Source organism: Canis lupus, chromosome 16, assembly GCF_003254725.2.
Source record: "Canis lupus dingo isolate Sandy chromosome 16, ASM325472v2, whole genome shotgun sequence".
In the NCBI taxonomy this organism is placed as follows: domain Eukaryota; kingdom Metazoa; phylum Chordata; class Mammalia; order Carnivora; family Canidae; genus Canis; species Canis lupus.
The window spans coordinates 1549153-1789631 of NC_064258.1; the positions used below are offsets into that span (position 1 = coordinate 1549153).

General features: G+C 45.8%; 3 protein-coding genes, 1 long non-coding RNA gene, 1 other non-coding gene and 1 pseudogene across 5 annotated transcripts; 5 read left to right on the forward strand and 1 right to left on the reverse strand.

The window, feature by feature from the left end:
• Positions 1 to 524: 524 nt before the first annotated feature.
• LOC112650948 (transcription intermediary factor 1-alpha-like) lies at positions 525 to 117828 on the forward strand. Its single transcript, XM_035699506.2, has 6 exons — positions 525 to 742; positions 34462 to 34580; positions 39278 to 39394; positions 42490 to 42566; positions 53718 to 53775; positions 116085 to 117828. The coding sequence occupies exons 1-4, from the start codon at positions 646 to 648 to the stop codon at positions 42493 to 42495; spliced, it is 339 nt and encodes a 112-aa protein (XP_035555399.1). The 5' UTR covers positions 525 to 645; the 3' UTR covers positions 42496 to 42566; positions 53718 to 53775; positions 116085 to 117828.
• On the forward strand, positions 44650 to 48406 carry LOC112651003 (integrator complex subunit 4-like; annotated as a pseudogene).
• A 16197-nt stretch (positions 117829 to 134025) lies between the features above and the next one.
• Positions 134026 to 155419, forward strand: PDIA4 (protein disulfide isomerase family A member 4). Its single transcript, XM_025433923.3, has 10 exons — positions 134026 to 134250; positions 140181 to 140358; positions 141396 to 141601; positions 143625 to 143763; positions 147206 to 147411; positions 147522 to 147680; positions 150074 to 150225; positions 153187 to 153343; positions 153656 to 153889; positions 154203 to 155419. Exons 1-10 carry the CDS (start codon positions 134169 to 134171, stop codon positions 154616 to 154618), a joined length of 1929 nt encoding a protein of 642 aa, XP_025289708.1. The 5' UTR covers positions 134026 to 134168; the 3' UTR covers positions 154619 to 155419.
• On the forward strand, positions 145068 to 145455 carry LOC112650945 (cytochrome c oxidase subunit 7B, mitochondrial-like; the record flags this gene model as incomplete). Its single annotated transcript, XM_035700206.2, has 1 exon — positions 145068 to 145455. A coding segment is annotated over one exon (237 nt), but the record flags the coding sequence as incomplete, so codon positions are not given.
• Positions 147687 to 148305, forward strand: LOC125752655 (uncharacterized). The gene is made up of 2 exons (XR_007402675.1): positions 147687 to 148073; positions 148184 to 148305. It is a non-coding gene; the product is annotated as an uncharacterized LOC125752655 (long non-coding RNA).
• Positions 155420 to 222060: 66641 nt separating the features above from the next.
• On the reverse strand, positions 222061 to 222167 carry LOC112651081 (U6 spliceosomal RNA). The gene has a single exon (XR_003130594.1). It is a non-coding gene; the product is annotated as a U6 spliceosomal RNA (small nuclear RNA).
• Between the last annotated feature and the right edge of the window lie 18312 nt (positions 222168 to 240479).

The following is a 240479-nucleotide window of genomic DNA, read 5'->3' on the forward strand; positions in this document are numbered from 1 at the left end:
GAAGCAGGCTCCATGCACCGGAGACCCGACGTGAGACTCGATCCTCGGTCTCCAGGATCGCGCCCTGGGCCAAAGGCAGGCGCCAAACCGCTGCGCCACCCAGGGATCCCCTCCTCTGGGATTTCGATGCAAGTTACTTAATTAACCGCGCTGCGCGCCCGGCGGCGGAGCTCCGCCCCCCGTGGGCGGGGCTAACGCAGGCGGCCCCAATTAGTCCGTCTGTCATTAACAAACGATCCCTTGACCTTCCTAGAGGAGCGCCACGCGCAGCAAGGCCCAATCAGAGGCCGCGGCTGGGGAGGGGGCGGGGCTGGGCAAGCGCCTTCCCACCTCCCAGCCTCCCGCCGCGGCCGGCGGAGCCTCGCGGGCTTGGGCAGGCCCCGCCCCCTGGCCAGGCGCGGCGGCGATTGGGCGGCGCGCTCCTCGCCGTGGCCTCAGCTGCCGGGAGCGGGAGGGCGGGGGCGGGGCGGGGGCGGGGCCTGAGGCTGAGGTGGGCCGGCGCTGGCGGGGCGGGCGGGGCCGGAGAGAGCGGCGGGGAGGCGAGGGCGGGCTGGGCGCCTGCGACGAGCGCCGAGGCGGTGCGAGGAACATCCCGAGCCGGGCGCCCAGCTGCTGCCCTGCCTGCCCGCGCCCCGGCGCTACCTCATGCTGCCCGCGCCCGTGCTGGGCTCGGCCGAGACCCCGCCGCCCGTCCCCGCCCCCGGCTCGCCGGTCAGCGGCTCCTCGCCGTTCGCCACCCAAGGTGAGAGGCGGCCGAGGTGGGCGCGCGGGGGGGAGGGGAGCCCGGGGCGCCCGGGGAGCCCGAGGAGCCTGAGGAGCGGCCCCCCTCCGGGGCAGGAGGCGGGCGCCCGGGTGCGGCGCGACCCGCTGTCACGTCGCCGCCGCCGGGGGTGCGCGGCGGGGGAGGGGCGAGGAGGAGGGTCCGCGTCGGCGGCGGCGGCCGCGCGCCCCGCGAGCCACTTCCCCGGGCGCCGAGGGCTTGGCGGCGGCGGCTCCGCGTTCTCCTCCGGGGCTGGAGGAGCGCGCCCCGCACTCTGGAAACCTGGGCTGGAGCGGGCTGCGCCGCGTCGCTCGGCTGCTTGGCCCGCTGCGTCCGGCTCACTGCTCTGCCCTCTGCCTCCCCCGGAGCTTTGTCCCGGTCGGTGCGGCCCTCATCACCCGGTTCGGACCCACGTCATTTGAGCCGGGGGTGGTGGGCGGTGGGTGAAGACGAAGCGACGGGTCTTTTCTTCGGGGAGACGCGTGGCAGATCCGGATGCTGTTTTCTGTCCTGCACGTATGTTTCGGCTTCTTTGACGCGTCTCCCCGATTTCTCTCCCTTCTGCCGGGACGGAGGGACCCAGAGAGACGGTATGTGGTTGTGTGTGTGTGTGTGTTTGCATTGGAAGGTTTTCTTTCGCAACGGTAAAGGGTAAAGAGAAATAGAAGGGAGTGATTTTTTTTTTTGGGGGGGGGGCGGGCGGCCCGCAGGGTTTTCTTGTATTTTGTAGACGACAGCTGGGTAATGAGGACGTTGCTGTTCTCTTTGGTGGTGCATTTGTTACTGGGTAATGAGACTTTCGACAGGTCGTTCCCATTGCGAGCGTTAACAGGTTTGAGACCTTTAAAAAGTGAGTCAGAGTAAGCGCAGTAAGCATCCTAGGAGAATGAGGATTGTAAATTGCGACTTTGCGGATTCGGGAGCACCTACCTCCTTTTCAAAAATAGAGAGTAATTAGAAAGGGAATGATGCGTTTTTTTTTTTTTTTTTTGAATGATTCGTTTTTGATGTATACTTTCAGAGGGTCTGGTTGATTAAGTTTGAGATAAAATGCTAAGTAATTGAGCCTATGTTAAGGGGTATATGAAATCGGTGCTATAGACAGACAGTAGTGTTAGACTCTGCATTTGATTCTGTGTTTGGAACAGTATCTGGCCTAGGGAGCCAGTGTTCCAGCGGTCTCTCAGTTTCTGCAGGTCGTGCCAGGGAGGTACTGTGACTGCCCTTTGTTTCTGTTTTTGAAAGATGTTTGTATAAGGATCAGCCTTGGAAGATAGAGATGGTGTCTTCCACCAGAGCAAAGAGCAGGCGTGCGTGTGGTCCAGTGTGATGTCCACTGGAGTTAAAGACAGGCATGCTTAGTACCCACGATACAAGATTGGGGTCCTCTAAGCTTAGGTTTCCTCTGGTGTAACACAATCCATTGCCTGTGCAGGTGTCAGCTGGCCCTTTGACCTTGCCTGGTGGGAACTGGGGTTCCGGGAAGGAGAGCAAAAATGTTGATGCTTCAGTTTATGTTAGCTTTGGCCTACGTTATTATTGTGAGTAGCTAATAAACGTCCCTGGTCTCTCACCCATGAGTCTGCCTTCTACCATGGTAAGCTAGCTTGCAAATAGGCTGAAGTCTCCGATCTTTCACTCTTGTTTTCTCTCATGTGGCCCACCTGTTGGAAATTCAGTACAGGTGAAACAAATCTTAGTTCTTAATGTTTAGACACAGTCTAAGGTCTCTTCTATTTGCATTTTAATTGGTTAAATAGGCTAGTAGCCAATCGGGATCTGAATTTTGCATAATTCTAGAATTAAGGTTTATCGTGTGCCTGGCCATGACATTCAGACCTGAATGAATGAGAACAGGGGGAATAAATGCTCTGAAACTAAACTCTGAGACAGGTTTTAAGTTCCAGATTTCTCAAAATGTTCTATGCGATTCTAGTCTAAATATATTTTATCTTGGTGTTTGTATTACCAGCAAGAATTCAAGAAAGCATATAAATTGGAAGCTAATGGTTTTGTTTTTATACTGAGAAAGACAGAGAGTCTCTAACAAATGATTCTTTAAATACACTGTTAAAAAAGAGGGTCATTTTCTATAAATTAGAAATACTACCTATCCTGAATCTTATTAACTTGAATATGTTCTTCCTTCCTCTCTCTCCTTGTGAACTTACTTTAATACTAGGTGAGATAAAACTTTAGCCAGCACGTTTCATAAATAAATAGGGTTCATTTCATCATCTCTGTTCTTCATTCTCCTAATGAACTTGTGGGTACAGTCATCATGGATCAAACTATATAATATCTACAGGAGCTAAGCTAGTTATCTGAGTTGGAGAACTATGAGCTTGGGGGTAAAATAATAAGGAAAGGTGAGGAGTGAAAGGGAGGCGGACAGCAAACTCAGCTCTTGCAGATTGTCATGTAAGAGAAGAGAGGGCCAGTATTTTTTTTTTTTAAGATTTTATTTATTCATGAGAGAAACAGAGAGGCAGAGACACAGGCAGAGGGAGAAGCAGGCTCCCTGCAGGGAGCCGGATGTGGGACTCTATCCCAGGACCTGGATCATGACCTGAACCAAAGGCAGATGCTCAATCGCTGAGCCACCCAGGTGCCCTCAGAGGGCCAGTATTGAAGGATATATATACACACATACACACATATATAAAATATATATCCTATATATTGAAGGATATATATATATATATATATATAGTATTTTTTTTTACTGAGAAGTCTGAAGCCCGGATTTTTGTGTGAGCTTTCTCTAGTATTAAATAATGGCAAGTAAATTAAAACACACACACACACACACACACACACACGCGCGCGCGCGCACACACACACACGCACACAGGCCCATTCTTTAGGCCAAACAAAACAAGTTTTGTTGGGATCCCTGTGTGGCGCAGCGGTTTGGCGCCTGCCTTTGGCCCAGGGCGTGATTCTGGAGACCCGGGATCGAATCCCACATCGGGCTCCCAGTGCATGGAGCCTGCTTCTCCCTCTGCCTGTGTCTCTGCCTCTCTCTCTCTCTCTCTGTGACTATCATAAATAAATAAAAAATTTAAAAAAAAAAAAAAAAAAAAAAAAAAAAAAAAAAAAAAAAAACAAGTTTTGTTGAGGCCACAATCATGTTGCAGTTATACTTGTCCCTTTTAGATAGTGGTTTTCAAATTTTAGCTCTACTAGAGGCACTGGTATACTTATTAGACTTTTAGGGGTATCTGGATGGCTCATTTGGTTAAGTGTTGTCTCCCTTCCCCTCAGGTCGTTATCTCACAATCCTGGGATCCCAGGATCGGAGCCCCAAAGGCAGGTTCCCTGCTGAGCAGGGAGCCTACTTTTCCCTCTCCCTCTGCCTCTCCTCCCTGCTTATTCTCTCTCTCAAAGAAATAAAATCTTAAAAAAAAAATTAGATTTCTAGGCCTAGCCCTCCAGAGAGCCCAACTTGGCATAGTTTTAGAATGCTAGAGTATAATATTAAATTCTAGTGTTTCACTAGCTCAAGCCATGTTATATTCCAAAACAAAATTGATCATAGGAGGATTCCTTAGGAAATTAAGACCAAAATTCAGGGTATAGAATAATAGTTTTCAGCATTATCAAACCTGATATTTCTATAAACCATTTTTTGTGTTCTCTGTTACCCTAATTGGAATTCATAGAAAATAAATCTTCTAAAATATGTTTTTATGCAAAAGAAATAAAGCTAATTTATAATGAAAAAGAATGTATTATAATTTATAAATGCTCAGATACAATTACAGTAACTACCAAGACCCCATTGAGAACATGGGTCAAAACTGTCCTTTGATAAGGCTGCCTGCCAGTTGGAAGGAATGAGGATGAGTGACCACATGCTAAAGTTGGATGAGCTACCTCAGGTATGACTGCCATTTTCTTAGTGTGCAGTTATATCCAGGAAAGAGGGAAGGACTTAGAAAACAGATTTTCTTTAGGTACATTATAGGTACCTGAAGTCAGAAAACAAACTGATCTTGGAGAAATGGTACAACATTGTACAATATTTTGTAGTGTATTCAGCAAAAGAGTAGCAAACTCTAAGCTGTTTTTAAAAGAGTATTGAGCATACCCTTGAAAAGGGTCACATTATTTATCCAGGGAAGAGTAAAAAATAAGAACCCATCAATTTTTTTTAGACTTCTTTACTAACTGGCAGTCTGTAAAATGTAACTGTCGATTTTGGGATTTGATTGCTTTGGGTTCTTGGTGAGAAGTGTAAATCACCTTGTGAGTACAAGATACAATGTCAAAGAATTAATAGTATTTAAGATTGATCCATATTGTCTACCAGTCTTATATAAAACAGTTCTATATACAGTATTCACCTTGTTAATGGAAATCATACTGTTGTTTTCAATTTGTGGCTATTAGGAATAAAACTGTTATAAATATTTGTAGACAAGTGTTTATGTAGTATGTTATCATTTCCTTGGGTAAATACTAAAAATTGGAATTTCTTCTTTGTGTAATAAATGTGTATTTATACTGGATGTACTGTTTTGCATTCCCTCCAGCGATGTATGAGAGTTCCAGTTGGTTTATATCTTTGCCAGTTTGGTTGTTGTTAGTCTTTAATTTTAGGCATTCTAGGATGTGCAAAGGCGAGTCTCATGGTTTTAATTTTCATTTCCCCGATGAATAATGATGAGAGTCTTTTCTTTTTTTTTTTTTTAGAATTTATTTATGATAGTCACAGAGAGAGAGAGAGAGAGAGAGGCAGAGACACAGGCAGAGGAAGAAGCAGGCTCCATGCAGGGAGCTGGATGTGGGACTCGATCCAGAACCCCCAGGATCACGCCCTGGGCCAAAGGCAGGCACTGAACCGCTGAGCTACCCAGGGATCTTCCTGTGTGTGTGTTTAAATATTTCATTTATTTATTCATAAGAGACACAGAGCGAGAGAGGCAGAGACATAGGCAGAGGGAGAAGCAGGCTCCATGCACCTGGAGCCCAACGTGGGACTCGATCCTGGGTCTCCAGGATTGCGCCCTGGGCCAAAGGCAGGCGCTAAACCGCTGAGCCATCCAGGGATCCCCTCCCTGGTGTTTTTAAAAATATCATTCCCAACTATTGCTAGTTGAAATACAATCAACTCTTGTATATTGATTGCATCCCATTATCTTGCTAAATTCAGTGATTAAATCTTAGTAGTTTTTTGTGTATTCCTTAAGATTTTCTATGTAGACTATCCTATTGCTAACAGGTAGGTAGTTTTAACTTTTCTTTCAATTCCTAATTAACTTGTCATTTTTTCCCCTTACTGTGCTAGGTAGGACCTCCAGTACAATATTGAGTAGAAGTTTAATTTCACTATTAAATGAGAGATGGCATCCTTGCCTTCTTGATCTTAGGAAGATGTTAGTTGCTCACCATTTATATGTTAGATCTATGAGCCTTTTACAGATTCCATTATCAAAATTAAGATCTTTTCTATTCCTAGTCTGCTGGGTATTTTAATCGTTTTGGATGATGAATTTTGTCAAATGCATTTTCTGTATCTATTAAAATGATCGTGTGGGTTTTCTCCTTTTTTCTCTTAATGTGGTAAATTATGTTGACTTTCAGATGTGAAACTTATCTTGCATTCTGAGGATATGCTGTACTTGGTCACCTTTATGTGTATTTCTGGACTTGATTTGCTAATATTTTGAGAACTTTTTTATGTTTATGAGGAATACTGGTGATGGTTTTCTCATATCTTTATCTGATTTTAGTATCAAGGTAAAACTGGCTTCAAATGTGTAAAGTGTTCCATCTAATTTTCTGAAAGAATTTTGTAAAATTAATATTAGTTCTTCTTTAAACATTTGACAGAATTCAGTGAATCCATCTGTGCTTAGAGTTTTCTGTATGAGAAGGTTTTTGATTAGGGATTCCGTGTCTTGATACAGGGCGATTCAAATTTTATATTTCTTCATGAATCCATTTTGGTAAATTGTTTGAAGAAAATTTTCTGTTTCATCTAATTGGTACATTTTTAGTATATGTTTGTTCACAGTATTCCCCAAACCCTTTTAATGTTTTCAGGGCCTGAGCAATGTCCCAGACCTCTTTTGTTCTATTTGTACTGTGTATTCTTTCTCTTGCTTGCTATTATTGAGGGCTTACCAAATAACTTTTGGCTTTTGTTAATTTTATTTATTGTTTGTCTCTCCTTTTTTTAAAGGTATAATTTTCTCACTAAGCATATGTTGCCACCTCAAATAAATTGTTTTTTTTTTAAGATTTTATTTTTTTTAAATTTTTATTTATTTATGATAGTCACAGAGAGAGAGAGAGAGAGGCAGAGACACAGGCAGAGGGAGAAGCAGGCTCCATGCACCGGGAGCCCTACATGGGATTCGATCCCGGGTCTCCAGGATCGCGCCCTGGGCCAAAGGCAGGCGCCAAACCGCTGCGCCACCCAGGGATCCCAAATAAATTGTTTTAATTAACATTCTATTAAAATATTTTAGGGATCCCTGGGTGGCGCAGTGGTTTAGTGCCTGCCTTTGGCCCAGGGCGCGATCCTGGAGACCCGGGATCGAATCCCACGTCGGGCTCCCGGTGCATGGAGCCTGCTTCTCCCTCTGCCTGTGTCTCTGCCTCTCTCTCTCACACACACATAGTGTGTGTGTGACTATCATAAATAAATTAAAAAAAATATTTTAAAATTTTTCTTGTGATTTCTTTTGGGTTGCTTAGAAATGTATTAAAGATACATGGGGATTTTCTGGATAGCTTATTCCATTGTAGTAAAAAAACAAAACAAAACTGTGAGACGTAAATCTTTTTTTTTTCCTTAGAGTATTTATTTATTTATTCATGAGAGACACAGAGAGAGATAGGCAGAGGGAGAAGCAGGCTCCATGCTGGGAGCCCAACGTGGGACCTGATCCCAGGATCCTGGGATCACTCCCTGAGCCAAGATGTAGATCTTTCAAAGTTATTGAGACATTTTATGTCCTAACATATTGTCTATCTTGGTGACCATTTATGTGTATTTAAAAAGAAATTAAACTCTATCTACAGTTGTTCTGTGTAGTATTCTGTAAATGTTAGGTGAAGTTGGTTGATAGTGTTGTAAAAATGTTTATTTTATTGGTTTGGTTTTCTTTTTCTTTTTTTTTTTTCTTTTTCGGTCTACTCGTTTTATCAGTTACAGAGAGAAGAATGTTAAAATCTTCTATCATGATTGTTGACTTACCTTTTTATTCCTTTACTCTTGGTTAGTTTTTGCTACAGATATTTTGAAGCTTTATCTTATTGATTAATTGCCTCCCCTTTTTAACACTATGAAATGTTGTTTATCTCTTATACTACTGTTTCATGAAGTCTACATTGTTTTTACATTAATACAGCTACACCAGTCTTCTTACCTCTACTTGAATGGTATGTTTTTTCCATTCTTTTACTTTTAACCGTTCTATTTAAAGTAGGTCTCTTTAAATTGAACACCAATAAAAAATAAATTAAAAAATAATAATAATAAAGTAGGTCTCTTGTAGATAGTGAATAGTGGTGTCTTGCTTTTTTATCCAACCTGTAAATTTTTGCTTTTAATGGTTTAATTCATTTACATGTTAAGTAATTATTAATATGGTCGAGTTTAAGACTACTTCTTAAAAATTTGTTTTCTGTTTCTTCCTGCTGGGCCTCTAGTATCTTTGCTTTTCTCCATCCCTTGGCAGCTGTTCTCTGGTAAGCGTCCCAAAGTCTTGCTGTGCACCTGCATGTTAGCCTTCAGCGAAGGCCTTGGAGAAGCCCTAGAGAGACTACTGGCACCCTCACTCTTTGCAGCTCTCTTCTCTCCAGTGCTTAATTTGCTTCAAGCCCCAAATTCTCTGGCTTTTTAAGCTGTTCTACTTAAGTTCTAGTTCCCTGAATTGTGGCTGAGAGATAGTCCCCAGGTAGAGAATCAAGACCTATTAGGGTTTACCTCCTGAATTTCCCTTTTTTCTTCAGGGAATCACAGTCCTCATTGCCTGTTGTTCAATGCCCAAAGATAGTTGCCTCATATATCTATGCCCGTTACATGTAGTTGTACATGGCAGGCAAACTTGTCTTGGTACTGGTTACTCTGTCCTGGTAGAAAGTTGATGTCAAATACTATTATTACATTGCATTGCACCTTTTTAATATGCTCACATGTAGGTAATTTGGTTCTTAGATCTCTCTATTTTTTTTTTTTAAGATTTCATTTATTCATTCACAAGAGACACAGAGAGAGGCAGAGACACAGGCAGAGGGAGAAGCAGGCTCCTGGTGGGGAGCCCAATGTGGGACTCGATCCTGGGACTCCAGGATCACACCCTGGGCCAAAGGCAGACGCTCAACTGCTGAGCCACCCAGGTGTCCCAGATCTCTAGATTTTTGTCTGATTTTTCTTAGAGATCTCACCAAGTTAAACTATCAACCTACTTGCATGAGCCCTACATTTCTTCCTAAAACCTTGACCCCTTTTTCAAATTTACTCCTGCATTTTCAAGTACATAGTAGACCAGTAGTCTCCAAAATGGGATATATGTGTCCCACATTACGAGGTAACATAATTTATTGAGTTGAGGGGAAAACATTAGAATTTAAGTTAAAGTACTTTGATAAGTAGATTGTCATTAATAAGCATGTCAAATGGCTGCATTTCACATATGGTATACAAAACATTCTAAGAGTGGGGGAATTGAGGCTGCTGTAAGTCTAAAAGTTACTTTGAGTTAGGAATATGTGTTCACTTGTCACCTGTAGTACCAAAGATTACATGCCTTAGGAAGTGGAATGCATATTAATCCCCATTTGCCCTCTTAAATTAAGTAGTCCCTTGTGCTGCACAACCTGTCAAACTGTACACAGCTGCCAGGGAAGTAATAGGATTTCTATACTGCAGACCCTATTGTGACACTCCCCCCTCCAATCTACCCCTAGCTTGCTCGTGCATACACATACATACGTATTGTAATACAATTTACATGTTCTTGGATAAGTTGGCTTATGGGTTGTAGACTCTGTTTTTAACTAAAATGACTGAAAAATTGAAGATCATGGTAGGCCATTATCAGGACCCGGACATAAAACCCTGGGATCTCAGTTCCTAGGGAATTCCCATATGGAAGCCACTCATGAAAGCACCTCAGTTTCAGCAGCCTGGAGAGTCCCTTAGTTATAGGTTGTAGGGTATGTGTAATAATTATAAAAAGTGATCTCTAACTCCAATTAATAGCATAGAGAGTTGTATTTAAAGTGATCCCTAACTCCAATTAATAGCATAGAGAGTTGTATTTAAGTCTGTCATCAAGGTTGGATGCTAATAGCTCAGCTCCTCCCAAGTTTAGGAAAATATGGAAAGCTCCTCAGGGCTCTTCATATCTGATGACTTCTTTAGTGTTATGTACAGATAACATATGTATAGATACTTGTCATTTCCTGGCACCTGAATATGCAGTCAGTGGTAGATTAGCTAGCAAGATCTTTATTCTATGGAAAGCTGTAATTGTTGCTGTTCCATTTTTTTTTTTTTATTTTATCAGGTATATGGAGTTGATGGAGTCACGATTTTCCAACCAGCCCTAAATTATTTGAATCTTTGAAGTCTCATTTTTTTAGCTATGATAAAGATAATACTAATTTGTAAGCTAACAGCATTAGAGTGGTAGAACTGATACTTCATAGGCTCTTTATCAGTCTTATTGTGAGGTTAACACAAGTGATTTTCTAACCAAATCTAATACGTGCCTAAAAGTTTCAAAATTACCAAAAACCCTCTTTGAAATTGACATCCTCTGAATTAATGATGAACCATGCCTTAAATGTATATTACATCTTGGACCATTAGAGGATAGTGGTATGAAGCTATCATGACTAGCAAAACATTTAAAAATATTTTACCCTGATTTTGTTCTTTCAGAATGTCTTGTACATGTGATTTGTTGTATATAGGGTACTCTAGTACTGTAGTATATGCACATAATATATACATAGGTGCATGTGTTTAAAACAACATGTGAACATAACTGTCAGCTGAATTGCCTCAGTGTTTTTCCCTGTTTACCTCGTCTTTCAAAAATGGTTTTCAAATCCTGTAAGTTGTAAAAATACAGAATTCTTCAAAGAACTTTGTTCTAATTTCTTCTAAAACACGTTGTCCATAGGTACTCTGGTCACAATACAATAAATTTATTTATTTTTATTTTTATTTTTAAAAGATTTTAAAAATAAAAGCCAGCACCCTGGCTGCCCTACAATAAATTTAAAAGTGGGACTCCTGGGTGGCTCAGCGGTTTAGCGCCACCTTCGGCCCAGGGAGCTATACTGGAGACCAGGGATCCAGTCCGACGTCAGGCCTCCCTGCATGGAGCCTGCTTCTCTGCATGGAGCCTGCTTCTCCATCTGCCTTTGTCTCTGCCTCTCTCTCTCTCTCTCTCTCTCTGTCGGTCTCTCACGAATAAATAAAATCTTAAAAAAAAAACCCAATAAATTTAAAAGAAAAATGTCATATATAGTAATTGGGAGTTATAACTACTGGAAGATCTTTATTTTATCTTCCTTATGAATGAATAGTCTTTCTGGGATCTCTTGACTGTATTCAACATTAAGGATAACCAGGAGAAGAGCCTATAGCACATGACATTAGTATCTGCCTTTTGTACTGGTGCATGTTGATTTATGTTTCTTCTGTTCCTCATCTTCTAGACTTGACTTGTGTGTCATGTGCCTTAACTTACTTTTACTAACCTCAGCTCATTTCCCCACCCATCTTTTGGTATTAAGGCTTCCATTCCATTTCTCTGACCTTTCCTTTTTGGTGTCCTGTTGTCCTCCCTCTGTTTCTTTCTTTTCTACTCTAGAGATTAGAGTGAGGAGATCACCTAGGACAAGGCCTTAGGAATCTGGATATGTTATGGGTGTGTAGGATGGAAACCTAGAAGGACACTGAGAAGAGGTAGAAGAAAACCAGGAAAATGTAGTGTCATGGAAGCCAAGCAAAGAAAGTATTAACAAAGTGGTGGTTCACAGTGTTGCATTCACGCAAGGTCAAATAAGAGAGGCCAAAAACATTTTTAGAGTTAGAAACATGACAGTTGTAAAAAGCATATTTTGATGGAGAAGTAGTAGGGGAAACTGTTGGGGTTATGCAATAGGTAGAAGTAAAGAGATGTGGATAGAAAGTTAGAACAACTCTAGAGAAATTTAAAGGAATTATGCAGTAGTTGGAGAGAGAAATGGAGTTATGTAAACGGGAAAGGCTTAAGCACGTTTGTTATATGAAAGAAGAGTTCAATCAAACGAGCTATCAAATATACCAAAGAAGGGATTTGTGAGGTGTTCTGAGAAAGCAGGATTGATTGATCCAAGGCATAGATGGAGAGATTGGTGACTTTGAATAGAAGGAGAGACATTTTGTTATGAACAGGAGAGAAGGTAAGAGTAGGTATACACACACACACACACACACACGCAGAGGGTTTGTCTATATGTGTGCAAAGTGGATTACATTTCCCAGTAAAATGTAGTATGACTGCAGATCTTGTTGAAGCCCACTTGCTACTGGAAATCGTACATTTATAGTGATACTTGTCTGCCTTCTTACAGTGACACTCAGCACTCTCTGAAAAAAAGCAAAGTATTTTAGGGAGTGCTATTCAAAATGTCGTCCACAAACTTCTAATAGGGTCTGAAATGAGATCGTTTGCCACAGGAAAGTATGAGGGAGCAGGGACAGCCTGGTTCCTGAGATTCTTAGAAATATTCAGGAAGCGAACAGAGCCCCACACTGAAAAGAAACTGCTGCAAATAAAAGCTGATGAGAGTAGGAACTTAAGGGTAAAGAGGAGAAAAGACACAGATACATGTGGGAGGGGGCACTGCAGGAGGCAGATCTCAGAAAGTATTAGGGAAGTGGTCACACTTAAGTACCTTAGGTTTGAATACTTTGTGGTAACAATATAAGAGGAAACCTTTGAACTCTGAATCTAAGAAAGCTATCTCAGTCTGTTTACAAATCTTACATAGGAAACTTAAAAGTATAGGAAAAGCCATCCAACTGTATAATAAGGTTTCTAGAAGGTATTGTAATTTTATGTCATTGGAAGATAGTATAAGAAAAAGGACAGTAGTCCTCTGAATAACAGATTTAAAGAAGTGAAGATAGCAGTATACTTTGTCTTAAAGCACAGATATGATTTCTACAAAATAAGCTGGAAAAATAAAACAGTATGTTATGAAAAAACAATATAAACTGAATTAGAAGTTTGTAAATGAGCTCCTATGTTATAGGAGATCATGAAAAACTGACAAGACTTGAGGAATGAATGAGAAATATTTAAGAAATGAAGATAAACCAGAAAGTTCTTGAATGAGTAGACACTCTAGAAAGTACCACAAAAGAAAAAAATGATGGAAAAAGACGAGTGAAAGCAAATCAAGTTAAGAGCTGAAAGAAATTCATAAAGTGACAAGAAGATCTTATATGCATGTGCACATAAGTATATGGACATTAATAAAAGTGCCTGGACTGACAAAAGAAACAGGAAAAAAACAAAATGCTGTTAAAAGATGAACATCTATATTATAAGGGCTCATCATGTGCTTAGGAAAATTGAAACAACAGCCACCACTGAAATGTGTTCTAGGGCTTTTAAAGAAAAAAAAAATACTTTGGGCACCTACACAAAAAGACTACATCACTTAGGTGGAAAGAATGCCAGATTATCATTAGACTCTCCAGCATTAGTACTTAAATCTGGAAGACTGGAGTAAAGATTTTTAAGATTTTTCATAGAAAAAAAATGTGAATTGAGGCACACATCCAGCCAACTGATGTTTAAGCATATAAGAACTTTATTTTTTTATTTTTATTTTTTTGCATATAAGATCTTTAAAAGTATTGTTCCTATGAGCCCTTCCTAAGGATACTAGATTTTTGTTACATTTTATTTCTCAAAAAAAAAATTTTTTTTATTTGCGAGGAGTGTAGACATGACCCTTAGCCCCAAACATAGATTCTCTTTTTTAAAAGGTTGTTTATTTTTTAGCTTTACTGAGATAAGATTAACATACAGTAAGCTGCATATATTTAAATGTACTGTTTGATGAGTTTTGATATATGCAAGGATAATCCCCTATAACTGCAGTATAATTAAATTAAAGGAATTTGACATTAGTACAGTGCTATTATCTAATTACATGATCTATATTCAAATTTTGTCAGTTGTCACAATAATGTCCTTCACAGCAGCTTTTTCACCCCCTTTGATGGTGGGGGAAATCCAGGACACAGATTGCCAGCACGTACTATGGAATAGATTTGTGGACAAGTTCCAGAGGGTGAATTTCCAGCAAATCCCACTGGTACAGCACCAAAGTGTGAGTGATGGCTGTTATCTTTTCTAACAAGGTCTGACTATTGAGCTCTGAAGGGAAAATTCTTCCTTGGGTACTCTGTCCTAGCCTTAGCAGTAGTGGCTATTTTGTGTCATATTTATCACATCTGCTGCTGTTATATTCTTGAGCACTGTCTCAGCTTCTTACTGGCCACTCCTAGTTATCCCAGTTCCTTGAGGTAGTTAATAATTATTTCTGTCAAATGTTTTTTCAAACTTAATGTTTGATTTCTCTCCTTATTCATCATTTTTGGCAAAAGTAATGCATCCCCTTCAGTGCTTTACATTAGGAAACCATGATGTCCTCTTGTCCCATTGCTGTTGTTTGGCTTTCATCACTAGTTTGAACTGCCAGATTTCTCCACTTTTCCCCCTTTGTAATTAATAACTTCCTGTGAGATACTTTGGGTCTCTGTCAGTGTTCTGTTCCCAAAAACTGTAGATAGCATCCACTGCTGATTCTTCCCTTCATCATTTATTACTGTGATGTTGCAAAATGGTGATTTTTCTGTCACTCTCAGCTTATTAGCTGATACTGTACTGTATGAATGAGACTTTCCTTTTCCATTTATTACTGTGGGCATGTGAAATTTTTTTATATTATAAACTATTCCTTTCATTATTTTGATAACCACATTGTTCCAATTTGGGCAGTAGAAACCCCTTCAAGTTGAAATCTTGTCCTTTGACACACATCTATTGATTGTAGAATACTTCTAACTTTCTGGAAAACCAGATAGTTTCTAGGCTTATCTTCTACTTTTACTGTACGAGCCTTGGTTATTTCTCTAAGGAGCCCCAATTCCTTTTTTAGTGAAGTCCAACTTATCTTTTATGAATTTTTCTTTTGTTTGGTATCTAAGAAATCTTTACCTAACATGTTTTCCTCTTGAAGTTTCCAAGCTTTAAGTTTTACATTTAGATCTATGATCCATTTTGAGTTAATTTTCATGTGTGATATGAGGTATGGATCCAAGTTCATTTTACTTGTGGATATTTAATTTTTCCACCACTGCTGTCGAAAAAGCCATCCTTTCTCCTACTGCACTGCCTTTGTCAAGTATCAGTTGTCCACGTATGTCTGGGTTTATTTTTGGGCTTTCTGTTCCATTGATCAGTTTTTTATTACCAATACCGTGCTGTTGAGTCTTGATATTAATGCCAAGAGATCTTTTAGCAGGAAAACAATAGGCAGGATGTTCTGCAGGGAATTTTTTTTTTCATTTTAAAATTTTAATTCCAGTATAGTTAACATACTGTGTTATATTAGTTTCAGGTGTACAATATAGTGATTCAGCATTTCTATACATTATTCAGTGCTCATCATGATAAGTATACTCTTTAATATTAGCTATTTCACCCACCCCCTACTCATCTCTTTCTGGTAGCCATCAGTTTGTTCTCTATTGTTGAGTCTGTTTTTTGGTTTGCCTCTTTTTTTCTTCATTTGTTTTCTTAAATTTCACGAGTGAAATCATACGATAATTTGTCTTCCTCTGACTTCTTTCACTTAGCATTATAATCTCCAGATCCCATCCATGTTTTTTTTTTTAAATTTTTATTTATTTATGATAGTCACACAGAGAGAGAGAGGCAGAGACACAGGCAGAGGGAGAAGCAGGCTCCATGCACCGGGAGCCCGACATGGGATTCGATCCTGGGTCTCCAGGATTGTGCCCTGGGCCAAAGGCAGGCGCCAAACTGCTGCGCCACCCAGGGATCCCCCCATCCATGTTATTGCAAATGGCAAGCTTCATTCTTTTTATGGCTGAGTAATTTTTCGTGTTTGTGTGTGTGTCTGTACATGTGTACACACCACCTCTTCTTTATCCATTTGTTGATTGATGGACACTTGGGCTGCTTCTATAATTTGGCTATTGTAAATAATGCTGCAGTAAATGTAGGGTTCCATGTATCCTTTCAAATTAATGTTTTTGACTTGTTTGGGTAAATATCCAGTAGTAGAATTACTGGATCATAGGGTAATTCTGTTTTAAAATTTTTAAACAACCTCCATACTGTGTTCCATAGTTAGCTGTTCCCACCAAGAGAGCACAAATGATCCTTTTTCCTCTACATCCTCATCAACACTTGTGGTTTTGATTTTAGCCATTTTGACAGGTGTGAAATAATATCTTATTGTGATATTGATGTCTGTTTCCCTGATGATGAGTGACATGGAGCATCTTTTCATGTGTCTATTGGCTATCTGTGTGTCTTCTTTGGAGAAATGTCTGTTCATCTCTTCTCCCCATTTTTTAATTGGATATATATTTTTTTTAGTATTGAGTTCATATATTTTGGATACTAACTCTGTATCAGGTATGTTGTTTACAAATATCTTCTCCCATTCCCTACATTGCCTTTCAGTTTTGTTGATTGTTTTCTCTGATGTACACAAGCTTTTTATTATGATGTAATCTCAATAATTTATTTTTGCTTTTGTTTTCTTTGCCTCAGGTGACATACCTTAGAAAAATATTGTTGGGGTTGATGTCAGAGAAATTACTGCCTGTACTCTCTTGTAGGATTTTTTATGGTTTCCAGTCTCACATTAGGTCTTTAATCCATTTTGAGTTTATTTTTGTTTATGGTATAAAAAGCAGGCCAGTTTTCATTCTTTTGCACATAGCTGTCTAGTTTTCCCAACACCATTTGTTGAAGAGATGGTCTTTTTTCTCACTGGATATTCTTTCCTGCTTTGTTGAAGATTAATTAACCATATAGTTGTGGGTTAATTTCTGGGTTTTCTATTCTGTTTCATTTATCTAGGTGTTGTTTTTTTGTTTTGTTTTGTTTTTTTGTTTTGTGCCAGTACCATAGTTTTATAGTTTTATGATTGCTACAGCTTCATAATATAACTTAAGGTCTAGAATTGTGATACCTCTGGTTTTGTTTCTTATTTTCAAGATTACTTTTGCTATTTGGGGTCTTTTATGGTTCCATACATAGGATTATGGATTTTAGGATTTTTTTGTTCTAGCTCTGTGAAAAATACTTTGGTATTTTGATAGGGATTGCATTAAATCTGTAGATTGCTTCCATGTGTAGCCAGCTGTTATATCTTCAGTTTCTTTTATTTTTTTTCAAGGATTTATCTATTCATGAGAGACACACACAGAGAGGCAGAGGCATGGGCACAGGGAGAAGCAGGCTCCATGTAGGTAGCCCAGTGTGGGACTCAATCCTGGGACTGGGATCATGCCCTGAGCCAAAGGGAAATGCTCAACTGATGAGCCACCCAAGTGTCCCTCTTTTATCAGTTTTCTATAGTTTTCAGAATACAGATGTTTCACCTCTTTGGTTAAGTTTATTCTTAGGTATTATTTTTGGTGCAATTGTAAATGGGATTGTTTTCTTAATTTCACTTTTTCTGCTGTTTCATTATTATATAGAAATGCAACAAATTTCTGTACATTGATTTTTGTATCCTGTGACTTTACTGAATTCAGTTCTAGTATGTTTTTGGTGGAATCCTTAGGGTTTTCTGTAAGTATTATGTCATCTGCAAGTAGTGAAAGCTGCTTCCTCCTCACCAGTTTGGATGCCTTTTATTTCTTTTTGTTGTCTGATTACTGTGCCTATGACTTCCAGTATGATGTTGAATAAAAGTGTTGAGAGTGGACATCATTGTCTTTTCCTGACCTTATAGGAAAGCTCTGTTTTTCCCTATTGAGTATGATGATCCCTATGGGTTTTTCATATAAGGCCTTAATTATGTTGAGGTATGTTCCCTCTAGACCTAGTTCATTGAAGGTTTTTATTGAGAACGGTTGTTATACTTAGTCAAATGCTTTTTCTGAATCTGTTGAAGTGATCCTTTCTCTTGGTGATGTGGTGTATCACATTGATTGATTTGTGAATATTGAGGCATGCTTGCATCCCAGGAATAAATCCCACTTGATTGAGGTGAATTTTTTTTTAGGTATTGTTGGATTCAGTTTGCTAGTATTTTTTTTTTAATATTTATTTATTTATTCATAGAGACACAGAGAGAGAGAGAGGCAGAGGCACAGGCAGAGGGGAGAAGCAGGCCCCATGCAGAGAGCCCGACGTGGGATTCGATCCAGGGTCTCCAGGATCACGCCCTGGGCTGCAGGCGGCGCTAAACCACTGCGCCACCGGGGCTGCCCAGTTTGCTAGTATTTTATTGAAGATTTTTGCATCTAATCTACAGCTATTGGCCTGTAGTTCTCTTTTTTGTGTGGTGTCTTTATCTGGTTTTACTATCCAGGGTAATGCTGGTCTCATAGAATAAATTTGAAAATTTTCCTTCCTCTTCTATTTTTTGGAACAGTTTGAGATGAATAGGTGTTAACTCTTTAAATGATTGGTAGAATTCACCCGTGAAGCCATCTGTTCCTGGACTTTTGTTTGTTGAGAGTTTTTTGATTACTGAGTCATTTTCATTGCTGGTTATCAGTCTGTTCATTTTCTGTTCTTCCTATGTCAGTTTTGGTAATTTCTGTTTCTAGGAATTGATCCATTTCTTCCAAATTGTCCAATTTGTTGGCATATAATTCCTCATAATATTCTCTTATAATTTTTTGTATTTCTGTGATGTTGGTTGTTATTTCTCCTCTCCTCATTTGTGATATTTATTTGGGTTCTTTCTCTTTTCTTTTTCATAAATCTAGATAGAGGTTGATCAATTTTATTAAGTGTTTCAAAGAATCAGCTCCTGGTTTCATTGATTGTTTTTCTGTTTAGATGACCTGTCCATTGATGTAAGTGGGATGATAAAGTCCCCTACTATTATTGTTATCGATGAGTTTATGTTTATTGTTTTATATATTTGGGTACTCCTGTGTTAGATGCATAAATATTTATGATTTCTATATCTTCTTGTTGATTTATCCCCTTTATTATTATATAGTGCTCTTCTTTGTCTTGTTACAGTCTTTGTTATAAAGTCTAGTTTGTCCCGTATAAGTATTGCTGCTCCAGCCTTCTTTTGACTTGTATTTGCATGATAATTGTTTCTCTATCTCCTCACTTTCAATCTGGAGGTGTCTTTAGGCCTAAAATGAGTCTCTTTTAGGCAGCATAAATGGGTCTTGTTTTTTTGTTTTTTTGATTTTTTTTTTTAATCCATCTGTCACCTTGTGTCTTTTCCAAAAGTATTTAATTTAGAAAGAGAAAGAGTAAGTGAATGGAGAGTGGAGGAGGAACAGAGGAAGAGGGAGAGAGAAACTCAAGGGAGACTCTGCAGGCTAAGCATGGAGTCCCACATGCGGTTGGATCTCCCCCACCAGAGCCAAAACCAAGGTTCAGTTACTTAACTGACTATGCCACTAGGGTGTCCCACCCTATATCTTTTGATTGGAGTGTTTATTCCACTTACATTCAAAGTAATTATTGATAGATATGCACTTAGTGCCATTTTATTACTTGTTTTGTGGTTGTTCCTGGAGATTTTCTCAGATCCTTTCTTCTCTTTCATGTTCTGCTGATTTTCTTTACTGATATATTTGGAATTCTTTCTCTTTTTTCTTTGCATGTTTGTTAGTGGTTTTTTAAAAATAGTTGCCATTAGGTTTGTGTGTATAACCTTTTCTCCATGCAGCAGTCTGTATTAAGTTCAAGTTTGAACCCATTTTTGTCTCCTCTCTTCCTCACATTTCAGGTATATGTTACTATATTTTATATCCTTTTTGTGTGTGACTTCCTGGACTGATTTTTGGTTTGTTTGTTTATTTATTTATTAATTATAGAGAGGGAGACATAGACATATAGGCAGAGGGAGAAGCAGGCTCCCTGTGAGAAGCCTAAAGGGGCACTCAGTCCCAGGACCCTGGGATCATGACCTGAGCCAAAAGCAGATGCTCAACCACTGAGTCACCCAGGGGTCCCTCCTGGACTGATTTTTACAGAAATATTCATTGTTACTGCTTTTTGTGTTTGCTGCTTTTATTCTGTCACTTTAGTGTCCCCTTCCCAAAGAATCCCCTTCAATATTTCATGTAGTGCTGTTTAGTGGTCAGGAATTGCTTTAGTTTTTGTTTGGAGATAAATTCTTTATTTCTCCTATTCTAAATGATACCTTGCTGAATAGAGTATTCTTGGCTGTGATTTTTCTCATTCAGCACTTTGAATATATCATGCTGCTCTCTTCTGGCTTGCCAGGTTTCTGTTAGAAATCTCCAGCTAGCCTTATGGGTCTTCCCTTGTAAGTTAAGGACCTCTTTTGTTTTGCTGCTTTTGAGTTTCTTTTGTCACTATATTTTGAAAATTCAATTGCAGTATGTCTTGGAATTGGCCTGCTATTGTTGATTTTGATGGGGGTTCTTTGTGCCTCCTGAATCTGGATGTCTATTTCCTTCTCCAAATTAGGGAATTTTTCAACTATTATTTCCTCAGATAAATTTTCTGCCCCCTTTTCTCTCTTCCTCTTCTGAGACTCCTGTAATATGAGTGTCACTATGTTTGATGGAGTCACTGAGTTCCCTAAATTTGTTCTCATGTTCCATAATTCTTTTTCACTTTTGTTCACCTTGAGTAATTTCCATTACTTTGTCTTCTAGGTCATTCATTTATTCTTCTACTTATACAGCCTGCTGTTCATTGCATTAAGCATGTTTCAAACCTTGTTTATTACACTCTTTGTCTCTGATTGATTCTTTTTTAACTCTTTTTATCTCTGTGGTAAGGTTCTCACTGATGCCTTCTGTTCTTTTCTTAAGCCCGTGAGTGTCCTTACGATCTTGTTTTAAATTGTCTATCAGGCATGCTGCTTATATTTATTTCATTTAGATCTCAGGCCCTGGCCTTATCTTGTTTGCTTATTTGGGATAAATTCCTTTGTTCTCATACTTTGTCTAGGTCTCTGCCTCTTTTTCTGTGTTAGGAAAGTTCAGTTATGTCTCCTGCTTCTAATGGCCTTATGAGGGAGAGATCATGCAGTTCCCAGGGCCTAGTGCTTCAGAAAGTATCTCTGGTGTGTACTGCATGTGGTCTGTTCTTATGTTCTGACTGCTCTGTCCTTCAGGCCTGTCTCCTTGCCTGCCATGGGCAGTATTTGGTCCTTGGCCTGAGTATGGTGAGTTTTAACTGGATGTGCTTTGGTCTGCTTGTGAAATGAGACCTGTTACCACCTCTACCAGAACAGAGGCCCTGCAAAACTCTCTGGTCAGGAGGGGTGGCATGAGCTTTGTGCTGTTCTTCTGAGGGGGAGGAGCCAGCCACCCTGGGACTGAGGGAGTTGTGACTGAGAAGGGCAGTTCTACCAGAGTGCAGGAGGTTGTGCTTGATGTAAGCAAGTTAGGCAGCCAGTGTTGGTACTGTGTGCTGCTTTTCTACATGTGGCTCTGTGTTTATGCTGAGGAGTGGGGGGAGGGAAATGGCACCAGACAGTTCTTTTGTTCTAGAGAAGTGTCTCTGGACTCTGCCTCTCAGGGACCCTCTGAGAGGAACAAATAAACCTCCCTCCCCAGTGTGTGCCTCAGGCACTCTTAAGAACACTCCACACTGTGCTTCTGGGTGGTTTGCCTGCCTTCTCTCCAGGAGCAGCACAGTACCCTCAGGGCTCTATCACAGACAAGCCCACTGTCCTTTAAAACTCCAGGCTTTAAGCCCCGCTGGTTGCAAGAACTCATGAAATTCAGCTCTTCTTGTTTTCTAAGCCAGTGGCTTGGTGGAAATGTTCTTGTGTATTCCCTTGTGTGTATGCCTCTCTCTCTCTCCCTGTCCTCCTCCTTCTCTTTTTAAAAGATTTTATTTATTCATGAGAGATGCAGAGAGAGAGAGAAAGAGGCAGAGACACAGGCAGAGGGAGAAGCAGGCTCCCTGCAGGGAGCCCGATGTGGGATTCCATCCTGGGTCTCCAGGATCATGCCCTGGGCCAAAGTCAGTGCTAAACCTCTGAACTACCCAGGCTGCTCATCTTCTCCCTTTCCCTCTTTAGTCCTCTCACCCTTCTCTGTGACCATGGCTCTCTCCCCTCCGCAGCGGCCATAATCTGTTTCTCCCCTAAGTCACATCTCCACACTTACTACCTTCTTCAGTGTGGCATCTTCTCTCCCTTTAGTTGTGGAGTTCTGTCAAGTCTTCAGGTCATATTCTGGGCTATTTAGGATGATTTCATATTATTAGCTGGGTTCATGGGACAAGGTGAACCTCGAGTCCTCATACTCCAGTGCCATCTTCCTGCTGCTTTGTGATTATCCTTTTTTAGACTACTTTTTTTTAAAGATTTTGTTTATTCATGAGAGACAGAGAGGCAGAGACATGAGCAGAGGGAGAAGCAGGCTCCCTGTGAGGAGCCCGATGTGGGACTTGATCCCAGGACTCTGGGATCACACCCTGAGCCAAAGGCAGATGCTCAACTGCTGAGCCACCCAGGCATCCCTTTTATACTACTCTTATAAGTTTTCCTCTAGAGTTATGTGAGCTTCATATAATGAATTAGAGAGTGCTACCTTTTACAGTTCTCTGAAAGAGTTTGTGTAAGATTGGAATCATTTTTTTTTCTTGAATATATAATAGCAATCAGAACTTGTGCTTTTCTTTGTGGGAAAATTTTGACTCCGGATTCAGTTTTCCTAAAGTTTTATCTATAAGACTCTTCATGTTTTCTGTTTCACTTGAGAAACTTTGGTAGTTAATTGACTTTCTTTAATTCATTGGGGTTGACTCTACTATGCTTTACAAACTCTGAATATTTTTCTTATTATGGTAAAAATGTACACAATGTAAATTTTACCATTTTAACCCCCCCTCCTTTTTTTTTAAGAAAAACAGAGTATCTGGTTAAGGGGGACAGAGGTGGAGAGGGAGAGGGAGATCTTAGGCTCCATGCCCAGCTCGGAGCCCAACTTGGGGCTCCGTTTCACAACCCTGAGATCAAGATCTGAACTGAAATCAAAGAGTTGGGCATAAAACCATTGAGCCATCCAGGAGCTCCCCATTTTAATCATTTTTAGGCCTACAATTTCATGACTTTAGGTACAATTATAATGTTGTGTAACCATCACTACTATTCCCAAAATATTTTTCATCATCTTAAATAGAAACTACTCATAAGCAGTAATTCATTTCACCCTTCCTGCCCCCTGTAACTTCTATTTCGCTTTCCATCCTTCTGAATTTGTCTATTGTAGATAACTCCTATAAGTACAATTTTTATATGTATATACATATATACATCATATAAGTAGAATTACCTACATATATATGTGTATAATTTGACCTTTTTGTCTGGTTTATTTAGTATTTTCAAGGATTATCATTGTTACAGCATCAGAATTTCATTCTGATTTAATGGTCAAATAATACTCTATTTTATAGACACAGCGCATTTTATTCATTCATCTGTGATGGACAGAGCCACTGTTCCACTCTTATGAATAACACTGCTGTGAGCAAGTATATGCTGAGTTCCATTTTCAGTTCTCCTGGGCATATACCTAGAACTGGAATTGTTAGATCATTTGGTGATTCTATGTTTTTAACTCTTTGAGGAACTACCAAACTCTTTTCTGCATTGGCTGCACCACTGTATCCCACCAGCAATGTATCAGGGTCAGATTTCTCCATATCCTCCATCCTCTGCAACGCTTACATTCCTTTTTTGGATAATAGCCATTCTTGTGGATGTGAAGTGATATCTTACTGTGGTTTTGATTTACATTTCCCTACTGATTAATGATCAGAATCATTTCATATACTTATTTATCATTTGTATATCTTATTTGGAGATAGGTCTATTCGAGTCCTTTGGTACTGGCATTTTCTGTTGTTGAGTTGTAGGGCTTCTTTATATATTCTAGATATTAAAACCTTACTAAATTTTGATTTGCAAATATTTTTCTGTCTCTGTGTTGTTTTTTCACCCTTTTGATAGTGCTGTTAGTGTATAATAGTTTTAAATTCTGGTTAAGTAAAAGTGACATCATGCCTAATGACACGGTAGAACTTCATAGGGTTCGGTCTTTTCAGTGAAACAACCAATAAACTGGAGAAAACGACTAGAATCAACTGTTTTAGACTCTGGACCTTGGTCAAACTCTTAAAAGAACTAGGAGAGTGTTTGATTGAAGGGAAAGGCTGTTGCTCTTTGGTAGAGGGCTCCAAAATTTAAGGTTTTGTGTTTTGATTGGTCTGACAGATTCCTGAGGACTGGACATTGATGTTTGCTGAAATTTGAAGTGACAGTACCTCCTTCACATTTTGGAGTCAGATATTTAAGGAAATCTTTGTCAGGTGATTGGCTGGCCATCAGACTGCATGGAACAGAAACTTCACAAGGAATACATACATACTTTGCAAGATAGTTAATAAAAGTCACAAAGGAACTGTTCCCTCCATCAATAAGCAAAAATCAGCAATCTAGGAGGAGTGGGACAGTTAGAGTTCTAGAGTTACCATAATCGCCAGATCTCTTTGTGTTTAACTTACTTGGGGTTCCCCCCCCACACACACTCCCAACCCCTACTTCTTAGATATGTAGATTCATGACTTCCATCAAATTTAGGCTATTTTCAACCATTATTTTTTTGTATTATCCCACAAGTCCCTCAGATTCTGTTCAATTTTCTTTATCATTATTTTCATTCTAGTCTTCATACTGGATAATTTGAACTGACTTGTCTTCAGGCTTGCTTATTTCTTCTGCCTGTTCAGATCTGCCATCTCTGTCAAATTCTTGCTTCCTACGAATGAATTCTATTTCCTGATTTCTTTAAATACTTTATATTTTTTGTTGTTGAAACCTGGACATTTTGAGTAGTATATTGTGGTAACTTTGGAAGTCAGGTTCTCTTCAGGAATTGATTTTGTTGCTTGTTGAGGTCTTCAGTTGCCTATTTGTATAGTGGCTTTCCTAAACTGTTTTCACAAAGCTTTCCTTGTGCCCATTACTGACCTGTTATCTTGGCACTCAGCCTGTGACATCTCAGAAGTTCTGTTGTTAATGTGTGGAATTTTTTTTAAGTGTATATGCCTCTTTAGATGTTCTGATAGGTGCCACCAAAGAAGCTGCTGTATTCTGGGGGTGCTGAATAAAGCCAGCCATCCTAGCTGACCCTCAGGGGAACCTCGTACTACCCAAATCACAAAACTCCAAAATTAAGTTTAGAGTTCAAGATCCTACTGTCCCTCTGGAACCAGCTAGCCACTTGAGGAATGCAGGCTGCTATACCCACAATGCAATAGGATTCAAGAAGGAGGAATGGTAGCTGGTTTACCCAAGCAGCTCTTTTACCAAAATTCAACAGCCTCTGTCTCTATTAAGCACTTCTCTGGTTGCTATAAGTGTCTGAGTGACTCTAGAGTTCTAAAATAGTGGATTCTGTTAGTGTTTTTCCAGCTTAATGTTTGTTTTGGTAGAGAGACCAACCCTAGAATCTGCCATTTTTTGGACATCTTTTGCTGCCATTTTTACTGCTATTTTAAAAAAGTAAATCACAGATTTGGCATTTCATCTTTAATACTTTAACTTGAATCTTCCAAAATAAGAACAATTGCCTGGATAATCTCATATCATTATCATGGGTAGTTAGCATAGCTGTTGTTTTCTAATATTCTAAGACAAGTGCATCGTTTTCACATTAACTATCTTGTCCTCAAAATGTCCTTTACAGCTGTTTTGTTCAAACCAGAAACCAGTCAAGGATTAACTAAGCACATTTAGTTACTGTGTTTCTTAAGTCTTTCTTAAACTAGAATAGTTTCCTCTCCTCTCCCTATTCTATTATTTGGACTTGTAAAGAACTCATCAGTTGGAGTGATAAAAATGTTCTGCATTTCTGTGGTGTTTCTTCATACATTTTTTTATAATATTTTATTTATTCATGAGAGACAGAGAGAGAGAGAGAGAGAAAGAGAGAGAGAGAGAAGCAGAGACACAGACAGAGGGAAAAGCAGGCTCCATGCAGGGAGCTCGATGTGGGACTCGATCCCGGGACTCCAGGATCTCCCTGAGCCAAAGGCAGATGCTCAACTGCTGAGCCACCCAGGCGTCCCTCCTCATAGGCTCTTTAAGTCATTCCTCTCAACTAGAAGTTTAGGTGATTAAATTCAGGCTGAATCTTGTTTGGTAATAGTATTCCATAGAAGATGCTTCATATTCATATGAAGAATATACTCCATATTGCATCAGGAAGCAAAGAATGTCTAGTAAAGATTTGTTAGTAGAATAGTATTGAGGTTGACTGGCCAGATCACATAAAGTTGTTTATCTTAATTGATCTTTAAAGATATTTCTGCTGGGTTTAGAGGTCCAGCAAGGCAATTATTCTATTTAACACTTGGAAGATGCCTTTCTACTGTTTTCTGATTTACATTGTTGCTGGTGAGAAGTAGGCAATCGGTCTTATTACTTTTGTCTTGTTTGATGATAAGCCATCTGTTTTTTTCTTCTTAGCTTTTAAGATCTTTCTCTTGGTAGGATTTATCACTTCACTTCTGCAAAATTCTTAGTTGTTGTATTTGCTCTCAAGCCTTTCTGAGACAATGATTAAATACTTGTTTTATATTCTATATGTATATATCTATTTCTGGAGTCCATTCTGTTCCATTGTTTGTATTTCTGTCCCTACATAAATACCATCCTGTCTTGATTACTGTAGCTCTATAGTAAGTCTTGAAATCAGATCACATAAGCCCTCCAAATTTATTTTTCAAATTGTTTTTGCTATTCTTGTCCTTTTGCATTTTCATATAAATTTTAGCATCAGTTTGTCAGTTTCTACAAAAAGCCTGGTGGTATTTTAATTGGAGTTGCACTGAATCTTTAGCTCAGTTTGGGGAGAAGGAATATCCTAACCATGTTGAATGTTCCATTCCAGGAACATGTTTAATGTCTCTCTTAAGGGTGATCATTAATTTTTGTTTCTTAGTTTTCATTATACAGGACTAACATGTAATTTGATCAAAAAGGTTCCTGTGTCATGTGTTTTTGTTTGGTTTGTTTTTGTGTGAGTATGCTTTATAATTTTTTACATAGGTGATTGCTCTTGTGACTTTAAACAATTATACTTATCCTTTTCCAACCTGTTTACGCTTTATTTCTTTATCTTGCCTTTTTTGTACTAATTAAAAGAGCTTGGAATAGAAGTTGTGAGTGGAAGTCCTTGATTTCTTCCAAGTCACACCAGAAAGCATTTAGTATTTCATCATTAAATATGTTATGTGTAAGATTTTCAAACATGGCTTTTATCAGGTTGAGGAAGTTTCATTCTATTCCTAGGATACTGAATGTATCTTTATCTTGTATGGCTGCTGAATTTTTCAAGGATGATCATACTAAGACTTTTCTCCTTTGTTAATATAGTGAGTTACTGTAATTGATTTGAATGCTCAACCAGCCTTGCATTTCCATGATAAACTTTATTTAACCATGATGTATAATCCTTTTTATGTGTTTCTTCCCTTGATATTCTGATATTTTGTTAATGATTTTTGTTAATCTTTGTTCATGAGACATACTGATCTGTACTTTTCTGTCCTGCCCTAATGATTGCATCTGATTTTAGTATCAGGACATTATTGGCCTTATAAAATGAGATGAGAAATGTGTTTCTTCTCTGTTTTCTAAGAGTTGTTTATAGCTGATATTATCTTCTTTTTATGTTTGATAGAATTCACCAGTGGTTCCTTCTAGAGCTAGACTTTTCTTTGAGGGAACGTTTGGAAACAACTTCAGTTTCTTTAATTGATACAGGGCTACTCAGGTTTTCTATTTTTTTTTTTTTTAAGATTTGGGGTAATTCTGTCTTTCAAAGAATCAGTACATTTATTGAAGTTGATCACAGTATTCTCCTGTTACTTTAAGGTCCGCAAAGTCTGTACAATGGCCTCTATTTTATTTGATTTTTTTCATTATTAGTTTTTGATAAGTCTAGCTGGAGTATTAATTTTAACAACCCATCCCCCCTCACCTCCCAAACTAACTTCTGTTTCATTGCCTTTCTTGTTTTCCTTTATTTCCGTTTTCTTTTCTTTCCCAGTAGTTTTCTACTCATTATTTCCTTCATTCTGCTTTCTTTGGGATTTCTTTCTTTCTTTTTCTAGATTCTTGACATAGAAGTTTCCTAGATCGTTGATTTTTGTTTTTTTAATCAACATGGAGATAAGTTGTTCAATTTCCACATAGTTGGGGATTTTCCAGTTCCATTTCTAATTTCTAAGTTAATCTCATTGTGATCATGGAACAATGTTGTGTGTTTTTAGTTCTTTTAATTTATTCATACTTGTTTTGTTGCTCAGCGTATGGTATTTCTGGGTATATATTCCAGACACACTTAATATGTATTCTGCTATCATTGGGTATTCTTTAAACATAATTTGCATCAAGTTATTTGATTCTTTTGTTCAAGTTGTTTGTGTCTTTGTAAGGAATTTACCCCTTTATCATTATATATTGTCCCACTTTACATCTGGTAAAGTCTTCCAGTTTTATAGGCTTATTTATTTATAGGACCATGGACAGAGCATCACTTAGTCCTTTTCCTTTAAAATGCAGAAAAATATAATACTGAAGTGTTAATTTTTTAATAGGTGATTTCCTTGTTTAGCTTCTCCCCAGCACGTACTCCATATTCTTACTTTTGTTATTAGCTAAAAGAAGCAATTTATAGCATTTCTGAGACCTATTTCCTTTTCTCTTTAAAGTTGACTACCTGCTTGCCTTTTGGATCTCACCTTTTCCTTTCAAAAATGGGAGTTGAATTATGTTCTTATAGTATTCCCATTCTTCCCAGGATAACATGTCAAAAGAACCCCTTTTTTCATATAGGCATTCAGCTACTTACTATATAGTATATAGTGTCTTGTTTTTCTTGTACTCTTAAATTGTGAGGTTGGAATGAAACTTGAGACCCAAATTTAAGATACATTCAGCATTGAGTCCCATTGTTACTTTTAGTTATGCACTTTCTTTTCCTACTGGTACTTTTAGGTAGAGGTGCATTTATTAACCTGAATTCATTTGTAGCATTAGTAGATCATACTTTGAGGAAATCAGATAGATGAAGTCATGCTGATCCTTTCAGAAGGAGTCCCCTGTTATCTGATTTTAATTATAATGCACAGGTTTACTAAGTAACCAGCTTGACATCATTAGGCCCTTTTTATACATTTATTCATAGAATCCTTAGAACAATCCTACCTCAAATTTATTCTGATGAGTGTGAAACATGTAGCACAACTGGAACACAGCAAACTCACAATATGGTAACCATTATTATGATTATCATTTACTGTTGTTTTACAGAAGAGGAAATGGAGGCTCAAAAGGTTTTAGGGGTTATAGAGCAATCAATCCAAAGAAGGCACCTAGGTCTATATGGTTTTAAGCAACATATTCTATTTTTTTAATTTAAATATGTTCCATGTAGAATGTATACAAGATGTGTCATTAGGCTAGATTCAAATCCCAGATTTGCCACTTAGTAGTTGTATGACCCTGGGCAAGTGATGGTGATTAGTTTTCTGATCTGTAAGATGGGGATTATACTTATTAATTTACGAGAGCTGGGTTACTCTGAGGGCTACTAGTACCCTAGCAGCTAGTCTAGAGTTAGAAGAGAGCTCTGAAAAAAGCAAGCAGGTTTTTTACTAGGCCTGAGGTCTCATTTGCACCCATCTTCTCAGCGTTGGAAGCAGTTTAGTTGAACAATACACATGTTTTGAAGTTAGTACTGGAGAGGAGCTGCTACTGCTGCTGCTTTGCTCTTTCCTGGGCCTACCCACTGTCCAGACTTGTATGCTAATCATTCCCATGCTTTTCTTTATAGTTGATCATCTGTGTATGCTTTCCTATATAATAATTTATTTGAATTGTATTGGATTTTTTTTTTTTAACTTGAATGGTGTATGTTTTCTTCTAGGACTTCTTCACTTAATATAATAATTTTTGGGATTCAGTTGTGTTGGTGTCTGTAGTTAAAGTGTAGTGATGTCATTGGTGTATTTTACTTTTTGAATATATCACAGTATTTCGTTTCTACTGTTGATGGACATTTGGATTGTTTCCAGTTGTGGGCTTTTATGAAAAATGCTGTGATGAACATTCTTGAACATCTCTCCTGATGTTCTTGAACATCTCTCCTGATGCTGAAGTATGAGTTTCTCAATGTTGGAATTCTGGATCATAGGGTATGTGTATTACTAAGGGAGTTTATTAGTCATTTACCAAGTATTAATTGAGTGTTCAGGTACATTTTTAGGTTCCTTGGAATATTGCTGAATTAAATAGACACCAATGATTTACATTCTATTTGGGATCGCCTGATAATAAATAATAAATATAAATAAATATAAAGATAAATGCCACGAGGGACAAGGGAGCAGGATAAGGGGATCATTTGTACAGGAAGGTGGGTTGGGGTGCAGGTGTCATTAAAAGTAACATTTTAAAACAGACTTAAAGTTATGTACCACCTAAACATTTTCAAGCTAACCAAAAAAGCAACTGTCACCTTTAAACACACAGCAATGAATGATTAAAGTAAAAATCTCCACAATTCTTAGAGAATTATTTTTTCTTTGTTAATCAGATCTTAATCCTTACAGATTCTGAAGGGACATGTTCTGAGTGCTAAACTCTACTAGTTTGTGCAGGGAACTATAAGTGTACTCAGACTTGGTTGAATAGAAGTTACATTTTCCGGGGCACTTGGCTGACTCAGTCAGTAGAGCATGGGACTCTTGATCTTACAGTTGTGAGTTTGAGCCCCACATTTAAGTATAGAGATTCACTTAAAAAAAATTGAAATCTTTAAAGCAAATGACATTTCCCCCTTAACTTTATGGTTAAAAAGGTATTATTAAGTTAGCATGTATTTGGATTGAAATTCATGTAGGACAAATTCCACACCTTAAACAGATGGGAATCTTTTTGTTTTTAAGTTCTTAGTTTATTAATCCTCTCATGAAAAATTTGCACAATCACCACAGATAGTTACTGCAAAACTTTTGTGCCCTTTTGCCAGCACCAACATTTTTTTTAATAAATTAATTTTTTATTGGTGTTCAATTTACCAACATACAGAATAACACCCAGTGCTCATCCCGTCAAGTGTCCCCCTCAGTGCCCGTCACCCACTCACCCCCACCCCCCCACCCTCCTCCCCTTCCACCACCCCTAGTTCGTTTCCCAGAGTTAGGAGTCTTTAGGTTCTGTCTACCTTTCTGATATTTCTTTTCTTTTTTTTAATTTATGATAGTCACAGAGAGAGAGAGAGAGAGGCAGAGACATAGGCAGAGGGAGAAGCAGGCTCCATGCACTGGGAGCCCGACGTGGGATTCGATCCCGGGTCTCCAGGATCGCGCCCTGGGCCAAAGGCAGGCGCCAAACCGCTGCGCCACCCAGGGATCCCCCTTTCTGATATTTCCCACACATTTCTTCTCCCTTCCCTTATATTCCCTTTCACTATTATTTATATTCCCCACATGAATGAGAACATACAATGTTTGTCCTTCTCCAATTGACCTACTTCACTCAGCATCATACCTTCCAGTTCCATCCACGTTGAAGCAAATGGTGGGTATTTGTCGTTTCTAGTGGCTGAGGAATATTCCATTGTATACATAGACCACATCTTCTTTATCCATTCATCTTTCGATGGACACCGAGGCTCCTTCCACAGTTTGGCTATGCCAACATTCTTTTGCAATCCACCTGATTTTCTTCATTCTGTCCTTGTGCTCCTTTTCAGGTTTTCTTGACATCCTTTTCTTCTCATGGGCTATGTCTTGCATGTCTACGTTTGGGTTTGTTTTTCCTTGCATAATCCACGGAATCACAAATCATGCCAAAGCCAGTTGTCTTGCCACCACCAAAATGAGTTCTGAATCCAAATAAAAAGATGACATCTAAAGTAGCCTTGTACATTTTGGCTAGTTTTTCTCGAATTTCTGTCTTAGGTACTCTTGCCTTTCTGGGGTGAAGAACATCAATGACTGTCTATTTTTTTATGTTGTTTTTTTTTTTTTTTAAAGATTTTATTTAGTCATGAGAGACAGAGAGAGAGAGAGAGGCAGAGACACAGGCAGAGGGAGAAGCAGGCTCCATGCAGCGAGCCTGACGTGGGACTCCATTCTGGGTCTCCAGGATCACGCCCTGGGCTGAAGGTGGCACTAAACCGCTGAGCCACCCAGGCTGCCCTGTCTATTTCTGCTGAAGTAGTTGGTTCGTTGCAAACTTCCTGGTCCTCCACATAGTTACTGCGTTGTTCATGAGGGCAGCTGAGCTTCAAGCAGCCAGGAAAGAAAAGAGAGCCACAAGTGGATTCTTCATCTGTGGACTAATATCTTATATACCAAAATGATGTGATCAATTAACCTGTGGTTTTCTAAACAGTTTTGTAAAGGGTAGTGGAAGAGCCTACACCTGGATCAGTCAGCTAAGAGTTCAAATCATAATTCCAGATTAACCAGAGTTTCTGATCTGTTTCCTCATCTTTATGAGGGTAATGCACTGCATACAAGGAGAACACTAAATAAATGTCAGTTCGTTTTAGGGTTTGGGTTTGTTTTTTTTTTTTTTTTTGACTTTATATTTTGAAATAATAATAGGTTGATGGGAATTTACAGAGAGATCTCATCATGTACCCAGTTTTCCCCTGTGATTACATCTAACGTAACTAGTACAAAACAAAACAAGGAAATTAACATTGGTACAACAGTGCCTATAGTTCTTTGCCACTTTGTCAGGTGTAGATTCATATATTCATCATCACAATCAATACACTTCTGTTCCTGTTTTATTCCATAACCACCAGTGCTCTCTTTGTAGTCATATCTACCCTTTCCTCATTCCATACTCCATCATCCCTAACTTCAGGCAAAGCACTGTTTTCTATCTCTATAGTCTTGTCATTTTAAGAATGCTACATAAATAGAATCATTCATAAGTGACCTTTTGAAATTAGCTTTTTTCCACTCAGAATGCTGCCCTTAAAATCCAATCAATTTGTTGTATGTATTAAAAGTTATTTCCCTTTTATTGCTAACTAGCATTCCATGGTATGGATATAGCACAGTTTACTTAATCATTAACTTATTTCAGGAGATTTGGGTCTTTTCAAGTTTGAGGTGATTATGAATAACGCTGAATTAAGTTTGTGTTCAGATTTTTGTACACTTAAGTTTGTTCCTTTGGAATGCCCTGGAGTGTGATTAATCATATGATAAATATTATGTTTAATTTTTAAGAAATTGCTAAGCTATTTTCTATTCCCCTTGGGAATGTATGAGTGATCCAAAATAAAAAGTAGTGGCAATACCTATGTACTCCTATCTCATCTTGATTTTAAATTTGCATTACCTGATGGCTAGTGATGTGTCCAAAGCAATTGCTTTGTGTTAACTAATAGCAGGTATGACCTGGAAGAGAGTGGACATTATAAAAGAGCCCAGTTACAATTTGAATGAGATGTGCTCAATTAGTGCTTAGTATATTTGTATTTAAATTTATAATGAGAGCTCATGGATATAGAGAACAAATTGTGATTGCCTAAGATGTAAAGGGTCATGAACGGGTAAAGAATGAGCAGGGTCAAAGGTACAAATTTCCAGTTATAAAATGGAAATTTTATACAGCATGGTGACTGTACAGCATGGTGACTATAGTTAATAATATTATATTGCCTATTTGAAAGTATCTAGAACTATGACCCAGCAATTGCACTACTGGGTATTTACCCCAAAGATACAGATGTAGTGAAATGAGGGGACACCTGCACCCCAATGTTCATAGCAGCAGTGTCCACAATAGCCAAATTGTGGAAGGAGCCACGATGTCCTTTGACAGATGAATGGATAAAGAAGATGTGGTGTATATGTACAATGGAATATTACTCAGCCATCAGAAAGGATAAATACCATTTACATTGACGTGGAAGGAACTGGAGGGTGTTATGCTGAGTGAAATAAGTCAACTGGAGAAAGACAGTTATCACATGTTTTGACTTATGTGTGAAATAAAAGAAATAGTGCAAGGGACTGTAAAGGAAGGAAGGGAAACTGAATGGGGGAAAAATAGAGGAAGACAAACCATGAGAGACTCAACTCTGGGAAACAAGTTTGCTGAAGGGAAAGTGGGTGGGGGGATGCGGTAACTGGGTCACAGGCATTAAGGAGGGCATGTGATGTGATAAGCACTGGTGTTACGCTATATGTTGGCAAATTGAATGTAAATTTTTTTAAAAAGTAGCTAGAAGAGTGAATCTTTAAAATTCTTATCACAGGAAAAAACTTTTGTAACTGCATGGTGGCAGATGTTAACTTACTGCCATGATCATTTTACAGTTATATACAAACAATGAAATCGTTATGCTGTGCAAACCAAAAAAACTTTGAACGCAATTTTGTTTTTCCCAGTTGGAGTCATTCGATGTCCAGTTTGCGGCCAAGAATGTGCAGAGAGACACATCATAGATAACTTTTTTGTGAAGGACACTACTGAGGTTCCCAGCAGTACAGTAGAAAAGTGTAATCAGGTAAGCGTATTAATTAAGTCTTAAATGTTTTGCCTCCTTCTATTGAGACGTCCTAAACTCCTGACAGACTCTAAAATAAAAGGTGTTTGGGATCCCTGGGTGGCGCAGCGGTTTGGCGCCTGCCTTTGGCCCAGGGCGCGATCCTGGAGACCCGGGATTGAATCCCACATCAGGCTCCCGGTGCACGGAGCCTGCTTCTCCCTCTGCCTATGTCTCTGCCTCTCTCTCTTTCTCTCTCTGTGACTATCATAAATAAATAAAAATTAAAAAAAAAATAAAAGGTGTTTGACATTGACCATTATGTCTGTCAATAATTATGTAATATTTTAAACAGGGCTTGGTGCAGGGAATAAACGTTCTAATTGTTGTGAAACCAGCTTTAAAGAATGAAAATGTAATTATGTCAGCTACAGTGTGAAGTACTTAAGACCTCTGAAAGTTCCCCTGTGAATACCAGTGATTTTTCTTTTTTGTCTTCCAGATTGTCATGTCACTTTGCTTCATATGTGATTATACTAGATAAACTTTGTTAGTTACATCACTTTATCAGATGAACTGTAGTAATGCATGTGAATGCTCAGTCCAGGAAATTCAAAAGTAAAGTAGTATAATCAACAGAGTAGTTATTATCCAATATGAATTGATGGTGATAAGATGAGAATTGAAGATATTCTTTTTTTTTTTTTTAAGACTTTATTCATTAATTCATGAGAGATAGAGAGAGAGAGAGAAGCAGAGACACAGGCAGAGGGAGAAGCAGGGAACTTCAGGCTCCATGCAGGGAGCCTGAATTGGGACTTGATCTCAGGACCCCGGGATCACGCACGCCCTGAGCTGAAGGCAGATGCTCAACTGCTAAGCCACCCAGATACCCCAGAGAATAGAAGGGATTCTAATCTGAAGGACAAATTTAAGAGGCTGCTTTATGCCTCTCTATAATATTAGTTTTGGTAAGTTTAGTTACTCTGTTTTTGTCACAGAAACATAATAGGAAGAAGTTATGATCCATTAAACTAGAGACAAAGTCCAAATTGACATGTTTGCTATAGATAAGCGAGGGGGAGTGTGTTAAACCTGGTTCAGGAATAGGGTACTTGGAGGAATATTTTGGGATTATTCATGGGAATATCATGGGAATATTCATGGGAATATCCCATGAAGATGGGAGAGATGATAATGTGGGATGAAGGAAGCACTAGGCAAAAGATAGAGAGATCTGAACTAGTCTGGTGGCAATAAGGAAAGGAAGGGAAGAAGTCCATACAGGGCTTGATATACCTGATTGGATGTGGAAGTGAGAGGAACCCCATTACTAGGATGGTGGTGCTTTTCACAGAGAGAAAGCGGGCAGAGAAGTGGTTAGAGAATTGGTTTTGAATATGATTGAGTTTGCCTGTAAGACTAAGGTAATGTCATCCATGGTCAAACTGGAGCTCTAAGGAAAGTTTGTAGCTGAAGAAGTTTAAAACCTTTTTGTTACAGATAATTTTAAGCATTACCAGGAGAGGGACAGTTTCACTTGACTCCCATGTACAGGTTACCTAGTTTAGTAGTCATCAATTCTTGTTTTATGTTTAACCTGATAGCATCCTCCCCCTGACCACACCACACATTATATTTTGTTGAAGTTATTCCCAGACATTATATCCTCTAACCCATAAGTCATTTTCTATGGGAAAATAAGTTTTATAAACATAACCACATTAATTTCATATGTAAATAAAATTACAGTAATTCCTTAATATATCAAACATCCAGTGATAACCTATCTAATTGTTGTGGTTTCTTTTTTTAAAACAGTGGTTTGTAAGGATCCAATAAGGTCTACACAATTGACGTCTCAACCCTGTATTTTAATTAATCTCAAATTACCTTTTCACTTTATTGGTTTTCTTTTTCCTCCCTTTTAACCTATTTGTTAGATAAACTGGGTCTTAGTCTTGTAAAGTTAGCCTTATTCTGCATTTTGCTGACCATCTTCATGAAGTCACTTATGTACACTGGCAATAAGAATGTAGAGACTGATTTAGTTTCAGGTTCCATTGGGTGAGGGGTTGGTGGTATAAGAATACTTTCATCTGGGCAGCCCTGGTGGCTCAGCGGTTTAGTGCCACCTTCAGCCTAGGATGTGATCCTGGAGACCCAGGATCGAGTCCCACGTCAGGCTCCCTGCGTGGAGCCTGCTTCTCCCTCTGCCTGTGTCTTTGCCTCTCTCTCTACCTGTGTCTTTCATGAATAAATAAATAAAATATTTTTAAAAAAATACTTTCATCCATATGTCTGAGTGTACTTCAATCAGGAGGCATAGGAGTTGGGTTCTCTTTCTTTTTTCTGATGTCAGTGGCCATTAATTATCACTGCCATGATCCCATATTATATTAGGCACTTGGAAAATTGTGCCATTCTCATTCTGTTATTTCCCCTGTTTTTCTTAACTGGAAGAGAAACCAAAGGTTTCCTTCATTTATTCTTTGGTTATAAAGGAAAGGTAGATTAGACACTTGATTTATTTTTCCTTTATTTGCTGATTTTTAGAGTAGTAACCTAGTTTCTTAGCATTCTGCAGAGGTTGACTAACAAGTGGGTGTGTGTGAGTGTGTGTTATTATGAATTAATGGATTTTTAACCCAAAATGTGTTGTAGTAGTTGTTCTTATTGATGCTCAAATTGTGCCATCTTGGCAAAAGGAGCCTCACATTGATTCCTGAGTCATTCTGATACAATTGCAGTTAGTCACTGCTGTCTCCCTTCCTTTCTCTTTTCACAAGATATTAGGGGCTTTGATTCCTTTTAGCTGGAAATGCTATCTATCTGGAGACCACAGTATGGGTGCCAAGGGTACTCATCACCACTGAGTTGGTCATATTTCTAGGCCTTGAAGGAGAATGATTTAGCAAATACTTTTTATTGAAAAAAGAGAAGTGACTGCACTTAACTGTATCAAGCACTGAGTGATGTATAGAATTGTTGGATCATAAAATTGTACACCTGAAACTAATATAACACTACGTTAATTACATTTGAATAAAAAAGAATAAACAAGTCCATCAGGTTTGGTCTTGAATTTAGGCCACATAGTATCTCCTGGGGAACAGGCAAAGGATCCTCTCTAAAGCATCTTTTTATTAAGAAGCTCATCAACCTCAAACACATGAAATTTTAAGGACCTGCAATAGAGAGAGTCTCTGAAATCTTTAAGTGTCAGGGAAGGGGATAAACAGAATACAAAGTAAGTATTAGATGATAGAAAGCTGTTAAGCTTAGTAAGGAAGCTAGTGTTTTTAAGAAGGCTAGGATTTTAGAAAAGTGATGTTGCAAATTTTTAACAGAAAAGTAAGCAAGTTTAGTCTTAGTATATTAATATATTAACCAAGTGAACAGATTTCTGGAGCAAAAATGTGAGAAATGACCCGAGAAGCTCTGACAGCAAGTGGCTATACCAAAAAAATTAAAACCATGTCCCCCCTAGTGCCAAAACCACCAGATGATAGTGTAAAAATTCAGTGTACAATTATTCGTTTTATGTGATCCCAAATGTCCAAAGTCATGTTTCTGTTGCTGTTATTTTTTTCCACAGAACTAATAGTTTGACCTGGTGTCCTATAGAGTATGTGAGAAATAAGGGTTTTTAGCTATGCAAAGTCTTTAGATGGAGTTTAGGAACAAGATAAGAGTGACAATTCTGACCATTTCATTTAATGTTACACTGTACCACAGTCCCGAAGAGTGCATTATATACAAAGGAAATCCAACAGAATAATTAACTGTGTTCCCCTTTTTTTTCTAATGCTGGCATCCCTATTTAGTGATTTAAGTGACCTTGCACTTTTAAACCACATTATGTAAAGTACTGTAATGAATTTTATGAAAAATTAATAAAACTGGTTATCTTCTACATTACTATTTCCCTGGAGCTACTCTTGAGTTATTTACATGGTTTGTCAGGGGTTATCATGTTCACTTCCAAGTTAAATTTTTTAAAGTGCTATATTTTATGTTGCTTAAAGCTTACTGCATTTAAGGCATAATAACATCAAGAGGTTGTTTTGTTTTTTTGTTTTTAGTTTTTTTTTTTTTAACTCTTCCCATTTTTCCCAAAGGCATATATTTGTGACCTCTATGATGGCACAACTACCTGATGTTTAAAAGTGATCTTTAAAATATATGTTTACAGGGGCACCTGGGTGGCTCAGTGGTTGAACCTCTGCCTTTCTCAGGTCATGATCCCAGGGTTCTAGGATCAAGTCCCACATCAGGCTCCCTGCATGGAGCCTGCTTCTCCCTCTGCCTCTCTGTCTCTCATGAATAAATAAAATCTTAAAAAAAATTAAAAAAAAATGCATTGTTTCCTAGTTATGAAATTGTAAAATAATAAATAAATCTGCTTAGATAGATCTGTGATTACTTTTTGCCAGGTTGGCCAAGTGACCTAAGATGCTAAAACCATGCATGATGTTTATCTTTCCAAAATTTCCAAATTAATTTAGAGTATCCATGAATAATATATCATAAAGACTCCCTCTTTCTTAGGGATAATTTGGAAAGCATGAAAAACCTGCCTTCTAGGGATATATTTGAGGGTTTTTTAAGATTATTATTTGTTTTTAATGATATCTTAAATAGTTTCTATTTTGGGGCTTTTCTTCATTTTAGATATATTAGCTTGAAATAATTAGCTTGTTTACTTGTCTTTCCAGGTACCATTTTATAGAAGAAGCTTTTCAGAATCAGAAAGTGATCATAGATACACTAATCACCAAACTGATGGAAAAAACAAAATACATAAGATTCACAGGAAATCAGATCCAAAACAGGTACATTTACATTTGTGATATTATAAAAAAAAATCATCTTTATGTAATGTATTAAGTATATTCACCTTTAGAACAGACATTTTACTTAGCTGGTGGTGAAAATAAGCCTGGGTAAGCTGTTAGATGGCTCTAATAACACATAGTTTATCAGACTTCTCTAGAAACTTTTAAGTTCTGGAAAATGGGCTGAAAAGCATTCCTTTCAGCCATGAAATTTGAAAACTGTTACGGTAATAAACTACATTGAGTAATAGCTCATTTACCTAGCAGATATTGAAAATTTATAACTATCTGGTGTTTCAATTTTAAGGGAATACCAGGATTTAAAAACAAAATGAACTATTTTTGCAGGGAGCAAGAGACACGGAGGGAGACACAGAGCCCGAGAGAGGCTTCGTGCCTCCCTGAGCAGGAGTCCCTCGGGACTGAGCCGGCGGGAGGTGGGGGTGAGGGGGGTGGGGGCAAGGCCTCGCGCCCCAGGGCCCCAACCAGACTAGCGGGCGGAGGCGGGGCGGAGGCAGAGGCGGTCTCCGGTCTCCTCTAGGCTCCGCGGAGGGCGGGCCTCTGTGGGGGGGGGGCGTGGCCGGAGCCTATCCGGCGCCTGACGCCAAGCGGACCCAAAGGGGGCCAGGGCGTGGCCGCGGGAGGAGCTGGGCGCAGAGGCGGCGACCCCGACCCTGACCCAACCCGACCCGACCCGACCCGACCCACCATGGCTGTGGCAGGAGGTTGCGGGGCCGCGCCGCCGCTCCAGGCCCGCGGTTCCCAGCGCTGCGGGCTCCCGGCAGCGGCTCTGCAGGCCTCGGCCCCCGGAGCGCAGGTCGGCGTGGCCCCGGGAGGCGTGAGGGGCCCCGGGGTGGCTGTGCAAGAGGCATCTGGCCCTCGCGTGTGGCGCGGCGGGTGCCTGGGAGGGACCGCGTGGGGGACAGCGGGCCTCGGGGGCCGCACGGAGGCGCCCCCGTGGCGAGCCCGGCGGACACCCTTTGGGCCGCCAGGGTGCCGGGCAGAGGGCTGCGCGGGGGAGGAGTGGTGGGACCTGTTCTCGGAGGGGGGGTGGCGGCGGGGCCTCCTCCGGGTCAGGCCAGGTCTCCTCGGGGCGGCTCAGGGAGGGTGCGGGGCCCCTGCCCCGGGGCCCAGGGAGGGTGCCGCGGAGCCCCTGCGCGTGCGCTCAGAGGGGTTAGGGTGCAGGCACTGTCCACCGTCAGGGCAGGGCCTTGGGGCGGTGGCTTGAGGGCCTGGGCTGCTGGGCCCCAGGAGCCCCCCCAAGGCCCTGGCTCTTCTTCAGCCCCCCGCCCCGCTCCCCCCTCCCCGCTCTCAGGTCCCTCCCTAAGTGCCCCAGCCTGGCCGGGAGCCCGCCCCCCGCCCTGGTCCCTATCCGGTGAGTACGGCTACCTCTGAAAGTTTTGCATTTTGAAAGCGAGCGTTCCCCTTTCTGCACATCCTCTCCAACACTTGTTTCCTGTCCGGACAATGTTGCCCATTCTCACCGCTGTGAGGTGGGATCTCCTTGTGGTTTTGATCTGTATTTCCCTGATGGAAATACAGTGATGTGGCGCACTTTCTCATGGGCTTGTCGGCCACCTCTACGTCTTGCTCTGTGCCGTTGCCATTGGTGTCTTTTGCACATTTCCGGATTGGATGGTTGGTTTCTCTGCTGTGGAGTTGAATAGGTTCTTTAGAGATCTTGGATGCTGACCCTTTATCCGACGGGTCATTTGCACGTAGCTGCTCCCATTCTGGAGGTTGTCCGTCGGTTTTGTTGAGTGTCTCTTTGGCTGTGCGGAAGCTTCTCATCCTGGTGAAGTCCCAATAGTTCATCTCTGCTTTTGTTTCTCTGGCCTTCATGGGTGTATCTTGCAAGAAGTTGCTGTGGCCAAGTTCGGGAAGGGCGTTGCCTGTGTTCTCCCCCAGGGTTTTGACGGAATCTCGTCTCACATTTACATCTTTCATCAATTTTGAGTTTATCTTTGTGTCTGGTGTGAGACAGTGGTCCAGGTTCACTCCTCTGCATGTGGCTGTCTGGAGTTCCCTGAGGCATTTATGGAAGAGACTTGTCTTTTTTCCAGTGGATGGTCTCTCCTGCTTGATCGAATATATGGTCTTGATTGTCAAGTTGAGGGTCCACTTCTGGATTCCTCTTCTGTTCCATTGATGGATGTGTCTGTTTTTGTGCCTGTACCACACTGTCTTGCTGAGCACAGCTTTGCAGCGCAACCTGAAATCCGGCATTGTGCTACCCCCCTGCTGTGGTCTTCTTGGCTACTATTCCCGTAGGCCATTTGGGGTCCTTTCTGATTCCACACAAATCTTCAGATGATCTGTTCCTAGCTCTCTGAGGAGAGTCCGTGGTATTTTGATAGGGATTCTGTTAATTGTGTAAATTGCCCTGGGTCACGTGGACATTTTCCCAATATTCATTCTTCGGATCCATGAGCATGGAATAGTTTGCCATCTCTTTGTGTCTTCCTCAGTCTCTTTCAGACATGTTCTGTCGTTTTTTGGGTAGAGATCCTTTACCTCTTTGGTTAGGTTTATCCCTAGGTAGTGCATGCTTTTGGGTGCCATCGTAAATGGAGTTAACTCCTTAATTTCTCTTTCTTCAGTCTCATCGTTAGCGTCTAGAAAGGCCACTGATTTCTAGGCATTGATTTTGTACCCTGCCACACTGCCGAATTTGCTGTATGAGTTCTAGCAGTCTTGGGGTGGAGTCTTTTGGGTTTTCTAGGTGTACGGTATCATGTCATCTGCGAAGAGGGAGAGTTTGACTTCTTCTAGGCTGATTTGAATGCCTTCTGTTTCTTTTTGTTGCCTGATTCCTGAAGCTACGATGTCTAGTGTTATGTTGAATAGCAGTGGTGAGAGTGGACATCCCTGTCTCGTTCCTGATCTTCTTCGGGGAAAGGCTCCCAGCGTTTGCCCCTTGGGAATGATAATTTGCTGTGGGCTTTTCGTAGATGGCTTTGAAGATGCTGAGGAACGTTCCCTCTATCCCTATACTCTGAAGCATTTGGATCAGGAATGGATGCCGTATTTTGTCAAATGCTTTCTCTGCATCTATTGAGAGGATCATCTGGTTCTTGTTTTTTCTCTTGCAGATCTGATCAGTCACACAGAGTGTTTGCTGAGTGTTGAACCAGCCTTGCGTCCCGGGGATAAATGCCACCTGGTCACGGTGAGTAACTTCTCAATGTACCATTGGATCATATTGGCTCGTATCTCGTTGAGAACGTTTGCATCCGTGTTCATCGGGGACATCGGTCTATAACTCTCCTTTTTGGTGGGGTGGGGTCTTTGTCTGCTTCTGGACTTCAGGTGATGCTGGCCTCATAGAACGAGTTTGGAAGTATTCCATCTCCAGAAGCTTCAGCTGGCCTCACTGTAGTCTCTGTGGCGGGCTCTTGATTTGGTTCAGGATGTAGCTCAGTGGCCAGAGTCGTTCGCTCCACTGAGGCAGGTGGCTGCTCCGGCATGTGCGGGAACCCAATAGCATGCACCTGGGTGTGCTCTTCCTCCAGGGTGGCCATGGGTACACGTAGCTCTTGCATGTCGGAACAGTGAGTCAGAGGTGTTACCACCACGTGCATTGGTTTGGTCTCAGCAGCTGGCTTCTCGGCTCGAGCCGTGACCAGCTCGATCACCTCTGGCTCTGAAGCTTTAGCAGGCCCCGAGGTAGGAGCTGGGGCCGGTTGTTGAGGTGGTTCAGGATATTGCACAGGGGCAGACACTAGTTGCTCCACTGAGCTGGGTGGCTGCTCCGGCATGTGGTGGACCCTGTGTAGCATGCACGGGGACATGATGTACCACAAGGGTGGCCAAGATTGCAGGTGGGTCCTCCTTGTCGAGAGAGTGAATCAGAGGCGTGACCACCTCGTGCATTGGCTTGGCCTCAGCAGCTGGCATCTGCGCTCTGGCCAAGCACTCAGCACTGACAGCCCTGCCCAGCTCGATCACCTCAGGCCCAGAAGCTTCATCAGGCCCCACCTTCGGAGCTGGGGTGGGCTACTGACGTGGTTCATGATGTTGCTCAGGGACCGAAGCTGGTTGCTGCACTGAGGCAGGTGACCCCTTTGGCATGGCATGCCGGGGACATTGATAGTGGGTGCCCGGGGGAGCTCTTCTTGCAGGGTAGCCAAGTGTGCAGGTGGCTCCTCCAGGTCGGGACAGTGAATCAGAGGTGTGACTGCCATGTAAATTGGCTTGGCCTCAGCAGCTGGCATCTCGGCTCGGGCCAAGCACTCAGCACCAACTGCCATGCCCGGCTCGAACTGCTCAGGCCCATAAGCTTCAGCTCGCCCCAGTGTAGTAGCTCTGGCGGGCTCTTGATTTCATTTAGAATGTTGCTCAGTGCCCGAAATCGGTACTCCACTGAGGCAGGTGGCTGCTCCGTCATGTGGGGGATCCTGATAGCAGGCCCCTTGGCGTGGTCTTCCTCCAGGGTGGCTGTGGGTACAGGTACTTTTTCACATTTGAAATACATTATTGCCTATTTGCTTATGTTAAAAAAATAACTGTGTCCAAGACAAAGATTCTTATTTACTGATGCATTTAAATCTTTCTCATAATGGTCTATGGCATTTAATGTAGTAGGGAAATTGTTCATATCGGTGCCTCCAGCAGCTTTTCCTTCTGTACTTGTGGTGTTCCTGTTTATATCATTCGGATATCTTTTGAAAAACAATGACATTCTTTAGAATCCTGAAGATTTACCTGGTGTTTTATTTTTTTTTTTATTTTTTTATTTTTTTAGTGTCATACATTTCCATTTATTGGACCTACTGAATACATCAGTTAAATGTTTGCTTATTTTACATAAAGGGCCCGTTTTCTTTTTTTTTTAATTTTTAATTTTTTATTGGAGTTCACTTTGTCCACATATAGCGCAACACCCAGTGCTCATCCCGCCAAGAGTCCCCCTCATTGCCCATCACCCAGTCACCCCACCCCTTCCACCCACTTCCCCTTCCACTACCCCTTGTTTGTTTCCCAGAGTTAGGTGTCTCCTGTTTTGTCACCCTCACTGATACTTTCACTCATTTTCTCTGCTTTGCCTTTATTCCCTTTCCCTAATTTTTATATTTCCCAAATGAATGAGACCATATAATGTCCTTTTCCGATTGACTGTTTTCACTCAGCATAATAGCCGGGACAGCTGCACCCCAATGTTTATAGCAGCAATGTCCACAATAGGCAAACTGTGGAAGGAGCCTCGGTGTCCATCGAAAGATGATGGGTCAAGAAGCTGTGGTGTGGCGGGCAGTCATGGCGGCTCACCTAAAGAAACGAGTGTACGAGGAATTCACTAAGGTGGTCCAGCAACAACAGGAGGAAATTGCAACCAAGAAACTGCAATTGACAAAACCAAGTAAATCTGCAGCACTCCACGTAGATCGGTGTAAAGCTCCCTCCCCAGCGGATGCTTTGCAGTATCTACTCCAGTTTGCCAGAAAGCCTGTTGAAGCAGAAAGTGTGGAAGTAGTAGTCAGGATTCTCTTGGAACATTGTTACAAGGAGAATGATCCATCTGTGAGACTGAAAATTGCATCATTGTTGGGTTTATTATCAAAGACTGCAGGATTTTCACCAGACTGCATTATGGATGATGCCATTAACATCCTGCAGAATGAAAAGTCTCATCAAGTCCTTGCTCAACTGTTGGACACCTTGCTTGCAATTGGCACCAAACTCCCAGAGAATCAAGCTATCCAGATGGGATTAGTTGATGTAGCCTGCAAGCACCTCACAGATATGTCTCCTGGTGTAAGAAATAAGTGCCTGCAATTACTTGTCAATCTTGGCTCTTTGGAGACAAGTGTCACAAAAGATGGAGAAGGCCTAGCTGTCAGAGATGTCCAGATTATAGGGGATTACTTCAGTGACCAAGACCCACGTGTCAGAACAGCGGCTATAAAAGCCATGTTGCAGCTTCATGAAAGAGGACTGAAATTACACCAAGCAATTTATAATCAGGCCTGTAAATTGTTGCCTGATGACTATGAACAAGTGCGCAGCGCTGCAGTCCAACTTATCTGGGCTGTCAGTCAGCTCTATCCTGAAAGCACTGTCCCCATTCCTTCTTCTAATGAAGAAATTTGCTTAGTTGATGATGCATTTGGAAAAATTTGTCCCATGGTCAGTGATGGCTCCTGGGTGGTTCGAGTCAGGCTGCAAAGCTATTGGGCTCAATGGAACAAGTCAGTTTTCACATCTTGGAGCAGACGCTCGACAAGAAGCTCATGTCAGATCTCAGGAGAAAACGCACTACACATGCACGTGCCAAGGAACTTTACAGGTCAGGAGAGTTTTCCAGTGGCAGAAAGTGGGGAGGTGATGCTCCCAAAGACGAAATAGATACAGGAGCTGTGAACTTGATTGAGTCAGGAGCTTGTGGAGCCTTTGTTCCTGGATTGGAAGATGAGATGTATGAGGTCCGCATTGCTGCTGTGGAGGCTCTCTGCATGCTGGCCCAATCTTCACCTTCTTTTGCGGAGAAGTGCCGCCCTGATTTCCCGGTTGACATGTTTAATGATGAAATTGAGGAAGTATGTCTGCAGTCCATACACAGTATGAGAAAAATTTCTAATAATATCACTCTCCGAGAGGATCAGCAGTGTCCTGGCTGTGTTAGAGGATTCGTCCAGAGATATTCGAGAGGCTGGCTCTTCACGAACTTTTATGCTGTACTAATGTTTCAACTAAAGAAGGGATTCATCTCGCACTGGCGGAGCTGCTGAAAAATTTAACCAAGTACCCTACTGATAGGGACTCTATATGGAAGTGCTTGAAGTTTCTGGGAAGTCGGCATCGAACCCTGGTGCTTCCCTTGGTGCCAAAGCTCCTGAGCACCCATCCATTTTTTGACACAGCTGAACCAGATATGGATGACCCAGCTTACATTGCAGTTTTGGTTCTTATTTTTAATGCTGCTACAACCTGTCCAACAATGCCAGCACTGTTCTCAGATCATACCTTCAGGCATTATGCCTACCTCCGAGACAGTCTTTCTCATCTTGTTCTTGCCTCAAAGTTATCAGGTAGAAAACTAGTGTCATCGGCCGTTTCTCCCGGTATTGCGCCCCATGAGGACCCGTCCCATCAGTTCCTGCAGCAGAGCCCTGAAAGGGTGTACAGTCTTCAGAGCACCGGGCCCCTCAGGGAACCCAGAAGCTGCTGGAGTTCACCATCCAGGATCTGCAAAGACTTGGAGAAGTTGCTGACTTCTCGGCTACCTATCTTCGGTGTCAGCTTCTTCTCATCAAGGCCTTGCAGGGAAAGCTGTGTAATGTGGCTGCCCCTTTATATTTGAAGCAGAGTGACTTGGCCTCCGCAGCAGCAAAACAGATCATGGAAGAGACCTACAAAATGGAGTTCATGTACAGTTGTGTGGAGAAGAAACAGGTGGTGATTATACATCACATGAGGCTGCAGGCCAAAGCTTTGCAACTTATAGTAACAGCACGGACTACTCGAGGAGTTGACCCCTTATTTGGGATGTGTGAAAACTTTTTACAGGAAGTGGACTTCTTTCAGAGGTGTTTTATTGCTGATTTGCCCCCACCTACAGGACAGCTTTGTGGACAAACTTCTTGACCTTATGTCCCGACTCATGACATCCAAGCCTGTGGAAGTGGTCAAAATTCTACAGACCATGCTGAGGCAGAGTACCTCCTTGCACCTCCCCCTTCCAGAGCAGATCCACACACTTCAGCCACCATCATTGAGCCAGCAGGCGAGTCAGACAACCCTTTGCGGTTTACATCTGGATTGGTTGTGACCCTGGATGTCGATGCGACCCTGGAACATGTGCAGGACCCTGAGAGTGCTGTGAAGGTCCAGGTCTTCTATCCAGATGGCCAGGCTCAGATGATTCATCCTAAGCTGGCAGACTTGCAGAATCCTGGCCCACCCAGGGCGCCACCGGCTTTTCACTCAGGTGTACCTCTCCCATACTGCCTGGACAGAACCATGCCAGGTGGAAGTGAGGCTGCTACTGGCCTACAACTCCAATTCCCGCATTCCAAAATCCCCCTGGATTGAAGGTGGCAAAGTGTCCCCCCAGGTGGAAACCAGCATCGAGGGCACCATCCCCTTCAGCAAGTCTGTGAACGTTTACATAATGCCCAAACCTGCAAGGCGCTGAGTCACAAGCATTGTGTAGAGCTGAAGCTGAGAAAGACCTTCTTAGGTAGCAGAGTGAGCCCGAAGCCTAGAGCACTTCACCTGGAGCCGGCATATGGGCATGAGCACCATCACCCTTATCGTCTCATCTGGTATCAAACACAAAATAAATTATTTTGCATTAAAAAATCAAAAACCTTCAAGTCCACACCTCTTCCTTCCCTGACTCCCCCCACCACCTCTATAAAGTTGAGAAAACAACAACAACAACAAAAGAAGCTGTGGTCTTACAGCTTACAATGGAATATTACTCAGCCATTAGAAACGACAAACGCCATGAAAGGAGAGTGACGTTTGGTTCTACTTGTTGGGTTCATGCTGTTGTACGTATGTGTGCAGCCAACCAGCAGTGCTCGTTATGTACCAGATCATCTACTAAGAAGGGTCTTTTACTCAAAACCAGGAAAGAGGAGAGAGAAAGAACTAGTTTCGAGAGCTTTTTGATTTGGAAAAAGCATTCCAAAAATCACGATTTTCATTATACAGTAAGGGAGTAGCTTCCTTTCTGTGTTCATTCTCGTGAGGATTAACAATAGAGGGAGTCCTGTGAAATGAAGACCACTTTGTATTCCAATTTACTTCCTGGAATTTCTTAATTGTTTCCTTTTTTTTTGGTTTTTACTGACATTCAAAAACTGAAAAACTTCTGGCTCATAACTTTGTTGCATTTCTAGGTCCCTGCAGCAACAAAAGGAAATCGTCGTATTAGGACTAGAAGTTTAAGTGAGTCCTAAAGTATTGGAAGAAAATTCTAAACTATACATTGAGCTTCTACAAGGAAAAGATTGAATTTATTTTTTTTTTAATTTTTTATTTATTTATGATGGTCACAGAGAGAGAGAGAGAGAGAGAGAGGGAGAGGCAGAGACACAGGCAGAGGGAGAAGCAGGCTCCATGCACTGGCAGCCCGACATGGGATTCGATCCCGGGTCTCCAGGATCACGCCCTGGGCCAAAGGCAGGCACCAAACCGCTGCGCCACCCAGGGATCCCCAAGATTGAGTTTAAACAAAAGAGCCTGAGCTAATTCTTCGAGAAGGTTTGTTACCTTGAATTCAGAGCCCTTTTACGAGTATATTAGAAAAATAAGTAGTCCCACAATGTCCGTCGATTCATGTATTAATGAGATGAGAGCTAACATTAATGAAAGTAACTCTAAAGTAGTTGACTGCCAAGCTGATTGTTAAATTGGTTATTATGGAAACAGGAGAACCAACTCACACACTTAGAAATGAGGTCCCAGACTGGAAGCACTGGGAAATGTAGCGCTCATAATCTAAGTTAAATAATTCCTTGACAATCTGAGTAGATCTATATCAACATGGCGGTCTTATACGTAATTTAGGGTGTTTAGTAGGAAATTATCGAGTGGACTTCATGATTCCCTAGAGCTTATTTTTGAGAGGTGCTAGTGAATCAGGAGGGAAAAAAAATGAATGCTCAAAAAAGTCCTATTTCCATCTTACACATTTGGGGAAACTGTAAGAATATGTCCAAAAAATCTTGGTCTTCAATAGTTTTATATACAGTAATAACTAACACCATAAAATAGCACTTATTTAGATAGAATTGATGGTAGACGTGGCAGTACACATCCTTTTCTACAATGTCTGAGCGTTTGTAGTACTTCAGACCTTTCCATCAGGCGTCAACATTAAATATTGAATACCTCTAGAAAGTGTGAAAATAATTTTGTCTTTGGAAGTAGTTAAGGTGAAGGTTTTCCGTGTGTCCCATTGGACTTTTCTAGTGATGATCCTCCTAGGATGCTTTATCAGTAGGTGTCTCGATTTTATGGACTAAAAAACTGATATTTTCTTTTATAGTTGAAATCTGTAAATCATCTTCATACTTAATTTTCTATGTCCTTTCATAGCAAAAAGTAAGCAAAATATGCCAAGACAATGATGGTGCCCCCACCAAACCTTGAGCCATAACCGTTAAGGAACAAGAACTGTTGGAGATCTATGTGTGTGTATCTGTACGTACATCCATGCATACATGACAAGATTTAACAGAAATCACAATTCCGACATCATCTGTGGTTTATGTCACAGCTCTTCTCTGTCGTCAGCCTCTGTTTTTCTCTTTGGGCTTTCGTTGAAAAATACTTGGCCTCATGTCTTTCGCTCTGAGACTTTAACTGTAATCCTTGAATTCTTAATTTCAGTTCAGAAACCCTAGTCTTAGAACTCATGAGTCTCCAGATTTCCATGACTGTCACCAAAAGTTGAAAATCCTATAGGTTTGCCTTTTTTTTTTTTTTTTAAACTAAAGACTTAAAAGAAAGAAAAGGAAAATAATGCTTCTTTCTGTCTTGACAAACATGAAGAAACTGCAATCAGGAATACAGGTGGAAGCAACTCCTTCTGTAGCCTCCCCTTGTAGTTTTAAAAGAGCTTTGTCATGTGGTTAATGATGGAGAAAGTTGACAACATGCATTGTATATGTCTGCTGTCCGCAAAGTGTATTGTGTGACCGTATTTTTTTCCCAGTCATTGAAAGGATTCTCCCAGTGTGATACTCTTAATTTAAAAAGAGTGGTTTTGGGATCCCTGGGTGGCACAGCGGTTTAGTGCCTGCCTTTGGCCCAGGGTGTGGTCCTGGAGACCTGGGATCGAGTCCCACGTCGGGCTCCTTGCATGGAGCCTGCTTCTCCCTCTGCCTGTGTCTCTGCCTCTCTCACTCTCTCTGTGTGACTATCATAAATAAATAAAAATTTAAAAAAAAAAAATAAAAAATAAAAAGAGTGGTTTTTTCTCCTTTAAAATAGTCCTCATTTGGAACTGGAGGGTATGACGCTGAGTGAAGTAAGTCATTTGGAGAAGGACAAACATTGTAATGTCTCATTCATTTGGGGCATATAAAAATAGTGAAAAGGAAGAAAGGGGAAAGGAGAAAAAATGAGTGGGAAATATCAGAAAGGGAGACAGAACGTGAGAGACTCCTCACTCTGGAAAACGAACAAGGGGTGGAAGAAAAGGAGGTGGGGTGGGGGTGTGGGGTGACTGGGTGACGATCATTGAGGGGGGCACTTGATGGGATGGGTGTTATGCTATATGTTGGCAAACTGAACTCCAATAAAAAAATCATCATTATTTTATGACATTTATAAAATGCAGTAAAAGATAAGGAAACCATCCTGAGAGGCAGGATGCCTCTCTCATTTGGCCATCTTTTTAACATGTTCTACTTATTTTCCTCCCTTATTATTTAAGGCTTTTTTGTATGTATGCACTGACTCTTTTTATCAGCTCTATTTTTGAGGAATAAGCTCTTCAATTTATAGGTGCTGTATCTTTTATAGTCATAAGTTCATTGGTTTCTAGAAATACACATTTGCTTCCATGTATCCATTAGAGTGCAACAATACTGAACTCCTATGGGATTTTTCACTGATGAAAGTTGTTTTTATACTTACCTGTTGTATTGAAGCAGGTCTGAAGACCAGGAAGAAAGCTGACTAGTGATCTGAATTGCAAAATGTTGAGAACTAACCAGTGGGTTGTCATGGTGCCTAATGACTCTTTGTGTGTGTGTGTGTGTGCGCGCCTAATGACTCTTAAGTACAAAGGAAGTAGAGGGGGAGGTAGGAGGGTAGCAGGACTTAGCCTAGGAGAAGCTGATAGATAGATGTCAGGATTTTCGAGGAAGAGGAGCTGGGCAGGAAGGGATTCTAAGGAAGGAGTGTGAGGAGGAGAACCCATCTAGGCTGCAAGAGAGGAGTGGGGCGGTCCGTGGAATAGAGGAGGTGCCATCAGTTCCCATCACCGCTACTGGGGAGGGGAAGCTGGCCCCGAGTAGGAAGGCACAATGGAGTCGGTCGCCCCCGTGTCCAACAGGAAAGAGATGGGCTTCCCCGCTCCCTGGAGCAGGACCCTGGGCTTGGCCTGGGTTAGGGGGTGTCCGAGTCTGGGCCCCGTCAGTCATCGTCCAGTCCGAGTAGTTGAAAGGCTGGACTTCCCGGCTCAGAGTTTCCTCTGTGTGGAGGCGCCGAGGATCCCCCGAGACCCGGGCAGGTGAATTTCCAGTGGCCCATCGTTGGACATTGAGGGCATTGCCGCGTTGGCTCCTTGGGATTGGGACATTGACGGGCCCATTGTCCCTCGGTGCCGCATCTGAAGCAGGCCCCAGGCGGGGTTCGGTCGGTTCCCCCTTTCTGCGAGCTCGCGGAGCCCGCCAGCCGCAGGGCTGCCACCGAGGCTTGGGTCTGGAGTTGGACCTTCTGCTGGAGTCTGGCCTGCCTCTTAAGTTCAGCCACTTCCTCTCAGGTGTTAAGGACTTTAAATGCCATTTTCACCAGGTCGGGCATGGGAGTTTGAGGACCCTCCTCGGTCTTTAGTTTTCTGCGGATATCGGAGGAGGACTGATACACCACTGCAGTGGTAATCCACGTTAGCGCATCTGTAAGGACCAGTAGGGGGGATCAAGGTGAGACTCTGGAACAGCCTGCGTGGGAAAAACATGACTCATGATGCTGGGAGTGGCATGCACACGAAGATTTTCTTACCCTTTAAGTTTCATGGCAGAAGTCTCTCTTTTTATTCAAGTCTAATTCATAAAACACAAACCAGTATGTAAATTTCTCATGAGAAACTTTCCATGAAATGGTATAAGGAAAGAGGTCTTACAGGTGTTTCTTCCGCAAGTTCTGAAGTTCTGCGTTTTCAAGTGTGACCTTTGGTGGTTGATTTTTCTTCTGTTTTCCTTATGAGGAGAACATTTTTAAAGGAGACTGCATGATTCAGAGCTGTTTTATGAAAGTTCCTTAAGAACGACAAAATGAAAAGAAGGACACCATTTCCTGTAGCTTCACTCTGAGGGACACAACCCCTCTGTCTCTGGCTTGTGATGCTTCCACGGCGCACTCCTGCAAGGATGGGAGCTTGCTGTCTTGTCGCTGGTCTGGGGTGGGATTAGGGATGACCCACGGGTGAAGGTGACAGCGGGAAAGCTCTCGTAAGCCCTGGTTTTAATCTGGTTCTGAGTTCAACTGTGGAGTCGTGCCGAAACCCAGGTTTTGTTCTCAGCTTTGTTCTAGGGGTTCACTAGCTCATGACAGAGTTCAGGAACTGGGTGAGTAGTAAGGAAGCCGTCTCTGTTGGAAGAAAAGCGTCTTTATGATCTCCTATCTATGGGCTCATTTTCTAACTTAGGAAGCACCGTCAGGGAGTCTTGTGGGCTCTCAACCTTAATTCCGTTTTCACCTAAGAACGACTTTTGCTCTGAACTCCCAGAAGAATGACAGGACGTTTGGAATTTCTGTTTAGATTTACATAGTGTTGCTGCTTTAAAAGCAATATTTAGTTCTTTACTCGGCCTAATGGTTTTCTATTTTTTCTTACATATGCAAATGAATTAAAATCTAGGAATGCAGTTGACATCCAATCATAATGATCATTTGTTAGTTAATTCAGTCTATAACACTTTGATCCCTAGGGATTTAGCTGTGGTTTTATGAGTTTTCCCGTAAGATTGCCCACAAATTTTTATGTTGACTAAAATTGTAAGTGGTTTAAACTGTTCAAACAAATTACTTAGCAATTAAACCTCCAGCAAAATTGTAATTCATTTTAAGTTTAGCACAGAGGTTTGATGCTCTTTCTGAGCAAAACAACGGGACATAACGGTAAAATACGGAAATTCGGTATTTTGCGTGAAGTGTTTCCGACAGGACAAAAACATTCCCAGCACTGGGCATAGCAAAGCCTTCCACTAATGTGAATCAATTTTGTAGCGAAGGATCACTTGGGAGGATTCCTGCTTTTGAGTTTCATCCAGATTTCATTCTTGAAGCACCCTTTCCATAAATTTGTGTTTTATTCCTAATTTGTCGTACTTCACCTTTTGATATTTAAACAACTCACATGCAGCTAACCGAAGTCACGGTAGTATTCGCTTCTCTATCAGGTTATCACCTGCTATGTTGAGAATTGCAAAGCCAGAGCACATTACAAAGAGTCAGTTGGACTTTGATACCCAAAATTGCATTTATGAGGTTCACACTCCTTTGTATTTCACCAGATAGAGACAGCAACAGTGTTCTCATGTAATGTGTGCTTCAGCCTCTGTGCCAAAATTTATAGTGTCTGGATTTTAATATGTAGTGTTGATCTGTTAACCAAAGTTTTGTTTTGTTTTGTCCACAGAGGCATGGACACCTGCTTCTGGTGAATCTTTACACTGAATATACATACTCAGTTGTCGGTATGTATGTATGTATGTCACTTTGAGGTTCTCTCTCGCCAGTGTTAGCATTCTTGACAAAAAAAGTCTTTGTGTTTGATGTCCTTTCTCGTTTGTTAGCCAGGGTTTACCAAAACCATTACTTTTTGATGACACTTCAGTTTTGGCCCAGAATGTCACAGTCTGTATTGAATCCCTCATTTCATCGATCCCTCGTGGCGTTTAATTAACTTTAGCAGCATTCGAAGATTTTGTTTCACTAAGGGGAGTCAGAGGAATCAGAGTCTTTCTCTACATTTTTTAAGTCATTCCATAAAAATATTCCTGTGACGTAACCTGAAATCAAAACGCATTTTGCCAAAAGGGAGAATTAATCCAGTTTGATGAGCAAGTTCCGAATTCGATATGCTTTGTTTGGTACTTGGTCCCGATGCTACGCGTCCCGTCTTTCTGTTGTAGTTTTGTGTTCCCGTGCTAATTTTGCATACGTCCTTGCTCAGGAGTCTGGGGATTAGACTGCATTCTATCCCTGTTATATGTCAGCTGGTATTTTCATTATTTTCATCTTGCTTGCTTTCAGATTTTCCCCTCCTTCCCCAACTTCTCCAATTGTTGAGGTCTTTTTGTCTTTTTTTCTTGCCTGCTTTCTGGGACTTTTGTTTAAGAGAAATGAACCTCTTGCTTCTTACAATTTATGTTTTCCTAGCCATCTTATGGCCTTCATCATTTCTTAATTTTTTTAGGAAGATGAGCAGTTAAAAAAAAAACAACATGAATATATGTTTTTGTTACTGTGATAGGGGAAAATCTTTATCATTTCTTGTCGAAAGCATTCTTCAACCCCGAGCATTTTACATACTAAAATGAATCTGTTGCCTATACCGAATGGAAGCCTAGCGTAGCAGTAAATGTTTCCCTCACAAATTCAGTTTTTTATTGATTGCTAGCCATTTTGATTTCATTTATTAATGACTTTGTCACTGATCAGAAAACTCTGAGGTAGTATTTCTGTTTACTACTTCGGGAAAAGACTAATTAATTAGGACCATTATTTGTAACTCCAACATAGCTTGTTAATTTTCAAGTTCATCGTACCAGAATATGCGCATGCGTGTGTGTTTGCAATCATATTGATGTTTCAGAGTGTCTTCCTAAAAATTTACAGTGTCTGTAGATAGCTATTTCAACATTTTGTGAGGTCTTATTTTCTTTGTTCTTTTATTAAAATAACAGCAAGTAAATAGCCCATACTTTTGGTTGTGTCCTATAAGAATTTCTGCTTGGAATACTTGGAAAGAATAATGCTAGTGTTATACGAATTTTGTCTTAATCATCAATTATCAACTATTTTTAAAACTATTTTTATCTTGAATATGATAAATGATCATGTAGTCAAAGACTGTTTAGTTTAAACATATACTGTTCTTCGGTCGATAGTTTATGAGATTCATTTCATAAAACTGTCTTTATGTTTCCATTTTGTGCTCAGTGTCCTTTTGTAGAAATCCAGATTGACTACTTTACACTGTGCATATATTTAGAGCATCACAAATGTGGGCTATCAAAATGATAATTTCATGGTATCGGTGAAACTCTGGATAGAATTTTCTGTCCTATCATCTGTCAGAGCTTTAATTTGTTAACTTTACATTTCCTAAGTGTACTCAGTTATATCCTGACCCGGAAAGGTCGTTGAATATATGACACCTATAAGTACATACCTATCGGAACTGTAATTAAGATGCACTTTGCCATTTTGACCAAAATGTCATAACAGCAGAGGCACGCCTATGTCTCTTAGTGGGTTTGTGCTTGATGTCATTGAGAGCAGTGTAGTTGAGAGTAACCCACTACTGGTCCCTGAGCCTCACATGAAAACACATTCTGTACCAGAGGGTGGAGTACCTTTCACTTCTTCTTGACACCTCTTTTATTTTTTTTTAAGATTTTTATTTATTTATTCATAGAGACAGAGAGAGAGAGAGAGGGAGGGGCAGAGACACAGGCAGAGGGAGAAGCAGGCTCCATGCAGACAGCCCGACCTGGGACTCGATCCAGGGTCTCCAGGATCACGCCCTGGGCTGCAGGCGGCGCTAAAACGCTGAGCCACCGGCTGCCCTCGCTACCTCTTATATGGTGCTACTCACTGCAGAAATGACAGAATGAGCATGGGACTACTGTATAGGCACAGTGAACATTTCCCAAAGTCTTCAAAGTGCACAGTCCCTTCAGGGTAGTAGACCAGCACAGGACCTTGCTAGAAGTTGTTTTTCTTCTTTAAAAATAAAGCCCTTTGTTTTTTCTTTCTCGTTTCATGTCAGAATCTCTTCAAAAAATAAGACCTTTTACTTTGGAAAGAACTTTTCAGATAAATGATCGTTAAAAATGCAATCAGTATATAGAAGTGCAAAAAGTAAACGGAATTGCAGATCTCGTCACTCAGAGACAGCTCCTGTTAGCTCTTGCTGATGTCTCTCATTGGTCATGTGTTCTCGTGCAGATTTAGAAATGTACATATAGGATTTTGTATAAATGAGAATCTGTTGATCGTGATGTTTTGCAGCATGCTCTGTCTCCTCCATATATCATAGACATCATTGCATATATTTTATAGATAACAGATTTACATTATAATTTAATGACCTCACACTCTGTTGTTTATCCGCATCATGATACTGCGATTTCACGCTACTTTAATTTATGATATTTCTAAGTGTTTACTGTGAAAACAATGCTATGTGTAAATCTTTCCTAAGTGATTATTTTCCTTGTTTCAGCCTAAGAGCTGGTGCTAAAGGCATCCCTCTCTCGTTCCCTCTGACCCGTCTTCCCCTTCATGTTTCCACCAAACGTGGTAGTTGCTTTCCTGTGTATACATGAGGAATGGAGAAGATTGTCATTTTTATATTAAAGTGAACCCATATTTTATGTAGCCAGTTACAAAAATGTGAGATTTCAAAGAAATGTCTAATTTTCTTTTCATCAGCTCAGTTCTAAAGTTCTGTAACTCGTTCCCTCTTTCCTTTCATTAACAATACTTTGACAGGAAACATTGAGAAATATTCTGAGTGTTTGAAATATCAAGTAGTGATTATCCAGTGGGGAAAAGGGAGTAATACTTAATATACTCCGATTTCATCTTTTTATGTCTGCTGGTTTTGATGTAAACACGTGGTGTCATACTCTTGATGTTTTAGGAGAGCTTTATTTTTTTTTTTAATATTTATTTATTTATTTATTCGTTCAGAGAGAGCGAAGAGAGGCAGAGACACAGGCAGAGGGAGAAGCAGGCTCCATGCAGGAAGCCCGACATGGGGCTTGATCCTGGGTCTCCAGGATCACACCCCGGGCTGCAGGCGGCGCTAAACCGCTGTGCCACTGGGACTGCCCCTAGGAGAGCTTTAATAATTAAGTTTATAGTAAATTGTCATATCAGGATTAGTGATAAATACAGTAGCCCATGTTCTGACCTACGGTTAGCAGTCAGCCAGCTGCTGGTAGAAGTTTTTACTTTGCAATGCGTAGGCATCCTAAAGCATCTCATGGTATCATGACATCTATAATTCAGGCATGAAAAATAAGGAATGGAGGTGAGAATCCATTTTTTTAAAATAAAATTTGAGGCTTTCGTGGTCTTTATGGGTGATAGCTACGTGAGCACAGCCCAGTTTTCCCACCTGCAAAAGTCTTATGAAAGTACTGTTCATGCTCCGTCCTCCAAACCCCATAGTCAAATGCTTTCCCCAAATCTCGAGCTAAGCTGCATGAATGGGAGCTCTCGGTGCTCCCTTGGTCTTGTGGAGCCACTGTAAGGCTTTAATATGCACCGCAGTTGTCGTGGCTTGTTCCTCCTGGCAGTTTTGCCTGTTGTGGAAATAGTCCTCTTCTTCTGGCCTGTGGCTTGTAAGTGCGCTGCTGCCTGCCCACTTCTAGAAGAGGAGACTTGCACCCTTCGACTCCCTACAAGAGAAGACCTGCCAACACATTCAGAATAGGGCTGTGAGGCTTCTCTTTTTGTAGAACCGAACACGACAAAATTCACTTTGTTTTGTTAAGGAAGGAAGGATACAGCTTCCTTTGGGGCAGACAGCTTCCTTTGGGGCAGACAAATATTTCCCATATACAGATTAACACCTTTCAAATTGATTTTCTGAAATGTCTTATGTGGTTTCTTTGACATCTTCGATTTTATCAGAGATGTTTAAAGGGCAGAGTTTATGGGTGACGGGCACTGAGGGGGCCACTTGATGGGATGAGCACTGGGTGGTATTCTGTATTTTGGCAAATTGAAAACCAATATAAAGTAAATTTATTATTTAAAAAAAATTTTAAAAATAAAAATAAAGGGCAGAGTTTAAGCAATGGATCAGTCTTAACCAGGAAAATGTAGGAGCTTCTTCTGAAAAAAGAAAGTTCAGTGTTTCGACTTTGGTCATATGTATACGTTCTAAGAACCAGGGAAGCTGTGTTGTGTTACCTTGGGCCTGTGTGTGTCAGTCGGCGGTAAATGACCGAGATTGTGTGGTTTTCATCAATATTAACACTTACTGGGGCACCGTTTCTAAAAGATCAGGAATGACGGAGCGAAACATTTTCCTGAGAATGCTTTATAAGACGCCTCGAAAACATGAAGCAATTTAACCCACTTGATAGATAGTCCGTGGCTGCTGAGGTAAGGCTGCATGTCCAGAGTGCAGGGCATTGGCAGGAATACGGAGCAGTGGGCCCGCAGTGTGTGCAAGCCCCTTTCGGGGCTGGGGGGCCGGGGGCCGGGGGGCCTGGGGGCCGGGGCCAGCTGAGGATGCACTCGGCCTGTGTCACACACCTTCCATTGTGGTCCTCCTTTCTCTTATGTGGAGAACACTTCTTTGCACACTCGAGTTATTCGTCAATCATCACACATGTGTAGACTGGTCTAGCGATTTTCTGGTAGGAGCTTGTTTTCATATTTAGGCCCTTGGTTTTTATTGAGTCACCATCAGCAGTGATTCGAAAAAATCCTCTCCGTATTTGCAGGGTTGGAGATTTGTTTGAAATCTGACCATCCAATAAGTCGTTCTCTGCATGCCATGTGACAAATGTGTAGCGTTACCAGCAAAGATCATATTAATTCCTTTAATTAACGCGTGACTCGAGAAGTCTCAGATTAATCAGCACATGACTCGTGGTTATTCGTACCCTTGTGGGAGTTTTCTGCCACCAAATGCAAATACCAGGCTAAAAATACTGCTTTGTTTGTACATGGAGCGAATATTCATCGCAATAGTCCTGTACATCTAAGAAAACAGAAAGTAATTAAAATGTTGATCACTATAGTAAATCTCCGCAACGGCTACTTGTTTGTATTTCATATGTGCTCACGTTTCTGAGAAGATAGCTCTTACACAACCACCTACCATGATTATCTGATATCCTCCAGAAGGTTAGCTGGGTGGTTTCCTATGTTACTTAGGAAAAACTTTCTTTTCGCAATCGAAAATGTCTGCATCAATTTAAAGTGTAACACTGAGCATGTGCTTGCTCTCTGAATATCGCCCTCCAGCCACCCTGCCGAGGATCTGGCCCTGACACTTTGAGGAGATCATCGATCCTCACTGTTCGCGGCACTTTGAACACCCGGGATGCCGGGGCACCTCTGGATGCAGCTACCGTTATTTCCGTGACCCAAGGTCAAGGAAATTGACCCAAGGAAATTTGCTGACCGTAGCAATTTACATTATGTGCGCAAATTAAAAGTTACCTTGCAATAGCAGTTTAAAAAATGACCTCGTTTTCCCCCATGTTAAAGTTCTGTTATGTTATAGGAGTTGCATTTTTGTATGATGCAAGGATCTTTTCGTAGGACATAGTCACCCGCCATGATGAAGATAGGTTTCTTTTTTCTTTTCATTTGGGCTTAGGTCGGAATCTCCATAAGGAAAATTCTCTTTCATCATCTTGTGCTATATAGGAATATATATATATATATATATATATATATATATATATATATATGCTATTTGATTGCATGTTTTCAATTTAATTACATTTTTTTTACCAGATTTAAGTCTAAAATAATTGAACTTGTCATATATTGCTGAAAATCTTTCTTCTTTCTGCTCCTAAATTCTCCACTTGAACTGTCACAGTGGTCTGATTTATCCTGTCCTGTTTATATTTGTAGTGATAGAGAGAAATACCTACTTAACATTTTCAATGCAAATTGTTTTAGTTGCAGACTGCAGTGTGCAACATGTGCATACTGTTAAATCTAGCATTATCCGAGTTTTGGATACCATAAGTATCTTTTGTTTTCCTCACAACTTTTTATGTCTGCGATGAGGGAAGGAAAATAGAAAACTTGCAATCATTAACATTTTATGATCCTTTAGGGTAGAGACCTGACTTTGGCTGTTCAACCAAAGTTTTGCTGTTCGGGTTTGAACAGTGTTAACTGGGGAATGGCCACCCCATTAAAGAGTGTTCCCCCCAGTATTGGTAGAGACAAAGTAAAGTCAGATACACGCTATATCTGTTATTTTTGTTGTAACTTACTATTGTTCTTCAGTTTCTGATTGTTCATTATTTTAAGGCACATGTGAGCCTTGTGCAAGTACATTGAAGTGTCGTGCTCTTTTGGTGAGAAAATCTTTTGTATTTATCAGAGAGCACATGGATACATACGGTATTTAAGATTTGTCTGTTTCTGACGCACTTTTTTTTCTTCCCCTAGAGATGTAGAGCTTTGGGGATCATGAACAGTTTTCATCCTGATTTGTAATGATCTGTTTGTCCGTAGATAGGAAAATGTTATGAAATAATACTAAATATTCCTAAGTAAGATTATACCTTGTAGAGATCAAAGCCCAGCATGCATGCAGTTAGATTTTTGTCATCTTCCGGAGCAGTGAGTATGCATGGTGTACGGTGGCCATAAGCACATGTATTCCGTGTCGGCTGTCTCTTACCTCAGTCTACTTATGTTTTCAGTAGCATGGCTAATGTTCATTATAAAATCTTATCTTCTCCGTGAAAGTCTGTAGTAAATGTAAACTTTCAAGTGTTTGACAGCGGCACGATACGCCAGGCTGGAAAGCTCATTTGACTAATAGGTTGTTGGCCTACTCTTAATTCAGCCTTTTGTCCATCCAGCTGCGTGACCTTGTGTGCATTCCTTTAAATCTCTGTCTCTCGTCTGTGCACGTGTGGGATTCCGGGGGAGTTGGAGCTGGGGTCGCAGCCCCCGAGTTCCCTGGGTTCCACAGCAGCTGTACTTGCTTGAACAAACCTCCTTGACTCTCCGAGCCTGGTTTCGTGATCTGAACCCCTGATGTGATCAGATGCAGACTGTCGTGAGGATCAGTTGAGGCAATAAATGGAAAGCCCTGTGAGGGGCTTGTGGCGAGGAAAGCTCTGTGTAGGCTTATTAATCTCTAGTACCTGACTTTGAACACCATTACTTCCAGATGAAGTACTTCATCAGTACTTCCTAATGGCCGACCTGATGCAGCGTCAGCCAAGTTATTTAACCTCTTAAGCTCCATTCACTCAACTACAAATATGGAGAATTACTCTTTCTTCCAGAATTCTCATAAGGAGTGAACTACATGAGGTTAAGTAGGTAACATGTCACAGCAGTGACGTCAGGTCTTCCTGTCCTGTCACTGGGTATCACCTCTGCCTCATGCATTTTCATCTAGTGAAAGCTTCCTGAGGCCCAGCCTCATTTTAAGTTCTGGGGGAGAGTGATGAGCAAGACAAGGACTCTGTATTTCTGGAGCTGACTTCCTTGTGGGGTCTCAGGAAATAGAGGAGTGAGCCAATCAGTAATTTCAGAAAGCAGTGGGTAGTGTGGAGGAATGATGTTGGGTGACAGGCAAGGAAGTGACGAGGGGTAGGGGTAGTCATGGCAGAGGTTAGCGGTTGCAGATAGATCTGTTGCAGAAGGCAGCCCCAGAGCGTTTTGTAAAGACTTTTCTTTGAGATAGTCGTAGACTCCCATGCAGTTGTAAGAAATGACACAAAATATTACCATGCAGAGTACCGTAATACACACATAACCAAACTAAAAGTCCGAGCATTCTTTCTGAGGCATTTAGAGTCGAATCTTTAATGATGAGAGGGATTATGTCTAAGAGCATTCCAGGTGGAGGGAATAGAGAGGTGCCGATTCTGAAGTGGGAAGATGTTGGGGCATTGGCTTCACTGAGCAGGGCCACTGTGGCTGTGACCCTTGCATGAGAGAACGAGGACTTTATGAAAGGTTGAGCAGCCAAGCCACTGTGTCCTACAGGGCCGTGATGGTGGTGGTGCGAGACTTGTGTTCTTTGTGCAAACAATCACACTGGTTGTGCTTCAGCAGAGTGCTCAAGATCTCCCTCCATAATTTGTCAAAACTATCACCCCCTCACCATTTTTAAATTGGACCTCAAACATTTTCATCTCAAGTATCAATAGTACAGGATGGAGTTTCTAGTGTATGGGAAAAGTTGACCTTATAAAAATATTTTATATCTCAGTATTGAATATGTATCCAATAGAACGTTACTACCATGATAGTTTGTGGCTCACTATCATCCCTTTGAACTTTACCTGACCGAGCTCTCCCTTTTCACTGTCAGAACAATTATATTTGCTTTTCTTCTTGAACTCCTGTCTCTTTCATTTCCTCCATAGATTTTATTTTATGGTTTTTATAATGGGAAGATGTTTTAATAAGTATCCTGTCATTTGTGTGTATGTGTGTACATATAGAGACCCATATATATACACATGGAAGTACGGTTTCTAAAGTTTTAGTGTCTTTGGCTACAGTATTCTAAGTGTGAAAATCGGTCAGAAAGAATTGTTATCATAAATAGTACTGATGCACAATTGATATAAACGGCAAAATTAATAGTATGATTGGTAATTTTTAAACATGAAATATAATGCCATTGGGATGCCTCTCTTAGCAAGATGGAGAGAGAGTTTATAAAATTTAGTTCATGTACCCATGAATGAATACTATGACCAGGGTGATGTAAAGTCTGGTGGAAATTAATAGTAAACATAAATGATATGCTGTGGGGCTTCGAAATGAAGTTTGAATTATTATTAGGTATGTTGTTTGTATATTGTATATGTTTATAGTATGTCATTACAGTAGGATGAATTACACTGTTTTCGAAGTTCATGTAATGTTAACAAGGGCATGCTAGGAATGAATAAGCAGGAAGGTGCTTACCTTCCTGATGAGGGGGTAGATATATGTGCTTAGTAAAAATTTATAGTACCCGATATTCTTTGTGTAAAAACTTAATGATACTGTTCCTCTAAGTTTGCATAAATGTTTAAGTAACGATATATCTTATGTTATATAATATTAAATATATATGTGTGTGTGTGTGTATATATATATATATATATATATATATATATCAGTTCTGAGAAATGATTCTTTGACTGACTTAAAATTGGTCTACTGGAAATTCATGTAGCATCTTTCACCTCTTCCTCCTTGAAATGTCACAGAAAATACATAACTGAGACAGACCGAGGCATGTGTGAGTGGGCGGGCTCTGGCTCCTGACTCAGCATTGTGACTTTGTAGATAGGGTGTGTGAATTATTTCCCAGGATTCTTTTCTTCTTTTCTTTTCTTTTTTTTTTTAAAGCCAAACCTGAGGTAATTCCATGCTTAGAGACAGTATACGTCTTTGCCGTGAGCTTTGTGCCTTGGTGAGTTGAGTTTCCTCTGTCTCCAGCCTTTCTTTCCTGTTCTCTTTGTGCGTGGCTCCCAGTCAGCTTGACGCCCTTCCCTGATGATCCTTCGGGATTGAGGAGGCAGGATCTCTCAGCAGGAACCGCCACCACTCTCACCATCCCATCGTCACTGTCCCCGAATTTAGGACAGATGAATTTAGGCCAGGTGGTGTGTGTCTGCTGTCATGCTCCTCTTTTTATGGAAATGAACACAAAGAAGGAAAGACTGGATGTTCTGTCCCAGGCTCAGTGACGCCTTGACTTTAGAAAGGCTTTGTGGTTAACAGGGGATTCTGTGGTGTTCCAGTGCCTTTTACCACTCACTCTGGAGCACAGTACAGGAGGAGCAAGGAGGAGGCCTTCGTTCTGGTAAGTGACAGAAAAGCGGTGGTGGGGTAGGATGTGGTGAGGGCGAAATGGCATCAGGTGCTACCTCAGGAGCTTTTGTCAGCTTTCAGGGACAGGAAGGACTAGCTGAGCCAGGGATCAGGAATCGACAGCTGTAAACCATCTGGACCTAACTGCTGTCTTTCAAAATTCTTCACGTGCCCTAGGAGTGTGTGGAGGTCATGGTCTGAGTTGGAAGGTGGTAGCAGATGGACATGTAAGCGCACATGTGTTTTCATTCTGCCTTTTGAATGTGGGAGTTGGTGTCTTTCTGCAGTTTGGGATTCTTGGCTGTTCTCTCTCTGGATGTTGCTTCTGTCTCTGTCCCTCTTTTCCTGGGACCTCAAGTACAAGTATGATGGGCCTTTTGCTGTGGACCGTGTGTCTTCTGTTCTTTTCATTGCTTCTTCTGCTTGCTCTCCGGTTTTGGTATTGTCTATTTGCTCTGTCTCAGAACCCACCAATCTTGTCCTTTCCTATGCCATCCGAGTTTTCTGTTAAGCCATCAATGAATGTTTGATGAAAGATAGTTTATTTTATAGGTCTAGAATATCCATATGATTTCTTCATATGCAATACACTCTTCTCATTCAATTCTCCATTTGGTGCATCCACTTCTGTCCATCTTGTTACTTGTTTTTCTTACCAAGATGATCTTACTTACTTCACAGTCTTTGCTTATTTTTATTCTGAATTATTGGTTGCATTTTCCTTCCCATGTACGTTTCTGGTAATTCTTTGGATGTGTGCCTAACACGGTGAATGAAAGAACATCGAGGGCCAGATGGTTTATTTGGTTGGTCGATAGTCCCTTCTTCTCTTTGGTGCATTGAGCTGGCCTTCGGTGCCTCTGTAATTTGTCCCTGTTTTTCCCCTGTGGACACTCTGTGTTTTGATTGAGACCCACTAGTCAGAAGCAGGCTCTTTGTCCTCAGCATTGGAAGGCCTCACAAGCACTACGCTAGTCCTTTCAGGGATTTGGAGCGTCATACTTAGTCTTCTGCCCCATGCAGCTCAGTCGTCTGGCAGCTCCCACGTGGGTGGGTCTGTGTTTGTGGGAGACCCGTTCTCGCTAGCAGAGGCTCATCCCGTAGGTACTGCGAGGCCATGGTAAGCTTCGCTCAGTCCCGTCCCCTTCACCTCCCACCTTGCCAAAGCACACGTCCTGTGGGAACGTCAGCCTTGCATCTGGGCCTCCTTGAGTTTCCAGTGTGTCACTCACTGTATGGTGGTGGTGTCCTCTTATCCCAGTGGAGCTGATGTCCTGAGCTGGAATCGGCAAGTGGCCTGGGGACAAAATGGTGCCCCATCATCAGCCTCCCCAGTGAAGGGCTCTCTGTCCGCTGCACGGATCCTTTACCTAGCTCTGGTCATCTGACAGCTTCCTGACTATTGCCAGGAGCACATCTGTGCGTAACCAGCCTTTTCTGGTTGTTGGGATGGAGGCTTCGGCTTGCACATGTATGTATGTATGTATCTTCTCAGGAAGTGGAAGTCCCTGATTTAATAAAAAGCTTAGAAATTGTGATGTGTTAATACCTTAAAGATGGTGGTGAGCAAGTTCTTGGTAACTGATGATGCACATAGCGAGTGCCCCATTACTGCTTTTTTAATTGGATGCAGAGTTCTTTGTTCACTGTACACAAGAATGTGTGATTTTTTTCATTCTTTTTTTTAGATTGTATTCAAATTCAAGTTAGTTAACATATAATGTAGTATGAGATTCAGGGGCAGAATGGAGTGATTGATCAGTTGCATATAACATGTAGTGCTCATCACTTCACATGCCCTCCTTAATGCCCATCCCCCAGGTACCCCATCCACCACCCACCTCCCCTCCAGTGACTCTCACTCTGTTTCCTACGATTAAGAGTCTCTTATGGTTTGCCTCCCGCTCTGTTTTTATCTCATTGTAGTTTTCCTTCTCTTCCCCATGCCCATCAGTTTCGTTTCTTAAATTCCACATATGAGTGACCCAGAGGGCTGACACACCCAGCCAGAGAAGCAGGGCGCCCGGGGCGCAGGGCAGCCCTGAGCCAGCAGGTATCCCCAGGACTTTACAGCAGCTGCTGTGGGAGGCTGAGGTCGGGGGCGTGGGAGGGCAGGAGGCGGGACCGAGTCCTGGCACCTTCCCCACCAGAGGCCGTCTCCCTACATGCAACAGCGGGCTGCCCCCAAACCCTACACGCAACATGTTCGCCAGATGCCCAACCGCCTGGGGGTTGAAATGGCAGGGGTCCAGAGCACCCTGGGTGAAGGAGAACCCCAGAGCTGTGTGGGGCCCCACCTGACCCCTCTCCCGCAGCCCTGTGGCTGCTTCTGCAGCAGAGCTCCTCTTCGCTGGGGACCCGCCAGCCTGGGGTCTCCTGTCCCGGGCCCCCCAGACCACTGGACAGCTGACAGGTGGCCCCCGGGGCTCCTACACCTTTGAGCTTGAGCACAAGCTCCTGCTTGGCAGCCCCTCCGTGGCACCTGCCAACCCAGACCCTCTGCAGGCCAGGCACATGGTGGAGGGTTCCTAGGCCCCTGCTGCGGGCTGCCAGGAGATCCCGCCCCAGGCCACACGATGGCCCTGACCTGGGCAACTTCCTAACCACCTGCCCTGCAGGAGAGCCTGTCCCAGACCGCCAGCCGCCCCACCGCTATACCCACACCAGGACCCGTCCTCGGGGAGAAGCGCCTGGGCTGTTGGGGATCGGTCGGCAAAAGACGCCAGGGGCCTACCCCCCGACCTGCAGAGTGTCTGCCGGTACCAGGCCTGTGCCTCACGGATGGCAGAGACAGGGAGGCCCCACACTGTCAGCATGTGTGGGGGGGTGTCCAACTCCAGCCTCAGGGTCATGCCTTCCTCTGTGGCCCTCTCACCGTGTTTGCATTGAAACGTCCCCGCGTGCATCCAGCTCTGGCTAAGCAGCGTGGGAAGCAGCATGACGGAGAAGGCGGGAGGCCCGGCCTGGTTTCGTCCTCCATGCTAGCCAGACAGGAGACCACCCAGCCGGGACAGCCCCGCCAGGCTGCTGTGCCTGCCGGCCTGGCGGGGTGACACTGACTCACCACGTGCCCCCCCCAGCTTGGGCTCCAGTGTCCGTGGGCCTGGTCCCCTGAGGGCAAGGGGAACACACAAGGCCGTACCCAGGTCCGGGCTCAGCGGCAGAGGGCAGGCCAGGGCAAGCTGTCAGGCTGCACGCAAGCCGACCTCTGGAGGCCAGCCAGCCCTCAAGAATCACATCCAGGAAAGGAACTTGGGGTGGGGGAAGGGGAGGTGGGCGGGGGGTGGGGGTGACAGGGTGTCGGGCACTGATGGGGGCACTTGATGGGGTGAGCACTGGGTGTTATTCTATATGTTAGCAAATTGAACACCAATAAAAAGTCAATTTACAAAGGAAAACAAATGGAACTGACACATGTTTCCTAACTGATGGGAATGCTAAATCCCAGTTAGATATTAGCAAAAATTAAAGATATAACATTTTTCCCATCGATGTTCCAAGAAAAAAAAAAAAAGAATCACACCCAGGGAGAGCACCAGGGGCTTGAGCAGACGGCTGAGCGGGGAGCAGAGCCTGAAATGACGGTGTTACCCCCCACACCCACTGAGGCTGGGACAGGTGCCAGCAGGAGGCCCACGGGAGCGCCAGCCTGCTTGTGGGGCAGACCCGGGTGGCTGTGGGTCTGTCCTCAGGTGGGCAGTCCTGGGCTCACTCCTCTCCACACCGCAACTGCTGCCTCCCGGACACTTCCTTTCTACGTAGAACATGGAGACTGTTCTCCCTCCCACACGTTTTGGGGCAAACTGTTGAAAGATGGGGCCTCTCCTCCCTGGCAGATAATCCTGGTCCTGGGCACTTGTGCCTAATATCACCACGCATCCTCCATTCACTCGAGAAGCGTGGCCAGAGCCTGCCCAGAAGCACGGTCCCCGGGACTGGGGTGCGGCCGACGTGCTGTGCCCGGGAGGGTGCAGGCAGATGGGTGAGCCCAGCACCGCAGGGCAAGACTCGCTCCACGGGGTGCCAGCGGGGGAGGGTGTCCTCTGGCTGAAGCGTCAGGATCCTGTGCTCACTTCAGCTTTTCAGATACTGCTGGAGACCCATGTCAGCTCTGCAACGAAAATCCTTTTTTCTTGAAAGCTCATCAGATTTCTGAAAACCACAGGTTAGAGCAGACACAGATCAGAAGATACTGAGGAATCTCCTACTTTGGCGTCTGCTTTGTCTGTGAGCCAGGGACCTCGTAGCTGGAGTTCCGGAAACGCACACACGCAGAGAAGAGTCTCGGAAGCAAGTGACACACACGGACGCCGAAGTGCTTAAATACAGGTTTATTGCAAACGGACACTGGAGAGGGGGCTTCGCGGGCGGGCACCCTGGTCTCCGCGGACCTCAGCTGACGGAGCTCAGTGGCCAATCTGCGGTGGCCGCGTCTGGAGAGGGAAAACACGCAGGCTGCACCGACTCCAGGGCCCAGGCTGGCAGCAATGGGCAGAGGACGGCCCGCCATTGGCCGCATGGCCCGGTGCCCCAGCCCGCCACGCTGAGGCTGGTGAGCTGCTGCCACGGCAGGCGGGGTGGGCCAAAACGCAACACTGAAAACGACGTCAGATAGAGAAGACGACGGACTATGGAGTCCATGGCTCCCCAGTCTCCCGAGTAGCTGGGGTACGGTGCACGCCCCACGTCGTCACAGCAGGAGACCCCGACGAGACCATCGAGACCGGTTCTCACATACGTGCGTGCCATAAGAACCCTGGGACATGGGACAGGTGTGCAAATCCTGGGGACCCTGAGGATGGGTCTCAGCAGCTCCAGCAACAGACTCCGGCCCAACTATGGGGGCAGAGCTCTGCGCCCCCTTGGCGACGCTCCTCCCAGCCATCTGGTGTCTGCACCTCCTTCGATGGCACGAGAGCCACCCGATGCTTCCCAGGGGCTGCTTCGGACATACTCAGGAATCCCCACCCATTTCTGCCCACCGCGAGCCACAAACCTGCCCCCACATGACTGACAAGTCAGCTCCTGCCTACTCAAGCCGTTTGAAGGGGGCCATTTCTGGAGGAACCATTGCCTAGAAAGGAGTCCTCCTCAGCCCCCAGGACAGCCCCGGAGGGAAGGTCCCAGGAAACCTGCCAGCTGACAGCCCACAGAGCAGCGGGCACACGGCCTGCGGGCCTGGGGTTGCTCAGGCCCCACGGGCAGAGCAGAGGCAGGAGGAAAGACCGCAGGTGTGTCTCCCGAGGGGACCCGGTTGGCTCCCCGAAAGGACCAGGCCCCACAGAGGATGTGGGAGGACAGTTCCTGCTGCGTCTGTGGCCTATTCGGGAAGGTGTCCCCACATCTGGCAGCGCCAACCAAGAGCCCCAGTCTGGTCTCCCCGACGGGGCTGAGCAGCCGGCGGACGCACACACACCAAGCGAGAGCGCAAGCATGGGTGTGCAAGAGAGATGAAGGCGAGGGCCCCCCGTGCCCCCCTCGGCAGCAGCCGGCCTATAACCCGCTCCCCAGGCCCAGCACGAGGAAAGGAAGCAGAGTGCACGCAGCAGCAGCAGCAGGAGAGCGGGTGGCCAGCGTCTCGCTCGCCCCACGCTGCTCCCGACAGTGTGGAGACACAGGGCCGGGCGCCGCGGGATCACCCTTCTTTTTAAAACGATTTTTTTTATTGGAGTTCGGTTTGCCGTCATGTAGCATAACACCCAGTGCTCATCCCACCAAGTGCCCCCCTCAGTTCCAATCACCCAGTCACCCCAACCCCCCACCCACTTCCCCTTCCACTACCCCTTGTTCTTTTCCCAGAGTTAGGTGTCTCTCATGTTTTGTCACCCTCACCGATATTTTCACTCATTTTCCCTCCTTTCCCTTTATTCCCTGTCACTAATTTTTATATTCCCCAAATGAATGAGACCATATAATGTTTGGCCTTCTCACATTGACTTATTTCACTCAACATAATACCCTCTAGGTCCCTCCACGTCGAAGAAAATAGGGGGTATTTGTCATTTCTATTGGCTGAGTAATACTCCATTACATAGGTAGAACACATTTTTATGCATTCATCTGTCGATGGGCACCGAGGCTCCTTCCACAGGGTGGCTATTGTGGACATTGCCGCTATAATCATCGAGGTGTAGGTGTCCCGGCGTTTCACTGCATCCGTATCTTTGGGGTAAATCCCCAGCAGTGGGATTGCTGGCTCGCCCCGCAACTCTATTTTGAACTCTTTGAGGAAGCTCCACAGAGTTTTCCAGAGTGGCTGCACCAGTTCACATTCTCACCAACAGTGCATGAGGGTCCCCCTTTCTCCACATCGTCTCCAACATTTGTTGTTTCCTGTCTTCTTAATGTTCACCATTCTCACTGGTGTGAGGTGGTATCTGTGGTTTTGAGTTGTGTTTCCCTGATGGCCAGTGATGCGGAGCATTGTCTCATCTGCTTGGTGGCCATGTCTATGTCTTCCTCTGTGACATTTCTGTTCATGTGTTTTGCCCATTTCACGATTGGATTGTTGGTTTCTTTGCTGTAGAGTTGAATGAGTTCTCTAGAGATCTTAGACACTGGCCCTTTATCTGACGGGTCATTTACAAATATTTTCTCCCATTCTGTGGGTTGTCTTTTACTTTTGTTGAGCATTTCTTTTGCTGTACGGAAGCTCCTCATCTTGATGAAGTCCCAGTGATTCGTTTTTGCTTTTGTTTCTCCGGCCTTCATGGATGTATCTTGCAAGAAGTTGCTGTGGCCAAGTTCAAGAAGGGTGTTCCTGTGTTCTCCTCTAGGATTTTGATGGACTCTTGTCTCACATTTAGATCTTTCATCCATTTTTTGTTTCTCTTTGTTTACGGTGGTGTGAGAGAATGGTCCAGTTTCATTCCTCTGCGTGTGGCTGTCCAATGTTCCCAGCAGCATTTATTGAAGAGACTGTCTTTGTTCCAGTGGATGGTGTTTCTTGCTTTCTCGAATATTAGTTGACCATAGAGTTGAGGGTCCACTTCTGGATTCTCTGTTCTGTTCCGTTGATCTATGTGTCTGTTTTTGTGCCAGTACCACACTGTCTTGATGAGCACAGCTTTGTAGCACAACTTGACATCCAGCATTGTGATGCCCCGGCTCTGGTTTTCTTTTTTCATATTCCCCTGCTACTTGGGGTCTTTTCTGATTCCACACTAATCTTCAGATGATTTGTTCCAACTCTCTGAAGAAAGTCCATGGTATTTCGATAGGGATTGCCTTCCATGTGTAAATTGCCCTGGGTCATGTTGACATTTTCCCAATATATGAATTCTTCCAATCCAGGAGCACGGAATAGTTTTCCATCTCTCTGTGTCTTCCTCAGTTTCTTTCAGACGTGTTCTGTAGTTTTTCAGGTAGGGATCCTTTACCTCTCTGGTTAGGTGTATTCCCAGGTATCTCATGCTTTTGGGTGCAATTGTCAATGGGACTGACTCCTTAATTTCTCTTTCTTCAGTCTCATTGTTAGTGTATAGAAATGCCACTGATTTCTGGGCATTGATTTGGTATCCTGCCACGCTGCCGAATTTCCCGTATGAGTTCTAGCACTCTTGGGGTGAAGTCTTTTGGTTTTCTAGGTACAGTATCATGTCATCTGCGAAGAGGGAGAGTTTGACCTCTTCTTTGACAATTTGAATGCCTTTTATTTCTTTTTGCTGCCTGATTGCTGAAGCTAGGACTTGTAGTAGTATGTTGAGTAGCCATGTTGGGAGTGTATGTCCCTGTCGTGTTCCTGATCTTAGGGGAGAGGCTCCCAGTGTTTCCCCATCGGGAATGATATTTGCTATGGGCTTTTCGTAGATAGATGGCTTTGAAGATGCTGAGGAATGTTCTGTCTATCACTACAGTCTCAAGAGTTTTGATCAGGAATGGATGCTGTATTTTGTCAAATGCTTTCTCTGCATCTATTGAGAGGATCATCTGGTTCTTGTTTTTTCTCTTGTTGATGTGATCCATCCCATTGACTGCTTTACGAGTGTTGAACCAGCCTTGCATCCCGGGGATCAATCCCACTTGGTCATGGCGAGTAATCTTCTTTATGTACTGTTGGATCCTGTTGGCTCGTATCTTATTGAGAATGTTTGCATCCGTGTTCATCGGGGATATCGGTCTATAATTCTCCTTTTTGGTGGGGTCTTTGGTTCTGCAATTAAGGTGATGCTGGCCTCATAGAACGAGTTTGGAAGTATGTATGAATGGACCTAAAGTACCACGATGTATAATTTAAAAGCATCAGAGTCAATTTTGTACAAGGTTAACTTATCCTTTATTACAAATAAAATTCATGAAGCAATTATGAAAAACACAAAATACAGAAACAGCACAACGAAAGGGGAGGGGAAGGCTTCAATTGTGCTGCAGCCATCACGAGCTGCTGCTCGGGGGCGGAGGCTGGTGGCTCCACTGAGGCAGGTGGCAGCTCTGACCCTTTGATGAACTCGAGAGCCAGCGCAGGGACCTGCTCCTCCTTCTGGGGTGGCCAAGAAGCAGGTGGCTCCTCCAGGTCGGAGCAGTGAATCTGAGGTATGACCACCAGGTACCTTGGCTTGACCTCAGCAGCCGGTATCTCAGCCCAGGCCTAGCTCTCAGAACCAGCAGCCAGGACCGGCTCGATCACCTCAGGCCCAGGAGCTTCAGTAGGCCCCACAGTCGGCCTCGGGTGGGCTCTTGCTGTGGTGGTTCCGGGTGTTGCTCCGGGTCCGAAGCCGGTTGCTCCCCTGAGTGAGGCGGCTGCTCCGGCACATCGATGACCTCAATAGCCGGTGGTGGGGCCTGTTCGGCCTCCAGGGCTCCCAAGGGTGCAGGTGGTTCTTCCAGGTCGGGACAGGGATTCAGAGGTCTGACCGCCATGTGTCTTACCTGTACACGGCAGCTGGCATCAGGGCTTGGGCCGAGCCCTCAGCTTCAGCAGCCGGGACCAGCTCCATCCCCTGAGACCCTGAAGGTGCAGCAGGCCCCAGAGTCGGGGCTCGGGCGCGCTCTTGGGGTGGTTCACGGTGTTGCTCGGGGTCCGAAGACAGTATCATCTACAAGACAAAGTATCATCACCAGGACGGACTTTCCACATTCCTCTCAAATCAAGGACCCTCTTCCCACCGCTCAACGTGTGTCAGTCCAAGAGCCCTGGGAGGTCTCCCCAGACTGCAGCCTGTGGGGATGGGGTGTGAGCCTACCCAGTACTCCTGGCCCAGCAGCACGGAGGCTTGATCTGTGTGGCCCACCCTGGCCCCAACTCGGTCACCCCAGTCCTCCTCACCTCCACCCTCAAACTCCGTTTGATGGAGGTTTATGAAACGCGAAAGGTAGCACTCGGCACGACAGTCGAGCACTGAGCCTGGCACGTACTGCCCTGTGAATTTCAGCAGCTTTGTCAGGGCAGGAAATTCTGGGGGATCGTGGAAGTCCTCCTCATAGTAGTCCAGCCAGATGGTCAGGAAGGAGGACATGGCGCTGGGGAGGGACAGGTGGGCAGAGGCGTCAGAAGACAGGGCTCCCTCACACAGAGGTGTCCCGGGGAAGCCCTGCAGGAACTGGGGCCCTCGGCCTCCCACATGGGGCTGTCGGAGGCCAGTGCTGCTCCTTGTCCACCTGCCACCTGGCGGTCCTGCCTGCCACAGGCCTGCTCACTGAGGAGGGGCTGGCACGAAGCCTCTGTGCATGGGAGCCCATGACCAGCGGCGTGACCATCACTGTCTTTCCCGGGGAACCTTCCCTCCCGTGGGTCTGCCCTGCCTCCCTCACGAGGGGCCCCCAGGGGGTGTCCTTCCACTGACTCTAATCTCCCACGGGGCGGGGGCCGTCTGGTCCGTGAGCACTCACTGGCTCTCCTGAGCACCTGCCGTGCACCCGGGTCCAGGTGCCACCATATTGGTGAGTGTGATGCTCCCCATACCCTCTGCTCTGCGTCCCAGGTGTGAGGCAGACAGAGGGTTGGGGGGATAGGCATGGAGGAGGTCTCCCTTTGGGGTCCCAGTCCTCTCCCACAAAGCCCGCACCCCACCCACGGCTCTCCTTTGCTCTTTTCCTGAAGGGGCCTCAGACCTTTACCCTGTCACAGGAATTGCAGACGTGTGGGGTGAGGGGTCCAGCAGCCCCTCCGACCCACAGCCGCCTTGCGGCCCTCCTGGAGAGGGAAGGCTCCCCTGCATGAGCCAGGGCTCACTCACATTTCCCACTGGTCCAGGATTCCTTCCTTCTTGCAAGAATGTATGATGTATCGATACCTAGAGGAGGGAGGGGGGCATCACATGAATCATCCTGTGGACCCAACCTCTCCTCATAGCTGCTGTCACCCTCTGAACCCCAACTAGTCCAGAACCCCGGGGGGCCGTCAGCTCTGTGCGTGGGGTCATGGGCAGCTCCTGGAGAAGCACCTGCACCTGCTGGTGCTTCCTGAATGCTTGAGGAATGAAAGGGCTCCTGCCAGGCCCATGGCCGATATCCAAGTGGGCCAGGGCGCCCCGGTGTCCCCGGGGACCCCTACTGCGAATGCCCCAGGATACAGACCCCAGATGGACTCAAAACTCCCTTTCAATGACAAAACAGGCCAGCTCAAGACCCTGGTGACGGTGGGGAGGCGGCACAGGCTTCGTCATGGGGAGAGAACGACTGCTGAGCACAAGCACAGCCCCTCTAGCCGACCTGTCACAGGCCACGCCCGGGGGCTGCCCTGTGGGACCCGACTAGGCCCTGCGTGACTCTACTCCAGTCGGAGGAGCAGCCCCAGGGGCCGGGAAGTTCAGCACATTCCCCAAGACTCCCAACCAGTAGGTGGCCCATCCCCCTGGGCTGTGGAGTCAGGGTGCTCACTTTGCAAACAGCAGGTCCAGCACCTCTTCAGGGGTGCCATATTCCTCCAAACATTTAGAAATTCAAATAGGAATGGATTGTCCAAGCGCAGCAAGGCAGGCACCAGTTCTTCTACCTGCTGCTCCAGCAGCTCCCTCCGGCTGGGGGTGGTTGGGCAGATCTGATTCCTTCTCAGGGCTGAGGCCCTTTCAGCCTGAGGTGGGACAGAGGAGACGTGCAGCCTGCACTGTAGCCTCCAGACCACCTGGGAGTTGGAGCGCAGACCAAAGCCCGAGCTCTCAGTGGCTGCGGGGGACGGGGGGCAGGGGGGGGCAGGAATGCCCACAGCAGGAACACGGGGCTTGACGCCTGCCGCTCAGTCACTAGGTATCTGACTGGGTTGTGGCTCAGGTCATGGTCTCAGCATCCTGAGATCCCGCCCCTGGCAGGCTCTGCGCTTGGGGCAGAGTGTGCTTGAGGAGCCTGTGTCTCCCTCTTCCGCTCCCTGCTTCTCTGCCTGTCTCTTAAACAGACAAAGTATCCAATAAAGAAATAATCTTAGGGGATAAATTTTCAAAAAAATATGGATCAATACAAGGATCTCAAGTGGGAGGGGTCAGTCTCCCAGGGCCGCTTGTCAGCTGAGTTTTGACAGCACCTCCCTGCATTAACGGCTTCACCCCTTGAATTTGACCACACGTCCCTGTCTCAAGGTGCCCACACGGAGACCTTTCCTTGGGTGGGAGGGCCCAGGGCGTGAGGGCCGCAGGATGTGCAGCGCCACCCTGTGATTTGGCAACAGAAGGGAATCGCATCGAAGTCCTGCATCAGTGAAGGGCTCAGTGGCTGTTGGGACCAACTGGCCTTCTGACATGTTGTGCTGCACACGAGGCCCCTGTGCCTGACCCCGGGGGGGGGGTGGGGGGCAGGGATGCGCTCCTTCAAAACCTAACTGCAGAGCGATAGACATAATACAGTGAGCTCCGTGTCCCTTTGGGGAAAAGTCTCCCAACTCACAAGGACCATGCTCAAGCCTTGGAGAAGGTGGGGAAGGACGTCAGGCAATGGGGCCTCCTGGGAGCACCAGTTAGGAGAAAGCATAGCACAGTGCAAACTACTAGAGAGCGCGTGCGATGAGACACGGTGTGTCTCTTTTTCAAAAGTTTTTATGGGGGATCCCTGGGTGGCGCAGCGGTTTGGCACCTGCCTTTGGCCCAGGGCGCGATCCTGGAGATCCGGGATCGAATCCCACGTCAGGCTCCCGGTACATGGAGCCTGCTTCTCCCTCTGCCTGTGTCTCTGCCTCTCTCTCTCTGTGACTATCATAAATAAATAAAAACGTAAAAAAAATTAAAAAAAAAAAAAAGTTTTTATGGGCAGCTGGGGTGGCTCAGTGGTTTAGCACTCCCTTCAGCCCAGGGCGTGATCCTGGGGACTCAGGATCCAGTCCCACATCAGACCCCCTGCATGGAGCCTGCTTCTCCCTCTGCTTGTGTCTCTGCTTCTCTCTCTCAGTCTCTCGTGAATAAATAAATAAAATCTTTAAAAAGATTTAATTATAATAAAAAGTTGTTATTACTTATTCATGAGACACAGAGAGAGAGAGGCAGACACACAGACAGAGGTAGAAGCAGTCCCCATGCAGACAGCCCGAGGCGGGACTCGATCCCGGGTCTCCAGGATCAGGGCCTGGGCAGAAGGCAGACGCTAAACCACTGGGCGACCAGGCATCCCCTGAAGGCTCTATTCTGATATTCCTACAAATCTGTGCACAGGGACTCTGCATGCATCTGGCCCAGGCAGGGGCAGGGCCATGGGGGCAAGTTTGGGGAGGAGGAGAATCCAGACTCCTGTAGCAGCAGAAGTCTAGGGGGGAGCCCAGGGGAGCACAGGCTGGCTTCTGGGACCCGGGGCCCTTCCTGCTGCATCGGGGCCCTGGGTGTCGGGTGGCCCCAGCCCCTGCACTCACCTTGAACCCTTGCAGGCCTCCGTTAGCTGTGCTGGGCTGCTTCCTAATCACCACCGGGGTGTGGGGGATGTCCTCTTCCTCCCGCCTCTGCCGCCACCCATTGTCCCATGTGGAGCTCTGTAAAGACAGTGTATGCCAGCCAGGCAGGAGGCCTCAGCGCCCGGTCTGGCCCCTTCGGCCGGGCCGCACACCCAGCTGACTCCATTGCAGACACGCCACAGCACAGCCGGCACACACCTCCCCCAAGGAGAGCAAAGGGATGCTGCTGCAGGGCCTTGGGTTAACTCTGGGGTGGGTAAGAGGCGCCTCGGGAATCCTGTTTCCACCCTGCCCACCGTGACATCAGGGTGACCCTGAAGGGATCACCGGGGAACCTGCTGCCCTGCAAGGTCCTCCAGCCTGGATGCGACCTGCCCACACATCCCTGGTTCCCTGAAGAGGAGGGGATGGATGGGGCTGCCCAGGATGGCTGGCACAGGTGGCCTGGCCTGGCCTGCTCTGTATTACCCTACGGCGCCTCCTGAAAAACTCCCTGAGGCGTTGGGTTTGACGGTGGCACCAACGTCTCCAGCATTCGAAGCAGCCGCATCCCTGGGGTTCCTGGCATTGCTCGAAACTGGGAAAGCCGGAAGGGAACATCTTTCAGTAGCAGAAGTCTCCTGAAAGTGAGCCTGAGGTGGGGCTGCACTAGAATGTGGGGGCCTGGGTGCAGGGGTTCCAAGTTCTGTTGGCCTCTGTTGTGAAAGAAGTGACCTCACTGCCTGGGCCCCCCTCCCTGAGTCCACTCCTGGAGGAAGCTTCAGGAGCAGCGCTCGGGGCTGCCGACGGCTCCCTCAGGCACAAAGATACAGGACCACACAAAAACTTGTACATAAGTGATCTTGATCCACAGTATTCAAATGTTTATGATTCCGAATGATTTATTTGGTCAAAATATAGGACCAAACCACATAAATGCTTGCACATAGATGATATTCATTTACAATAACAGAAAACTGTAAATAATCCAAATGTCTATCAGGAAGCAAAGGGCTAAAATGTTGTGTTATGTTTATACAATGGAATAATTTGCAGCGGTAAACAGGAATGAGCTGCTGATGCACGCAACCACACAAACGAACGTCAGAAATTGGAAAATAATGAAAAATGAAAAAAAGAAAGAATGGAAAATAAAAACCTGTTACAGAAGAGTAAATGCTCTAGAATTCCCATTTATATGAATCTCTAGAAAGATAAAGATATAGTGACAGGAAACAGCAACGATTGCCTTCCCCTGGGGCTGAAGTGAGAATATGATTTGGAAAAGACTGAGAAAACATGATCGGAATAATGTAAAGATCCTACATCTTTTTTTTTTTCCTTTTATTATTTTTTATAAATTTATTTTTTATTGGTGTTCAATTTGTCAACATGTAGAATAACACCCAGCGCTCATTCCGTCAAGTGCCCACCTCAGTGCCCGCCACCCAGTCACCCCCGCCCTCCTCCCTTTCTACCACCCCTAGTTCGTTTCCCAGAGTTAGGAGTCTTATATTCTGTCTCCCTTTCTGATATTTCCCACTCATTTTTTCTCCTTTCCCTTTTATTCCCTTTCACTATTTTTTATATTCCCCAAATGAAATAGACCATATAATGTTTGTCCTTCTCCGATTGACTTATTTCACTCAGTATCATACCCTCTTTCGACAGTTCCATCCACGTCGAAGCAAATGATGGGTATTTGTCGTTTCTTTGATCGTTGTAGTAGTTCCCAGGTGTATAAATTTGTTAAAACTCACCAAAATTTACCCTAGGTGAAATTCAGTACATTTTCTTGTATGTAAATGACATCTCAGTAGAGTTGATTTAGAAACAATAGAATGCACAAAAATGTCAGGATTTAAGACTGATAAAATAGTAAATTGTCTTGAATGAAAATGAGACCCAGCGGCCCAGATTGATTGGTAGCAACGGAGAAAAAAAGGATTGTGATTTATTGAGTACCTACTAGGTATAAGGCATTCTGCTAAGCACTAGAATGTGCTATTTTATGTTTTTAAATTAACCCAGAGCGTAGTAGTATTAATCCACTTTACAGGTGAAGAAACTAATACTGAGGGAGTTTATGTTCCTAGACAGCGTGCCTGTTCTCACACCCAGTTAAGTGGTCACGCCAGGCCCCAACTCCAGCCGCGTGGGACTCTAAACTACTCCTATTTTTCTGCCATCTTCGTTATATTTCCTAAAGAACAGGAATAGAACAGTCAAGAAGAACAAAAAAAATCTTAGAAGGATATTATATTTAAAAATAACTGTACAATTGAGAAACTAAGATCACATTCCACATAATTTTGGTATTGCTTAAGGATTGCTAAGAGTTTGGAATCCCTTGCTAATAAACATCTGCTCTCTGTCTCAGCTCACGCCAGCAGATGAGACATACACAGCACAAAGAAGTGTTGTAGTACAAACTCCAGACCTCAGAGTTCCAAAAGGAAAGTGATCTCCCTCAGAGCCCATTAAAACTGCCCACACTTGAGCGGCATGCCTGCAGCGGGGTGGTTTCCACGCCTCAGATGCTCCTAGGTCTTCAGGGCCACAATCTGAACCACAGGCAGCAGGAATTCAAGTTGGCTCTCTCCAGTAGCTCTACCCCCATTGATTGTTTTTTTTTTTTTTTAATTTTTATTTATTCATGGTAGGCACACAGTGAGAGAGAGAGAGGCAGAGACACAGGCAGAGGGAGAAGCAGGCTCCATGCACCAGGAGCCTGACGTGGGATTCGATCCCGGATCTCCAGGATCGCGCCCTGGGCCAAAGGCAGGCGCCAAACCGCTGCGCCATCCAGGGATCCCTACCCCCATTGATTCAGTGGTGGCTGCCTTGAGGTCATGAACTGACTAAACCCAAAGGCCTGAATTCCTTTTAACCCTGAACCCCCCCCCCCAACTTCCTGAAATTCCTTTAGGTCAGTGAATTATCTAGAACCAGGATTGACCTTTAGAGTTGTTTGGAACACACCTGAATCTACAATTAAGCACAACCTTACTATTTTTTCCTCTAGTTTCTAATAGAATATGGCTGCACAGTATTTTATTACTATTCAGAAGACTATAGATATAGATATAGATGTATCTATCTTGTTCTTCTCGTTCTATTACTCGACTCCAGATAATTTCAAAATTACCTCGCTGATGAAATAACTTTAGAATTAGAATATTGTGTGTCATAACTGTAGGTATTGTTAATTTGGTTTTAACCAAAAGAATTTTGACTTCTCTTACTGGACAATTACTTGTTTATTGACGATAGTAAAACATGAGGTCTTTATGGGATTTTTTTTTTTTTTAATTTCTATGAGGAAAAATCATTACCCCTTCAGAAAATTTCTGGGTAAGTTTCCAGTTAAAAAAAAAGAAAAAAACCACCCATTTTAAAACAGATTCATTATATTCAGACCCAGAATGGGCTATGAAGAAAATTCTTTTCTCAGATCTTTGAACACTGAAGTGCCTCAGGGCTCAGGCCCTAGTCCTTTCTGTTTACAGTCACTCCGGGTCGGTCCGGAGTGGTATCATCTCCTGTCCTGCCTTCCGTGCTGTTTGTAGGTGGACACCTCCCACATTCATCATTCTCCCACTGAATTGTAATATCCAACTACTCATTTAACCTCTTCTCGTTTCTGCAAATAAACATGATCTCACCCAACTCCACCCAAACAATATTCATCTGTAGTCTTCACCCCTATGACTTGATTGCAAGGCTGTCTTCCCAGTTACTCAGCCCCAGACCTCAGAGTTGTCTTTAATTCCTTGCTGTCTTTCAAACTCCCATCCAGTGCATCAGCAAAGAAAACTTTTATCTTGACCTTCAATATAGATCCAAAATTCAGCTGTTTTCTATTATCTCCACTGCTAGATCCTAATTCAAGTGACCATCTTCTCTTGCCTGAATTCTTCAGAAGTCTTTTGTGGGGTTTTCTTGCCTTTCCCTATGCCCCGCTGTAAGATTCTACAGAGAGCAGCCATTTCGATCCACTTAAAGCAAAAGTAAGATCCTATAACTCTTCTGAAACCATTTGAAGGCTCACCCAGCCCAGTCAGTATAAAAGCCAAAGTGAGGATGGTGGTCAAAAGGCCTATGTGATCTGTCTGCCCTTCCTGGTCTCTTTTATCACAACCTCTATGTCTGCCTTCCTGCCCATCTGCGTCTTCCTTTACTGTTTCTCAGAAACCCATACAAGTTCCCACCCTTAGACTCATTCTAGCTCGTTCCCTTGCCTAGAAAATTCTTTGTCTAGAATTTCTCTTAGAAAGCCTTCTCTTGCTTCAAGTCTGTTCCCAGAAGTAACCTGTTCATGAAGGCCTACATTGATCATTTATTCAAACAGTAAATCCCATCTCCGTGGCACACCTCATTTCCATTGTCCTGCTCCATTTTTTCGTTGCTACACGTCTCTTTCTAAAACGCAATATGATGCTTTGTATTTGTTGCTAATTACTGGCTTCCCACTCTAGGAGCTTCACCAGAGCAGGAACTTTTGTATCTTTCCGTCTCTGCTCTACCCAACGAGGTGAAGACAGTGCTTTACATAAGATAATAGCTTATTGAATAATTGAACAAAGTATGAGATGTGGGTGGTATGGCCATAGACTTTCAGAATAAAAATCAAAGTCCAAAGGTTATGATCAGGGTCCTACATATTCTGGCCCCGGAACGCTCTCTAAACTGCACCTCAATGGAGTCCATTCAAGTCATGCTCCTCCTTCATGGGCCCTCTGAGACCCAGTTATCTCTGCTGCAGGACAGTTATCTCACTTTGTAACTCTCTGTAATTCATTCATGTGATTTTTTTTCTTTCAAGATTTGATTTGAACTCAAGTTAATTACCAATTAGTGTAGTATTAGTTTCATGGGTAGAATTTAGTGATTTGTCACTTGCATAGAACACCCAGAGTGTTCATTACATGACGTGCCCTTCTTAATGCCCATCACTCATTTACCCCACCCCCCTCCGCACCTCCCCTGAGCAACTCTCAGTTTGTTCCCCAGAGTTAAGAGTCTCTTGCAGTGTGCCTTCCTGTCTGATTTCTTGATCAATGTCTGTCTCTGCACCATAAGCTTCAGGAGACTGGGTTCCTTGTTTGGTTTTGTTAATAATCATTTTCCCTGTACCAACCATATTTCTGGCTCAATAAAAATGTGAATGAATCATGGATGGATGGATGGATGGATGGATGAATAAACAAAAGTAATGAGTAAGTTTTTTATCCTTCAGATTCAAAGAATAGTATTAAATCAAAGTATAGTTTAAGGAGGGTGACTGGGTCCAATTGAGGCCATTCAGACACGTGACTCTGATGCTATAACTTAAGGATAGATTTTTTTTTCTTGATAGAAAAAGCGATTTATTGATACAGATATTGACATCACATAAGTGATTTTTGTTGTGCCCAAGATTTCATATCCGAGAAACCACCAAGGAGCTGACACCGAAGCAAACACATGAGGGTTTATTTAGAAGCTCGAGCTTGTGTCTAAGTATACTCGACACAGGGGAGCAGGGACTTGGACCCTGAGGTGGGTTCCAGCTTAGTTTTATGGGCTGGTCTAGGGGACCTCCAGAAGGGCTGGAGGAATTTTTCAAGTTCTGTTTACATTCTGATATGGGGCTTTCAAGGGCATTGAGTTCTGTTCTCGTTCTAATATGGGCTTTTCTAGGGAGTTAAGCTGTAAGCTGCTTTTTTTCCTGTAACTGAAGTAATGTCAAGTTCAGCTCTTATTCCCAGGGCCTGGGATGGCCGTACTTGTGCTAACACTGAACTTAACGTGGAATGGCCTTATTTTCTCCGCCTCCACAGTTTTCTGTAAGGATTACAACTTAAAGCAATTTTAGGAGCTAACAGAAAATTCTAGGTAGGCTGCTTCTATGTAGGGCTGCAACTACTATGAGACCCATGTCTATAGATCAGAATAGCTGGCCGTCAGGAAGAAAAGCTAGTCATTAGTGGCCAAGAGCCAGGGAAAACCAGTCCATGGAACTGAAATTAAAATAACATAAACTGTCTGACTCTGCTGGGAGCTGAGGTAGAGTCAATTATTTCCTTATCGATTTTTTTTTAAGAATAGATTTTAAAACCAGTAGAAAAGAATAAAATACATACCTGTCAGTCAATCCTCCGAAAGTATTTTGTTCACAACCAAAATGTTAATAGGTGCTGAGCAACTGTCAATTTAGAATATAATCTCTAACATGTTTTAAGTGTATTAACATAAAACATTGCAATGTTTTAACATGTGTTAAACATTAAATGTGAGGTTTTGATGGTCACTTGGGTGATTCTCTATGACTCTCAATTGAGTCATTGAAAAATATCATTATGTAAAGACACTTTGATTTAACTGTCCCACCTGGAATATGGGGGTGGGGGTCAAGATTTCCTGAAAAGGATTCTAGGAGGTTGTTTCCAAAGCAGGGCTCATTATTTCAGAGGATAACATGTAAAAGGAAATAATAAGTTGTAGTTATATAAATGACGGATGTCCCCTTCTAGCTGCATTGGTACAATTCCTTTCAGAAGTAGGATTTTTTCAGGTGAATAACCTCAGCTCATGTTAAGAGAAGTTTGTATTGTGACCTAAAGGTAAATTCAACCTGAAAAAAATGTAGTGTCCCGAGTTTGGTTTCCTCCAAGTGCCCTATCCTGGAAATCTCACCAACTTTTCTCAACTGTTTATGAATTCTTATCATTACAAGGGGGGAAAAAGTTGACATTTGTAACACTTGCCACTCTTGGTGGCTTGAGAAAAGTGCAAAAACAGTTGAACTCCTTCCCAGTTAACTGAAAATGTCAAGAGATGGTTCAAAAAATGAGGAGGAGGAGGAGGAGGAGAAGGAGAAGAAAAGAGGAAGAGGGTACTTCATGTATTTCACACAGTGGGGATTTGAGGAAAGAATTCTGGGTTGAGTGTAACTGACATGTTGTATAGTAAAGATGTCTCTTAGCAGTGGAAACTTAATAGATTTAGTGAAATGGTAATACCTTCCAGAGCCTAGATTGCTTACTGAGGCAGAACTACATAAAGTGATGTCGGATGGAGGGATTTATCTAAAAACTAGCTTTGTCCTGGGTCACTGAGTTTCTGCATGATCTTGCAAAAAACAAGGGGAAAAGTGATTTTGTATAACTATAAACTTTCTGACCCGTGATGAAGTATAGAGAAGGCATAAAAATGAGAGATGAAAATCGAAGGGAATCAAAAAATCACCGGGATGAAGTCACTTTTGCTGGGAACTATGAAAGGAAGCACACACACTTCCAGTGTGCTTCCTGCCGTTTTGTTCATAAACAGCAGAACCAATTTAAGAAAAATGTGTTTGTCTCTGTTACCTTCCTGTGGCCTCTCTGTACTTTCTGCATCCCATCTCTGTCCATATCGCTGAGAACTGGGATGATGCTCCCTTGGACCAATGGATGGTGAGTAGGGAAGAAAGCTCAGAGGTGACATAGTCCCTCTGCTCTATAACTGCCATCTGTGTGTCAGAAACAGCATGGTTTGGGATTTTTCGCTACCGGAAGGTGACAAGCTAGCCTGTTCCCGTTTCACAGATGCCAGCAGAAGACACAAGACTTCTGGGTCAGTGACCTAAGACTTGGTTACCCATGGCAGAAGCATCCAGAGCTTCAGGTCGGTTCATGTTGGTTCTCATGCCTACCTCATTCCACAGGAACATTGCAAAGACCTCAGCATGCAGCCTGTACACTCATGAGTGTGTTCCCAGAGAGGAAAACTGAGTTTTAGAGCAAGAGCAGACAGGCTGGCTCTGTGTCTAGGAGGAAACGTCTCCTCATCCCTCAGAGTTGCTCAGGACAAATACAATCCTGAGGGGTGGCCCCAGATAGAGGGTGGTCAGGACTTTGCATTTCTTGTAGGTACAAGGAGTACATTTAGGGACACTTGTGGCCAATGGCAGGTTACCTCTCCCCATGCTCGGACAAAGACCCACTCCTGCCACTCATATGGCTCAGCTACTCTTCAGGTTACACACCTCAGGCCCTAAATCCATAGGGCCTGGGTGTAAACCCCAGTTTTACCAGTTATTAGCTTCAAACAAGTTATTTAACCACTTTGTGCCTTGGTTTCCCATCAATGATTAGGACAATAATGAAGCCACTTGCTAGGATTAAATGACTTTTTTTTTTTTTAAAGATTTTATTTATTTACTCATGAGGGACACAGAGAGAGAGAGAGAGGTAGAGACACAGGCAGAGGGAGAGGCAGGCTCCATGCAGGGAGCCCGACGTGGGACTCGATCCCGGGTCTCCAGGATCACGCCTTGGGCTGCAGGCAGTGCCAAACCGCTGAGCCACTGGGGCTGCCCGGATTAAATGACTTAACACAAGTATTGCACTTAGAACAGGTCCTAGTCCGCAGTAAGTAGTACTTCTGTCTCATCATGTGTTTCGCTTCTAACTTACTAGTTACCCTTTGGATAATTTCATAATTTTTCATTCTAATTCCTCAACTAGGATTTCATGAGAAAATTAAGCCCTCATGCCCCCACACCTGCATCATAAGCAATGACTTAACTTCTCCCCTATGCTTCTAGGATGTTAGCTATCGACACTCCTCAAAGAATTGAGAAAATGATGACCTGAATTAGGTTCCATGGTCTATCCTTCAGATTGGAATCCCAGGGTTAAAATTTAATTTTTGAGGTCCCTGGGTAGCTCAGTGGGTTGAGCAACTGACTCTTGGTTTCTGCTTGGGTCACAATTTTGGGGTCCTGGGATCAAGCCCCAAATCAGGCTCTGAGCTCAGTGGGACATCTGCTTGAGGTTCTCTCCTCCTCCCTCTCCCCCTCCTCCTCCTGCTCATGCTCTCTATCTCTTTTTCTGTCTCTCTAAAACATAAATAAATCTTTTGAGATAGAAAACCTTTTTTTTTTTTTTTTTTTTTTTTTTTTTTGCCCTTAATGGACAGACCTCACTGTAGGCTACCATATATCTCCCTGGCCAGTCCGTAGGGACCACAGCTCTTCTAGTCAGTGGCGCTCCTTTGATCAGGGAACAATCTAGTGCTGTTGGCCTCTGCAGCCTGTCCCATTCATCACTGTGTGGCTGGGCCTACTACCACTAAGTCTGACACCAGTCGATACAGCAAAATGATTTTTTTAATCACTCAGTGAAGGGTGTAGCCAGGACCATCATCGACAGCTTATCCCCCTTCCCCGACTCTATCTTTTTCTTGAATTTGAATCCTAGTATAAATGACTTTAAGGGGCAGTTCTTTTATCTCTTCTACTTAGTTCTGTAAGAAGTAAACTGGAAGATGCGGTACATCATCTGCAGCTAAATACGCTTCCCAAGACCGTGTCTTTTAGAATACGCTCAGCTAACTTTTGCAACAAGGCTAACAGAAGATAGTTTATACATACCCAGGAGATTTTGGAAAATATGCTCCAGGCACATTGCTTTCTGGTGATAAAGATGAGAAAATCTAGTAAAACAAGAGTGTTTGACAGATCCTAGACGGTTTCCCTCCAAAATCCTATATCTCACATAGACTGTCAGGAAATCCTGGATCATGTTCAGCGCAAATCTGGAGGTTCTGACATGAGACCCATATGCTTCAACTATCAGGCTGGCAGAAGACAGAATGCCATTCCATTGCACAGGTTTTGGCACTTGACAAATTATTGGTCTTGGGAGCTATCCCACTTCCATCTGAGATTGGCCACAGGCTGTCTGGAAATAAAAGTAGTTCCCCAAAAAAGATCTTTTAAGATATTTGGACTCAGATAAATTCCAGTTGAGACCCCAGAATTCTTACCATATTAATTTCATTTTGAAAAAATTTTTTTTATTTATAAATTTATATTTTATGGTGTTCAATTTGCCAACATATAGCATAACACCCAGTGCTCATCCGGTCAACTGCCCCCCTCAGTGCCCATCACCCAGTCACCCCCACTCCTCGCCCACCTCCCCTTGCACCACCCCTAGTTCGTTTCCCAGAGTTAGGAGTCTCTCATGTTCTGTCTCCCTCCCTGATATTTCCCACTCATTTTTTCTCCTTTCCCCTTTATTCCCTTTCACTATTTTTTATATTCCCCAAATGAATGAGACCATATAATGTTTGTCCTTCTCCGATTGTCTTATTTCACTCAGCAGAATACCCTCCGGTTCCATCCATGTCGAAGCAAATGGTAGGTGTTTGTCGTTTCTAATGGCTGAGGAATATTCCATTGTATACAAGGACCACACCCTCCTTATCCATTCGTCTTTCAGTGGGCACCAATGCTCCTTCCACAGTTTGGCTATTGTGGACATTGCTGCTAGAAACATCGGGGTGCAGGTGTCCCAGCGTTTCATTGCATCTGAATCTTTGGGGTAAATCCCCAACTGTGCAATTTCTGGGTCGTAGGGCAGATCTATTTTTAACTCTTTGAGGAACCTCCCACAGTTTTCCAGAGTGGCTGCACCAGTTCACATTCCCACCAACAGTGTAAGAGGGTTCCCCTTTCTCCGCATCCTCTCCAACATTTGTGGTTTCCTGCCTTGTTAATGTTCCCCATTCTCACTGGTGTGAGGTGGTATCTCATTGTGGTTTTGATTTGTATTTCCCTGATGGCAAGTGATGCAGAGCATTTTCTCATGTGCGTGTTGGCCATGTCTATGTCTTCCTCTGTGAGATTTCTCTTCATGTCTTTTGCCCAGTTCATGATTGGATTGTTTGTTTCTTTGGTGTTGAGTTTAAGAAGTTCTTTATAGATCTTGGAAACTAGCCCTTTATCTGATACGTCATTTGCAAATATCTTCTCCCATTCTGTAGGTTGTCTTTTAGTTTTGTTGACTGTATCCTTTGCTGTGCAAAAGCTTCTTATCTTGATGAAGTCCCAATAGTTCATTTTTGCTTTTGTTTCTCTTGCCTTCATCGATGAATCTTCAAGAAGTTACTGTGGCCACGTTTGAAAAGGGTGTTGCCTGTGTTCTCCTCTGGGATTTTGATGGATTCTTGCCTCACATTTAGATCTTTCATCCATTTTGAGTTTATCTTTGTTTACGGTGTGAGAGAGTAGTCTAGTTTCATTCTTCTGCATGTGGTTGTCCAATGTTCCCAGCACCATTTATTGAAGAGACTGTCTTTCTTCCAGTGGATAGTCTTTCCTCCTCTGTTGAATATTAGTTGACCATCGAGTTGAGGGTCCACTTTTGGATTCTCTATTCTGTTCCATTGAACTATGTGTCTCTTTTTGTGCCTGTACGACACTGACTTGGTGAGCACAGCTTTGTTGCGCAACCTGAAATCCGGCATTGTATTGCCCCCAGCTGTCGTTTTCTTTTCTAATATTTCCCTGGCCATTCGTGGTCTTTTCTGATTCCACACAAATCTTAAAATAATTTGTTCCAACTCTCTGAAGAAACTCCTTGGTATTTTGAGAGGGATTCCATTAAACGTGTACATTGCCCTGGGTCACGTTGACATTTTCCCAATATTAATTCTTCGGATCCATGAGCATGGATCTCTTTGTGTCTTCCTCAGTCTCTTTCAGACATGTTCTGTCATTTTTTGGGTAGAGATCCTTTACCTCTTTGGTTAGGTTTATTCCTAGGTAGTGCATGCTTTTGGGTGCCATTGTAAATGGGGTTGACTCCTTAATTTCTCTTTCTTCAGTCTCATCGTTAGCGTCTAGAAAAGCCACTGATTTCTGGGCATTGCTTTTGTACCCTGCCACACTGCCAAATTGCTGTATGAGTTCTAGCAATCTTGGGGTGGAGTCTTCTGGGTTTTCTATGTAGAGTATCATGTCATCTGCGAAGAGGGAGAGTTTGAGTTCTTTGCTGATTTGAATGCCTTTAATGTCTTCTTGTTGTCTGATTGCTGAGGATAGGACTTCCAATACTATGTCGAATAGCAGTGGTGAGAGTGGACATCCCTGTCTTGTTCCTGATCTTAGGGGAAAGGCCCCCAGTGCTTCCCCATTGAGAATGATATTTGCTGTGGGTTTTTCGTAGACGGCTTTTAAGATGCCGAAGAATGTTCCCTCTATCCCTATACTCTGAAGAGTTTTGATCAGGAATGGATGCTGTATTTTGTCAAAGGCTTTCTCTGCATCTCTTGAGAGGATCATATGGTTCTTGGTTTTTCTCTTGCTGATATGATGAATCACATTGATTGTTTTATGAGTGTTGAACCAGCCTTGAGTCCCGGGGATAAATCTTACTTGGTCATGGTGAATAATCTTATTAATGTATTGTTGTATCTTATTGGCTAGTACCTTGCTGAGAATTTTTGCGTCTATGTTCATCAGAAATATTGGTCTAAAATTCTTTTTGGTGGGGTCTTTGTCTGATTTTGGAATTAAGGTGATGCTGGCCTGAAAGAACGAGTTTGGAAGTATTCCATCTATCTTTCCGAACAACCATAGTAGAAGAGGTATGATTTCTTTAAACGTTTGATGGCATTCCCCAGGGAAGCATCTTGGCCGGTTTTTGGACTTTTGTGTCTTGGGAGGTTTTTGATGACTGCTTCAATTTCCTCCCTGGTTACTGGCCTGTTCAGGTTTTCTATTTCTTCCTGTTCCAGTTTTGGTAGTTTGTGGTTTTCCAGAAATGTGTCCATTTCCTGTAGATTGCCCTATTTATTGGCGTATAGCTGCTCATAATATTTTTTTAAAATCATTTGAATCTCCTTCGTGTTGGTAGTGATCTCTCCTTTCTCATTCATAAGTTTTATTAATTTGAGCCTTTTCTCTCTTCTTTTAATAAGGCTGGCTCATGGTTTATCGATCTTATTAATTCTTTCAAAGAACCAATTCCTGGTTTTGTTGATCTGTTCCACAGTTTTTCTGGTCTCTATTTCATTGAGTTCTGCTCGAATCTTTATTAACTCTCCTCTTCTGCTGGGTGTAGGATCTGTTTGCTGTTTTTTCTCTAGCTCCTTTAGGTGCAAGGTTAGCTTTTGTATTTGAGTTCTTTCCAGTTTTTGGATGGCTGCTTGTATTGTGATGTATTTCCCCCTCAGAACTGTTTTTGCTGTATCCCCAATATTTTGAATGGTTGTATCTTCATTCTCATTAGTTTCCATGAATCCTTTTAATTCTTCCTTAATTTCCTGGTTGACCCTTTCACCTTTTAGCAGGATGGTTCTTAACCTCCACGTGTTTGAAATCCTTCCAAACTTCTTGTGATTTAGTTCTAATTTCAAGGCATTATGGTCTGAGAATATGCAGGGGATGATCCCAATCTTTTGGTATTGGTTATGACCTGATTTGTGACCCAGAATGTGGTCTCTTCTGGAGAAAGTTCCATGTGCACTTGAGAAGAATGTGTATTCACTTGCGTTTGGATGTAAAATTCTGTAGATATCTGTGAAATCCATCTGGCCCAGTGTATCATTTACAGCCCTTGTTTCTTTGGAGATGTGCTTAGACGACCTATCGACCTGTTGAGTGTAGAAAGTGCTACATTGAAGTCATCAAGTATAAGTGTATAATTATCTAAGTATGTCTTAACTTTGTTATTAATTGATTAATATATTTGGCAGCTCCCACATTCGGGGCATATATATTGATGATTGTTAAGTCCTCTTCTTGGATAGGTCCTTTAAGTATGATATAGTGTCCTTCTTCCTCACTCACTACAGTCTTTGGGATAAACTTTAGTTTCTCTGATATAAGGATGGCCACCCCTGCTTTCTTTTGAGGACCATTTGAATGGTACATGGTTCTCCAACCTTTTATTTTCAGGCTGTAGGTGTCCTTCTGTCTAAAATGAGTCTCTTGTAGACAGCAAATAGATGGGTCCTGCTTTTTTATCCAGTCCTGCTTTTTTACCCTGAGCCTTTGATGGGGTCATCAAGCCCATTCACGTTCAGAGTTACTATTGAAAGATAGGAGTTCAGTGTCATCATGATACCTATTCAGTCCCTGTTTTTGTGGATTGTTCCATTGGACTTCCTCTTAAAGAGAAATTTTGTGAGTCTCCCTTAAAATTTCTTGCAGAGCTGGTTTGGTAGTCACATATTCTTTCAGTTCCTGCCTATCTTGGAAGCTCTTCATCTCTCCTTCTATTCTGAATGAGAGCCTTGCTGGATAAAGTATTCTTGGTTGCATGTTCTTCTCATTTAGGACCCTGAATATATCCTGTCAGCCCTTTCTGGCCTGCCAGGTCTCTATGGAGAGGTCTGCTGTTAATCTAATATTTCTCCCCATAAAAGTTAGAGATTTCTTACCTCTTGCTGCTTTAAGGATCTTCTCTTTATCTTTCGAATTTGCATGCTGCAGTATTAATTGTTGAGGTGTTGACTGATTTTTATTGATTTTAGAGGGCAGATCTCTCTATTTTCTGGATCTGAATACCTGTTTCCCTTCCCAGATTAGGAAAGTTTTCAGCTATGATTTGTTCAAATACATATTCTGGACCTCTGTCCCTTTCAGGCCCTCAGGAACCCCAATTAAATGTAGATTTTTCTTCCTCAGACTGTCATTTATTTCCCTTAGTGTATCCTCATGATCTTTTAATGGTTTGTCTCTTTTTCCTCAGTTTCCCTCTTTGTCATCACCTTGTCTTCTATGTCACTCACTCATTCTTCCACCTCATTAACCCTTGTTAGGACCTCTGGTTTGGATTGCATCTCATTTAATTGATTTTTAATTTCTACCTCATTAGCTCGAAATTCTGCAGTCATGAAGTCTCTTGAGTCTTTATGCTTTTTTCTAGAGCCACCAGTAGCTTTACAATAGTGCTTCTGAATTGGCTTTCTGACATTGAATTGTAATCCGGATTTTGTAACTCTGTAGGAGAGAGGACTGTTTCTGATTCTTTCTTTTGAAGTGAGTTTTTCCTTCTAGTCATTTTGCTCAGTACAGAATGGCCAAAAAAGTTGTATTGGGAAAATGAGAGAAAGAGAAGATAAAGAAGAAAAGAAAAAGGAGAAAAAGTGAAAAAAGAAAGGAAAAAAGAGAAGAAAAGAAAAAAGGGGGGGAAGCAACAGAAATCAAAAAACAAAAAACAAGGGGGAGTATCCTCTGATTGTGTATACTGTAAATCCCTTGACTTCCCCTGGAAATTTCAGTGCTGCTTGGTCAATAATTTTTTTTCCACCTGGATGCAGGAGTGTCCTTGCTCTCCTGTGTCCTCCTGGCTTCTGCCTGTTCCGGGGGGAGCCGATGGACCTTGGGCTGTGTCCCTGGTGCCCTGTGCTCCCAGGCTTGCATTGCTGGAGTCACACTCCCGGCCCTGCAGCCCCCTCCATGCACAGCCTGTGCCAGAGCCACCTCCAAGCTGATCCCAGGGCTGGTCAGCCACCTCCACCTAGAATGCACTGAGTACTGTCAGCTGACCCTCTCCCATGTTTCTGGACAGGATCTTGTGGGGATGCTTTGGAACAGGACTTGACAATGTAGCTTTCTTCTTGGTTCCCGGGGTTCCTTGGTGTGTTGCCTGACCCTCCCTGGAGCCAGAAATAGGACTGAAGCCAACAGCTCCCGAGTGCTCAGTACCTAAATTTGGGCTTCTTTCCTCGCTCACTACCTGAGATGCCCAACTGCATGTCAGGTGAGTTAGGAGACTCTTGTGTCCTTGCCCTTCCCCTTGGCTGATGTAGCAGTTCTCTCTGCTTATTATTCTTGGGTTTTTTGACCATCACCCAAATCATCAGCCCCTTTGGTCCTGTATTCTCTCCTGTACTCATATCCCCATCATATTCTGATTGTGCTTCCTTGGCCCAATATCCATATCCTTGCGTGCTTCACCCAACTATCCATTGCATTCCTTAAGAGGTCCAGCTGCATGTCTGGAAAACTTCCTGTTTCCTTAGACGGTTTCTTGATTTCCTGTTTCTTGAATCTTCTGGCTTTAACTGTAACCTGGATTTTCCATGAAAATACTGCTTCCTTTGAATATATCTTAAAGAGGGACCGTTCCTCCCAAACTGTACTGTTCTTCGAGGTGTGGATGTAGAGTATTTTCCTTGTTTCTTCTGACTCCTTTAAACCATTATTCCTCTTCCTCATCTGGAAGTCTCTTATTCCATAGAAACTTTGCTACTAACCATTTCCCTGGCACTCCAGATCTAGATATGCTTTTTTTTCTTTTTCTGGAAAAAAACTAGTGATTATCTAAAAGTCTTAGAGTCCATCATCTTTTGTAATTAAAAAATATTTATTTACTTGATAGAGCCAGAGAGAGAGAGAGAGAGAGAGAGAGGAAGGGGAAAGAGAAAGAGAGAACAAGCTGGGGTAAGGGCAGAGGGAAAAGTAGAAGCAGATTTCCCACTAGTTGTGGAGTCTGATATGGAGCTATATACCAGGACTACAGGATCATGATCTGGAGCAAAGGCAGATGCTCAATACACTGAGCAACCCAGGGACCCCTTGAGTCCTTTGTCTTGAGTGACGTCAGTATCCTTGTAGATGATCCCATCGGATCCATAGTGTCTATGTAGATTCAATGCTTTGGCTTCTCCTTTGATTTCTTTATCAATAATATCCACCCATCCATTCGACTTCAGCTGCTTGTAGCTTACCTGGTCTTTTCCAGGACCCAAGAATTATCCCACCCATGATATCATGTACACATACATTGCATTTTCTGACTACTACTTCCTGAACTTATACTGTAATCACTGAATTGTTCCTACTTCACTGGACTCTTACTTTCTTCTTATTCTGATTCCTGTTATCTTGTTTTCTCTCCTCACCCATTTCAGAATCTATGATTCATAATTTCATTGATTTCTTACCACTGTCTATGCTCTCTTGACAGATCTTTTTATTCTGCTTTCCTGGGTGGAAAATCCCCAGTATGAGAGATTCCAACAATTTGACTTTCTGATGTTGATGAATGCTGCTGAGAAAAATAATTCATACAACAAGGAAGATACAAACAATACCCATAATTCTCAATACCTGTAAGACTATTCGTGGTGATATTTTTTATGAGAGTTAGAGAAATATGCGAGACAATCTTAATGCACAAAAATTAGGATTCGGGCAAATTATGGTGCAGCCAATCCTAGATAATGAAAAGGAAATGTCCAGCTGTAAAAAATAAGGTGAGATAATAAGCACTCGAGGTGATGTTAATGGCAGTCTAGGATGGGGTGGTGTGCAGATTATTAAATTTGGCTAGGGGCTTGGGTTTTGCTGCTTATCTGGGACAAAACAACTATCATCACAAAGAATTGGAAAGGTCTCTGACTGGGATCTGAGTTAAAAAATTTCCCTTGAGATGTTAAAATCCTGTGCCTGGGATGCCTGGGTGGCTCAACACCTGTGCATCTACTTTTGGATCAGGGGTTGATCCTGGGGACCTGGGATTGAGTCCCGCATCGGGCTCCCTGCAAGGAGTCTGCTTCTCCTTCTCCCTGTGTCACTGCCTTTCTCTGTGTCTCTCGTGGGGAAGTAAAATCTTAAAACAAAATCAAAGAAATCCTGTGCCTACTGCTTGCCCCAGTTTTGAGACCAAAATGTGAACTGTGTGATATAGAAATCCACAGCCAAGAATGAAATTGGTTTTAGGTCAGTGTTACCTCTGAGATGTTAGATACAAAATCTATCATGCTGTAGGACCATCACCATGGTCCAGGTCACAAGGAAAGCCCTGCTGAAGATGAGTTCACAATCCAAAATTAGAAAACACACGAGCAGACAATCCATGTGAGGGACGGTCAACAGCTATAAAAAAGGGCATATTTACACAAACACTACACCAACACTTTCATGTAATTATTTTTTTTTCACTTTCATGTAATTAAAGACATAGAACAAGAAATTGAAATTCTATTAAAAAGTACAAGATACTGCAGAACAGATGCCAAAACAAACAAACAACAAAGCCAACCCCAGAATGAAAAATAGAGTCACTGAAATAAAGAACTCAGTGGGAAGTATGCACTTCAGATGGACACTATGTACTTTGAAATATTTTCTATATTGAGTCATGAGAGACACAGAGAGAGACAGGGAGAGACAGAGGCAGGGGGAGAAGCAGGCTCCATTGAGGTTCGACTCTGGGACTCCAGGATCACGCCCTGGGCCGAAGGCAGGTGCTAAACCGCTGGGCCACGCAGGGATTCCCAAGATGAAGGACTTGAACCAGGGCGTGCCGGCAGAAAAATGTGAGGCTCCACAACGGAAAGGTCAGACTGACGCTGGAAAGTCATCTTTATTTATCCACACAGCCCACACGCTGGGTTTCAGGGATGAGACCGAGGTGGGCGCTGAATACGACGCGAGGCGATCATCTTCTCGCCAGCTCCACGCTTTAGCCTTGTGGGGCGCAATGTCGCTGTGCACCCTGACACGGTTCAGCCTGCGCTCGTCACATTCCGGGCTGACCCAGAGAGGAGATGGTGGGCATCAGAAGGCAACCCCCGGGGAGGGAGGGCAACCTGGGTTCAGAGTCCGTGGGGCCTGGGCCAGCGCACCCCAGGGGCTCAGCACACGCTCCTGGGATGAAAGAATGGACGTGGTTGACGTGGTTACACAGAGAAGCAACAGCACCGCTGACACATACGACTTAGAGAAGTTGTAAGATTAACCTTCACAATTGCCTGAAAGGATACATTTTCCTCAAATTTACCAAGAGGGCAGAAGTTGGAGGTATTTGAGTGTGGCTTTCCCAGTGTCCCCACTTTGTGACTGGGTTTGTCTGCATGTCCCGGGCGAGGTCAGCTCTGGGCTGGGGGGGACGGAGCCCAAAGTTCCACTGGGGCTGATGGAGTTCTCTCAGGCTCAGCAACCCTTGTGGGGGTGGGGCTTCCCTGCTGGACCCTCTGGTCTCCCAGTCTGCCCTCCCCGGGGTGCAGGCCCACAGGCAAATAGAAGCTAGAGTAAATGAACAGCTGTTTCCTACGCCCTTCCTCCTCCTTCTCTCCCTCCTTCCTTCCGTGCCTCCCTCCTCCCTTCCTTCCCTCCCTTCTTCCTCCACCCTTCCTTTCTCTTGCCTCCCCTTCAAACCCCCTCCCTCCCTCCCTCCCTCCCTTCATTAGAACTGAGCTATTTACCCCAATCCCCCTGCAGCTGCCCTGTGGCAGAGACACATGCCCTAGCAGGAGCTGTAGAAAACGGGAGGAAGGCCGGACCACACGGTACAAAGGTAGAAAGGCAAGAGCTAAGGATGTGGGCCGTCCTTGGGAAGGGTGCACCCACAGCAGAGGAAGACAACTGGGTCAAACCAAGGGGCCGGGACGAGCCCGGGACTGCTCAGTGGCTGCGCTATGAGCTCTGCTTTCCATTCCTCCTCAGGCCCCACAGCCCCAAAGTGCGGTAGCTGGGATCTGAACTCAAGCTCTCTGGCTCCAGAGCCACCATGTTCCATTGGTAATGGAATCCGGCTGAATGGTGGGGGACAGGAGGCATGCAATGCTCCAGAGGAACACGGGCAAGGTGCCCTAATCTGCAGGGTGGAGAGCACGGGGCGCACGTTCCTTAACGGGACCTTATAAGCAGGGGACTCCTGGCTGCTCCTGAAGGATGAGCAGGACCTCCCCGAGGAGTAGAGGCTGGGCGTCAGGAGGAGGCTGAGGAGCAGTAAGCCCCAGGAGACGGGGGGCGCCAGAACTCGGTGCCTTGGAGGGAGGGAAGGAAGTTCTGAGCCAGCTGAGCATCAGCGTCTCCAGCTTCACCTCAGGGGCAAAAGGCACGGATGGCCTAAAAGCCACGTGTTCAAAAGACACGACAACTTGAGGAAAAGCCCAAAAGGAAAGCCAGTCGTGTTGCTCCTCTGGATATTGCAGGCTTTCCTAAGCAAGGCACAGCGCCCAGACCCCGGGATGGAAAAGACCGGCACAAAAAAAAAAAAAAGAAAAGAAAACACCGGCACATCTGATGACTTCAAAACGGAAAACTTCCGTGTGACGAAAGACGGGAGCAACACAAGAGACAAGCGTGGCAGGAAGTTCTCGGAAATGTCTTAGCACCAGAAGCCCTATGTCATCTCGGGAGAGACTGCTGACGATTGCATTTCCCGGGCTCCTCACCGCTCCTGGAGCCTCTCCAATCAAAGGGGGTGTGTTTTGCTGTGGGTTAGGCCTGCTCTGGGCACCGTGAACACACGGCCTCATGCTGTAATATCTCCATTTTTGCTCCACTGCGGAATCACAAGCACTAAAGACCTTCGATGACTCCCCCAAGGTCACACAGCTAGTAAGTGGTAGCCAGGGGTCAAAGCCAGGCGGTCTGGCCTCCTATACCATTCTCTTAGCCACAGCCTCTGTTGCCCCTGGGCCTCCCAAGGCAAGGAGCCATGCTTACCTAGGCCTCAGAGTCCCGTCCAATTTCTGGGCTTTCTGTTTGCGTGTCTGGGTATCTCTTCCGTGGCCCCTGAGCGGCCTGGTGGATAAGATTTAGGAACCTGGCTAGGAGAAGAGGCATGAGTCTTGAGGGAAGCAGGCTTTGGGGCCGAGAATTCCTGGGTCCTTCGGCCCGGCCTCAGCAGCTGGCCTCGGGGGCCTGCCAAGGGCCTGCAACCCTCATCTCGCAACACATATCTGTTGAGCACAATCTCTGTGCCAGGCACTCTCCTGGACCCCGCAAGTAGAGCAGAGTGTGGCAGGCACGGTACCTGCTCTCCTGGAGCTGGTGGTCTGGCTGGGGGGACAGAGGACATGCTACACAAGGGGACAAGCGAACCCGACGGTGAGGTACAGGCAGGGCTGGCAACTCTAGAACGGGACCGCGAGGGGAGGCCTCTCCCGATGCCAAGCAGCAGCCGGCCTCAGGCAGGGGCAGACAGAAGCACCGGACGGGAAGCAAGAGCCAAGGCGCTGAGGCAGGAGCAAGCGGGGCCAATGTGGCCATGACGGAGTGCGGGGGAGGGTTGTAAGAGGCCACATCCTCCCTCCTGCAAGAGCTGGGGCTGCCAAGCCCACACGTGCCTGTCACTCCCTAGCTTGAGGACTTGCACAGGTTTCAGTTTTCGTTTTCAGCTTCCCCCCTACCAAGTCTCACTTGGAGGGCGGCAGCCTGACAACGGCAGGAACCTGGGCTTCATAGTCAGCCCTTCCTGGCCCTTCCATTACTAGCCTAACTAGGTGGTCTAACTTCTCCAGGCCTCACTTTGCTCAACTGTAAATTGGGGCCAATATCCACCTACAGCGAGATGGCTGAGAACGAAGGACATGGCACCCGGCTGAGCGCATCCTTAGGATAAGCCGTTAGCATGGCAATCCTGGCTAGCGTTCAGGTCCCTCGCTGCCTGTTCATCTTAGTGCTGCAAGGCCCCACCTCCTCTCCCTTCCTCGAGCTGGGCTCGCCTCTCCAGGACAGATAGCATCCTCACTTCCTCTACCGACGCTCTACTGCTCTTTTCACTTGTCTGTCTCCACTCTGCTATGGAGTCCTCCCTCCTCCTGCCCACCCCACCTGCCTACCCCCCGTGCTCCTATATCGACCTCGTATCTTTCCTGCATCAAATTCTACTCCAAGGAGGGAGGGAGGATAGCCCGCCGGGAAGGATGGTGCTCTCCACCGAAGACCTCTCTTCCATTGTTTCTGAGCACTGCCCCGTGCACCTGTATACTCCAGCCAGGCCAAACTACCGCCATATCTTGGGCCATGCTGGCATCTCTCATTCCTCTGTCTTTCCATAGAACTCAGAATGTCCTCCTGGTCTTTGATCCCTGAGCTTCTCCACCTCCACCTCCAGGAAGCCTTCCCAGAAGTCCACACTGTCTGACCAGGGGCATGCGTGTGTTCTGTTGTTGCCATTCCCATTTTACTCCTTACCTACTTGTCTGTCTCCATCGGCACGGTATGAGGTCTCCACTCCCGGCCCCATCTGAGGGACCATCACATGGTATTAATGAAAAACAGTCGCATTTCCAGATCGGCAAGACAATACTATTCTAGGTCCTGAGTTACTTACGTGATGTTGTCTAACCTCACCACTATGTGAAGGTAGGTTCAGAGACATTTAAAATTACTGGCTCAAAGTCACATGGTTAACGAGTGGTAGAACCAGGCTTGGAAGTCCGTTAAAATGACTTCAGGACCTCTGCTGGGAACAGCTCCACGTTTGATAACTGAATATATGAATGCCCTGGGAAGGCCATTAGGAGGATTTTTCTGGCCTTGACAGTTAATGGGACGGCCCTATGCTTGACGGTCCTGTGAGCTTTGTGAGTGTGAGTCCAGCTTTCTGAGGCTCAGAGTGTTGCCCAAGGTAACACTACCCTGAAAGGTCTCTCCAGCCAGCTGCCTGTCTGTGCTGTACCTCAGTGTTGTTCCCAAACCACGGGACTTACCGTCTGCAGGTTCCTCCAGGTTCTGGTGCCAAGACACGGGCTTTCTGGTGATTGTGTGAACTGTAGAAAAACACCGGCAGAGCTTCACATCACAGCGTTAATGTCCCGCCCTCTTGAAGACTCACCCTCGGCCAGACACCTGCTGAGCATTATCCGGGGGTAACTAGGAGCTCAGCTCGCGAGGACCTCACAATCCAGAGTGGTAAAACCGAGGATAGCAGCCACTGGGCACATGGAGCTACCTCCTCACCCCCTCCTTCCAGAAGGGATTTCCCCTGCCTCGCTTCTTTCTGAAGCCTGAAGCCCGCGACTCCCCTTCCCTCGGCTTCTCGAGGTCCGGCCTGGTTCCTGGGGCTGCTCCTGCAGCAGCCTGGACGGGACCCTCTGGCGGCAGGCCCAGCAGGTTAGGGACCTGATTGCACCGCCCCTTCGACAGTCATTGGCTAAAAGAGATTTGGGGAGGAGTCAGAGACCTGTCCCATATCAAGCCCTTGCCTGGATCAAAACTCTCCCCGTCTAGCTCGGGAAACGGACGAGGTTTCAAATCTGAAAAAAGGGATAACTGGGTGGCGCAGCGGTTTGGCGCCTGCCTTTGGCCCAGGGCGCGATCCTGGAGACCCGGGATCGAATCCCACATCGGGCTCCCAGTGCATGGAGCCTGCTTCTCCCTCGGCCTATGTCTCTGCCTCTCTCTCTCTCTCTGTGACTATCATAAATAAATAAAAATTGAAAAAAAAATATTTTAAAATAAAAAAAAATCTGAAAAAGTTTCTCTGTCCCTGATTACAGGTGGGATAATAGAGACTCAAGAACCTAATGAATGTAACATGGGGACTTCACAGTTTTTGATTTTAGAAAATGTCATTGTGGTAAAGTTCACATAAGATTTACCATTGGAAACATTTCTGAGGATGTGATTCAGGAATTTTAAGCATATTTGCCTCGTGTGAAACTAATTTCCAGAATTGTTTCATCCCCACGGAACGACTTCCCATGGCCCCCTGCGCTCTGTGTCCTCTGGCAAGGACCATTTTCCTTTCTCGAGGAATTTGACTACTCTAGATACTTCCTATATTACACTTTGACTGCAGAGCCCATGCTCTCTCACACTCAATATTGCATCTATTCATCTATGTGTTCGTTCATTCAAGACACAGCACAGTCCAGGACGTGTGTCGTGTGAGACACAGTCGTGAACACATCTGTCCAGACAGCTGTACAGACACCTGGGCAGTTTCCTGAACCCCGCTACCTACTGAGTGGCTCCTTGTTTTAATTCTTGCTGCTCCTTGTCCTTAGCCTGCACGGCTCTTTCCCCTGTGTCTGTCTGGGAAAACCGATTTATAATGAGCCCACGTGTAATCTTGTAAAACCCGTCTGGACCCTGTAGCTCCTCGCCCAAGTTTTCTCTGAGGCATGGTCTACTCCACATCTATAGTTCCCAGAACACTTTGCTAAATTGTTTTCTTTACATGAAAGTCACTTCTTTTTTTTTTTTTTTTTTTTTTAAGAAAGCCCACCAGAGTGGCTTGCCCTGTACCTCAGTCTTTTTTTTTTTTCTTCATTTATTTATGATAGTCACACACAGAGAGAGAGAGAGAGAGGCAGAGACACAGGCAGAGGGAGAAGCAGGCTCCATGCACCGGGAGCCTGACGTGGGATTTGATCCCGGGTCTCCAGGATCGCGCCCTGGGCCAAAGGCAGGCGCTAAACCGCTGCGCCACCCAGGGATCCCTGAAAGTCACTTCTGAGCAAGAAATATATCTGGTCCATCTCTCCGTTGCCAGGACCTGGCTTAGTACGGAAAGATAGAGGTGTTTGGTAAATGTTGGCTGGCTGCCTGGAGATCATCTCAGTTAGGACTGTGAGCTTTCTTCTGCTGACGTCATTACATAGACCTGAACATGATTCAGAAACAAGCACCCTGGCTCACACCGCAGCTGAGCTAGAGAAGCACCTCTGTTGCTTCTGGTGAGCCACAGCTGGGTGCCTTTTTCTAGCAAGGCTCAAACATGAGCCTTTGAAGTCTTCACTATCTTACAAAGCCCGAGTCGAGAGGAAGCATCATTGTGCTCAGGAGCCGCACTCTTAGCTCGGGGAGAACTAGCGAGACCGTCGTAGTCTCCTGTGAAACTGGCCATTCTTTGGCCCGCGCCCAGGGGTCCGGCCGCCCTCCCCCGACACAGGCCTGGGGCTCCGAGGAGACTCTGAAGGGAGGTGGGAGTCACTGTGGTTTCATCTCCTCTCCCCTGCAGCCCCACGTTATTATGGGGTCCCAGCCCAGCCCAGGACCCGCCAGCTGAGAGACTGTAGGGGGCGAGCTTCTGCTTACCTGAGGCCATTCCAGGCCATCAGTGTTCATCTAAACTCAGATGATGCGTTGAACATACTGGAGCATAGAAAAACATAACAGCCCCGTCCTCTAGTTTCTCAGCCAGTGTCTGAAGTTGCAGATTTTTCTTGAATCCTGTCCCAACCTCTCCATTAGAAGCAGGCACAGAGACAGCTAACAGGGAAATCAACTTCTAGAAAAATGTAATAGAAACATGCCACCCACATTAACAACAAACAACTCTCGTGGAATTCACCTGACAAGGAATGCATGAAAATTTCCTGAAGAAACACATGAAAATTATCCAATCGTACAAAAGGTCTTAACTACCCAGGAGATAAGCACTGCATGATGGTGAGCTGCTGTGCAGCAGCTGGAACCACGCCCTGGAGGCACTCCAGCATGAGGGCAGACCTTCAAACGGCGGTGATTGAAAACCCTACAACAGGCTCAGTCTTATATAGTAGTATTCCTATAAACTAGGACTGGACCAACTCTCTATGGTTGGGGGAGCTTTGTCCTCCTGCCCAGAGACAACAGGGTTCTTTAGGTTTGTTCTATTTAGGAGGTGGAGAGCTGCCTGAGAAAGGCCAGCACATAATGGATTTGTGCAAGGAAAGATAACCTTGCAAGAAAGGTTAGACTCCATAGAATCACCACGTGCTATTAAGCGTAGGCCAGGACCTTCCTCTTTTGTATAAACAGTGATATAAAGCTGCTGCTGACAGAACCTAAGAAGATGAAAATAGTGAAAAGATTTAAAGTAGGCGAGATCTTCAGTTACGTTTGTGGCCACTGACATCACAAAATATTAGAATTCGGGACACCTGGGTGGCTCAGTGGTTAAGCGTCTGCCTTTGGCTCAGGTTGCAATCCCGGGGTTCTGGGATCAAGTCCTACATCGAGCTCCCTGCAGGGAGCCTGCTTCTCCTTCTGCCTATGTCTCTGCCTCTGTGTGTGTATCATGAATAAATGAATAAAATCTTTAAAAAAATCAGAATCCATCAAGATTGTATACTTTTTGAACCAAGATTAACCAGCTATACTAAGTGCTTGGCATTCCTTTGGCTAAAGATAAGAAAAGAGAAACATAAGTTTCCTGTGTCTGTGCCTATAGTGCACATTCATTCATGAGTTTGGTTTTAGTTTTTTGATTACAACAACCTGATTGTAATGTAGGATAGAAACTGAAAGAAGGACATGTTTAAATATGTAGACTTCTGAGCAAGTCCCACCCACTCGGCTCAGCAGCAGCAAACATGCCTTTTGCATACTAGGTACGAGAGCATCTTGCCACCAATCCCCTGCCCTACATCTGCTTCCCGGACAGAGGGAGTGTTTATTCGCATAAGGAGAACAGAGACACCAAATAGAGCTTAGAAAAATAAAACAAGATTTTTAAATGCAGGCCCTGGGTACCGAGTAGCCCTGCACTATGACTCCTTGTGAAAAGGGAGGCAAAGGAGATGAGCCCTGCAGTTGCTCCAGCTTTCTGCTTGGAGAAATATGCAGGAAAGCAGAAGCCAAGATGAGCAGGTGACAGCACTTGGGTGAGGAGACACAGACTGAGGTTCAGGCATGTGAGGCAGGCTGAGAAGTTGTGGAGCAGAAAATTGGAGAGAGGGGAAGGAGGGAGAGTGAGGAGCGTCAGGGATGTGTAAGGAAAGGCCTGCAGTCTTGGGCAGCACTAAGAGGCAGAAACTCGGTGAAGGGACGACGGCAACGCTGTGAGCCCAGCAACACCCAGAATGTGTACAGGACTGTAGTTGTGAGCACACAGGGTAGAGCGTCCTAGTTGAAAGGGTTGGATAGAGGCCCTCAGAAGTTTACATCTCAGTAATTGGACTCCGCTAGCTTAGAGAAGAGGTTGCTTTAGCCTTATCCTAACACGGCTTCCAAACAAGCTCTGGAAGTTTCAGGTGGATCCACACGGGGCCAAACTGCCTCCCGGAAGAATTTCCAGCACGTCTGAAAGAAACACAGCCAAATCCAGCACTCAGCAATAGAACATTCGCAAAGGACAGCATCGGTTGAAAAGTACTAGAAAAGCAGACAGTAGAAGAAGCAGGAAAATGTGACCCATAGCCAGGAGGAAAAGCAACCAATAGAAATGTGAAGATTTCGATGAAATGGATTAGTTCTCTGAAGGTGTAGATTTCCAGAACTGACCAGAAGAGGAAAACAAAGAAAAGAAATAGAAAATCTGCATAGCTTTATGTCTATTTTTAAAAATTTTATTTGTAAAGAACTCTTTTTAAATTTATAATCGAAAAACTTTCCACAAGATAGCCTCCAGGCTCAACTGTCTTTTCTGGTCAGTGGGTCCAACCTATAGTGAAGAAAATACCACTCTTCCCCAAACTCTTCCATTAGACGGGAGTGGAAGATACATTTCCCAGCTCATTGGTTTTGGCTATTTTTATTTCTTAATTAAAAAATAATTTTAAGAAAGCTCGTCATCCTCCAACCTGGGTTGAACTCGTAACCCTGAGATCAGAAGTCACATGCTCTACCAACTGAGCCAGCCAAAAACCTCATTTCCTAAGTCATGATGAGTTTACCATTACATCAACACTAAAACCAGACAAATGGTACAAAAGAGAAAACTAAAGATAAATAACCTCGTAAACACAGATGTCAAAAATCCTTAACAAGGCATTAGGAATTTAAGTCAAGCAATATATAAGAAGAAAACTGAACCAACCATAGCCAAATGGGGTTTTCCAAAGAGATACGATTGGTTTAGTAGGGCTAGCCAAAAGCAGACACTGAACCAACTGAGCCACCCAGGCACCCCTCTCATTATGATTTTGATTTGCTTTTTCCTATTGACTAATGAGGTTGGCCACATTTTTTGTATGCCCGTCAGTCACTTGGATATCCTCTTTTGTGAAGTTCCTGTTACCAATCTTTTCCTAGTTTTCTTTTGTATCGCTGGTCTTTTCTTCACCATTTTGCTGGAGTTCTTTATCCAATAGGGATATAATAAGCCCTTTTGGGAGCCGTGTGTTCTGCACACTTAGGTTCCCAGGGTATGGTTTGCTTCGTGCTTTCTAAGTGACAAGACATTTTTCCTAGTTGATGCTGTGAAAATATTTTTCTCACATGACCTTCAAGTCAGTATTGTCCAATAAAAATATGAAACAAGCCACATTGGGCACAAAATTTTCTAGTATCTAATGAAAAGAGCAAAAAGAAACAGGTCAATTAATTTCAAACATGTTGTAGGGATGGGCAGCCCGATGGCTCAGCGGTTTAGCGCTGCCTTCATCTCAGGGCCTGATCCTGGAGACCCGGGATCGAGTCCCACTTCGGGCTCCCTGCATGGAGCCTGCTTCTCCCTCTGCCCGTGTCTCTGCCTCTCCCTCCCTGTGTCTCTCGTGAATAAATAAGCAAAATCTTTAAAAAAATATGTTTTATTGAATCCAGTATGTCCAAATCATCAACATTTCAATATAAATACTCTTGAGATGTTTTATTGATTGTTGATACTATGTTTAAAATCCAGTGTAAATTTTATACCTTACAGTGCGTCTCCAGTGCTCAATAGCCATTGATGACCCGAGCGATCCTACACAATTTGTTTTTGCTCTTTCACATTTAGATGTAATTTTTACCTGAAGTGGATCCTTGAGTGTGCTTATGTCGTAGGAATCTAGCTTAATTTTTTTCTCTATAAGTATCCAATTGACCAAGAACCAATGTGTTGCAAACACAGTCCATCTGCATCATTCTGTTATGATACTTTTGTCTTCAGTCAAGTGTCCACATAGGTGTGAACCTGGGTCTGGACTCTTCTTGCCACTTATCTATTTGTTTATGCTGGCACTAATACTATGCGATCTTAATTACTACAATTTTTGTGGTAAGTCTTGGTGTCTGGCAGGAAAATTACTCCTACCAGTTCTTAAGGGAGTCATGGATATTCTTGGGTCTTTTGCCTGTCTGTGGAAATGATAATCAGCTTATCAAGTTTCCAAATATATGTGTTACAATTTTGATTGAGATTCCACTGAATCTGTACTTGGTTTAAGAGAACTTTAAATATATATGATAAATACATATATATTATATTATTATGTTAATTGTTAATATATTATGATGAACATTATATAATATACACCATAAGTTTATTTGATGCTATCATCTGGAGAGGATATGGATGTGTCCTTGCCTTCTAGGCTTGGTACCTGCCTTTTTCTGGGATCCAGAGGTTCAACCCTCAGAGCTTTGATGACAAGATAATGGGAGGTGCCGCCCCCCCCCCGCCCCCGCACCTTTTTGCCGGAGGCATTTCTCAAAACAGAAAATCCCTAGTACGTTTCTACAAGTCCTAGGGTGCAGGACAATAGAGTCTTGGAGGAACCAGACCAGGGAACCTTGAATCCTTGTATGTCTATAATAGGGGTCTTGTGCTCTGTGTGTGAGTTCTTAGGGGTCGCCCATTCTCGCATTCACTTTCATCCAGGGCAGATCAATAGGACTCACCCGTGTAGAGATCAGATGAGATGTTTTCCACTCACTCTTCTCTACCTTGTGTCCCTGGTCTTGCTGTTTGCTCTGTGGTCACAGACCAAATTCTACGGAGAAACCAGTTATAAATGTAGAATTCATTCAGGCTGGCTAATTGGGAAAGAGAGGAAAGAAACAGGTTTTCTGGAAAAAAGGATCTTGCTAAAGGTATCTCCGGCATCTGAAGGCGATTTCCAAGGATGAAGGTAACATACAGAGAATAGTACAATAACCTTGTTATGGGTGAAAACGCCATCATGGAAAAGGCTTACCCTCCGAGCTAAATGTTGATTGGCATTGTCTTGAGTTCCCAACCTTCACCAAGTCAAGCTCCTGGGGATCGACTGTTCTGGCAATTCCGGATGATATCAGGACCGGCCCACTCACAGGGAAATCATCTCTCCAGGATAGGATTTGTGAATCACGGAGGTCTGGTTGGAGTTGGCTGGAAGGTTGGGGAGGATAAGACTTTCAAGTCTTCTTGGGGCTGAGAGTGGGAATAGGAGGAAAGTAGACAGTGGGGAAACAGGGAACAGGAGCGAGACAAAAACAGCGGGGACTGGACCTTTTGGAAGGAATAGAGCAAGGAGTGCGTGGGGAAACCTGTAGGTTAGCGCGGCTAGAAAGGAAAGCACTAGGAACAGGAGGGAAACAGGTAGGCCTGTGAGTTGAGAGAGGTGGACAATCCTGGGGAGTGTTGGGGGTGTAAATGGACACAAGAGGAAGCGGCTTTGGATGACGATGAGAGGAGGAAGGACAACGAGAGGCGGGAGGAATAGAGTAGATAGGTGGAGGGCAGGGTCCAGAGGAGGAAGGAATAGAGTAGGCAGGTGGAGCCTGGGGTCGAGAACAGGAGATCCGAGGCAGCTTTTTGGTCATTTCTCCAAACGGCGTTTGGCTAGTTACTCATCTTGACCAAATGAGTAACTGGACATAAGCTCAGACTTACCCCAGTCTTTATGTCCCACGCCAGCCCCGCATCATCCCCTGGCTCAATGCCCATTATGAAATATGTGTGCCCCTCCCTCCGGGCGTGTCAGCGGGCTCACCAGCCAGGGACAGGGCCCCGGGTGCGAGGTTGGAGACTGACCCCAGGAAATAGCAGACAGAAGAAATATCGAGGAGTCCCTAGGCCTTGGGATAACCTGTAGTTTTGCCCCTTACTAGGCAAAGATCAGTGAAAGGGCTGTGCTGCAGTCAGGGGCTGCGCACCAAGAGAATGGATCTGAAGCAGGTGTGGGCAAAGTGGGACGTGCATGCCTCCAGCTGGTTAACTTACTACACTCTCCAAAGCCCTTGTGCATCACTTAGGTCCCTCCATGAACATGGAGTGGTCAGTGATATTATGTCTATTTTTCCCGTAAGGATACTGTAGGCCAGACAGGGAAGTAGATAGGCAGGCAGTGGGTTCCAAACCGGTGTGACTGACACTTGAGCCAAAACTTGGGGTGTCGCAGGCAGGCCTGTGGGACGGTGCACAGCATGCACAGAGTACTGTCAGCTGACCCTCTCCCATGTTTCTGGACAGGATCTTGTGGGGATGCTTTGGAACAGGACTTGACAGTGTAGCTTTCTTCTTGGTTCCCGGGGTCCCTTGGTGTGTTGCCTGACCCTCCCCTGTAGCCAGAAATAGGACTGAGGCCAACAGCTCCCGAGTGCTCAGTACCTACATTTGGGCTTCCTTCCTGGCTCACTACCTGAGATGCCCAACTGCATGTCAGGTGAGTTAGGAGACTCTTGTGTCCTTGCCCTTCCCTTGTCTGATGTAGCAGTTCTCTCTGCTTATTATTCTTGGGTTTTTCGACCATCACCCAAATCATCGGCCCCTTTGGTCCTGTATTCTCTCCTGTACTCTTATCCCCATCATATTCTGATTGTGCTTCCTTGGCCCAATATCCATATCCTTGCGTACTTCACCCAACCATCCATTGCATTCCTTAAGAGGTCCAGCTGCATGCCTGGAAAACTTCCTGTTTCCTTAGACAGTTTCTTGATTTCCTGTTTCTTGAATCTCCTGGCTTTAACTGTAACCTGGATTTTCCATGAAAATACTGCTTCCTTAGCATATGTCTTAAATAGGGACCGTTTCTCCCAGACTCTACAGTTCTTTGAGGTGGGGATGTAGAGTATTTTCCTTGTTTCTTCTGACTCCTTCATACCACTTTTCCTGTCCTCCAATTAGAAAATCTCTTGTCCCATAGAAACTTTGCTACTCACCATTTTCCTGACACTTCTGATATGGATACCTTTTCTTTCTGTGAATAATTTGTGCTTATTTCAAAGTCTTAGTCTTGAATCCATCATCGTTTTTAAAAAAATTTTTATTTGAGAAAGTTAGCAAGAGAGAGAGATTGAAAGAGAGAGAGAGAGAGGGAAGGAGGGAGGGAGAGGAAGAAGAAGAAGAGGAAGAAGGAGGAGGAGGAAGAAGAGGAAGAAGAAGAAGGAGGAAGAAGAAGGAGGAGGAAGAAGGAGGAGGAAGAAGAAGAAGAAAGAAGAAAGAAAAAAGAAAAAAGGAAAGAAACAGCTGCGGGAGAGGCAAAGGGAGAAGTAGAAGCAGATTTCCCACTAATTGTGGAGTCTGACATGGGGCTAGATACCAGGACTCCAGGATCATGATTTGGAGCAAAGGCAGATGCTCAATACACTGAGCAACCCAGGGATCCCTTGAGTCCTTCGTCTTGAGTGACGTCAGTGTCCATGTAGATGATCCCATCGAATCCACAGTGTCCATGTAGATTCAATGCTTTGGCTTCTCCTTTGATTTCTTTATCAATAATATCCACCCATCCATTGGACTTCAGCTGCTTGTGGCCATACCTGGTCTTTTCCAGGACCCAAGAATTATCCCACCCTTGAAATCATGTACACATACATTGCATTTTCTGACTACTACTTCCTGAACTTACACTGTAATCACTGAATTGATCCTACTTCACTGGGGCCTACAACCACTGACTCTTTCTTATTAATTCTGATTCCTGTTATCTTGTTTTCTCTCCTCACCCACTTCAGAATCTATGATTCATAATTTCATTGGTTTTCTTACCATAGTCTATGCTCTCTTGACAGATCTTTTTATTCTGCTTTCCTGGGCAGAAAATCCCCAGTATGAGAGATTCCAACAATTTGACTTTCTGATGTTGATGAATGCTGCTGAGAAAAAAATTCATACACCAGGAAGATACAAAACAACACCCATAATTCTCAATACCTGTAGGACTATTCATGGTGATATTTTTTATGAGATTAGAGAAATATGCGAGACAACCTTAATGCATGTAAATAAGGATTTAGGCAAATTATGGTGCAGCCAATCCTAGATAATGAAAAGGAAATGTCCAGTTGAAGAAAATAAGTAGAGATAAGCACTTGAGGTGATGTTATGGCAGTCTAGGATTGGTTGGCGTGCAGATTGTTAAATTTGTTAACTGCTAGGAGCTTAGGTTTTGCTGCTTTTCTATATGGATCTAAAACAACTGTTATCACAAAGAAATGGCAAGGTTTCCTACTGAGGTCTGAGTTAAAAAAAAAAATTCTCCTGAGATATTAAAATCCTGTGCCTGGAATGCCTGGGTGGCTCAAGAGCTGATCATCTGCCTTAGTCTCAGAGGGTGATGCTGGCATCCTGGGATTGAGTCCTGTGTCGGGCTCCCTGCAGGGAACCTGCTTCTACCTTTGCCTGCTTCACTGTCTCTCTCTTCTGTCTCTGTGAGTGTGTGTGTGTGTGTGTGTGTGTGTGTGTGTGTTTCTGTCATGGGTAAATAAATAAAATATTAAAAAAAAAGAATTCTGTGCCTACCTCCTGACCCTGTTTTGAGTCCAAAACGTGAACTATGTGATACAGAAATCCACAGCCAAAAATTAAACTGTTTTTAGGTCAGTGATACCTCTGAGGTGTTAGATACACAGTCTATCTCTCTGTAGTAACACCACCATAGTCCAAGTCACAAGGAAAGCCCTGCTGAAGAGGAGCTCACAATCCAAATTTAGAAAACATATGAGCAAACAATCCGTGTGAGGGATGGTCAGCAGGCATAAAGAAGGGCATATTTACACAAACACTTCAGCAATAATGTCATGTAATTAAAGGCATAGAACAAAAACTTGAAATTCTGTTAAAAAGCACAAGATACTGCAGAACAGATGCCAAAACAAACAAACAACAAAACCAACACCAGAATGAAAAATATAGTCATTGAAGTAAACTCAGTGGGTAGTATACACTTCAGATTGGACACTATTTTCTTTTTTTAAGATTTTATTTATTGATTCATGAGAGACACACACACAGAGAGAGAGAGAGAGAGAGAGAGAGGCAGAGAAGCAGGCTCCATGCAGGGAGTCCAAAGTGAAATTTGATCCCAGGACCAGGACTCCGGGATCAGGCCCTGGGCCAAAGGCAGGCGCTCAACTGCTGAGCCCCCCAGGTGTCCCTGGACACCATTTTCTAATAGCAGCTTGAAAAATATGATCATTGAAATAATAATGTAATAATAATAAGATAAACTTGACATTAGATGGCACTGAAGAGAGAAAGGATGATGTGAGGGAATTATCAAGAGACAGCACAAAGAGATGAAAGAAGGAAACAATCTGTGATATTTTGATTTATATGAAATATGTATTTGGCCATTCAGATGACCAAAATATATTTCTCATTTATTTGGCCCTTGTCCACAGCTCCTGGCTCATAGCTCCCAATACCCTGGGAATTTTCTGAGCAATAAGAGCAAGGGGAGCATCCTTTGTCATAACACTTGGTCTCTTGTTCTCAGTTCCTGAAATCACCTCAGAGCCATAAAGGTTACTGAGTGTCTTATTACTTATAACAAGCCCCTTCCCACTACCACCACAACTGCGTTTATGGTAGTGAGGTGACTTGGATAGCACCTAAGGATGGGGCTGGTTGTCAGGGGCACCAACCAAGAATAAAGGGTGGGAACTTCTAGTCCCACCCCCTGACCTCTGAGGAAGGGAGAGGGGCTGGAGGTTTGAATGAATCAGCAATGGCCGACGATGTAATCAATCATGCTTACCTAATGAGGCTTCCATAAAACCCCCAAAGGATAACATTGAGAAAGCTTCTGGGTTGGTAGACACATGGCCGGTGCTGGGAGAGTGGCATGCCAGAGAGGTCATGGAAGCCCCGTGTCTCTTACCACATAACTTGCCCTGTGCATATCTTCCATCTGGCTGTTCTTGAATTATATCCTTTTATAATAAACCAGTAATCTAAGTTTCTCTGAGTTCTATGACCGGCTCTATCAAATTAATCCAACCCAAGGAAGGGGCCCTGGGAACCTCTGATTCATAGTCAGAATGACAAGTCAACCAGACTGTGACTGGTATCTGAAGTGGAGCTAGTCTTGTGGTACTGAACCCTTAACGTGTGGAATCTGAAGCTATCTCTAGGTGAGCAGTGTCAGAATTGAGTTGAAAGGTCGCATACCCAGTTGATGTTGAAGAAGTGCTTGGTGGTATGGGGAAACCACCCCCCCCACACAAACGCACACATTGGAATTTGGTGATCAAACCCATTTAATATGAAAGTAAGGTTAAGAAGACTGTAAAATAGAATTTAAGACTGCAACATCTGAGGGGGGCACTTGATGGGCTGAGCACCGGGTGTTATGCTGTATGTTGGCAAATTGAACTCCAATAAAAAAAATTTTTAAAAAGAGTGCAACATATGTCTGATAAAAGTATAAGATGCAGAAACTAGAGAAAATAAGGAAGAGGAAATATTCAAAGTGATAATAACTGAATTTGTTCCAGAAATGATAAAACACATTAATCCTCAGAATCGGGACACATTATGAAATCTCACAGAAACAAGAAATCCACAGCTAGCTCTAACAGAGAGAAACTGTGAACATTAAGGATTAAAGAGACCTTAAACGCAGTAAGAGAGGGGCACCTGGGTGGCTCAGTGGTTGAGCATCTGCTTTTGGCTCAGGTCATGATCCCAGGGTCCTGGAATTGAGTTCTCATCAGGCTCCCCACAGGGACCCTGCTTCTCCCTCTGCTTATGTCTCTGCCTCTCTCTGTGTCTCTCATGAATAAACAAGAAAAAAAAGGCCTCCGAGTGGGGGGGGGCGCGAGGAGCTGGGCTAGGGCCGCGGCGAGAGCCCCCAGGACGGGAGAGCCCCCAGGACGGGAGAGCCCGGCCCGGAGGAGCAGGAGCTTCCCCAATCTTCCCGGGCAGAAAGGCGCTTGCAGGGAGGTGGAGTAGGACCCCAGGAGGGCGGGGATGCGCTCAGGCTCCCAGGGGCACCAACAGGACCTGCACCCCGGGGAGATTCCCCAATCTTCCCGGGCAGAAAGGCGCTTGCAGGGAGGTGGAGTAGGACCCCAGGAGGGCGGGGATGCGCTCAGGCTCCCAGGGGCACCAACAGGACCTGCACCAACAGGACCTGCACCCCCAGGCCCACACCCTGCGGCCGAGTTCCCTAAAGGGCTGCAGCACACACGGCTGGACCCAGGAGCACAGGGTGCTGGGGACACAGCCCAGGAACCAGCACTCCCCCCCCAGGACAGGCAGAGGCCAGGAGGGCCCAGGACAGCAAGGACACTCCTGCAGCCGGGTGGCCCCGAGCTGAGCAGATCAGCAGCTCCCCTGCAGGAGCATCCAGGCCCTTGCAGGCTGAGAGCTCCGCAGTTACTGTGGGAGCTGACTCCAGGGCTGGAGAGCTGGCCCCGCCACTGAGGTGGTTCCTCCTGGGGCCTCAGGGGTAAACAACCCCCACTGAGCCTCACTGTGTCCTCACAGGACAAACAGGTTAAACAACCTTCACTGAGCGCTGCACCAGGCAGGACACTGAACAGCTCCCCCAAGTGCTCACACCTGAGAATCAGCACAGCAGACCCCTGCCCCAGAAGACCAGCTAGACTGACAGGGGGAAAAAAAAATTGACCAAGCAGCACTGGAAAGGTCAAGGGAAGTCGAGGGAGTTACAGTATACACAACCAGAAGATACTCCCCCTTGTTTTTTGTGTTTTGATTTCTGTTGCTTCTCCCCCCTTTTTTGCTTTTCTTTCTTTTTTTTCTTTCTTTTTCCCTTTTTTTCTTTTCTTTTTCTTTTCTTCCTTATCTTCTCTCTTTTTCTCCTTTTCCCAACAACTTGTTTTTGGCCACTCTGCACTGAGCAAAATGACTAGAAGGAAAAACTCACTTCAAAAGAAAGAATCAGAAAGAGTCCTCTCTCCCACAGGGTGACAAAATCTGGACTACAATTCAGTGTCAGAAAGCCAATTCAGAAGCACTATTAAAAAGCTACTGGTAACTGTAGAAAAAAGCATAAAGGACTCAAGAGACTTCATGACTGCAGAATTTAGATCTAATCAGGCAGAAATTAAAAATCAATTAAATGAGATGCAATCCAAACTGGAGAGGTCCTAACGACGAGGGTTAATGAGGTGGAAGAACGAGTGAGTGACATAGAAGACAAGTTGATGGCAAAGAGGGAAACTGAGGAAAAAAGAGACAAACAATTAAAAGACCATGAGGATAGATTAAGGGAAATAAACGAAAGCCTGAGGAAGAAAAACCTACATTTAATTGGGGTTCCCGAGGGCACCAAAAGGGCCAGAGGGCCAGAATATGTATTTGAATAAGTCATTGCTGAAAACTTTCCTAATCTGGGAAGGGAAACAGGCATTCAGATCCAGGAAATAGATCCGCCCCCTAAAATCAGAAGGACCCACATGCAATGAATACTTGATAAGATAGTGGAAGAGAAAACACGAAAAAGAGGTGCCATTGGTTTTAGAGAAGTGGGATTATGGTCAACTCATTCTCTATCTTCCCAACGTTCAGGGTGCAGTCCTAACACGATGTTGACTGGGGCTTTCCCTGTTGTATCCACTTTCTCGAAGAGGCTCAATGAGTGCTAGACGCAAAGCAGTCCTGTGATCGTCGCCCGTCATCATGCACTGGTAGACTGCATGAAAAGACTTGAAACGGGAAAGGGAGTTTCATTACATAGGAGAGTGTGTGTTGGCTTTGTGCTAAGGCAGCCCAAGGTCCTCTTCTCCTCCCCTTCCAGCGAGGGAGAGGAATGGTACTCCTTGGTCCCTCACCCATCAAGTGGGGGAAGCTCTAAGAGAGCGAATGGTCAGAGAAGCTGGCAGAGAGAGATTTGTGCTGAAGCTGTAGCAAATGTAGGTCTCCTCTCCACCCTGGCACCAGAATGCAGTCAGACAGGTACACCATGAGCGACTGGGAGACCGACATGTGTCCCTGGAGTTTTGGGGATGAGTAAGATTGGCGCTTCCTTCCCACCTGGGCAGTACTTAAGGCAGGAGGCTGACAAGAGGCCCCTGAAGGCAGGGAGAGGAGCCGGCAGCAGCCAAGCCTGCACTTCCGTTTGGTGTTGCAAGGATGTGTGTAGCATGGGCTGGCTGGATGCTGCATGTACATCCTCCCAATTTGGCTGCTGCTATGAAACTTGACTTTGCTCCTTGGTCTCTGCTTTCATGGATGCTATACTCTAAGGGCAGACAGTAATCAAAGACTCACACGCATAAATATAAATCTAGTTGTCAAAGTACTAATGTAGAAGGTACATGGTGCTACAAGAGCATTTAATAGGTACATCAGTCTAGTTAGAGAGATCTGGGAAGCTTTCCTTGAGGAAGTGATATATGAGATCCCAAAGTAAGAGTTAACCAGAGGAACCCTAGGGGGGGAGGGTTGAGAGCATTTCGAGGGGGAGAGAGCACCTTATACTAGCTTCCTAATGCCAGGAGGTGCAAGGCACATGCAAGCACCAGAAAGAAGGCCAGTTAGGCCGAAAGCCAGGGAGAAGTGTGTGGAGAGGTGCGGAGCCAAACAGGAAATGCATTAAACAATTTAAAGCTTGGAACGATCTTCTGAGACTCCTATTTTGAATAATCATCCTGGCTATAATGAGGAGAACACATTTTCAAGGGGATACGTGCAGGTGTAGACCTCTTTCATTAATTTTCCCTAGAATTTTGTGGGGGCATTTTGATCTTCAGAGCATTTCTTTTTGAGATTCAGAAAGGTCTCTTATACTTTGGGATATTGCCTCTGATCCACTTACCATTTCCTTCTTTGGAAATTCTTTAATACTTGCAGGTTGGATCTTTGCAACTCACCTTTATTCTGTAATCATACTTCTCTTTCTTTTCCCCTGTATTTGTATTCTACAAATACTTAAATTTTTGTGCAAGGTCTTTTGTTCCATCTACTGTCTCCTGTTCAGGCTATATTTGATGACTGTGTTCACTTCATTTGAATGGACTTAATGCATTCTTATCTCAGCCTCTTCTCTTTGACAGGGAGGGGGAGACCGAGACAGACACAGGATGGAGAGAGAGAACAAGACAGGGAGGGAGACGAGTGAGAGACCAAGAGACAGGAAGGTAGACACAGAGACAGGGAGAGAGAGACAGGGAGGGACAGGCCGAGGTGTAGGGATTGAGGCAAGAAAGACTGGGAGGGACACAGAGACTGGGAGGAGAGAGAGAGAGATGGGGACAGGGAGACAGGGAGGGAGACACGGAGCCAGAGAGAGGCTTCGTGCCTCCAGGAGCGATGGGGTCGTCCACGCCCCTCAGGACTGAGCCTGGGTGCCCGATGCCCCAACTAGACTAGTGGGTGGAGGCCCTCTCGGGTCCCCTCTAGGCTCCGTGGAGGGCGGGCCTGTCTGAGGACACTCCCCTGGGGCCTGGAGGGGAGTGTGACCCTGAGGAAAGTGTGATTCTCTAGGGACCAAGAGAAGTCACACCTGGAGCTAACCATGGGCTGCAAAACAAGCAGGACACATCATTCGGGCTGGTGGGTACCTGTGCATTTCCTTACCTGCAGCGATTGTTTTGTGACGTGCACTTCTACCAAGACTCGGGAAACCGTGCACTTTGATCTAGGGAAGTTGTGATTACATACTTACACTTGAACCCAGAAGAACACCTAGAGACTCACACACCCAGGAGCTAAGGCCTCTGTAATTAATGCTACGAAATACTTCAACAGTCCTACCGTGTCAACACGAGGATTCCCGCGAGGCCCGGAGAATTGGATGCTGTAGCATAAATTAGTAACTAAGGGACCCGGGGTAATAGGAAGCTAGAAGTTAATATATCGAAGAGATATTTACTCTCCAGGTTCCTTCTTGATATTCTCTGTCTTTTTTTTTTCTCTGTCTTTTTTTGAATCGTTGTCAGTTTCTGTTGTCTTAAGTATTCAGTCCACGTCCCACCCCTTACTTGGCAACCACGTGTATGTTTTCTGTATCTGAGTTCAGGTCATTGTGTTTTTGTTGTCTTGTAGTCTGTTTGCCGGGGAGGTTTCTATGTTTTAGATTCCACATATACGTGTACTCATGCGATGCTTGTCTTTTCTCTCTCTGATTCATGTCCCTTAGCGTGCCCCCCATTGGCTATCATGAAACCTGTGGCGATGAAAACGGGCGCGCGTGTGTATCATTGTGAGTGACCAGTTTCGGGCCTGGAGGACCCAACCACGTGCAACGGGCCGTTATTCCTAGGTAGAAGGCAAATGTCCTCTTTTCTCTCTATGGGAATCTTCATTTTATTAAGTAAATACCGTCTGTCTGAAACCTTAAGGAACCATTTACTTTTTTACCTGACACATTACACCGGGGAACCTATCCTGGACAATGGAAACATTTCGTTTGGGGCTTCACATGATCTTTGTTCACTCAGCTTCAAAATGACATGTTTCTTAACTACTGGGAAAACGAGGAGTCACTCTCGTGTCTGCGGCAGAGACAGGAGGCCACACGGAGGACGCCAGGTACACACACGTCCCAGAGGAGGAAAGGCCGCAGAGACAGAAAGGCAGGGGCTGCAGGGACAGCAGGGAGGGCATGGGCACGATGGTCAGTAGTTGGCTGTCTCTGGTAGAAATGTGGCCCAGGTACCATCTGGTCTCGCCTGTGTGACACTGGGAATGGACCTAAAGTACCACGATGTATAATTTAAAAGCATCAGAGGATCCAAAACCAGACAAAGACCCCACCAAAAAGGAGAATTACAGACCAATATCCCTGATGAACATGGATGCAAAAATTCTCAACAAGATACTAGCCAACAGGATCCAACAGTACATTAAGAAAATTATTCACCATGACCAAGTAGGATTTATCCCCGGGACACAAGGCTGGTTCAACACTCCTAAAATAATCAATGTGATTCATCATATCAGCAAGAGAAAAACCAAGAACCATATGATCCTCTCATTAGATGCAGAGAAAGCTTTTGACAAAATACAGCATCCATTCCTGATCAATACTCTTCAGAGTGTAGGGATAGAGGGAACATTCCTCGACATCTTAAAAGCCGTCTACGAAAAGCCCACAGCAAATATCATTCTCAATGGGGAAGCACTGGGAGCCTTTCCCCTAAGATCAGGAACAAGACAGGGATGTCCACTCTCACCAATGCTATTCAACATAGTACTGGAAGTTCGTAGCCTCAGCAATCAGACAACAAAAAGACATTAAAGGCATTCAAATTGGCAAAGAAGTCAAACTCTCCCTCTTCACCGATGACATGATACTGTACCTAGAAAACCCAAAAGACTCCACCCCAAGATTGCTAGAACTCATACAGGAACTTCGGCAGCGTGGCAGGATATCAAATCAATGCCCAGAAATCAGTGGCATTTCTATACACTAACAATGAGACTGAAGAAAGAAATTAAGGAGTCAGTCCCATTGACAATTGCACCCAAAAGCATAAGATACCTAGGAATAAACCTAACCAAAGAGGTAAAGGATCTATACCCTAAAAACTACAGAACACTTCTGAAAGAAATTGAGGAAGATACAAAGAGATGGAAAAATATTCCATGCTCATAGATTGGCAGAATTAATATTGTGAAAATGTCAATGTTACCCAGGGCAATGTACACGTTTAATGCAATCCCTATCAAAATACCATGGACTTTCTTCAGAGAGTTAGAACAAATTATTTTAAGATTGGTGTAGAATCAGAAAAGACCCCAAATAACGGGGGGTGGGGGTGAATGGGTGATGGGCACTGAGGGGAGCACTTGACGGGATGAGCACTGGGTGTTGTTCTGTATGTTGGTAAATTGAACACCAATAAAAAATAAATTAAAAAAAATAAAAGCATCAGAGGAAATTTTTGTACGAAGTTAACATCCTTTATTACAAACAAAACTCATGACGCAATTATAGAGGTTTATGACAACCACAAAAATTAGAAACCGTGCAATGAGGGGGGAGGGGAAGCCTTCCATTGGGCTGCAGCCATCACGAGCTGTTGCTTGGGGGCCGAGGCTGGTGGCTCCACTGAGGCAGGTGGCTGATCCGACCCTTCGACAAACTCGAGAGCGGGCACTGGGGCCTGCTCCACCTTTTGGAGGGGCCAAGGGTGCAGGTGGCTCCTCGGGATCAAGACAGTGAATCAGAGGTGTGACCAACACCTGCAGTGGCTTCGAATCAGCAGGTGCCATCTCACCTCCTCGCAAGCACTCCACTCCAGCAGCCAAGACCGGCTCGATCACCTCTGGCTCTGATGCTTCAGCAGGCCCTGAGGTAGGAGCTGCGCCGGGCTCTTGAGGTGGTTCAGGATATTGCTGAGGGGCGGAGGCTACTTGCTCCACTGAGACAGGTGGCTGCTCCGGCACTTCCGGGAGCTTGATTGCAGGCTCTGAGGCCTGCTCCTCATCCAGGTCAGCCAAGCGTGCAGGTGGCTCCTCCAGGTCGGGACACTGAGTCAGAGGTTTGACCACCACGTGCATTGGCTTTGACTCAGCAGCTTGCCCCTGTGCCTGACCCCAGGAGCGGGGGCAGGGATGCGCTCCTTTAAAACCTAACTGCAGAGCGATAGACATAGTACAGTGAGCCCCGTGTCTCTTTGGGAAAAAGTCTCCCAACTCACCAGGACCTTGCTCAAGCCTTGGAGAAGGTGGGGAAGGACGTCAGGCCAATGGGGCCTCCTGGGAGCACCAGTTAGTAGAAAGCCGCACCCCCAGCTGCCCTCGTGCAGACACACCACAGCGCAGGAGGCACCTACCTCCCCAAGGAGAGCAAAGGGCTGCGGCTGCAGGGCCTCGGGGTAACTCTGGGGCGGGTAAGAGGCGCCTCAGGAATCCTCTTTCCACCCTGCCTACCATGACATCAGGGTGACCCTGAAGGGATCACCGGGGAACCTGCTGCCCTGCAAGGTCCCCCAGCCTGGATGCGACCTGCCCACACATCCCTGGTTCCCTTAAGAGGAGGGGATGGATGGGGCTGCCCAGGATGGCTGGCACAGGTGGCCTGGCCTGGCCTGCTCTGTATTACCCTACGGCGCCTCCTGAAAAACTCCCTGAGGCGTTGGGTTTGCCGGCTGAGCCACACTCTACAGCCTGTGAAAAAGCCGCGTCCCTGGGGTTGCTGGGAGCCAAAGTCCCGGGACTTGGGCAAGCAGCAAGAGAACATCTTCCAGTAGCAGATGTCTCCAGCCAAGTGAGCCTGAGGTGGGGCTGCACTGGAATGTGGGGGCCCGGGTGCAGGGGTTCCATGTTCTGTTGGCCTCTGTTGTGAATGAAGTGACCTCACTGCCTGGGACCCCTTCCCTGACCCACTCCTGGAGGAACCTTCAAGAGCAGCGCTCGGGGCTGCCGATGCCCCCCCTCCCTGCAGGCAATGGCCTGTGTGCACACAGTGACAGAACCGCACCCCTCTCCAACGACTGTGTGCAGCCAGGGCCCCAGCCTGGAAACACACCTGGGTTCAGACACAACTTTCCATTCTTCCCTGGTTTTCACCCCGGAGAAGCCATTGAGCCCGTCGGGGATGGTCTGCCTCTTGCCTGTAGGACAGGGATTATCCTAGCAGGTCCCTGTGGCATCATATCTATGACATTGGAGGCGGGTGTCACACATGCAGGAAATACCTCCAACCACATGTTCCTCCTTGGTGTGTACGTGTCTCCAGGCCCACAAGGTCCTGTGTGCACACACGTGGGCACCGATACTCTCATTCTGGAGGCCCAGAAGATGACAGTCCTACCGGGGCAGGGATGAGCAATAGCTTCCCACGATCCTAGGCTCCTGAATCCAAGGCAAACCCTACAGAAGGTGTCAGGGTCTTGGCATAGAAGGTGTGAGGCCGTCCTTATCCTGAAACCCTGCCTGTCGTGTGTTACGGGCCATTCCCTCATTTCCACTGGGTGAGCTGTGGACGACGGTGCACCCGGTGGGTTGCCCTGACCTGGGCTCTTCCTCATACTGGAACCTGCTGGAATGCCTCCCATCTGGGCTGTCAATGCCCACCCCCAACCTGTCACATCTCCCTGCCTGTAGCCAGTTCCATCCACGCAACCTTTTCCCAGCCCCCTCAGGAATGGAGGGGCAGCCTTGGCCCCCAACAGAGGACACAGAGCTGGCTTCATGCCCCCTTCAGCCTCCTTCCCAGGCTGTGATCCTGGCGAGGCAGTGGCCCTGCTGGGGTCTTCACCTCCTCCCCTCAGTGGCCCCCTGGAGCCCCAGCTGCTGCATTTGTCAAAGCCCCACAGTTGGTCACAGTGTCACCTGCAGAGCTCAGGACCCAGGGAAGCACCAGGCTTTTTTTTTAGGGAGCAATTGCTCTTTTCATTCCTGATGTTGTTCTGGATTTTGTCCACCTTCCCCCCCCTGGAGCATGAGCTCCAAGAGGGAGGATCTGGCCTGCTTATCAGCTCTGGCACTATCTCTGTGCTCAGGGCTCAGCAGCTGAAGGAGCAGGTGGGAAGACCCTGCCATGGGCCAGCTCAGTAGTTGGAGCCTTATTGATTTCAGGCATTTTTTTCTTTTTTTTTATAAATTTATTTTTTATTGCTGTTCAATTTGCAAACATATAGAATAACGCGCAGTGCTCATCCCGTCAATTGCCCACCTCAGTGCCCGTCACCCAGTCACCCCCCACCCACCTCCCCTTCCACCACCCCTAGCTCGTTTTCCAGAGTGAGGAGTCTCTGATGTTCTGTCTCTGTTTCTGATATTTCCCACTCATTTTCTCTCCTTTCCCCTTTATTTCCCTTTTACTATTTTTTATATTCCCCGAATGAATGAGACCATATAATGTTTGTCCTTCTCAGATTGACTTACTTCACTCAGCATCATGCCCTCCAGTTCCATTTTAAAGTTAATATTGCATTATAATCACTTTCCCCACGTGGTTACCTTGTTTTCCGAGGGAACATGGCTTTCACTTGAAGGCTCTGCCTTAACTTAGAAAATTAGAGATGGAAATGAGGTCCCAGGCGCACACTCTGGCTGCTGCCTGAGAATGCCCTCCATATACCTTACATTCATTCTGTGCATGGCAAAGACACTGTACTTAGATTCTATCACTACCTTTCACAAGATACTGGTCTCAGCAGCTCCAACTTTAGTGCATTTTCCAATAACCTTGAGTACTGACTGCTTTTGATGTGATTCAAAATGGGGAAATGTTCATGCATATAGGTTCAGCCAACCATTGAAAATAAGCCCAAGCTGATGTTTCTACAGGAGGTTGTCTCTGACAAGACATTTTCAAGTTTGCAGAAATAGGTAACTGGCACAGTCATCTCATTGTTAGGCCAGTCATCTTAGGCACCATTTCTCATTGTTCTATGGTGAAGAAATTATTTTCTTTAAAGATTGTATTTATTTATTCCTGCAGGAGGTGGGGGTGCAGGGAGCAGAGGAAGAGGGACAAGCAGGATCAGGACCCCAAGATCATGACCTGAGTTGAAACTAGAACCAGACACTCAACTACTCACACTGTCTGAGCCACCCAGGTGCCCCTAAGGTGAAGGAATTCTTAAGATGTTTTTAGATTCAGGGTAAGATTTTTCCATTAGTATTCAAATTTCATTGTCACCAAATGCTAGAAGGTTCCAGGCACTTGGTAGCTGTTACTAAAAAGACATTGGTATTTGTGGAAATTAAACAGTAAAACTTAAATCAAAGACCTAATAAGTTTATAATAGAAACAAAAAATATTTACTGTATTTGTTGTGAAAGGGAAGGAGTAGAGGCTCTGGAGTCAGACTCCATGATCTTGAGGTTACAGCTATTTATTTACTCATTCAATATTTATTAAGTACCTACTATTGCCAAGTAGTTATCAGTGTGCAGACTTCCATATGTTTTATAATATTTTATGCTAAAGTGCATTCTTAAATTTTCAAATTCCTTTTTTTAAAGATTTTTATTTAGGGCAGTCCCCCTGGTGGCTCAGTGGTTTAGTGCAGTCTTCGGCCCAGGGCATGACCCTGGAGACCCAAGATCCAGTCCCACATTGGGCTCCTTGCTTGGAGCCTGCTTCTCCCTCTGCCTGTGTCTCTGCCTATCTCTGTCTCTCATAAATAAATCAATAAAGTCTTAAAAACAATAAAAATAAAATAAATTAATAATGTTTTACAAAGCATAGCAAAATTGGACCACATACATGCTTCAGAAAACTTTATATATCTGGCAGCCCTGGGTGGCTCACCAGTTTAGCGCCGCCTTCTGCCTGGGATGTGGTCCTGGAGACCCGGGATGGAGTCCCACATTGGGCTCCCTGCATGGAGCCTGCTTCTCCCTCGGCCTGTGTCTCTGCCTCTCTCTGTCATAAATAAATAAAATCTTTTTTTTTTTTTTAAGAAGGCTTTGTATAACTTCAAAGAAAGAAAAGGTTTTCTGTTTTGTGCAGTTTTTTATTTTTTTAATGATTTCTTGCCCACTATACTGAAACACCAGCAAGACAAAGGGAATATTTTAGGCTGCTATCTTTTGATCTGGGGAGCTGCAGGTTTTGTGCGCCGGGTCTCTGGGTAGAATTCTTGCACACGTAATTCTAGAGATGGATCTGTGCGTATCCTCATACAAGTAACCTGGGTGGTTGCTTAGTCTTTGGACAGAATTCTTCCCTTGCTTTTGAACTCTGACTTTGATAATCCGTGTGCTCTGTACTGTGGCTACTTGATCTTCTCCAAAGCACCTTTTGGAGGAGAAGGTGCTTCTACATTCTAGGGCCTCAGAAGTTACAGGCTTTTCTATACAGCAACAAGGATTCAACTCCCTGACCTCAGGAAGGTTGTTAACTTCGTCCTCAGATTATTACTGGTATTGATCTTGAATACAAACTTGATATACTGAGGTACAGGGCAGTGAGAACAGGGATCCCAGGAAGTCCAGGATCAGGGGCACCTGGGGGGCTCAGTGGTTGAGTGTCTGCCTTCGGCTCAGGTTGTGATCCCGGGGTCCTGGGATCGAGTCTTGCATTAGGCTCCTGACAGGGAGCCTGCCTCTCCCTCTGCCTGTGTCTCTGCCTCTCTCTCTGTGTTTCTCATGAATAAAAAAATTTATTTTATTTTATTTTTAAAATTTTATTTATTTATTCATGAGAGACACGGTGCGGGGGGTGGGGGGGAAGAGGCAGAGACACAGGCAGAGGGAGAAGCAGGCTCCATGCAGGGAGCCTGACATGGGACTCGATCCCGGGTCTCCAGGACCACACCCAGGACTGAAGGTGGCGCTAAGCCACTGAGCTACCCGGGCTGCCCAATAAATAAATTTAAAAAAAAGAACTCTCATTAAATTGGTGAATAACCCAATGTCTTTCACTCTTAAACTAGGGGAGATAACTGTGTATACTGACAGGTAGCTCTTTCTCAAGGTATAATTAGAAACCCAGTGATCTTTTCAAAAGTCTTGGTTTATTTGCTCCTGTGAAATAAAGCCAGAAGTGAAACCAACATAATGCCATGCAGAATCTTTTTTGATGTGACATATTTAAATTCAACACTTTAGGGCAGCCCCGGTGGCTCAGTGGTTTAGCGCCACCTTCAGCCCAGGGCCTGATCCTGGAGACCCGGGATTGGAGCTTGTGTCTCTGCCTCTGTGTGTGTGTGTGTGTGTCCCTCATTAATAAATAAATAAAATATTTAACAACAACAACAAAACTTCAACACTTTACTGAATGTTTTAACTTCTCAGAAATCAGTTATAGATACCCCAAACATTAAAAACAAACAAACAAACAAAAAGCAAATCAAAAAGTACAACCCACATCATGCTTCTAAATGGAAATTACAATTTTGACCATGATACATATCATCATATCATATATCACATATATAAAAAGCATCAAATCCCTTTGAAAGGGAACTATACCTGCGGCTTATTCTAGAGATGAAGTCTTGGTCACATCTTAGGGCTTTCTTTTTGTTGTTGTTGTTTGTTTATTTTATTTATTTATTCATGAGAGACACAAAGAGAGGCAGAGACAGGCAGAGAGAGACACAGGCCTGCGGGGAGCCCAATGCACTTGATCCCAGGACCCCAGGATCACGCCCTGAGACAAAGGAAGATGTTCAACCACTGAGTCACCCAGGGTTTCCTAGCCTACATGTTTATCAACTTCCAGTCTACTTGGGCCCTAGCCAGCCACTTTCGCAGGCTGGAAGATATTCAGCTAAGATGTGTGTTTCTCTGGGACAGCTTCCTGAGCCCCTCCAGTGTGGATCAAGTGTTCGTTCTGTGTGCTGCCCTCACATGGGTGCTGTCCCTCTGGCCTGGCACTTGTTCCACTTTACCATATCTGCCCATGTGTTGCTCTTTCTGCCCACTAGAGTCCTCCACGGCAGGGATGGTACCCGGCCGTATCAGTGCTTGTCAAATGCACAGGATTGGTTTCCTTCTTGGTGCTGTCCTTTAACTGGGTGTGCATTCCAAACCTCCACTTGTGACTGTCACACTTTGCTTTGGATGTTTAGGGTCCCTGTGAACTACTCCTAATTTAAAAAAAAGAAATCTATTTATTTACATGAGACAGAGAGTGTGATCTGGGGGAGGGGCAGAGGGAGAGAGAATCTCAAGCAAAGTCCCTGCTGAGCATGAAGACCAAGGAGAAGGACACAGGGCTAATCTCACGACCCTGAGATCATGACCTGAGTTGAAATCAAGAGTCAGATGCTCAACCAACTAAGCCACCCCTAACTACTCCTAATCTTGTAGCATTAGAGTCATCTTTATTCAAATGACTCCCAAAGATTCACTTTAGGGGTTAATCTCAGTCATATACCAAATTGTATATTACATTATCTCCTTTTTATCTTTTCTACTTCTACATTGCTTTATTTTGTCAACAAAACCATTTGCATTAATTGGAAAGGTGGTCACCACCTTTTCCTTTCCTTCCTCTTTCTTGTCCCTTCCTTTCCTGAAGCATTCAGTTCCAAAATCATTACATGGATCCCAGGAAGGTAAGCAGCCACACCAGCAAGGGGATGGGAGGGAAGTAGGGCAGCCAGAGCAGTGTTTCACAATATCAATTTGTGGTTGACCTCCACACTGTGGAGCCCTGTGTAGACCCAAAAGAGCCTTGTGATTCTCTCAGAATGTGCATCTGAAATTTTGGTGAGCTCTCTGTGCAGGGGAGTTGTTGTTACATATTTTTAAAATTTATTATTTTTTACTAGTTTCAGAGGTAGAGTTCAGTGATTCATCAGTTGCATATACCAACCAGTGTGCATCACATCACATGCCCTTCTTAGTGCCCATCACCCAGTAACCCCACCCCCCGCCACCTGCCCTCCAGCGACCCTCAGCTTGTTTCCTATACTTCAGCCTCTCTTATGGTTTGCCTTCCTCTCAATCTTCGTGTTAGTTTAGTTTTCCTTCCCTTCCTCTATATTCATCTGTTATGTTACAGTCTTAGCAACTCAGTGATGAGGCTAGACTGGCTGGCCATTAGTTCTTTCTTTTTTTTTTTTTTTTCCCCATTAGTTATTTCTTGTGCTGCATCCAGGCTTTGCTGGAAACCGGGGGTGGAGGGTGGGGAGCGGGTTCCCCCAATACCACATGCCCCAGGTCTCCAGAGCCCTGTCTGCTCCCTTCTGTCCCCACCCCGACTCCCATTTACTTGTGGCTCCCCCAGCAAAAGAAATTATGCTGCCTCTCAGCACGGAGCAGATGGGTCCTGGGGGAGAGCCCCTTCCTGGCCATACAACCTGCTGCCTCTTCCCTCACACCTCCTCCTGTCCTCCCTGTCCTCCTTCCCTCCATCTCATGCCAGGACTCCCAGATGCTATTCCATGGAGATTTCTGGATCCAGACTCCTGACCACAGACCTCCTGACACTCTGCTTCACACTTGCTCATTCTGGGTCTCTGGTGCAGAAGGATGGCCATTGGTCATCCCATGCCACTGTTCTGCCCCTTTGGGCTAGTCCACTCCATGTTTGACCACTCATAGCTTGCTCATGGCCTTTACCCACCAGGGTCCTGAGTTCTTGGAGACACCTGCTTAGAGGCAGCCTGGTCCCCAGGTTCCCTGCTTGTGGTATTTTAAAAGGAATTGAATTAAATGTGTAGATTGCCTCGGGTAGCCTAGACATTATCACAATATTTGTTCTTCCAATCCATGAGATTCGAATGTGTTTCCATTTCTTTGTATCTTACTCAATTTCTTTCCTAAGTGTTCTGTTGTTTTCACAGTAGAGATCTTTTACCTTTTTGGTTGGGTGTATTCCTAGGTTTTGGTGCAATTGTAAATGGGAAGGATTCTTGATTTCACTTCCTTGTGCTTCATTGTTAGAGTATTGAAATGCAACACACTTCTGTGTATTGATTTTCTATCCTGGGACATCAAGGAGTTCTTGTATCGGCCTAGAGATTTTTGGGTGGAGTCTTTTGGGTTTTCCACCTAGAATATCATATCATCTTCAAAGAGTGAGAGTTTGACTTCCTCCTTGCTGTTTTGGATTCCTTCTATTTCTTTTAGTTGTCTGATTGCTGAGGATTGCTGAGGCTACAACTTCTAGTCCTATGTTCAATAGTAATTGTGAGAGTGGGCATCCCTGTCTTTTTCCTGACCATTCGGGAAAGAAGACAATATTGTCTGCGGGACTTTTGTATGTGGCCTTTCCGATGTTGAGGCATATTCCATCTCTCCCTACTCTGTTGAGGGTTTTTAACCAAATAAGGCTGCTGTATTTATTTTGTCAAATGCTTTTCATGCATCTCTTGAGAGGATCACATGCTTCCTATCCTTTCTTTTAATGAGATATGTTACATAGTTTGATTTGCAAATATTGAACTACCCCTGCAAAAAACAGGGCCAATTTAATCGTTGAATTATTACCTGGGAAACAGCGCTTCCCTAACACAAGGATAAAGGAGAACTCTAAAGAATACAGAACTGTAGTTGGAGTCCTGGCTCCACCAGGCAAATCTGTCTGATGCAATTTCAGTTGGGAAGTAAGCTATGTAAGTCAGGGAGCTCGTCACTGTTCTGGCAAAGTGGGCACACATACCTAGTTTTGGAAGCATCCACGTGGACAGACAGGTCCCTGACACAGCAGGTTTAAAGCTGGAGTGGCTGTGGCAGGGAAGTCTGGGTATGTGGTGCCCTCGCAGGCTGTGAGGGAAAGGCCAGGGGAATCCCTAAGGAGCAACACCAGGCACACGGGGCTAGCTGCTGCACACCGTGCACTTGGCTGGTGATGCTGACACTCTGGGCAGAGCAGCCTGTCCCAGCACTTATTGGTCTCCATCATCATGTCTTCAGTGCTTACATTTTCTACACTCTATTCTTTTTTTTTTTAAATCGCATTTATCTTAGTTTTTCAGACCGTCATCATTTGGCTTTATGATTTTCCACAGCCTGCATCTTCTTTCTTTTTAAGGAAGTTCTGCTTTTATTTTTGTAATGTTGCTTCTGCTCTCTTCTGTTTTATTTGCTGTTCTTCTATGGCTTCTTTTTTAAATTTTTTTTTTAATTTTTTAAATTTATTTATGATAGTCACACAGAGAGAGAGAGAGAGAGAGAGAGAGAGAGGCAGAGACACAGGCAGAGGGAGAAGCAGGCTTCATGCACCCGGAGCCCAACGTGGGATTCGATCCTGGGGCTCCAGGATCACGGCCTGGGCCAAAGCAGGCGCCAAACCACTGTGCCACCCAGGGATCCCCTTCTATGGCTTCTTAAAGGAGAAGTTTCTTTACCTGATTATCAGCATTTCTTCTTCTCTAATATAGACACGTGGAAGTCTGTTTGTCCCTCTAATCTACATCCCACGCAAAATTGTGCTTTCATTACATTTAGTCTGGAATAGTTTCCGAGTTTTACAGTGATGTGTTCTTTGACCCATGGGTCAGGTACTAGTGTGTTGCTTCCTTCCTCAGCAGCAAGGGATTTCCCAGTTGTCTCCATGTTGTGGATTTCCCACTGAAATCCAGTTTTCAGGGTCATAGTCAGTGGGAGGTCAGTCTTTTACTATCTGTTGAGACTTGGTTCATCATCAGCATACACTCCGTTTTGTCGATCATCCCGTCTGAAATACCCAAAAATGTATATTCTGAGTTACTGTGTGTAATATTGGATCTAGAGGGTCCAGGTGGTCAGTCTCCCCTTGGCAAATGGGTTTTCCTGAGGGTTCTGGCCGTTAGCTTGAGAGCCGTGTGTGAAGCTTCCAGGGATGGTGTGAGACTTGCCCGTTTCTTCCTTTCCTTTGCGGGCATAGTGCTACGTGCCTATAAGCCTAGGCCGGTACGTTGTCCTGCCACCTGGCCCTCTCAGTTAGGAGCTGTCCCACTTGCCTCGGGCAGGACGTCTCCACTCCAAGTCAGCTTTGGCTTCTACGAGTGGAGCTCACTGCTCTCCAAGGTGTGCGTCTGTGAGGTGTCCACTTTCCCGTCCTTTTATTTCAGACTTTGTGTCTGGAGTTGGCACGTGCTCCCTGTCCACAGCAGAGACTTTGGGCTAGTCCATCAGCATTCGCCGGAAGGTGCTGCTGCTTACTCTACTTCCATTCCACGGAAGCCCTGATGCACCATCATCCTTACATTCGAGGCTTGCTGTTTTGTGTCACCAATCTGCTCCTGCTTCTTCCTCTCTCTTTCTGCATTTTGGTTTGATGAATTATTTTTCATTATTCTATTTTAATTATTCCATCTTCTTCATTCAATTTCAGCTTTATTTCTTTTTTTATTTAATTATCTTCAATGGGGATCCCTGGGTGGCGCAGCGGTTTGGCGCCTGCCTTTGGCCCAGGGCGTGATCCTGGAGTCCAGGGATCAAATCCCACGTTGGGATCCCGGTGCATGGAGCCTGCTTCTCCCTCTGCCTGTGTCTCTGCCTCTCTCTCTCTCTCTCTCTCTCTCTGTGACTATCATAAATAAATAAATTAATTAATTTAAAAAATAATTATCTTCAATGATGTTGTCTCCTTGGCTAACTTTCTATTCTGCATCTGTGTATACATTTATATCCATTTCTCTGTCAGTGTGCGTGGATACACAGCATTATTTCTTTTTTTTTTTTTTTTGCATTCTTTTTTTTTATTTATTTTTTATTGGTATTCAATTTGCCAACATATGGAATAACACCCAGTGCTCATCCCGTCAAGTGCCCCCCTCAGTGCCTGCCACCCAGTCACCCCCACCCCCCACCCACCTCCCCTTCTACCATCCCTAGTCCGTTTCCCAGAGTTAGGAATCTTCCATGTTCTGTCTCCCTTTCTGATATTTCCCACTTATTTTTTCTCCTTTCCTCTTTATTCCATTTCACTATTTTTTATATTCACCAAATGGATGAGACCATATAAGGTTTGTTCTTCTCCAATTGACTTATTTATTTCACTCACACAGCATTATTTCAGTTCAGTTGGTGGTCAAGCTGGAGAGTCAGTGCCTCCTGTCTACTTACAGTTCTGTGGCTGACAGCAGGTTTCCTACTTCTAAACGCTCAGTCCTAAGATTCACTAGATTGATTCATCACGCTGCCTTTTATTTTTATTTTTAAATGGAGTTTGATTTGCCAACATAGTGTATAACACTTAGTGCTCATCCCATCAAGTACCATCAGTACCATCACACTGCCTTTTTATGATTACTCTCATATCTTTCAAGTCTACATGCCTGCAACCACACTAATACTTATTTTTGAAAGTCAATGTTCATTCCCCTTCTTTATGTCCATGTATATTCATAAATGGTCATGTTCATTTCTATATCCATATTCAAATAGGCAGCATTATTCCCATATATATGTGTATACACACACACACACACACAAATCTTGCTCTCATTTCACTCAGACGGTCTGTACTTCAACTAGAAAATTTTCCTTCACCTTGAGGAGATGCCTTTTGTTTGTTTTGTGGAGCAGATCTGGCGATGCGTTTTCCGTTTTGTGGGATATGATTCGGAGTTCTGGAATTGTGCCTCTGCCCAGCGGGAAGCCTGCTTCTCCCTCTCCCTCTGCCTGTCTCCACTGATCATGCTCTCTCTCTTTCTCTCTTAAATAAAGAAATAAAATCCTAAATATCAATACTACCACTAATAAATAACACAAAGAATTAGTATAAAGGTGGACATGCAGGCCTGCTAGACCTGGCTGGAGACCCCCTCCCTCGTGCCTCTGTTTGTCGTCTTCCCCTTGTGCTGCTGGCTGCAGAGGTGCATGACCTCCCAGGGAGGGAGGAGGCCCATGGAGGAGCCTCCCTGGTTCCTGAACGACTAGTGAAGGAGTTCAGTCTCCAATCTGAACAGCCACTCAGCACTGTCAGGTGGGGAAATCTGTGCCGATGTGGTACTGAAATTTGAGGAGTCACTTGGTAATTTAGCATAATGGGATAAACCTACAAAATGTGGATCACCAAATTAACTGAAATAGTTATCAGTCTACTAGTTTTAAAATGACCAATGCACGCCTGGCTGGCTCAGTCTGAAGGGTGTGTGGTTATTGATCTCGGGGTTGTGAGTTTGAGTCCCAATCGGGCACAGAGTTTACTTTAAAAAAAAAAAAAAAAAAAAAAAAGCACAAGTATTTAAAAATGCCCCAAATCAATTATTCTATATGTTGGCAAATTGAACACCAATAAAAAATAAATTTATATAAATAAAAAAAATATGCAAAAAAATTAAATTAAATTAAATTAAATTAAATTAAATTAAAAAAATAAAATGAAGCCTAGGGGGGAAAAATGTAGCCTAGAAAATTATATGCAGGTGTATCTCTGACTACAACAGCATTTGGCTGAAGAAGCAGATATTTCTGAAAATGAATGCTTTCATTTCTGAAAGCTTCAGCTTCCTTCCCCCCTCATTTTTTAAAATATATTTATTTATTTATTCATGAGAGACAGAGAGAGGCAGAGACACAGGCAGAGGGAGAAAAAGGCTCCATGCAGGGAGCCCAAAGTGGGACTCGATCCCGGGTCTCCAGGATTAGGCCTGGGCTGAAGCTGGCGCTAAACCGCTGAGCCACCCGGGCTGCCCCCACCCTCAGTTTTTAAAAAGATTTTATTTATTTATTTGATGGGGGGGCGGTGCGGTGGAGCAACAGAAGAGGAAGAAAATCCCAGGCAGACTCGGTACTGAGTACAGGGCCAGACTCAGGACTCCATCTCCTGACCCTGAGATCATGACCTGAATTGAAACCGAGAGCCAGACTCCCAACTGACTGAGCCACCCAGGTGCCCCCAGTGTCTCCCCTTCTATCATAACCATGGAGTGGTAGTCAGAACCATTCCTGAGTTCTCCAAGCACATGTAAAAAATTGTGTCATCCCACATGCTCTGATTCTCTGATCAGATTGATCATAAGCCTCATCATGCAGGGCATGCAGATATGAAGCCGCCTGTTCTCTGTGTGCCGTTTTCTGACCATATACACTTGGCATGTGATTAGGTAACCTAAGTACCAGGATGTGTTATGATGTTGCCACAGATCGCCTGGACAATATCTACATGGGGAGGGTTGTTTCCTGATAGGCCATTTCTCTAGGCATGCTGGGAAGAGGGAAGCACATGCTCAAACTGACCTGTAAATATAGCCCTATTGTTTTTTTTTTAATTTTTTTTTATTATTATTTATGATAGTCACAGAGAGAAAGAGAGAGGCAGAGACACAGGCAGAGGGAGAAGCAGGCTCCATGCACCGGGAGCCCGACGTGGGATTCAATCCTGGGTCTCCAGGATCGCGCCCTGGGCCAAAGGCAGGCGCTTAACCGCTGCGCCACCCAGGGATCCCTATAGCCCTATTGTTAATTGGCAGCCAGAGGGACAAGCCAGGGGCAAGTTCGATGACTTAACAGTCAGCTCCTCTATACTCACAACCAATTATAGGGATCTTGGAGATAGTTATGAAAATATCATCTCCTGGGGTGCCTGGGTGGCTTAGTGGTTGAGCATCTGCCTTCAGCTCAGGTTGTGATCCTGGGTCCTGGGATCGAGTTACACATCAGGCTTCCCTCCGGGAGCCTGCTTCTCCCCTCTGCCTGTGTCTCTGCCTCTCTCTGTGTCTCATGAATAAATAAATCTTAAAAAATATATATATATATCATCTCTCCCTATTCTGACTTTTGACACAGTGGTCTCCCAGCCTATTGGTACTCATAACTAAGTCAGTGAGATTTAGGGATAAAGATGGAGCAGGCATATTTCCAACTTGATAATGTTTTGTTGTTGAATGAACTTCTATTGCTCTACTGTAAATGCTTTTTAAAAGACCATTTAATGTTTTTGTTTTTTTTTAAGATTTATTTATTCATTCATGATAGACATAGAGAGAGAGAGGCACAGAGACACAGGCAGAGGGAGAAGCAGGCTCCCTGCAGGGAGCCTGATGTGGGACTCCATCGCCCTGAGCCAAAGGCTTGGCTCAACCGCTAAGCCACCCAGGCATCCTAGGAACTCTCTTTCCTTTCAGTTTTATGAGGATCCATAGGAAACTACCATGAAAGACAAAAATTCTGGCTGGGCTCTATCTCTTTGAAGAGTCCCTCAATTTTTTTTTTCAATTTATTTATTTATGATAGTCACAGAGAGGGAAAGAGAGAGGCAGAGACACAGGCAGAGGGAGAAGCAGGCTCCATGCACCGGGAGCCCGATGTGGGATTCGATCCCAGGTCTCCAGGATCGCGCCCTGGGCCAAAGGCAGGCACCAAACCGCTGCGCCACCCAGGGATCCCGAAGAGTCCCTCAGTTGAGGGGTACCTGGGTGGTTCAGTGGTTGAGCCTCTGCATTTGGCTCAGGCGGTGGTCCCTGGATCCTGGGATGGAGTCCCCCATTGGGCTCTCTGTAGAGAGCCTGCTTCTCCCCCTGCCTGTGTCTCTGCCTCTTTCTGTGTCTCTCACAATTAAATAAATAAAATATTTAATAAAAAAAAAAGTTCCTCAAATGATATTGCTGATGAACACCGTGTAGTGTGTAGAATTGTAGATGCACTAAACTGTACGCCTGAAATTACACTGGATGTTAACTATACTGGAATTTAAAAACAGATAAATATAAATTGGTGTTGAGCTGTTAGATGGTCTACATTGAAAGCAGTCAGGTAAGTGGCTGCCAGCTGTATACTTTGGCATCATTAGTTGCAGAATGTCTTTCTGCCCTACACAATTGAGGGGAGAATCATCAGATTTATAGGAATTCAATAAAAATTTATCAAGTAAATCTTCTAATTGCTAATGCCTATGAGTTGCCAGCTGTCTTCCTTCCTGACTCAATCTGTATAAACAGAAAAATACTCCTGCTTAGAATTTTTTCCCCCTACTTGTCTTCTCTGTCTCTTCAGGCATACTAATCCCCTCTTGTGGACGAAATCTCAAACCCTAATAACCACCACAGGTTTGGCATACACAAATTATTTAACCTAATTGTCTTCTTTCACATTGTCAAGAGGGAAAACCTGGACTGTATTTACATCTATATAGGCCACTCTGGCATTGAACTTTTGGTGAAAATCACTAGGGAATAACCAACATGAGACAAAGTTTAGACAATCAACTGAGGGTCTGTTCATAGGTGAAACCGTGGAGAGCGGCTCACAGAACCCTTAGGTCTGGATGCACCTTACTGCACACTCATCCCCACCCCCAAGCCCAATAGGTACTTTAAGCCAGGGAAGAAATGCGAACTTTTATTTGCTCAAACCCACACAGAACCCACAAAGCAGACTCAGGATCCACGTCCTCTTCTTTTCCCTTTAACAGAACCCGCTCAGGCCCCTCGGCCGCCTGGGCCTGCGGCCTCCCCAGACCCGGCCCAGCGGCAAACGCGCACTTGGCTCCCACGTCCGCCTCCCCTAAGAACACGTGTTCTTCCCGCCCAGCTCGGAGGCGGCCTGCGGAGTTCAGCCCCGCCCCCCGCCCCGCCGGCCAATCGCGCCCCAGGGTCCGCCCCGCCCCCCGCCCCGCCGGCCAATGGCGCCGCAGGGCCCCGCCCCGCCCCCGGGCCCGGGCCGCCGCCTCCGTGCCTCCTCCCTCCCGGCGTCCGCCCGTGCGCTCGGGGCCAACCGAGTGGCAGCCGCGGATTGGTGGCTGCGGCGCGGCCAATCGCAAGGGGGCACCTCACGTTAGGGCTCCGAGCCTTAAGCGCGCGGCGGCCGCGGAGGGCGGCGACCGAGGCGCACGCGGCCCGCGCCCCAGGGCGGCTGCGATTGGCCGGCCCGTGGCTTGCCCGCCCCCGCGCGCGGCCGGCGAGCGCTTCCCGAGGTCCGCGGAGGCCGCGCTGCCGCCATGAGGCCCCGGACGGCCTGGCTGCTGCTGCTGCTGCTCCTGGCGCTGGCGCACCTGCTGGCCGCCGCGGGCCCCGACGGAGGTGAGCGGCCGGCGGGCTCGGGGAGACGTGCTGGCGCGAGAGGGCTCGGGGGCCCGGGCGGCGGGGGCGGCGGGGGCGGCCTCCCCGGCAGCAGCTGCCCCTCGGCCCTGCCAGGGGCTCTCGGGCGCGGGCCGGCTTGCGGGCGAGCGCGGCGGCGGCGGGGCCTGCAGGGGCGGCGCCGAGGCCCGGGACGAGCCCCCCGGGACGCGCCGCCGGGCGCCAGCGCCCTTTTAGAGCGGGCCCTGTGGGCCTGGCGGGAGCCCACTCGCGGGGCGTTGGGCTCGGGGAGGGCGGCACCGCGGGCCGGCTTGCATCTGCCCGAGGCCGAAGGCTGCGCCCGTCTGCCGGGTCCCTCCAGCCCCTCCTGCGAGCCGGGCGCGGCGGAGGCCGCCCTCGAAGCCCCCGCTGCGGGAGGGGCGCCAGGCACCTGCTGGTCGCGGCGGCCCACGGTCCCTGGAGAAGAGCCAGCTGCAAACACGGCGTCCAGAGCCTTTCGATGAGTAGGAAGCACTCCTCGAGAAAGGAGTGCTGTTCCTAGGCAGCGGGCCTCCCATTCCTGGTCCTGACTTTCTTCCTCCCCGGCCTTTCTCCCCACGACCGATTCTTCCCGGCCGCTTTGTTCCAATAGAAATAGACTCCCCCGTCTAGGACTGGTGTGTAGGGGAAGTGTGAACTTTATACTCTTTCAAACAGATTGAGTAACTTGGGGGGGATGGGGGGTCACCGATTCAAGCCTTCGCCCAAATAGGGAAGTAAGAACCCCACTGGGATATACAGACACCTGCGGAGAGCGAGTAGAAAGCAGCGTGGCCTTCAGTGAGACTTGAGACCTTCATGAAACACGAAGGCCCAAAAAATATACCAAAGCAAACTTCCGGGGGTGGGGGGCCTGAAATCCGCGTTGTAAACATCTGCTTCCTTGATACCTGCGCAAGTCACGCTTTGGGGGACGTACGTGAAAGTTCCAGGACCAGTGGGGATGGAGGGTCTTTTTTTGGAACGTGGCTAAAAAGCAAAATAGTTTTGTTGTCTTGATTTTGACCCAGTGCTGTTTTTTTTTTTAAGATTTATTTATTTATTTATGATAGAGAGAGAGAGGCAGAGACACAGGAGGAGGGAGAAGCAGGCTCCATGCAGGGAGCCTGACGTGGGACTCGATCTCTGGTCTCTGGGCCAACGGCAGGCACCAAACCACTGAGCCACCCAGGGATCCCCGATCCAGTGATTCTTAAGAGGCCTGAGAGAGTGGTGAACTCAGGTGGACACCAAGGGTTATTATTAGGACCAGCAGGTTTATTGTTTGGGTGACAGATCACTAAAGCCATGAAGGCCCTGGGAAGCAGTTGCTTCTGGGGTGAGCCCAGGAATCTCTGGAGTTGTCATGCTCAAGGGCACTATCCTCTGGTGAGGTTGGTGCATGGTCAGGGGGATAGAAGCGGCTCCTAGTCCCTACCTTGACTCTTCCCCCATCCCTGAGGGCATCCCTGACCCTTCTCTCTCACAGGTAAACTTGTCCTGCCGATTTATTTTGGGCCCACATTTCTCTCTACCTCTGCTGTTCCAAGTCTTCAGGTTTTGTTTTTGTTTTGTCTCTCTTATATTTCAGATTCATACAGCACAGTGCTGTCTGGGCCCCAAAAGACAACCACCCCACCACCACCACCACCACCACCACCACCAAGAATATGGTCACTAAATAGAGCTTAAGCTCTGGCAGTGCAAGCCTTAGGTGTGGTGTCTCGGGTTAGAAATCACCTGTACGTTTCACATTTTTCCAGCCAAAATAGTGAGAGAAAATACTTTGATGCTAGTTATTGCCTGGTTTTTTATTTTTTGTTTTTGTTTTTTTTTTAATTTATTTTTAAGATTTTATTTAGGGCAACCCAGGTAGCTCAGCGGTTTAGCTCCGACTTTGGCCCAGGGTGTGATCCTGGAAACCCGGGATCAAGTCCCACGTCGGGCTCCCTGCCATGAAGCTTGCTTCTCCCTCTCCCTCTTCTCAGGGTACCCAGGCTGCCCTGTTGCCTGTTTTTAGCTGGAATTGCCATAGACTTAAAAGTTAAGTGGAGAGACGCCTGGGTGGCTCAGCGGTTGAGCATCTGCCTTGGGCCCAGGGCGTGATCCTGGACTCCTGGGATCGAGTCCCGCATCGGGCTCCCGGCGTGGAGCCTGCTTCTCCCTCTGCCTGTGTCTCTGCCTCTCTCTCTGTGTGTGTCTCTCATGCATAAATAAATAAAATCTTTTAAAAAGTTAGGTGGAAATCCCCTTGTGTGGGTGCTAAAGAACTGCTCAGCTGCCTCTCTTCATTCCTGAGAAGTGATTATCAAATGATTCCACCTAAAGCCTTGGGCCTATTAGGAAGAAAAGAGGTGACAGTGAGCCAGAGCAGTGAAGTGGTCAGGACCCTCCACTAACTAGTTTCTTGATCCTTGGGCAGGTGACTAACACACTCGGTGCCTTAGTTTCCTCATCTGTAAAGTGCATGTAATGTTTCCCCGACGGGTGAGAGAACGTGTATAAGAGCTCAGCACAGTGCCTGGCCCTTTGCAGACATCAGCTGTAGTGATCTGTCTAGTAACGAATTTCTCTTTTTCCATGTTTAATGTCCACTTCAGTATTGACCTGACGGTAGAATTTATCCAGCCGTTCCGGGCACTTCTCTGGCGGGGACCGAAGAGGGAGGATAGTGAGGATGTCTTGAAAGGAGCTGCCTGTGTGCAGGCTGGGCAGGGCTCCAGGGTTGTCATCGGATGTACCGTTGGGAGTGGACAGGGATCGCAGAGGCCTAGGGCCCCCACTTCCGGAATGGCCTTACCACGTGGGCTAAGCAATGTGGAGGTGATGTGAGAGGCTTCATCGGCCGGGTGCTGGGGAGAGTGGCACCCATCCAGAAGATGCTAGAAGGCTTTGGGGATCTTTTCTCTCCTAGAATGTCCAGTCATAAAAGCGAAAAAGTGGGCTCCCTACTACCTACCGTGTGGGATGTTTTCTTTGCAGGGATGTGTGGGTTTCTAGTAGGTTAGGAACATAGAGCCACCGCCCTCTCAGATTGCAGGAGGTTCAGGCCTGGGGTTGTCTGCAGGCTGGCAAGGACTTGGAAAGGTAGGGACTTGCCTTAATGCATTTGGGAGTCTTTCACTACGTGGGGAATTTTCTGTCATTTTGTTTGTTATCCTTTAAAAGAAGTATCAAGGGCAGCCCCAGGTGGCTCAGGGTGGCTCAGCGGTTTAGCACCGCATTTGGCCTGGGGCATAATCCTGGAGACCCGGAATCGAGTCCATTCCGAGTCCCACGTCGGGCTCCCTGCATGGAGCCTGCTTCTCCCTCTGCCTCTCTCTCTGTGTTTCTCATGAATAAATAAATAAAATCTTATAAATAAATAAATAATCAAGAAATGAGTTCAGTCTTAGGAAGTCTGTCCCGTGGTAGTTTGGGGACCCCCACTGAATCACAAGGACTGTCCCTGGTGGTGCTCCAGGCTGTGTCAGGCTGAGCATCGATAGGAAGGCATCCTTGCCTTAACCTCTTAGTAAAATTCTCCCTATCCCTGGGCTTGGCGTGGGTCGTCGGGCCCCTCTGCCCCCCTGGCCGTGCCCTAGCCTAAAGTGCAGATTAGGTTCCCACCTGTCCTGCAGTCTTGCATCTGCTTGCAAGTAAATCTGGTTCCTGTATTGGCCAGAGCGGTCAGGCAGTGGGAGCGGATGCCCTTGGCCCACGAGCCATGCCCGGCTGCCCCCAGCAGGCTCTCTAGCCTGCGTGAAGCATCCGGATCCGAGGCCAGGTGTGGGGTGCCTCCTAGGTCCCTGACCCAAAGCAGAGAACCTGCAGAACATCCTGACATTGAATCTGCAGGTTTGCAGCCGTCACATGGGTCGTTTTGAGTGAGACTCTGGAGCCATGGGTGATCAGATTAGCCTTTTGGAAAGCCAGTGTGACTGCTGTACCACAGGCCAGAGCAGGAAAGCTCAACACTCAATTCTTGCCTTGTGGCGTTGTCCTAGGCAGTATTTCCAGAAGAACCTGGAAGCCCTAGCCAGCCAGGGTTAAATTCAGGTTCCCAAGAGCCCTGGGTGCTCAGATTCTCGAAGACCTGAGGCTGCAGTGTTGGCTGCCGGTCATCGGGGGAGGCGGACTGCGTTGAGGCCACCAGCCTGAGAGGTGGAGATGGGGCTTGAGCCCACACTGTCTTCCCCCAGGTCCTGCCCTTCTCCATGTCCAGGAAGCCTGATGACAGTGCTGGCTGGCAGCGGGGCCTCTGCGGGCCTGTCCCCACCTAGAGGTCCTTGTGGTGGGGGGTTGGGGAGCAGAGGGCCCAAAGGCCCGGGAGCCAAGCAGGTCAGCTTGGTTTGTACTTCTCAGGTTGGTGGCTTCTGTTTTGAGATTTTATTTTTTTATTTATTATTTATTCATAAGAGACCCAGAGAGAGGCAGAGACATGGGCAGAGGGAGAAGCAGGCTCCCTGCGGGGAGCCCGATGTGGGACCAGATCGCAGGACCCCGGGGTCATGAGCTGTGTAAAGGAACGTGGTTGAGGAAAGTGTGGCTCCTGGTGGATTTTGGTTTGTAATTAGTTTGCAGATTTTTATGAAAAGAGGCAAAGCTGCCACAGCACCCAGACCAGTTAGTTCCCTGGCCCGTCCCGGCGGTTGTGGGGCCAGCACTGGGTTCGGTGGGGCAGGGCCAAGGTGGGGCAAGTCCCAGAGGTTCCCAGACCCCAAGGCTGACTTGGTCCTCCGCCCCCAGCACAGAACTCTCAGAGTTGCTTTATCTCCTGGGAAGCATCTGGGGAAAGAATAATTGGCCCCTTGGCACTATCTGGCTCCAGAGTTAAATCAGTTCTGGGGCTTGCTGTACTTGGCTGCTGTGACAGCAGCGGGAGAAGCTGGTTAACGAGAACTGCAGTCCCAGGGTTCCTTGTCTCCGTCGTCGGACGAAAGAGTCAGTGAAACACAGATGGTAAGATGAGCAGGTTCTTGTGCTCTGGGAAGAGAGCTGTGCTTCCAGGCAAGGCATTCTCCGAAGGTGCGATTTGTTGTGTTTTATGGACGCACGTTACCCCTGTAAATCTTTAAAATTATTCGTGGGGGTCTCCCACGCTGGGGATTATTGTGGGGTGACTTGATAAGTAAATACAATTCCTCACCCTCTTCCCTCCACGGTGAAACCTGTGGGGCCCTGTTGTAATGCCACCCGCTTTCAGAAGTGGAATGAGTCCAGCCTCCAGAATGTAAAGCCGAGCACAAGTACTTGTTCCCCACTGGTACTGGTTGGGGAGCCAGGCAGCCATTTGTTCACAGGAAGACTGATGAGGCCCTATCTGTGGAGAGCATGGTGCCGTGAAGAAGGCGTTGGTGACAGCCTGCCCTGGAGCACAGAGGCAGGGTACCCACAGAACGAGGTACCCTAATGCACAAAGCACAGGAGGTGGATAAAGGAGCCTTGCTACGGGGCAGGGGCGAGGCCTGCAAGGCCTGCAGCAGGGTGATACTGGGAATGGATCGGATCCCAGTGCAGGAGTGACGAGTGATGGTTAGGGTTCTCCCAGCCTGGGCAGGAGGCACCTGGTCCTGTCCTCAAGTCCTGCTGGGCGTTTAAACTTTGAATTCTAGGAGACGCCTGGGTGGCTCAGTGGTTGAGCATCTGCCTTTAGCCCAGGGTGTGATCCCGGGGTCCTGGGATCGAGTCCCACGTCAGGTTCCCAGTGCGGAGCCTGCTTCTCCCTCTGGTTCTCTCTCTGTGTCTCTCATGAATAAATAAATTTTTTTTTCTTTAAAGATTTTATTTGAGGCCTGATGTCGCCACCTCGGTTTGTGGTGGCCCTCAGGGACCACTCAGGCCTCGTGGCACGTTTGCCGGGTTTGGCGTTCTAGGAAAGCTTTGAAGGAGGAGAGTCACCAATTTCCTAACCGGTTTGGATGTTTTCCGCTCAGATTCTTCCAATAAAGAAGATGCCATTGAGGATGAAGAGGAGGAGGACGACGACGAGGAAGAGGAGGAGGATGACTTGGAAGTCAAGGAGGAAAATGGTGTCCTGGTCCTGAATGACATAAACTTCGATAACTTTGTGGCTGACAAAGACACAGTGCTGCTGGAGTTTTATGCTCCGTGGTAAGGACTGGGTGAGGGGTTCTCCGTGCCCACGGGCTTGACGACTCACGGTGAGGGTGGCAGAGGGAGTGTGGGTGCAGGAACGCCAGGAGCTCAGCGGCCGGGAGCCGGCCCTCAGAACGCGGCCCCTGGCAGCCTAAGATACAAGTGTGTCCTCGGATAGTTCAGCTGAGGGGTTGGCGTGCTTAACAGTCTGTGACAACACGGAGACGGGTGTTGGTGATGACCTGTCCCTCGCTGCAGATCCTGCCCCGACCCACCTTGAAGCCATCCTGCCTCCCTGCTCCTGCCAGTTGCTGCCCGGGTGCAGCCTTGGCCTTCGGGTAGTTTCCGGTGTGGAAAGGCACACCGTAGTTAAGATCTGCTTAGTTACTGGACCAGTGCCTGAGGTTCAGGCGTGAGGTGGGGTGTTTTTGTTTTTTGTTTTTTTTTTTTTTTGTAAAATATCTAAATTGTCCTTGGAACAGGTCAGTGAGATTATATTACTACGTTGTAGATCTGTATTCTCAAACTTTTTGGTCCTGTGAGTCCAGATTGCTTTTTAGGTGGGTCGTGGCTCTCAGCAGTTACCATATTCAACATCAGAACACAGAGCTTTCCATATTAACTCCTCTCTAGCCGTAGCCCTCACTTGTTAACATGACATTGTTACGCCAACATTGTGGTTGGTCGTGTGGCCTCTGGGAGACACCACTGTACGCTCTGAGGGATTGAGCGAGGAAGACCGGAGAGGCCTTCTGTAAAGAGTTTTTACCTCACAGATGCATCGAGAGGGGTCCCTGGACAAACTTTAAAGCTTCCGGACAAAAGCACTGGGGTTTGGAGGTGCAGGAAGCGTGAGCCCAGGCCACGGCTGGAATTCCAGCCTGCATGTCTCTGACTCCAGCCACCTTGGCTTCCTCACTGTGATACCTTGTGTGTCTCCTCTTACCTGCGATCATCCGGGTCCCCGTGCCCCCGTCCAGAGGTACACTGCTGGATGTCAGTCCCCATGGGTACAGTCAACCTGCTTCTTCTTCCCTAAATCTCATTCTCAGGTGTGGACACTGCAAGCAGTTTGCTCCGGAATATGAAAAAATTGCCAGCACCTTGAAGGAGAACGACCCTCCCATTCCTGTGGCCAAGATCGATGCAACCTCGGAGTCCGCGCTGGCTGGCAGGTTTGGTGTGAGCGGCTACCCCACCATCAAGATCCTCAAGAAGGGGGAGGCTGTGGACTATGAGGGCTCCAGGACTCAGGAAGGTGAGTGGAGCCTGCACTCATGAAGGAGGGTGGGCCAGGCCTCTCTTTTCAAAAGAAAGTTAAGGGGGGTGTTTTGGATAATAGGACAAGTTGAGTGGGCCGGGAGTGGTCCCAGGAGCACCAGCTTCTGGCAGTGCTCCCTGCTGGAGCATTCCAAGTAACCGAGATCAAAGTAACCTCATCCAGAGGTAGGAAGGGTGTCTTCCCATTTCAGACCATGAAAGTCAAGATCTGGAGCCCGTGTGTTGGCATGGCACGAGGCCACGGTTCCCGGCGGGGCTCTAGAGCAGTGCTTCTCAATGTCGACCTTCCGTCAGAGTCACTTGGTGGGCTCCCGAAGCCAAGGCTGAGCCCCATCCCCAGGCTCCCAGTTCCCTGAGTTTCAGGTCAGGTTTGCTGATTAGCATTTCTTACAGGCTCCTGGGGCTTAACTGAAGCCATGAGTCCAGAGCCCCTGGTTGAGAACCACCAGTGTGATGAGCCAGGCAGTTGTCCAAAACCAGGCCTGATGGGTCCCTACCTGACTTATATTAGGCACAACATTAATTTTTTTTTTTAATGAATGAACAGATAAAATTGTGATATCTTTGTCTTCTCTCTTAATTACTAGGAAAAGACCCCATCGTGTTACAGTTTCCACTCCCAGTGTGGCATAGTGGACGTAGTAGTGACTAGGACCACAGCCAGGACACAGTCCCTGTGTGTCCCAGACATGTGGTGGCCCCTTGCCAGGCCCTGGGCTCCTCATTTGAGGAAGAGGTGGTCACTGGAATCTGATCTGAGTCCCTTTGAGCTGGTAGGGGGCCTCTCCTCTGATCCTCTGAGGATCCTGCCCACTGCTGGTGCACAAAGGAAACCTCACAGCCATTGACACTTGCTTTCGCGTCATGTTTGTCTTCTGACTAGATCATCTGCTTACGTGCTTCAGAATTCTCAGCGGTAGTTGAGGAGTAGTGTTTCCACCCTGACCCTGGCTGTCCAGCTCCCTTCCGGGAAGCCAGCTCGTGTAACAAGTTCCTGTGTCCTTCGGAGACACGGACACGGGAGAGCAGCATGTGTGTGTGGGTTTAATTTCTCCCAGTTGTTAGTATATCCCCAACACTACCTGCACCTTTGTGTTGTGCTTCATCAATGATGTCTTAGCCGTGTCCGCACTCCCAGGAGCTTAATCTAAGAGCAGACTGAGAGCCGTGTCCTTCCTGTTTCAAAGTGAGCAGGCTTGTGTGTGTCCTGTGCCTCACGTGAGGTCCGTGCCTCACGTTTGACCGCTAGATGTGGGGCCAGCGTGGCACCTCGAGAGCAGTGTTCGCCAAAGGGGGCTCCTTGGGCCACTGGCCTCCCTGACGTTGATGAGCTCGGGGCTTTGGGTGTGGCCTGGGGGACAAGGGGCCCACACCATGGAGGTGCTGCTGTGCACACTGATCTGAGAACCACTTAGGTCTAGCTACTTGGCGATTCCACAGCAGAATGAAAAAAGAAGAAAAAAGAAAAACGTCGAATTTGCCACCACTGTCCCAAGAGCCACTTGGAAGGTGCTTGTAGGAGCCTGTCCTGAGCCTACTCCCATCATTGAGCCCATCTCTGGGGACGGGGCCACCACCCTCCCTGTGCTGCCGATGCAGCCTGAGCGGCAGAGGAGGTGCTGCTTCTCTGCATTTTTCTTGAGTTTTGGGTACACGTCATGACGTGTGACCTGCTGGTTCTAGATGTGCATGACTTGACACATGGGTCTTTTGTACCTGGGGAGGGGACGCCCTTGAGACTATCCACGACGTGTGGTCACACGTGGTCGGACTCGGGGAGCTTGCAGTTAGCACCGCAGTCCAGTGGAAAGCGTCTCTTTCATCAGCTTGGTCTTGGGCTGTCAGAGGAGTTGCCGGGCAATGGGAAGAGGAACAGTGGACCCTCAGCCCTGAACTCTGGCCTCAAGCTGCAGAGCAGCACTGGCTAGAGATGCAGCTGCGTTTTAGGAAATCCAACGTTTCCCGTCTACCTGTGCTCACGCTTGTTTGGTTTGTTTCAGAAATCGTTGCCAAGGTCAAAGAGGTCTCCCAGCCCAACTGGACACCTCCCCCAGAAGTCACTCTTGTGCTGACCAAAGAGAACTTTGATGACGTGGTTAACGGCGCAGACATCATTCTGGTGGAGTTCTATGCCCCGTGGTAAGATGGTGTCTATCCCCTGTAGTTCAGATTTTGATGAGGCCCGTTGCGCGTTTGGTACCACCCAAGCCATGCAGTGGGGGTATCAGAGACCCCTGCAGGTGAGGCCAAGCCAGAGAACAAGGGGGTGCCCAGTCCCCGGCACGCATGAAGGCTGACTTGGCTGCTGAGTGTTCCAGGGGGTGGGCGAGGTAGACCTAGGCCTGTACGATGTGAAGTAACACATCTGTAGGACATATGGGAATGCTGTTCATCGAAGTACATATGGCTGTGATGAGGGGAGAGCGGAGGTGCCACCACAGTGGGCCGGTGGTGGCAGCTGGTGGCCTTGGGCTGCCCATTCTAGGCTTGCTTCTTCATGAGGTATCTGAGCAGTGGGGTTTTTTGTTTGTTTTGGTTTGGTTTTTGTTTTTTGTTTTATTTATTCATGAAAGACGCAGAGAGAGAGGCAGAGACCCAGGCAGAGGGAGAAGCAGGCTCCATGCGAGGAGCCGGATGGGGGACTCGATCCTGGAACCCGGGGTCATGCCCTGGGCTGAAGGTGGCGCTAAACCGCTGAGCCCCCCGGGCGTCCCTGACCAGTGTCTTCACCTCTGCTTCAGGGCAGAGATATTCGTGTGCCCGAGCGAATCTTGGACGATGACCAGATTGCCTGTTGTTTCCCTCTGTTCCACTGATGAAGTGTATGCAGGATCTTGTCTGAGCTACTGGCTCCAGCAAAGTCCCTAAAACAGTGGGGGGAGGGGGGTGTGAGGAACGAAACCAGAATGATTTAGTTTTCTCCTCTCTGACAGTCACCTAATGGAAAATTTTTGATTACCTTGACATGCCTTAAATCTACTAATCTTAGGGTACCAGATTTTAATTCACCGTGACTTTGCTCCTTCCTTTCCTGAGAAAATGATTTGGACTTTTTCTTCCAGTTCCCTCCCAGCTCTCCTTTTGAGGAATCTCTCTCTCGGGTTTTCTTTCACCTGAACCAGCAGGAGCTATTAGCCAGAGCTCCTTACCACCCTTCCTGGGCTGTGAGCATGTTCACTTGATGTTTTATTTCATGGGTATGGTGTTTGTGCCAAGGCCCTCCTCCACGCCCAGCAGAAACCTCATGTCCAAGTTTCCTTGAGGCCACTTTCCCCCCAGCGTGTCACAACAGACACTGCAGGGCTCATGTCCAGTGGCCTTTTAAAAGTGTAACCCCAATCTCAATGATTTTTGTTTCTCTTTGCCAGGTTTGTATCTATGGAATGCATTTATTCTGGAAATTTGTGTGCTGTTTTACAAAAAGCTTTTATAATCAATTTTAAAAAAAAAAAAAAAACGCTCTAAGTCGTCTCCGAGTTCAAAGCATTCCACAAACAATGGCAAGGCAGAGTCACCAGAAACGGGCACCTGATTTCCATGATAAATATGGTAATGCTGTATTAGCTAGTGGAGCCACTTTCTGTATTGCTGTATGGGCATATACAGCAACACAAATTGGAATAGAATGGAACCTGTCCCCTGTTGGCAGAGTCACCCCAAAGGAATGGAGGGATCAGTAATCCCAGCTGGTGTAATAATGAATTGTTTCAAAACCAACTCATAATTGATGCCAGGTGAAAGCACTGTGCACCTACTAAAATATGGCATGATTTAAGAAATAAAGTACATTTGAAACCTTCAAAAAAAAAAAAAAAAGGCAGCGATTGCCTCACGCTCCAGACGTGTCCCCCTCTCACATTGGAGCCTCTGGGTCCCCACAGCTGTCCTGCCTCTGTGTCCTCCTCTCACCCTGTCTCCTTTAGCGTCTGGTCCCCAAGTCCTCTTTTGCAGCCGGGCCTCTTGACGCTGCCAGGCTCCCTCCCCACCCCCGACCTCAGGGCCTCAGCCCTTGCAGGGGAGGGGCAGCAGAGCCTGGCCGCTGTGGCCCCGGGATAGGGGCTGGGATTGAAGCCTACTGCCTGTCAGGAAAGAGGAAGCCCTGGCTCTGCAGAGGAATTGGGCATAGGAGGGACATGGCCTGCGTGGCCACAGCATGGGCAGGAAGCAGCCAGTTCGGCCCCCGGATACTAGGAGCAGAGGTGATCAGAGGGGAACCGGGCAGGGGACCCGCATGTAGGAAGGAAGATGCCAGGAAGAAAGGCAGCGCAGGGGAGAGGTGGCTGCCCCGGGTGCCGCGGTTCTCGGCCTTTGTGAGGAGAGGACGGAGGGCCATGGGCAGCTGGCGACTGAGCAAAGCCAGTGTGTCCAAGGGAGATGGGAGCGCGGCGGCCGGTGCTCTGGGAGGGCCGTCAGCCTGCCCGAGGGCCCCTCCACTTGTAAATTCGTCCTGGCTCAGCCAGGGGTTCTGGTTCTGGAGCAGGCCTGCTGTGTGTCAGGGCGTGCCGTGCAGGTAGAGTCGGGGATGCGACCACAGGGCTCTGGACCCCTGCGGCCGAAGGCGCTGCCCTTGGCCATCGTGGGGTGTGCACGTGCGCAGAGAGGACAGGCGGGCGGTGGGGGTGGGGAGGGGACCCCTGGTGAGCATGGAGGGGGGGGGCCAGGGGCCCGGGAGGTGGTGAGGGTGTTGGAGGAGGCTGCACAGGGCTGCCTCACGGTGGGGTATGGACTCTAAGTCGTGCTTGCCCAGAGCTGGGTTCAGCACACTGCCGGCTCCCGTCGCTAGCTCAGCGAGCTCGTGGAGAGCGAGTTCACCTTGTCTCTGATGCCGCAGGAGCAGTGACCTGCAGAGGTTTATGTGCTGTAGGGTGCAGCCTGGAGGTGTCCTCAGGGCCCTGACAAGGCCTGCTTCATTCAGCTCGGGCCTCAGGGCCTCTGACTGGCAGGGCACTCGCCCGGTGTGGCCCGTCGGTTCTTAGGGTACAGACGGGCTGTCATAAAGGTGTCTCCGGTCTCGGTTCCCTTGGCTCAGGCCCACCGTCTCCTGCCCTGGTTGGTCGCTGTTGATCTTTGTTCCGTCCTCGTGCTTTTCTTAGGTTGTAACTCGGCTCCCGCATCCCTCCCCTCGCCCACCTTTGAAGGGCGCACGTCCACTTCCTCCCTGTGTCTCGTGTCCCAGGTCAGCTGTCCCATCTGGCAGGAAGGCCATCCCTGACTCGTGTCCTCGCCTGTGCCCACTCCCAACGCAGAGAATCTCCATTCTTAGGATGTTGTGTGTCGTAGCCTTTCCCACGCCCACCCTGTGCTCCAGTCACACCCCTGCCTGTGTCGTGTGCGTGGGTGTCCTGCGTGTGTGTGTGTCTGCACGTGCGCATGTGCATCCTCCCACTGTGAGTAGCACCGGTGCAGTGGTGTCATGCCTCCAGAGGGGCCTGGCTCCACGCCCTCAGATTGGAGGCATTGGGAGGTTTGCTGGATCTAGCTGACTTGCCCGGGAGCACAGGCTGGGTTTCTGTGTGTCCCTCGGCCGGGAGCCTGTGTCCACGCTGGGACGGGCTCCTCTTAGCCTGACTGCTGCTTGTAGGTGTGGACACTGCAAGAAGCTGGCCCCCGAGTATGAGAAGGCCGCCAAGGAGCTGAGCAAGCGCTCCCCCCCGATTCCCCTGGCTAAGGTGGATGCCACTGCGGAAACAGACCTGGCCAAGAGGTTCGAGGTCTCTAGCTATCCCACGCTGAAAATCTTCCGCAAGGGGAAGCCTTTCGATTACAATGGGCCACGGGAAAAATACGGTAAGCCACCTCCCAGTCGTACCTCAGTGGGGAGGGAGGAGGCGGGGAGAGCCATGGGCAGTGTCCTGGGGAGCCCCGAGCCCCTCCTCAGGCACATGCTTTGCTCCCAGGTATTGTCGACTACATGATCGAGCAGTCTGGGCCACCCTCCAAGGAGATCATGGCTCTGAAGCAGGTCCAGGAGTTCCTCAAGGATGGGGATGATGTCATCATCATTGGGGTCTTTAAAGCGGAGAGCGACCCAGCCTACCAGCAGTACCAGGATGCCGGTGAGTCGTGACTCTCGGGGCTGGACGGGTGATCCCTGCCCCAGCCGTCAGGTTGCTGAGGTGTCTGCTGCTTCTACGGAGAACTCCTGGGCCCTCGGTGTAGGGGTTCGCTCCATGAAGAATTGAGATAGCACCCGGGTAACAGGCTTTCCTTTCTGGGGTTGGGGCCTTGATTACATGTGGGGGGACAGGATCCCATACTGAGTAGGCCTCTGAGCAGAGGGCAAGGGCACAATCAGGTTCATCCGAGTGTGTTGTCTCCCTCTCTGTCTTTCCAGGATCCCCTTCCCAGCCCCTCTGCAAGGGGTGGGGTCTCCACCAGAACGTGAGGGTTTCTGAATCAGACTCATGTTCCAAGTCCTGGCTCTGCTAGTTATTAGCACGTGACCATAGGTGGTGACTTGATTTTTTTTTTTCTTTCTTTTCTTTTTTCTTTTTTTTTTAAATATATTTTATGGGGTGCCGGGGTAGCTTATTCAGTTGAGTGTTTGTCTTCACCTCAGGTCATGATCCCAGGACCCTGAGATCAAGCCCCACGTCAGGCTCCCTGCTCAGCAGGCAGCCTGCTTCTCCCTCTCCTTCCCAGTCATGCTCTCTGTCTCAAATAGATAAAATCTTTAAAATATATGTGTATATATTTTTTATTAAATAATCTTACTTTGGAGATCTTTCTACTGCAGGAGGTTGTTACATTGAGACGATGTAGACGAAGTGCCTGGTAACGCCGGCGTCCAGGAAGTGCTAGTGTTGAGAGGTTGAGAGCCAGAGTCACTGTGCGCAGCTGTCAGAGGTGGTATTCTGTGGGGGCAGGTGGCACTGGCCCCATCCTGAAATCCGTGGTGGTCGGACTTGCTCTCCCAGATGACCCTAGGTTATGAAAGAGAGAGGTTTTCTCTCAGGAACACTGAGGATCCTCTCCGTCCTCGTCAGGTTCTTTCCAGGGTCCCCCACCACCACACCCTCCCCTTACATACCACAGATGGTTCAATTTTCTGCTTTAGAGCAGTAATTACAGTGTTTTAAATGCACGGATTGCCCCTTAGTGCTCATTTGTGTGGCGCGGTTACAGGTGTGCCCATGCCAAGTGCGGGTGACTGTGGCTGAGCTCAGAGGAGAGGTGAACCCCCCAGTGCCGGGGTAGGGGTGCCTTGTCTGTCCTTATGGATTAGGTAGCCCGTCTTCTCCCTGGAGCTAAACCATGGGGAGTCTTGCCCAGGGTGATCCCGGCCTCTTTGCCGAGGCAAGGGAGACCCATGTTTCTGCAGAGCAGGGACCGGGGCCCGGCTGGGCGGGGTGGGGGGGTGCAGTGAATCACTCACACGCCTACAGTCACGTGATTAGCAGGTCTCAGAATTGTGACTTAAATCTAACTCTGGCTGGCTTTGAGAGCCACCCCCCAAAGCATGTGGTGTACACTGTCTCAGCCGAGTTTCCTGTAATCCGGTCCAGGCTGGGGGGACACCTTTGACGTCTCACCCAGTGTTGGGATCACAGACTCAGCTCAGAGCAGAGACTGAGGTGTGTTCATTCACCCAGGGGATTAGGGCAGGGATGGACAAACTGGCCAGATTTTGTAGTCTTCCAGGCACGCAGCCACACTTAGCGGCCTACACACTGTCTAGCTGCTTTTACACTACAGTGCCAAGTTGAGTGGTTGGGATGGCATGGCCTGCAAAGCTAAAGATCTTGTCTGGTCCTTTCCAGAAAGTTTGCCAAACCCTGTTCTAGAGTGTCCTCAGGCAGTGGGGTCTCGTCTCAAGATTTAACTGAGATAGCAAAAGAACTGCAGCCCACAAACAGGCCAGCCACCAATCTGAGGAGGAGAGTCTAAACCCTCTCGAAGGGGCCGCGTGTGAAAACTCACCCTGTGGCAGTAGGGGGGCGTGGCACCCACCTGTTCTCAAAGACCATCTGCTGCTCTCACGTGCGTCTCATTGGCAACACTAGCTCCTGACAAATGAGCTTGAAGTTGCTTTGTGAACATTCAGTTTGTTTGTTATTTTGTTTTTTGTTTTTCTTCCTAAAAACAAATTCTAAGGTAGAGAGAGGCTCTAAGGTGTTAAACCTCTGTTGAAAAATCCAAACTTCCTTCAGGTGTTTAAGCTCTGAGTGTCATCCATGCAGTATTCATGGTGCCGATCCCTTCCTTCCCCCCTTCCTCCCTGACATGGAGAGGCAGAGACACAGGCAGAGGGAGCAGCAGGCTCTGCCCAGGGGCACCCCCGGATCACGACCTGAGCTAAAGGCAGATGCTCAGCCACTGAGCCACCTAGGTGCCCGCCAATCCCCGTCTTCGCAGGGCATCAGCTTTGGCTGATGGGGACGGCGAGTTCAGCCTGGGTCAGTGATGCAGGTTAATAAACTGTGTGTTTATCGTTCTGTTAAATTCTCAGCGAACAACCTGAGAGAAGATTACAAATTCCACCACACTTTCAGCACTGAAATAGCAAAGTTCTTGAAAGTCTCCTCGGGGAAGTTGGTCGTCATGCAGCCTGAGAAGTTCCAATCCAAGTACGAGCCCAGGAGCAACGTCCTGGACATCCAGGTGAGTGAGGGCCCTCGTGGCCACAGCAGCCCCCAGGCTGCTTTTGTGGGTATTTTGGTGGTTTGGTTTGGTTTTTTGGTGTTTTAGTTTCTGTTTTTGCTTTTAGTTTGTATTTAAATTGCAGTTAGCATTCGGTGTGACATTAGTGCCGAGTGTATGGAAGGTTCACCGTACTGTACGTGCAGGCTTCTGAGCAGCCTGAGGCTGCTGGGTGAGCCACAGCTGGGGTTCTGGAGCATGGAGGCTTTGCTCCGAGCCTCAGATGTGTGTGGGGTCTAGAGTCCCTTTCCCAGCCCCCTGCCTGGTAAAGGGGTAGGTTCCTGGGAGGCTGAGGACGCCAGAGCAGCCAGCAGGGTGGTCGGTGATTTATTGGGGGGCCTGCCAGAGTGGCTCCCTGTCCTCTCCCCCCGCAGGCCAGTGCCACCTTCCTGGGTGCTCAGCTGCTGTGGCTCTGGCCTGCGTGTCGGGCATTGCCCCTTGGCCGGAACGTGCTCCTGTGTCTGAGCGAGGCCTGCTTGGCCGACAGGGCGGCTCCGGCGCTGAGCTGTGGAGTGATAGCAGGCCTCTGTCTGCGGGCGGAGCTGTGGAGCGTGGCCCATGGGTTTGGCCTTCCCTTTTTCTCCCCATGGGCCTATGCCCAGCCCGCATCTTCCAAGCGTGATCTATTCACCTGGAGAAGGGCGGAGGGGGCTTCAGGCCCAGGGCAAGCCTGGATCCAGTTCCACGTCCTGCGTGCTTCATGGGGGCCCTGTGCTTTAGCGAGCAGATTGTCAGGTTCCGAAGAAACCTTCCATCTCCAGGTCAGGGCTTTCCTTTGAGAGAGAGACTGGGATGCAGAGCAGAGAGCTGTGTTGTGTCCCTGGCTCCCACAGCCAGTTAGGAGCAGACCAAGGGGAGGGGCTGTGGGCTGTGATGTCTCTTGTCCCGTCCAGCTCCTTTTTATCCATAGGTATTGACCTGGGGTCTGGAGATGAGCATGGGGGCCTGCAGACCCCAGGAAGCAGGCACCGCTCTGGGTGGTGTGAATGTTCCTGGGAAAGGGGTCTGGAGCTTTCGATAGAATCTTCATACATTCTGGTCCTTGACCCCAGAAAGGTTAGGGGCCCCTCAGTCTAGTCTGTTAGACATGTCACTGCCTTTTCACTTCGTACCTTAAATGGACTGGTATTACTTATGTACCAGCTTGGTCGCAAAAATTACTTAAGACCGCTAAACATTGATACAACACAATAAAATGCAGTTTTTTAAAAACTGGCTGACTCAGTTGGAGGAGTGTGTGACTCTTGATCTCGGGGTCATGAGTTAAAGTCCCATGTTGGGTGTAAAGATTACTTAAAGTATCTAAAAAAAAATAAAAAGAAGTGGATTTGGAAATTGGGACAAAGGGAAGGCAAAGGCAGGGCGAGTAAGAAGCAGCCAGCTCTCAGAGCAGCACACAGAGGATTGCCACGACAAGGAAGGAGCTGTTGGCTTGCAGGGTGTGAGGCCTGCTCTGCCCCTGAGTGCAGGTTCGGGCCTGTGGGTGGCAAATGGTCACTAGCAGAGCATATTTGCCCTGGGGTCACTCTGCTTTACTCACGAGTTCACCTTCTGAGTGATATTCAGCCTGGAGGCTGTCAGATGCCCCATGGCCTGCCGGCCTCTTCAGTCCTTCTTCCATCACTTTCCCCCCACCCTCCCCATACCCTGGGACCATCTCCCCTGTGCCATCTCCCCTGTGTGGTTGCTGCTGGCTCCTCCCTTGCAACACCTTCCCCCTCCCACCTGGGAAGTGCCGCCATCCTTTAGAGCTGCCCAGGGCCACCTCCCCATGTCCCACCCCGACGGACCTCAGCCCAGAGTAAAGAGTATGGTGTTCACCAGCCACCTCCTGCTCTGCAGCCTGGGTGGGCAGCTCAGCCTGGCCGTGCCTCACTTTCTTCCCATGTAACATGAGATGGCAGTGCCCACCCTTGGGTGCTTGTGGGGCTGGTGTCTGGAGGCTCTGGGTCAGCATCTTAGTGTGAGCCAGGGGCCCCTGCTTGGCCCTTGAGGTGGTCACCCCAGCTCATGTCTCCCAAGCCAGTGCCACTGTGTCCAGCTGGTCACAGAAGCTGCATAAACATCTGTTGGGTTCATCTCCTCTGGAAACCCTCAGGTGCCAGCCTTGCTGAGCCTGTCCAAGGACGGCAGCCTGGTGCTAGACCCCTGAGCCCTTGGATGTTGAGCCTCCCGCCCTCCTCTCCAGAGGGGTGGCCTCAGTGGAGCAGCCTCCAGGCCCTGCAGCTCTGTCTGGTGCCATGGTCCAGCCTGAGATCATAACGGTTGTCGTGAGTGTGGCCTCTCGAGGTGGCCGCTCACCAGCTGTGTCCCCCAGGCCTCCCTCCCTTCACCTCCTATGCTGTGTGGTTGTCACCCTAAAATGCCACCCCCCCCCCCCCCCCCCGTGGGCTGTTAGGATCAGATGAGGGGAGATGGATCATCCCACTCAGGTCAACAGCAGGAACAACTGTCCTCTAGAAGCCTGCCTTCTCCCAGCAGTTTTTTTTAAAAAACATTTTTAAATGTTTTTAAACATTTTAAACATCTTTTTCTTTTAAACATTTTATTTATTCACAAGAGACCCAGAGACCCAGGCAGAGGGAGAAGCAGGCTGCATGCAGGGAGCCCTACCGGGACTCGATCCCGCGACCCTGGGGTCCCGGCCTGGGCTGAGGGCGGCGCTCAACCTCTGAGCCCAGCCGCCAGGCGCCCCTCCCCCAGCACGTTCTGGTCGACGCCAACAGCGAGCCCAGGCCCCGGTCAGGGCACACGAGGTCTGCAGTGGCCCAGGAGGCTCACGTAGGGGTCACGGAGGAAAGGAGCCCCAAAGGAAAACGGGGCTACGGGGTGCACAGCCTGCAAACCGCCCCGCCCCCGGCCCGCCTTTTCAGAGCAGGCCCCCGCCCCTCGGGCCGCGCTCACGTGTGCCCCTCCCCGCAGGGCTCCGCGGCCGGCTCGGCCATCAGGGAGCACGTGCTGAGGCACACCTTGCCGCTGGTGGGCCACCGCCGCAGCGCCAATGACGCCAAGCGCTACGCGCGCCGGCCCCTGGTGGTCGTCTACTACAGCGTGGACTTCAGCTTCGACTACAGAGCGGGTGAGAGGCCCCGGGAGGCCGGAGGCCGGGCCGCCGCCAGGGCTCCTGCGCGCACACACCGGCGCGGGCGGGGTCGCGGGCGGGGTCGCGGGCGGGGTCGCGGGCGGGGTCGCGGGCGGGGTCGCGGCGGGGTGCAGGGCCCCTCCGCGCTGCAGGGCCGCGCTCCTCCTCCCTTCTCTGGCGCGAGGGGCCTCGGGGCCGAGGCGGCGGGAGGCTGGGGGGGGGGGGGCTGCGGGGCGGGGGCGGGGGCGGGGCCCGGGCAGTCCCTTGGCGCTCACGGCGCCCGCCCCGCCCCGCCCCGCCCCGCGTCAGCCACTCAGTTCTGGCGGAACAAGGTGCTGGAGGTGGCCAAGGACTTCCCCGAGTACACGTTCGCCGTGGCCGACGAGGATGACTTCGCGTCGGAGGTGAGGGACCTGGGGCTCAGCGAGAGCGGCGAGGACGTCAACGCCGCCATCCTGGCCGAGGGCGGGCGCAGGTTCGCCATGGAGCCCGACGACTTCGACGCGGACGCCCTCCGCGAGTTCGTCCGAGCTTTCCAGGACGGTGGGTGCCCGGGGCGCCTCCCTCGCGGCCGCTCCCCGTGTTCTGTGGTTCAAAAACAAAGCAGCCCCCCCGGGGATTTGAGGAAGCCTGGTCTTCGGCGCACTTGGAGCCAGACAGGCGCCTGGACGCGGGAGCGGCGGAGGGCGGAGGGCGGAGGGCGCGCCCCGCGGGGTGGGCACCTGGGAGGGCGGGGGGGGGGGGGGGGCGGACCTCCAGGGCCTCTCGCGGGAGGACGGACAGTGACACCTCGGGCCCCCGCCCCGCCCCGCCCCGCCCTCACGCTGCCCCGCTGCCCCGCTTCCTTCCCCGGCAGGAACCCTGAAGCCCGTCGTCAAGTCCCAGCCGGTGCCCAAGAACAACAAGGGGCCTGTCAAGGTGGTGGTGGGGAAGACCTTCGACTCCGTGGTGATGGACCCCAAGAAGGACGTCCTCATCGAGTTCTACGCCCCCTGGTGCGGGCACTGCAAGCAGCTGGAGCCCGAGTACGCGGCGCTCGGCAAGAAGTACAAGAACCGCAAGAACCTGGTCATCGCCAAGATGGACGCCACGGCCAACGACATCACCAGCGACCGCTACAGAGTCGACGGGTTCCCCACCATCTACTTCGCCCCCCGTGGGGACAAAAAGAACCCGATTAAATTTGAGGACGGAAACCGAGATCTGGAACACTTGAGCAAGTTCGTAGAAGAACACGCCACGAAACTGAGCAGGACCAGGGAAGAACTCTGAAGGCCCGGGCGGCCGAGGCGCGCGCAGGAGGGACCGCCCGGAGCCCGGAGCCCAGCAGCGGGGCCCCGGCCAGGGCAGGGTCTCTTGGGGCTTAGGGGTTTTGTACTCTGGTATCTCACCTCATGCTCTGAATACTGAGTAGAGAAGAATGACTCCATAGATTAGCCCAGATTTTTACAGAGAATACATCTATTTTTACCATTATTTGGGGTGTGATTTTTTTTTTAACCTTCCAATTTCTTTAATATATTTCTTCAAAGCAGATAAGTCGAATCTCTTCTGTGTGAATGGGGTTTTTTTTTCCTTTTAAAATTTAAGAAACCGTTTGCCAAATCACATTTTTTTTTTTTTTTTGGCTTTTTATTTTACCATTGTCTGAGGAATTACTAGCCGAAGAAGAGTTGACTGTCCATGTGCTTTAGTTTTCATTTCTTCCTGCGTGGCACCAGGAACGGTTACCAAACACCCTACCAGGGATGACCTTTCAGTGCAACCTCTGAGCTGCCACCCAGTCCCTAGAGCAGAGGCATCTCTGTGGGGGACTGGGTGTGGCCGTGCCTTCTGCATTCAAGCCAAGGACTGCGGGCGAGGAGCGGCTCCCAGGTCCCCCAGACCCAGGGAGCCGGGTTCCAAGGCTCAGCCTTGGGGCGAGAGCAGCCACCCAGCTGGGTTAGAGAGCCCCACCTCTTCAGAACCAATACTGCCAGAGGAGAGGTGACCTAGGGCACAGGTGGATACTTTAGGGTGATGGGAAGATGGGGTAGGCTGTCATGATGGAATAAAACAATTACTGAAAAATAATGTCCATAACTGTGTTAGAGAACATCTGATCCATTCCCAGAGCCTGGGTTGAGCTGAGGCTCCGGGCTTGGCGGGGAGGGCTGACTGTCCTGCAGCCACACGTCGTCTCAGACTCCTGAACACCCACCCAGGGAATGGAGTGTCCTGACCCGGGTGGAGGCGTCGGTGGTCTCCGCTCCTGGGGTGTGGAAGTGAGCTGTGGCACGTCCCGGTGGGATGCGGCAGGGATAGAGGCTGAGGAGGCTGCCCCAAGCCTTTCAGGGGGTCTGGGAGGAGGGGATAGGGCAGGAAGCTGGTGCAGCCCCAACACAGACATCCTGGGGGACTGGCATGTGACGGGAGCTTCATACCCGTGGTTCCACTCAACCAGCACAGGCTGTCTCCACCTCCCTCCCCTGGCACTTAGCCGGCTCCTCACTCAAATGAAACAAAAGTGGGGGGAAGGTGAGCATTCTGGAGCTGGTGGCAGCTCTTCCAGCAGTAACGTGTGATTGCTGCAGGGGCTGGCAGGGGAACAGGAGGCAGGTCCTGGGGAGGGGCAGCTTCGGTGAGCCTTTCTAAAGGATCTGCTTTCCAGGTGAGTCAGGCCCAGGCGGACTGGGAGTTGTGGGAGGATGGTGGCATCTGGTAAGTTCTCAGTGTGCCCAATGCAACAGGAGGTCTCCAACACCCCCTTCTGTTCTCCTCCATTGGGAGAACACACGGGCCTCCCCTTGGAGTCTTTGTACTCGGAGACTCAGGAGTGAAGGTGGGTTCGGGGCTTGAAGGCCTTTTGTCAAAGAGGCACACTCATCCAGCGCTGCCAGGAGAGCAAAGTGGTTCCTTTCCTGGGGCTTCCAGGCGAGCTCGGGAGATGTCACTCTATGTATGCAGAGCCATGAGGAAGACACCTCGGCCCTCGGAGGGAGTAACACGTGGCCTCCTTTGAATCAAGGTGTCTAAGAAAGTCCTTTCTGAAGAGATGTTTGAGCTGAGATCCAGGGAGGATTTGGCTCGAGCCCAGCAAAGGATAGGAGTAAGCCCTGCTTCTCCGTGTGGTCCCGGGCCCTGCAGTGTTAGCACTCCGTGGATCATTGTCAGAAATGCGGAATCTCGGGCTGGTCCCCAGACCTAATAAATTGGAATCACAAGTTTTGCCTTTTTTTTTTTTTTTTTAAGATTTTATTTTTAAGTAATCTTTATACCTAACATGGGGCTTGAACCTACAACTCTGAGATCAAAAGTCGCATGCTCTACTGGCTGAGCCAGCCAGGTGCCCCTCAGGAGATTCACATGCACTTGGAAGTTTGGGGAACACCAGGCAAAGGCCTTGAGGCACAAGTCAAGATGTGTTCGGTTCTGAAATAAAATCTAGAAACCAAATTGCCAAAGAGTATCTTGACTGAAGGATCTGCAGAAAGGAGACTCCCCTGGGAAAGAACGGACCCCAGGTAGGTTTAGGGAGCTTGTAGACCGAGAAGGAGACAGGCAAGGGAGTGGATTATTGCCCATGTGACTGGGGCCAGGTGAGGTATAGAGTGGGGGGTGTGGGACCTGAAGAGCCCACTGCCCCAGGCTGGGGGCTATGGAGGAGGAGGAGGTGACCTCCCCATAGCGGTGGTGGGAGGACAGGCATGGAGTGGTAGGGTGGAAGGAAGCAGGGCTGAGGCTGGGGAGGTGAGCCAGAGGATGGGCCTCTCAGGAAGTCAGGAATTTGACCTTATCCGAGCACTCTGGGATGGGGGTGGGGGGAACCACTGATGATGTCAAGCAGGGCTAACTAAGGATCAGATTGAAATTACAGCAGAGTGACAATTGATACTTCTGGGTCACTGAGCAAAGCCAGACCCTGTGCGGGGCTCTGGTGCTCAAGTGATATGTGAGCTGGCTACTGCTGTACCCATTTTACAGCTGGAGGAAGGAAGGATGGGGGGTCGGCTAGCCCAGGGCCTGTGCAGAGCAGGGTCTGGGTGCAGGGACCCCAGTGACTGGGCTGTTGCCTCTCCCTTGTAGGAAAGCAAGGGAGCCGGGATGGGCTGCAAGGAGGTGGGCTGCGCTTGGGGAACTGGCTCTAGCAGGCTGAGGTGGGGGGCTCCCAGGTGGAGGGAATTTGGGGGGGGGGAAGAGGACCCAAGAAGCCAGGTGTGACCTCCAGGTGTCTGAGCTGAGGTTTTGGTCCTAATTAGGAAACTCCTCCCGCATACACAGAAGCCAGAAGCGTATCCTTCGCGCCCTTTGCGCCTCACCCACTTAGGACAAGTGGATCCCCTCCTTCCCTCCTGACCTCTCCCAGGCCCGCCCGGCCTTTCACCCCTGCACTCCGGAGAATGCTTTTCCTTAGCACAGCTACCGAAACGAATGATTCCACGTAGTACTCAGTCCGTGATCAGATGTGCCCGATTTTCTCCAAAAAGGCCCTTCCCAGTCTGCCCGGCTGGCTCCTCAGCGGGCAGCGCCCACACTCCTGTCTGACTCTTGTCCCCGTCGTCATCACCCTTTGCTTTTTCCCGAGGCTTTCATGCAGCAGACGCGGCAACAAGGGGTCAGATGGAGGACTCTGTCGTTTGCGTGGTGTGTGCAGGTGTGAGGACCGCGGACGTCCACGGTCTCGGTGTATCTGGGACCTACGAGCCCTGGAGAGAGGAAGCGGCCCAGACCCCGCAGGCTGAGCGTGGGGGCCGCCGCCTGGGTGCCTGCTGGGTGCCCAGGACCTGGCATGGGGTACTTACTTATTGAAGCCTTAATCCAAGCTGACACTACTCTTTAAAAAAATAAAATCTTTTTCTTTATTATTTTGTTTATTTATTTATTCATGATTCACACAAAGAGAGGCAGAGACACAGGCAGCAGGAGAACAGGCTCCATGGGGGAGCCCGATGCGGGACTCGATCCTGGGACCCCGGGGTCGCACCTGAGCTGAAGGCAGCTGCTCAACCCCTGAGCCCCCCGACGCCCCTGGAAGAGCACTTCTAAAGGAGGTTAATAAATGCTCCATTAAAAACAGCTTCTGTTAATAACTGACTTGGAAAATACTAGAACTTAAAAAAATAATTTTAAAAAGCTTAAATGGGGATCTTGCTGAAGGAGCTCTCAGGGCCTCCCTGAGCATCCCAGGGTCCGTGCGAGGGGGAAGCACGGACTTTTCCTGGATTCTTTAGCACAAATAGCACAAACCACAGGGGCCCACAGAGCTGGTCAGTGACACCCCCCTGCCCTGACCCGGCCCCCCCGGGGCCTGAGGAAGCACCGATGCCGCCTCCTCCTCCATCCCCCATCAACATGGACCGGCTCTGGGGTGAAGGATGTGGGCCCGTAGCACAGGGACAAACGTGGCCTAACACTAACCTCAGCTGCCAGGTACAGGTGTGCTCACCCCGGGTCTTCCCAAGGGCCCTTCAGCTGGGGTGGCATTAACCGAAGGGCACGCTGCTGCAGCAACCTGATGACTGTGACCATGAATCCGAGGCATTGAAAGTGCATCCCATGGCACGTGACTAGGGCAAGGCGTCTCCCCTTTAAATCCATGTAGGTCCCACATGACAGTCGGCTAGGGTGCCTGGCACAGGGCGTGGGAAAGCCAATGAGATGGGGAGGGGGGGCAGCACTGGGTGTGAGCACGCAGTCATGAAACACTGTGGGAATGAATGAACGGATCCAGAGCCCTGGGTGGACCAGGCAGGGCAGGGCCCCACGCCGCTCCCCACCATGGGCTCCCACAGCTCGCCCTGCACTCAGCCATGGCCCCAGAGTGAGCCCAGCTCCCCACGACTCAGCAGGGTCAATGACGGAGATACTGTGCCAGAGGGAAAGGGAAGGACAGAGGCCCTCTTGCTGGTAAGATGGAGAAGGGGACCTTCCAGAAAGTGATGGCAGTGGCTTGCCGAAGGAATCCTGGGGGAAAGGAGCCCTCTGTATTCTCTCCAGCTTTTCTTATATAGAAAAAGGAAGGGTGAGCTCAGCTCAGGTTGGAGTGAAAACTGATAGCTGCATCACAGGCCTGTAGGAATCCCGAGCCCTCCCTCCCCTGCCCCCTACGAGAGGGTCCGCCCCGGAAATCAGAGCCTTGAGGGCGCTTCAAGGTCAGTGGTTGGAAACTCCAGCGTGCCAGGGCCTGATAGGTGAGTCACCCCAAAGGGGCTGCATGTGGGCGATAGGGAGTGGTGGTGACCAGGGCACACTTGACAGTCTGCCCCACCTGAAGGGGGTACCTGTTACCTATGGGAATCTGGGCCTGCTGTTACTGTTCTGATTTTTTTTTTTTTTTTTTTTTAAGAAAAGCCAGAATTTTAATGTGTAATCTCCTACTCTTTAAATGCCAGGTCTAGGGATCCCTGGGTGGCACAGCGGTTTAGCGCCTGCCTTTGGCCCAGGGCACGATCCTGGAGACCCGGGATCAAATCCCATGTGGGGCTCCCAGTGCATGGAGCCTGCTTCTCCCTCTGCCTGTGTCTCTGCCTCTCTCTCTCTCTCTCTCTCTCTCTCTCTGTGTGACTATCATAAATAAATAAAAATTTAAATAAATGTTGGGTCTAATTCTGATTGTTGTGGCAATACAATGTGGGCCAAAGGAGAGGCTTCCAAGGGCTGGACTCAGTTAGAAACTGCAGACTTAAGTAAAACCCCATTTATGCTTTTCCTGGGTTTTTTGTTGTTGTTGTCGTTGTCTTAAGATTTTATTTATTTGTTAGAGCACAAGCAAGGGGAGCTGCAGGCCGAGGGAGAAGCAGGCTCCCCGCCACACAAGGAGCCACGAGGGACTCAATCCCAGGAACCCCGGGATCATGACCTGGGCCGAAGGCAGAGGCTTAAAGGACTGAGCATCCCTCCTGCCTGTTCTATAATCACGAGAAACAAACTAGCACAGAGGAGGCCCTGAGTATAACAAAGTCTTAAAAATTGAATTCGTTCAGAAAAGCTGGAGATTTCAGTGTGGCATTGGAATTTGGGCTGAGTTTGGTTGCTGGGTACGTGGCTGCCTGGCCAGACAGAAGCACTCCATTTGGTGGGTCCCCCTCACTCCTGTGCCAGGTGGAGCCCAGCTGGCCAGTCTTCCTGGTTTTCCTCGGCCCCGTGGGAGCACCCCCGCAGGGACACCTGCTATGGCACATTTCTTACCACAGCCCTTTGTTCATCCCAACAGTAGTTTGGGTCCTGGAAGCAGCGACAGTTCCCTGGGGGCTGGGCTCCAAGCCCACCTGAGTCTGCTCTTCCTGCCAAAGCCTGGATACCCTGATAGGGTGCAGGCAGGCCCAGGAGTTTTTTGTTTTTCTTTTTTTAAGATTTTATTTATTTATTCATGAGAGACACACAGAGAGAGGCAGAGACTCAGGCAGAGGGAGAAGCAGGCTTCATGCAGGGAGCCGACACGGGACTCGATCCCAGGACCCCAAGGCAGATGCTCAACCACTGAGCCACCCAGGTGCCCCAGGCCCTGGAGTTTTGAAGGGTCAAGAGGAAACCTGCCAAGCCACGGATGCAGGTTCTCAAGGAAGAGGGGACCCCAGGTTTGCGTCCACGAGGCCATGACAGCGGGGACTCAGGGCCTCCAGGCCTGGCGTGGGCCTGGGAGTGACAGTTACCTGCAGTCTGGGGCCTCAGCAGGGAGCACCCAGGTGGGCACAGTGTCGCTTCTGGGACCCTCCAGCCCAGACAGTGATCCATTCAGAAAAAGCAAATCCAAGCGAGAACCGGTGCTGTGCACTGAATGTTGGATCTCCCTAAAACGTGTATGTTGAAGCGCTAACCCCCCTGAAGGCTTTGGGCAGTGGGTCTTTGGGGAGGTGATTGGGTGTAGATGAGGTCATGGGCGAGGGGCTCTGTGGTCGTTGGATTATGTCCTGACGAGAAGACCAGAGCTTTCTCTGTCCCTCCCATGAGGACACAGGGAGAAGGCAGCCGTCCACAAGCCAGGAAGGGTCTTCACCAAGAACTGAGCCGGCTGGCACCCAGATCTTGGACTTCCGGCCTCCAGAAGTGTGCAAACTCCATGCCTGTTGTCGCAGCCTCCCACCCTCCCACCCCAAACTGCCTGTGACGGTTTGTTCGAACTCCTGACTCCGAGAAAACAGCTTTAGCGTCTCTGGTCTGGCCCACGAGGGTCTGCCCACTGGGTGCCCCCGGGGCCCCCTGGGACTGCAGAAGCCCTGGCCGGGGTGTCTTTTTATTTCACTTTGTTGTTGCTGATACTTAGTTTTATTTTCCCAGTTCAAAGGCAGGAGGGGCCTAAGCAGAGACTTTCCTACTAATTGTACTGGTGGGTGGCAGTGGGTCATAAGAAAAAGACTTCTCTGTGTACCAGTTTCTCAAATTCACACGATTTGAAATGTCATCCCCCCACCCCCCAGTTTTGCTGTTGTTATTCCCTTATTTCCCTGGGATCTGAGGCAGTCACACAGGAGAAAGTCAAGGGCAACTCACAGGAGCGTCAAAAAGGTTTGCCAGCGAGCACCTCCACGGTCTACTTAAGATGACAGTAAGAAGCCACTAGATTAGGTGGCAAGGCCAAGGGCCAAGGGAGCACAGACCTCAGAGATGGCCCCGCACTCCCCTCGGCCTTCTGCAGGGCCATCTGTCCACAAGAGCCCCGGGGCTGCGCAGTCCCCCCGGGGAGGGCTCTGACCAGCAGGACACACGGCTCCCCCTCCTGTGCCAGCGGGCGTCGGGCCGTGGGGCCTGGGGTCTGGACGCACTGCCCCGACCCGGCCACTGCCCGGCTGGCGGCCCACGGGAGCGGCCCCCAGACCACCTCTGGCCTTGCGTGTCTCAGCCCTAAGACTAGAGGAAACATCGCCGATCCTATGCCTTCACAGACGGGTCAGGAGCAACCAATCTAACGGACAGGGTTAGTTGAAAGCATTTAAAAAAATTGAGGTCGAATTCTCAGAACTAAAATGAACCATTTTAAGGGTACAATTCCGTGGCATTTTGCACATTCACAATGTTGTGCCACCACCGCCTCTGTCCTTATCCAACACCTGAAAAGGAAGCTCCGTATTCCCTAAGCGATCATCCCTGCAGCCCCACCAACCACCAGTCTGCGTTCCGTCTCTGTGGATTCACGCATTCTGGAATCATCCACGATATGACCTTTTGAGTGTGGCTCCTTCCACCTAGTGTGATATTTTAAAGGTTCATCCACGTGGTAGCAGGTGTCATTCCTTCTTAGGGCTGCATAATTTTCTATCATAGGGACACAGCATGTTTTGGCGATCCATTCATGCTTTGATGGACCTTTCCAGATTCGGCTACTGTGGAAAGGGCTACTGGTTGGGGGGGGGGGGGGCACCCGAGTGGCTCAGTGGGTTAAGTGTCTGCCTTCAGCTCGGGTCACGATCCCAGGGTCCCGTGATGGAGCCCCACCAAGGTTCCCTGCTCATCAGGAAGCATGTTTCTCCCTCTCCCTCTGCCCCGACTCATGCTCTCGCTTGCTCTCAGATCAATAAAATCCTAAAGCAAAAAACAAAAAAGAAAAAGAAAAGAAAAGAAAAGAAAAGGAAAGAAAAGAAAAGAGAAAGCTGCTGAGAACATGGTTGCAACTCTTGGGGGGTATATACCTAGGAGGTGAGTTCTAGGTTATGCGGTAACTCATGCTGAACCCTGTTAAGTAGAAAACATTTTTGTGAAGTCAAGAATGTGTGAGGAAGTGTACATCATGGCCTTGGTGACCATCCCCTTCCACCACACTCCAGTCTGCCCATATTGTCTTTTTTAAATCTGTCCCCTGGGCTTTGGGCACCACCTGGCCCGCGCCTACCTAAGAGGGACAGTGACAGCCAACCTTGGTGTAACTAAGCCGGTATTTGCATTTTTACTTTGTGAGAGTCTCTAATCTGCTATCCGCTCAGATTTGCTTTTTAAATTTTTAACTGAAAAGGGGAACTTCAGCTCTGTTCATTTGTGTCCATTATATTGTTAGTTTGTATCTATTTGTTTCTTGTTAGTTTGTGACTATTCAGCCAGGGCAAATGTTTCTGAACCTTGAGAGCTAATCTTGTAGGACATTTTTTTTCTTTTTTTCTTTCTTTCTTTTTTTTTTTTTTTTTGGTTAAGATTTTATTTATTTATTTGAGAGAGAGAGAGAAAGAGCAATAGAGAGCATGGCGGGGGGGTGGGGACGGCGGGAAGCAGACTCGGTGGTCTGCAGGCAGCCTGAATCGGGGCTCAATCTTGGGACCCTGGGATCAGGACCTGAGCCCAAGGCAGACACCCCTTTTGTAGGACTTTTTAATATGCCGAGCTCAGCTCTCCACATGGCTTCCCATTTAATGCCCCCCTCAACGTGCTACAAAATATTCTGATTATGCCCATTTTAGGTGACAAATACGCTCAAACAAGGTAAGTAACTTGTCCAAAGACACATAGCTAGTAGATGGTAGCACCTAGGCCCTAGATAATGGGATAGGAGCCCATGGTGTAAGTCTCTAGCGTCTTCCTGATTTTCACAGCAGCAATCAGCTGCTGTGCCATCTTCATCCACGTAGTTGAGGAAAACAGGTCAGCCAGGATCTGGCCAAGGAACAAGCCACCCTCCCAGGACGGCACCAATGCCTATCAGCAGCCTCTGAGCCTGCGTGTTGCATCACTTCCAGCCCACCCATCCCTCCCCACCCAAGGCCCAGTAAGAGATGCCATCAACGGGGTCAAACACCAGTTGAAAGATAGAAATTAACTATTTCAGCGTGTAACTTTTTCTTGCTGACTTCTTGGTAATTGGGATATTGGTACCCCAAGATGTATCTACCTCCTTGATAATCCATTCTAGAATCTAGCTAGAAAGCAACAGCCATTCAGGGGTTGCCTCTAATTCATGAAACTCTTACTCTCTTTCCTCCTCTTCAAAATTAAGAAGACTGACCGATCATTCTCCGGAATCTCATCGACTGAGCCCCTGCTACGTGCAGGGCATTGTCCTGGGCACCAAGAGGCACCAGGCAGCGGTTCTGCTTTCCCACCGGCACCCAGGGGCGGGGATGGTCCAGGGCGAAGGAGCGGCCTGCACCCCTTGGGCTGGGCCTGCTCTGCGGGAGCAAAAAGGAGCTGCGACCCCTGCTGCCCTGCAGCTTCTGTTCCAGAACACTCCCACCCTTGCAGCTCCCGGGGCCTCCCCACTGTCCTCTTCTGTTCCTCGCACTGGGTCTTCCCCAGGTGTGCCCCTCCCACACTCGCGCAGGAATCTGTTCCCTTGGCCTCGCATGATCCTCCTTGCTTCTGACCTTGGGCTCCTGTCTTATGTCCCTTTAAATTCTTGAGCCCTAAAAAGAAAAAATAATAATATAATGAAATAAAATTAAAAATAAAATAAAATTAAAAATAAAAATATAAATAAATAAATAAATAAATAGATAGATAAATAAATAAATAAATAGAAATTCTTGAGTCCTGGGGGTCCCTGGGTGGCCCAGCGGCTTAGTGCAGCCTTCGGCCCAGGGCATGACCCCAGGGTCGAGTCCCACACTGGGCTCCCTGCAGGGAGCCTGCTTCTCCCTCTGCCTCTCTCTGTGTCTCTCATGAAGAAATAAATAAAATCTTTAAAAAAAAAAAAAAAAGGAAAAGCATTTCTCTATTAATTCTTGAGTCCTAAGCAGCAGCATGCAACGGGGGTACGGTGGTGCAGGTAGCGGACTGTGCCAGCACCGAGGAGCTCCGCCGGGGCCCGCAGCAGCGGAGAAAGGCCAGCGCCGACTGGACAGCTCCGCTGGGCGCCGGAGCCTCTGGGGACCCACGGAGACGCCCTAGCTACTAGATGCTAAATTTGCATTTTTCCCAGGATGCTCAGCAGCCTCTGATAGTGGTTGTTAGATATATTTATGCTGTCTTTCGATAACCGGACGTGCTGAGGAACTCTCAGGGGATGCGTGTAATCGATACTATGAATATGATTTATTTATAAATAATATCCGAAATATCGCTATAAGCTAAAAATGAACAAATCTTTAAGCTTTAAATACCGCGAGCCTCAGCCTTAGTTACCGGCTGGTCCGAAGGTAGTGAGTTATCTCAATTGATTGTTCACAGTCAGTTACAGATCGAACTCCTTGTTCTACTCTTTCCCCCCTTCTCACTACTGCACTTGACTAGTCTTTTGCAAACCTGCACCCCTACAGATTTTTTAATTCCATTTTATTTTATTGTATATATATATTTTTTATTGTATATATTTTTATTGGAGTTCGTTGACCAGTCTTTTGCAAACCTGCCCCCTCTACAGATTTTTAAATTCCATTTTATTTTATTTTATTGCATATATTTTTATTGGAGTTCATTGACCAGTCTTTTGCAAACCTGCCCCTTCTACAGATATTTTTATTCCATTTTATTTTATTTTTGTATATATTTTTATTGGAGTTCGTTGAATAGTCTTTTGCAAACCTGCCCCTTCCACAGATTTTTTTAAATTCCATTTTATTTTATATATTTTTATTGGAGTTTGATTTGCCAACATACAGCCTAACACCCAGTGCTCATCCAAGTGCCCCCCTCAGTGCCTGTCAACCAGTCACCCCAACCCCCCTTCTACAGATTAAATGAAACATTTTATTTTAAATTTTATTTAAATTCAATTTGCCAACATATCTACTGAAACATTTAAAAAGTCAAGACTACCAAGTAGTGTTGGTATCATTGAGAAAAAAGCTGAGAATTAAAAAAAAAAAATTAAATATAGTCCTTTACCTTTAGGAGCTAATAATGAATTTGGAGAAGACAATACAGACCCTCCCCACCTCGCCCCCAAATCAAATAGAGATGATGAAGACATATATATATATATCCTATATAGAGATATCAAGGAAAGGAAATGAGGTGGGGTGAATAAAGCTTTTATTTTTCCCACTTTTTAATAGAGTGGGGTTTATTTTTTTTTCATTCAACAAATATTTATTGAATACCTGCTACACGCCAGTAATTGCTCTCCCCACCCCCTCCCCCCTTTCTTTTCCAATTTTTATTTAAATTCCAGTTAGTTAACTTCCAGGGCAATATTGGTCTGGGGAGAACTCAGTGGTTCATCACTTACATACAGCACCCAGTGCTCTCTCAACAAGCGCCCTCCTTAATCTCTAACCCCATCTAGCCCACCCACCTCCCTCCATCAACTCTGTTCTCTACCCTTAAGAATCTCTTATGGTTTGTTTCCCCTTTCCCTCCGCCCCCATGTTCATTTCTTAAATTCCACATGTGAATTTGGAATCATACATTTGTCTTTCTCTGACTTATTCGCTTAGCACAATACGCTGGCTCGATCTACGTTGTTCCAAATGACAACATTGCATTCTTTGTGATGGCTGAGGACAGTCCTTTGCGTATATATGCCGCATCTGTATCCGTTCCCCTGTTGGGGGACACTCGGGTTCTTTCCATAGTTTGGCTATTGTTGATAATGCTGCTATAAGAAATTTCAGGGTACATGTGCCCCTTCCAATCTGTACTTTTGTATCCTTTGGGTAAATACTTAGCAGTGCAATTGCTGGATTGTCGGGTAGTTCTATTTTAGAGCGGGGTTTTATTCAGTTTCTACATTCCTTATGTCATTTGCAAACAAAACAAAAACAAAAGGAAAAGTCTTTGAAGGTATGTAAGGATTTTAAAATGCTTTGAATATCAATAGAATGAGAGACTGATATTTGATAATGTAACACTTAGGCAAAAGTAGGAAACATTTCAAAGTTGACAATCCTGCTGTTTTGAAGACAGAGATGCTACCATTCTCAAGGAGAAAACATTTTGGAGGGAGAAACACCGAGTCCAAGAGTCTGGAAACAGGGAAGAAGGTGGAGAAGGGCAGAGTATACTGTGGGACCCCCAGGTGGGGCCTCAGAGCCACTTTGGAATTCTGGTCCTGCCCTTGTGTTCTTGTGTAACCTTGGGAAACCCATTTGGCTGCCTTTTCATCTGAAGATAGGGGTCATAACACCAATTTGCCTTTCTCTTTACTAGATGGAAGTATAATTCCTAACAGCCCCAGAAGCAAGGTGTGATACCCTGTGATGGCCACAAATGTGTATCTAATTAAGGAAGCTATTTGGTTTGTTCTCGTAGGTGTAGGTAATTCAAGGTACCTTAAGAACACACTGGAATTCCCTAGTGCTTCCATGAATACCTCTTGTGCAGTCTCCAGGTGACCACACAGAGCTAAGGCAGGGGTAAGAGCAGCACCCTAGGACTTAGAGCAGCACCCTAGGACTTAGAGCCGCACCCTAGGACTTAGAGCAGCACCGTAGGACTTAGAGAGACCAAGGGCTCCCGGTGGGTGTTCTCAATCCAGATCCCACACCCTTTCCTACATACCCGGCTTCCTTGGTAAGGGATATACACATAGAAGGTGAACCTCCTTAGTTACAGGGCATCGCTGAAGCCAGTTGATGGTGTTATGATCATACCCCAGCAATTAACACAGGATTATCATATCTGAAGAATTAATAAGTGATACTGTGAGAGAACAGCGGTCTGTTGGCCACGGCCATTGCTCTACATCTGCCAAAGAAAACCCCATACGTTTGTATTGTGCTTTATAAGCTGCAAAATATTTTCATATTATTTACTTCACGGTGTTCTTTACACCTCAGGTTAGTGTGGCAGACGTTACCATTTCACAAATGAAGAAACCGAAGCTCTGAAAACACCCACCAGAGAGTGCATTATATGTGGGGCCAGAACAACCTTTCTTCTTCAAGAGCTCTCTCTGCTACCCCACAGTGAAAAACCCACAAAATGGGGCACTTGGGTCACTCAGTCAGTTCAGCCCCCAAATCTTGATTTCAGCTCAGGTCATGATCTCGTGGTTCTGGGACCGAGTCCTGTGTCAAGCTCCATGCTCAGCTGGGAGTCTGCTTGGGATTCTCTCCCTCCCTCCCCCCATACTTGCTCTCTCTCTCTTTCTCTCTCTCTCTCTCTCTCTCTCAAATAATACATAATCTTAAAAAACTGACAAAGAAACCATGGCAACAAGGCCATGACACCAATTGCTGTGGTGTCCCAATCAATGGAAGCACGGCCTTCGAATGCAACTCTAGGTAGGTAGGTAATAAAATGAGACAGGGTTCAGGGCACGTAAGAAATTGGTGATGGAATAAATGTAACCCATGATACTAAGAAACTTCAGAGCAGAGTTAATTTCTCTGACACTAGGAAAACCCATTCCACAGGTTAATGACTACACAGTGTTGTCAGTCTCGATGACACGGGTATCTCCTCTCCTGGGGATTCCTAACCAGATAATAATACCTGCAAAGCAATGATGAACGGCCAGCCCAGAGTAACAGAATGACTCCAGAAAGAAAGGAGTTCAGGGTTACATCCTTCCCAGGACTCAGGTGACTAAGGGAGGGTTGCCAGATAAAAGACAAGATGCTACGATAACAATAGATTTTTAGTATAAGTATATCCCAAACGTTACCTGGTATATTCTGCTATCATTGCACACACTATAGTTTGAAGCCAAAATGATCTTGATTTGAAAAACAAACAAACAAACAAAAACCTGGCATTTTGAAAAGAGAAAGGGGATTTTTTTTTCAATACCCAAATCTCGATGTTTTAGTAGAAAAGCAAAGCTTGGTGGACCCAGGGCTTAGAGCTAATACCATGAGCCACCGAGACAGGAGTGCAAGGGTGCGTGGGCAATTTGTTTAGGGTTGGGAACAGGGGAAAGCAGCACCTCTGCCATGCCCCCAAGAACCTTGGGATTTCCTGGTTATCTTCCTCTGTGTCATCTGTGAACACAAACTGACACACGGATGCGCACGTTGCTTTCGCCTTGCAGAGTGACACAGGAGCACGCAGTGCAGATGACTTTGCCACTTGCTTGTGTCCTTTCCACTGCTCTCCTGCCCTCCCTCCTGCACACCTGGCCCTGGGGATAAAGGGGCACATGAGGCACGGGGCATTCCCTAGGTCACTACCTAAACCTTTGGTTTTTCCCTGTTTCCCAAGAGACAATCTGCAGACCAGAGGACCTTCCTTTTCAGCGTGACCCACGCAGACCCGCAAACGCTCAGCATGCTGCGGCCCAGGGGCAGCCCCGCTGGCAGGTCACCCGCATGCACAAGGCGCTCCCTGGTGTGTTTAAGGAATTGCCAGGCAGGGCTGGTCCTCGGTCGGCTTATAGGGGGAAAAATAGTCTTTCCTCCCCGCCCCCGCAGCAAAAGGCCGGTCAAGTGAAGCAGTGGGAGTGGAGAAGGAACAAAGAAATCTGTAACTGGCTGTGATCAATTAATTGTCAGCACCACTGCACTCGGACCAGCCAGAGAGCAGCGCCGCGCTGCCGCTTATATAAGTCTCCAGAGCGGCCCCGTCTCTACAGTTACGGCGATTAGGCTCACGCTCGAGTGCCGCACCACAAGCTTCATAGGTAAACCGTAGATTTCAAAAACAAACACATGGAACAACTTTGTTGAGAAAAACAGCCTCTTCCTTTCCCGGAATTCAAGGAGCCCCAGGCAGCGCTGCTCAGAGCATTGTGGGTGATGTGCATGCAAACGAGCCGCGGCCGCGTCCTCCCGAATCCAAACGGTGGGTGCTGGCGGCCCCGGGAAGTGCGCCCGAGGAGTCGCACCTCTTGTCTTGAATCTGAATTTGCCTTGTCGGGGGGCGTCTTCCCGGGCGGGCTCTCCCGGGGCGCAGGGGCAGGGATGCTCGGCGGCCGCCTCCCCGACCCGGCGCGCGCGGCCAGCAGGGGGCGCTGCGGAGCTCCTCCGCTGGCGGCCCTGCCCCCGGGACCCTCGGGATCCATCGCTGTTGCCTTGCTTCGTTTATAAAACTGAACACCAATAAAAAATAAATTAAAAAAACAACAACAACCATTAGGCCAAAATTCTCTTTGATTCTCAAAAAAAAAAAAAACAGTTTTAACAATGGCTTAGGAAGTTATTTTCAAAATAACACCCCTTTTTATTTATCTTTTTATTTTTTCTTTCAAGATCTTTAATTTTTTCCTGTATTCTCACATACATAGCTTCCAAAGCTATCATAACAATTTTGGAGGTTTTTTATTTTTGTTTTTTTTGTTTTGTTTTTATTATTTTTTTATTTTTTATAAATTTATTTTTTATTGGTGTTCAATTTGCCAACATACAGAATAACACCCAGTGCTCATCCCGTCAAGTGCCCCCCTCAGTGCCCGTCACCCCGTCACCCCCACCCCCTGCCCTCCTCCCCTTCTACCACCCCCAGCTCGTTTCCCAGAGTTAGGAGTCTCTCATGTTCTGTCTCCCTCCCTGATATTTCCCACTCATTTTCTCTCCTTTCCCCTTTATTCCCTTTCACTATTTCTTCTATCCCCCAAAAGAATGAGACCATAGAATGTTTGTCCTTCTCCAATGGACTTATTTCACTCAGCATCACACCCTCCAGGTCCATCCACGAAGAAGCAATAACACCCCTATTTTTAAAAGCACACTTTAGCTTACTGTGACACCTGATCATGTGTCATCTATTTAAATCACAAGTACCCTTATTGAACAACAGATAGCAATAAATTGGCACTTTAAAATTTCACGGTTATGTCAATAATACTTTTAAGTTAATACCGTTGACATAGGTTTTAGTTGTTTGCAATCTGTTACTTTCTTTGTTTTATTATGATATACTAGTTTACTAAAAATATATGTAATCGAAAGAAAGAAAGAAAGAAAGAAAGAAAGAAAGAAAGAAAGAAAGAAGAAAGAAAGAAAGAAAGACGATCTACCAGGGGCAGCCCAGTGGCCCAGCAGTTTAGGGCCACCTTGGACCCAGGGCATGACCCCAGGGTCACGGAATCGAGTCCCACACTAGGCCACCTGCATGGGGCCTGCTCTCCCTCTACGTGTGTCTCTGCCTCTCCCTCTCTTTGTGTCTCTCATAAATAAATAAAATATTCAAAAAGTAAATAAAAATAAAGCGACCGACTAGCCATTTGAAAAGAAAGACGGTTCCATGTTAAGGGCTTTATTTACATCCAGTAAGTTATTTCACGTATGAATTAAAATTTGCGCTAATTTGCCCTTAATGATTGCACTTGCACCTCGAAGTTCCCGCGGCGCTTCCCTGTGGGAAATGGCTGTGTGTGTAACACTTAAATTTTGTTTTCGATTTAGAACACTTAATTTCAAAACCCATGAGAACCGGCTGATTTAAAAACCAAACTTCAGAATTCATCGAGATTAATTTTACATTAAGCTTTCCCAAGTGAAAATGCCAAGTGGCGACATACAGTGATGGAAATCGGGTACCTCGAGTTGTTTCTTGTCTGAACAATCGCTGTCCTTCGATTTTTCCATGTTGTTAATAAGCTTTATTTGGGGGGGCAGTTTTAGGATCACAACAGAATTGAGAAGAATATAGGGACTTGCCATGCACCCGGGCCCCAGCACACCCACAGCCTCCCGCACTATCAGTACCTGAACCAGCCTGGTATGTTTGTTACATGGACAGACCCACTCGGCCTTGTCACCCAAAGTGCATAGATTACAATAGGCTTTTTTTTTTTTTTTTTTTTTTGTACCTAACATTCTGGAAGGTGCCTCCACAAAGGCATGCTAGGACCTGTTTAAAACCTCGAGCATCTAGAAAGATCCATCTTTCCTTCCAATGCCTATGGATGATGATAAAAGGAGAAAGTGAGGTCTGTGGATGTTGAAGGAGTCTGAGAAGGCTTTTTAATGACTGCAAAATCCAGCCATCGGTCTTTACCTCTAGAGACTCTGAGAAATGACTTCCCCACCCCCTCCCAGTCTCCCCAGCTGGCTTTCTCCAGTCCACAGGCAGATCTTTTTGGGACCTAGGCACTCACTGCACTAGTCTCACCCAACCTCATCATTAGGCTTCTTAAAAGGGCTTTTGGTAAAATAAACAGTTTTAGTTTACTTACGCCAATCTTTAGCCCTTAGAAAAAGTATTTTTTAAGAAGAGAAAAAAAAAGGAGGGGGACACAGACTATTCTAAGGAATTCAACAAGGAAATAAGTACCTTTTATGAAAAGGACTTTTGAGCTCTCTGAGCTCACAACTTAACTGAAATAACTTTACTTGGGATCCCTGGATGGCTCAGTGGTTTAGCGCCTGCCTTTGGCCAAGAGCGTGATCCTAGAGTCCTGGGTTTGAGTCCCGCATTGGGCTCCCTGCATGGAGTCTGCTTCTCCCTCTGCTTGTCTGTCTGTCTCTCTCTGTCTTATGAATAAATAAATAAAAGCTTTAAAAAACTTTTTTTTACTGAGGTGCCTCCACATAAAACAGCACCTACTTCCTGACAGCTGGGTGGATGGATCTGTGCACACAGAGCATCTACTTCAAGTGCCCTCATTGGAAACAGCAACTGTGGCAGAAGTATGGCTGCTCCTTACTTCCTTAAGTCAAATCCACATCCCTCCAGGCTGTACCCTGTGGAATTAGGTGTAGGAGAAACAGTAAAGGTCCTGCTGGACAGCCGTGAGCAGCCCTGGGGCTCCCCAGAAGCCCCCGAGCTGAGAAGAGAAGGCCACACTGGGGAGGTCAGCCTTAGAGGTAAGATGTGGGGAGGGTATGGTTCTGAGGGTTCGCTCTTATGTCCCGCATTCTGTGGGTTTGGACAAACGCAGAATGACAGACGGGTATCTACCATTGTAGTAGCATAGGGAATAGGTTGTAAAAATCCTCTGTGCTCTATTTATTCCTTCCTCCCCCAACTCCTGGCAACCACTGATCCCTGTACTGTCTTCACAGTTTTACCCTTTCCAGAATGTCATACAGTTGGGATTATATAATATGCAGCATTTCATATTGACTTTTTTTTCACTTAGTAATATGCCTTTAAGTTTCCTCTCTGTCATTTCATAGGATTACCCAGACTCTCTATTTCTTCTTTTATGAGTTTTACCAGATGTGTGTGTCTTTGAAAGAAAGGGTCAGTTTTATCTAAGTTATCAAATTTGTGGGCAAAGAATTGTTCATAATATTCCTTTCTTATCCTTTGAGTGTCTATAGGATCTGCAGTGATGTCCCTCTTTCATTTCTGATATTAATAACTTGGATTTTTTTTTCTTCATCTGGCTAATGTTTATTGATTTTATTGATCTCTTCAAAGAACCATCTTTTAGTTTTGCTGCTTTTCTATATTGATTTCTTGTTTTCAATTTCATTAGTTTCTGCTCTGATTTTTATTATTTCTTTTTTTTAAGATTTATTTATTTATTTATTTATTTATTTATTTATTTATGATAGACATAGAGAGAGAGAGAGAGGCAGAGACACAGGCAGAGGGAGAAGCAGGCTCCATGCAGGGAGCTCGACGCGGGACTCGATCCCGGGACTCCAGGATCGCGCCCTGGGCCAAAGGCAGGCGCCAAACCGCTGAGCCACCCAGGGATCCCTAATTTTTATTATTTCTTTTCTGCTGAATTTGGACTTAATTTTTGTTTCTTTTCTTTTTTTTTTTTTTTTTTTTAGTTTCATAAAGTGGAAGCTTACATAATTGACTTTATATCTTTCTTCTTTGCTAAGATACACATTCAATGCTATGAATATCTCTCTACTTCTTTTGCTGCATCTCACAAATTTTGACAAATTGTATTTCATCGTTTAGTTCAAATATTTGAACATTTTTCTTGAGATTTCTTCTTTGACTTACGGGTTATTTACAAGTGTGCTGCTTAATCACCAAGCTTTTTGGGATTTCCCAGCTATCTGGTTTGTAGTTTACTGGTTTGTAGTTTAATTCTATTGTGGTCTGGAGAGGACATTTTATGACTTCTAGCCTGTTAAATTTGTTAAGGTACATTTTATGACCCAGACTATGGTCTGTCTTGGTGAATGTCCCATGTGAGATTGAGAAGAATGTGAATCCTGCTTTTGAATGAGGTGGTCCATAGATGTCAACTGGTGATTTACTTTTTTTTTTTTTTTTTTAAGATTTAATTTATTTATTCATGAGAGACAGAAAGAGAGAGGCAGAGACATGGGCTGAAGGAGAAGCAGGCTCCCTGCCGGGAGCCTGATGCTGCACTCAATCCCAGGACCCTGGGATCAGGCCCTGAGCCAAAGGCAGACACTCAACCTCTGAGCCATCCAGGAACCCTGGTGATTTACTTTTAATAATGTGAGTCTTGGGGAGCCACAGCTTGAGCTGAGTCCACATATGTTGGTTGACTCTATGCCTGAGAGTTCTCCAAATTAACTCCCATGTAGAATATGATGTGTATTAAGTGGAGCATTTAAAATGTGCTAATTCCAATCTCATGGATATTTATTACATTCAAGAGTAGCAGCAATATTTTATAACTTGAACAAGCAATAGATTTTGGGAGAGGAGCATTTTGTTTCTGGCATTGTTTAAAATTACCAGTGCATGGTGATAATCAAAAGCAGGCCACTTCTAATCGGCTTTATGATTGTTCTTGGCTTCTTGGACAGCATCTGGCCTGTGCCTGCCTACAGTGTGTGCCAGCCACCCTGGCACATCCGCTCCCGGTACATGCTCTGCTTGGATCCTCAGGCCCGGGGACAAGTTATTTCTTCTGTTGTTTTTTAATCTGGGTGTTGGGTCTGAATGATTCTACTCACAGCCGCCTGGGTCCTGACAGGCTGACTCCCTTGTATAGGTGGCCAACTGCTCAGGGGGTACTTTATCTTCTTCCATTTCTGCTGTCCAGTCCCAGAATTTCCCTAAAAGTCACAAGGCTCTCCACTTGTCTGTCTCTTCCCAAGTTGCGAATCCCCTGACTTGCCCCCAAATCCCCCAGAGAGGTACACATCTTCATTCTTCATCCTGCAAATAGCTTTCCCTGGAACTACTTTGCGGGACTTATTTCCTTTCTCTGCCTGGCTACATGGAGTTTGCTCCTGAATTGGCCCAGAATTTTGGGGGGAATGTTGGGCATTTCCTTCCACACTCATCACCAATAACCTATGTTTTATGTGTCCCTCCCCAACCCACCCAAGAGTGAGGATGGATTTGCCATAAGCATGGCTACCAATAGCCTTAGGCCTAAGTGGTGAAAGGTCTCCCTTTCTTAAGTTAAAAAAAGGACTTTAATTTTTTTTTTAATTTATTTATGATAGTCACAGAGAGAGAGAGAGAGAGAGGCAGAGACACAGGCAGAGGGAGAAGCAGGCTCCATGCAGGGAGCCCAACGTGGGATTCGATTCCGGGTCTCCAGGATTGCGCCCTGGGCCAAAGGCAGGCGCCAAACCGCTGCGCCACCCAGGGATCCCAAAAAAAGGACTTTAATTAATGTCATTGATATGTCAATAATAACACTAGCAAAAATACAAAATCATCCCATGTAGTGTATATGCCATGTATAAATATCAAAATATTAAACACAAACTAGCAGAAACATGAATTTTAAATGACTATAAATAAAAACTAAAAATAACCACAATACAATAATTTGCTATATAGTAGTCTTGCATACAGGTCTTGCTTTTGTAAAACGGAAATGGCAGTTTTGATGCTTACTCATATTACGTCAGGGCACTGAATTTTTGTACCGACAAAATTCCCTCAACAACAAATAAACAATTTCTATATTAAAACAGTCATCAGAAAAAAAAAAAAAAACAGTCATCAGTACAAAGTAGTTTCTAATTTTCATCTAGATAATATTTGCTTTCTGGATAACCGAGAGGAATGTATGCAAGTTATTACATAATGAAAGTGCTTGCAGATGTTATTTGGGAATTCAGCAATACAGTTCTGACACAGCAAAGACACCACGATGCAAAGTGTCAAATTAGGCAATGTGTGAGTTAGTGCCAAGAGAGGATTTGTTTAATTTGAAAATAATCACTAATCAGGGTAGAAAAAGAGCTCGTTGTTTAGAAGTCTAGGCTATTTTAGATATAGATCAACAAGACTTTTCTCTTGTCAAGCTTTTTCCTTCTTTTTAATTCCAAGAGGAATTGGTCAATATCAATTAGGATAATTAGAATAAAACTTCCATCTTTTAGTACGTATTTTTGTAAAATTTTAAAAAGCTTTATTATATTTCTGGAACTTTGTTAAAAATAAAAACATATATATCACTCATTATTGGAGTCAATACATTTCTAACAAAAATTTAAATACTTAATAAAAAATAAATTTTAATAAAAATTTTAATTTAATTTAAATTTAAATATTTTGCAAAATAAAATATCTGCATCCATGTATATCTGGTGCTCTTGTGCAGGGTACATCCTGGGCAACTGTACATGGAGCCAGGCTTTGGGGCATCAGTTGTCCTTCAGGCTCCCCCCTCGGTAGCTGCACACACACATATTCCAACGAAGCCTGCTCGTCCAGTGAGAGGGGTGAAACGTGCATAACTAACTAATCTGTGTCTGGAGACCAGGGCTGAGCTGACACTTCCACAGCAGTACTTATATTGGCATTCTAACATGGGATATTTTATTCTCCTTTTCATTGAACAATGAAATGAATATATCATTTCCAAGGAGGGTCTAAAATTTTCTCTGGTATGCACAGGTGTTTTGCAGCCCACAGCCAAACCTGTGATATGAATAGTGTGGCTCGTAAGGAATGTCTATTCCATCCATGTCCCTTGTCTTTCTAATTGTCACTGGCCCAGCAGTTGTAACATGTTGTACGATCGCATCTTCGTCCTCCAGAGCAGTTCCCACAGGCACACGCAGTCCCACCTTTTGCTCACCGCCTTTGGTGGTTTTGTATTGTAGGAAAATATACATAACATTCACCATTTTTAAGTGTGCAGCTCAGTAGTATTAGTTACACTCACAGTGTTGTGTGACCATCACCACCATTTATCCTCAGAACTTTTTTCATCTTGTGAAACTGGAACTCTATATCCATGAAACTCCCCATGCCCCCCAATCTGGGCCAACTCTACTCTCTGAATCTGGGAATATGGCTATTCTAAGGATCTCATGTAAGTGGAGTTATACAGTATTTGTCTTGTGATTGGTTTAGCTTCACATCCTCCAGGTTCATCCATGTGGTTGCCTGTGTCAGGATTTTCTTTCTTTCTCAGGCCTGAGACTACTCCATTGTACATACGTACCACATGTTGTTTATCCCATCACCTGTTGATGGGTTCTCAGTGGGAGGGGGTGGGGGTTCAGGAGAGGTTCCACTCTTGGTTGTTGTGAAGAATGCCACTCTGAACACAGATGTTCAAATATCTGTTGGTGTCCTTGTTCTCAGTTCCTTGGGGTGTAGACCCAGACATGGAATTGCTGGATCACCTGGTATTTCGATCTGCAATTTTTTTTAGGAACTGCCATACTGTTCTTCTGCAGCTGCACCATCTTGCATGCCCAACCCCAGTGCACCCGGGTTCCAACTTCTCCACATTGATCAGTTATTTTTCATCATCTCTCCCTTTTTCATTTTAGCCATATCTCTTTTCTGATCGTTTCTTACCTTTTCAATACTTGGATTGCTTTTGCATAAATCGGACATGGCGGGATAGACAGTTTTCCCAAAATATTTGGAAACAAGCACAATGGCAGCAACTGGTGGTCACCCGGAATGAGATGGAAAGACCCGTTGACCTCCAACGCCATCTGTTGGAAGTGGACAGACTAACAAGACGGCTCCAACATAAAATGCCTTCAGGAGCCCATTCAGCCCATGCCAGCTCTGGGCTGGGCTGGTTTTGCCAACGTGTTCCTTTCTCAGAGGCTTGGGGAAGGTCCTAGGGGAGGGTCTGGCTGCCTGGAGGCTTCAGATGGAGGAGTGAAGAGAATTCCATGCACTACAGAGCAGTAGCGTCAAGGTAAGGTGGAGGGTGGTGGATAGAGGCAGAGATATGTTTATTCAGGGCATTTCCAAAGTACAAGCCTAAATAGATATTTACTAGAGATCAATAACTATCAAAGAGAAAGGGGATAATGGGATTGGGCAGAGGAAGAAGTTGAACTATGATACAGATCCAACAACCAGCAATCTAGTGCAGAGCTCTGGAGCAAATTGTGCCCACCAGAGTCAAACTAGCTTTTGATGCTTAAAAGAAAAGGAATACTCAAACAGATGTTTGTACACCATGTTCAGAATGACATTATTCCCAATGGCCGGGATGGAAACCCCCATGTGTCCATCAACAGATGCGTGTCAACTAAATGTGACACATCTATACAATGCACTCTTACTTGGCCTTAAAAAGGAAGGAAAATCTGGGGTGCCTGGGTGGCTCAGTCGATTAAAGGTCTGACTCTTGGTTTTAGCTCAAGTCATGATCCCAGGGTCCTGAGACCAAGCCCCCAAGTTGAGCCCCACACCAAGCACAGGTCTGCTTGTTCCTCTCCCTCCTCCTCTGTGTGTGCTCTCTCTCCCCCACCCCTCAAATAAATAAATTTTTTATTTTTATTTATTTTTAAATATTTTATTTATTTATTCATGAGAGAAACACACACACACACACACAGAAAGATAGGCAGAGACACAGGCAGAGGGAGAAGCAGCCTCCATGCAGGGAGTCCGACGTGGGACTCAATCCCGGGTCTCCAGGATCACACCCTGGGCTGAAGGTGGCGCTAAACCGCTGAGCCACCAGGGCTGCCCTAAATAAATTTTTTAAAAAGGAAGGAAAATCCGATACAGGCAACAACGTGGGTGAACCTGGAGGACATTATGCAGAGTAAAAGAAGCCAGGACAAACACAGCCTGATCCCACTTACATGAGGTACCTAAATAGGTCAAAAAAGACAGAAAGTAGAAAGGTGGTTGGGAAGGGCTGGGAAGAGAGGGAAAAGGGGAAGGTGTCTGATGGAAGCACAGTTCCGAAGATGGGTAGCACACAGTGGGATGATACTTAAAGCTACTTAACGATGCACTTCAAGATGGTTAAGATGGTAAATTATAAGTTACGTGCACTATACCATGATTTTAAAAAACAGCAAAAGAAGTCAAGAAATGTATGATGCACAGGACAGGATGTCTAGACTATACCAGGCCCCAGATATGGTCTCATCGAAGGCCCTGACTCAGTTTCTCTGAAATTTCTGATTCTGCTTCATGTGTCTGTCTTGTCTTCAGGGGGAGTTTCCTTCTTCAGGAGCTGGGACAACGGGCTCACTTGTTCACATCCAGCTGGACAGAGGCAGCTGGGGCAACCAGCAGAGGCAACCCCCAGCTGCAGAACAAAGTCTTTTCTGTCAATAGGATGGAATCATGTGCCCGGCGCACAGTCGATACTGGACCTGGGTCAAGGCCATGTGCACTGCTGGGCTCAGATCCTGAACTGATTCCCGCTGAGAGAGTTGGAATTACCATATTGGAGTGGTCCCAACAAGGTCATCCTTGAAGCAGGGTGAGGGGTTCCACCAGGGAGAGTGGGTGAGAATGAGCAGTGTCTACTATAACAGCCCTAACAGCAACATCCTCTCATCCATTCCCCTCTCCTTACACCAACCTTCTGCTTATTACATATTTGAAATCAACGTAAGTAACCGGATCCACAGCGGGTGCCCAACATAGACTCCTTGACCATTTGACTCGAGTTTCACGTCCTGAAGGGGATAAAATTTAGGAGACTCAGCGAGTTTGGTTGATGTGTTTTCAATAAACAAGTCTCCACTTTAGAAAAATGCAGTTTTAGTCTTTTAAATACTTTGTTGAAGACAACAGCACAGTCAACGTTGACCAAGTACAAGTCTAAATGCACAGCTTCGTGGCCGGGCGCATTCCCTGTGGGACCAGGTCGATCAAATGCAGAGCAGGACAGCGGCTGCGGGCAGCAGGAGGAAGTGGTCACGGGAGGGTCTGCAGAGCAGAGCTCTATTAACGTCCAGCTGCCCTAAGGCCCCACGATGGGTGCCTAACAGAACTGCAGTTCCGATGAGACAGTGCTCATGCGTGGCTGAGTGGGACCAGGTGTGGCGTGCACCCAGCTGCTCTGTCTTCCTTCATTGCCCCAAGGGCCCTTAGGGAGCCTCTAAGGTTTATCTGACCCATAGCAAGTGTCCTTACCCAAGTGTTGGTCTGCTCCTTCCTTCCACTCTTAAGATCCTGGACGAAGACAGTTCTAGAACTGGGGAGGCCTTAGGGAATGTTGCCTCCAAGGTCAGCAAAGTGCATGCCATTTTGTCTGAAAGAGAAATGTCTCCATAAATCTCCATTTCCAGTGTTCATGGCTCATTAATTCCCCTGGTGCTCCCGTCAGCATCCTCTGTTCCCAGAGGGAACAGGAAAGACATGGCCAGACGTGTAGGTCCTGGCCCCTCGGGCTGGAGTGGGGGGCGGTTTGGTCAAGGTGGTCTTGGGCCAGACCTTTCAGGTTGGGGAGACTGGAAGGTCACCGTAAGGGATTCAGAGCTATTGTTCCTTGATGTAGAGCAAGGAGACCCTGGTCTTTGTCCTCATCTTCTGGGTTCTTTCTTGTCTCCTCGTTTCTCTTTCCTTTTTCTGTAATTTTGTCCTTACTGGTCTTACTGTCCTTACTATCCTTTAAAATGTCCCTCATATTGTTTAATTAATACAGTTCTGTTTCATTTATTCTTTTCAAAGTGCATGAGCTGAATGTGTTATATTCATCTCTAAGCTCACCACTGGGGAGAAGATCAGAAGGGAGCCAAGTGACCAGGCTTTTTTTTTTTTTTTTTTTTTTTTTGTCACATTGGCTCCATGCATGGGGCTTGAGCTCACGACTATGAGAGCAAGACCTGAGCTAAGATCAAGAATTGGGTGCTTAACCAACTGGGCCACCCAGGCTGCCCAACCAGGGCTTCACATTTAACAACTTAATATCCTAACTCCCTGGGAGGTGGGGGTGTACGGCTGCCACCAGTGTGATAGGAGCTCAAGAATATACCCCAAACTGCCCTTTACACTGGGAAATGTACTTTGCTGAAAGTGCCGTCCTCAGGTATACCAACAACCCCATACATGTGATTTGCACCCTCACAAAAACACCTTCTCCTTAACAAGTGAGTCACGCTGGTGTGCAATTAACAGAGTTGTGAGTGTGGCCAACCAAGCAAATGCTTAGAACTTTATTTTCTCATTTGCAGAAGGAGGAATGCTTCTAAAGACCCCTAAAATTCATCTCCAAAGTTCTGTGATTCTGATATCATTTCTAAATTTTTCTGCAGCTTTATTGGCATATTCACCATAAAATCCATCCTTTTAAAGTGTATAATTCAGTGGTTTTCAGTATATTCACAGAGTTGTGCAACCATCACTACTATCTAGTTTTAGAACATTTCAACCCTGAAAAGCAACTCCATATCCACTGGCAGTCACTCCCTAGCCTTCTGCCCCCACCCCTGGCAACCACTAATCTACTGTCTCTCTAGATTTGCCTGTTCTGAACATTTGGATATGAGGAATCCTACAACATGTGGCCTTTTGTGTCTGACTTCTTTCACTTAGCATAATGTTTTCAAAGTTGTGCCATGATGTAGCAGGTGTCACTAATTCACTCCTGTTTGCGGCAGGATAATATTTTACTGTGTGGATGCAGCACATTTTGTTTATGCGTTCAGCAGTTGATGAACATGACTAACACTGCCGTGAACATCTATGTACAAGTTTCCAGTGAGATTTTAAGGGGTCCTCTGTTTCAGCAGAGCTTGATAGGCTTTGTACCACTGTGGATCATGGGATTGCAGGAAAGAAAAGATTCTCAACTCCCGCCCTTCAAAACAAGAGAGGGAAAGCCCAATGAGAGGCATGGACGTGCTGATACCTAGTTGTTGAGTGATCGAAAACAAAGACGTAGAGCAAAAGAATCCCGTGATGGTAAATGGCCAGACTGCCCTTCCCAGGTGCTGATGGTAGATCCAAATGGATTAGATACCAGAAGGGTAAGTCACTAACTAGTAATGTCCTAGGACCACATTGGATTAAAAAAGAAAGTGAAAGAGGAGGTAAGTGTTCAGAAAAACTTTCTGCCACATGCATAATTTATGGGAGACCCAGAACCACACGGTACAACTCCAGGAGCCTCTTAGGATAGCCATGCCATAGACTCTGAATGAATGTTGCTCTCTGGAGTCGTGCGGTGGACAGCCTGCACAGCCAAACACAGTGGCATGGGAAGGCATCTTTGGGTAGGGGCCATAGGTGTACATTCTCAGCTGGCTCTTCCTGTTTGCCAGGGCCAGCATGACCCGTGTCTGCTAGGTGGGAGCCTAAAAAGCATAGGATCAATACTGAGAGTACATTTTCTATCTTAATTAAAACGTGACCTCCCTGTATCCCCATTTCTTTCATGCCCTATATGCCTTTATTACTTTGCAGTGTGTAGTTAACTTTGCTCTGAAATGGCATCTTGGGCATGCCTGGGTGGTTCAGTTAAGCATCTGCCTTCGGCCCAGGTCATGATCCCGGGGTCCTAGGATCGAGCCCCATATTGGGCTCCTTGCTAGGTGCTGAGCCTACTTCTCCCTCTCCCTCTGCCTCTGTCCTCCCCTTCCTTCTACTTGTGCTCATTCTGTCTCTCAAATAAATAAAGAAAAATCTTTAAAAAAAAAATAGCATCTTGCCATTCCCCACTGTCAAATTTTCAACCATGATGATATTTTATAAACATGCATATATATTCTAATAGGAATATAGACTATAGAATGTAATAATTGATTATATATAACATATAATAAAATATAGAATATGTGATGTAACATAGAATATTCCATTCTATATTATTCTCCATATTGTATTTATCTATAAATATATAAACATTCAAACATATATTTATAAATATATAAACAGATACATATATTTATAAATATATAAACAGATTTGTATAAGACATATGCAACAATACAAATTACATATTATACATATAAAATATATTTAGAATCTAATATATTCTAATAAGTGACATGTAATTAATGAACCACACACATAAGCACACCGTAGTGCTACAAAGATGAAATGGTCATTTCCTTCAAAAATACATTGTAAAAATAAATAAATAAACTCTGGGAAATGAACAAGGGGTAGTGGAAGGGGACATGGGGGGGCTGGGGTGACTGGGTGATGGGCACTGAGGGGGGCGCTTGGTGGGATGAGCACTGGGTGTTATTCTGTATGTTGGCAAATTGAACTCCAATACAAAAAATTTAAAAATAATAAATTAAAAAAATTTTTTTCCAAAAAAAATAAATAAATAAAATGAAAATTTTAAAATAAATAAATAAAACACTTAGGTCAAGATGACTTTGGGGAAAGAAAAATCTTGATAATGTGTAATTAAACCTAATTACATCAAAATAAATAAATAAATAAATAAATAAATAAATAAATAAAAATAAATTTAAAAATACATTGTAAAAAAATACATTGTGCATATTTCTGTCCAATATGAGGAAATCACCAATTACAGTATGAAATTAATCTTTCTATGAGTTCATTTTAAAAATTCAAATATTGTAATTAGAACATTGCCCAGAGATCCAATTTAAACTTAATGATACTTACTAGCAGGCACTGATGTTTTAACAGAGAGGATAATTATACTGCCGATGAGTGATGTGGTGATTAGCTACCACACATGTCACCGCTGACAGCATTAAACAAACAAACAAGACTTCACCACTCACAGCCTCTCCACCGAGGGTCACACAAAGTGTCTCCTGCTCCCTAGTGACAGCCACTTGCCGAGTTCTTGCTTCATGAGAATATTTATTCAAAGTACAATGCAGACTCACTGGCAAGACTCGGTGCCCTTCTGTTGAGAGTCTTTTTATTTTTTTATTTTTTTTTATTTATTTATGATAGGCACACAGTGAGAGAGAGAGAGGCAGAGACACAGGCAGAGGGAGAAGCAGGCTCCATGCACCGGGAGCCCGATGTGGGATTCGATCCTGGGTCTCCAGGATCGCGCCCTGGGCCAAAGGCAGGCGCTAAACCGCTGCGCCACCCAGGGATCCCGCGAGTCTTTTTAAAGTACTGATTCAACTTCTTTACTTGTTATAGGCATGTTGCAACGGATTGATTATTGATTGAAATAACATGTTAGTCTCAGGTGTACAATATAATTATTTAATATTTGTATATTTTGCAAAATGGTCACCACATTAAGTCCAGAAAACCTTATCACTATATATAGTTATAAAAAAAAGTTTTCTCTTCTGTTGAGAACTTTCAAAATCCAATCTTCTAATTAGTTTCAATTATGCAGTAATTGCATAATTGCAGTATTGTTAACTATAGTCACTGTTCTGCACATTACATCCTTGCAACTTATTCATTTTATAACTGAAAATATGTACCTTTTGACCATCTTCACACATCTTCTGCCCCTGTCCTGGTGCTATTCCCTGCCTGAAGCAACTCTATATCCCTGAGCTCGGGCTTTTGGTTTGTTTGTTTTGTTGTTTCTTTTTAGATTCCACATATAAGTGAGATCATACAGTATCTATTTTTTTCTGTCTGACTTGTTTCATTAAGTATAAGGCCCTCAAATTTCATCCATGTTGTTGCAAACGGCAGGATTTCATTTTTTAGTGGTTGAATAATCTTCCATAGTATATATACTAAATACGTAAAGAACATGTTCTGCTGATAAACATTCATCCACTGATGGACACTTAGGTTGGTTTCATATCTTAGCTATTGTAAAACATGATGCAGTGACCCTGAAATCAAGACAATGATTTCCTTTTCTTCAGATAAATACCCAGAAGTGGAATCATTGGATCATAGGATAGTTCTATTTTTAATTTTTTGAGGACCCTTCATACTGTTTGCCACAGTGGCTGCACCAGTTTGCATTCCCACTGACCTCACCCAGGGGTTCTCTTTCTTCCACGCCTGTGTCTCACCAACACTTGTCTTTTGTCTTTTTGTTAAGAGCTATTCTGACAGGAGTGAGGTGCTATCTCACCGTGGTTTCCATTTGCATTTCCCTGATGATGAGTAATGTTGAGCATCTCTTCATGTGCCTATTGGCCATCTTCTTTAGTCTGTTGTGATTTTTAATTTCTTCTTGAGTAAGTTTTGGTAATTTGTATGTTTCTCGAAATCTGTCCATTGTTTCTTAGTCAGTCTAGCTAACGGTGCACCAATTTTATTGATTTCCAAAGCACCAGCTTTTTGCCTTGTTGATTTTCAATTTTATTTATTTCTGCTGTAATCTTTATTATTTCCCTCCTTTGTTGGCTTTGGGTTAGTTTGCTCTTCTTTTTCTAGTCCTTTAAGATGTAATGTCAGGTTTGGGAAACGGTGGCTCAGCGGTTGAGTGTCTGCCCTTGGCTCAGGTCGTGATCCCCAAGTCCCGGGATTGAGTCCCGCGTTGGGCTCCCTGCATGGGGCCTGCTTCTCCCTCTGCCTGGCCTCTGCCTCGTTTTCTGTGTCTCTCATGAATAAATAAATAAAATCTTTTTTAAAAATATGTAAAGTCAGGTTATTTGTCTTTGTTTTGTTTTGTTTATTTATTTAATTTCATTAATTTATTTTAAGTGAGCTCTAAGCCCAATGTGGGGCCCAAACTCAAAACCCCAAGATCAAGAATTGCATGCCCTATCTACTGAGCCAGCCAGGCACATCTTGTTTGTTTGTTTGTTTGTTTGTTTGTTTGTTAATGACAGACACACAGAAAGAGGCAGAGATCGGGCTCCTGCATGGAGCCTGCTTCTCCCTCTGCCTGGCCTCTGCCTCTTTTTCTGTGTCTCTCATGAATAAATAAATAAAATCTTTATTAAAAATTTTTCCATTATTTATGAATTTTTGTTTTTCTCCTATTGAGCCCTAGTTTCATTTTACTGTGGTCAGAGAAGATACTTTGTATAATTTCAACCATTTAAAGAGAATTGTTTTATGATCTGAAAACATAACATTATAAGGTCTATCCTGGCGAATGCTCCATGTACACTTGAGGAGAATGTGTATTCTGCTGTATTTGGGTGGAGTCCTTTGTATGTCTTTTAGGCCCCATTGATCCTCAGTGTTGTTCAAATCCTCTGTTCCCATACTGATCTTCTGTCTAGGTGTTTTATCTACTATTGAAAGTAGGATACCAGAGTCTCCAATTATTGCTGTGTAACTATCTATCAATTTTTCCCTTGAGTTATCTATGTTGCCTCATATATTTTGGGTCTCTGTGGTTTGGTGTGTAGATCTTATTGTTATACCTTCTTGGTGAATGGATCCTTTTTTTTTTTTTTTTGGATTTTATTTATTTATTCATGAGAGACACACACACACAGAGGCCGAGACACAGGCAGAGGGAGAAGCAGGCTCCACACAGGAAGCCTGATGTGGGACTTGATTCTGGGTCTCCAAGATCACACCCTGGGCTGAAGATGGCCCTAAACCGCTGAGCCACCTGGGCTGCCCTGAATGGATCCTTTTATCATGATATAAAGTCTTTTTCTCTTGTAACAATTTTTAAGTTAAAATCTATTTTGTCTAATATTAACATAGTCTCCTCAGCTCCTTTGGTTATGTTTTACATGGACTAACTTTTTTATCCTTTTACTCTCAACGTATTTGTGTCTTTGTTTTTTTAAGATTTTGTTTTTTAGGTAATCTCTATACCCAACAAGAGACTTGAACTCACGACCCTGAGATGAATAGTCATATAATCTAGTGGCTGAGTCAACCAGGCACCCCTGTGTCTTTGGATCTACAGTGAATGTAGTAAGTAGCATGTAGTTAAAATGGGGGACAATTACTGGGTCCAGGGTGTTCTTCTGGGATGTTGACCCCCTCTAGTGACCTTTTCAACTATTGTACTTTCCAGCTCCAGAATTTCTATTTGCTTCTTTATAAAAATAATTCCTATCTCTCTATTAAGATTCTCTACCTTTTCATACTTTGGCCTCATGATTACCTTTAGCTCTTTGTCCATGGCTCCTTCAGCTCTTGGAGTATATTTAGCACAGTTCATTTAAAGTCTTTGTCTTAGGGGCAGCCCGGGTGGCTCAGAGGTTTAGTGCCAACTTCAGCCCAGGGCATGATCCTGGAGACCCGGGATCTAGTCCCACGTCGGGCTCCCTGCATGGAGCCTGCTCCTCCCTCTTCCTGTGTCTCTGCCTCTCTCTCTCTCTCTCTTTGTGTCTCTCATGAATAAATAAATAAAATCTTTAAAACTAAATAAAGTCTTTGTCTTACACATCTAACATCTGGTCTTCTTCAGAGATAGTTTTTGATGTCTTTTTTCTTTCCTGTGAATAAGCCATCTTGTTTCTTTTTATGCTTCCTAATGTTTGGTTGAAAACTAGAGAGTTTGAATACTGTAATGTGGTAACTCTGGAAATCACATTTTTCTCCCTTGGGATTGATGTTGTTGTTTTTTTTTTTTTTTTTAGATTTTATTTATTTATTTGAGAGACAGTGAGAACACAAGCTGTGGGGAGGGTGGCAGGAAAGAGGGACAGGGAGAAGCAGGCTATGTGCTGGGAGCCAGACTTGGGATTTGATCCCAGGACCCGAGGACCATGATCTGAGCTGAAGGCAGATGCTTAACTGACTGAGCCACCCAGAAGCCCCTGATGTTGCTGCTTTTTAAAGCTGATAGTCATCTGTTTGTTTAGTGACTTTTCCCAACTGGTTTTGCCAGGACTCTATTCCTTGTTATGTGTGGTCACTTACTTCTCTGTTCCACCATCTCCACAGTCAGCCTGTGATCTGAACACCTGAATCCAATAAGAAAAGAAAGAGGGGCACCTGGATGGCTCAGTTGGTTAAGAGTCTGACTTTTGGTTTCCACTTAGGTCATGATCTCAGGGTCATGGGATCAAGCCCCGGGACAGGCTCTGCACTCAGCAGGGAGTCTACTTGAAGCTTCTCTCCCTCTGCCCTACCCCAACTCATGTGTGTGTGTGTGTGTGTGTGTGTGCATGTGCTCTCTCTCCATATCTCAAATAAATCTTAAAAAAGAACGAACAAGGATCTCTGGGTGGCTCAGTGGTTTAGTGCCTGCCTTTGGCCCAGGGTGTAATCCTGGAGTCCCGGGATTGAGTCCCACGTCAGGCTCCCTGCATGGAGCCTGCTTCTCCCTCTGCCTGTGTCTGTGCCTCTCTCTCTCTCTCTCTCTCTCTCTGTGTGTGTCTCTCATGAATAAATAAATAAAATCTTTTTTAAGAATTAAAATTAAAAAACTAAAAAGAATGAACAAAAGAAAAAAAGGAAAAAAAAGAAAAAAAGAAAAAAGGTGTTTTATCTCTTTAAATTCTTTTGACAGAAGCTGCTTCAGTCTGAGCAATTGAAACATGGCTAGATCTGCAAAGGTCTCTGAGTGATTCACCAGGAAGATCAAAACATACAACCCTAAAAAAATAATAATAATAATACAACCCTGATTTGGGGAAAACAAAGTCCTTATGCCTGCCCTGGCACCCTCATACCACACCAGGAATGTGGGCTGCCTTCTCTGAGGCTGCCATGGGCTGGTGGCTACTCTACAAACACAATCAAATGTTCCTTTTTTTAAAAAAGATTTTATTTACTTATTCATGAAAGACACAGAGAGAAGCAGAGAGAGAGGCACAGGGAGGAGAAGCAAGCTCCATAGAAGGACCTGATGCGGGACTCGATTCCAGAACTCCAGGATCACACCTGAGCCAAAGGCAGACGCTCAACCCCTGAGCCACCCAGGTGGCCCACAATCAAATGTTCTTCAAGCTGCTGTCTCAGGGTCTATTTTATAAGGCACAGTGGTGACCATGGTGTTCAAGCACCTGGGGGGGTGTCTTCCAGCTGCTGGGGCTGATAAGTGTGCCACATTGGGAGTGATGCTTGGAAATCCACTCAGACTTGCTTCATAAGTATCCATCACCAACTGTAAGGAGATATCTCTGTAGCCAATTTTAACCGTTTCCCAGTGCAACCTCTGTTGTTAACTCCGTGGTGCATTAGCAAGCTCATACTTCCATTCTGCAGAGATGAAAGTGAGGAGGGAAAAAGAACCGATTCTGAAACAATGCTGATGAGAGCGTCACTGAGCAGCTCATCAGAGCTTCCAAGGAACTGCAGAGCTGAAGCTGACACACACATGCTTTCCATGTGTGAGCGGTTCTATTCTGGAGATAAATGCAGAGGGGGTTGTATATAAACATGAGAGCTGGGGGACATCGGGCGGCCAAGTTAACCCTTCTGTGGAAAGGTGTAGCTTTTAAAGAAGAGGACAAGGACCTGCTGGATTTCTGCAAATAGCCCCTGATGGAGGCTCTAGGCTGATAGGAAGCTATCAGAGCCTGCCTTCTACTTTCAGAAGTTGGGAAGAAGTGAAGGTGCTTCTGAGCTGCTTCTGAGCAGAGGGGGATCAGGAGGGCCTTATCAGCATACGCCTGACCACTACGGCCCCAAGCCAGTGGAGAGTTCAAGGCACAGCCAGCCAGCATATTCTAAGAGAGCCATTTTCAGCCCCTCCCGTCTTGGTTCTGTCCTTCCTGCCTCCCCAGCCCCTTAATCCCATCATTTGCCAATTCCCTAAAACCACCTGCAGCAGCTCCCAGAGAGGCCCACTGGATGACCCCATTCATTAGGAACAAACTATTAAACCACAACATTGAAAGTTTTGCATATTACACTCAGTGAATTTTATGAAATATCTACTCAGTTGTCATTCATTCCAGAAACACTGAATACCTGGAAAGTGGGAGTTTGGGTGCTAGGCACAAGGAATGTTTGGGGGAAAGAACTTGGGAAACACTCCCTCTCCAGCTGGGGAGCCAGACAAGTGGGTGGAGAATGAGAAACTGAGGCCATAGGTGGCAGGCAGACTACACAAGGGACTCTGCCCAGAGGCAGGGAAGGGTATTTTTTGCCAAAGGCAGTGGCTGAGGGTTCAGAGGTGGGGTGAGGAGAGATCAGAGAGGTGGGCCCCAGGAGCAATGAGTCTCTCTGAGGGATCAACTTCCATTCTGGCCCCTGGAGAGCAAAACATTTGATATCCAGATCAATCCAATTATTAGTCCTCATGAGACCATGCAGAGGAGACCCAGGGGGCTCTACAATCTCACTTCACCAGGTGGTGTGAGTGTTTGCACCATCCTTGTCATGCTGGTCTCTGGAAACCTCAACCCACACACACATAGGAGCAGAGGCCATGATTCAGGCAACTGAGGAAACGCTATTCAGATATAAAAGGTAAAACACTATTTAGATATAAAAGTGGGGAACAATGGGAAGCCTGCCTCAATTATCCAGATATTTGTGTTGGGTCTTCATTCCTGTAACCAGTGGAAATCATGATGAAGTTTGGCCTAGCGATAATCTAAAGTGGTATTTCCAGGGATTCAGACGACGTGTATTTCAGTTACTTAACCATTGCTCTTCTTCCCCACCACAGAAAAAAGAAAAAGAGAAAGATCCATGTATTATTTCCTCCATAATCGGGAGCTTTGGGGAGGAGCTTTTGTTACCTTCTCTGCTTCACTCCCATGGCCAGCCTTATCCTCTAGGAGGAAAGATTATGCTGATTTTATTATTATTTTAATCATCATTACTATTTTAAACTAAAGCAAATATAATAGAACAGGGTAGAGGAAAAACATGTGGATTTCTCCATCTTTGCCCCACACTTTAGCTCATTCCTAAACTCCTCTAAACAAAGTGAGCAAGCCTGAGCTCCTGAGAGATGCTCACAGAGAGATAATTAACAAGTATATGCAGCTCAAATAATAGGTCACCACGACAGCAAGGAGAGCCTTATTCCTCAAAACAGACAACAAGGGGAGGTTGTCCCTGGTCCCCTGAAAATTGCTCCCCCTTGCCACACAGACATCTGAGACAGCCCCATCTCTCTCCCCACCCCCTCCCTCCTACCCCCCAGCTGCTGCCTGAGGCTTACTCCTCCGCTCCATCCCAGAGGGCTGCTACAGGACAGGTTTGCTTTCATCCCTGAAGCCATAGGAAACTGTCTGGCATTTAAATTAAGCACAAATGGAAGAATCAAACCTTCCAAAGACCATTTCTGATAAGGAAGTGAGAGAGAGAGAGAGAGAGAGAGAGATTACATACCATTATAATTAAATTTAGAAAAAGAATGGCATTGCTCCTGTTACAACTGCATTCATTTAAGAACATTTTCCCCCAAAGTGAATAGTTTGCACAGTTATCTTTGTAATTGGGTACCAAATCAAATGGTAAAAAGCCAGTCAAATCTAGCAGTGGGGGGTTGTATACCAACTTTAGTGACACTAATGTTAATAAGTTCTGATAACCCACTACCATCGGACCAGCCAAGGGAATTGCTTTCACTTTCATTATATAAATCTCTTAAGTAGCTACTCCAAATAACTTAGGATGACATGTTTTAATAATTTTTAAAAAGGTTTAATGTTACAAGAACCATACTATTTGTTGTTACAAGAAACTGCATATTTCCTGGTTATTTTCCTTGAATTTTGGATGATTTAACACAAACTGATACTCAAAACGAATGTAGTTGCATGATGGGAAATAGAAACAAATGACCAGGTGGAAGCCTCTTGTCCTTCACAAATATTTTCGGGCATTCGGGGCTCACAGAAAAAAAAATGAACCTACTTGTGCTAAATGTTTAGCAATAAAGAAAAAAAAGTTAATGTCAGCAAAATGAGCTTTATTTTTTTTTTTTAAATCGTCCTCCTGTCTGTGATCTGCAAAATGCCTTTCTGATTCAAGGCAGCAGCAGATGGCAGTAAACACACAGAGGATTCTCTTCCCATCCACGTTGAGCGAGCTTTGGCTAGAGAACTTTGTAGCCAAGAGCATTCACACTTGTTTCCCAGACTTTTTCTTCTTTTCCTAATAATAATCCCTAATGGTCACAGTCAGTGGAATAGCTATGCCAAGTTTAATATGATGGTATCCTTTTGCTTCCAGAAAGACTGCTATAGCAATGCAGAAGTCACCATAAAATGCCGAAAATCGTCTTTTACCAATGGTTGTATTGGTGAGGTCCCACTCAATGATGAGGTGTGAGCAGCCTGGCCAAATTCCAGGTAAGAAATCTCGCCTTAACTTGACAGGATGAGCACTGGGTGTTATTCTGTATGTTGGCAAATTGAACACCAATAAAAAATAAATTTATTATTAAAAAAAAAGAAATCTCGTCTTAGCTGGGAAGAAAAGGATGAAGAAATCTTAGTCTTTATCTTTGCCCACCAAACCTTGTATACCTGTTTTCAATATCTTAAAATACTAAATGTTAAAGTGACCTGAAGGTTTCAAGGACAGAAGAAAAAGTGTGTTCAAGAGTATGATTAATTAGGGGATCCCTGGGTGGTGCAGCAGTTTGGCGCCTGCCTTTGGCCCAGGGCGCGATCTTGGAGACCCGGGATCGAATCCCACGTTGGGCTCCTGGTGCATGGAGCCTGCTTCTCCCTCTGCCTGTGTCTCTGCCCCTCTCTCTGTCTCTCTCTCTCTCTCTGTAACTATCATAAATAAAAAAAAAATTTTTTAAAAGTATGATTAATTAGAAACGCTTAAGAAATGTCACTTTCTAGTGAGTGATGTTTGCCAATTTCATGTGCATTGAGCTCGGCCAGTGACAGGAAGTCTCTTAAGCACCCGACTTGAGAATTCAGACAGTTGCCTGGGAATGGGGACTCAGAGAAGGGAAAGGCTGAGACTTCTGGAGAGTGTAGAGAGAAGACAGTGTCTCTCCTCATCCTTATAATCCATGCAGTGATTAGGATCGATTGCCAAAGCAGGCTAGTTGGGGTTTCCTGGAAGCCCGACCAGTCTAAAATAACTTTCCCCTTTCTCACATTTGAGAGGTTCCATTCATCTGCATGGAAGGCCATTCTGGTTTGAGACATCTCTTATCAAAATTTAAGTAATCAAATTCTGTTTAACCTGGCAACCCGAACACATGTATTTTTCTGAATTCCTTCTCGAATCCCACTATCATTGAGTGGAATACTAAAAACAGGGCAAAGAGAAGAGAAAGAAGACACATTTGCACACCTTCCCCCTGCCTGGAATGGGGATTGGTGCCTAGAGCTGGAAAAACCATCCTGAAGCCATGAGACAGAGGCCTCACTCAAGATGGTATATGATAAGGAGGGAAAAAATCTTGATACACTGACAACACCAAGAGCGTTGCTCCCGCCCTGAACACCGCCTAGCTCTATACTTCCTATGACAGGAGGCTCAAGGCACTGTTACTGGGTTTCTTGTTACATGCAGCTCAACACATTCCTAACCTATGGAAAGAGTATACCTAAAGCACGGGATACGTGTCACTGGATCACAAGCAGGGGTGAGAAATCCCAGGTTGTACTGTGTGGGGGCTTAAAAACTCTGACCCCTATAATGAGAAAGAATCCTTTCAATCCTTCTGATTACATCGGCAATACGTCTTTAACACCTCCCATTTGCTCAGCTTCTTTTTAAGCAAAGGGAGGGTACCTTTTGCAGCAACACTATCTCACTAGAATTTAACATTATTTTGTTTTCATAGTATCCATATTTATGTTTCCCTTTATTGATGGTAATTGACATTGCTTTTCTTTTTTTTTTTTTTTAAGATTTTATTTATTTATTCATGACACAGACACAGAGAGAGAGGCAGGGACACAGGCAGGGGGGAGAAGCAGGCTCACTGTGGGGACCCTGATGTGGGACTCGATCCCGGGACCCTGGGGATCACGCCCTGAGCCAAGGGCAGACAGAGGCTCAACCACTGAGACACCCAGGCATCCTGATACTGATTTTCTAATTTGAGTAGAGATACCGAGTTTTCTTGAAAAAGTAATTTGTAAAAATCATTTGGGAATAAAAGGGACAAATTAGCGATAGATGCAACAACATGAATGAATGTCAAGAACAATAACGAACAAAGAAGCCAGATCCAAAGATGTACATAGTGTACAATCTCATTCGTATGAAATTCTAGAAAGGGGAAAAATAATCTATGGTAACAGAAGCAGATCTGTGGTTGTCTGGGATGGGGTTGAGGATGGGAACTTTGCTCTAAAGGAACTGTTGTGGTGAGGAAGACTGTCTACATCTTGGTTGTGATTTCGTGTAGGTATGCCCTTGTCAAAACTCACGCAACTGCACAATTCAAATGAGTGCATCTTATTATAGGGATTATTCCTCCACAAGGATAAAAAGTTAAACAACAACAACAAAAAGAAAAAAGTTAAAAAGAAGTATCTAAATAAAACTAATTCATTTAAAGAAAATATTGTGAGGTGCGCCTGGGTGTCTTAGTCATTGAGCCTCTGACTCTTGGTTTCAGCTTAGGGTGTGATCTCAGAGTCGTGAGATGGAGTCCCATGTCGGACCCCATACTCTGCACAGTCCGCTTGCAACTCTCTCTCCCTCTGCCCCTCCTCTCTGGCTCTCTCTCTCCCTCTCAAATAAATAAATAAATAAATCTTAAAAAGAACAGAAAAGACTCTGCAGATAACCGTTAAAGTGATGTTTGGACTTCCCAAAGCCCATGGGGTGAGTTTCAAGGCCTGGGACTCAATGGGACTTTAACAGGTGCTGTGCTCAAGGTTCTACAGCTGCCCCCAGGAGTGCAGCTGCTGGGGCGGGAGCAGGGGCTGGGGGAGCTGGGGGGAGGGGGGAGGGACCTGAGAGCAAGGGGGAGGACAGGCCACATCATTAGCCAGTCTCACAGTTGGACTTTGACCTACCTAGAAAAATGGCAATTCTTTAGGAAGATGGGCCATTTGGTCATAGGGGTGAATACTTTGCAGGTGCTAACCTATCCTTTTCTTCAGAATATGCTGGAAACCCTTTCATGACTCTTGCTCTCTTCAGGTGACATTTAAATGCCCTAATGTCTCTGGGTCCTGCAGAGTCCTCTCTGCAGGCTGTCCCCGGGCCAGCCCATGACCTCTGCTCTCCAGCCAAAGCCAAGGACTGCCTGCCGGTAGCTCCCTGCTGCCCAGCTCCCATCCCCCTGATGATAACCACCCGCCTGTTAGCTGGGAAGGGAAGCAGTTATTTAAGGGGAACCGGTTTGTGGACCAAAGCATCTTCAGTCAGCTGTGTCTAAGCTGGGCTCCCGTGTGACTTCTCCCTTTAGAAAATCTCTGTCCTGGGTGATGGGCACTGAGGGGGGCACTTGATGGGATGAGCACTGGGTGTTATTCTATATGTTGGCAAATTGGACAGCAATAAAAAGTAAATTTATTAAAAAAATGAAAAAAAATAAAATGAAAAAAAATAGTAGTCCCAAGATGCGCAATCAATAAATCAATTAAAAAAATAAAAAAAGAAAGAAAGAAAATCTCTGTCCTGGGATGTAAACAAGTCCCGTCTAAAATGCTGGAGGAGGAGCACCTGGGTGGCTCAGTTGGTTAAGCATCTGCCTTCGACTCAGGTCATGATCCGGGGTCTTGTTTTCAAGCCCCACGTTGGGCTCCCTGCTCAGGGTGGGGCCTGCTTCTCCCTCTCCCCACCCCACCCCTCACTCACACGCTCTCTCTCTCTCAAATAAATAAATAAAATCTTTTAAAAAAATAAAATGCTGGAGGTGAATATAACTATGGAAACAACAACAGCAAGAGCAAAGTGCCCTTTGGGTAAAGATCAAAATGGAATATGGGGGGAAAGGCAATGGTGATGCTGTAGTAGTAGAATGCTGGGTCGTGCTCCTTGAAAAGATTTACTTGTACAGGGTGCCTACTCGACTGGATTTCTGGGTTGTGAGTTCGAGCCCCAAGTTGACTGTAGAGATTACAAAAAAATAAATTTTAAGGGATCCCTGGGTGGCGCAGTGGTTTGGCACCTGCCTTTGGCTCAGGGCGTGATCCTGGAGACCTGGGATCGAGTCCCGCATCGGGCTCCCGGTGCATGGAGCCTGCTTCTCCCTCTGCCTGTGTCTCTGCCCCTCTCTCTCTCTCTCTATCATGAATAAATAAATAAAATCTTTAAAAAAAATAAATTTTAAGAAATTAAAATTTACTTGTAGGACAAATTTTGGGAGGATTATAAAAATGTCCTAGAAGGGGTGCCTAGGTGGCTTGGTCAGTTAAGCATCTGCCTTTGACTCAGGTCATGATCTGGGGGTCCTGGGATCAAGTCCCGCGTGGGGTTCTCTGCTCAGAGCCTGCTTCTCCTTCTCCTTCTGCAGCTCTCCCTGCTTGGGTGCGCTCTCTCTCTCTCTCTCTCTCTCTTACATAAATAAATAAAATCTTTTTAAAAAATGTCCTAGTGGGCAGCCTGGGTGGCTCAGTGGGTTAGCACCACCTTCAGCCTAGGGTGTGATCCTGGAGACCCAGGATCAAGTCCCATGTTGGGCTCCCTGCATGTAGCCTGCTTCTCCCTCTGCCTGTGTCTCTACCTGTCTTTCTCTGTGTGTCTCTCATGAATAAATAAATAAAATCTTAAAAAAAAAAAGTCCTAGAACTGGGTTGTGGTGATGGTTGTGCAAGTCTATAAATTTACTTAAAAAATCACTGAATTTTAGGCGCATGAATGATGCCTCAATAATCTGTAAATTGTTTATAAACTTATTTGTGCTCTTATGTAATTGTAGCAATGAGTGAAACATTAGAAAGTAAAAAAAAAAAAACAAACAAAAACAAAAAACAAAAAACTAAAACCAAAAATGAATGGGAATCAGATGCCAGCCTCAGGGGTCCAGAGAGGGGGTGCCACACATCTGCTGCTGGAGAGGGAGTGATGCTACATCTGGGAGCACGGGCAGGCCACGAAGCCCTCACAGCATTGACCAAACCAGGGAAACGACTCACTCGTCTTGTGTTTGGGCACAGGAGTCACTCAGATGATGAAGCTACGGGGAAACCCATGGAGGTAGCAGTTTTATTCCCTGGAGTTTTTTCTTTTTAAGTGATATAGCCTTTTGTTTTGTTTTCCTTTTAAGTAGACTCACCCTTCTTAACCCCGAGATCACAACCCCGAGAAACCAAGAGTCTGATGCTTAACTGACTGTGCCCCCCAGGGGCCCCTAAATAAATCTTTTTAAAAAAATCATGACACTCTTTGGGATTCTGATAAAAGTTATACGTCTATGTTCACAAAGTACATGCATTCTGTGTACAATATCGGGGGGTTCATGGACTCCCCGCCCCCCTCAGCCTGACCATGAACTCAGTTAAGAAAATCTGATCCGGGCACCTGGGTGGCTCAGTCAGTTAAGCATCTGACTTTGGATTTCAGCTCAGGTCCTGATCTCAAGGGTGTGGAATTGGGCCCCATGAGCATGGAGTCTGCCTCTCTCCCCGCTCTCTGCCCCTCTCCCCTCTCTGCTGCACCCCTCCTTCGTGGGTCATGCTCTCTCTCTCTCTCTCTCTCTCTCAAATAAATATATAAATCTTGGAAAAAAATTTGATTTAAATCTGAGGAATACAGATGGCCAACTGCAAAATCTGTTCATGTATATCACGTCTTCTGTCCCTTTCTCCACTGCTGCTGTCCCTCTGTCCCATCCAGAGCTGCCCTGGGGCAGCAGCGCCCAAGCTTCAAAATTACCACATCCCCTGGGGTCGTAAAAACCCTTATTCCCCCAGGTCACATCCAACATTAAAAAACATAATAATAGGGATCCCTGGGTGGCGCAGCGGTTTGGCACCTGCCTTTGGCCCAGAGCCGGATCCTGGAGACCCGGGATCGAGTCCCACGTCGGGCTCCCGGTGCATGGAGCCTGCTTCTGCCTCTCTCTCTCTGTGACTATCATAAAAATTAAAAAAAATAATATATTTTATACATCGAGTTGTGAGATGGAGGGACACCTGGGTGGCTCAGGTTATAATCCTGGGGTCCTGGGATCGAGTCCTGCATCAGGCTCCCTGCCTGCTTCTCCCTCTGCCTGTGTCTCTGCCTCTCTCTCTCTCTCATGAATAAATAAATAAAATCTTTTTTTTTAAAAACATAATTTTCCATTTTAAATCTGCATAGCTTTCTAGCTCACAACTAGATGGGTTTTTTTGTTTTGTTTTAAGATTTTATTTATTTATTCATGGGGGGGGGGGGTGCAGAGACATGGGCAGAGGGAAAAGCAGGCTCCCTGTAGGGAGCCTGATGCAGGACTCCATCCCGGGACTCAATCCAGTGACTTGATCCAGTGACTCGATGTGGTGACTTCAGGATCACACCCTGGGCTGAAGGTAGGCGATAAACCACTGAGCCACCCAGGGATCCCCAAAATGGAAAATTGTTAAGCCAGGTAGTACAAAGGAAAAGTCTCACATATATAAAGTTCTGTGGGAAAACAAAAAGCAAAACCAAATTGGATGGTGCTCACAGCACAGAAGATGAAATAAGAGCATAAGGAATAAGAGTAAAGAAAACTGAAAATCTAAAGTGATATATTGGGATAGTGTCCCTTTTTCTTTAGCATTTCGTAGATAATAACCTCCCAGTCAGTACTAGACAGCGTTAGAGCATTGTGTGAAAATCAGAAGTCTGGTTGCTTCTTTGCTTCCAGTTCCGCTAGTTAGAATAACAAAAGCAGAATAAACAAAACTCTGATTTAAATGTAATTCCCGGGATCCCTGGGTGGCGCAGCGGTTTAGCGCCTGCCTTTGGCCCAGGGCGTGATCCTGGAGACCCGGGATCGAATCCCACGTCGGGCTCCCGGTGCATGGAGCCTGCTTCTCCCTCTGCCTGTGTCTCTGCCTCTCTCTCTCTGTGACTATCATAAATAAATAAAAATTTTAAAAAAAATGTAATTCCCCAAACCAAAGGAACCTGTAAAGGGGCTTTAAGCAACCAGAACATCAAGAACCTCCCATAAAACAGAACTGAGGCCTTCCCACTTGAGAAAAAACAAACAAACCCTCGCCTCTTCCGGTTTTCAAGTCCCCCTTTCTCCTCGGTGCTCAGCCTTCCGGTGTTTCTTCCAAGCCGATTAGGCGTCCTCCTGGGGAGGCTTGGGTTTTGGAGATGGCACTTGTCATTCACAGGCCGGGCCCCTGGGGATGCGGCTCGGGGACAGCAGGCTGGGAGCCCCCGAGCGGCCTGTGCCCGGGGGGCGGGGGTGCAGCCCGGGGCCGAAGGCCTGGCTGGAAGGGGAGCCCGAAGGCCCTTCCCGGGCAGAGCTGGCTCTTCCAACAGGTCTCAGCTGGAACTTGCCAGCAGCTGCAGGGAGGCCCCGCCGAGGGGGCTAAGGGGGCCGGGGGCGCCCCGGGAGCCTCTCCGCAGCCTCCCCGCCGGCCCTGGGTGCTGATGCGTCCTGCAGCCAGGGCGACCCCGAGGCCACCCCCGAGGTCACCCCCAGGCCACCCCCGAGGTCACCCCGAAGCCACCCCTGAGGTCACCCCTGAGGTCACCCCCGAGGCCACCCCCGAGGTCACCCCGAAGCCACCCCCGAGGTCACCCCGAGGCCACCCGGGTCACCCCCTGAGGTCACGCCGAGGTCACCCCGAGGTCACCCCAGGCCCAAACAGGGGCTCTCGTGTGTTCTGCTCGGGGCACGCGGACCCCTCACCCCTCGCCTTTTCCGGTTTTCAAGTGCCCCTTTCTCCTCGGTGCTCAGCCTCTGCCCCGGCCCTCGCCCGTCCCAGAACCCCTCCTGGTGGGTCCCCGCGCCCAGGCCGCGCTGCGCTCTGTCCCCCTCTGCCTCTCCTGCCACCCGCCTGCCTGGCCCCCGGCGCCCCTGTGAATGGGGCTGCGAGCACCTGGGGACCCAGGGGACCCGGTGGCAGCCTTTGGCGCTGCGCGCAGCCTTGCCCCGCGGTGGCCCCAACACTCGGCTCCCGGTGGCCTTGCTCCAGAGCTGTCGGGGAGTCTTGCATTATCCAGAGGCCCTGCTGGAAGTTTTACTGCCTTTTTTTTTTTTTTTTTTGCATCTATGTGCAAACTGCGTTCCAGAATGATCCTTGACCTGACCCATGTGGTGTTCTGGGGGAGACTTTTACTCACTGGAGCCCTTCACCAGGTCCATGTGGTGTTCTGGGGGAGACTTTTACTCACTGGAGCCCTTCACCAGGTAGGGGCCCCAGGACCGGAGGAGATGGTGGAGCCCTGAGATCACCCAGGCCCTGGCCCCCGCCCCAGAGCTGGCTGGAGCAAGACAGCTGGTGGTTGACATCAAGCTTGGCCTGGGGGTGGTGACAGTGGCCTGAGAATAAGCTTGAGAAATGAGGAGCAGGTCAACTGGGAGGCAGCAGAGGCGTAATAATCAGTCTAGTTCACATCGGTCACCACACAGACTTTTTTTTTAAGATTTTATTTACTCATGAGAGAGAGAGAGAGAGAGAGAGAGAGGCAGAGACCCAGGCAGAGGAAGAAGCAGGCTCCATGCAGGGAGCCCAGTGTGGGACTCGATCCCTGGACTCCAGGATCAGGCCCTGGGCCGAAGGCAGGCCTCAACCGCTGAGCCACCTGGGCTGCCCTGCCCTACACACTTTTTCTTGCAAAAAATTTTAAGATTTATTCTCTTGGTAACTTTCAAATATAGAAATATACAAATAGACAAATATTATTAGCTATAGTCTCCATATTGCTCATTATAGCCCATGAGCTATTTATCTTATAATTGGAAGTTTGTACCTTTTGACCATTTGCACCCATTTTGCCTCTCCTCTACCACCCTGGCAACCAGCAATCTGTTTTCTGCATCTATGATTTTGTTTTTTTGCCTTTTAAGATTCCACGTGTGAGATCGTATAGGCATTTTGCCTTTCTCTGGCTGATATATTTCATTTAGCACGATGCCCTCTAGGTGCGTCCCCATTGTTGCAAATGGCAAAATTTTCCTTCTTTTTTATGGCTGAATAATATTCCATCGCATATACCACAATTTCTTTATCCATTCATCATTAAAGGGACACTTAAGTCGCTTCTGGGTCTTAGCCATTGTAAATAATGCTGCAGTGAACACAGGGGTGCAGATATCTTTTCAACTTAGTATTTTCATTTCCTTCTGATAAAGAGCCAGAAGTGGAACTAGTGAATCAGATGGTAATTCTATTTTTAATTTTTTAAGGGACCACCATACTACTTTCCACAGTGGCTGAACCAGTTCGCACTCCCCCCAGCAGTGCATGAGGGTCCCCATGCTCCACAGCCTCACCACCCCATGTTATTTCATGTCTTTTTTATACCAGTTATTCTAATAGGTGTGAGATGATTTTCACTCTAGTTTTGATTTGCATTCTCCTGAAGCTGAGCAATGTTGAGCGTCTTCCCACATACCTGGTGTCTGTATGTCTTTTCTGGAGGAATGTCTATTCAGATCTTTTGCCCATTTTTAATTGGACAGATTGGGGTTTTTTCACTATTAAGCTTTGAGTTCTTTATGTATTTGGATATTAATCCCTTTTCGATAAGGTGTATGACTTGCAAACATTTTCTCCTAGCCCATAAGTTGCCTTTTCGTTTAATTGACGGTGTCCCTTGCTGTGCAGAAGCTTGATAGTTTGATGTAGTCCCACTATTTATTTTTATTTATTTTAAAGATTTTAGTTTAGTTTAGTTTTGTTTTGTTTTAAGATTTTAGTTTTTAAAAGTAATCTCTACACTAAACATGGGGCTTGAACTTATAACCCTGAGATCAAGAGTCGCATGCTCTACCAACTGATCCAGCTAGGTGTCCCCACAAAAAATAAACATTTTTGCTTTTATTGCCTTTGTTTTTGGTGTCAATTCCAAAAAGTCATCAAGACCGATAGTGAGAACACCTGGGTTTTCTCATACCCATTTTCTTTTTCTTTTTCTTTTTTTTTTAAGATTTTATTTATTCATTCATGAAAGACACAGAGAGAGAGGCAAGACCCAGGCAGAGGGAGAAGCAGGCTCCATGCAGGGAGCCCGACTTGGGACTTGATCCTGGGTCCCCAGGATCACGCCCTGGGCTGAAGGCAGCGCTAAACTGCTGAGCCCCCCAGGCTGCCCGCATACCCATTTTCATAATGAAAAAAAAACTGAGCCTTAAACACCTACCTTGTGTACAATCACATTGCTAGTGGTGGGAATGGAATCTTTTTTCTTTAAGATTTTATTTGACAGAAAGAGAATCAAAGAGCACAAGTAGGGAAGAATGGCAGAGGGGTAGTGAGAAGCAGACTTCTTTCCAATGTGGGACTCAATTCCAGGACCCTGGGATTATGACCTGATCTCAAGGCAGATGCTTCACCCACTGAGCCCCCAGAAATGGAATCTGACGAGTGGTGTCTCAGTCTGCTCAGGCTGCAAAAACAACTGGTGGCAGCCTGGGTGGCTCGGACAGCAAATATCTGTTTCTCAGAGTTCTGGAGGGGGAAGCCTGAGAGCAGGGTGCTTGCTGGCAGATTTCTGGTGAGGGCTCTTTTCTTGGTTTGCAGAAGTCTGCATCCTCACATGGTGGAGAGGGAGCTCCTCTCTCCTGTCTCTTCTTAGAAAGGCACTAATCTCATCCATGGGGGCTCCACCCAAAGGCACCACCTCCTCAGGACTGGGGGTTCAATATATGGATTTGGGGAGGACAGAAGCCTTCAGTCTGTAGCAAGGTGGCAGCAGTTTCTTGGTTTTATCAGAGCAGCTTTCTCTAGGCACTCAGGACCTTTCCCTGTATGTGACATTGAAATTAAGACACCTGTAATGAAGTCATTGGGTCCCGAGAGCATCTCTGCTGTGGAATGTGGTTTTCATTTAGTCACGAATATGTGCTGAGCGTCTCCTGCACAAGGGAAGCCGTAGACATGCGACCTTACTCCTGCTGAGTTGTCGGATTTATTACTTCCTGGAGGAGGAGGCAAATGGAAATGACAAGTTATTTCAAGGAAAGCAACTGCTACAGCTGGTTGTTTCCAGTTGCTTGAGCCGTTTCTTCCCCATCAAGTGACCCTGTGTGGCCTCAGAGAGATCACCGTCCCCTGTTGTGGGGGTCTTTACCCTCCCCATGCCTAGCAGTTTCATCCTAACCAAACTCCTAGCCATGAGCACATCCCACCATGCCTGATGCCATCACAGGACAGTGGGGATGGATTTCCCACCACTAGTTGTTAGTCAAAAAGTTACATATGGTCTTCTTTTTTTATTTTATGATAGTCGCAGAGAGGCTCCATGCACCAGAAGACCGATGTGGGATTCGATCCTGGGTGTCCAGGATCGTGCCCTGGACCAAAGGCAGGAGCTAAACCACTGAGCCACCCAGCGATCCCACATATGGTCTTTTCTTGGAAATATATTCTCTTACCACTAACCTTCCTTACTTTATGTATTATTGTAATTTTATGGAAGCTTTATTCTTTAGTCATTTTCACAAACTGAATAACCTATGCTGGAAATTGCATTGTGCTTATAATTTTATTTAAAATGCTCTTTATTTTTTTAATCTTTTTTTTTTAAGATTTTATTTATTTATTTATTCATGAAAGACTGAGAGACAGAGAGAGAGAGAGAGCGCCAGAGACAAAGGCAGAGGGAGAAGCAGGCTCCATGCGCTGGGAGCCTGATGTGGGATTCGATCCCTGGTCTCCAGGATCGCGCCCTGGGCCAAAGGCAGGCGCTAAACCGCTGCGCCACCCAGGGATCCCGCTCTTTATTTTTAAATTTAATTTAATTATAAGATTTTAAATATTCATTTGAGAGAGAGAGACAGAAAGAGCACAAGCCGGGGGAAAGGGAGAAGCAACTCCCCACTGAGCTGGGAGCCCGACATGGGGCTCATTCCCAGGACCTGGAGATCATGGCCTGAGCCAATGGCAGCCGCTTAACCATCTGAGCCATCCAGGCACCTTGATTTTTTAAGATTTTATTTTTAAGCAATCTCTACACCCAGCGTGGGGCTCAAACTCATAACATGCTCCTCTGACTGAGCCAGCCAGCGCCCTTAAAATTCAGTAAAAGCCCTTTAAGTCCTAATTAGTCTCCCTCTTTCCTTGGAAATTCTTCGGACCGAATGTATATTTCTACACATCCATCAAACCTTTGGGACAGGAGCATCAGGCTTGGCATCAGAAAAGTGGTGTTGAGTTCTGGTTGGGTGGCTTCTCAGCTGTGCATCTTTGGGTGAGCCACCCAGCCTTTGGTGTCACCTTACACTTTGGAGGAAAAAACAGAGCGGCAGGTAAATCAGGTTATTTACTCGGCGACTTGAGGATAGAGGTTATTTCTCTTACACGCATTCCTTGCCACAGTGTTTGCCAAAAGTGAGCACCAGTAAAAATTGACACTGTCCTTACTACAATGACGGTGCTTATGACTTCACATCAAGCATGGGAAAGACAGGAGAACTCAAGGGTTAGCTCGTGGATATGTAGAATCCTTTTTGAATTCAAGTTCTTAGGGATTAAAAGAAGTCTCTGAGGGCAATTATTTATATTGCCGAGTAATGCCCAAATGGATCCAAATCAAGTAACCACTTTAACACTGCAAAATAATAAATAAATAAATAAATAAAGTAACACTGCCTGATAACCATAGTCTGAGAACGAATCAAAATGGTCAAATTCATTGTGAATCCTCTCTCCTGCTGAGATTCATTCATACTCTTAGCAGTTTGGAATCTCTAAAAGGTTGACTGCAGCGGATTGAAAATCAGAAATTTAGCATCGGCGGCACCTGGGTAGCTCAGTGGTTGAGCATCTGCCTTTGGCTCAGGATGTGATCCTGGGGTCCTGGGATCGAGTCCTGCATCCCTGCAGGGAGCCTGCTTCTCCCTCTGCCTGTGTGTCTGCTTCTCTTTCTGTGTCTCTCATGAATACATAAAATCTTTTTAAAAAGAAAGAAATTGAGCATCCTTTGGTGCTTGCATGACTTCTGAAGCCACCTAGATCCTGTCTATAGTCGATAACATAGATCCTTGTAGATAAAAACTGTTCACTCACTTAAAAGTATTCTTTAGAATAAGCAATGCCTGTGTACAAGGCATTGCCAGGCTGATGAAATGGATACAATTGCAATGGATACAATTGCATTCCTTCCACTAAAGAGGTTTTAATTTACTGGGGGCATAAGACACATTTACAGATTATCATAAAACAACAAAGGATATGTTAAGTAGTAACATATAATAAAGACATAAAAAGGTGTTTTGTTGTTGTTGTTGTTGTGGTTCCCAGGAGGAAGGAACAAACTAAAAGGAGAGAATTGTCCCAGGAAATGGAATTTGCAAGGATCTTTTTTCTCTTGGTTATAACCAGAGAGAAAAAACACCAAGCCAGACACCCTCACAGACAAGAAAAGAAAACGAAAGAGGAGGTTTCTCAGTAAAGGAACCCTGTGAAGTAACTCAGTAGTTCTTCTGAGGTCCCTAACAGGGTAGCTGCTGTAAAGCCCTCTCCGAAAAGCCATGCTCCACATCTGGCACGAATTTTGCTAGCATTGCAGTTGGACACATAAGACCCCCATTAACCTAATGAGTGGAAAGTCAAGTGGAAAGTTCTGCTCAAAGCCTGATATGTTACTAATCCAAACAAAAAAAAAGTCAGATTTTACATAAAGACCCAAATCTTAATTTGCTCTTTTGAGCTTGTACCTTCCTAAATTTGACTAAAGATGGGATGCTCTGAGTTCTTTTCCCTTCTCTCACAGGAGAATGTGCTAAAGAAACAGTAATTTGACACTTTGTATCTTTTCCAAACCCATCCAATTGAAATAGTATCTGAGCAGAGGTGAACTTTTATCACAGGGAATAAGAAACTATACTTTGTTATTGTCTTGATATTATGGTATGAGATATAGCTAGAAATCAAGCAAACAAGCCCGATGGCTTTGTAGCAAAGATAAAGACCCAAACAGGCCTGGGACTGCCCGGAATAGGCTCCTGCTCCGGTGTAGACGCTGTGTGCCCTGCCCTCCAGCAAGTCCTCTCTGCCTCACTCTCCTCATCTGTAAGACAGAGACAACACCACCTCATTTAGAGAGTAGTCATCGACAGGACATGTCACACATTTGCTAGGTACTAAATAAACACAGCACAAGTCATTCCTTGAGTTGTGTGTTGCATCTACAGTAAGTACTATCCCTTTCAAAATGATCACCTTGGAAGAATTATTCCAGTGAGGTCATCATTGGTCAAAACAGATCTGAAACCAAGCAAAACTGCCTCTGAAAGCTGTGGCATAGTCTTTAGTCTTCCTCGTGGGAGTGGATCTTCCTCTTTGGAAGGCAGGCTTTTTTTTTTTTTTTTTTTTTCCCCAAACACGTGGGAGTGGATCTTCTTCTTTGGAAGGCAGTTTTTTCCGTTGTTTTTTTTGTTTGTTTTTTTCCCCAAACAGCCCGGAGCAGAGCGTGTCAAATAAAGTCACGAATGGTGAATACAATGAGAACAAGCTGGAGGTACTTCTTGGCAAAACGGAGGCGCGATTAAAGCAACGCAGTCCACTCTCTTGTGTGGATCGCACTTGGGAGACTTTGGAGACAGAAGGATTCCAGATCTGCTTAAGCAAGGCAGCAGTTTTTGGCAAAGTGCATGGATCAATTATCTGTGGCTGGACAGGACTAACCCCAAATGTAGCAACTTAATCTTGCCTGGTTTCAGGGTTCTTGCCTCACAGAGTCAAGAACAAAAGATAAAGTGAAAACTTAGTGAAGGTGAGAACACAAAGAGCTCTCTGGAAGGAGAAGGGTTTGGAATGGGTTGCTTTTAAGGCTGGTCTTTTACAGGAAACTGGCCAGGGCACTTGGTAAATTTCTTGCCAGTATCCTGGTGGACTTGCAAATATCATGTCTCCATTTAGAGCAAACAGGGTGGATTTACAGACAATGTGTTCTTGTAAATATCATGTCTATTTCTCTCCCTCGGGATTTCTCTGAGCCTGGTTACACAACCCCTTGGGTGACCCTAGTCAGGAAGCCCCCTACCTGTCTCTCCCTACCTCCCTACCTGGCCTTGCCTGTCCATTACTCATTAAGACAAATGAGCATTGTCTTGTCCCCCCCCCCCCCACCATGTATGGGTCAGGAATCTGGCCGCAGGGTGCTGGGTGCTCAGGTTCAGGGTTCTTCACTCTGAAATGGGCTGAAATGTGGCCGTTAGCTGGGCCTGCGGTCATCTCAAGGCTCCACTGGAGAGAGATCTGCTTCCAAGCTCACTCACAAGGCCTCAGGCCTGACCAGCTGTTGCCTGTGTACATATTTCTTGGCATCTCTACCAGGCTGTTCTCTACCCCCAACGGGAGAGGAGACGGAAGGGGTGAGAGCAAGCATGAGAGCTCCAGCACCCTGGTAAAAAACTTTTTCAACCTAATTTTGGAGGTACCACCCCCATTAATTTTGCCTTATTATTATTTTATTTATTTATTTTTCTCAGAAATAAGTAAGTTCAGGCCTCACTCAAGGAGCTGCGATAAGGAGGCAGTGCGATCAGGACATGGATACCAAAAGGCAGGATCATTGAATAATTCCCCAGAGTGACAAGACTGAATGATAACACCCTCATTTCAATAGGATCTCTAATTGATTTTTAAAACTGTATTATTCTGTAAGGATGCTACATTTTCCTCTATGATATAGATATGTTTGTGGGAAGATTACCCGACACTAACAACATGATCTTAGGCATCGTGAGTCTGCATCATGGGTTGAATTACAGAAGCAAAAGCTAACTTCCAGCCTACCTCCTTTACCAGGGACCTCCCCCCCTGAGGGGTGTTTTGCCTCTGGAACAATTAAGTGCCTATCATTTTTCCAACATTGAACAAGATTCTGGTATTCTAACATTTCTAGACTACCAGTGGCCGAATTGGGGGACTTTGTATCTTAATGCTTTTAAATTCAGGATATAATTTAATACTAAGTTCAACAAGCCTGATGGAAAGGACCGGCCAGCACCCTCTGAATGTGAGTGGCAGGTGTTTGCCAGCCAGGCACCATCTCCACTAGCAAACGATGCTCTTTTTGTCTATCAAGATTTGGCATAAAACCTTCCCTTCCCGTTTTTTCAAGTTTTTTTTTTTAATTTAAAAAAAATTTTTTTTATTAAAGCACATTTACGATAGAAGGTGCAGTTTCTCCACGAAGCTGTCAAGTTCATTTGCTAGTGAAGTTAAGCCCATGTGTTGGAACCTGTTGCTTGAATCCCAGTGTCCACTCTTAACAGATCACAGCGAAGAACCAACGGGCTGACAGCTGGCTGACAGCTGCAGACAGACAGGATGGATGGATGTGGAGCAGGAAGCCTGATACGAGCGGAAGCTGACTTCCATCTCCTCTCAGAGCTGGTTTTAAATTGGATATTGATTGGTGTCTGCGAATCTATGCACTTGATATGGGAAATCAGCAAGCCGTTGCACAAAGTGTACATTATCTCCTTATTCACAGACACCTGCAAAATCATTAAATTAAGAGCAACAAACTTTCCATACTTTTTTTAATTCTGAAAATTTCTTTACATGCCCTCGAGTTATGTTAAACGATGTTAATAATTTGGTGTGTATCTTCCAGGTTTTTCTATCTACAAACATGCATAGATAGAGGAGACGGTACTACCTATATTCTCGAGAGGAAGATTCAATTGATTTTTTTCCTCTTTCCTCCTGATTTACAGTGAGAAATACATTGTTTAGCTACAAATTAACAATCTTCCTTGTAGGGGTGCAGACTTCCAGGATTTCTAAAAACCAAATACAGTCTGGAATGGGTTTAGAGGTAATTTAAAACTGCATCATTCTCGTATTTTTATTTTTTGTAGGCACTTTGAAGGTTACTGCATAAGTGCTGCTGGCAAGTGATTTTGACAAAAAAAAATTATAAACAAGCAGGTACTATTGAAACTCTGTACTGATTGAGATCATAAGCTAAGAGTCGCTCTCATGTGCACTTTGGGTCATCTATGGAAACGTTGCAGGTGACCAGTCTCGCCCGACACGGCGGGCAAGAGGTAAAACGCGAAGCCAGTCAAGGATGGTTGTGGGGGGAGACAATGTTAAACAGCTTAACAATAACCCACAGCCCTCGGACCAACTGGAGAGGACGCTGCGTCTCTGGCTATTTATAGTCTGTCTCCAGACTATTTTCTAGGTAAGGAGACTTTCCGTGGCCCATGTCACGACCATAGAAAATAAGACGTGTACAGCCTCCCAATGAGCTGGAAGGTAGCCAATACAAAATCGGCGTTTTACAAGCAGGGTTTGTGAGGATCACGTTAGCCGCTAACGTTTTTGTTCGTGCATTGCATTTTACAGGTGCATTCTGGGTAGCGCCTCGCTGAATATGAAAGTGAACCGGGCGGGAGCCTGCGGCCCCGAGGGCGAGGCCGGGCCGGCGGAGCCCGGGGCTGGGCGGGGACAGCTGGGCCGGGCTGGGGGCGCCCGGGGGGAGGCGGTGCTGGGGGGGCGGGGCTCGCGGGGACCACCGGGGGAGGGGCGGTGCTCGCGGGGGGGGCGGTGCTGGGGGGGGGCGGGGCTCGCGGGGACCACCGGGGGAGGGGCGGGGCTCGCGGGGGGGCGGTGCTGGGGGGGGGCGGTGCTGGGGGGGGCGGGGCTCGCGGGGACCACCGGGGGAGGGGCGGGGCTCGCGGGGGGGCGGGGCTCGGGGGCGGGGCTCGCCGGGGGGTCGGTGCATCGCCGGGTTGGGGGGCGGTGCTCGCGGGGACCACCCGGGGGGCGGGGTGGTGCCCGTGGGTGGGGGGTGCTCGCGGGGCCGCGGGGCCTGCTTGCGGGGCGCCCGGGGCGGGAGGGGGGGTTTGGCGTCGGTGCCTGCAGCGCGCGGCCGGGCGTGGACGGTGCCTCCAGGCAGCGCGCGGCTGGCCGGGCTGCGCAGGGGGGCTCGGGGCCGCTGGACCCCCGGCCGGCGCCACCCCGTCCCCCCTTCCCGGCGTCCTTTCATCCTCAGGATGCGGAGCGTCTACACCCACGTCGCTGGCGGTTAGGGATGCAAGGAGGGTTAGGGAGGGAACAGGTGCTCCAGCCAGACCCCCCCCCCCCCCCCCCCCTCCCCGGGCAACCTCGTGTGTGTGCTAAAACAAAACCCGGTTCTGGGAGTTCCTGAGCAGTTTAGATCTCATAAATTACCTCTTTTCTCGACTCCCTACAGGAGCCCGGGGTATTTCTTCTCAAGAACTGATTGGGAAAATGCGAAATTACTGGTGACCTTTTAAAGCTCTGAATCTGTATCGTGAAAGTTTAAGGACAAACTGAGGAGATGGCCCACGAGGTATTTTGCACATAAAAGGCTTTGCCAACGAAAACGCGAAGTTGTTTTTCTTAAGGGAGACAGTTTCGATGAGGATGTGGGGCTGAACTTTTGGTTTTATGTGACACATATGAATTACGTCCCAGAAACCAAACTATGAAATAGATTTAATAAATGAGCCCTTAGGAATATTGGCATCATCTGATTTTTCCTTCGCCTAAGGATAGTTTTGCCTTTTTTTTTTTAATTAAAAAAAAATCCTTTGGGGAAACTTTGACAGATTTCCTGCACTTAGTCATAAAACTAAAATTCTTACTCAACATACTTCTTAGGGTCTTCCTTCTAACTTACTGTTCTTTCTTCCTATGGAGACAAAACCAGGAAATTGTCAGAAAAAGGCTTGAGCTGACTTCCTAATCACCTATTGTGATTAGTGAGAAAAACTTGGGAAATTGGAAATACTGGGGGTGGGATGAGAAATTCGGAAAAATGGAGAAACTAAGATACTAGGATTTTAAAATTGTACTACTAAAAATGTACCTGCAAAAAAACAAGCAAATTCTGAAGTCTGGGTTACCTGATTCAGTGATATTTTTTACATTAATGGAAGAACGGTATTTGTAATGTGGTTGAAACCTGCATTTACTCTAATGACATCCTTATTAATTTTAGAATTTTTTCTTTTGACTAAGGTGGGAGTTTATATGGTAGTAATCATTGTAGCTTGTACAATTTCCACTTTTCTTTATATTATCTCATTTATATTGTGTTACTGGTAACCTTTATCTTTAGAAATCGGTAGAACACATGAGCTTTTTCTCCCCCTTTCTAATACTAATTGGATGTGAAGGGAATCAGGGTGTGTCACCTCCAAATATGTCACTTTGACATAAAATCATTTTGAACTGAAGGCAATTGAGAAGGAACAGATGAAGAAAGTAGACTTCTCAGAGTTTCCTTCATCTGGCCAGAAGCAGCCACTCCTGGGAAATAAGGCTGCCATAAATTCCCTCTTTGGGGAGTGTCTACTCTTAAATACCCTCTTTGGGAGAGTTTTATGGCCTTTCAGAAGACCGAAAGACCCCTTAAACTTGTGTAGACAAATATTATCACAAACTTTGTTATCTCCTGTTTGTTCTCCTGAAAACCTGTTTGCCTTTCCTAAAGAAGCTTTTTTGCTCATCCCCCAGCATCCTTTTCTCTGCTTCCTTTAAATTCCAAACTCTAACCACCCCTTAGAGTTACTGGTCCTTGAGCACTCCCTGGAGTAGGAGCGCTACTACAAGCGCAGATCCACTGTGTTCTTCTCTCACTACTGGCTTGTCACAGCAACTCACAGGCTCCTAGACGCTAACCACGAAAGAGTGGAGGAAAAGTTCATTCCTCCCCTACCTTCCTGAAGGAATTAACATGAAATGCAGGACAAGTGCTGACCAAAGAAGTTAATGGGGTGGGAGTGGTGGGGCAAGGCGAGAGTTTAGCCCTTGATCTTTATAGAAATGGTCTACACCCGCAATGCCCAGGTTAAGCCAGCTCTCTTTAAATGCTTTATTGAGGGGACGCCTGGGTGGCTTAGCACTTGAGCTTCTGCCTTTGGCTCAGGGCCTGATCCCGGAGTCCTGGGATCGGGTCCTGCATCGGGCTTCCTACAAGGAGCCTGCTTCTCCCTCTGCCTGTGTCTGTGCCTCTCTGTGTGTGTGTCTCTCATGAGTGGGTAAAAAAAAAGTTTTACTGAGATCTACCTCCCTGCCAGCACTGTGCTAAGATCTTTGCTAGTATTATCTCATTTTACCCTCAAAACAATTCCATCGGATCCGTAAATCAGAAAGTAACATCCCCGAGGGCCACATACTATAAATAATGGAGCAGGTACCTTCTCTGAGCTTAAAACACTAAATGCTCATGTGTCAAAACACTGCTTCTCACCCCACACATCTTTCTGTCCCCCAGAGATACTACCGCTGGGCTCAAAGGCACATCATCTAATGCCCAACACGTCATGCCTACTCAATAAAGATTCGTTTGAATTTGCTCATTAATGACCATTGAGTTTGATTCTCCAGAGGTTTAATTTTAATAACTGACCAACTTTGCATCTGTATCCTCTTTTCCTTTCCTGCTGCTTTTCTATTTTCCTGGACTTATGCTAATGATACTTCCTTTTTTCTTTAAAGCTTTCCAGTGGAATACAGTTGGCCCTTGAACAACACAGGTTTGAACCACGCAGGTCCCCTTATAGATAGATCTCTTTTAAAATACGGTACTGTCATGTGTTTTCCTTTTCTGATGATTTTCTTAATAACGTTTCTTTCCCTCTAGCTCATTTTATTGTAGGAATACAATATATGATACATGCAATGTGCAAAATAAGTGTTAATCAACTGTTATGTTATCAGTAAGGCTTCTGGTCAACAGTAGGCTATTAGTAGTTCAGTTTGGGGGGAGTCAAAGTTATATGCAGGGTTCCTGGGTGACTCAATCAGTTGGGCATCCTACCAGTCGTGATCTTGGGGTCATGAGATCGAACCCCTCCAGTGGGCTCCGTGTTCAGCGAGGTGCCTGCTTTGGATTCTCTCTCCCTCTCCCTCTGCCCCTCCCGCTCGTGTGCGTTCTCTCTCTCTCTCTCTCTCTCTCTCAATAAAGAAATACATGTAAAAAAATGTTATATGCAGATCTTGGACAGGGTGTGGTGGGGGCAGGGGATTGATGCCTCTAACCCCTGAGATGCTCAAGGGTCAACCATATAGCTGACGTTCATACAGCCAGAGAAAGAAGCATTGTATCTGCCAGGTGGGCCACACAGAGGAATGAGACAGTTCAGGTTATTTTTAGTTTTTATTTGTCACATCTCTTATCTGGTTTCTTCCACTGCTTTTAAGTTTAAGGTTCTCGTTGATAATTCCGTTAAATATTCACCTACATTTCCTTGTAGGTTTTGCTCTTCATTTCATTCAACTCTTTAGTAAATCAACTTTATTTCAATACGAGTGATGAAAAAGCAGCTTCCCACCTTCCTTGCCTGACTGTTCCTTCTTATCTTAATTAGGACTTCTAATTTCTGTGCGGTTTCTTAACTTTAAAACAGCTCCGAGTAGTGTAAAAATAGTTAAATTTTACTATGCTGTAGGTGATTTCTTGAGAATAAACTGTGCTCCTTCAAGCACTAATGTACTAAGTGACTCTAGGTAGCTCTTTTCACCAGTCTGGCTCTCAGAATCTTCTGTAAAATGAGACTTGGACTGGATTTGTCTCCCCTGCCTCCAGATATTCTGAGAAGCGCAAGTTTGGTGAGGTTCAATGAGAAGGAATTGTATGGGCACATTTGTTTAGGAAATCCTGAGTTACGTAAAGTGTAAACGAGTTTTTACATTTTATTTTACCTCCGATATTATTAGTTATTCAGAAACATTTATTGGATGCCTCCTAAGCCAGGCATCATGAGAGAGGCTGAGCACTCCAGCCAAGACACGGCCCGGTGGAGTGTGTGTGTGTGTGTGTGTGTGTGTGTCTCTGTGTGCAGAAGAGCAAACCATGGCTGGTTCCAGGGGAGCCGTGATGGGCAGTCAAGAGTGCTGGCAGGGGAGCCCTCAGGGGTGGGAGATGCCCAGGTTAAGGGTGGAGATGGCAGAGACAAGAACAAATAAATACTCTCTAAGTGAGAGGACATGCATGGAATGCTGAAGAAATCAGAGAAAGTCAGGCCTAAAGCTAGATCATTGCAGAACTTGAAAGCCTTTGGTGCGATTTTGGACTTTATCGTAGGGGAGACAAAAGCTATAGAGAGGGGGATCCCTGGGTGGCGCAGCGGTTTGGCGCCTGCCTTTGGCCAGGGGCGCGATCCTGGAGACCCTCCTGGAGACCCGGGATCGAATCCCACGTCGGGCTCCCGGTGCATGGAGCCTGCTTCTCCCTCTGCCTGTGTCTCTGCCTCTCTCTCTCTCTCTTTCTCTCTGTGACTATCATAAATAAATAAAAAATTAAAAAAAAAAAGCTATAGAGAGGGGCGCCTGGATGGCTCAGGTTAAGCATCTGCCTTCAGCTCAAGTCATGATCTCAGGGTCCTGGGATTGAGACCCATGTCTGGCTCCCTGCTCAGCAGGGAGTCTGCTTCTCCCTCTGCCCTCCTCTCCCTGCTCTTTCTCTCAAATAAATAAAATCATTAAAAAAAAAAAAAGCTGTTGAGAATTTTAACTAGAGGAGTGATGTTTCATGTTTTTACAGAGACCCTCCTGGCTGACCTGTTAGGAGGCCTGTAATACTTTAGAGGAGAGGTGCTGGTGATGTTGGGTGATGGGTGTGAAAATGGGGCAAAAGTGGATGAGTCAGAACAATTCTGGACATGTAATTGCAAGAAATAAGGGAAAGAGCGTAGTTAGAAACAATTCCCTGGTTTCGGGCTTGTGCCATTGGGTGGATACTAGTGCCCGTTCCAGTACAGCGTGGTGATACTGGTACGGAGACTATTTATGGGGTGTGGAGGCCAATGAAGTTGGTTTTGGAGCCAAAATTGTGAATCCCTAAAAGAAATAGTCTGCAGCATTTATGGGTCCTAAGTTTATTGGACCCATGATCTGTTTCTTCTTGACAGAACATGTCTCGGGGCCAGGGCTCCATGGAACACACTTAAGCAAACGCTGTATTAGTTGCTCTCACATTTTCTTCCAGCTCAAATAGTATCTTTTCTCATAATGCTAACAATAATCAGGAAGTAAACCGCGTTGCCTGATGTCTTATTTACTTGTTTTTTCTTGACAGATGTTTATTTAATTTGCATGTATATATAGATATGTAAAATAATTTGTTGATCATTTTACATATCCATAATATATAGAATGATAAACATGTTAGGAAACAAACTTTAATCACTTTGTCATATTTCTTTTATTGCTTTTGTATTGTTTATTTTTTAATTTAAATTCGGTTAATTAACATATATTGTTATTGGTTTCAGAGGTAGAGGTCAGTGATTCGTCAGTCTGTACAACACCCACTTACCCCATTACCCCACCCACCTCCCCTCTAGGACCCTTAGTTTGTTTTCTATACTTAAGAATCCTTGGGGGATCCTTGGGTGGCGCAGTGGTTTAGCGCCTGCCTTTGGTCCAGGGCACGATCCTGGAGACCTGGGATCGAATCCCACGTCAGGCTCCCGGTGCATGGAGCCTGCTTCTGTCTCTGCCTCTCTCTCTCTCTCACTGTGTGCCTATCATAAATGAATAAAAGAGAATCTTTTATGATTTGTCTCTCTCTCTGATTTCATCTTGTTTCATTTTTCCCCTCTCTTGCCGTACGATCCTCTGTTTTGTTTCTTTTCTCTTTTTTTTCTCTGTTTTGTTTCCTGAATTCCACGAGTGAGATCATATGATGATTATCTTTTTCTGATTGACTTATTTCACTGACCATAATACCCTCCAATTCTATCCACATTGTTGCAAATGGCAGGATTTCTTTTTTTTTTAAGATTATATTTATTCATGAGAGACACAGAGAGAGGCAGAAACATAGGCAGAGGGAGAAGCAGGGTCCCTGTGGGGAGCCCAATGTGGGACTTGATCCCAGGACCCTGGGACCAGAACCTGAGCCAAAGGCAGATGCTCAACCACTAAGCCACCCAGATGCCCCAAGATTTCATTTTTTTGATGGCTGAGTGGTAGTCCGATGTAAAAAAAAAAAAAAAAAAAAAAAAAAAAAAAAAAATATATATATATATATATATATATATATATGTATACACTGCATCTTCTTTCCATTCATCTGTCGATGGACATCTAGGCTTTTTCCACAGTTTGGCTATTGTGGGGATTACTGCTCTAAACACTGGGGGGGGGGGCAGGTGCCTCTTTGGATCACTACATTTGTATTTTGGGGGGTAAATACCCAGTAGTGCAATTGCTGGGTCGTAGGCTAGTTCTATTTTCGACTTTTTGAGGAACCTCTATGCTGTTTTCCAGAATTTGCCTGATGTTTTAAATAAACTTAAATTCAAGTATAAGAAAGATATAAGGTGCGAGTAGAATTTTTATAGTGAGCATGCCCATGCAACCACTACCTAGAACAACAGAATGCGTTATCACTGAAGCCTGTGGCGTTGTCTGATTTTCAGGTCTGTAAATCAAACACTGGATGCTCCCAGGGAGGCTGGCAGGGTGGAGTACTTGGCTGAACCATCACTTCCACTTGTCCCCTGGGGTAACTCCCTCCCCAGAACTCAGTGGCAGAGAGCAATACTCGAACTCAGCCGTCACTGTGCACCGAGTCCATCAAGAGTCAGGGGCACTTGGCCTCTTTCCTTGAAGAGTGTTAGCAACCAGTAGGCAAAGTGAAGGACCTCCATCTGGAGCTGGCCTCACCAGCCCAATGGCTTTTGTGTAATCTCAGGAAGAAAGAAAGGTGTCCTCATCCATTTGCCAAACAATCTCTGGGACCTCTCGATTCCCTAGGTTAATGGTGACCCCAGCACAGGGGTCAATAGTATTTTAGGGACTAGGCTGCAGGTGCCAGTGCTTCCAAGAAAGAGGCAGTGGCTCGCAGGTCAGCATCAAACCAAGAATGAATGAATGAATGAATGAATGATTTCATGGACTGAAACATTCCTTCCTAACTCTTTCCATGGCGGACTCTCCTATCTGCAGGCCCCACTCATGCCTCACGCTTAGAGAAGTTATTCCTGACCCCAGAGCGGGTCAGGCTCTCTCCTTATATACATCACAGCACCTTCTACTTCTTCCTAACACTGAGCACCACTGCCGTCCCTGCTAGGAGGCATCCAGGCCTGTGAGAAGGCTGAACAAGGAAGCCTAAGAGCATGGCCACTAAGGTTGGACCTTTGGGGTCAAGTCTCTGCTCCATCTACTACTTACTAGCTTTGTGACCTTGGGCAAATTGCTGAACGCCTCTGTGCCTCAGATCCTGTACCAGCTGGATGAGGATCATCATGGGATGCACATCAGAGTCCTGTTGTGAAGATCACAGGAAAATATCCATGTAAAGTGTGGCTGCAGCGAGTGCAGTAAGGCGCTCAAAGAACTCAAGCCAACTAAATGAACCCTAGCTGTGTTTTTCCTCCTGAAGGGAGGTGGAAGTTCTAGAAAGGACTCAAGGTCCCAAGAGCAAAGTGGAAAAGCGGGTATGGAGTGGGTAAGGGCAACAAGAGGGAGATGGGGGCTTCTAATGCACATTGCATTTTAGGATAGCACCTGATTTGCTTTTACTATATGAACAAATGCTTCTTAGCATCTGTTCAAGTTAGAATGAGTCGGGCCAGTGTTTTGGTATAAATTCACAAAGCCTGTCCTTTCTTTCTGGTGGCTTCTGTTGGGGGAGCTTGGGCGGGGGTCAACTTGGTTGAGCTGGATTTGGCTCCTGGTGGCTCCTGGGTCCGATGAGCTGGTGACAACATAGGACTGGGAATGGTGGGGCTGGCCTCTGAATATTTGCACGTGACTCCTGCAGATGTACACCGTAAGGGGAATAGTCAAGGATCCTAGCCCTGGAAAAGTCTTCCCTCTTTCCCTTTGGAAATTTAAATGTTTATGGATTCGATCTCATTCTACATGAAAATATTTTTATGGCTTGGGGAGATGGAAGCCAGAAGAAATTTTTGGAGCGCACACGTTTTGTCCTTTACTTCCTGGCTTCGTAAAGATGTGGTTTTGAAGACAGTAGGGATCTGTCAGTTCTCTAGATCACTTCCAGCCCTGTCATTCTATGATCTAATAGAATTTATAACAATATGTATTCCAGTAGTGACTTTCGAAGATGGCTTTGAAGGGATTACAGATGGTTCTGTAAGTATATACTTTTAGAAGAAACATAATGCAATTTGCTTTCTAGCCCAAAGCCCTAAAAATAATTAGGTAGGAGTTCAGATGAGTGTTAAAAGGCAGTTGTTTCTGGTGAATCCAAATGGAATAAAAAATCAATTGCGTTTATCCTCAGAGGAGGGCTTGCATTTTAGATTTCTTATGGTTTATTGAGTAGGAAAGCACAATAACCATACTGGCATTAAAAAAGTAAGCAATGAGAAAAATCAGCACAAGGCTCCAAATTCAAATGAAGTCTAATGGAGTGAGAAGAAAGAGTTTCAGAAAGCAGGAGTGAGTAATGTAACTGAGACCTCAAGTGTTTGCCTTTGGGGGTTCTTGCTTGGTCAGATGTGTGACTCCAACATATGGCTTCCATCTGCCTGTCTGCTGCCCCCCATGCCCTTGGTATTGTCCTGACCCATCTGGTTTCCTTTCATGAGAGCTGAGGGAGACTCTGTCCCTGAGGTTCAGGTCAGAGTTCAGTGTCGTCAGTGCCTGGAAGGGGGAGGCCGGCAGGGCAGGTGAGGGCATGCAGGGCAGGTGAGGGCAGGCTCTCCATGCTGTGGCATGAGGGAACCATTTTAGGGGTTTCTCTTCAATAACCTTTTCTAAAAAAAAGAGGATACCTTTCATGTAGAAAAATTAGAAAAAAAGAAAAGAGAGAGGTCCAAAGAAGAAGTTATAATCTTGTTTTTTAGAGCCATTTGCGGTCACTTCCTTTTTATTTATTTATTTTTATTATTTTGGTGGGGGGCGAGGAGATACATTATCCAAGTGATATTTTTAGGAGTTCACATGAGTTCACAATTTAAAATATACCAAGGGAAGGGCTAAGGCAGGGAGACGATTTAGGAGGCTAATTCATGGGTCACTGGGCAAAATAAAAATGGTGGTGGTAGCAGTGACCAAGGGGAGGAAGGGGCAGAGCTGAGGCCAGTGAGTCTGGATGAACTTAGATGTGGCCAGAGACTGAGATAAAGTTACAGGTGACATGGAGAGTCCCACTGGATGGCAGCAGAATGCATCATTCATTCATTCAGCAGAAATGGATTGAGTTCCTACTATCCTCATGGAATTTGTAGCTCAATGGAGGGAGGCAGACAATAAAAGAAAAATAAATAACTGGAAGACATAGCATGTTAGGAAGTGTTATGGGGAAAAATGAAGCAAATTGAAAACAACCTGCTAATAAAAAGCCAAGGTCATAACCAGGAACCATAGGTCAACCACAGCATTTCCCCAAGAAGCCTTGACTCTACAGGGGCATCCTCATCTTGCGATCTACCCTGATCCTTCTGAAGGACAGTTTATGGTCCTGTCCTGTTACCTTTATTTTTTATTTTTTAAAGATTATTTTTAAGTAATCCATACACCCAATATGGGGCTCAGATTTACAATCCTGAGGTCAAGAGTTGCCTGCTCTACTGACTGAGCCAGCCAGGCGCCCCCCGCCCCCCACATCCCCACCTTTATTGTAATGGATGAATGAATGAGTGGCCAAATTAAATCTGACCTTTGACCAGTGTTGACATTCAGAAGATAGTCTAATATTTAAAGGTTCTTATACCCTTTTTTGTGGAGTCAAGAATGCCCTTGGGAATGTGGTGGAAATGTATGGATCTCCTTCCCCATAAAACTAGACTTAACTCTCATTACATGCAATTCCCAGGGATTCACAGATGGAGAGTCAGCCGGGCCATGAGGAAGGGACCCACTGAGCACCTGAAGGTAAGGCCACATTTTTCTCATGACAACTAGTTGGAACCTCAAATCTTTACCCCAGAAAACTGTCCAGCCCACTTCACCTCCTATAGCATGAAAAAAATTTGGGCCTGGAAGTTATCAAGGACACTAGAGTGCCAGACGGCTTAGAGCAGGGAAGTCCGAGCCAGGCAGTCTGGTCGGGAGATGGCATGCATGCGTGATCCATTGCAGCTCTGGGGAAGGTCAAAGCCAACACATGTTCAGAAAGGGCGTAGGCAGTGGGCTGCCTGCAGAGAGTGAAGGGTAAAGGATATAAAAAAGACACTGGGGGTGCGCTTGGTTGGCTCAGTTTCTGGAACATTTGACTCTCAATCTCAGGGTTATGAGTTCAAGTCCCATGTTGGTCATGGAGTCTACTTAAAAAAAAGGAGGGGGGCTTGCAAGCCCAGAACAAGCAAAAGAGGCCCCGTGTCCTAAGACAAAGAAGGGAACAGTTTTCATGGTAGGTTCCATTTGTTGCTCATAGAATGTTCATAAAGCCCATATTCAGTTTGGAAACTTTTTGCCCTAGTCCCTGAACTTGTAGACATGATCGAAATAATAGACTGCATTCATAAGCACTTTCAACTTTTCTCTCATGGCAAACATGGACTTCATTGCTCTTAGCTTCAGAGGTATGGCTCACCTCTTGTCTACAACATCTGTTTTCATTTGTCCTGGGACCTGCATTATAGTGCACATAGTTGTGTAATGAGAATGCCCTAGAGTTAAATGAAAATTGCTTTTATTTTTAATTTTATTTATTTTTTTAAAAGATTTATTTATTTGAGGGATCCCTGGGTGGCGCAGCGGTTTGGCGCCTGCCTTTGGCCCAGGGCGCGATCCTGGAGACCCGGCATCGAATCCCACGTCGGGCTCCCGGTGCATGGAGCCTGCTTCTCCCTCTGCCTGTGTCTCTGCCTCTCTCTCTCTCACTGTGTGCCTATCATAAATAAATAAAAAACTTAAAAAAAAAAGATTTATTTATTTGAGAGAGAGCAAGCAAGAGCAAGAGCAAGGGAGAGTAGGGGCAGAGGCAGAGGGAGAAGCAGACTCCCCGCTGAGCAGGAAGCCCGATGTGGGGCTCGATCCCAGGACCCTGAGATCATGGCCCGAGATGATGGCAGATGCCTCACCAACTGAGCCACCCAGGCGCCCTGCAAATTGCTTTTATTTATTTATTTTAAATTTTATTTATTCATGAGAGACAGAGAGAGAGAGAGAGGCAGAGACATAGAGGGAGAAGCGGGCTCTATGCAGGGAGCCCAATGTGGGACTCGATCCTGGCTCTCCAGGATCACGCCCTGAGCCACCCAGGCGTCCCTGCAAATTGCTTTTAAAGGATAGTTTCTTTCTTTTTTCTTTAATTTTTATTTATTTATGATAGTCACAGAGAGAGAGAGAGAGAGAGAGGCAGAGACACAGGCAGAGGGAGAAGCAGGCTTCATGCACCGGGAGCCCGACGTGGGATTCGATCCCGGGTCTCCAGGATCCGCCCTGGGCCAAAGGCAGGCGCCAAACCGCCGCGCCACCCAGGGATCCCTACAAATAGTTTCTAATGCATCCCCTGCCTAAATCATAACAGCTCGAAATTCTAAGAGCATAATGTGAAGATCTTACCCTGTGATAAAGTTCAGATTGAATATATAGGCCGGGGATCCCTGGGTGGCGCAGCGGTTTGGTGCCTGCCTTTGGCCCAGGGCGAGATCCTAAAGACCCGGAATCGAGTGCCCACGTCGAGCTCCCGGTGCATGGAGCCTGCTTCTCCCTCTGCCTGTGTCTCTGCGCCACTCTCTCTCTCTCTCACTGTGTGCCTATCATAAAATAAAATTAAAAAATTTTTGAATATATAGGCTGTGTTTGGGAGGAAGGACAACCTATAGGCTTTTGGAGGGGTAGGTTTAGAAAGAGAGTGATATTTTACATACTCTCTGTGTGCTTATGAACATGTGTGAGTGTGGAAATGCACAGGGAAAGCTCTCAACAGGCCAGACCTGTGGCTAACAGGGGCCACCCCTGGGGAGGAGGGTGGGAATGGGGTGAAGGGAGGGGATTTTCACCTTTTCTCCCACAAGCTCTAGTATCCTCTGAATCCTTTATTTATTTAAAGATTTTATGGACTTATTTGAGAGAGAGAGAGAGAGAGAGAGAGAACATGAGCAGGGTTCGTTGCACAGGGAGAAGCAGACAACTGGACGGGGAGCCAAATGTGGGGCTCGATCTCGGGACCCTGGGATCATGATACAAGGCAGACGCTTAACTGACTGAGCCACCCAGGTGCCCCCATTTGAATCTTTTAAATGGAGAATATGTTTACAAATTACTTGTGAAATTTATTTTATTTTATTTTTAAATATGGAACTCTTCATGAATTTGCATGTCATCCTTGCGCAGGGGCCACGCTAATCTTTTCTGTATCGTTCCAGTTTTAGTATATGTGCTGCCGAAGTGAGCACTCCTTGCGAAATTTAAAGCAAAGATAGATGGAGGCAAAATCTCAAGGTCAATGCAGTTGGTGTAAACAGACACCTAGATCTTCTAGAAAGTGGTAAAGGTCAAATTACCTTCAGAATACTGTAGGTAGACTCACCTTTTTTTTATTTTTAAGATTTTATTTATTTATTCATGAGAGACACAGAGAGGGAGGCAGAAACATAGGCAGAGGGAGAAGAGGCTCCTCACGGGGAGCCTAATATGGGACTCGATCCCAGGACCCTGGGATCAAGCCCTGAACCAAAGGCAGACATTCAACCACTGAGCCACCCAGGTGCCCCAGGGTCAGGTCAAGTTCTCTGAGACTCTGGGTAGAATCCTTCCTTGCCTCCACCCATTTCTGATGTGGCTGGAAACTCTTGGTGTTTCTTGGCTTGCAGTCACATCCCTCCCATCTCTGCCTCTGTCATGTCATCACATGACATTCCCTTGTGTGTCTGTCTTTACATGGTGTCTTCCCTCTTCTGGTAAGGACACCAGTCATAGTGGATTAAAAACCTACTCTACCCTGATATGACCTCATCTTAACAACTCACATCTGCAAAAATCCTAATTCCAAATAAGGCCCCATTCTAAGGTATTGGGGGTTAGGACTCCCACGTTTCTTTTTCCAACCTATGATAATATGCCAAAGCTAGAACAAGAGCTCCCATCTTTACTCCCCACCAAACCACCTTATAATGATTCACTTCCTACGTCTCCTCTTTTTTAAAAAAAACCATCATGTGTAGACCTTGGTAACTGATAGCATCAAGTACAATAGGAAAGTTCTGGAGGAAGGATCTAGGACCTGCTGGGGGGACCCTGGTCAAGCAGAGAGGAGAATTTAACTGTGGAGGGATATCCTGGCAGAAAATTGTGGTACCAAACTGCTTAAAACACTTTGGGCTCTTCATCTCCAGCTTTTGCCAGCCCATAAAACTGTAGTAGCTGTGGCTGACGTCATTTGAAATTCTGTAGGCTTGACACCTCATAAGCTGAATGTATGTGTGCGTGAGTGTGTGTGTGTGAGAGAGAGAGGTTGGGGTTTGTGTGATGATGGTGTCAGTTGACTGTCTCAGAATTTCTACAGACTTCTCTTGCTAAGGGAAGCTTTATAACTTCCCTTAAGTTTCCCTGTAAACTTGAATATTATGGCAATTATACAGAGTAGCTTAAGTGATTTTCTTCTTTTGGCAACTAGTAGAGCTCAGGATTTTTTTTCTTCACAGACTCCGAGGTGTCCACTGGACATAGGCTTTTGTCTATAAAGTTTGAGGGGAAAAAGAAAAACAGAGATAACTAGGAAAAGGCTGGGCCACCACTGCCTTCTAGAGCTGCATGCAGAAAGGGGAGGGAGGGGAAGAGATGGGAGAGAGAGACACCAGGCACCGACCTGAATTGGAAAGAACATGGGCCAGTGTTGCCCGCTGGGAACTGACATCACAAGTAGAATGTGGGTGAATTACAAAGGTGACCTTTTATTTTTTTATTTTGTTTTATTTAGAGAGGGAGCGGGGAGGGGCAGAGGCAGAGGGAGAGAGACTCTCAAGCAGACTCCGCGCTGCGTGTGGAGCCCAATGCGGGGCTCAATCCCAGGACCCCAAGATCATGACCTGAGCAGAAACTGAGTCTGACACTTAACTGACTAAGCCACCCAGGGGCCCCTAAAGGTGATCTTTTAAATAAAGGTCTGGAATAAGAGGGGAAAGAGCATAAAAGCCACTATGGGAAAAGTTAAGAAATAGCAGAAAGGTTTGTTTATGTGTCATAGAATTAGTGTTAATTTCAAAATTTGTTTTGAAAGTGGGTCATCTTAAATCCGGCACTTCCTGTAGTTTTAAACATATCTACCTGAATGTGGAAGGGGGTATTTACTATAAGACTGCAGTTACGGCATCTCTGATCACCTGATGGTGATGAAAACTCAGGATGCTTCAGGGCCGTCTTTCCAGTGAGAGCAGTGGTGGTGTCTGTTGGTCAGATTCACCAGATCCGTAAGGAGAAAGCTGTGTTTCTAGAAATCAGACCACTCACACTGAGGCTTGGATATTGGAATTCCATAGCTTTAGGAAACTAACCAACTACCCACTTACCTCCTTACCGAATACATTGGTAAGACAAAAGTAAATTCTAGAAGTGAATTAAAGCAAAACCTATAAAAAATTGCTTTGGAGACACAGCTGAATATGGAAGTTTAAGGGTCAAGTAGAACTTCACTAAATCCCAAAGCTCCAGAAACAACAATTTTCACAGGGGGACTGGATGGGAATGAGACCCATAGTTATTGTCAGGGGTACTGGATCGTTTTGGGTATGTTTCCTTTCGCAGTGATGGTTGTGTTGGCATTTTCTGAGTCAGACTTAGGAAGTGGATGAGCCCTTGATGGACAAAGGGGAATCCAAAAAGCATTGCCAATATCAGTATCATTAATATGTTAATTCAACAGCAAAAATATATTGAGTGCTTGCTCAATGCTGCACACTGGGAAGCATGCATTTTTGTGTGATTTTTAGACACCTGCTTTTTAAATTATACTTCTCTTGCATATCCAGACAGTGCTTTTTTGCTTTTATTTTGTTTAGTTTTTGGAAAGCCCGTCTGATCTTATAACGGAAGGGCTCATTTAGCAGAAATTCAGTTTAAGGAAACTAAAAAATTGTGTTCTGTGTGAAGTGAGAGACGTCTACACTGAGAAGGTTTTTTTGTGTTTGTGTTGTTTTTGTTTTTTGAGAGAGAGAGAGCACACACATGTGCAAGTGGGGTGGGAGGGGATAGATTTGGGGCTCAATCCCATGACCTTGATATCATGATCTGAGCTGAAATCAAGAGTCAGATGCTTAACTGATTGGGCCATGCAGGTACCCCAAGAAGGGGGTTTTCATGTGCACCTAAGCAGCAAAAATGCTTAATTGGTATCCAGTCTATGAGCTTAAATCACCAAGGAGTAGAATCTTTTACACTACACTCTTTCTGAAAGAGGGAAATCGCATCCTAAGAAATCTCTGCAAAGACAGAGACCACATCCTCACCACTTTCGTGTCACCCACAGCCCCCAGCTCAGAACTTGGAGTAGAAAACACGCTCAAAGCATGTTCTTGGAAGGGCTGTTTCATCTGTGGGGCCAAACCTGAAAGTGTCATTTCTTGACCTACGATTGTCAATGGTGGGTTTTTTTAAAAAGTGACATTTTCTCTCTGTGATAATTAATGCTCAATTCAGACTGCGGGGGGTGTGGATGAGGAAATCTGAACAATAGCTAGACAAGACAAAGCGCATTAAATCTTCTGCAGCCTTCTCCCTCTACTAATGTGGTTTAGAATTATATGTTAGGAGCATTGTATACCAGAAGAATATTGATTGCATTTCAGATAATGCAATTTACAGTTAATAAGATGGTTAGGTTGGGCCAGGGAAATATTTGTTTTGTTCAATAATGTTAGACAGAAAACATACATTTTAATAAATACTGCATGAGAACAATCCTTTTGGGTGAACTTTAAGGAAATAAACATACAACCATATGGCTACACATTGGCAAAATTTTCACATGTCTGAAATCTGGAGAGATGTATTCTCAGTAATTCTTCGCTTTACAAATAGATGATTTTAAGTCATTCTTGTAGTATCAGAACCTTTGTCTGGCATTTTCCATGTAATCTTTAATATCTAGGGACAATTGTTATGGAACAGAATACACTGCATGATTCCATTTGTTTAAATACATATATATGTAACATATATATACAGACACATACATACATACATACATTTATGGTCACACGCACATGCACGCACACACACAACTCTGGAAGATTATCTAAGCGCTTCACCGTGGTCATGATGAGGACCAGGGCACAGAGGGATGACAGGTATTTTTACATTTGAGTTATAGATTGTTATGATACTCGAGTTTCATAATAAGCATATATTTCTTTTATAATCAGAAAAAGATATATTAATATACAGAGCTGACGTTGATGACACTGACAATAAAAAGTCTTGCCAAGAGCCTGAAAGTAATCTAGTTGCAGAGTCATCTATCAAGATTACTTCCTTCCCGTGTGCGTGAGGATACGCGCTGTGACACCACCTGAAGTGGCAAGAAAGCTGCCACAACTTGAAAGTCCGTGGTTAGAGGGAGGGAAAGAGGACATATGAAGGTCTGTCCGACTGCTCAGATGGGGAAAAATCTTGTGTGTGGGGGCAAGATGAGAAGCCGATAACCATAAGAGGAGCCGTATGGTGGAGGGGTGGGTGCCTTTCCAATTTTGTACCATGTGTCTTTGCCACATGTTAAAAAAAATTAAGTATTAAGAGTCTCTGTTCAAGGCCACACCCCACAGCTACTGGTCAGAATAGGACAGGATTCTGGTGGGGTGGTTCCTGTTTTCCCCAGTGGCCTCTCACAAGGCTGGTTCTTTTATTATTATTATTTTTTTTTTTTACAAGGCTGGTTCTATATGCTTCCCCCTAAATGGGGCTTCTCCAGCCATCGATGGGGAAAGACTGGTTTTGTTTTGCTTTTAATTTCCCCAATGCCTTGCAGACTGATCCTTTAATAAAATCAATAAAAATGAATTACGGGAAAAATGAAATTAAAAAATACAAGGAAGACATACAAAATTCAGGGTCCAATATTTTTATTATTAGATTGAACAGACATAAAGTCCCTCAGGCAAATTGCTTTTAAAAAGGGGTTTTTGGGATGCCTAGGTGGCTCAGTTGGTTGAGCGTCTGCCTTCGGCTCAGGTCATGATCCTGTGGTCCTGGGATCAAGTCTCCCATCGGGCTCCCTGCAGGGAGCCTGCTTCTCCCTCTGCCTGTATCTCTGCCTCTCTCATGAATGAATGAATGAATGAATGAATGAATAAATAAATAAATAAATAAATAAAATCTTTCAAAAAAAAAATCACAACCAGAATTCTTTACCTCTTGAAATTTCTGAGACTTCCTCATAATATAATCAAATGAAACATGAAAAAACGATTTTTGTAGACAGGCAGGTGGGGCTATTTGTATCTCAGAGCTATCATTTTCCTGGGAATGCTGTTAATATCCCTGGGCTCCCATCTGTGAAATGGGAATACCGCCCTCTTCATAAGGCTGTTGTGAGGATGGAGTGAAGATACTAGGATGTGAAAGGGCCTAACCCACAGTGACACCCAACACCCAGCCCCAGGATTTGTTCTCTCTGCGACTCCTCAAGGCTCCCGACCAAGGACCTGGCCCACCCAGGTCACTGCCAACCTCAGAGCATTGTCCCTTCTTCTGTCGGTCTTTTCTTTTCCGTGGTGGGGCTGCAGGCAAGGGTCCCGACATTTCCCCTCCTTGGGGGAGACAGGGACTCCGCAGATGCTTTCAGCCTCCAGACCCCAGAAGGAGCAAAGGGCGGGAGTGAAGCTGACCTCTCCCCCCAGGAAGATGAAAGGAACCACTGATGTGGAAAGTGCTAGGCGGCCGGGGGGAACCACGGAGGGTTATTGGGCCCTTACTAGATGCCTGAAATAGAAAGCAGTGGGAAAGGGAACCCAGAGGAAAGAAGAAAGTCTGCAAAACTTGCCGCCTGCCAACAAGCCATCCATTTGGTCCCACCCAGAGCCGTTTGCAGAGCGGGTCCGGGCCCCATTTGCTCACTGGCAAAGAGCAGCAGAGAGGAGCAGACAATTAGTGGAGAAGCTTCTAGCAGGACCCACGAGGCTGCCACAGTGCAGCCAGCTCGGGTTTTGGCAGGAGAGGTCTCACCCAGCAAATTCCAGCTGCACCTTCACAAGTGACGTCCAGCTGGCTCCCGGCCTTGGGTGCAGAGCGGGAGCTGGCACCTGGCACCCGGCACCTGGCATCGCTGACCACGCTCCGGGGACCCAGAAAACCCAGGCCCACGTTGTCCCTGATCTCGGGCCCAGGGCTGAACCACTGTCGTCTGCGGGTCCCCAGAGAGCTGCAGCTGGGATAGGAGATGGGGTGAAGCCGGGGCAGAGCTGAAGGGGGCCCTCCCTTCAGGGCAGAAAGGCCCCCGGCAGGAGTACGTCCCAACCAGGCGCAGTGGGATCTCTGCTTCCAAAACTCTTCGAGGAAACGTCCCTCTCCTTCATCCCTGCCACGTCTGAGTCCTGCTCCTGGTCTCGGGGGAAGCGGTTGAGAAAGGATCTGTCCCTGTGCTCATGGCCGGAGTCTGTGGCAGATGCTCCGGAGACACAGCTGCCCTCGGGCCGCCGTCAGGTGGCGGGTCAGGAGGACGTGCCCAGCAGCCTGGGGCCAGAAGGCACCACCCAGCCGAGGAGGGCTGGATGGGGAGAGGTATGAATGAATAACAGATTTGTTAGGCTACGCCCGTGGCTGCCGGGAAGGAAAAATCTGTTCTGTTCCAAATCCCCATTATTTCAGCTCCCTCTTCCCGTCTGCATCACCCCCAGCATCTCTGCTGCTGTCGCTGGAGGGGCTGGAGAAAGATTGCTCATTGATCACCTCTGTACCCCAGGCACGGGTCCACGAGACACTTAAGACATAATTTATCTCCCACAGATGTTCACAGCCTAGACAGGGACATGAGCTATAAACTAATAATGACCACGCGGGGGTCAAGTGCAATAAAAATGCATTTAACCAGGATTTGGGAACAGAGAGCAAGGAGCCCAGGAGTGTCCAGGAACAAAGAAATGATCCCTGTGTGCTCCTGACACAGGCTGCCAGCACCTGGAGCTCTCGGTGATGGATACCGTGCTCTGCCTAGGGAGCACACACTTTTCTCATTTTATGACTCTTTAATTCTGATTCATATTCTCAGGTTTTGCTACGGTGGCCGAACATAGAGTCTAAAACTGTATCTTAATCCCACTTACCCAGATTTTCTCCTGATGCATTATTAAAACATCTTTTTACCCAGCACATGCTTGGTGTCACCGTTAACTTACATTCTGCATGATGTGCCTTTCAGTTCCAAAAGCAATTCATTCATATAAATGCTCCTGCAGGTCATTAAGTCTCATACTCTGGCACTGGGCATAATTGGAGGATGAATCCAATATGCATCTCAAGCAAACAGTTCCAACACATATTCATACCACATTTGAGATGTCTTCCTATTTTTTTTTCTTTTTTTTTTTTTTAATTTTTATTTATTTATGATAGTCACAGAGAGAGAGAGAGAGAGAGGCGCAGAGACACAGGCAGAGGGAGAAGCAGGCTCCAGGCAGGGAGCCCGATGTGGGATTCGATCCCGGGTCTCCAGGATTGCGCCCTGGGCCAAAGGCAGGCGCCAAACCGCTGCGCCACCCAGGGATCCCGTCTTCCTATTTTCAAGTTTTTTTTTTTTTTAATATTTTATTTATTTATTCATGAGAGACACACAGAGAGAGGCAGAGACACAGGCAGAGGGAGAAGCAGGTTCCCTGTTGGGGGACCTGATGTGGGACTCGATCCTGGGATCCCGGGATCATGACCTGAGCCAAAGGCAGACGCTCAACCACTGAGCCATTCAGGTGCCCCTCTTCCTATTTTCAAAGAAAATGATATATGAGTATGTGATATATATTCATATGTGTGTACATGTATATATGCATATATATCATATATCTTGTATGTATGATGAATATTCATATTTTTTCCATGTTAGTCTCAAATTATTATTTTTTCTATTAAATCAGGCAACGAGGGATGCCTGGGTGACTCAGCGGTTAAGCACCTGCCTTTGGTCCAGGACGTGATCCTGGAGTCCCAGGATTGAGTCCCATATCGGGCTCCTTGCATGGAGCCTGCTTCTGCCTCTGCCTGTGTCTCTGCCTCCCTCTCTCTCTGTGTCTCTCATGAATAAATAAATAAAATCTTAAAAAATAAAAAATAAAAAAATAAATCAGGCAATGAGTGCCTCTCCAAGGCTGAGCTCTTGGTAGATGAGCCCTGTGATTCAGCTTTGCCACAAGGAGGTATTCTAGGGGCTTTTGAAAGTATGAAGACATTATTGGGATTAGTAAAAACAGGATCTTCAAAGTCATGCAAACTGAAAGTACAAAAAAAGCCATTTTAGCTTTTGATGGTTTGATGAAACTTTCTATTCATTGGCTTCGTAATTCATAAGCATCAAAGTCAAGGAAATTGTGGGGACATAATTTGGCAGTCACAACTTCTGAGTCTCAGAAATGCATCAGTTGAATTGAATGTAGTATTTCTTTTTAATTTAAAATGAGTAAAATAGAGATTCATGGTTTTAGAATCAGAATCAGTGTAATGACTGGAAAAAGCCTTTGAGAAAATTTGCCCCAAACCCGTCATTTAACAGATGAATACTATCAGAATACATCTGCTTTATGACTGGAGGCTCCTTTAACCCACCATGGCTCACCTTCCTGGTCTGTGAAATGAGAGACTGGGCTCTGTGAACTCTTGATCCCCTACCTCTGCCAACATATTGTAGGATTCTAGTAAATGTTGGTTGAATGGATGCAGCTAATGCCCAGAGAGGCTGGTTGATTTGCCTGAGATCACACAGCTAGCCAGGGACAGATACAAGTCTGCTGACTCTCAGCCTGTGATACTTAAATAGAATAGGCTTAGAATGAAGACCTTGACATTTGTACGTAGATATTAATGAGGAATACACCCTAAGAAAGATCTTATTTGAAAATAAGATCTTTGGGGCACCCGGGTGGCTCAGTGTTGAGTGTCTGCCTTTGGCTCAGGTCATGATCCTGGGGTCCTGGGATCAAATCCTCCATCAGGCGCCCCCCAGGGAGCCTGCTTCTCCCTCTGCCTGTGTCTCTGTGTCTCTCATGAATTTCTATCGGTTTAAGCCATGCAGTTTGTAGTACTGTGGTAAGGCGGCCCTAGGAGATGAACATAGCTCTCCTATTTCTGTGGGTTTATGGCTCAGTTGGGTCCTTCTCTCTCGGGAGTCTCAGATGGTGGCTGGGACTGGAGCCATCTGCAGTTTGCTCACTGCAGAGCCAACTCACCTGGGTTGGTTGGATGTCCAAGATGGTGCAGCCATATCACCACAGCTAATGCTGCGTGTGGCTGGGGGCTCAGATGGGGCTGTTGACTGGAGCACCAGCACGTGGCCGCTCCATGTAGCGTGGATCTCCGGCAGCATGGCAGTGACTCGAGAACAACCATTCCAAAGAGGCAGAAAGTAAAAACTGCTGAGCCAATAAGACCTTGGCCAGATATTGGGATGGCATCTGTTTTGCTGCATCCTATTAGTCAAGCACATTGAGGGGATAGAACTCAACTCAAAGCCAAATGTTAGGGATCCCTGGGTGGCGCAGCGGTTTGGCGCCTGCCTTTGGCCCAGGGCACGATCCTGGAGACCCAGGATCGAATCCCACGTCGGGCTCCCGGTGCTTGGAGCCTGCTTCTCCCTCTGCCTGTGTCTCTGCCTCTCTCTCTCTGTGTGTGACTATCATGAATAAATAAATTTAAAAAGAAAAAAAAAAAAAAGCCAAACGTTAGTGATTGAGGGGTGGTGTTTGGAGGTGTTCTGAGCCATTGCCTCCTGCTGGTAATATTGATTAACAAGATTAGGTTGGAAGAAACATTATTCCTCAGGATAGGGGCTAATGAAGAATGGTTCCAAAGGGTTCTAAACTTTAAGGAGAGTTTCTTCAATCCACTTGCCTCCATCAGAAATTTTCTCATCCCTGGGTCACAGCTTAGGAGGCTGAAGGAGACATTTCCACTCTCCTTGCTTTTGAATCATTTATAGCAACTGTTTTTTTTTTTTTTTTTTTTTTTAAGATTTTATTTATTTCAGAGAGACACAGAGAGGCAGAGACACAGGCAGAGGGAGAAGCAGGCTCCATGCAGGGAGCCTGACGTGGGACTTGATCCCAGGACTTCAGGATCATGCCCTGGGCCGAAGGTAGGCGCTAAACTGCTGAGCCACGCAGGGATCCCCCCATTTATTGCAACTGTTATACCATGTTCAGGAGTCCCTGGTGGGTGAGGAGAGAGTCTCCCTAAATGCCTCAGAATTCTTTATTCAGTGTGCCTCTGTTAAATGCCTCTGGGGGTCCACGTGTGCTGACTGTTGACACAAGGAAATAAACAGGAGTTTTAGAAGTTAAAAAAAAAAAATGCCTGCCATCCAGGAAGATGGAGCCAGGAAGCCTCTCTTAACATTTTCTTTCATTCTCCTTTCTGAACTGTAGAAGGTGGAGCAGCTCTGGGTCTTAGAGCTGTCCTGGCCATGTCTGTCTCTAGACATTCTTTCTTTTCCCTCAGGGTGGCTGGCTTGAGAAGCTGCCTGGGCCAGAGGAGACCCCAGGAGTTCACAGCACTGGGGCAAACACATTCCAGTCACGTGAGCTCCTTATGTCCTAAGAGGTTAGCACCTGGAGGAATCACTCTCAGAGAGATTCCTGCTCTGCATTTGGGGGAAGAGACCAGGAACAGAATTCAGAGTGGTTAGAAGAAAGAGCTGTACTGTACATCTGGTGTGGAGTGCAGAGGGCTGCTTTTGGGTTCTTCCCAGAAGGGGTTGCCTCTTGTGGTGATGTTGGCCTTTCTACCTTTATATTGCCTATGCCCTTGAAGGACCCTCGAGGGCATCAAGGACCTCCAAAGGGAAGAGTGAGATGGCAGTCAAGGAGAAACTCAAGGACCCTCGTCCTTTTTAAAATAAAAGTCATAGGGGTGCCTGGATGATTCAGTCGGTTAAGTGTCCAACTCTTGGTCTTGGCTCAGGTCATGATCTCTGGGACTGAGATCAAGCTCCACATCAGGCTCCATGCTCAGCAGGGAGTCAGCTTGAAGATTATCTCCCTCTGCCCCTCCCCCAATGTTCTCGTTCTCTCTAATAAATTAACAAATGTTTAAAAAAAATAAAATAAATTTACAGGGGCTCCTGGGTAGCTCAGTCCATTAAGCAACTAATTCTTGATTTTGGCTCAGGTCATGATTGCAGGGTTGTGAGATTGAGCCCAACGTTGGTCTCTGTGCTGGGCATGGAGCCTGCTTAAGATTCTTTCTCTCCCTCTCCCTCTCTCCCACTCTTAATAAAATAAAATGTACAGAGACTTTATTTTTAGAGTAGTTTTATGTTCACAGCAAAACTGAGAGGCAGGTACTGAGATTTCCCATATCCTTCTGCCCACATACATGTACACCCTGCCTCCCTCCCACCATCCTCCTCCAGAGTGGGACATTTGCTGCAAATGATGAACCTGCACTGACACATCATCATCACTGAGTCCACAGTCAACTTTGGGGTTCACCCTTGGTGGTGTACCTTCTATGGGTTTGTTCAAATATACAATGACATGTATCCACCATTACAGTGCCATACAGAGTCGCTTCTCTACCTTAAATTTTCTCTGTGCTCCACCTATTCATCCCTCCCTCTCTGTAGTCCCCCAACCCCTGATTTTCTTACTGTCTCCATAGTTTTGCCTTTCCCTTTATTCCTTTCTAACCAGAGCAGATCTGTTTTTTCAAGTGTATTTATTATCTATTTAAGTAATCTCTACGCCCAATGTGGGGTTCAAACTCATGACCCTGAGATCAAGAGTCACACGCTCTTCCAGCTGAACCAACCAGGCACCCCATGAGAGCAGATCTGTTTTATGTACTGGGCCTTTGTTTAAGATTTCATTTGAAGACTAGGTTATGCTGCTTAACAGAAAAAAAAAAAAAAAGAAAAAGATTTTATGTTAATGGGCAGTGTCTTGACCCCTTTCTTGTTAGCTGTGTGACCCTTGGCAAGTCACTTCACCTCTCTGAAACTCGATTTCTCATCCATAAAATGGGGCTAATGAGGGCTGCCTCGCATAAATACTAATATGTATGCACAGCATGTGGCTCACAGTAGGGCCTCAACCAGGGCGAATGGCCTCTCTCTGCATCTCGTGCTCACTTCTCACATTTAGTTCCCGAGGTCTGCCTGTTTCATCTCTAGAATTCTAGAATCTCGGGATCCCTGGGTGGCGCAGCGGTTTGGCGCCTGCCTTTGGCCCAGGGCGCGATCCTGGAGACCCCGGATCGAATCCCACGTCAGGCTCCCGGTGCATGGAGCCTGCTTCTCCCTCTGCCTGTGTCTCTGCCTCTCTCTCTCTCTCTCTCTCTCACTGTGTGCCTATCATAAATAAATAAAAAAATTAAAAAAAAAATAAAAAATAAAAAAAATAGAATTCTAGAATCTCTCTCTTCCTTTCTAGTTTAGGCTTGAGCTGATTCAGGATTTGAAAACAGTGGTTAGGCCACACACCTCTGCCAAATGCTCACCTTTAATGAAACAGAACAGGGAGACATTATTTAGCAATCTGGAGATGAACATGGGCAGAGCATAGGCAGGAGCAGGCAGGCGGGCTCTGCAAATTGTTTCCTAGCAAAGCTCTCTGGGACCCTTCCCCCTAACCCCCCACGGCCCCCTGACAAACCACCAGGAGTTACTATGGTGGTGAGATTTAGAGCTTTGCTTCCAAGTAGCTTTCCTACTAACCTATCTCTAATTCCTGCTAGCACTAACCTCACAAGATACAATGGTACAGAAGCAACCACATCCGCAGGACTACCCTGGCTTCCCCGGGGAGCTTTCTGGACCACATCTCCTTAAATCCTTATCTTTAAGTCTCTGAATTAAGGCTCTGAATACAAAGTCCCCATGTCTGTCTCCACTGGATTGGTCCTGAGCTCTCCTGAGCAATCAGGGTCCGCAGTCTCCCAGCTGAGCAGAACCTGGTGACTGTGATCAGAAGTTGGGAATGAAAGACAATTCTGAGGAGGCATCTCAACTCCCAGAATTAGCGACAGTGTCACCAAGTAGAATAGAGAACACAGGGAAACGAGCAGACTTAGGGACTTCGGTGTGAGCTAGTTGAGTATGTGGCACTTGTGGGACCCGCGAGTATGGGCATCAGTGAGTCCCAGATGGGCAGGTGGCTTTGATCCATCCCCAGCTGATTTTTCCAGGTCTACCTCTTCAGGTCTACATCAGTTTCCTCTTATTTTCCATTTCTTGGGCAGGGGCAATCCACTCTTACTCATGTCCTATTTACAAGCCAATTCTTGGAGTTGGCATCTAGCCTGATGTTTTTTTTTCTTGGAAATGTGAAGTATTTGCATTTGAACTATTAGCTTATCACGGGGCTAGGTTGATTATTGGTGTTTTGATACTGTGTATGAATACATATTACAAATACTATGAAAAAATCTACCTTAGGGGCACCTGGGTGGCTCAGTTGGTTATGTGTCTGTTTTTGGCTCAGGTCATGATCTTGGGGTCCTAGGATCGAGCCCCACATTGGGCTCCCTGCTCAGTGAGGAGCCTGTTTCTCCCTCTCCCTCTCCTGCTGTTCCCCCTGCTTATGAGCACACTTTCTCTCTCTCTGTTAAATAAATAAATAAAATCTTTTAAAATAAAGAATTTATCTTTATACAGCGATAAGATTATAGATTCCTTAGAGAAAGAAAATTAGAGATCTGATAATTCAATATCCTCAAGAGACCAAGTAACTCAACATGCATTAATTGAGCACCCTCTGTATGTATATGTATATATGCAGAAGGAGAAACAATGAATGTAAAATGCCAACATTCAGGGAATCTCAGTGAAGGGTGTATAAAAATTCTTTGCACTCTCTTTTCAACTTCTTTCTGCCTAAATTTTTTTTCGAATTAAAAATAAAAAGAAGTTAGTGTAATACATATCAGTATTGCTACCATACCACCTTAAGGATTGAGAGGGAGTGTGGTGACGGGGTATGTTAGTGATAGGAAGCAACAAACCTCAACAGTGTTTCCAAGCAATTGGTGATCACACAGCCAGATTCTCTATACTCAGCTCAACTTCTCAAATGTTTTGAGAAACAATCTTTTTGGTTTTTTCCTAGATGCAAAGAGATACAGTTGAATAAATCAGATGAGAAAATGAAAAGATTCTCTACTTGATGTGATAGTGGTGATGAAATATGAATAAATCTCAGCCCAGAAGGAATTAATTTGACAAACATAGATGTAAAATCAAAATTACTAGGACTATCATCCCTCAAGGGATCTGTATTTGTTCTGAATGCTCTTATCAAATGTTTTGGGGACACAGGACACAATATTATCGTTGAGATACACGGTGGGGTTGGCCATGAGTTAGATGGAGGGAAGATACTGGTGATCACGCGCTTCCCTTGCTTGAAGAAGCCCGATGAAAGGTTGAGATACCCACCAGAGGGCTTGGACTGCAGAACCAGGAACCTGACCCCGGGAGTCTCTCACAGATATGTTTACCCGGACCTGAGACACAGATATGGCCAGAGCATGTGGTCCTGATTGGTATCAGGGAACTGGAGTCTTATGGCTGATCCCCTGCCTCAAAGGAAAAGGAGAGCGCTCCTAATTAGTTAAGGTCTCCTTAAAGTCTAGCAAGATCTGCTCCCAAGACCTACTAGGAAGATGGTCAGGGGAGGGCTGCTTATTCAAGTGTTCAAGCGAGTGCCTTCTATATATGAGGCATAAGGCAAAACAGTGGGATAATGCTGAATAAGAGAAATGGGATCTGCCCCATTGGCTGGCTTATGAACTGAGGACTGGCTGACAAAGAGTTTTCAAAGAACTCTGTTCCCCCATCTGTGAAAGGGGAAGACCTACATCCTTCATGTACGAAACCCGAAGATGAAACCAACTGGTGTATGCAAAGTGATTAGAAAACTGGGCAGGTATTGGGCACGCCGTTGTTACTGGTTCCTCCTCTTCTTTGATGCAAGAGCTGGAGTTGTCCTGGGTTACTCGGAATCTCGCCCACTCTGGCCTATCCCCAGAGTTCCATGGCCCCCACTCTAGACCTTCTTGTCCTAACCCAAATGTCCTAAGGACCTCTGAACTTGCCCTTCTGGTGCCCTCTAGCCCCACACCAAGACTGCTCACTAGAGGGCAAACATTTATTTGGTTGAGGAGGCCACGTAGTTTTAAAATGTGAATATATTGGGGCCGCAACGGTGATTTCAATTTGTAGATTTTACCACGGTTGTGCTAGCGGGCGGCGTTCAGGTTTATTAATTTTATATGCATCGGAGTCTTTGAAATTGTTGGTTCATATGTATGGAAATAAATTTTCATGAAATGAACCAGAAGCTCTGTTACACAGGACATCTTTAATACTGGAGTAAAATAGCTTTTAAATTACTAGAATGGCAGGTTTCTGCTGTAAATTTGTACGGAGGAAGGGTGGAGGAGGGGGGAAGAAAGCACAGATAGAACAAAAAGAAGAGAAGAAGAAAAGAAAGTAGATATGAAATCGCTCTACTTTCAGTTATGTTTTGGGGAAAATTTCCCCCAGGAACCCAGGCCTTTCCCCACCCTATGAAGCCTGGCAAAGGTGGGGGTTCTTTATGCTCAGGAGGAGGTTGGGACAGCCATCCATGTTCCTCTTGAGCATAAACAAGCCTTTGGAGCTGAAGCTGAGCTAGAAGGAAATGATAAGGGGCTGAAGTAAGGTTGGGATTGCAGACAGACTCCAACAAGCATCTGCTTCAGATAACTGGGTTCAGACAGAGAGGAAATAGGATCTCACAGTCACTGGGCTGAAACCAGAGCCCAGAGCCTTCCCTCGATGGAACCCAAGGCTCTGCTCTCCGAGCTGAGGACCAGGGGAAGGAGTTGATGCCTCTGTTCTATGGTTCTCGCTGAGATCACACCGACAGCTGTCTGCCTGGGAATAAGACCACTCACACTGCTCTTTCCTCTGTTGAGTTAATTCCTCCGTCTTCCCTGGGCCACAGCTCTATGGGAGATATTTCATAACTGCTTACAGAATGATCCAGATCATCACAAAATCAAAACTCGTGCAAAGTACAAGATCCCTCAGCGACCATAAGAAGGAGCCATTGGAGAATGTCTGTTGGTAGAGAGGAAATGTGGTAAGTTGAACCAGAAGCTTTGGGTTTTTTTTGAAGCATAAAGTTGCACATGATATTGCTTTACTGGACTGACAAAGAAGGAGATGAAATTGAAAAGCAGGTTCTTAATCTAGGCAGAAAAAAGAATTGTTTTTACATTTCCCCCACACTTTTCTGTTCTTTTCCTTTCCTCCTTGTTTTTCTGCCCAAGAATGAAGTTTGAATTGCTGTTCCGTTATTTTTAAAATATTTAATTTATTTATCCATGAGACACAGAGAGGGAGAGAGAGAGAGAGAGAGATAGATAGAGAGAGAGAGAGAGAAGCAGAGACACAGGCAGAGGGAGAAGCAGGCTCCATGCAAGGATCCCGACGTGGGACTCGATCCCAGGACCCCAGGATCAGGCCCTGGGCCAAAGGCAGGCGCTCAACCGCTGAGCCACCCGGGCTGCCCTCGCTGTCCCGTTATTACTAGAAATCTGTCTGACAGTATTTCTAGGGGTGACTGCAGCGTGAGGATTCTAATTCTGCCGGCTGTGCTTACAAATCACTGTCCTCATTTCACAAATCAAATCTGTTTCTGTAGAGTATCAGGTGTGACTGAGGCCATTGCTGGCAATCTCTGATTCTACTGGTTGGAACATGGAGTGAAGACTTAACAACTGATCCCAGAACTTTGCATTTCCAAGGGCATTTACACGTCCAGAAGCAATCACATATTATTTAATAACTTAATGTCATGCCCTCCCCTTTGATGACTCAAATGAGATTATTACCAGATTGTCTGGGATTATAGATTTTCAGCAGCAAGAGCCAGGCTCATGCAGTTTCCCGTGTATAATATTCTGTAATCAGAGGCTTGATAATGAATATGCTTTGAAGTGGAGAACTCAGGTTTTAACTTTTGGTCTCTTTATTTTCAGCATAATCGACCATGAAAATCTAATTTTTCTTGTTATACCACTTTCAATGTTAAGTCTCCTCAGTTGCAAGCTCAGTTATGGAGAGATTCTACAAAGTTCAGAATCAGCAAGCAGCAGCCCCAATGCACGGCTATACCTGAAACAGGAGAGTGGAACCTAGAGGCTGCGTACTGTGGGGGACCAGCCTAGGCTTACAAGACTGAGTTGATCTTGATTGGATTTCCTAACTTAGTCACCCATGGATGGGTTTCAGGGCCTCTAGGCACTCCCTGGAATGCCGTTTGGACATTTGGGAGTAGGGCAGTATATGCTACTTATTCAGATGCCAAAAGGAGTTCAAGTTGTCCAGGATGGGGGAAAAAAAGGTAAAAGCACAATTCCACATCTTATTTATTTTCCTGCCTCCAGCAGGTTGAGAAGACCAGGTACGCAAGGGCAGCTAAGGCAATGTGGCAATGTGCAAAATGCTATTTGCCCAGATCCATTTCCTCCCTTCTTCCTGTTAACAGAACCCAGATTTTGCTCACAGTGACAGTGTGCCCAGTCTGGGAGGATGATTCATGATATTTCAAAACCTAGCATGACAATCTCAACCTGTTTCAGTAGAGAGTCAATTTCCTAGTCTCCCTCTTAGCGAATAGTGTTGTGGGTGTGTGCTCCATTTCTTGCCAATGAGACGCAAGAGGGAGTCTCAGATAAGCTTCTAGAGCTTTTGCTTTCCTGCTACATGTTGAGAGTAGGGGGGGGACTCAGTAGTGGCTTTCCCTTCTTTCTGCTTGAACTTGTATGTGATACTTGGAACCGCGGCAGCCATCTTGCAACCATGAGGTGACATGTGGGGGTGATAGGCCAATATGCAAAGTGGAAAGACAGAAAGACTGAGTTCTTAATGACATTGGTAAACTGGCAGACCTGTCCTGAGGAGCTGTCTTTGATTTTCCTGTTAGGTAAACAACAGATACTCTTATGGCTTAGAGGAGAGTTTCTGCGAATTGCAGCCAAATGCCCCTTGATGGACACAGTGAATTATCTCTTCAGCTTAAAATCTAGCCAACTGGTTTTGTCTTTTCAAAATATGCCAAAAGCATCTGATTTCCATTGCATGGCACTAACCCTATTATTATGCTAAACATACATGTAGGAAGTGTTTGTATAGAATGAGGAGTGAAAAGAGTGAGCTTCTGAGCCAAATAATATTGTTTCTGATATAAAGGATAGTGGATTTTACCTTATTTTTGGTTAATAATACTTAAATCAGGGGTACCCGGTGGCTCAGTTGGTTGAGCGTCTGCCTTCAGCTCAGATCATGATCCTGGGGTCCCGATGGAGCCCCACATTGGGCTCCCTGCTCAGTGGGGAGTCTGCTTCTCCCTCGGCCTCTGTCTGCCACTCTCCCTGCTTGTGTATTCTGTGTGTCAAATAAAAAAATAAAAAATAAAAAATAAATAAATAAAATCGTAAAAAAAACTTAAATCAATAAACAGAAATGATTATAGGCAAAGAGATGTAGTTAATTAATGTAATTAATTAATTTTAAATTTACAAGCTTTTCT

What these genes read in the sequence shown, in the direction of transcription:
- LOC112650948 (XM_035699506.2), top strand. Translation starts at nt 646, where the DNA reads ATGCTGCCCGCGCCCGTGCTGGGCTCGGCCGAGACCCCGCCGCCCGTC. An exon ending in CTCGCCGTTCGCCACCCAAG is followed by an intron (nt 743 to 34,461) that starts GTGAGAGGCGGC and finishes TGTTTTTCCCAG; the next exon opens with TTGGAGTCATTCGATGTCCA. An exon ending in CAGTAGAAAAGTGTAATCAG is followed by an intron (nt 34,581 to 39,277) that starts GTAAGCGTATTA and finishes TTGTCTTTCCAG; the next exon opens with GTACCATTTTATAGAAGAAG.
- PDIA4 (XM_025433923.3), top strand. Translation starts at nt 134,169, where the DNA reads ATGAGGCCCCGGACGGCCTGGCTGCTGCTGCTGCTGCTCCTGGCGCTG. An exon ending in CTGGAGTTTTATGCTCCGTG is followed by an intron (nt 140,359 to 141,395) that starts GTAAGGACTGGG and finishes TCTCATTCTCAG; the next exon opens with GTGTGGACACTGCAAGCAGT. An exon ending in CGTCCGAGCTTTCCAGGACG is followed by an intron (nt 153,890 to 154,202) that starts GTGGGTGCCCGG and finishes CTTCCCCGGCAG; the next exon opens with GAACCCTGAAGCCCGTCGTC.